General features: G+C 39.6%; 2 protein-coding genes and 1 long non-coding RNA gene across 14 annotated transcripts; 1 reads left to right on the forward strand and 2 right to left on the reverse strand.

Moving 5' to 3' along the window:
• Positions 1-17,226: 17,226 nt before the first annotated feature.
• CC2D2A (coiled-coil and C2 domain containing 2A) lies at positions 17,227-151,857 on the forward strand. 12 transcript variants are annotated; one of them, XM_019025284.4, is made up of 38 exons: positions 17,227-17,554; positions 23,374-23,430; positions 26,177-26,260; positions 28,170-28,293; positions 54,740-54,828; positions 55,133-55,234; positions 62,470-62,571; positions 63,579-63,755; positions 67,037-67,199; positions 68,198-68,334; positions 68,953-69,084; positions 79,451-79,660; positions 80,623-80,729; positions 83,430-83,570; positions 87,119-87,275; positions 88,098-88,336; positions 91,026-91,203; positions 101,005-101,161; positions 103,341-103,488; positions 105,263-105,401; positions 107,488-107,691; positions 109,349-109,441; positions 110,728-110,819; positions 113,552-113,719; positions 117,567-117,672; positions 117,867-117,976; positions 119,480-119,576; positions 120,585-120,683; positions 124,381-124,557; positions 126,833-126,853; positions 130,197-130,400; positions 136,438-136,527; positions 138,097-138,210; positions 139,809-139,943; positions 146,379-146,501; positions 147,703-147,761; positions 149,825-150,002; positions 151,539-151,857. In XM_019025284.4, the coding sequence occupies exons 2-38, from the start codon at positions 23,392-23,394 to the stop codon at positions 151,725-151,727; spliced, it is 4,884 nt and encodes a 1,627-aa protein (XP_018880829.4). In that variant the 5' UTR covers positions 17,227-17,554; positions 23,374-23,391; the 3' UTR covers positions 151,728-151,857. The 12 variants fall into 12 exon arrangements, with proteins under 12 accessions (XP_018880829.4, XP_055241661.2, XP_055241665.2 ...); XM_055385686.2 differs by lacking the exon at positions 126,833-126,853; XM_055385690.2 differs by lacking the exon at positions 63,579-63,755.
• A 3,444-nt stretch (positions 151,858-155,301) lies between these two features.
• On the reverse strand, positions 155,302-206,317 carry FBXL5 (F-box and leucine rich repeat protein 5). The gene is made up of 11 exons (XM_004038461.4): positions 205,599-206,317; positions 194,825-195,040; positions 191,124-191,219; positions 188,832-189,018; positions 186,819-187,001; positions 180,992-181,117; positions 178,187-178,335; positions 177,171-177,253; positions 175,550-176,275; positions 162,547-162,695; positions 155,302-156,095 (listed from the first exon to the last, which is right to left on the reverse strand). Exons 1-11 carry the CDS (start codon positions 205,680-205,682, stop codon positions 156,019-156,021), a joined length of 2,076 nt encoding a protein of 691 aa, XP_004038509.1. The 5' UTR covers positions 205,683-206,317; the 3' UTR covers positions 155,302-156,018.
• A 63-nt stretch (positions 206,318-206,380) lies between these two features.
• On the reverse strand, positions 206,381-214,969 carry LOC129533283 (uncharacterized). The gene is made up of 4 exons (XR_008679410.1): positions 214,724-214,969; positions 211,865-211,970; positions 210,153-210,348; positions 206,381-206,737 (listed from the first exon to the last, which is right to left on the reverse strand). It is a non-coding gene; the product is annotated as an uncharacterized lncRNA (long non-coding RNA).
• Between the last annotated feature and the right edge of the window lie 2,145 nt (positions 214,970-217,114).

Here is a 217,114-nt window from a genome sequence, read left to right on the forward strand (position 1 = left end):
ATCTCCACCCAACCACGTGAGTCATCACAAGCAACAATATCTCCCATCATTGCCAAATGTCTCCTGGGGGGTCAAAATTGAGAACCACTTGTGAACCATATCTGTACAGTCTTGTCATGGTGAGAGAGTCTACTCAGTCCCCCAAATCTACTTTTTCCAACTGACCTTTATTTACAGAAATGACCCCATAGCTGCTCCTCATTTCAGGTATGATATCTCTTCCCTTGTGAGAATCCCAAGTTAAAGAGACTCCATCCTGGAAGGTGTACAGGAAGAGCAAGAAACTGTGCCCTCATCCAAATTCTCTTTTACTATAGCCAGGATTTTTTTTAATGTTTTCTAAGATACAAAAATCACCAAGTCTCCCATTTCTAAGAATTTACTCCAAGAAAATAATTAATAATGTGTGCAAAGGCTTAATTGCAGAAAGAGCCCTGCAGCAAAGCTTGCAATATGGAAAATTGAGAAATAGCCTCAACATGGGTGAAATGAGCTGTGATACACTCATCCAATGAAACAGAGTCATAAAAAATGATGAGGATGCACCACCAGGCACAAGAGCTTGCACCTGTAGTTCCAGCTTCTGGGGAGGACTGCTTGAGCTCAGGAGTTGAGGCCAGTCTGGGCAACATAGGGAAACCCTGCCTTTAAAAAAAAGAGGATGGAAATGTATTGGCACCATAAGATATTCACAAAATATTAACTAAACAAAGTAGATGACTGAGGAATATTTTCAGTACTCATTTCATTTTTAAAGCCTGTTTGCCCATATGCATAGAAAAAGTCTAAATTAAAATATTAATGGGGAATTTTAAATCTCTACTCTTTTGACCTTTATTTTTAATTTTTATAATAAACATTGTACTCATTTTACATAAAATATTTTATGTATGCTCTTAGGCTAGTTGCATATTATTTTGTTTCCAAAAATTGCAGAGAAAATGTCTAAGGAGAGAGAAATAAAACTCTTAGGAGTTGAAGTGTAAAACACGATATCATTCTTAAAGTTTCCTGGTGGCGTACGTGGATGTCTATTCCAGAGGATTTTTAAAGCAAGATTACCACCAAGTAATACTAGTTTATATGTTTTTAAATTGTTTCTTCCTAACTAGAACAGGGAGGGAAGTGAGTCTTGAGTTTACATCATTTTACTGAGTTTTTCTTAGTCCAGAACTATGAACCCAATGGGTTACAACAGTATGAAGTCATTCAGAACCAATGCATTTGTCAGATGGCAAAGGCATTTATGAGCAGCTATATGAAGAAGACTGAATTCATGGCTTACTCCAGTGCCATCATGGAGGTGGCAGAACTTACTGAAGTAAAGACTTGCCCAACATAGTTAGGGTTCCACAAAATGATCTGCTAGCACTGAAAGGAGAAAAATCATAAACTCTAAGGGGTTGCACAGATGCTCTTTCATTACAAAAGTGCTATCTTTTACAAGATTGTGAGATGCTGCCTTGGTGGAAATAAACAAGAAAAAACAAAGTCTCAGTGATCTATTCCAACCACAGTTTCAGATAAATTTGGCACCACTGAGCATCCCCATTGTTACTGAAACAGAAAACACTCAGGTCTTACTATTATTATCACTCCAGAACAACAAAGAGAGTTGCAAGGATTTTCTACAGAAAACATCCAGGTCTTACTACATGTAGAACTAAAATTAAAGCACAGCCTCCTGAGGTGTCCCAGTTGGTCAGAATATTAACAAATAATAACTAGAAGGTTAGTATGTGAGATGGTCAGGGCCCAGAAGCCATATATCCATCAATATATCAAGGTGTGTCCACACAAGGAGTTGCCCACCTGATTCCCCTTTAGGGTTGCCAGATAAAATTCAGAAGATTCAAATATAGATTTCACATAACAATCATTTAGTAGAAATCTGTCTCAAATATTTAACTGGGTGTCCTGTATTCCTTTTTGCTAAATTTGGCAACTCTAAATTATGAACAAAAACTCACCTACAAAAACATAAATATGAGTCCAACTAACTTTTTGGAAGGCCGTGCATATAATTTCTCATATAACAAGAAGTAATTGTTCTTTTGAGAAGGGATTCTTAGCTTCCTAAAACAGTTTTAAAGGGCCAAAGTTAGCTGGATGAGAAAGCCATTAGAGAATCTTTTGGGTGGAAAGTCAGAAGACAAGATCTAGCCCCAGGAATTCCAATAATCAGCTTTGTGTGACTTTTAGACAAATCACCTAAATCCTTTAAGCCTCTGATTCCACACTGGATTGGTGGTGGAAAGTAAGTTGCTGTCTTTCTCCAAACTCATGGCAGACATTGGTAATAGATAGCAGCATTTCTTCCCACTGTGCCCCAGGGCAGCCTCAGAATTCTCAACAAAGTCTCCAGGTCCATCCATCAACAAGCATGTACCCTTGAGATGAAATCAACTTGCCTTCCCTGAATTAAAGGAGCCTTTGGTTACCCTTCCAGTTCTAACGAAAGTTTGGAAACTCTTGTATTCTAATTCAATAGGCAAGGCTATACCTAGTTTGGCACTCCCAATTAAAAGCAAAACTTGGCAACTGCCTTCTGAAATCGCTATTTTACAAAATCAGAGCAGGAGTAATGGGTGCTGGAGTTCTGCTTGGACCAGGCCTTATAGGCCATTACTTCCAGCTGAGTGGCTCCAACAGCCCTCCAGGGCCTTGGTGGAGGCCAGGGTAGATCCTGACACTGGCCCTCAGTGAAGAACTTGACTCCACTCTGCTTCACGTCTCTGCTTCTTTTGCATCCATGGGCTTCTCATACCACTCACAGGTTTCCTCACCCTGTTATCTGCCTTTTCTACAGCATGGATTCTGATTTCTCATCATTTCAATCTCTGCTGGCATCTCCCAGCCCAGCTCTAGTTCATGACATGTTCTTTGCTTTAGCTCCAATTGCTCAATCCCTGCTGACTCTTTCTTCATGTCTCAGTTCAAATCCCCAGAGTGAGGATCTCATGTTTGGCAGGCCCCTGTTTACCAAAGAGCCAGCCTGGGGATTGGCTGCAGCTGATCCACACCCTCCTTCGGTCCCATCAGCTAGGACTGTGAATACTGGTATAAAGCACAGTTGCCTGCTCAAAGCCCATCAGCACAAGATGTAGGCAGTTTTGTTTTGTTTTTTTTTCCAAAAGTGTGTCATCAGGTAGGCACTGCGATGTTCAGTTCATAATTTCACAGGGTCTTTGCAAGAACAAAATGTGGTAATATATGTAAAAAATGACAATTTTAGCAGATTTCCCCCAAAAGCAGACTCTGAGACAAGGACTTGAGTATAAGTGGTTATTTGGGAGTTGCAGGAAACACCAATAGGGTAGTGAGGAAGCAACAGAGCAACAATAACTGTGTCTCTAAGCTAACTGCCACGGTGGTTGATTGAAGCTCATCCCAAGGAGCTGCCCAGGAGAACAGGATAACACACACCAAATCAGCTCACCCAAAAAGGGAGGAAGCCGGAGTGTTTAAAGACCAACTCCCAAGAGTCATTGGCTGAGGACCGCTCTCAGGAACAATATTTTTCCAGCACTTTGGGAGTGCCTTTAGTGCTCAGGTAAAGTGGCTTTTCAGGGTTCTGAAAAAAGGCTTCAGGCACAGAGATGGAGATAAGACAGTTAAAAATCTACCAAAGCACCCTGAATTGGTTAATGCAAGGGATATGGAAGAGGCAATGACTTCATCTGCCACCGTACTTGGTCAACCCTCAAATAAATGTTGGCCCCACAAGAGAAGGGGGTATTATCTGCTTAGTTCCCTGTACCTGAAACTGCCTGGTGCATAATCAAAGCTCAGTAAATATTGGTAGGATGAATGAATGAATGAATGAATGAATGAATGAATGAAGAAATGTCTATATAAATGAATGAATTATTTGGACAATTGTTGGAGATCTTTTCTATTTGTTTTTCTTCTCTTGTGAATAAAGAGGTAACCGGATGGGAGAGGGTAAAGGGGAGCAGCTGGGGGACACAGAACCACCTTGTACCAAAAGAAGCCTGAGTTTTAAGACCAACTCTTTTTGCACAACTACCATGACTTAGGCAAAGCAGAACAAAACATCTCTCTCCTACACACTCCTCAAGTTGAATTTTAATGATTTTTTTCTACTATTTGCCCCTTATATTCATTTCAGTTTGGTCTCAGCTGCATAAGTTGTTGAGGTCTGTATCTGTCTCCTTTCCCTGGTCCTGTATCCCCAAGGACAACGCTGAGCCCCACTCTTACCTAAACCCTACACCAACAACATCACAAGTAAGCCTGCAGTCATTAGAGTTGTGAGGGGACAATATTAATCCACCTCCACTGATAGGATTTGAGAAGGGCTTCCATTTAATCCCACTCCTCACCCCTGAGGGTGCCAAGCCAATTGAGAAATGCACACAGAAGCCACATATGTACCAATATACTTGTCTTCCTACTGGTAGCACCAAATCAGAGAAAGCAACTTGGATGTGAGGATGAAACAAACTTCCCAGTAGTTGCCTCCAGGTCTAGACCTGATTAGCCTCCCAGAACAGAAACTTTTCCATTCAGCCTCAAAGAGAACAGAGGTCTTCCTCCCCCCAAATCAAGCTCATAGAACCCAAGAGAGGCCACATGTGCAAGTGACTTTTTACACACAGCCCACTCCCAACACAGAGCCCAGGGGGTACCAGACTCTTGCCATCTCACCAATCAGAGAAATCCCTCCTCCTCCCTCCACCAGAAGGAGCCATGGAGAGGTAAGCCACTAATTATTAAGAGAGTGGAAGTTCCTATCTTTCAGAGCAGCAGGAACTCAGGGAAAGGAACAAAACTTGTGCCTTCCCTACCACATCTATGAGAAAAGAGCTGATCTGAAAACATATTTACCTTTTAATTCTCAGTGACCAGATAGGGGCAAGTGCACCACTAGATACAGTGAGGGGCTCGCTCTACAGAAGAGTCATTTTCAGTTCCTCTTTCCTCCTGTTACACAGCTATCAATGCATTCAGGTCTGTGCAGAAACCATACGTTCTTCACTAGCTAGGGCCAGAACTTCTGCTCCTTCATCTCTCACGCTAAGATTGTTAGTGAACTCTGCAGTGAATGCTCAGCCAGAGTTTGGAAATGTCATCTTACAAGCTCTAATATGTCAAGGAGAAAATTGTTTCTTTGGGAATGTTTCTTCCTAACCAAGATAAGAAAACAGTAATTTTGCTTTTGCTTCAAGGCATACTTTGATGGCAGGAGAATCCACTTTACTTTTTAAGGTACTGACCTCTAGTGGCCAGCAACAATAACTACTCCATTAGAGACAATTTCCAGAGATTATGTAAAATCCAAGTGTGGGCTAGGAGAAACTTTAGAAATCAACTTTCTCTGCCCACCTCATATTCCAGAAGAGGAAACAGAGATCCATAAACGATGAGGGCCTTGTCAGTGGTCGCTAAGATGGGACTAGAGTCAAGGTCTTCTGTCTTCCATGTGGATCTCCTCCCATTGCCTAGTATACATTTATTAAAGCTACTTAGTCATATACACTGTAATTCATAAACAATTAGAGTAAAAATGACATTTCAGTATCAGATAATCCCTCTGTGGTTTCCTGCAAAGCTTGATTGGATAAGTGTGACTACAGGTCCGTTTTCACGCTGCTGATAAAGACATACCCAAGACTAGGTAATTTATAAAGAAAAAAAGGTTTAATGGACTCACAGTTCTACCTGACTGGGGAGGCCTAACAATCATGGCAGAAGGCAAAAGGCACATCTTACATGGCAGTAGACAAAAGAGAGAATGAGATCCAAGTGAAGGGGGTCTCCCCTTATAAAACCATCAGATCTCGTGAGACTTATTCACTACCACAAGAATAGTATGGGGGAAACCACTCCCATAATTCAATTATCTCCCACTGGGTCCCTCCCACAACACATGAGAATTATAGGAGCTACAATTCAAGATTACATTTTGGTGGGGACACAACCAAACCATATCAAGAGGTTTCAACCTCACCGGATGGTAAACAGCTAGAGGGTGAGGATTTTTTCTTAATCATCTTTGAATCTCTAGTACTTTGCACCACATCTGCCATGTGGCAGGCACTAAATAAATGTCAGATGGATGAATAAATTGATGGAAAGATAAATTTTAATTTGAAATTAAACATCAACTAAAACCAAAAGCTACCTGTCTTGCTACCCAACTAGCAAATGGCAGATTTAAGATTTGAGGCCAGCAGTTCAGTTTCACACTAAATGCTACTACTCCTAAAAGACCCCTTCACTGGCCCGAGGAACCCCCTCCTACTAGTGACGACTTTCCAAATTTAACAGATGCAGCATTTCTGGCTCTTTGAATCCACACAGCTGATTCGAAAGTAGGTTGTGTTTTTTAGACTCTCAGTCATCAATTTGTGTTTTTTAGATCTCAGTCATATGTTTTTTAGATTCTCAGTCATAAGTTCTTCTCCTTAAATAAGGACTCAGTGAAGGCTTTGCTTTGTGTGTTGGTTTGTTCCTTCAATCACTCAACATGTTTACTGAGTGTCTGCTATGCACCAGGAGCTTCCCTGAGCAATGGAAACCCAGCAGGAAAGACAAAATGGTGTGTCAACAGCTATGCTAGTAGTAAGCACTAGAAGGATAAAGAAAGAAGGAAGGCTTGTTAATGATGATGGATCCTTTTCCGGTGTTAGCAGAGACTTGAATTAGGAGGGAGTCTTGAAGGTCTCAAGCATACGTTAGTATCATGGAGAAAGCGTGAGTGATTCTCAGGATCCCTTGGAAAAATAACCCAGGCTGGCAGTGAGGAGAGAAAATCTCCATATAGGAAGGGGCAAACTTACGCTCAACACTGATCCCCTATCATTGTTCCTAAAATTTACTTGCCTTTTGAGAATTTTAGCAATCTCCACTGATACCATCATTCTTGCTACTGAAATTACTCTTCTTTACTTTACCCTCTCATCTCGAGCATGGATATAAATTCTTTCTGTAATTCCCCCACAGCATAGATGAGTCTCTAAGGGAACAATTATAAGATTTTACAGATGGGTCAGAGATAAGAGGCGAAAATTATAACACAGAGAATTACTAAAAGCTGGCAACTAGATATGATGGCACTTGTGATCCACAAAATCTAGTCCACCGTCATGAAGTTGGCTGGGTCCTTGCAGTGCTACTGTTTTTCTGTCTGGCCCTAGTTGGACAGTACATGGCAGTGTCCATCTTTCCCTGCCAGGAAAATCCTCTAGTATGGCAAAGCCCCTCAGAGTCCAAGCCCCAGAGAGCAGAATGATGCACAGTAGCAGGCAACCCTTTGTCCTCTGCTCCAAATTCCATCTCTCAAATAGTGAGAACACAAGCAGCTACCAATTTATGGATGAATTTTACTCTAGAAATCTGTTTGCTAGTCAGTTCTTTGGAATCTGCCATGCATTTCCAAAAACATCAACAGTGACTGAGATCAGAGGCGAGTCCATGAAAATTCTATTTATACCCTAGTCCATCTAAGGATGTCGGAAACATAGCTTCTCAATTTAGCAGAACTCAGGAGACAAGTATAGATGCTCCTGGGTACTTTTTTTTTTTTTTTTTTTACCAATCTATGCTCTGTACCAATATAAGCACCCAAACCCCTACAGGTTCCCAAGCTTCTGCATCAGAGGGTAAAGCAAAGTTGTCTGTACCAGGAGCTGTGGCTACAAACACCAAAGAGTTGAAAATTCTTGAGCTGGAATAGCAGAGAGGTCATTCTTATATTGAGTCTAGCAAACTGCCTTTTTCCCAAGTATCTTTAGCAATTGCTGCATTGGAAGGAAATACAGTACAATTTGTGGCATCACAGGGCATGAAAAAATGAAAGATGGATCAGGCTGTGTAGGAAAGCAAAACCTACTTTTTAATCAGGAGGGTATTATCAGCTAATCCTCTCTCTAGTAAGCTCAGTAAGTCTCCTTGGATAAGATCTTGTTTCAGTGGAGAGTCCTGTGAGCAACTCAACTTGATTATGCAAATGTAAGGCAAGTGGACACCCACTGCCCTGGAAAATGGGAATATAACATCATTTTCTGTGGCATGACTGATGCTCCCCAATTTTCAAAATGCCCCTTGTGCTCTTTGACATACATTGAATAAATCTGCAAAGGGAGCCAAGAAACCTCCTAGAGGAAAAAGAAATTTTGATACTAATTTCTTTTCTGCTGAATTTCAATAGCATTAAAAACTCAGTGATAAACCTGGTTGGTTAAAACTGAGATTGATCAGCCAAAAAGGATACTTGCCTCTATGGAGGGGAATGCAACATGAGGAAAGGAAGTTTGTGGGCTGTGGACTGGTGACCATGGTTCAAACTAGAACTCAGAGGATGTTGGGCTCCAGGAGGGTCCATTCCTGGTTTAAATGTAACCTGGGATTGAGGTCTTAAAACCTGCTAAATTCTGGAAGCAGTAGCAGATCATATGGGTGTAAATCATATTGGAAAAAACAGGGTTTCTCAACCTCAGCATCCTTGACATACGTGGACAGATAATTTTTTTATGTTGGAATGGCAGTGCGGGGACAGTTCTATGCAATGTAGGATGTTTAGCAGTATTCCTGGCTTCTACCCATGAGATGCCAGTAGCACTCCCTTCCCCCCACCAAGTTGTGACAACCAAAAATATCCCCAGACTTTGCCAAATGTCCAAGAGGGTCAAAATTGGTTGAAAAGCACTAGTATAACCTGAAAGAGGGTAAACCTGGAATCTCTAATGTGAGGCAGCTGGTATGACTAACAGGAACATCAATGTAGCTGAGAGCAAAATTGCTTAGACTTCTTGGGAACCATTTCCGGCAGTAATTGACTAGCTACTTCTCTCTCCATTGGCATTTGCACAAAGGGTTACCCTTTGAATCAAGTGAACCCCTCAAGATTTATGAGCAATTCTAGATAGCAATGAAGCTTCAAGACGGAGACATTACATGTCCTGCTAAAAAGGGCAAGAACATTTTCAAGCAACTACACAGAAAATGAAAGAGTTCTGATGATATTTGTGCACTAAGCTGGTGAAGCAGGTCCTGCCAGTGAGATGCATTTAAGGGAAGTAGCTGGAGAGAAAATAATATAAAAATTGTAGAAAAATATGCTTTTCAACAAAAATAACAAAAATTCACTACTTATACTGGAGCAGCAGTTTTCTCTGATATGTAAGAGCAGCTCTAGTTAATTCAAATTATGACATGACTCTCTAAATAAAATGAGTCTTACAGCATTTTATTCTCTGTAGCTCCAACAGCTCTCTTAGAAAGTGAGACTGTTGTGAAATGCAGCAAATAAGAAGAAAGTGTGCAATTCAAAACAGGTTGAAAATCATACCACTAGAAGAAGAAAATTAAATGCTTTAGTATCTATTAAATAAAAATGGGCTACACAGTCAATGTATCTGAGTCAGTAAGTGTTTCTCTCTATTTACTACAAACCCAAGAGGTTCTAATTTGCTGGAGTTCAAGTTATGTTTGAGGGAGAGAGGTATGTAATTCAGTAAACTGGAAAAGATAAATCCAAATTGAAAGGCATGGTTTTATAAAATTTATGATTCAAAAGTCATTCTTCAGCATCCAACATGAACCTTATTTTAGTCAGGTTTTCCCTTGTGATAAATTTTTCTTTCAGAGAGAATGAATCAGCTACAATCAAAAGTAGTATAAAATTCAAAGAACCAGTAAAAATGACACATTCATCTAAAGCTACGATTGTGTTTCACATGTACAAGTGTGAAAGGCATATTTTAGCCATTTATTGACCTAAATAATGCACCACTGCAGCTTTACCCCAAAGAGAATATAGCATAGTAGTCTCATATCAGGCTCTATAATTTTTAATGTTGTACAGTATCCTAGTCTCCCAAAGAGGCTTCAAATGCATCATACTTTAGTGGCATTATCCTCAAAGGCATTGAATGCATTTGCTTATTTTTTTTTAGGTATACATGTGTCACATACTGAATGTTTGTGTTACCTGCAAAATGCATATGTTGAAGACCTACCCCGTAATGTGATGGCATTTGGAGGTGGGGTCTTGGGAAGGTGATTAGGTTCAGACGAGATCATGAGGGTGGGGCATCCATGATAGGATTAGTGTCCTTATAAGAGAAAGAGAGCAGGGCTCACTTGATCTCTAGCCTGTGAGGACACAGATAGAAGGTGGCCATCTACAAGCCAGGAAGGGAACCCTCACCAGAACCTGACCATGTTACTCTTTGTTCTCAAACTTCAGCATCTAGGACTGCAGGAAATAAATGTCTGTTGTTTAAGCCACTCAGTCTATGATATTTTGTTATGGCAGCCCAAGCCAACTAAGACAACATGTCCTTTAATCCATTTTCTGCTGCTATAAAATAATACCACAGACTGTATAATTTATAAAGAAAAGATATTTATTTGGCTCACAGTTCTGGAGGCTGGTAAGTCCAAGATTGAGAAGTGGCATCTGGTAAGGGTCTTCTTGCTGCATCATAACATACTGAAAGGATCACATGGTGAGCAAACTGTGATGCAGAGAGAGGATGGGGGCAGAACTCATCCTTATTACCAGAAAACTACTCCTGTGATCATTGTTAATGAGGGAGTGTGTTACACTCCCTCAATGATAGCATTAATCCATTCATAAGGGTGGTGCCCCCATGACCTAATCACCTTTTAAAGGTCCCACCTCTCAACACTGTTACGATAGCAATTAAACTTCAACATGAATTGTGGAAAAAAACATTTAAACTACAGCAACATGTAAAAAGTATGTCCCTCAGAATTCCATGTAAAAAAATCATGACTGTATTTCATTCATTCATTCATTCATTCATATTTTTTCATTTATTTAAAGGTATAACTCCTATAGTTGTTATTGTTGCATAACAAATGACCCCAAAATGTAGTGGTTTAAAATAATTATTTTAGAATGCACATGGATTCTGGGAAACAGGAATTTGAACAGAGCACAGCTAGTTCATTAATCTGTGCTCCACAATGTCTGGAGTCTTCACTGAGAGAACTTGAACCTGAGGAGGCAACTAAACAACTTGGGGCTAGAATCATCTGAATGCTTGTTCACTCTCATGTCTAGAGCCCTGGCTAGGACAACTCAGACTAGGACTTCCAACAGAGTGTGTATGTGTAGCCTTCCCATGTGGCCTGGCTCCCTCATAGCATGGTGGTCTCAAAGTAGTCAAACTTCTCACATGGTGGGTCAGGGCTCTAAGTATAAAAGTTTGGGCAAATAACATAGAAACCACATCATCTTTTATGGCTTAGCCTCCTGATTCAGCCAGGAAGCCAGCATCACTTCTGCTATACTCTCTTGGTCAATACAGTTACTAGTCCACTCAGTTACAAATAGAGAAAAGATAGACCCCACTTCTTGATAAAAGGGGTGTCAAAGAATTTGGGGGTTTTGTTTATAAAGCCACCATAAAGGCATACCAAGATAGAGCACAGGATGTTTATTATTAGGAATAATCAAAGGAATATGACCGAAAGTCTATCAGAGTTTTAAAATAATAAAGAATATTTTGAAACACTTATGTCAATCACTTTAAAAAGAAAAAGGACAATTTCCTAAAAACATATAATATACTAAAACTGAAATGAGAAGAGATGTAAAACCTAAATACTTAGGTAGGGAGTAAAGAAATTGAGTCTGTGGTCAGAATTCTAGTTACAACCACCCACACACATATACCAGTTCTCAAAAAAAGATATACAAATGGCCAATACGTACAATGGAGCATGATGCTCTACATCACTACTCATCAGGGAAATGCAAATTAAAACTACAGTGAGATACCACTTCATACCTTCTATGATGGCCATAATTTAAAAAACTAAAAATGGCCAGGTGCAGTGGCTCACACGTGTAATGCCAGTACTTTGGGAGGCCAAAGGCAGGTGGATTACCTGAGGTCAGGAGTTCAAGACCAGCCTGTCCAAGATGGCAAAACTCTGTCTCTACGAAGAATACAAAAAAAATTAACCAGGCATGGTGGCAGGTGCCTGTAATCCCAGCTACTCAGGAGGCTGAGGCAGGGGAATAGCTTGAATCCGGTAGGCAGAGGTTGCAGTGAGCTGAGATCGTGCCGCTGCACTCCAGCCCAGACAACAGAGCGAGGCTCAGTCTCAAATAAAAAAATAATAATAAAAAAAAAACTAAAAATAACAAGTGTTGGCAAGGATGTGCAGAAATTGGAACCCTTGTACAGGGCTACTGGGAATGTAAAAAGGTGCAGCCACTGTGGAAAATAATTTGGCAGTTCCTCAAAAGTTAAACAGAATTGCCATACGATCCAGCAATTCCACTTCTAGGTATGTACCCAAAAGAATTGAAAACAGATACTTGAACAAATACTTTTAGGCAAATGTTCACTGCAGTATTATTCAAAAGAGCTAAAAGGTGGAAACAACCCAAATGTCCATCAGCAGATGAATGGATAAACAAAATGTGATCTACATATACAATGGAATGCTGTTCAGCCTTAAAAAGGAATGAATACTGATATATGCTACGACACAGATGATCCTTGAAAACACTATACTAAGCAAACTAAACAAGACACAAAAGGACAATATTGTAATAATCCACTTATATGAAATATCTAGAATAGGCAAATGTATAGAGACAGAAAATAAATTAAAGGTTACCAAGGGGTAATGAGGGAAGGGAGAATGGAGAGTTGTTATTTAATGGGTGTAGAGTTTCTGTTTGGAGTGACGAAAAAGTTTTGGAAGCATAGTGGTGACAGTTGCACAACATTGCAACAGTGTTAAAAACTATTAAATTATACACTTTAAAATGGGTAAAATGGCAAATTTCATGTATACACATTTTACCATAATTTTAAAAAAACTTATTAGACCCAGACAATTGTATAGAGTTCACAGAAATGATAAAGCTATTTTTACTTGAACTGTTACAGAGATGAGTGAGAGAGAAATATTAGTCTGCTTTTTTTTTTTTTGAGGTTAGACTATCCTTTATCCTAAAATGAGACAAGAACAATACAAGGCTGATCTCAGCTAAGAACATAAATGCAAAAATATCTAGAAAGTGGTAATTAAATCCAATATTAATTTTTGAAGTATCTTGACAAAATTGAGTGTATCCCAGGAATGCAAGCAGAATTTGACATTAAAATGCCTGATAATGCAATTCTCTACACTAATAGATGAAAGAATAAAAATAATATTTAATTATCTCAAAAGATGTAGAAAAAAGCTTGTGATAATGTGATTCAACATTTATTCTTGATGAAAAACTCTTTAGCCAACTAGGAACACTTAACCAAAAGAATGAGATTTTTGGGTTATGATTTAAAATAAATTTGCTAGATTCATTTATTTTGCTTACGTAAGAACTTTTGCAAGTAATGGTGTTTTGCAATGATACTTTTTAATATTTTTGGAACTTAACAAGAAGTTGTATGATTCTTATATGAATTAGTTCAGTATTAAAGATCAAAGAGGACGTGCCCAGCTAGCTCAGTTGGCAGACCATGAGACTTTTAAAAGATCAGGGAGGTGATAATCAGACGGTTAATTAGCAAAAGAGTGGTGAATAAGTCCTTCCTCTCATGGCAGCTGACCATTTCAAGTAGATAATCTCTTACGGTAAACATTCATACTTTTCTTCACTTAATAAACCTTGCAACATTTACTATGTGCCAGGACTGTCCTAAGCGCTTCACAATTATTAACTTAACAAATTTCCTAACAACTCTCTCTGGAATAGTTACTATTATTAAACCTCAGTTTCCTACAGAGAAGGAAACTGAAACCTAGAAAGGTTAAGAAAGTTGACCGAGATCCCTCAGTTGTAAGACAGAGCATTCAACTTCTTTCTCTCTCCTCTCCTGATACTGTACTGGATATGGTGGACCTCATCAATTTCTCCCTGTATCTTTTACATACTCTTTCCTATTTTCAATATCTCTGTGCCACATTTCAACTTTTTAAACCTATCTTTTGCATCTCTTCAGCTCTCTCATCTACAGTTTAGCACATTCTTTGACTTTCATCTAAATTTGTGACTGTATTATTTATTTCTAAAAGTTCTATCTGGTTACTTTTTGAATTTGTCTGATCTTTTTGATAGTGTCTCACTCTTCTTTCATATTTTCAAATCCTCCTTGTATCTTCTTGAATATTTGGTCATTGTTATTTTTCCAGTCTCCATCTGATTACTGTATTGCAAGAAACTCTTGAGTATCTAATAGTGTCCTCTGGTTTGTCTGTGGACTCTTGAGTGTTTCTCTTCTGTTGTCTAATTTTGGGTTGTGAGCTCATCTTCCTGTGTTTATTTGTGGACATCCTGAATTGTCCAATTGAAGGTGTGTTCCTCCAGAAAAGTTTTGTAATAACTTCTGCCTGGCACCCCACGGGGATACAGTAGACAGAGGCCACTTTTTAAAAGTTGTCACTTAGGGGCCTCCTAAAATATATAAGGAGCATAAATAAGACAAACTGCATAGTGCAAACCAATGGATGTAAATTCTTCATATTTTTCTCACCACATGCAGAATACAAGCCAAGACAGACAAGTTTTCTTATTGTCTTCTTTTACCAGCATGAGATAGTAGATTGTCCCCTTCAATTGGAAAATACATTCTTTCATACAGTTGTTCTTGTATTACTCCTTTGGTAAATTATACTTTTCCATTTTCATGGTTCTCTCTTTTTATAACTACAAGCATTAAATTTCTTAGCCTGAGATCCTTTAATGTTTTTTGTAATGCTTTTCTGTAAGGGCAATATGCTAGCTTTGTCATTGGAGGATCCAGAAATGTCAGTATGTAGGGTCTGTGCTTTATAATCATTCAGTTTTTCCAGAAAATAATTTTCTACTTTCTCCAGTTTTGTGCAGGTAGAGGTAGGATGGGGGAGCCAATGGCATGTTCTTGATTGTCTGAGTTCTTGAGAAAGGTTCAGAAAGGGCCCTGCAACATCTTCATTTCATATACAGTTTTCAGTCCTGAGACACACTCACTTGCTGCAGTACCTGGGAACTTGAGACCAGAGAGTCTCTGGTTTAACTTCCCTAGAAAAGAAACCCCCAGTCTCCTTTGGGCAGCAGCAGATGAGGCAGATGTGGAGGACAGAAATTATGCCTGAGGAATGGGCATTTTTCAGGCTGCCAAGAAAAAGGATCCTGAGGATCAATCCCTTAATATACAGACTTTCAAATCTTCCTGCATTTTTAGCCCCATATCTCTCCCCACCTTCCTTAGTCTATGGTTGTATTAGTTTCCTGGTGCTGTTGTAACAAAGTACCACACACTGAGTGGCTTAAACAGCAGAAATTTTCTCACAATTCAGGAGACCAGAAATTTGAAATCAAGGTGTGGCAGGGTTGATTCTTTGTGAAGCTTCAAGAGACAGTCTGTTCCAGGCCTCTCTCCTGGCTGCTGATAGCCTTGAGTGTTCCCTGGCTTGGAGATGGTGCTCTCCCCATGTCTTCACGTTGCCTTTCTTCTATTTTGTCTGTCTCTGAATCCAAATTTCCCCTTTTGTAAGGACGCAATCATCTTGGATTAGATCTCACTCTAATGACTTCATTTTAATGTGATTACCTCTGTAAATACCCTATCTCCAAATAAGGTCCCATTCTGAGATACTGAGGTTAGGACTTCAGCATCTTTGGGGATGAGAGAGAACACAATTCAGCTATAACACTGCTGCCCCAAATCCTGGCACAGTAAATCAGCTCATTTCCTCATATTCATGCCTGCGTGCACACCCCATTATACACAGACACACACACACATACATACACATACAGAGACACAAACACAAATACACTGACACATACACATGCATGCAGGCTGTGTCAAAAAATGTACTCTGGATTTGTTTTAATTAGGTATGGTAAGACACACAGACACAAACATGATTGGCACAAAAGAAGAAGTTTATACTTAACAGATCCCTAGAAACAAGAAGCATGGTGTCTTGGTTCGTTTTCTGTTGTTGTAACAGAATACACAGACTGGGCAATTTATAATGAACAGAAATTTATTTTTCACAGTTCTGGTGGCTGGGAAGTCCAAGATCAAGGGGCTGGCATCCTGCAAGGGTCTTCTTGCTGCACCATCCTATGGTGCAAGGCAAGAGAACATGAGAGCAAGAAAGAAAGAGAGAAAACGAGGCCAAATTCATTCTTTTATAAGGAATCCACTCCTGCAATAATGGCATTAACGCATTTATGAGGGCAGAGCCCTACAGCCTAATTGCCTCTCATTAGGTGCCACCTCCCAACACCATTGTGTTAGGGATTAAGTTTCCAATACATGCTTTTGGGAAGACACATTCAAATCATAGAACATGGCATGCCACACAGGACCACATAGGGAAGAACCAATGTTGGTCAGAAGGCAGAATGGAGACAGCAGAGTACAGCACAGAGCCTTTACTAGGGTTTTCCCAGGAAGGAATAGGTGAAGCAGGGTAGGGTGCTGCATAAATTTAGGAGTGGATAGCTTGAATAATCGTGGTGTTCTCTGGGCTATAGTGGTCTGGTATCTGGACCTGGGGTGACTTAGGACAGGAGGAATATTGGCTTAGTGTGTGAGAGTTTGATAATGGAGATGGTTGGTTGTGTGGGCTCTGGATTGGTTGGCTTGTATATCAAAGGAGACTTTGCATATTTCAGGGGAATCATTTGCTATCTCTAGGAATTAGCTAACATAGGAGAATCAGTTTCTCCAGGATCAAGGCTCCAAATGCCAGATCATCAAGAATACAGAAAATAAGAAGATACAGTCAATACACATACACACAAACATACACACACCATACACACAGACACAAATACACACAAACACATGTGCACATACACACTAGTCTATTGGAGTGTGTTTCCTTGGCTCCATACGTTCTATTACTCTTACAGCTACTTTGCCTCCTACCTCTCCCTCTTTTTTTTTTTTTTCCAACTTTTTTGAGCCATAACATTTATATCCGTTTTCAGGAATTGCAGTGGGATTCAGAGAATAGGCAAAGATTAAACTTGTGCATTCAACCTTCCACTTTTAGCTGAAAAACACTCAAGTGCAACATTTGTTGGTACTCTGCAGCACCTCCACAGAGCTTTTGCTGCTGCCACGTTAGACAGCTTCACCATGTAATGACGACATTTTAAGATTCTAAATCCCCCCACCTCTGAGCCTGTTCTTCATTGGAAATGCAAGACGGCCGGATGACATGAGGGAGGGGCAGCTCTTAAGGCTTGACCTAATTTCCAGTGCTGCTCATGTTGATTTCTCTCCGTCCTTCTCCTGCAGGCTGTGCGTCTCTGCTTACCCAGCATGCTTGTACTCCACTACTGGAAGTAGCCTGTCACTTTAAAGGAAAAAAAAAAAAAGCCACCGAGTGACCTTCCTTAGGAACGGGTTGCTAAGCTGGTGTTTTTGCTCCAAGACATGGCTGCAGCTTCCCAGGGAGGAGCCCAGGGGCATCTCCAACACTCAGCCTTTCCCTCCGGACCCTTTTAAAAGATTCAACAGCACCGTCTCTCTCCACTTCCATCCTAGAATGCAGAATCTGCAAAGTGCCTTTTGTAAAGTTTCTTAAGGTAAATCAGTCCCTAACCGGACTTTGGGCTGCAACAGTGATTTCCTGTTTTCAGTTACCCGGCTTGAAGTTCAGCCTCTCCGGGATACCGTGAGACTGGATTTAATGAATTGTAAATTTAGGGGCTCTCATCGTTATTTCTGTTTTTACTTTCTGAAATGGGAACATAGACCATTACTTGGCAGCTTTGATTTGAGCTGCTATCTGGTATCTGGTTTGCAGGAAATGTAAGTCCAGTTCATCACAAGTCCTGAGTGAAAATGCTCTCTGACCAAAGCTCTGTGAAACATTAGCTGCGTGTTGCATTTATGGGCCTTTTAGTTCAAACTGGCTTAAGGGGAGAAGCACTAGTTACTGCAAAATACACTTTTCTTGGTATGAGACAGAGAAAGGGCTACTAACCACAGTGCTAAGAGTTGCTGTGCTTTCCAAAGACTTCAAGAAAATGTACTGGCTACAACTTAAGCTGATTGTTTGTTTCCCTTCATTGCAAAGAGGTGCTATGAAAAGCTAATAAAGTCAAATAAGAAATATGTTTGCTATTGCATTTTCATATAACCTTTTCTGCAAATAAATTCAGCACCAACATGAAATCTCTCTCTCTCTCTCTCTCTATATATATATATATATCTCCTAGAGCTCACTTATAGAGTCATTCATTCAAACATTTATGGAGCATCAACAATGCACCAGGCAATGAACTTAAGTTTAGAGTGTGCAAACATAAATTAGACTAGGTCAGAAGCTCAGAGTTTGCTGGGAAAACAGACCTATAAACACATGATAAGAGTACAATGAGCTAAGTGCCATAAGAGATTTATAAAAACACTGAGAGGACAGTGGGATGACATCCAGGGAGGGGCTTCCAGTACTTAGCACATCATGTAAATGCACTGGTCATATATCACATAACACAGCTCAAATATGGTACTCATGTGTACTCTTCAAGGCCAGTGTATATTATATCGAGCTGATTAAATGATTCTATAAAGCTATTGGTCACTAACCTTATGCTAAGGGAAACTGCAGCTGGAATAACTTGTAGAATAAGATAATGTATTCCAAAACAATGTATGTGGCACCTCCCCAGGTGTCCAAGCTCCAGGATGGAACAGAAAAATGTTCTCAGGGTGTGAGGAAGAAAATACTCATGGGTAGAAGTGCAGGAGGTTTCAGAAGCACCATAAATGGAAACAGCAAGGCAACTGCCCTGGGCCTGGCTGAAGGGAGGGAGACATGAAACATGAGTTATGGTAGCTGGGGGTTGAAGATTGGAGCTGAAGGTGGGTGGGCTTGAACATCACCTAAGGTCTTTCTCATGACTCCTCTTCTATCCCCCAAGCTCTTTTCCCTCCTCATTCCTTTTTTCCACTTTCCCTCCCCACAATCACTTTTTCTTAGTAACAAAACCTACCAAAATTGAGAGCCCAGTCTGTGCTAGGCATTTTACTACACACATTTCATCATTTAGCCCTTATAAATTAATCATCCTTCAAGGTAGGAAGTATGATTGCAATGTTGCAGACAAAAAAAAAAAAAATGTGTCTCAGAGAAGGGAGGGCATTGTTCCAAGATCACACAGCTAATAAATAAAGCTGAAGTTGGAACTCAGGTCCACATATTCCTTGGCAAAGAAATATGTGGACCACTCTTCCTATAAACCCGTTTTTGCCATCCTGGAGTAGGGCATATATATTGTATGATTTTTTAAGCAACCAATATGGAGTTGAGATGCATTGTATCTCAACCTCCAGGTATGGCTCTGACCCACTGATGACTCTTAGGAATAGTCCATTTATTCAGATGAAGGTGTCAGTACTTTCCTTGAAAAAATATGTCTGGTTTTCTGCACTGAGTAAAATAAATCATTGGCTTAATGTAGCCTAAGCCTTTTCTCACCAGTGCAATGCTTCACAGCTTTCAACTGTAAATATTTCCAGAATAGCCCACTATTCTGGAAAGCACAGAATAATTATTGATGCCATTGCAAAAGCAAGAATAAATGGTGAGATGGAGGGGTAGAGTGGAGTGAGGGAGGACTTGGAATCACAGAGTCTTGGGATCAAGTTCTGAATGTGACATTTAATAATTATAACTTTGGAAAAATCATGTAAATTGTCAGAGCCTCAGTTTACTCATACGCAAATTGGGGCAGATACTACTAAGCCAGACATGTTATTGGGAGGACTGAAGAGAACATGTCTAGAGTTAGCACAAAATAAGTGTGCAGTAAATCATAGCTATTTTGATGTTGCCAGTAGGAATATATTAACAAGTACCTATGCATAAGATGATGGCAAACTGCATATTAAAACCAGGCAGTATTGATTTATCTTTTCTTAGCAACAGTGTTCATATAAAAAATAAATTTTGGTGTCATTTGATTTCCTTAGAAACTCATTTAAAGGAAATGATCAGGAAAGAATGAGGAAAAAAGAAAATCCCATTACATTTTTCATTTTCTACTTCTATTTTTTTCTTTCATATAAAGCATTTTTTAACTTATAGAGAACTTTTTTTAGTTACTAAAATGTTTCACAGGTTTTTTTTTTTCAGTTTGCAATGACCAGAGTTGTTTATTAGAGAGCTCTCATGTACTTTTGCATTTCATCTTTATTATCTGCCCCCTCATTCACTCTAGGTTATCTTCTTGCCTCTCTATTTTCTTAGCTGCTTTTACATTTTCCTTCCTCTATTTTTTGTACCCTGTGATAAGGTTTGTAGAGAAGACAATAGAATTTCAGATGCTTTATTTCCCTTTAACATGCTAATTCCCCTGTAGGGTCAGTGAAACCTTGAGCTCAGATGAGCTGCTTAAATGACCTGACCAAGTCCCAGTTAAGATTTGGGTTCCAAGGATATTAGAAAGAGGGCTTATGATTTGTCAGCCATATGCCTGTTGTTTCTCCATGTGTTTTCTCATTTAATCCTCACAGCAGCCTAGAAGAAACAGTGGAGCTTTAAATAGTCCCAGAATGTGGCTATGGAACCACAGCCAATAAGTCAGTGACTTAATCATTCATTCAACAAGTATATATTGAATGTCCATGATGTCCCATAATCCTAGTCTCTGGGGGTAAACAATAAACAAAATAATGTTTCTGAACTCTTGCAGCTATATTCTAATGGATATGGGCTGACATTAACAAGTAAGTACGTATGTTGAGTGGTAATAAGTACTGTGAAAAAATCATTGTAAGGTAATTAGGGAATTCCAGGAGGGTGTTGGGAGGAGATCATTGTATTACGAATGGTCAAAGAAGAGCTCTCTGATAATAAAATCTCAGCAGAGACCTGAAGAAAGTGAAACAGCAAGAGCCATGCAGATATCTTGGGAAAAAGGAGAACTAGGTAGCAGGAACCGCAGCTGCAAAGGTCCTGAGGCAACAGGATTCAAGTGCAAATCACACAGGGCTTGTAGGCCTTGGAAAAAACTTTGGGTTTTACTCTGTTGACAAAGGGAAATCATTGGAGGATTTTGAGTGAAGCAATGTGATTATGTCACTCAAATTTTCATCAATTTGCACTGGCTTCAATGCAGAGAATATGGTAGCCCAGCAATGTGGCAAGCTGAGAAATTAGGAGTTTCTTGCAGTAGATTTCAAGAGAGAAGATGGTGTTTGACCATGGCGATAACAGTGGAAATGTTTAGAAGTGATTAGATCCCGAAAATAATTTGAAGCCAAAACTGGCAGGATTTCTGATGGATTCAGTGTGGTGTGTCATGTGAGACTGAGAAAGGAGTTAAGAACAACTGCAAGGTTTCTGGCCTGAGCAAAATGGATTTCTGTTTACTACAACAGGAAAACTGCAGTACAAAGCAGGCTCAGGAGTAAAAGCAAAGAACTTTATTTGAGGTATGTAAAGCCAAGTGAAGGTGTCCATCAAGCAGATACTTGAGTCTGGAGTTCTGGGGAGATGTCTGGACCCAGGATGTAAATTTGGGAAGTATCAGCATGCAGATGGTATTTAAAACCAAGAGACATGATGAGATGGCCAGAGGAATGAAAACAGGCAGAGCTAAGCCCCACAGCATTCCTATCTTTGGTGGTCTGAGAGATGGGGAGAAACCAGCAAAGGAGTTTGAGAAGGAAGAGTCAGTGGGTAAAAGGAAAACCAAGAAAGAACTTGTTCCAGGAGCCAACTGAAGAAAGTATCTCAAAAGAAAGGGATGGGTCACTTTCATCACTAAATGTTTCTGACCCTTCCATGCCTAGCTTATTTTACCCACAAGTAAGTGAGAACATGCAAATGACAAACATGGCATGTTCTCACTTATGTGTGGGATCTAAAAATCAAAATAATTGAACTCATGGAGATAGAGAAGAGAAGAATGGTTACCAGAGGCTGGGAAATGTAGTCAGGGGTCGGGGGACGTTGTTTAATGGATACAAAAGAAAAATAGAAAGAATGAATAAGACCTAGTATTTGATAACACAATGAAAGGACTATAGTTAATAATAATTTAATTGTACATTTAAAAATAACTAAAAGAGTATAAATGGATTGTTTCTAACACAAAGGATAAATGATTGAGGGGATAGACACCCAATTTTCTGTGATGTGATTATTAAGCTTTGCATGCCTATACCAAAATATCTCATGTACCCCATAAATATATACACCTACTATGTACCCACAAAAATTAAAAACTTAGAAAATGTTTTAAATGCCTCTGACCAAGTCAAGTAAGATAAGGGCCAAGAATTGATCACTGGACATGGCAACGCAGGGGTCACTGGAGATGAATCATTGGCAAGAGCAGTTGCAGAGCATGCTAGACCCCAAAAATAAAAAAACAAACTGGAAAGAGAGGGAATGTTTTGAGGGATTTTTCTATAATTGTTGAAAAATTGAGCAACGCTAGAAAGAGAAGTAAAGTTAAGAGAGGGCTTTTTTTGGCCGGGCACGGTGGCTCACGCCTGTAATCCCAGCCCTTTGTGAGGCCCAGGCAGGCAGATCACAAGGTCAGGAGTTCGAGACCCACTTGACCAACATGGTGAAACCCTGTCTCTACTAAAAACACAAAAATTAGCTGGGCGTGGTGGCATGCGCCTGTAATCCCAGCTACTTAGGAGGCTGATGCAGAAGAATCACTTGAACCTGGAAGGCGGAGGTTGCAGTGAGCCGAGATCGTGCCACTGTACTCCAGCCTAGGCGACAGAGTGAGACTTTGTCTCAAAAGAAAAAGGGTGGGGGGCGGGGGCCTTTTTTTAAAAAGGAAAAAATTACAGCATTTTTTCCACTGGTAGGAATGAGCCAATAGAGCAGGAAGAAAATCCAGATGAAAGTGAAGAATTGTCAGGATCAAGGGCCTGGAGGAGGAGGAATGATGGGGCCTAGTGCACTGTTGAAGGAGGGGCCCCATGGGAACATGGGGGTTCATAGTAGCAAGTGGAAGCAGAGCAGGTGGCGGTGGCTCAATGTGGTGGGAGGGGAAGGGGATGTAGAAGCCCTCTCTGGTCTTGTCTTTTTACTTAGTGAAATAAGGGCCAAGGTCAAGGGCAGAGAGTGCAGAGGGGTAGTAGCGGAGAGGAGCTGTAAAATGGTCCTTCTGGAGCTGGATTCCAACCATTGCCATCCAACTCTATGCGCACAGTAAAGGCAGGCTCCCAGGGACAAGGAGACCTGGCATCCCTCCTTTCCTCTGGCACTTATCTCCACCAATCCTGGGGTCTGCCAGGGTTCCTGGTGAGTGGAAAGTCTACCCGGCTCAAACACTTCACTTACCATCATGGCCAGCCTCTTATAGATCCATAGTAAGAGAAGCAATATTTCATTGATTTCAAAATGCCTGACTTCTTCATTGTTCTTTGTCAGGGACCCATCCCAGCCAAAATGAATCCCAGGGAAGAAAAAGTAAAAATAATTACAGAGGTAAGTGGCCACTTTGATGTCCTCTAGGGATGTGTTTGTGTGTGCATGCTTATGTTACACGTGTTTGTGAATGAGGAAGTTAGGCCAACCAGCATCTATTGCACGTTAAAAGAAAAGCTTTACATGAATTAGATTCAACAGAGTCTAATTGTACAAAGAACGATTTGTGAATTGGGCAGCCCTCAGAACCTGAAGAGATTCAGAGAACTCTGCTCTGCTCTGTGGGCAGACAGCATCTATGGACTGAAGATGGAAGTGGAGTACAGAAACAGCTTGATTAGTTACAGCTCAGTGTTGCCTTATTTAAACACAGTCTGATCAGTAGGCCACCTGTGATTGATTGACGCTCAGCTGCTGTGATTGGCTGAGACTCAGCTACCTGCTACAGAAGCATACTTCTAAATTAGGCTTTCATTTAGTTTACTAAGATTGCAGTTTGTTATGTAAGAACTCAAAGTACAGAGGTATCCTCAAGCCACATTTAGTTTAATTTAACACACACCTACTAAATGCACCCTGAGGGTGCTATATCAGATACGTGGTGGAGAAGCGGAGGTGGATGTTGAAGGAAATGCAGTCCTGCTGACATTCCAAGGTCTTACCTCTACCTGAATGCTCCGAAGCTGTTTTGTCACCGTTCTATGAACTCTGACACACAGCAGCTCAAAGTTACTACCTATTATTGGGCCTAGCTCTGCCTGAAGCACGCTGATTTCTAAAGACATTCAGAATGAAGGTAACAATTGTAGACACCTGCTAATACAAGCCTCTGTCTGTGGAGTCCTGCAATTTCTGACTCATTGTATGTAAAAACTCATTAAAGCACTGCCCACACCAGAGAAGGGAGGCTGTCTAATTTGGAGACTGCAGACCATCCAACAAAAGAGAGAGTATTCCTCTCAATCCTTACTTCTCTCTCGTTTCAAGGGCTCACTGGCTTGAGACAACAAAGACAGAAATGGAGATGATATGTGCTGTCCAACGCAGTCCTCCAAAAAGCCTGAGGAAACTCATTATAAAACCATGCAGATTAACTTTAAGCAAGATGGCTGGGCACGGTGGCTCACACCTGTAATCCCAGCACTTTGGGAGGCCGAGGCAGGTGGAACACCTGAGGTTGGGAGTTCGAGACCAGCCTGACCAACATGGAGAAACCCCATCTCTACTAAAAATACAAAATTAGTCAGGCGTGGTGAGGCATGCCTGTAATCCCAGCTACTTGGGAGGCTGAGGCAGGAGAATCACTTTGACCTGGGAGGCGGAGGTTGCGGTGAGCCGAGATCATGCCACTGCACTCCAGCCTGGGCGACAGAATAAGACTCCATCTTAAAAAAAAAAAAAAAAACTTTAAGCAAGATCAAGTACCAACAAACCCACATAAATTTATATTTGCTTATTCATTCATATAACCAAATATGTTTTGTGCCTGTAGTCCCTGGGAATACAGCAGTAAACAAACCTTGTGCCCTCATGGAACTTACGTTCTATCTTATTTGAAGTCCTACTGGATAGTTAGAATAGAGGATGAAAACATCACGGAAAAGCAAAACATTAAGTAGGTTTCTCACAAGTCCATTCTAAGTCAGTAAAAACTTAGAATTGAATTAAAAGCCATGCTTGCACACCTCAATATAATTATCTTCTTGTAATCTAAGTTGGTGAATCCCCTGAACTAAGAACACTCCCTATTAGTCAGGCCCAAAGAAGGAGTCCAGAGTGAGGATGCAGCTCAGAGGACAAGTCAGAGATCAGGTCACATACACGAAGGAAAGGCCCAAACCAAGGCTATTCTCTCGTTCCACCTCACTTCCATCCTCTGTTATTGCGGTTCATGTCTTCCCTAACTCCAGTGGCCAAGGGGAATCAGGAGTAATTGAGGTCTGGCCCAGAAACCTGCATGATATTTCTTTGAAATTATATATCCTTAAAATTCATACTTTGTGTTCCAAATTTGTTTCAGTATAAAAACAAAAAAATCCTAATTTTAGGGAAAAAAAATCTAGTAAGTTTTGTGTACCCCAGAGAGGTTCTGTTTATCTTGCAACTTTTTGTTCACCCAGGGGCACTTGTGCCCCAGTTTATAAAACTCTAGGACTAAAACACTTTAGAGCTCGTAGACTTTAGAGCTTTCAGCTCTAACATTTTATGACTAAAATATTAGAAAGTGTAAGGTGGAAAGAGGAAATGAAGTTTGCGCTGTTAAAGGATTGTTTTCCTTTTCAAAAAAAATCTGCCAAAATTTCCTTTAACTTGAAGCATTTGTGATGATGTAACATGTGTCATTATTATCCTTTTCCTGCTGGTAAGGCTGGAAAGCAGAAAAACTTAACCGGTGAAATCCCTAATATGATTGTGATGTCTGTCCTAGCAGATTCACTTGTTAGTCGCCTTTCTTAGCTTGTAACTTTTAAGAGCAGACAGCATGTGGCTTTCAATTCTGTGTCCCAAGAGCATGGAACATAGTAAATGCTCAACAAATGCTGTATGCATGAATGAGGACCTGGAACAATGCAAGATCCAACATCATCTCGTGTATGATGGTCCAATATGGACACGACTTTTCGAAAACATGTCTATGTTGAGAAGAGTGGATGATGATAGCCGCAGATTGTTAACTGTCCCCCCACTCACACTCAGCATTACTGGATAGAAGCCCAGGGTCAAGATGGGGGTTTTAATTTTAATACCTAAAAGTCATACCTCTCTTCCTGTCTTAAGATTCTCTCCCTTTTGCATTTTCACAAAGGAGTTCATTGAAAATGATGAGGATGCAGACATGGGAAGACAGAATAAGAACTCAAAGGTTCGAAGACAGCCAAGAAAGAAACAGGTAAGAAGTGACAAGAAACTGTGTCTGCGTATTGTCATTGATCAACAACCCGCCTGCATCCCCAGGGCCATACAGAATCCACAAGGGCAGCCTTCCTTCTTTTGGTACCAACTTTTGGCCTGCTCTGGGGGGCTGTGAGGCTGAGGCGGGGATGCAGATGGGTGGTCCAGGGTGCAGGAGCCTGATTCAGGGACTTATAGATGAGCCTCACAATAAGGCGGGGGTCCATACTTAGAGCATTTTTACTCTAAGTAAGTTTTCTCCCATCTCCTGAGAGAGGACTCTAGAAAAGATGGAAGGAGCCTGTTTTAGTGCTTCATTGAAGGCCATGGACTATGATGGGCAGTAGATGGCAGTACACGATTAGAAATCTTGGGAAACTCCCTCTTTTTCCAACTCCAAGCCCAAATTCTGTCTTTGAGGCAGAAGCCAACTCCTTTCTCCCGAGCCTGCTGGCAGATCCTCCCCCACCTCTCCGCAGGAGTTCCCCTGCTAGGCTGGGAGCATCCCGTGCAGGGTAAATCTTTTCAAGGTAAGTCATTGGTAAGAAGTTGTCCTCTGAGAAGGGAGGCAGGGAAGCAGCTATTGTGGATGGGAGCTCTGCTTGGAACAATCGAGATGCCAGCAGGGAAGGGAGGGGAGAGAAGCGCCATTTTGAGCCAGCAGTCACGTGAAGGGGCTGCAGAGAGGGGTGGCCAGGAGAGATGAGGAGGTCATAGGGAGACAGAAGAGACCTCCCTCCTAGCTCCCGCCTTGCTCAGCACACTCCTCGGGGCAATCTGGGCAGAGGAGTCACTTTCAGCCTTTCAAGGGAGGGTCCAGGTGATTGGGGAGGTACTGCCTGGCCACGTGGGCTAGCTCTCTGGCCACTCCTGGGGACTGAGGAGACCCACAGCCAGACACAGCTCCGAAGCTTTAACCCCTTCCTGTGGGGTCAGTCTGCAGCCGTGCAGCCCAGGGCCAGGGGCTGTGGAGGCAGTAGATGAAAAGGGTTCAAGCCTTTAGCTCCACAGTCACAGGCACAGTGAGCAAGTGGGTGACTAGTGCCAAGGCTGCCATGGAGCTTAGACTGAAGAGGAGAAAGGGGCAAGGATGGAGAAGGGAATATAACAGCTCTCAAATGCTGAGCAATTTATGGGCCAGGCTTGGAACTTTATAGGTTGGGAGCATTGCAAGAAACGTAGTTGCACTCCAGAATCAGAATCACATGCGGACTTTTTGTTTAAATAAGTTCCACCCCGGGCCATCTATTTACGTCAGAATCTCTGTGCTTTCTACAGTGACTCAAACATTGTAGCATCTCAACAAATGGGCTCTTTTTATTATATTTTTCTTTTACAGATAAGAAAGCAGTGTACAAGGAAGTTAAATAACTTGCCCAAAGTCCCACAGTCAATCTGAGTTTGGAGGCAAGCTTTAGTCTATCTGTCCTCAAAGGTGTTATTGCAAATTCTGCTTCCTTGTTTTCCTTCACTGAGAGTGTGGGGAAGGAACCAGAGGCTATTCTTGGGGGGTGCCCAAAGGGTGGACTAAATATTTGCCCCTGAATTACCCAGTGACACTTTAGCTGCTGTTTGCAAACTATTTGAAGTTGGGAACAAACTGATTTTCCTGTTTCTCTTTCCTCCAAATTCCTGCAGAGCTCTACACATTTTACCTAGAAAAAGTGAAAATAATAACGTTATTTGGGGATGCCTTGATAATTTCACAAAAGCATTTCTAGAGAAATTCTGGGTTGGCACCTCTTCCCTGGTGGGTACCCACAGTGAGTCAGGTGACAGAGACTGTGGTTATCCAGATGTGAATAGTACTAAGGCCTGTCCCCTCACTGGTGACCCATCTTCCCAAGAGAGGAACAGACTCAAATAAAGTCCTGGGAGTCTCTGAACCTCTGACCTTCTTCCTCCAGCCACCAACTGCTGTCCCCAAGGAAATGGTGTCCGAAAAATCCCACCTTGGCAACCCCCAGGAGCCTGTGCAGGAGGAGCCCAAGACCCGCCTCCTGAGTATGACAGTCCGGAGAGGCCCACGGAGTAAGTGCCCCTCTTCCATTCAGCTGCTGCTTGTTAACTGCCTACTGTGAGCTCAGCACAGAGCAGTATAGGGATTTTTTATGGGTGTTATTTTTCATGCATTGCCACTGCTGCTCCACCCACTTTACCCCAACTTGGTGAGTGACTTTCTAGGTTAATCCCTGCCAAGGAGACAGAACACATAGCTTCAGGATGTGTTTCTATAACCACATAATATTCTTTGGATGTTTGTCCCCTCCAAATCTGAAACGTGACCTTCAATGTTAGAGGCGGAGCCTAGTGGGAGGTGTCTGGGTCATGAGGGCACAACTCATGAATTGGTTGGTGTTGTCCTCTAGTAATGAGTGAGTTCTTGCTCTATTCGCTCACAGGAGAGCTAGTTGTTAAAAAGAGCCTGGGCAAGCCAGGCACGGTGACTCACATCTGTAATCCCAGCACTTTGGAAGGCCGAGGCGGGTAAATCACCTGAGGTTGGGAGTTCAAGACCAGCCTGACCAACATGGAGAAACCCCATCTCTACTAAAAATACAAAAAAATTAGCCAGGCATGGTGGCGCATGCCTGTAATCCCAGCTACTTGGGAGGCTGAGGCATGAGAATTGCTTGAACCTGGGAGGTGGAGGTTGCAGTGAGCCAAGATCGGAGCACTGTACTCCAGCCTAGGCAACAGAGCAAGACTCCATCTCAGAAAACAAACAAACAAAAAAGAGCCTGGAACCTCCTCCCCTCTCTCTTGCTCCCTCTCTCACCATGCGACACACCTGTTTCCCCTTCCCCTTCTGACATAAGTGAAAGCTTCCTAAGGCCTCACCAGAGGCAGATGCTGGCACCATGCTTATTGCACAGTCTGCAGAACAGTGAGCCAAAATAAACCTCTTTTCTTTATAAATTACCCAATCTCAGATATTCCTTTATAGCAATGCAAAATGGACTAACAATACATAAGTTAGGGAGTGTTAATTAGAATGGGAATTAAATATGCAGAAACTCAAAGGAAGATGAAATTGTTAGGGAAGACATATGTGTTAACCTAGTGAGGCTTGAATCAGATGTTTGGAAGAAATGAGGGAGGTTTCTGAGGCTCCTGGTGACCTTGCCATTGAGGACACATATACTTCTCCCCCTACACACGCCTTTTCTTCTTCCCCAGTACAATGAACATTAGGAATTACCTGCTCATTGTAGGGAAAATGACCACCCTTCAGGCATTGCTTTTCATGAAAAGTGGATTAGACAAGAGGAGAAGTGGTTACACTTTTTAATTGTTACATAATTGTTAGACTGTTTTCCCTATGGCAAAGTTGGGAAATAAGTAACTGTTGGAAACTAGAGGACTTTGGAAGCAAGTTGACTCTTAGATTGGAAAAATGTGGTTCTAATCTAAAAGCAATGATACAATGAGAGCTGTTATGAATTAATAAAAACAGAACCAAAATTTATCTCATATGGCTGTTTCTTTTTCTAAATGCTCAAAATTATTTATTACTACCAAGGATTACAACTTGTCATTTCAGGCTGCCATAACAAAATACCGTAGACTGGGGGGCTTAAACACCCAACATTTATTTTCTCATGGCTCTGAAGGCTGGACGTCTGAGATCATGGTGCCAGCATGGCCGGTTTCCAGTGAGGCCCTTCTTCCTGGCTAGTTGGTGGCCACCATCTTGCTGTGTGCTCACATGACCTCTTCTCTGTGCCTGCATTGGGGGAGGGAGAGGCTCTACTGTCTCCTCTTATAAGGACACTAATCCTAATCCTATCAGGGCCCCTCCCTTATGATCGCATTTGACCTTAATTACCTCCTACAGGTTCTATCTCTAAATGCAGTCAGACTGGGGGAGAAGGCTTCAACATACAAATTTTCAGAGGGGGGACACAATTCAGTCCTTAGCACAACTACTGGATATTTAATTATTTATTTTTAAATCAAGGGAAAGACTGCCAGAAGAGGTGGCCACCAGTCAAGGCTCTGTGACATAAAAAGTGTATTATTTTCTAACTCGAAAATGAAGAAGATACTGTCCACTGTCACCATGGAGATGATCTATGCATTAGTCCCTTCCCCCACAAAAAGCGCTATTTCTGAATTGGGGAATGGAGAGGTATGGAATGAACAGAAGGCTGAGACCTGTCTACTGGAGCCACACCATGACCATCCAGTGTCTGGGAAGCCCTGGGTGGAGCTGGAAGCTGCTGATGAATTGGCAGCACTGATAAACCAAGACGAAGAGAAAACATCCCCAGCAGTGAGGGGTGGAGCATATGGTGGATAAGGAGTCTGTGGAGCCAGGCATCTGTCAGAAATGAGAAGTCAAAGCCAGCAGACAAAGTCAAGAGAGCAGAGGAAGTATTATTATACCAGTGGCATTAGAGCAGGAGACAGACAAGTAAAAAGGAATGATGAGTGCTGGCAGAAACAACAGAGTGCTGGACTGCCCTAGACAGGCAAGGGTAGCAAGGGAGGTGACAGAAGAATGGAGCCTCCACATATGGAGGAGTCTGCATGGGGAACTGTAGGGTGAGGAGGATTCCCAGTTCAGGTCTTGGAAACACACAGATGTACGTGTAGAAAACACGGAGAGGGTCGAGAGCAAGATAGAAGCAGCCATGCGCTTTATGACCCAGTCATGGAAATCACCTATCAGTCCTTTTGACATATTTGTTAGAAGCATGTCCCTAAATCCAGCCCACATTTAAGGGAAGGAAAATCAGGCTCCTTCTTTTGAAAGAAGGAATGTCAAAGAATGTATGGACATTTTTACTACCACATTAATTTTTCTTTAAAAGTCTTCTTTATCTCACTTTTCTACTCAGAAATCTATTTTATTACATTACATAAAATCCACACTCTCTTATTTATTCCGGGCTCTAAGACTCTATGCAATTGGGCCCCTTCCGGTTGTATTTTCCAGTGTTTTCCAGTGTGCTCCACTTTGGTTGACTCCTTACTGGCCTCTGAATGCCTCGTGACCATCTCAGCATTTCTGGGCTTTGGTTCCCACTTTAAGAGAGTTCTCTACTTGTGTCTTTATTAAGCTTGTGATTGAAACGCAATTGAGCTGTTGCAGTTAAGACCATGGGCGTTGGCTTAGACAAGAGTGGGTACCAGTCTCTACCTATCTTACTCCCTTGGGCAAGTTCTCCAACCTCCCTAAACTTTAGTTTCCTTATTTGTAAAACAGGGACAATAATAGATTGCGTGAACACTGCCACAGAGTTTATACTCCAGTTGTGGGAGGGATGAGAGGAAAAAAGAGAAAAACAAATGAAGTAAACTAGATAAACATAGAGTACGGCAGGTGTGAGAAGTCCTAAAGAGAAAGACAAAGAATAAGCTGGCAGGACTGCAGTGGGAGTGAGAGGTGAGGTGCATTTATGAAAGGAAATGAGTGATCCCCAAGGGGAGAATGTTCCAGGCAGTGGTCTTAAGGCAGGAATGTGCTTGCGACGTTAAGCAACAGCCAGGGGGCAAGGGCAGTGGAGAGTGAACAACAAGGAAAAGGAAAAAAATAAAATCAGAAGGGAGGAGGGGAATTGTACCCAGCCTAGTGGGCCCTTTGACTTTTAATCCAAATGAGATGAGCGTCATTGGAGGGTTCAAGCCCAGGACTGATATAATCAGATTTAAGGCTGACGGCTGCTGTGCTGAGTAGACTTTGGAAGGAGTGAGGGCAGAAGCACAGAGACCAGGTAGAGGCCAACAGCAAAAATCCAGGTGGGAGTTATTGGGGAATGGGACTGGCGGGTAGTGGAAGGGGTGGAAAGAGTGTGGGAAATCTGGGTATTTGGAAGGTAGAGACAAACAGGTATATTTCTCGACTGAACAAGAATTATGAAAGCAGGAAGGTTGTCTCCATGGTTTTTGACTTGAGTCAAAAATGGGTAACTCCATTTTCCCAATAGAGTTTCAGAGTTTTCCCAATAGAGTTTCAGAGAAGGAAAAGATGGCAGAAAGGGCAGGTTTGAAGGTAGAAATTGAACGGACATGCAAAGTTGAGATGCCTGCTGAATATCCAAGTGGACATGGATGTATGGATATAGGGATCTGGTGGTTGGGGAGAGGTGGAGAGTGGAGAGGGATTTCTTGATCTTTTATCTAGAATGTCCCTTTCCCACCTCTGTCCTCTTTCCTCTCAGCTGGTTCTACTTTCCTTCAGAGCACTCATCACCTCCCGGCATTTTCCAATCAGCTGACTATCTTGATCATTAGAAAGAAAGCTCCCTGAGAGCAAGACTTTGTCTGCTGTATTCATTGCTTATTCCCCAATGCAATATTTGGAGCTTGATAAACATATATTGAAAAACTGCTGTGGGCATAACAACAAATGCTCAAGACAGGGTCCTGCCTCTGGTAACCATCATTCTACTCACTATCTCTATCAGATCAATTGTTTTAGCTCCCACATATGAGTGAAAACATGTACTAGTTGTCTTTCTGTGCCTGGCTTTCTTCACTAACATAATGTCCTCCAGTTCCATCCATGTTGTTGCAAACTGCAAAATTTCATTCTTTTTTATGGCTGAATAATATTCCATTGTGTATATGCAGCATGCTTTCTTTATCCATTTATCCATTGATGGATACTTAGGTTAATTCCATATCTTAGCTGTTGTGAATAGTGCTGCAGTAAAAATAGGAGTTCAGATATCTCTTTGATATACTGCTTTCCTTTCTTTTGGATATATACCCAGCAGTGGGATTTCTGGATCATAGGGTAGTTCTATTTTTAGTTTTTTGAGAAACTTCATATTGTTTTCCATAACAGCTGTACAAATTTACATTCTCACTAACAGTATACAGGCATTCCCTTTTCTCTGCATTCTTGCCAGCATCTGTTTTGTCTTTTTGATGAAAGCCATTTTAACTGGAGTAAGATATCTCATTGTGGTTTAATTTGCATATCCCTCATGATTAGTGAATTTGAGCATTTTTGCATATACCTGTTGGCCATTTGTATGTCTTCTTTTGAGAAATGTCTATCAGTGTTTTTTGCCTATTTTTAATGAGATTATTTATGTTTTATCTGTTGAGATATTTGAGTTCCTAGTATATTCTGGATATCAGTCCCCTTTCAGAGGAGTAATTTGCAAATATTTTTTCACATCTACTGAACTGATCATGTCCTTTTTCCTTCATTCTGTTGATATGATGTATTACTTTATTGATTTCATATATTGAACTATCCTTGCATCCCTGAGATGAATCCCACTTGATCATGAAGAATGATGTTGTTAATTTATTATTGAATACAGTTGGCTAGTATTTTGTTGATGATTTTTGCATCAGCGTGCATCAGAGATACTGGCTTGTAAAGTTTTTTGTTGTTATGTCTTTGTCTGGTTTTGGTATCAGGATAATACTGCCCTTGTACCATAGGTTTGGAAGTATTCCCTCCTCTGATTTTTGGAATAGTTTGAGTAGGATTAATAATAGTTCTTTAAATGTTTTGTTGAATTCAGCAGGGTAGCCATCAGGTCCTGGGCTTTTCTTTGAAGAGAAACACTTTTTATTACTGCTTCTATCTCATTACTTGTTTTTTGTCTATTCAGATTTTATATTTCTTCATGTTTCAATCTTGGTAGGTTGTATATGTCTAGAAATTTATCCATTTCTTCTGGCTTTCTAGAAGAAATGTATTGGCATATAGTTGTTCATAATAGTCTCTAATAATCCTTTGATTTTCTGTGGTATCAGTTGTTATGTCTCCATTTTTGTCTCTGATTTTATTTCTGTGGGTCTTCTCTTTTTCTTAATCTGGCTAAAGTTTTGTCAATTTTGTTTATCTTTTCAAAAAACAACTTTTCATTTCATTGATCTTTTCTACTTTTTATTAAGTATCACTTTCATTTATTTCTGCTCTGATCTTTATTATTTTTCTTCTACTAATTTCGAGTTTTGATGTGCTTTTGATTTTCTGTTTCTTTAAGATGCATTGTGAGGTTGTTTATTTAAAATCTTTCTACATTTTTGACGTAGGTATTTATTGCTATAAAATTCCCTTCCAGTAATGCTTTTGCTATACCCTATAGGTTTTCATATGTTGTGTTTCCATTTTCATTTGTTCCAGTCAATTTTTTATTTTTTTAATTCATCATTGACCCAATTGTTGTTCTGGAGCGTATTGTTTAATTTTTATGAATTTGTATAGTTTTCAGAGTTTCTCTTGTTATTGATTTCTAGTTTTATTTTATTGTGGTTAGAGAAGATACCTGATATGATTTCAACTTTTTTGAATTTTTTGAGACTTGTTTTGTGGCCTGAGATATAGTCTATCCTTGAGCATGTTCCATGTGCTGAAGAGAAAAATGTGTATTCTGCAGCTGTTGGATGAAATGTTCTTTAAATCTGTTAGTTTCATTTGTTTTATTTGCAGATTAAGTCCAATATTAGTTTGTTGATTTTTCTCTCTAAATGATCTATCCAATGCTGAACGGGAGTATTAAGATCCTCAACTATTATTAATGGGAGACTGGTATTGGGATTTAGCTCTAATAATATTTGCTTTATATATCTGGGTGTCCCAGTATTGGGTGCCTATGTATTTACAAGTATTATATCCTCTTGATGAATTGACCCCTTTATCATCGTATAATGACCTTCTTTGTCTCTTTTTACAATTTTTGTCTTGAAATCTATTTTATCTGATATATATACAGCTACTCCTGCCCTTTTTACATTTCCATTGCATAGAATAACTTTTTCTACCCCTTTATTTTCAGTCTATGTGCATCTTTATAGGTGAAATGAGTTTCTTATAGGTAGCATGTAATTGGCTCTTTTTTTTTTTATCTTTTTCATCCGTTCAGCCAATCTATGTGTTTTGATGGGAGAATTTAGTCCATTTATATTCAACGTCATTATTCACAGGGAGGGACGTACTACTGCCATTTTCTTATTTGTTTTCTGGTTGTTTTTTTAGTCCTCTCTTCCTTTCTCCCTTCTTCCTGTCTTTCTTAGTGTATAAGTGATTTTCTCTGGTAGTATGTTAAAAAATTTTTTTTATTTTTTTGTACCTGTCATAGGTTTTTGCTCTGTGGTTACCATGAGGCTTGCAAATAACATCTTATAACCAGTTATTTTAAGCCAATGACAACTTAACTCTGATCACAATGAAAAGAAAATAAAAAGCAAAAACTGAAAAATGCTATATCTTAACCCTGTCTCCCCCCTGCTTTTTTATTTTTTGTTCTCTCTACTTATATCTTTTAGTACTGTCTATCTCTTAACAAATTGTTGTAGTTATTATTTTTGATAGGTTTTTCTTTTAGTCTTCAGGGCTAAAGATATGAGTGATTTAAACACCGCAATTACAGTGTTAGGGTATTCTGTATTTGTCTGTGTACTTATGTTCACTAGTGATTTTTATACCTTCAGATTTCTTATTGCTCACTAGCATTCTTCTCTTTTAGATTGAAGAACTCCCTTTAGCATTTCTTGTAAGATAGGTCTGGTGATGATGAAATCCCTTGGCTTTTGCTTGCCTTGAAAAGTCTTTATTTCTCCTTCATGTTTAGAGGATAACTTTGCTGGATATAATACTCTAAGTTGGAAGTTTTGTTTGTTTCTTTGTTTTCTTCAGCACTTTGAATATATCATCCCACTCCTTCATGACCTATAAGGTTTCCACTGATAAGTCTGCTGCCAGATGAATCAGAGCTACTTTATATGTTATTTGTTTCTTTTCTCTTGCTGCTTTTAGGATCCTCTCTTTGTCCTTGACTTTTGAGAGTGATTTTTATAGACCTTGCAGTAGTCTTAGGGGATTTGAATGTTTTGGTGTTCTCTGACATTCTTGTACCTGGATGTTGATATCTTTCTCCAAGTTTGAAAACTTGTTATTATTTTTTGAATAAATGTTTTATCCTGAGCTCTTTCTCCACATCATCTTTATGGTCAGTAACTCTTAGCTTTTGCCTTTGGGGCTAGTTTTTAGATCTTGTAGGCATACCTCATTCTTTTTTATTTTATTTTCATTTTTCTTCTCCAACTGTGTATTTTCATATAGTCTGTCTTTGAGCTTACTAATTCTTTCTTCTACTTGATCGAGTTTGCTGTCAAAAGACTCTGATGCATTTTTCAGTTTGTCAGTTGAATTCTTTAGCTCTAGAATTTCTGCTTAATTTTTTAAAATTATTTCAATCTTTTTGTTAAATTTCTCTGATAGAATTCAGAATTCCTTCTCCGTGTTATCTTGAAGCTCCTTGAACTTCTTAAAGACAACTATTCTGAATTCTCTGTCTGAGAGGACACATATCTCTATCATTCCAGGAATGGTCAGTGCCTTATTTAGTCTACTTGGTAAGGTCATGTTTTCCTGGATGTTCTTAATGATTGTTCATGGATGTCTGGGCATCAAAAAGTTAGGTATTTATTCCAATCTTCATAGTCTGGGCTTGCTTGTACCCATCCTTTATAAGAGGGCTTTCCAAAAACTCAAAGGGGATTGAATGTAGTTATCTAAGCCTGAGGCCACTGCAGCTGTTTTAGCACTAGGAGAGCCCTAAGCCCAATAACACTGCAACTTTTGCACATTCCTATAAACACAGCTTTGATAAACTTAGGGAAGATACGGGAGAATTCCCTTGGTTCCCAGGTGAAGTCTCTTGCTCTCTTCCCTCACTTTTCCCCAAGCAGGAATCTTTCTCTGCACTGGGCTACCTAAAGTTGGGGGAGGGTAATGCGGGCATTCCTGTGGCCACCACAGCTGGCACCTTGCTGATCACACTTGCTGGGTCACACCTGAATCCCACAGGCTCCCAGGCTAGCATGGAACTGGGCTTGCCTACGACCCACAGCCACTACTGGCTGGCTGCCACTGTTGTTTATTCAAGGCCCAAGGCCACTTTAGTCAACAGGTGGTGGATCCTGCCAGGACTGGGTACATCCCACCAGAGCAGCAGATTCTCGTCTGGTCCGAACTGGGTCTAGAAACACTGTTCAGGAGCAAAGTCCTAGAATGGAGGACTTCAGGAATCTGCCTCATGCTTTATTTTACTGTGGCTGACCTGGTACCCAAATTGCAAGACAAAGCCCTCTGTACTCTTCTCTCTCATTCTTCCAAGTGGAAGAAGTCTCTCTCCACACTGCATTATCTGGATTTAGGAAGGAGTCATGAAGCACTCCCATAGTTGCTGCAGCTGATGTCTCACTGGGTTGCATGCCAAGCCCACTGCCTCTGGGATCAGCATGGCACCAGGGCTTACCCAAGGACTGCAGTCATTGTAGCCTGACTGCCAGTGCAATTTATTTAGAGAAATAGACGATTTTAGTTAGCTGGTCATGAGGATGGCCAGGACTCAGGTTTTTCCCACTGGGAAGAGGGGAGGATTCCTCTCTGGCCCAGGACTGATCTAAATGCTCCCTCCATGGGCACCAGCAGAATTCTGCTCACTATTGTGTTCCACTGTGTCAGCACAGCACTGAGTTCCAATGCAAAATCCCATACTCACTTCACTCTTCCTCTTCCAAGTACATAGATTCTTTCTCTGTGCTGCATTGCCTGGGCTTGGGGGAAGGGTGGTGTAGGCAGTGCAAGACTGCCCTTCCTACCCTCCTCAATGCATCTTTCCTTGTTATTATGTTAAAACTAGATACTGTGATCACTCACCTGGTTTTTTGGTTCTTATACTGGTGTTTTCTTACACAGATAATTGTTCAATTTGGTGTTCCTAAGGGAGGGATAATTGCACAGAAGTTTTTAAGTTTGGTATAGCCCCATTTGTTTATTTTTGCTGTCATTGCCTGTACTTTGGGTGTCACATCCAAGAAACCATTGCCAAATTCAATGTCAGAAAAATTTCCTTTATGTTTTCTTCTAGGAGTTGTATAGTTTTAGGTATTATGTTTAGCTCTCTGATTCATTTTGAGGTAATTTTTGTATATGATATAAGGTAAGGGACAAACTGCATTTTTTTTCATGTGGATTTCCAGTTTTCCCAAGATCTTTTGTTGAAGACTGCTCTTTCCCCATTGAATGGTCTTTACACTCTTGCTGAAGATCATTTGACCATAAGCTCAAGGGTTTATTTTCAGGCTTTCAATTCTATTCCATTGGTCTATATGTCTGTCTTTTGCTAGTACCAAACTGCTTTGATCACTGTAGCTTTGTAATATGTTTTGAAACCAGAAAATGTGAAACCTCCAATTTTGTTCTTCTTTTTCAAATTTGTTTTAGCTCCTTGAGGTCCTTTGATACTCAATAAGATTTTTAGAATGAATTTTTCTATTTCTACAAAAAAAAGAAAAGCCATGGGGATTTTGATAGGGACTGCACTGAATCTGTAGATAATTTGGGGGTAGTATTGACATTTAAAAAATATTAAGTCTTCCAATCTATGAACACAGAATGACTTTACATTTATTTGTGTCTTTCAGCAATTTTTTGTAGTTTTCAATGTACAAGTTCTTTGTCTCCTTGGTTAGATTTATTCCTAAGTATTTTATTCTTTTCTATGTTATTGTAAATGGAATTGTTTTCTTACTTTTGTTTTTGGATTGCTCATTTTTAATGTATACAAATGCAACTGATTTTTGTGTGTTGATTTTATATCCTGTAGCTTTGCTGAATTCTTTATTAGTTCTAACAGGTTTTTTTGTGGAATCTAGGATTTCTATATACAAGATCATGTCACCATGAATGAAGATAATATTACTTCTTCCTTCTCTATTTGGATGGCTTTCATTTCCTTTTTCTTGCCCAATTGCTCTCAGACTTTAAATACTCTGTTAAATAGAAGTGGTAAGAACATGAATTCTTGCCTTGTTCCTGATCTTACAGAAAAAGCTTTCAGTTTTTCACCATTGAGACTCGTGTTAGTGATGGGCTTTTTGTATTGCCTTTATTTTGTTGAGGTAGTTTCCTTCTATTCCTAGTTTGTGGAGTGGTCTTATCATGAAAAGCCATTAAATTGTAAAAAAGCATTTGATAATGCTTTTTCTGCATCAGTTGGGAAGATCATGCACTTTCTGTCCTTCATTCTGTTAATGCAGTGTATTACATTTATTGATTTTCAAATGTTGAGCCCATCCTTGTACTCCCCTCGCCTTTTTTAAATGTTAAGGGGAGAGTCGCTTGTTTGGACGAATGCCTGCAGGTAAGATTTGGTAACCTGAGCTAACATTAATACTCTATAAATTGATCATGAAGCTCTTCCTCATGACCAATTTATAAACACTGCTTACCTTAGGTGAGGTTCCCAAGGTGGAACCTCAGATTCAGTAGTCTCCTCAGCCATAACAAGAAAGTTTATGCTCACAGATGGATGCTGAGAAAGCTATGGGACTTTTTACGCTTGTATGGTTCAATTTTATTTTTCTTCTCTAAGCACTTACTGGTTTACCTGAGGCTTTTACCCTCCCAGAGTGGGGGATGGAAGCAGTGATAAACAGACAGACAGGCAAACAGATGATGAATCTGACATCTTGAACTCTGAGAACTTAAGACCATGTTCTGAGTTAGGCAAAAAGCTTGCAGGCATCGTGCTAAGGTCTTTACGTGCATTATATTATTTAAATCTCAGAGCAGTCCTACTATGAGGCATTGTTTCATTGATTAGGAGACTAAAGTTCAGAGAAAATCAACAGCCAGAAGTGGTGAAGCCAAAATTCAAACTCCAATATGTTGACATCCAAACCTATATTCCTAATTCCTGCACTCCAGCATCATTCCATAGCTTCAAACTGAACCCTCTTTGATCTTTGGATCTGACGGTTTACAGTTACCCATGGAAGGTACAATGGCAATGCTATGGCCCAGCCAGCACTGTCAACAGTGGGTCCAGAAACCCACAGAGGAATCTTAATATGGTACACAAAACAAGTTTAGAGTGCTCACCAGATTGATAATCTGACTGTGCTTCATTTTTTAAAAAACAGAATGAGGCCAGGCGCAGTGGCTCACGCCTGTAATCCCAGCAATTTGGGAGGCCGAGGCGGGCACGAGGTCAGGAGATTGAGACCATCCTGGCTAACACGGTGAAACCCCGTCTCTACTAAAAATACAAAAAATTAGCCAGGCTTGGTGGCAGGCACCTGTAGTCCCAGCTACTCGGGAGGCTGAGGCAGGAGAATGGCGTGAACCCGGGAGGCGGAGCTTGCAGTGAGCCGAGATAGCGCCACTGCACTTCGTCCTAGGCGAAGGAGCCAGACTCCGTCTCAAAATAAAAAATTAAAAACAAAAAAACAAACAAACAAAAAAAACCAGAATGATACTCAGGTAGATCATCCACCTCTCTCTCCCTCCCTAGAACATCCTGTTTCCTATTTGGGGTTTTCATTTATTTGTCTTAATTCTAACTATTCATCTCTCAAAAATCAATATATACATGTCATCCGCTTTGGAAAACATCCCCTATTCCCCAGAGTAAGCCGAGTAGATCTTCTCTTTGCTCCCATGGCCCTTGTGCCTGTGTGAGTATCCAGAGGCATCTTTTCATTGGTACACCTCCTCCCCTCCTTCACCAAACTAGCAGTCCTTGAGGGCAAAGCCTGACTTTCAGCTCTGCTTAGCATAGTGCTGGCATGCAGACGGCACTCTGAGTGAACAGTATCTCCAAGTGGCCTCTCTGCTTTTGCCTCTAGGCGTTGCTCTGCCTTAGGTGTGCTTACTTACCACCATGCCCACCATATCTTTTCAACCAAGTCTGCTCAAACATCTGGATCCACATGTTTGATTACTCCTTTGACCTTTTACTTCCCAAACTTCTCATGAGTCTAGGCTGCCCCTCAGTGATACCAGCCCAGCTACTCACCTTGAACCTGTGACCCTCTGTCCTACAAGGCTCCAAGTATTGTCAAGGTCAGGCTGCATTTAGAGATGCAGAGATCAGCACCCCTAACCTGTGGCCTCACACACTGCTTCGGGCACATGCCCAGAGGTGCCACCTCCCTAATGAACCGCACCAGAAACCCATGCAGTGAAAGCTTGCCTTCTAATCTGCTCTTCAAACATATATATAGTCATGACATTCCAAATAAAGAAAGCATTTCCCTGAACATGGAATAGTTCCAAATAAAATAAACATCTAGTTTAAAAGTACACACACTCCCCCATGATTCCATCTTGCACCATCTCTTGAGGGAGTAACTATCACACATTAAGTAGTTTCTTATGAACATAAATTTCTTCATTACTAACATCTGTTTTCCATTCATTCATGTTAGTTTCTCTGATTAAACCATCATTTCGGAGCCAATTTGTCAGTATTGGTGGAAAAGAAAGTTCAGAATCGAGTGAAATATGATGCAAATGAAAGGAAATAAAGTGTTTATTTTAGGCATACTTTTTAAAAGTCATGAGGACCTGGAGAGACTGGCCTGGGGTGGGAGGGGAATGTTATAAAGCACAGCATGAGACATAGAGGGGAGCTGCCTGAAGGAGCCGGGCCTTGGGGGTTACCTTAGTGCCCACCAGCTGGAGAATGGGATGAACATTCTAGTCCAAGGATGCACAGTGGAGAATGTAGGAAATGTCAAGACATTCACCAACGCTGCAGTTCACTACCTCACACAGTACTGGGAAGACTAAATTAAAGTACTAATACGTATAAATAAATATTACCTATTATTAGTTATGAGGAAAGCCAAGGCCGCAATTAATCTGTACTCAAAGCCCCAATTCCCTACCCTCCTTTAAAGCGAACAAACAAAAAAATAAAACTTCTTTACAGCAAAATTCTTTCAAACTCATTTTCTCTCATTTTTGTCTCCAGTCCTCTCTTGAAATCACTCCAATGTAACTCACACTCCCACCCATTTATTGAAAATGTCCTTACCAAGGTGACCAATGACTCACACATTTGCTAAATTCAATAGTCAGTTCTTAGTCTTTATCTTACTTGACTTTCACAGCATTTGATGGCGCTCATCATTCTCTCCTACTTTTGTACTTGGCTTCCAGGACTCCACTTGCCTGGTTTTCCTTCTGCCTCACTGGCTGTACCTCTTTCTCCTTTGCTTGTTCTTATTCACATCCCGACTACTCCATGTTGGAGCACCCTAGGCTTAGTGCTTGGCTCTCTTGTCTTTATCAATACTCAATTATTGTTGTCATCTCAAGACTTTAAATTCAATCTATATACTGACCAGTTCCAAATTTTTATCTCCAGCGTGGACTTCTTCCAGACTAAATATGCAACCGCGTACTCAACATCCACTTTTGCACATCTAATAAGACAACTCATATTTTTAGTAGGCATATTGAAATATAACTTACATATCATAAAATTCACATAAATTCACATAACATAAAATACATGTTAGTGTATAATTTAAGGAATTTTTGGTAGATATATAAACATGCAATATCAAACTACAATCCAGTTTTAGAACATTTTTATCACCACAAAAAGTTCCTTTGTGCCTATTTGCCTCCACTCCTAGCCCTAGCTCCAGACAAACACTGATCTGTTTTCTATCCCTGTAAGTGTGTCTTTTCTGAACATTGCATGTAAATGGAATCATACAATATGTAGTGATTTGCACCTGACCTCTTTCACTTAGCATAATGATTTTTGAGATTCCTAAGTATTGTAGCATGTATCCACATTTCAATTTAATTTCTTTTGTTGATGAATTATATTTCATCATATGGACACACTATACTTTGTTTATTCATTCACCTGTTGATGGACATGTGGATTATATTCAGTTTGGTGCTATTATCCACAGTGTTGCTGTGAACACTTGCAAAATGTCTTTGTGTAAACTTATGTTTTCATTTCTTTTTGGAGGATTCCTAGTGGTAGTAAGGGAGAAGACTACCCCTCATATTGTCTTATGCCCAATTTCTGCCTCTAAGGAAAGAAAAAGTAAAAACTAAAAGGCAGAAATGAAAACCACAAGCAGACAGCCCGGCGCCACACCCTGGGCCTGGTGGTTAAAGATCGACACCTGACCTAATTGGTTATTTGCATAAGAAAAGCACTGTGAAAATCCATGTCCTGTTCTGTTCTGTTCTAATTACTGGTGCATGCAGCCCCCAGTCACGTACCCCTGCTTGCTCAATCGATCACGACCCTCTCACGCGGACCACCTTAGAGTTGTGAGCCCTTAAAAGGGATAGGAATTGCTCACTCGGGGAGCTCAGTCATTGGAGATGTGAGTCTTGCCGAAGCTCCCGGCCGAATAAAGCCCTTCCTTCTTTAGCTTGGTGTCTAAGGGGTTTTGTCTGTGGCTTGTCCTGCTACAATAGAATCTCTGAGTCATATGATAAACTTACTTGTAACTTTTTAAGAAACTGCCGATATACTTTTCAAACTGGCTGCATCATTTTACTTTTCTGACAACAACGTATGAAAGTTCCAGTTTCTCCACATCTTTTCCAACACTTGGTATTATCTGTCTTTAATTATACCCTTTACAGTCGATGTATAGTGGTGTCTTATGCTTTTAACTTGCACTTCCCTCATGATTAATGATTTATTTTTTCATATTCTTACTAGCCATTTGTATATCTTCTTAGTAAAATGACTATTTACTTTTTGTTTGTTTGTTTGAGACAAGAGTCTCACTCTGTCACCCAGGCTGGAGTGCAGTGGTGCGATCTTGGCTCACTGCAACCTCCACCTCCTGGGCTCATGTGATTCACTTGCCTCAGGCTCCTGAGTAACTGGGATTACAGGTGCTCACCACCACATCCAGCTAATTCTTGTATTTTTAGTAGAGACAGGGTTTCACCATGTCAGCCAGGCTGATCTTGAACTCCTGACCTCAAGTGACCCAACCACCTTGGCCTCCCAAAGTGCTGGGATTGCAGGCATGAGCCACCACACCCAGCTATTTACATTTTCTACTCATTTATTAATTGAGTTGTCTTACTATAGAGTTGTAAAAATTCTTTATGTATTTTAGATACAAGTACTTTATCAGATACATAATTTGAAAATATTTTCTCCAAGTCGGTGGCTTGTCTTTTCATTTTCTTAATGGTGTCTTTGAAGTACAAAAGTTTTAAATTTTGATAAACTCAAATTTATTATATTTTTATTATGGATTGTGCTTTTAGGGTTGTATCTAAAAATTAGTTGCCCAACTCAAGGTTATGGAAATTTTCTCCCATGTTGTCTTCTAGAAATTTTATAGTTTTAGCTCTTATGTTTCTCTAGATCTATTATGTATTTTCAGACAACTCAAATTTTACTTAACTGAAACTGACCTTCTGATCTGTTTCTATCAAACCAAACCTGTTTCTCCTAGAGTCATCCCCACCCCATTAAATGGACTTTACATTTTTTTCTATTGCTTGGGTCAAAAACTTGGAGTCATCCATAACACCTGTCTTTCTGTCTGCCCACATCCTATCTACCATCAAATCCTGTGTGCTCTACCTTCAGAATAGATCTAATGATTACTTCTCACTCTCTCTACTCTTACCACCCTGATCTAAGCCACTTTCACCTCTCATCTAGAATATTGCAGTAGCCTCCTAACTGATCTTCTTGCTTCCATTCTCACCCCTCATTTTCAACCCAACAGCCAGAGTGGTCCTATGAAAATATAGTCACGTCACTTCTCTGTTTAAACCTTCCAATGGCTCTCACTCAACTCAGAGTTAATGCCAAATTCTTTTTTTTGTTTTTTTTGTTTTTTTTTTTTTGAGCACAGGGGACTTTATTGATTGTACACGACAAAGTGGGGCTCCCTAGGCTCCTCCCTCTTCAGGGGGTCTGCATGGAAATTGTGAGGAGGGGAGATTCTCAGTGAGGTGGGGGACTAAGGGCGGCAGGGACTCCTCAGCAGCTGAGGGCCTTTCTCTTCCTTTCGTGCTCTCACTGGGTCTGGTGGTCCAGGGGTCTTACTCCTTGGAGGCCATGTGGGCCATGAGGTCCACCACTCTATTGCTATAGCCAAATTCATTGTCATATCAGGAAATGAGCTTGATAAAGTGGTCACTGAGGGCAATGCCAGCCCCAGTATCGAAGGTGGAAGAGTGGGTGTCACTGTTAAAGTTGGAGAAGACAGCTTGGGTGCTCAGTGTAGCCCAGAATGCCCTTGAGGGGGCCCTCTGATGCCTGCTTCACCACCTTCTTGATGTCATCATATTTGTTAATGCCTAATTATTTAGGATGACCTATGTGGTTGCATTTCCCCTTACTTCTATGACCTAATATCCTAGTATTCCATTCCCTCAATTTTGGGGTTCCCCATTTCTGCTCTGGCCTCGCATCAGGCTTAGCCCTATCTCAGTGTCTTTGCATCAGATAGTACCCTACCTGTACCTGAAATTCTCATCCCCTAGGTGTCTACATGGATTGATCCCCCACTTTCTTCACCTGTTCTTAAGTCACCTGGAGGCCCTTACCTGGCCACTTTATTTATTTATTTATTTATTTATTTACTTACTTACTTACTTACTTACTGAGACAAGGTCTAGCTCTGTTGCTCAGGCTGGAGTGCAGTGGTGCAATCTCGGCTCACTGCAACCTCTGCCTCCTGGGCACAGCCATCCTCCCACCTCACCTAGCTAATTTTGAGACTACAGGTAGCTGGGACTACAGGTGTACACCACCATATCTAGCTAATTTTTGTAGAGGCAGCATTTTACCATGTTGCCCAGGCTGGTCTTAAACTCCTGAGCTCAAGCAATCTGCCTGCTTCAGCCTCCCAAAGTGCTGAGATTACAGGCTTGAGTCACTGCATCTGGCCTACTCTATTTAAAACTGCAATTCACCCCTCCCTCCTGGCCCTCCTTATCCCCTGATCCTGTGTTATTTGTCTCTACACTTGTATCACCATCTGACATGTGGTCCATCTCCCCCACTGGCATACATTCTCTATGGGGGTGGAGGCATTCATTTGTTTTGTTTACTGCCCTATCCCTAGTACCTTGAACACATAACAGATGCTCAAAGAATATTTGTTGGTTGAATGATTGAAGGGTCAAGACAAGATTCTGTAATCCAGCATTTCCAAAACTGGAGTTTGTAGAATACTAGTATCCTCTTAGAAATGAACTGCCCCCAAAAAAGAATTCAAGTTGAGAAACTTTTCATATCATTTCTACTCTTGGAAATTCATGAAGCTCATTCTGAGACTACACACACTAACCTAGCATTTCTCATGCAGTTCTTGGCCCTCCTGAATACCTGTTAATATTTTTTTCCGCTCTGTAGAAGACAATGGGGAAGACTCAATCCTAAGTAGAAACTCCATGTCAAAATATATCTGTGATATTCTTGACAACTCTCAGAGTCTCTGAAAGTCCTGTTTGGAGCCTCATGCCCTGTGCACCACCACAACAGCATGAGAGCACTGAGTCTTGTCCAGGCTGATGATCCCCAAGCCTGCGCCATCTGCTGAAGTATAAAGAAGAGGAAGGGCCACTGGGCAGGGCCAGGAATCCCAAGACCCCACATGAGAAAGAGACGCGTGTGCCAGAGCCAGGGTTCCTGAGTTTTCAGCTAACATAAAATGAAAATGCTGGTGGGACTCGGAAAGAGTGAGCCTGGGAGAACTAGAAAAAAAGATAGTGACCAGAAAAGTCCCTCCAGAGCACCTCAGCAAATGTGAACTATCAGCAGTGCTGGGGCTCATACAGGGACAGCCAGTTTGTTCTCAGCCCATTTTGACTTTCTTTTCATGTAGTGACACTTTCACAAGTGACACTAGTCTATTTCATAAAAATTAGAAAATCAGGAGAAGAAATCAATGACCTACTTTCTTAAACTCTAGTTACAGCCACCAATAAGCTTTTGGGCCGTTTTCTTGCCCTGGGTAAAAACCTGCCTGACAATAAGATCGTGTCCTATGTACCCATAGCATTAATTGTGGCTTAAAGGCTATCCTAGGGTCTTGAATCAGACTGTCCACTAATTACATTTTTTTAATCCTCAAAATTTGAAAGTTTTTAATTAGTATTAATCAACTACATGCTTTGATTGACAACAAACAGTTACAATATGTAACGGGGTGAAGCATATGTAAATTTAAAAACAAAGAATGGTGACTTCACAAATTATTTATTTTTTAATTGTCTTTCCAACTTTTAGGTTCGAGGGGTACATGTGCAGGTTTGTTACATGGGTAAACTGCATATTGAGGGTGGGGGTTTGGTATACAGATCATTTTGTCACCCAGGTAATCAGCACAATACCCAATAGGTAGTTTTTCAACCCTCACCTGCCTCCCACCCTCCACCCTCAAATACCCAATGTCTACTGTTTCTTTTTCTTTTTTTTGGAAGACAGAGTCTTGCTCTGTTGCCCAGGCTGGAGCGCAGTAGCACAATCTTGGTTCACTGCAGCCTCCACCTCCTGGGTTCAAGTGATTCTCCTGCCTCAGCCTCCCATGTAGAGTGGATTACTGGCACATGCCACCACACTCAGCTCATTTTTGTATTTTACTAGAGACGGGGTTTCACCATGTTGCCCAGGCTGGTCTTGAACTTCTGAGCCCAGACAATCCTCTCACCTCGGCCTCTCAAAGTGCTAGGATTACAGGCATGAGCCACCACGCCCAGCCTCTATTGTTTCCCTCTTTTTGTCCATATGTAGCTCAATGTTTAGCTCCCACTTATAAGTGAGAACATGCGGTATTTGGTTTTCTGTTCCTTCATTAATTCGCTTAGGGGATAATAGCCTCCAGCTCCATCTATGTTGCTGCAAAGGACATGAATTCATTCTTTTTTATGGCTATGTAGTATCCCATGGTGTATAGGTACTACATTTTCTTTATCCAGTACACCACTGATGGGCACCTAGGTTGATTCCATGTATTTGCTATTGTGAATAGTGCTGTGATGGGCATGTGAGTACATGTGTCTTTATGGTAGAATGATTTATATTCCTTTGTGTGTATACCCAGTAATGGGATTACTGGGCCAAATGATAGTTCTATTTTAACTTCTTTGGGAAATTGCCAGACTGCTTTCCACAGTGGCGGAACTAATTTACGTTCCCAACCACAGTGTGTAACAGTTCCCTTTTCTCCTCAACTTTGCCAGCATCTGTTATTTTTTGACATTTTAATATAGTAATGGCCATTTTGACTGGTGTAAGATGGAATCGCATTGTGATTTTTATTTGCATTTCTCTAATAATTAGTGATATTGAGCATTTTTCAAATGTTTGTTGGCCACAAGTACATCTTTTGAAAATTATCTGTTCAAGTTCTTTGCCCGTTTTTCAGTGGGGTTGTTTGTGTTTTGCTTATTGAATTAAGTTCCTTATAGGTTCTGAATATTAGACCTTTGTCAGTTGCATAGTTTGCAAATATTTTCTCCCGTTCTGTAGGTTGTCTGTTTGCTCTGTTGATAGTTTCTTTTGCTGTGCAGAAGCTCTCTAGTTTAATTAGGTCCCACTGGTCAATTTTTGGTTTTGGTGCAATTGCTTTTGGAGACTTCATAATGAAGTCTTTGCCAGGGCCAGTGTCCAGAATGGTATTTCCTAGGTTTACTTTTAGGGTTTCTAAAGTTTTAGGTTTTACATTTAAGTCTTTAATCCATCTTGAGTTGATTTTTGTATATGGTGAAAGGAAAGAGTCTTCTGCATATGGCTAGCCAGTTATCCTAGCACCTTTTATTGAACAGGGAGTCTTTCCCCCATTGCTGTTATTGTAAGCTTTGTTAAAGATCAGATGGTTGTAGATGTGTGGCTTTATTTCTAGGAAGAGAGAAAGTCAAACTATCTCTCTTCGCAAGCGATACGATTCTATACCTAGAAAACCCCATAGTCTCTGCCCAAAGGCTCCTAGATCTGATAAACAACTTCAGCAAAGTTTCAGAATACAAAATCCATGTACAAAAATTAGTAGCATTTCTACACCCCAATAATGTCCAAGCTGAGAGCCAAATCAAGAATGCAATCCCATTCACAACAGCCACACAAAGAATAAAATGCCTAGAAATACAGCTAACCAGGAAGGTAAAAGATCTCTGCTAGAAGAATTACAAAACACTGCTGAAAGAAATCAGAGATAACACAAACAAATGAAAAAACATCCCATGCTCATGGATAAGAAGAACCAGTATTGTTAGGTTGGACATACTGCTCTAAGCAATTTAAGATTCAGTGCTATTCCTATCAAACTACTGATGACATTTTGCACAGAATTAGAAAAAACTATTATAAAATTCATTTGGAAGCAAAAATGAACCCAAATAGCCAACATGATCCTAAGCAAAAAGAAGAAAGCTGGAGGCATCAGACTACCTGACTTCAAACTATACTGCAAGGATACAGTAACTAAAACAGCATGGTTCCGGTACAAAAACAGGCATACAGACCAATGGAACAGGTTAGAGAGCCCAGAAATACATTTTTCCTCTCAGTCCTGTTATTCTCCCATTTTTGCTACTGAAGTCAAGCTGGCTTTTGCCCCATGCTCTTCCTACCCCCTTATCTCTATATTTTATAGTCTATCCTGGAATTTTGCTTTAGGGAAAGATAATTTTGTGCTGAGGTTTAAGCACTGGGAATGGAGAGGCAGAAGTAAAAGGTAGTTCAGGCCTGCATCCTTGTAACTCTTTTGTCCACCTCCCCTGCAATAATTATGGAAATACTAGGTTCTCCTTGCATATTTTTAAGTTGACATAAATTTTTATCATACTTTTAAATATTTGCCAAAGATTTAGAGGAATTACCAAAATGTTTTCCAAAGTAGCTACAGCAATTTATATTCCTATCAGCACAGAAGTTTTAATTTATCCACATCCTTGTCAATACTTGTTATTATCTCTCTTGTTTATTATAGTCATCCTATAGGGGTGAAGTGGTACCTAATTGTGGTTTTGGTTTCCATTTTCCTAATGACTAATGATGTTAAACATCTTTTCATGTGGTAGTTAGCCAATTGTACTTCTTTCTCAGAGAATGCCTATTCATGTGTTCTGCACATTTTAAAAGCAGGATCTTTGTGGTATATGGCTTATATGTCAATAAAACTGTTATTAATGAAAAACATAGGTGAGGCATCAGGATTCTGGATCACATCAATTTGTGGACATAACATGAGAGGAACAGAAAATTATTTGAAATGAAATACCTGTTTGTTAGGAAAACATGGTTGTGTTTTCTGAGGGGTCAGGTATAACAGAAGTCCTTAGGAGAAAAATGGAGAGTGTCCACTATTTTATTAAGCCTGAAAAGAGAAAGAACTGGGTAACAGTGAGTATGGGTGATAGGAAAGGGAGAGAGAGTGCAGAGAAGATCTGAAAGCCATTTCAAACACAAGGCTCATGTAGCCTTGGGGTTAATGGGTTTGCTAGGGAGCAAGAGCAACATTGCTGAACATCTAGTCTCTTGCTGTGTCTGATGAAAAACATCACTTTGCCAAAGAAATCCACATTTCATGCTACATTGACATTATGTATATATTTTTAATGGAATGTCCTAAAATTCTGTCATTATCCATAAGTTCTTGCATGCCCTCAAATCAAATCTTAATTTAAAAAAATTATTTTCATCACACTTTGCATTTGATGCTACAGAAAATTTATTCATGTCAGATTTTCTTAGCTGTGTCAAAGGGCCATTTTCTGAATATGCCTCTTTTTGTAAATGTGAAATTAAGCCCTTCCTCGAGCCTGGCAGATCAGTTCTCACCCGCAGGGCTTGAAAGGGAGAGCCAGTTCGAGATCATGCAGCTGATTAGTAATGGAGTGGAGCAACTGACAATAAATTAGAAGAAAAATGTTTAATGAGGGTTGTCTTAGTATTTCCAGCTGTTTAAAGAAACACTGTTTGCCATATTCTACCAAGACAAAAATGAAAGTACTTAACCCCATTAGCTATGATGTCAAAGGGAGGGAACTGGTACCTTTGGCTTCCATGGATGCCATGTTAGTAATATTATCTTTTTAAAAAAGTCTTCATCATTATCTGGTTTCAAACAAATGAAGATTATATTTATCTTGTTTGAAATACCTTTTTAAGTATAATATCCCTCACACCATCATGGTTCCTTTCTATGTTTTTCCTTCATTGCTCTAATACTACAAAAACCAAGTTCAAAAGTCCTCCAATATGTTTCTTGCTCTCAGCTGGTCACAGTCTGGCTGGAGAGATGACATGCCATCAGCTAGTTGTACAGACCTGATTTGGAAATCTTTAAATCCTCTACATGTCTTTTAGTAGCACAGACTTTAAAAACAAAATCAGTAAAAAGATCAGTGGTTGCCAGAAAGTAGAGGGGAGGGAGGGCTGAATGGGTGGAGCACAGAAGATTTGAAGGGCAGTGAGACTACTCTGTATCATTGGATCATGCTGGATATGTGTCATTATAAGCTTTATCCAAATCTGTAGAATATACAGCACCAAAAGTAAGCCCCCAAGCAAACTATGGGTTTTGGGTGATTGATGCGTCAATGGAGGTTCATCAATTGTAATGAATGTGCCACTCTGGTGGGGGGTGCAATCATCAGGGAAAGTAAGCATGTTGGGGCTGGAATATATGGGAAGTCTCTGCAACTTCCCCTCAACTTTTTTGTGGGACCTAAAACTGCTCTAAAAAATTAAAGTCTATTAAAAGTGATAAATGTCATTATTTCAAAAAAGAATCTGGCAAGAGCTACTTTTTATGGTTTCAAAAATTGTCAATGTTTTTAAAACTAATAATAAACCTACTTCAGTTTATTTATTCAGAAGAGATAGTGTTTAATAAAATATCTTGTCTCTCTTTTAAAGAATAATTCATAAAATTGTTCTAGTAAAGCATATACAAGTAATAACTGTTTTATGAAAACTAAAAAACCCTGAATTTTTAAAGAGGGGGTAAATAAGATTATTTTTCATGTTCGTAAAAACTTATTAGTTTTGAAAAAGGCTTCTGACTGGTGGTGGAGGGGGTTGGTGACAGGGACAGAGGCACACTAAATGGTCAGACAGAGGAAAGCATTGGCAAGAAGGAGGGTTTCAGTCTAGAAGCCCCTGTTAACCCACCCAGGCATTCCACACATGCTTAGTGATACTTAACAGTGTGCCTTCCCTGCATGGCTGGGGACCTTAGAACCTGGGGAGGAAACGGGTACTAATCAAATAGCCTAACAAATGCAGTCATGTGTTATTTAATGACAGGGATACATTCTGAGAAACGCATAACTGAGTAATTGTGTCATTATGGGACCATGATAAAGTGTACTTACACAAACCTAGATAGTGTGTGTGTGTGTGTGTGTGTGTGTGTGTGTATATATATATATGTATGTATTTTTTAAATATGGAAAACCAAATGTCCCAGCATCATTACTGAATATCAGTTATTTCTCCTACTTGATCTGCAAAGCCAATATCAGGTGCCATAGATCAGATCTCTTACATATGCTCCATTATAATCCTATTGGACCACCTTTGTATATGGGGTCTGCCATTGACCAAAACATCCTTGTGCAGTACGTAACTGTATATAAATTCAAAATGTGACAGATGAAGGAAGTCTCAGGACTCTGCGCATATGCCACAGGAACATAATCTACCATAGTTTTATTATCTGTAAAATGAAAAATGACTTGATTTTAAGTGAGTTTTAAAAGAATGCCAAAGGCCATTTTATTAAGCTAATGGAGATTCTCTTAAAGAACTTTGAACCTCAACACATGCATGCCAGACTCTAATCATTACCATGAATATTTCATGCCTCCATACAGGCATTAAGTGATAGTTGGGGGCATGATATAAGTAGTATTTTATAGCTTTCTATCACACATATGGAAGAAGGCACAACCCAAGAAACGGAGTGGCTGTGCTGCAGAAATGGGCTTTGAGGCCGGTGATTGTTGTCTTTGCTTGCATAAAGCAGGCTCAGGAGGAACCTGCAGACCTGTTATCTTTGCCTTCTCTCTGCCACTTTTCCTTCTACCACTCTTACTTTCACCTGCTGCCTTCCTCCCACGACAGTGTCATTGTCTACAAGTGTGAGGATCCTTCTCTCCTCAGGAAACTCCTTGAGGCTTCAGCACTCACCATGGTTGAAAGCCTTCCCAAGCCTTTACTGTTCAGTCTGGCCCCTCTCCCAGAGCTTGGTGTCCTGGACAAGCACCTCCGACTCATCTGGCCCCAGACAAATTCACTCCAACATCTCCCAGTCTCTGACTTCCCCGTCTCGTTTTTCTTTCTCAGCAGCATCAAACTCCTCGTGTTGAAACCTCAGATTCCCTCACTTTTTCCTTATTTCTCTATACCGGGGTCCTCCAGGTTGAGTGTGCGTTTAAACTCCCTGGGTGTCTGGGCTGTACCTCCAGGTTTTGGAGTATGCCTGAAAATCTGTGTATCTAAAAAGTTTCCAGAAGACACGACTGCTGCTGCTGCTGCTGCTGCTGACCATTTTTCCATACCTACCAATTGCCACTAGGCTCTATAGTATTTTCCTTTGTGTGGCCTGTCTTACTTACTCACACTGACCCCCTTTCCTTCCTATCTCACACCAGGACATCCTGACTGGGGTCCCTGGCACCTCACCCACTCCACCCCAGCCATCCTGTGGTGCAGCTTCTGAAAACGCTGCTTGCATTCATGTCCTCCTCCCTGCACATTCTTCACGACATCCACACTGCTTGGGGAATATAGCCGAGACTCCTTAATGTGACATCAGAGGCTTTCCATAACTTGATCCCAAAATCCTTCTGCAATCTTGAGTCCTTCTTCATCCCAGTAGAGACACTCTGCTCCACCCATGCTAACATTCTGTTCCCCAAAGACTCCATTTTACTTCCACCTCTTTTGTAATGGTTTAGAGAATTGGGGAATGTGGGGCTGGGACCAAATCTCAAGGATTCCACATCCTAGGTGTGTGATGGTAGAGCCATTTATCACGCAGGACTGCAGAGCCTTCATCTTTGTGATACCCGGTGATCATAATACCTGGGGCACTCCTCACAAAGATAGCAGAAAAATTGTCGAGAAATACATTTGATGCAGGTATCACAGAACCTGGCACACAATAGCTGCCAGATAGTTCATGATATTTATGGGTAAATTCAATAATATATACAAAATGTATATTATCTCTATGATATAGCCCAGGGATAAACCTGGGCCTATAGAAAATGTTTCTCTGATCAAAGATATCAGTGCAACTGAAAGTTAAACCCGGAAACCCCAAATTCATTAGCCACCCATTCACCCGACAAGCCTGTTTCTCAAATCAACAAACTTGAGAGCCTTTTCCCAGTGGCAATTGAATTGGTAAGTATTCATGTGCCTTGAACAGTCAAGTGTCATTCATTTCATTCTTAGTTAAGTCAAGATGACAGTGCCAGGCAGGACTGAGGTTTTGTCTCTCTGTTTCAGAAAAGCCAAGACATGTACTTACTACATCAAAAGGATGGTTGTTAGCATGATCTCGTTTGCTTATGTGAAGTTCTAAATGTGCAAAATAAAATTATGTTCTCTTATTTCTTTTTTAATTTAACTTTCCCTTTTGGGGGGAGGGAATTGTTTTAAAGTAATTTTCCTTTTTCTTTTCTTTTCTTTTTCTTTTTTTTTTATTTTGTTTTGTTTTTGTTTTTGTTTTTTAGGCTTACCTCCAATTCCTTCAACTTCCAGAACAGGCTTTGCAGAATTTTCCATGAGGGGACGCATGAGGGAGAAATTGCAAGCAGCGAGGGTGAGAGAAACCACATGAATATTCTGTTCAGTGCTGATTGCAATCTTCCAGGGCTTGTCTAGCTTATTTTTTATGCTCCAAACTGCATGGATTTGAATGCCATTCAATTTGTCTTTCAAGTTTTAAATGTTAATGTCTTATTTTGCATTGGCACAGATGAAAATTATGCTTCAGAATTTAATGTCACTTTTCTAAACCATTTTCCTTGCTCTTCCCCTTAAAGAAGGATAGCATGTATTTTTTACTGATTATTTCTCGGCATTCCTGACATCATGTAGCAGTAAATTTCTGTTTGACTTTTTAGTCCAAAGCAGAAAGTGCATTGCTGCAGGAAATCCCCACTCCTCGGCCCAGACGCTTACGAAGTCCCAGTAAGAAAGAATTGGAGACTGAATTTGGCACAGAGGTGAGAAATACCCTCTCTACTTTGTGATCAAAACCAGTAAAGCAGAATATAAAGTTTCCAGCAAAAGTTTTTAGAGCAGAGCTATGCACAGAGGAGGTATTAAATGCTTATTAATAATTATAATACACTTTGGGAGACTGAGGTGGGAGGATCGCTTGAGTCCAAGAGTTCAACACCAGCCTGGGCCACAGAGCAAGACCCCACCCCTACTAAAAATAAAAATAAAAAATTTAACTGGGCATGCTGGCTTATGCCTGTAGTCCCAGCTACTCGGGAGGCTGAGGTGGGAGGATCACTTAGGCCCAGGAGTTCAAAGCTGCAGTGAGCTATGATTACGCCACTGCAGTCCTACCTGGGCAACAGTGAGACCCTATTTCAAAAATATTAATAATTACAATAGCTACTATTTATAAGGTACTACTCTGTGCCAGGCATTTTACCACCTTTGTCCCATGTTATCACATTTCATTATCCCTACAGGGCAGGTACTATTACTTTCATTCACATTTAACAGATGAGGAAACTGAGGGTCACAGTAGATGTGAAACCACCCTGTGTCACAGAGCATACATGTGGAAGAGTTGGGATTTGATCCCAGCTCTATATCATTTCCAGTCTGTCTCATTGGGTCAGCGTTGCTGGATCCATGGATCTTCCTGGAAAGCAGGAAGAGAGATAAAAGTGCAGCAGAAAAACGGAGTCAGATGCTAAGGGTCCTTGAATGTCACATTTAGGAGCCTCGGTAGTTTTCTACAAGCCATGGAAAGCTATTGACAACAGTAAGGGGAAGCAGTCTGAATGCACTAGAGTGAATTTCATTCGTATTTGAGGTGCTGGTGAGGAATCTCAATATGTGTTCCTCCAGAGACACAGAGGAAGGGCCCAGACCTGGAAAAACAGATTTAGGAAGTGTTTCTACTGTGGTGAGTGTTTGAAGTTTTGAGAGCGCCTTTGGAGAAAACCTTAGAGTTAAAGCTGTTAAGGAGGAGAGGGAGCCAGGAAAAGAAACACAGAGATTTCAATGAGGGGTAAGCGCTAAGACGGCAGAAAAGGATCAGAAAGAAAAACAGCAAATGGCTCAGGAGGTGTTTGCAACTACAATCCAATTGGTTTTTTGTTGTTTTTATTGGTTTGGGTTGTTTTTAACCATTAAGACAAAGAAGCCCAGGCTCTAGGGATATTTCTGATTTTTTAAATGATGCCTTTTCTTTTTCTGTGATGAGGTGTTATAAAATGTTACCTATATTCACCCCAAAGAAGTCACAAGTTGCATAATTATAAGGAATGTGGCAGCCTTGTTTATGTTTTGTGGTCTTCGGTAGGAACACTAGTCAGTCCAATGAAATGGCTTTATGACTATTTGTTATGTGCCCTCATGATCCATTCCACTGAAAAAGCATTTCTTCCCTTTAATTCCCATTTATTTTCTTACTACAAAAGCCATAATTTAATAAGAAAAATATCTATAATCCCATCAGCTTGCCAAAAGAACTTTGGTTATTTTGGCAGGCATGTGAGGCTAAGCATCTGGTCATGTTGGCTAAGTGACAGGAGGTTCAGGTCTTTTATATCTGGCTTTTTCTGTACCTTCTGACTGAAAATCATTTCACAACATCATTTCAAAAAATAGATATCATTATTCATGTAGCTCTCACTGTCCATGGGCCACAAATACTGATATCTCAAATAAAGCTGGAAGTTGTAGAAGTAAAAATATACTCCCTGGGCTACTAGGGTGTTTATTTCTCCTTGTGATCAGGACTTGGCTTGTATGTTCATAATATTCCATATTCCCTAAGTACCATTCTTACAGTATTGAGGCAAACATCAACTGCTTTGTCTTTAGACCAAGTCATATATTCATAATAGGACATCTCACAACCACATTTCTTCATGTATATACCTCAAATCCAGAAGGAATATCTAAAAAATCATTCAATATCCTGTTCATCAAAAAATACAGCACACAAAGAGCACAGATGCTGAGCTTCAGCTGACCAGGGCTAAAGGCTGCCGACCTCACTCACTAGTGATGTGACCTTTGAGTTTAGCTACTCTCCAGACCCCACTTCCCGCCTCTATAAAACAGGGGTAATTCCAGAACCTAGTTCTTGGTATTGTTTTGAGGATTAAATGAGTGAATACATGTTACAGTGTTTCACATAGTACCGGGCACATGGTCAGCCCTCTGTATTTAAGTATTAATGATTGTTAGATGCTGTATACTCAGAGAGAAAAGGAGAAACCAGTTAGGAATACTTTGGTCAGTAATCCAAATTTACCAACGCAAACCACTGCTTAATCTCTTTTGTATTTCCTTTCACTTTATGCTCAGCAGATTTGTGATAGGTGAACAAATGCAAATCTCTAAGAACACATAAACATCAAAGTAGAAGTAACACAGAACCTTGAAAACTTAGCCTCCACTAGATATGACCAAAACTTCTCTACATGTGGCCCTGGTTCCCTGTCTCAGGTTACCCAAGATCTGATCCTTGAATCTAATTTACCTGTTGCCCAGCCAGCACTTATGAGAAACTCCTTCCTGCCAGGTGTCCGATAGGCTCAGAACACCCAGTGATGACAGTGACAGCTCACCCTTGAGGAGCTCAGTGGAGTTGACAGCCAGTGTGGATATAGGGGGATTCAGCTCTGTGGTGGGTGCTGTTAGTAGCCCACCAAAATGGCACCTCATCCCAGCCTCAAAATCAGGTTATATAAAAATTAGTCCATGGCTTTCTTTGATCTGACGCCCAAAGCACAAGTAACAAAAGGATAAATAGCTACATTGGACTTCATCAAAATTAAAAACTTGTACTTCAAAGGAAACCATTGAACAAGGTAAGAAGAAGACATGAAATGGAGAAGTTATTTGCAAATCATGCATCTTGATTAGTATCAGGACCACTATCAAGCATATATAAAAATTTGAGGGGTCTACAAGCCAATCAGATTAGGGTGTCTCTTAAGAAATTGGTTTAGATTATGGTTTAAAGAGAGATCAGGGCTAGAGCTAATATATTTTGTAATTATGTTATAACAAAAGCAGTGAGACTTTAATTGGTCTAGCTCAAGTTAGAAGAGGGCCTAGAGCCTTCTTGGAGGATACAACAAATTTAAGGGTGAGAAAGAATTTCTAGATGGATATGTGCACATATGATGATAGGCACTCAATATTTTATTGCTGTATTGAAATTGAATGTAATTATTACTTTAAGATTATACAAATGTATTATAGTTCTTTAAAATTTAATTTAGCATGCTCAATCCTTTTAAGTATAATTAATGGCCTTAAATGTATTAATATAATTGACTTTGAAACTTTCTAAGATTTTGACAAAAATTACATTATATACTTTTTTATCAAGTCCATAAATACTGTAATAAAACCATCAATACTGCAATAAATCACATCAATGAAATTATATTATCTGAGCATATTTTCTATACCAACCCAATGGAAAGAAACAAAAATAATAATTTCCACATATTTTGCCACATGGAATTTAACCTAATTATTTTCTAGATTACTAATGTTTAGCTTTCTGCCTGGTCTTGTGTTTCATTACCATCATCTTCACAGATCTCTAAAGCCCAAGGCTTGCCTATACACAGCCAAGTTTCTCTCTCATGGGTTGACTTCTCAGTTTGTTTTGTGTGTTTTCAAACACATCAGTCTCTCTCCTTTGCTACAGGAAGTGCAGCAGACAGGAATAGAATGGCATTATCAACAATGCATGAGAAAGTCTTAGCCCTATTTTACAAGGCGACCTCACTTGGCAGAATCTTAAAAAGCCTTCCTGACCAAGCACAGGAATCTGATCTTTATTCTACTGCAGTTTTTAAAAATCCTAGGCCAGGTGCGGTGGCTCACATCTGTAATCCCGGCACTTTGGGAGGCTGAGGCGGGCGGATCACGAGGTCAGGAGTTCGAGACCAGTCTGGCCAACATAGTGAAACCCCATCTCTACTAAAAATACAAAAAAAAAATTAGCCGGGTTTGGTGGCGGGTGCCTGTAATCCCAGCTACTCAGGAGGCTGAGGCAGGAGAATCTCGTGAACCCGGGAGGCGGAGGTTGTAGTGAGCTGAGATCGCGCCACTGCACTCCAGTCTGGGTGACAGAACGAGACTCCATCTCAAAAAAAAAAAAGAAAAAAAAATCCTTACACTGGGTAATACTCATCTGCTTCTTTCCTCATCCTCAAAAACATTTAAAATACTGAGACAAATAATAACTTCATTTAGCATTGCATTGTGGAATGTATTGATTAGCACAGCTTCAACTTCTGTACAATTGAGTTGGTAGATAACTATTTAACCTTAACACTGCAAAATGAGAAAATGAAGGAGAAGTATAGAATTCAACATAAAAGGAAACTGTATACAGTTGCTTGATATTATGATAGATTATACCCAACTGACACCCTCATTTTTATTCTGGCCATTACTGGACATCTAGCTGCACCTAAGTGAAATCTGACAGCACCTCACTTTAGCTGTACCTCCAGGTTTCATTCCAGGGTATCCCTTCCTCTCCAGAAGGCTTGCGGAGGCCCACTCATGTATTCTGACACATATGCAAGACTGGAAGCACCAGAGGCTTAACACCCTCTGGTGCAATCACCAACTATGTAGAGGCCAAGGGGACACTTCCTTGTCACCCTCTGAAAGTTCACTGAAAATCAGCTGACAAAAGGCAGATTAATAGGAGAAAAGGCATACACATTTATTAGTGTGCAAGGAGTACAGATAATTACGTACCCTTCATCCTAGAGGAAAGAGAGATAGAGAAGTGTGGGTGACTTTAGCAAGTAGCAAATGATTTTTAGGGGAATTCAATGGGCTTGAAGAACATAACAGTGGCCTCGGACAAGGTCTGTTGGGCCCACAGAGCAGACAATGGTTTTTGACTAAAGTCTGTCCAAGTGTGTTGTTGGACTTCAGTCTTTCTTCCTGCGATATGGGTACAGTTAATGAACACTCAGGAGAGGGACCAAAGGTCACTGTTTTCTTCTTTGGCAGGTTCGGACTCAGGCAGCTAAGGGAACTTCAGAGAACAACCTCATCCTGTGCTTTAGGAGAGATAGGGAATTTGGCATCCGGGGTAGGGGAGGTCAGAGAGAACTTGAGGCTTCTTCTTCAGTTCAGCATGTCAAAGCACCATATTTTGGGCCATCTGTTTCTGAGCCCCTCCAACCACCTGCGGGACAGAAGCCATTAGACAAATATTCCCCTCTTCTGTGTCCCTGGTGGACAATTCTGAGAAGCAGTTTACGTGACTCCTCAGAGGATCCCTGTGGGTTAAACTCTCTTGCCCACAGTGGTAGCCTTGTCAATCAAGTTCTCCTGCACTCACTTTCCACCTGCTTTATTCTTCCCAGTCCCCAGTTCCTGTTCTTTGGTGTCACTTCTCAGAGTCAACTACAGGCACAGAAAAATCCTTGCCACAGGCTCTGGTTTCCCATGGGCTAAACTAAAATGTTTAGTCGTATCATATGAATACAAACTATAGACCAAAAAAAAGACATGTAAGAAAAAGCTAGTAATATGATAATAATGGCTACCATTAATGCACCTAACTGGTTATATTTTATGTACATTTCCTTATTTGATGCTCTACTCAAGTGGCCTAAGTTGTAAGTGGTACAGTTAAAATTCAAAGCCAGGCAGTCAGACTTTAGAGCCTATGGTTTCAATTGCCAAGCTCTACAGGACAGTGCCTGATATGAATCAGATAATTTGATTCCAAAAAGAGCATTCATTTTAGGATGGAGAAAGGAAGTAGCTTTGTGTGGTCTTGAGGAACAGGTAGGACTTGGGAAGGATATATTGAAGGTCCCCAGTGAAGATGGCACACTACATTACTGTTGTTGGGTGACAGTTATTCCATGCTGTGAAGTAATTCTCTGTCCATATAATAATGATCAAGTTTCTGTCATAGGTAGAATAAGTATGTTCCTTCTTGCCATGAACACCTATATGTGCTACTGGGATAGCTTAGAATTGTTCAAAATTGCTTGACATTTAGATTGTGCTTCATGAAAAAGGAGGAGTATCTGGGTTTTAAAAGGGGTGGATTAGAAGGAGAGATGGGTAAGAAGTTGGAAACAGCACCTTGCAGATTAGCTTTCAGAGGCAAAAGGGAATACCCATATGATAACTATCACATAGAGCAAGTAGAGGCAGAGGGCTCAGCTTCCCAGGGTGGATAGCAGGACCAGAGGTTCAGTGAGGACAGGCCATGTACCCTGGAGGATGTGTGTTGGACTTATTTACAATCAGACATTATTAATGTTTTTCTTTATAGACTGTTTGGAAATGATCCTCTGTGAAGTGGATAATCTTAATTTATAGGATGAGATAACACTTTTTTTTTTTTTTATTTTTTTGAGACGGAGTCTTGCTCTATCTCGCAGCCTGGAGTGCAGTGCTGCAATCTCAGCTCACTGCAACCTCTGCCTCCCAGGTTCAAGGGATTTTCCTGCCTCAGCCTCCCCAGTAGCTGGGATTACAGGTGCCCGCCACCACGCCTGGCTAAACTTTGTATTTTTAGTAAAGGTGGGGTTTCACTATGTTTGCCAGGCTGGTCTTGAACTCCTGACCTCAGGTGATCTGCCCACCTCAGCCTCCCAAAGTGCTGGGAGTTCAAGCATGAGCCACTGCATCTGGCCAACAGTTTTCATTTTAAAGCTTATTGAGTATACAATTTTACATTTGTTTAGTCTTGAGAGAGACGAGTTGAGTAAGAAAATATCAACATCAACCTTCAAATATACAGTCATGCATCACTTAGTGATGGGGATATGTTCTGAGAAATGTGTTCTTAGGCATTTTCGTCATTGTGTGAACCCATTGTGTGAATGTACCTACACAAACCTAAATGGCATAGCCAACTACACACCAAGGCTGCAAACCTGAAGAGCATGTTACTTTTCTAAATACATAGCAATGTAACACAATGGTAAGTATTTTTTATGTAAACATAAAAAGGGTACAGTAAAAATACCGTATTTATAGTCTATGAGACCTCCGTCATGCATGCAGTTCTACAGGCTGTCGCTATGGAGCGCATGACTGCATTTGAAATTTGCCAGTGTTCCATGCCTTAGGAATGATAAGATGCAGCAGCAGTCAGAAGATAAGCCTTTGGGGTCGGGGGGTTAACCTTCATTTTAGAACAGCCTAAGTTTCTTGGGTTAAATGGTTTATCTATCATTTTTTTCCACTCATATAGCCAGGGAAAGAGGTAGAAAGGACTCAACAAGAAGTTGACTCCCAAAGTTATTCAAGAGTCAAGTTCCATGATTCTGCACGAAAAATCAAGCCTAAACCTCAGGTGAGAAATCTTGTTTTTTAAAATCATTTGTTTGTTTGTGTTTTTTACAAATATCCAATGAGAAATGACTACAGGCCGGGTGTGGCGGCTCACGCCTGCAATCCCAGCGCTTTGGGAGGCCAAGACAGGCAGATATATTGAGCACAGGAGTTCAAGACCAGCCTGGACAACATGGCGAAACCCCATCTCTACAAAAAATACAAAAATTAGCCAGACATGGTGGCATACACCTGTGGTCCAAGCTACCTGGGAGGCTGAGATGGGAGGATCACTTGAGCCCATGAGGTCGAAGCTGCAGTGAGCCATGATTGTGCCACTGCATTCCAGCCTGGGTGACAGAGTGAAACCTCATCTCTTAATTAAAAATAAATAAATGACTACATATATAACCTGACTCCTGTTGCCATGCAGTTTGCAAGAGAAAAGTATGAGAAGTGATTCCAACTTTCATACTAACTGGAGAGATCATAATATTGCCTGACTTGAGGAAGAGGGAGTGCATGGAAAGACAGGAAATGTTGGTGATAAGACAGTTTGTTCAGCTCTGAAGTTGCCCCAGCTTTCATTATAGGAAAAAAGGAGAGTACTAACTCCAAAAGAGAAACAACAAAAAAAAGGTCATTTGTTTAAAAATTCTATATTTCTCATAATACAACAAAACTATCTCAGCATTGGCCGATAGAACAATAAATCCACTGTTTGTCATTTTAATAATCTTATCTAAAATGTTTACTGCTATAAATATTTATTTACTTATTGGAATGTAAATAATTGCTGGGGTTTTTTAAAGTCACTAATTAGAGTTACTATTAAAGGAGGCCTCCAACTGCCTGTGGCAGATATTAAAGTTTATTACCAGTAATCTCACACCTTTAACTAAGACAATATGCTTCGGAGGCCTGGAATATGCCTGATCTCATTAGCATCAAGCCAGCTGTCAGTTAATTGTGCAGAGCTCATTACAGCTTATAAATGGGAAATTGCGATTGCTCCTTGCTTTTCGTTAGGTTCCACCTGGCTTCCCTTCTGCAGAAGAGGCCTATAACTTCTTTACTTTCAACTTTGATCCTGAACCAGAAGGATCAGAGGAAAAACCAAAAGCAAGACATAGAGCGGGAACTAATCAAGAGGAGGAGGAAGGGGAAGAAGAAGAACCACCTGCACAAGGAGGAGGAAAGGAAATGGTATTTAATATCAGGATGGTAATGAGGTGTGGGTGGAGGGGTAGGAGGAAAAAGGTGATGTCCCTGCAAGAAAGAAAGTGGCTGAGGAGAAACCTGCCACCACCAGGAGAATGACACTCCACGTCTGAGTTGAAATCCCAAGTACTGAATTCACATGGCTCCCTGTAGCTCTGGGTTAGACCCTACAATGTGGTAGGAAGAACCTTGATTAAACCTGTTTATTTTTCTTTTGTGGAAAAAAGAATTAAATAATGTGGCTTGAGGGTTTTTCTTGCTAGACTCCACGTAATGATTAGTATTTATTCCATGTGCAAAATATGTTCCTCTGCAAGGCAAATGAAATCTTGGTCTCTCTCTTACCACAATCCTACAAAGTAAGCAGCTTTTTGTGCCCAAACACCGCACCCAGGCTACAACTCAAATTCTGCAATTGTGGGTGGTATATGTGAGATAAAAGGAGAATACACCATTTAAAAATGGGCAAAGGTATTGAATAGACATTTCTTCAAAGAAGACATACAAATAGACAATAAGCCCATAAAAAGATTCTTAACACCAATCATCATAAGGGAAATGCAAATCAAACCCACAATGAGATACCCCTGCACATCCATTAGAATGGCGCTTATCAAAAAATAAGTGTTATAGAGGATATGGAGAAATTGGACTTTGGTGCGTTGCTTGTAGCCATGTAAAACAGTGCAGCTGCTGTGAAAAACAGTATGGTGGTCCTTCAAAAGTTAACCACAGATTTACAAGATGATCCAGCAATTCAATTCCACTCTGTGTATATAGCCAAAAACACTGAAGACAAGAATTTGAACATATACTTGTGCACCAATGTTCATAGCAGCATTATTCACAAAAGCCAAAAGGTAGAAGCAACCCACGTGTTCATCAGAAGATAAATGGATAAACATAAATATACAATGGAATATTATACAACCGCAGAAAGCATGGAAATTCTGACACATGCCACAACATAGATATACCTTGAAGACATTACACTAAGAAAAATAAGCCAGTCACAAAAGAATAAATATTGTGTGATTTCACTTATATGAGCTACATTGTATCATCAAAATCATAGAGACAGAAAGTAGAATGGTGGTTGTCAGAGGTTAGAGGAAGGAGCGAATGTTTAATGGGTATAGAATTTCAGTCTGGGAAGATGGATGGATGGTGGTAAGGGTACAATCACAATATGAATTTACTTAATGCCACTGAACTGTTCACTTGAAAATGGTTAAAATGGGCCGGGTGCGGTGTGGCCTGTAATCCCAGCTTTGGGAGGCCGAGGAGGGCGGATCACCTAAGGTCAGGAGTTCACGACCAGGCTTGGCCAACGTGGTGAAACCCTGTCTCTACTAAAATTACAAAAATTAGCTGGGTGTGGTGGCAGACACCTGTAATCCAGCTACTCAGGAGGCTGAGGCAGGAGAATTACTTGAACACGAGAGGCGGACGTTGCAGTGAGCCGAGATTGCGCTATTGCACTCCAGCCTAGATGACAAAGCAAGACTCTGTCTCAAAAAAAAAAAAAAGTTAAAATGGTGGACTTCATGTTATATATATTTTACCACATTAAAAATAAGGAAAACACACTAGGATATTCTAGTATTCGCATAATTGGCATACTTCTGTGCTTCCCTTACAATCTCCTCCCTTGAAAAATGCCTCCCGGAAATGTACTTTTTTTTACCTAGATCTACAGAAGCTTGGGAATATTTTAGCTTATTCTACAGCAATCATTCTACAAATCAGCATTCAGGTCGTTCAACATTGCTTGAGTGTCCTCCTGACATGACAGCTAACTTCCCAAAAGCAAGTGATCTAGGAGAGAACCCAAAAAAGAAGCCACAGTTCCTTTTATGACCTAGTCTCAGGAGCCACATACTGTCACTTCTGCCATATTCTACTCAGGAGAAGCAAGTCACGAGACGTAGTGCACTCTCAAATGGAGGAGAATTGGGCTTCACCTGTTGAAGATAGAAGTCTCCAATTGTGAATATCTTCTGAAATTATGGCACTTTCCTCCAAAGGCCACTTCTCCCTTCCTTTTGCCTATTCACTGCCCCAGAAGCTCTGTGTTCCTAAAACTGCTCTTTTAAATCATACACATTTGGAAGCCCTTCCCTATAGTCCACGCTCTGCTCTGCCCAGACACTTTTAAAGTATTTTCGTCTTCAAGGTTCATTTAGTCTTCTTGAACAAAGTTTTAGATCCTCTGTAGCCCCTTTCGCTAGCTCCCCTTTTCTGTCTTCTCTGCAGTTTTTCTCTGGGTGATTTTGCTCACCACGAAGCAGAGGTGGGGCAGGAGAAGGAAGATTACACACTGCCATCTGGTGATCTTTCTCTTTTCACTTGTTTGATGTTTTGGCATTCTCTGTCTTCAAGTTAAGTTAAAAGCATGGTTTCTACATAGATTCCCTTTTTCCTTCTTATTCTTTTGTGTACTTGGGGAGGAAATCTTAAGAGGCAGGTAGCTAGACTGCCATCATTGTCTTTAGCTACCTGAAAGTCTCCACAGGATTTTAAAAGATGTTGCTCATAAATGGACACCAGGTTTAAATTTTTAAAAGAAGGAGAAGGAGAAAGAAGAGGAAGGAGGGGAAGACGTTTAGAAAATATCCAAACAAAATCAATATATGTCAGCTAACATTTGTGATTATAGCCTCTTTGCTTTGAATTTTTAAGTGTATCATTTAATTTTATCCCCACAAAGTGCTTAGAGGTAAACTCTATTACTATAACTATCTTATAAGTGAGGAAACTGAGGATCAGAAGGTTAAATAAGCTGTTTCAAGTTCCTCAGGCAGTATATGGTGAAGCTGGGATTTAAACCCAGGCAGTCTGAACAGGGTATGTGGACTGTGCACCTATACACTTGGTGCCTTTTCCCTTGGTTTAGTGCCAGGTGGAAGGTTAAACTGCTACATAAATTATGAGCCCAATTCTTTACATAAATGGCAAAAAGCAAGCAGTCTCATAGGAGGCCAGATTTGTTGGGATTTTGATTGTTTTGCTTACCACTTCTCTTCTGAAACAGCCATCTCTGATTTTGACACCTTCCAGGTGTGCAGAATACTGCAAAACAGTTTTTTTAAAAACCCACTTGTTAAATACGAAAGGTTATATAGTTCTATGCTTTCACTTTTTTAAAAAAAGGAAAAGATAAAGTTGTAGGAAATGTTAAGTTTCATGAGTTTGGTATTGTGAATTATTTTTCTAACTAAGAATCTTAGCATGATTTTTTCTTGTTACTTTTTAACATTATGCAGGATGAGGAAGAACTGCTTAATGGTGATGATGCAGAGGACTTGCTATTGGGCTTAGATCACGTGGCTGACGATTTTGTAGCAGTCAGACCTGCAGATTATGAAAGCATCCATGATCGGCTGCAGATAGAAAGAGAAATGCTGTTCATACCCAGTAGGCAGACAGGTACTTGCTCTTTTTATTTTCTTGTTCAGCTTAGACATCGTCACTTACCTTGTCATGAAATATGGCTAGTGTATAAGGATGCCTCATCTCCAGAACTGATTCCAGTTTCTAATCTAACAATCAAGAAATATCTTCAAACAAACAAAAAAAACACAACATGGAAAAATATCCATTCAACAAACACTTATTGATAGACTAATGGAAGATATACCAGAGTACTGTGGGAACCCTTTATCAAATCAGTGATCCATTACAGGGGCTTAGAGTTTATGAGAACAGCCTTTCTTTCTGCTTAAGTTTATCCCCAACCTTCCCTAAGTCACCATCTCCTGTGTATTTTCTTACTACTCTATGGCGTGATCTTGTAGAGACCTTTGCTCCCTGTTGCTGCCTGTCACTCCCACTATGATTCAAGCTCCAAGGCAGCAGGGACCTGGCCTGGATTCCCAGAGTCTCATCTGTGCCTGGCACAAGGAGGCTCTCAGTAAAGATGTGTTCTAGGAATGAATAAAGCCGTGAATGAATAAATGAGGTAATGATCACGTTCAATCAAATAAACTTGTTCATTTACAAAGCACGTCCTCATACTTTACCTCATTTAATTCTCCCAGAAGCCCAGTTAAGTAGATTAGTATCTCTTTTGTACAGGAGGAGAGAGTTCAAAGAAGTGCCTGGCCCTAATTCACCCAGCTGAAGAGTAATAGAACTAAAACTTGTCCCTCATCCTATGATTTGAATACTACCTTCTTCTCAGTATGCCACACTGATGAGTTACATATTAAATTTTTAGGCGTTTTCTTTAAATACCTGATTCTACAACATACTGCTACAAGTCAGCACATTCATCTTTTCCTTGGTTCTGCTTTTAAAAATTAATTTGGAAAATTTGCATTTTCTAAGAACATAAATGAAATCTCTGGTGATTAATTCACCAAACTGCAGTTTGAGATATTTAGATTGGCCCTAATGTTTATTTTATTTATTTATAAACGATCTAGTCCCTACATATAAAAAGCTTCCTGAGAATGTACAGCCCAGGTTCCTGGAAGATGAAGGCCTTTACACCGGGGTAAGACCAGAGGTGGCACGCACCAATCAGAACATCATGGAGAACAGATTGCTGATGCAGGACCCCGTAAGTGTGCACCCTCTGCTCTCAAGTGTAGCCTGGGCACACTAGACATAGCTTTTATTTTCCTAACAGGGCAGTCAATGCATCCACTGTACTCATTTCCTCTTGAGGTTATCCACAGAAAGTGGTTCATTTTTTTTTTTTTAACTTTCTCTCTCAGTGCGTTTATTGATCCTCAAATAACATAACTTCTCAACTGCTCAAAACCCATCTTTGCTAGCTAGATCTGGGCTTTTCCTGCTAGACCAGATCCTGGCAACATTTTCCTACTTGACAGAATTTTTAAATTATCCATAGGTAGAATAGTTTCACTTTTGAGTTTTTATTCTGTGTTTTTTTTTCTTAAATGTTTAATTAATAGAAGATAAATTTTTCTTAAGCATTCATTTAAGCTCTTTAAAATACTTTTTAGGAAGCCAGGGTGTATATTTTAAATCAATTGTGAGAAGTGTTAGTGAAGACTTGATTTCTAATGGAAACAGATTTTACAGTTCTGTTGGGGGAGGAAGTACATGAAATATATATGTTGACACAGAATTTTCAAGAAATGTTGTTTGTGTTGTGAACCATTTTCTGTTCGATTAGAAGAAAATGTTGCCATTCCCTCTGCTTCATCTACAGGAAAGAAGATGGTTTGGAGATGACGGCAGGATCCTAGCTCTGCCAAACCCCATCAAGCCATTTCCTTCAAGGCCACCAGTACTAACACAGGAGCAGAGCATTAAGGCAGAGCTTGAAACACTGTATAAAAAGGTAGACATTCCCCTCTCTCTATTTTTATTAAATGAAATTGAAAGTGCTTTGCTTTCTGAATAGCTTGGGGTGCTATATTTATAACATTCTACTTTAATTTTTTAAATAATTCACTATCTTACACATAAAGAACAAACATCAGGCATATTATGTAAGAGTAAGTCTAATTATACTCAATGCATCCCTTCTTAAACAAGGAGTGAGTTTCCTAGCTAGGAATGACTGAGTCTGCATCTTTTTTTATACATCCAGGTTAGCTACCCTTATTTTTCTTCTTTTGCCCTCTCTTTTCTCTTGTTATCTCACATTTGCTGCAGGACCACTTCCCATTTGTTGTCTCTTTATTATATAACCGGAGAGTTTCTATCCTTGCAAATCCTTTATATTGTATTTTCCTAAGTCTGGTAACAAGCTGCCTAATTCCAGCCCTTGCTCTACCATTCACTGGGTGAACTTGGCCATTAGTCTCTCATGCCTCAATGTCTTCATCTGTAAGGTAGGCACGATAGCAGTGTCTGCCTTCCAGGCTTGCTGTGTAAATTGAATGAGGTAATCCACATAAGTGCCTAAAACAGACCTTAGTAACTGCTGGCTATCATTACAGTTCCCTGCCCTCATATTTAATTGCATTGCTCTTGCTTTCCTGGGTGTGTTAATCTGTTATCACGCTGCTGATAAAGACATACCCAAGACTGGGCAATTTACAAAAAAAAGAGGTTTAATGGACTTACAGTTCTACATGGCTGGGAAGACCTCACAATCATGGCAAAAGGCAAGGAGGAGCAAGTCACGTCTTACATGGATGGTGGCAGGCAAAAAGAGAGCTTGTGCAGGGAAACTCCCATTTATAAAACCATCAGATCTTGTGAAACTCATTCACTATCATAAGAACAGTGCAGGAAAGACCCACCCCCATAATTCAATCACCTCCCACCCGGTTCCTCCCATGAAACCTGGGAATTGTGGGAGTTACAATTCAAGATGAGATTTGGGTAGGAACACAGCCAACCCATATCATTTCACCCCTGGCCCCTCCCAAATCTGTCCTCACATTTCAAAACCAATCATTGCCTTCCCAACAACTCCCCCAAAGTTTTAACTCATTTCAGCATCAACTCAAAAGTCCATAGTCTAACATCTCATCTGAGACAAAGCAAGTCCCTTCTGCCTATGAGTCTGTAAAATCAAAAGCAAGTTAGTTACTTCCTAGATACAATGGAGGTACAGGTATTGGGTAAACATGTCTCGCATTCGGGTCATGCTGATGCAAGAGTTAGGTTCCCATGGTCTTGGGCAGCTTCGCCTCTGTGGCTTTGCAGGATACAGCCTCCCTCCCGGCTGCTTTCATGAGCTGGTGTTGAGTGTCTGCAGCTTTTCCAGGTACACAGTGCAAGCTGTCAGTGGATCTACTATTCTGGGGTCTGGAGGACAGTGGCCCTCTTCTCATAGCTCCACTAGGCAGTGCCCCAGTAGGAACTCGGTATGGGAGCTCCAACTGCACATTTCCCTTCTGCACTGCCCTAGCAGAGGTTCTCCATGAGAGCCCTCCCCCTGCAGCAAACTTCTGCCTGGGCATCCAGACATTTCCATACATCTAGGCAGAGGTTCTCAAACCTCAGTTCTTGACTTCTGTGTACTCTCAGGCTCAACACCATATGGAAGCTGCCAAGGCTTGGCCTTGCACCCTCTAAAGCCATGGCCCGAGTTGTACCTTGGCTTCTTTTAGTCATGGCTGGAGTAGCTGGGACACAGGGCATCAAGTCCCTAGACTGCACACAGCATGGGGACCCTAGGCCTGGCCTAAGAAAACATTTTTTTCCTCCTAGGCCTTCAGGCCTGTGATGGGAGGGGATGCTGTGAAGACCTCTGACATGCCCTGGAGACATTTTCCCCATTGTCTTGGTGATAAACATTCGGCTCCATGTTACTTATGCAAATTTCTACAGCCAGTTTGAATTTCTCCTCAGAAAATGGGATTTTCTTTTCTATTACATTGTAAGGCTGCAAATCTTCCAAACTTTTATACTCCCCTTATAAAACTGAATGCCTTTAACAGCACCCAAGTCACCTCTTGAATGCTTTGCTGCTTAGAAATTTCTTCTGCCAGATACCCTAAATCATCTCTCTCTCAAGTTCAAAGTTCCACACATCTCTAGGGCAGAGGCAAAATGACACCAGTCTCTTTGCTAAACTATAACAAGTCACATTTGCTCCAGTTCCCAACAAGTTCCTCAACTCCATCTGAGACCACCTCAGCCTGGATTTCATTGTCCATATTATTATCAGCATTTTGGTCAAAGCCATTCAACAAGTCTCTAGGGAGTTCCAAACTTTCCCACATTTTCCTGTCTTCTTCTGAGCCCTCCAAACTGTTCCAGCCTCTGCCTGTTACCAGTTCCAAAGTTGCTTCCACATTTTTGGGTATCTTTTCAGTAGTACCCCACTTCTGGTACCAATTTATTGTATTAGTCCATTTTCATGCTGCTGATAAAGACATACCCGAGCCTGGGCAATTTACAAAAGAAAGAGGTTTAATGGACTTACAGTTCCACATGGCTGAGCAGGCCTCACAATCATGGTGGAAGACAAGGAGGAGCAAGTCACATCTAACATGGACGGCAGCAGGCAAAAAGAGAGCTTGTGCATGGAAACTCCCATTTTTAAAACAATCAGATCTCATAAAATTCATTCACCATCACAAGAACAGCGCAGGAAAGACCCACCCCCATAATTCAATCACCTCCCACCCGGTTCCTCTCATGACATGAGGGAATTGTGGGAGTTACAATTCAAGATGAGTTTTGGGTGGGGACACAGCCAAACCATATCACTGGGACTGCCTCCTTCAGAAACCTGTGTAATTTTAAATTTGTAACATTCAGCACTGATCACATGAAACAGAATGGGGTGGGTATAACAATCATCATTTTTGTCTATAAAGAGGAATGATGAATAGAGAAAACACAGGCCCAGGCGGATTCTGAGTACAGTCCTGCTGTCCTACTAACTAATTAGCTTGCAGCTTTGGGCAAGTTCCTTTACCTCTCTGGATATTTTTCCTTAATTGAAAAATAGGAATAATAATCATTTTCTCTTCCTCATAGGGTCATGATGAGTACTGAGGTGATATATGAGTATGACCTTTTTAAAAATTATAAATTTCTATAAAATATTATTACTGACAAGTATCAGTGGATGGCTACTTTGTACAGAAATGTGATCCTGGAGGCAGATTTACAAAACAAGGGTAAAGATAAGTTCCAGCCCATGAGGAATTTATCGTCTATTTGGTTATATGACAAAAACACATGATACAATTAGTGATCAAAACAATATCAACTTATGCATTTATTGAATAATCCATCAATCTGTATCATCATCCATCCATCCATTCCATTAAACACAGATATGATGAACACTGAATTGTGGGTTAAAGTTAGAAAACAGAAGAGTAATTAATATGGAGGGTAGGGCATGAGGGAGCCAATGGATCTCATCTGTCTCCTTTTGAAATTCTAAACTAATTTGGAAATACACTGGAATCAGAGAGGGATCCAGATATCCCTTGCACTAAGGGTAAAACCAGATGGCAGAATGCCACTTGAACCCAAGACCAGATGGTTTCCTATTCCATTTCTCATGAATTAGGTTCCCCATCTAGACATAAGCTAAGCAGCTCTGGTGTATTTACCAGGTGGAATGCCAAGCAGACCATGCAGGCCAGTGAACAACCTCTCCTTGGAGACAGCTAAGACAGGACAGCTAGGGGCCACTGCTTAGCTTTGCAGGTAACCTGGACTAAGGATCTTGGGCTCCAGCTGACTCTCCAGTCAGACATGTCCTTCCTTCTCTCTTGGGAAGCAGCCAGTAGGACTGGAAGGGTGGGTAGAGAAGGACAGATGGTTTCCTTTCAATACTTTTGAGAAGCAAAATCTTCCTATCATACAAGCAGAAATAGGAAAGTCAAGAAAGAAGAGTTCTACTGACAGGGGCTTGTCATAAAGCATCACAGAGCAAAGGAAGTTAGAGAAGGAAGAAGTCCAAAGGGGCTGACATCTTCCAAGGGCATTTATTGGAGGGCTATGTTTTGAACACAACAAAACATGAAGAATGTCTTAGACTGCACAAGAAAGAAGCAAAGGGGATTAAGTTAAACGGAGGAGATATTATATCTATCTGTTATTCTGTAACAGGTCACCTACTAAGTTTATTGTTGAATTGTATACCTCAGTCTTTTTTAAAAATGTAATTATTGTAACCTTCCAATTATTCAAAACACAGTGCTTTTCTTTCACAATTAACATTTTTATCATTGTATTTATTTACTTTAACCTTTTCCTTCATTTATTCAGTCTGTCTCTTGCCAAAAATAGCTTTTCCATTATTCCATGAAATAGGCTTGGCTTTAAGAAAAAAAAAATTAAAGGCCTACAGCCTCTATTTTCAGTCTTATTTCCAAACAGACTTTCCACCTAGGAGTTTCTGGCATGATGCAAGAGCAAGGAAATAAGTCGGCAGGCGAAGATTGTTTTGCTCATGTACTGTTAATCCATTTTCTTTCTCCTCTCTGGCTATGCTGAAAGTGACTTAGGGACCAGAACTGGATTACAGTCTTCTTCTTAATTTGCACTTAGCAGTGTGCCTGGCACATAGAAATACCTCAATAAAAGTGCAAATTGAATGTCATTAAAATGACTTTGCTGCGTGTATTAAAAGAAATTCCTTCTTTTCTATGCCTATCTCTGACTCAGCTGTCTATCCTGCAAAATACTAGCTTTCCTTAGGTTCTGGTTTAGTCCTGGCATCCACATAATGGAAAACCAAGTCAGAGTGCCAAATCAAAAGTTGGCAATTATAGCTAGGAGCAGGGGCTCACACCTGTAATCCCAAAGCTTTGTGAGGCTAATGTGGGAGGTTTGCTTGAGGCCATGAATTTGAGAACAGCCTGGACAACATAGTGAGACCCCCTACCTCTACAAAAAATAAAAAGGTAACCAGACATGGTGGCACATGCCTGTGGTCCCAGCTACTCAGGAGGCTGAAGCAGGAGGATCACTTGAGCCCAGGAGCTCAAGGTTGTAGTGAGCTATTATCACACCACTGCACGCCAGCTTGGTTGACAGAGCAAGACCTTGTCTCTAAAAAATACATGCATACATGCATACATACATACATACATACAAGGAAAAATGTTAAGAAAACAAAAGTTGGCATTTCCTTGGGCCCTTAACAGAGCCTTGATGAATTTATGCCTCAGAGCACTTGGGTCTGATGCTAACTTCAGCCAGCAGGATCGACCAACACTGATCACCCGTTTGAGTCAAGCCCCGTTGGTCTTCGGTTAGAAATACTATGCTATTGACTCAAATGATGGATCATGCGTCCTCCTATTAGAGAATTTAAGAGTTTTATTTAGAAGGGAGTTGGTATTCAGCCCTGCCTTTTTGAATGTTTTTTTTTAATTACAGAGGGGGGAAAAGGTAGTTTTTAAAAGTGAAATATTCTGTTCCTAATATTGTCTCAATATTAGGATGTTCTTAAATTGAGATGAGACAATTAAAGACAGAAAAATGCAAAAAAGGAATTAGCTGTCATGCAAAGAAAAACTGTTAAACATCCAATAAGAAAGAATACAATTTAATACATCTTAAGAAGTAATTAGTGCAAAGGTAAAAAATTAAAATGCTAGATAGGACATTGCAGGTAAAACATAAACAATATAAAATGCAGTTTGCCCAATCATGATAGCAAAGTAGGGTTAAAGTTTTTGAAGAGCAGGCCCGGCGCAGTGGCTCACGCCTATAATCCCAGCACTTTGGGAGGCCGAGGTGGCCAGATCACCTGAGATCAGGAGTTCAAGACCAGCCTGGCCAACATGGTGAAACCCGTCTCTACTAAAAATACAAAAATTAGGTGGGGGTGGTGGGTGGGTGTAATCTCAGCTACTCAGGAGCCTGAGGCAGGAGATTGCTTGAACCTAGGAGGCGAAGGTTGCAGTGAGCAGAGAACATGCCATTGCACTCTAACCTGGGTGACAAGAGCAAAACTCCATCTCAAAAAAAAAAAAAAAAAAATTGTTGAAAAGCAGTACAAACATCCCTCTTCCTTCTCTCCTTCCTTTGTCCTTCCTTCCTTCCTTCCTTTTTTATTACTTCCATCCTTAACTAAAAAATACTTAACTAAAAGTCTACTATATTCTTAGCTGTGCTAAATTCTGGGAATACAGAGGGAGGAATCTTAGCTTGGCCATAGAGAGACTTTGTGCCTTGGCTGGAAAGACAGAAATGGAAGCAGGTGTTAAAGGCCCTGCAATGTGCAGGAGCCTCCCTTTTTCAGAACTGCATACCCAGTGGAGGACAGTGTCATGATTCCAAGCTCCCGCAGATAGATAAAACTGTCACTTTCCCATCATTGTTCTCACCAGTTTTTCACCAAAGCATTGTTAATCTGCTGCGTTCTAAGCACTTCACTACACAAGACTCTCTCGGTTGCATATGACAGAAACCCATCACAAACTAGCTTAAGCAAAGAGGGAACTTAGTGGCTCAAAAAACTGGAAAGGATCTGGGAATAAATCATAAAATGAAGGAGAACCTTTAGGAAACAAGGTCTCAGGGGCTAGGACCAGGGATTTGATGCCGGCAGGCCTCTCTTCCACCCCTCTTTTCTCTGATTCTTCTTGAATACTGGTGGGCCTCATTCTCTGCAATTGCAGGCATGACAGAATTCTCTACACATAAGGGGATGTGTCCTTTGATAGCCTAAGCTTAACAACTCCAGAAGGAAAGAATCATATTTTTCCCCACAGTTCACATTATCAATACCAAAAAATAAACTCTAGTCAGTGGCAAGTGGATCATTATCCCCTAACCTCATGTCCAGAAAACATGGCATGTTTCCAGAAGACGGGAAAGGAGAAAGCTTCCCAGGGGAGACCGGAATAATAATTCTAGAATCTACTGCAGGCTCTGAGGTGGACCCAGACTTTGTTGCTATTATTTTCTCAGGGCAAATGTAGAAACTTGTATTTTAAACTTACCAATGATTATTCATTTTCTGTACATTTTTGTTTGTTTGTTTTGAGACAGAGCCTCGCTCTGTTGCCCAGGCTGGAGTGCAGTGGTGTAATCTCGGCTCACTGCAACCTCCGCCTCCTAGGTTCAAGCAATTCTCTGCCTCAACCTCCCGAGTAGCTGGGATTATAGGCACCCGCCACCAAACCCGGCTAACTTTTGTATTTTTAGTAGAGACGGGATTTCACCATCTTGGCCAGGCTGGTCTTGAACTCCTGACCTCGTGATCCACCCGCCTTGGCCTCCCAAAGGGCTGGGATTACAGGCATGAGCCACTGCACTCGGCCTTCTGTAAAATTTTTAATTTTTTTTTTTTTTTGAGATGGGGTCTCGCTCTCCTGCCCAGGCTGGAGTGCAGTGGCACAATCTTCGCTCACTGCAAGCTCCACCTCCCGGGTTCACGCCATTCTCCTGCCTCAGCCTCCCAAGTAACTGGGACTACAGGTGCCCACCACCACGCTCGGCTAATTTTTTTGTATTTTTAGTAGAGACAGGGTTTCACCGTGTTAGCCAAGATGGTCTCGATCTCCTGACCTCGTTATCTGCCCGCCTTGGCCTCCCAAAGTGCTGGGATTACAGGCGTGAGCCACCGCACCTGGCTTTAATTTTTTTTTCTCCTTTGGTATGCATCTCTGCACATGGTGAGAACATCAATAGATAATCCATATTCATCACCTCTTAGCATTTCAGTTTTCAGTTGAAGACTAAAAAATCAAATCAATTTTAAAGTTAAAATATACTCTAAATATTATCCCTCCTTGGGAGTAATTGTTGCTATTGTGTTTATGATAGTTGTCAATAAATAAGAAAGGAAAACAGATGCAACAAAAAGAAAGATAAGGAACTAGGTTTCTTTCTCCCTAATAGGAAGAGAGTTGGGGTCTTTTGATCCAGTTAGCCCAATGACTACTAAGTGTCCTGAAACACTTTTACACTTGCTTGAGCTGAGTCTAAGGCAGAGATCACTAGCAGGTTTTGGAACTTAGGCTAATGCAGATTTGTGGAAGGAGATGCAAAGTACAGGTGACCTAAGTTGCATTACAAGTAAATAGAACCACTCTACCCACGTTATTTACTCATACTAAGAAGCGTACAAGATGGAACCTGAGAGCCACACCCTGAGTGATCTCTTAACTCTGGAACCCCATAGGTAAGAGGCAAGGCAAAGCAAGAATGAGCAGCTGCAAAGCAATTAGAGAGGAATTTTCCATTATGTCTGTGGTTTGAAGTCTAGTTGTACATGTATTTGTGAGGTGAAAATTTTTAATCCAGGTAATCTGGGTTATAAAACACAGAGTGGTCACATGGAGATTAAAAACTTCTAATACTAATGCAGTTTATAATTGAATACTTATACCTGCATGAAAGAGAAAAAAAAAATGGCCCTCCATTGTTGCAGTCTGAAGTGTAGGGATATTAATGACCAGATCTGATCTCTGAAAGGCCACCCAGGGCTTTCATAAGATACAAAAGACCAGTGGAAGCTGATCCATGTCCCAGTGGTTTTTCCTTCTATGAATCCAAGTGAAGATTCTCGAAAGAAATTGTTGTTACTGTGTTCATAATAGTTCTCGATATATAAGAAAGGGAACAGATACAACAAAGAGAAAAGGAACTAGAGGTCTTTCTCTCTAATAGTATGGGAGTTGTGGTCTTTTGGGCAGTCTAGCCCAGTGGCTGCAAGGAGTCCTGGAAGCTTTTTATACTTGGTTGGGCTAAGCAAAAAGCAGAGACCACCAGCAATTATTGGAATGTGGGGTAATGCAGATTTGGGAAATACAGCATATTCCAGAAAGTACTGCAATATAGTCAATTCATCCTGATTTGAGCCTAAAATATTTGTAAGCACATTCCAGTTTTACAAGGGCATTTTTAAAATAAAACAATCTGTTCAAATCTTATAATCATACGACTCTAATGCTGGAATCCCCTCTTCTGGGCTGGGCTTCCTACCTCCCTCTGCACATCCCAGACTTCATGCTTTTAGATCCTAGGGCTGTCTTCCCTTCTAAATTGATTGCTGCTTGAAGACAGGCTGTATCACACCGTAGACATCCATTAATCTTTGTTGAGTAAATGAGATGATGCGTGTGAAATGCCTGATATGATACCTAGTGATCTACAAAATGCTAATTTAATCTTTTTCCTTAGCCTCCTATTTCTACACATGAAAAATTAGAGGCCCAGAGATGTATAGTGACTTGCCCAAGGTCTCAGAGCAAGTTCAAGGTAGAGCCAGGCCTAGAATCCAAGTCTCCTAGCCCAGATCTAGCATCTTTACATAATACCATGCAAAAGAATTAAATGAAGAGTTTGCTGAACATGTTACCCATAATTTAGGGAGAATAAAAGCTTCCTTTCTGATTAGAATTTTTACACTTTTCCTTTAAGCTCATGATTTGTAAATAATTCACTTATGCCACATTATCATTATCATACATTATCATTTTCTAGATAAATAGCTCATCTCTGCAAAAAGGAAGGATCAAGTGATTCTCAACCACCATATCCTTACTGTAGTCAGTCTTTATAATGAGAAAAAATAAAGGCACAAAATCAAAGATGTCTCCTCTCCACCCTTGAGCTCCCACCCACAGTAGCTGTAGTAATCAAAGTAAATATCTTGAGGATTTTAAGGAAGAAAAGCAAAGAGATGTATCTGATACATTATATACCAAACGATCCAAGAAATTCCTATTGGAGACTTCTGTTTCTGTTTTCTACACACTTGGCTCAGCTGCACGGCCCCCACTCTTATTTTGCAAACCAACATCCCTCCTCCCCATGAAGACTGAGTGCCAGCATGATGCTCAGTTAGGTAAATGTCCCTTGCTGCTATCTACAAAATGAAGCCTTCTCCACATGTTTTAAAATGTAAATACATGGGGTATGTCCAGGATCCAAATAATGATCGGTTTGAACTAGAATCTATGCTCCTCCCAGTAAAAGAATTTCAAGGTCACCAGCTACAAAACCCAAGATTCCAAGAAACAAGGTAGTCTGCATGAAAAAGATTAGAACTACAACTTAGGCAAGTAATGAAACCTAAAAGACTTAGGAAAGCAAGATTGAAATGGTTTCTTTTCTAACTCCCAGTCTTTCATTTTGCTGTTCAAATATTCAAAAAAGAGCTGGCCTCTAAAACCTGGAAATAAGTAATCAAGCATTTTTCACCTGACTAGTCCAGGATAGGAGGTATTTTGCATCTGACCGTTTTCCCATTGTGGATTAGAGAATCATTATCTAGTAAGTGCTTTAACTGTGTTCTGTCTACACTCTGCTTTCCTTGGCAGGCAGTAAAATACGTTCACAGTAGTCAGCATGTGATCAGATCTGGAGACCCTCCTGGAAATTTCCAACTGGACATTGATATTTCAGGGTTAATCTTCACTCATCATCCCTGTTTTAGCCGAGAGCATGTTTTGGCAGCCAAGCTGGCCCAGTTATATGACCAGTACCTTGCAAGACACCAGAGAAACAAGGCGAAATTTCTTACTGATAAGGTACATGTGATTTCTTCCATAATGATTGTCAATGGAGTTGGTTCTTCCAATGAGCCCAAACAGTGAAAATTTCTAACAGCAAAATGTTCATGCCCCTCTTTCACATGTTTCCTCGGTTTAGGATGTGTGATACATTATCCAGCTAGAGACAAAGGGAAAGATAGAGTTGGTATACATGTGATGTGTACAAATTTACTGGCACACACTCGCCCTAAACAGAAGACTTTCTGTAAACAGTACAGCACCCACCAGAAGTGGGTGTTAGGTGGAAGATATGTGGCTATTACTTGCTTACGTGATCTCAGAACCTGAGAAAAATGGTGGCTTGAGAATATCTGTCCTTAGAAACATTCTCATCTTGATATTTATTACCCCATCATGTAGCACTTAAACACAAGTCAGTGTTTCAACTTATGCTCAAAGGAATGGCTAAGCATTTGGATTTATTCCCAATGTGACACTATCCCATGGGATTTTTGTGGGTAATTTTGACTATAGGCAATTTTGGTCTCACGCCCTGACTTTAAAACCTTACTGCCCAAAGAAGAGATAACTTCACAATATCTCGTTTTACGAGTCTGTAATTTTATAGTTTCTTTATATCACAAGAATACCATCGTATGTCCTGGACCCAGACGAACGTGCTTTTAGCTTTGGAAGAAAACTTGGTTCTAAGATATACACATAAAAGTAATATTTTCATAAGCAGCTTGATTATCTGGGCCATGGAACAAGGATGGACATACACTATGCTTTACTAATCCAGTTTCTTCAAGAACAGATGAAACAATTCTCCATCATAATTCATTTATGTGAAAGTCTGGAGACAGCCAGATGCTTGAACATCCGTTCCATTCACAGACTGATGGCACCATTTTGCCCAGGAGAAGTGGGTGGGTCCAGTTGCACTGCAGTAGGGAATAGAGTTTGTAACCCAAAACTTGTATCCATATCGTTTTAAGCTCCAAGCTTTAAGAAATGCTGTTCAGACTGGCCTTGATCCAGAAAAACCTCATCAGTCTCTCGATACCATCCAAAAAACCATCAATGAGTATAAATCTGAAATCCGGTGAGTAAAGTTTGTTAAGTGTAACTACTTTTTTTCCCGTTAGATGTGCACTTGTTAGAGTTTATTTTTCCAGATACTTTTTCTGAATGCAATGAATACATGTGAAATTATGCCATATAAAACAATCAAATACATCTATCATATTAACACAGTATTTGAAGTCCAATAATGTGAATGAGGATGTAAGGAAATGGTCACTCTGCAGGTGTAAGGGAAAACTGCTACAGCTACCGCTTCCGAGAGCAGCTTGGCCCCAACTCATAGAATGTTGAAGAGGCTCATCAGTTTGGACCCAGCAATTCTGATTCAGATACAAGATGTTCTTTAAGGAGCTATGTGTGCATATGTACATGGGGACATGTGCAAAGATATGCACAGCATCATTCAAGAGTAAGACAGACTGGACACTGTGGCTCATGCCTGTAATCCCAGCACTTTGGGATGCCAAGGTGAGGACAGTTTGAAGCCAGGAGTTTGAGACTAGCCTGTACAAAAAGTTTAAAAAATTAGCTGAGTATAGTAGTATGTGCATGTAGTCCCAACTACTCGGAAGGCTGAGGAAGGAGGATCGCTTGAGCCCAAGAGTTTGAGGCTGCAGTGAGCTAGGATTGCACCATTGCACTCCAGCCTGGGTAACAGAGTGAGACCTTGACTCAAAAAAAAAAAAAAAAGAAAAAAGGAAGCCACTAGAAATAACCCAGTAGCAGAGTAAACCCATCTTGGTATACGCTTACAGTGAATTTCTGTACCACAGTTAAAATGACTGACTCATATCTGCAGGTATCAACATGGATAAGGAATCATATCATGTATACCATTCTGCAACTTGCTTCTTTATATACAATGCATCTTAGACATTTTCCTGTTACAGTGCATGTAGATTTATATCTCATCATTCTTTGACCATCATTCTCCTCTGTCCAGCTTATACATGTTCGGAGTCTCAGGTGTTATTGTTGTTTTCTTTTTACCCCCTTTTTTAAATTGCATTTTCTCCTGAAATGAATCCACTTTGTGGCTTTAAACAACACCCAGATGCCAGTGGCTCCCAAAGTTTCATTTCTGAGCAGGAGTCCACTGCACCGTCCAGACCCCATCGACATCAGATTTGAGAAGACTGTTCCTGACTCCCTAATCAAAATTGCCTTTCCCTCTTCCTCCCCAGCTCTGGTCACAAATTTTAATTAAATATTATTTTGTAATTTTCTGCTTCTTTAGCTTGTATGCAAATTTTTCTTGCTAAGAGCTCTTTTTAGCATTTCTGGGAAACTATCTTTTTTTTAGATACTAAAAAAGAAAGTAGAAAATATATCAGAAAGCCTGAAGATGTCATGTAACTCAGTAAAATAATTTTATATTGTGGTTTTTAAAACTGAAGCAGGGGTGATAACAGCTAAAGGCATAGGAGACGAACTGACCACCTGATGGTGACAGATAACATTTGTGGGCCTCTTACTTGGTATCGGGCAAGGTTCTAAGCACATTATGCGGATTAGCTCATTAACTCCTCCCAGCAACCCAGGGCAGTCAACTCCTACCATACCCATTTTACAGATGTGAGCCGGCAAAGGGAAGTAGCTTACCCAATCCAGCTAGTAAATAGTAGAGCCAAGATTCAAACCTGGGTAGTCTGGTTGCAACAACTGCACCCTTAACCACAATGCTTTACTGGTCCTCAAAGAGAATGTTTCTTATTCTAGTTTGTTGCTTTTTTGCTTTTCTAAGGGCTTCAGAAAGTCCTAGATCTTGACTACCTAACCACTATCATTTTCTGCCATCTTCCTTTTCTACAACTACCAGTTGATCTACTAGAAACCTAGACCCCCTTATTTCTCTGTACCACTAAGTCATCACACGTACAACCTCCAGACTTAGGCCTGCCTTCTGGAGGTCATGAGGTGCTAATTTGTGAAATGCTACATCCTTGGTTCCTCATAATACTTTCTTAGACAAACCTCACACTGTTATCATTTATGTATGTGTCCGTCCCCTGAGCTAAACTATAAACTCCCTGAGGATGGAGATATGGAGATATCTTCTGTCTCTTAGACACTTCTAAATCCCCTGGAATGACTCATGGCACTTGTTCAAAAATTTAGTAATTGTCTCATTATGCAACAAAATGCATTTGGTATCTAAACATGGCTATCATTTGTAAAAAGAACTTAAAGTAAGGTATTAAATAAAGATGAAAGCATTTTCAAATGATGCCTCTTCAGATCAAGCCAAAAATATTGGTAATCTAGTGAATATTGAAAATCTCCAAGGCATGCAATAACAATACTTCATCTCCTCAGTGTGGAACTTGTGATTTGTGTTAACACGGGAAGACTTTACATGTATTTGTTGCTAACTAGGACAGCAGCATACTTTGCTGTGTTTATAATAATTTAGTCCATGAGAACTGCCTTTGTTTTCTTACCTTCAAAGGTGACTATTTGTTGAAGGATGCATAGTTTTAATACAAATTTTTTAAGTACTTAAAGTCAGATCTGCCTAAAGAGAACATAATCAAGTAAATCTCTCAAGACAGGTTGACATCCTATTGTCTTTACATTCACATTTGTATTTAGTTTTCTGTACTTGTTTCAAAACACGGTAGCTATCAAATTGAATATACAATCACTGTAGCATTATTAATTTCTTTTGCAAACACACTTGACTTTTTAATATATACTCATGTGTTATTATATCTTGCAGACAAACAAGAAAATTCCGTGATGCTGAACAAGAAAAAGATAGAACATTGCTTAAGACCATCATAAAAGTTTGGAAAGAGATGAAATCCCTTCGAGAGTTCCAGAGATTTACAAATACTCCCTTGAAACTTGTTTTGAGAAAGTAGGCTTTTTTGAAAAATTATTTTATTGGGCTATATCATACATTAAGAAAAATGTATAAAACATGGATACAGTTTTAAAAGTAATTACAAACAAATATGCATGTAACCACTTCCCAGGTTAAGAAATAGAACATTGCGTACCTGAGCAGCCCCTCCCAAATAGCATTCTCCTCAATCCCCAAAATAACAACTACCTGGACTTTTGTGATCATTGTTTTCTTGCTTTTATACTTTTGCCAACTATGTGCAATCTCTAAGAATATATAGTTTAATATTGCCTGTATTTGACTTATACATAACTGAAAGTATGTTGTGTGTATTCTTTAGGGAATACATACATGCTTCTTTTCTTCAGTACTGTGTTTGTGAGATTCATCTACTTGACAGCACATAGCTGTAGTTAGATTTCTTTGCTTTATAATACTTCATTATATGAATATAGCCAAACTTGTCCATTTCTGTTGATGGGCATTTGAGTTTATTCCATTTTCAACTGTTACAGAAACCACTTCGGTACTTCTGGCATTTTTGTACTTGTCTTTTAGGGTACATGTGCCCAAGATTTCATTTCAACTTTACATTGCTGATTCCAAACATATTCCAGAAGTTGTGCTGATTCATGCCTTCCTGGGGGTTCTTGTAGGTGCTTATCACCCATATCATGCCTATCACTTGGTGGTGTTAATTAACATTTTGCCGACCTGCTGACATGTTTTAATTTATATTTTCCTGACTATTCATGAAGGTCAGCATTTTTTCATACATGCATTGACTATTTGGATTTCCTCTTTTGTGAGGTGTCTCTTCAAGGCTGTGGTCACTTTTTGGACTGGATTATTTATCTTGTTATCTTTTTTGGTAATTTATAGGCATTCTGCATATAACATGGGAATTTGTTAGTGGTGTGTATTGCAGATATCCTCTCCTACTCATTAGTTGTCTTTTTACTCTCTTTTTTTTGCTTTTTGATGGATACAAATTCTTAACTTTAAAAAGATAAAATACATTAGTTTTTTCTTTTACTGTTGGTGCTTTTTAAATGCTTCCCGAGTCATATAGATATTCTATGATATTGTCTCCTATAACCTTTATAATTTTAGCTTTCACATTTCATCTTTAATTTATTTGGAATTGACCATTTGTGGTGTGGAGAAAGTAAGCTTTGATAATATTTCTGCTACCTAATTCACTAGACTTTTATATATGCTTAAGAGTACAGCTTATCACAACAAGAGCATCTATGCTGCTGGTGTTGGTCCCTTTCTGATTGTTTCACCTGGATAAGTGTTGTACCCATATACTGACACAAATAGTAACAAATGTGGGCAGTTATCAGACATATTGCTTTGAAAACAGCCATATTACAGCCAAAGATAGCTACAAATTGTAAGTTTTCTTTGGCTGTAATTATAAAATTGAAAAAAAAAAAAAAAGCTTAGTTTTCAGGACAAGTATAAGACTGTGTGATCTTTGAGACTAGGGACCCTGTTGTCGTTGTATATCTGGTCCCTACCAGAGCACCTGCCACTTAGTATCTGCTCAGTTAATGTTGGTTAACAATAGTAACAAATTTAGGCAGTTATCTGACACATTGCTTTGAAAACAGCCATATTTCAGCCAAAGATAGCTGCAAATTGTAATTTTTCTTTAGCTGTAATTATAAAATTGAAAAAAAAAAGGTTAGTTTTCAGGACAAGTGTAAGACTGTGTGATCTTTGAGAGCAGGGACCCTATTGCCATTGTATATTTGGTCCCTACAAGAGCACCTGCCACTTAGTATCTGCTCAGTTAATATTGGTTAACAAATTCAAATATGCTACCCCACAAAAATAATGGCTGTCTCCCAGAAATTCCAGTGTTTGTGCTTTCGAATTCCATCTCCTAGGCTGAGCCTCCCACAGAAGCAGTACAGAAATCCTTGCCAGATTATTTTCTCTCTCCCTCCCTCCCATCATCCCTGCTGCTAACTCTCCCTCCATCCCTCCCCTCCTTCTTTTTGAGTTTATAGGGTAAACTAAATTTATAGGCATTTTACCCATAAGGTCATAACACTCCTTCCCCTGATAAGTGGCTATCTTCCAAATTCTTTTGGAGTACCCTTTTTTCACATTCTTGATTCATCTAGCCACCTTATAATAAAGCATAGTTTTTCCCACAAAAAAAAACTATTCAAGTTTATTCATGCTTTTGAATAACAATGAGAAAAGTGAATGGTTTTCTGTATATCAGAGATGGAACATAATTTTGAAGCCGAATTCCCCCTGGTGTTTATAAATTTCGGGTACCACTGTGCATCCAAAGTGATTTATTTGGTAGTCATCCTAGAGAGCTGCAAGAGCTTGTGCCTTGGGGGACTGTAAACTGCTTAAACTCCAGGCGACATGTATCCATAAGCAAATATTTGTCAGCTTTATGCACTTGTCTAAGTTTATGTAAAATGGATTATGAAGCTTAACTGCCTTGGGGGAAATAGTGCAGTCAGTATTCAGCACCATCTCCAAAGTGCTGGGTGGGATGGATGAAGTCACCACACATTTGCCGCCATCTACCAGGAGAGCCATGCTGTTCATCAACATGTTAAGGGCTCTGAAAAGATGACCAGCAAGGAACCTTTCACACTTATTTAATCCAGTGTTAATATGGCCACAATATCTTTTCCTGATGGTACATCTCACAGAACTAATGTCCTACAGAACACACTGTGGGAAACGGTGGTTTGAACTGGGTTGATCTCCTGGTGCAGTATAAGCAAAATCATCAAAGAAAAACCCAAATCCTCCATCCAAAGTCAAAAAAAGTGGTTTCACCATCATTCTCAGCAAACTATCACAAGGACAGAAAACCAAACACCGCATGTTCTCACTCACAGGTGGGAACTGAACAATGAGAACACTTGGACACAGGGCGGGGAACATCACACACCAGGGCCTGTTGGGGGTGGGAGGGTTGGGGGAGGGATAGCATTAGGAGAAGTACCTAATGTAGACGATGGGTTGATGCGTGCAGTAAACCAGCATGGCACATGTATACCTATGTATCAAACCTGCATGTTGTGCACATGTACCCTACAACTTAAAGTATAATTTTAAAAAATTAAAATTAAAATTTTTTAAAAAGTGGTTTCAGGGACTCAGTAGCAACAAAATGAAGCAGTTCCTCAGAGACTTGAAGAAGTCATAAAATAACTAATGAAATTTCCACCACTATCAGCTGAGAACTTACAGGCCCCAGGTCAACACACCACACAGATCATTTAACACAGAGAGGCATGGCTGCTCAGTGTTCAGTGGGTTGGGCTCATATTCAGCCCTTCCACTCACCAGCTGTGTGCTCTTGGGTAACTTACTTAACTTCTATGTGCCTCTGTCATCTCATGTATACGGTGTGGATAATAATAGCATCTGCCTCACAGGATTGTGAGTTTACATGTGCGACATCTTTAGAAGAGGAACTGGCACATAGCAAGTCCAATATAAGTATTTGCTGTTATTATTGCTCTCTTACTTAATTTCCAGAAATAACCAAGGGACTACAAATTATTTTAAAGGGAAAAAGCTGACCAGAAAGCAGATGAAGAAGCATATGAAGCAGAAATTCAAGCTGAAATAAGTGAACTGTTAGAAGAGCACACGGAGGAGTACGCACAGAAGATGGAAGAATACAGAACGTCGTTACACCAGTGGAAGGCCCGGAGGAAAGCGCAAGTGTGTAAACAAACACTCAGCCTGGAATAGGGCTGGCCAGGAAGGGTCTGGGAGGGCAGCCTCCAGTACAGGAGTGGGGAAACCAGACTGGCAGACTAGGGTATCCTGTGGCTCCCTCTGTCTCTTCCCCATCCCCTGGCTAAGGGATAAAAGGATGAATGAATTGACTGGCTAATGCATTTGCTTAAAAAGCCACCCAGCTGACTGATACCAGAGCCAGCTTTGTCCACAGAGAATGCTATGGTAGCACTCTGTGCCTATTTAAGTAATAATGTAGTAATCACTAATGCATGTGTCCAGCACTGTGCTGAGTATCTTACATGCATTATTCCATTAAATGTAGGGATTGATGCTTCTGAGTTTCCTTCAGAAAATTATATAACTTTATGCACGTGACCCTACAAAACTGAGTCCAAGGGCAACAAATAATAGATCAGGTGGACCTGCAATGCTCACTGTGCTTACATGCCTTATTTTAATATTTCAAGATGTGTACTTCGCCTTGAAAACCAAAATTAATGATCACATGAATACCTACCATTTTTTAAGCTCTTTCCAGGGACTAGGCTGTATGACAAATGCTTTTTAGGCATTTCAACAGTCTCATTTCAACAGCCCTGGGAGAAATTTCCTGGGCTCCATTCTGTAGATGAAAAAACTGAGGCACAGAGAGGTCAGGTGGCTTAGTGACCTGCCTGATTACACACATCTGGTTGAAATGGGGCTGGGGTTTGTATCCAGGTCCATCTGGCTATGAAGACTGTGCTCTTAAATGAAATTCCAAAATTCCTGTTTGATGTCATGTTGCCTCTAACTCAACAGAGGGCCAAGAAGAAGAAAAGGAAACAAGCAGCAGAAGAACATCCCGGTGATGAGATTGCAGAGCCGTATCCCGAGGAGGACCTTGTGAAGCCCAGCCCTCCAGAGCCCACTGATCGGGCAGTGATAGAGCAGGAGGTGAGGGAGAGAGCAGCCCAGAGCAGGAGGAGGCCTTGGGAGCCCACGCTGGTCCCGGAGCTAAGCCTGGCAGGAAGCGTAACACCCAATGACCAGTGCCCCAGGTGAGTGGATGCTCTGACCGTAAATGACGCTGACATCTGATACACATGTTCACGTGGGCACATGCACACACACATGCACGACATGGGGAGTGTACACTTACTGACCTACACGAGCATCAGGAGTATCATTAACTCTGAATGAATATTAGGTTGAACCACATGAAATTGCTGACATTTGCCCACTTTAGGTGATTTCATATGATTCACCTACCTCATGCATCTGCACTGGCCACTCAGGAGCACACTGGAAAGCTCCCTGTAGGAGAAGCATCCCAGTTGCAAATCTCTGCCTGCTCTTCACAGTGGCTGTCTGTGTGCCTTTTGATTTGAGTCCCTTATCTGTAACCTCAATGAGTCCTTCAGTCCACTGGTAGCATGTCCCACCTTTCTGGCACAGGCACGGATGCCTTTCCTTGCCCCTTCCTTGATTTCAGCTGCTCCAGGGATCAGCTTTTCTCCTTGAAGACCCCCCAAAAAGTTGTGGGTGGTATTTAAGTCAGGCCATCTGAAGCATACCCTCCAGATTTGATAAAAATACATGTCTAGTCATTCTCACTTGATGCCTAAGAGAAACATCACTTGATTTATATATATTTGTACATATAATAATTCATAAACATACATTTGTAAGTTCATCTTTTTAAAAATTATAACATAATAAAAATATTTTTATGTTTCCTATTTATTCTTTCCTTCACTGAATAGCCATGGTTCTCAAAGTATAGCCCCGGAATCAGCAGCATCAGCATCACTGAGGACTTGTTAGAAACATAAACTCAGGCCAGGCATGGTGGCTCATGCCTGTAACCTCAGCACTTTGGGAGGCCAAGGCAGGAGGATCGCTTGAGGCCAGGAGTTGGAGACCAGCCTGGGGAACAAAATGAGACCTCACCTCTATTGAATAAATAAATAAATACCCCAAACATTTTTAGTACCTCACATTGAAATAAATGTGTTTAAGAAAGGTTAATAAAAACTAGCCAGACAATTAAAGTCAACCAACTAAACAGAAATTTTAAAAATAATTTTAAAAAAGAAAGAAATGCAAACTCACAAGTTCTACCTGAGACTTACTGAACCTGGAACCCTGAGGTGGGGCCTAGAAAACTGTTCTCACAAGGTCTCCAAGTGATTCTGATGCATGTTATGGTATATCATCATTAATTAAAGGGAGTCCATTAAAATCATCGATACCACAAAATCCCAGGCTTAGTTCTCCAGTAAATAGAAGATCTATCATGAATACAGGGACTATTGTACACTGGAATCTTCAATATCCCAACGTGAAAAATGAGAATTCAAATAAAGTCAGTCAGCCTCCGAGTTCATTAAAACATGGGAGTTAATTAGGATGTCATTATAAGACTTCTCACAGTCTTGGTTTCAAACTTCTGCTAATGTTATAATGATTGATTTATTCTAATGATTGATTTATTTTAAAATTATAGCTTTTTGTGCATTTTCATGTGTTCCCTCAACTTCACATATTAAGATATTATACATAAACTATTCCCCTGCACTAAGTAAGCAATTTTCAAGGCACAAGTACCATACCCTATAATTTTGACATGAATGTTCAAAATATGTGATGACACAGCATGCTTTCTAAAAGGAAAATTTGGGCTTGATTTGGTAATCTTTTATGAGTGGAGTCTAAGTCTTGAGTGTCGTGGATACTTTCTGCAAATTTGCTGTGAAGTGTCCTTTATTAAAAAAATGCTGAAGTAATTTGAGCTATTTCATCTAGAATAAGTCTAAATTATAGACATGTAAAAAGTTAAAACTACCACCCCCTTTAATTACTAGGGAATTTCTGTTTGGAATGATGAAGAAGCTCTGAAGATGGATAGTGGTGATGGTTAGACAACATAGTAATTGTATGTAATGCCACTGAATCATACACTTAAAAATGGTTAAAGTGATAAACATTACGTTATGTTATATATATTTACAATGGAACAATTTTTAATAAACTACCACCCCCCCCAAAAAAAAAACCTAAGCTTGTTTCAAATTTTGATGCCCTAACCTTTTCCTTTCCTCAATTAGCTTGAATTGCTATTGACTTAACCAATAACTGGCATATTTTGGTGGATGTCTGTACACATACGTACAATAAAATTAAAGACCAATGGGAGGTTGTTTTTTTTTTAACTTTCTGATTTAGATTATCTTTAAAAATAAGGAACATTTATTAATACTCTGCATCCATTGAACATTCACTTACTGTCTGAAAATGTTGAGAAAAACTTGGTATCTTGGAAAAATGAACTCGATCTAACTGCTACAATATGCTGCTGTATTTTTAGAATAAAACTTCTTACTCAAATATAAATCATTATTATCCCCTTTGTCTTGAATTTATTCCATTTAACAAGGAATATGTGAATTTAAAACTTTGAGACACAAATGTAAAGCTTGCCTGAAAAACCTGAGGAGACTGTAGCACAACAATGAATGGACTCTAGTTCTTAAATCCTCTGTGCCCTTTTCAGTGTCTGTTAATGGCTTCTCCATAAATTCCACACTACTCTGCAAGACCTGTGGCTCCTCTGGTTAAATGAGGGCTGACATGATTGGGAGAGTTGCCTGCAGTGTGTCTTGTTCTGTTCAGTTCTTATTTATCATATATTTTGGTGATCTTAGTAAATTATTACTAACTCCACCTGTGAATGGTCTCCTTTTGCAGAGCAGAGGTCTGGAGAAGGGAGGATGTAAAGAAGCGCTCAGTGTACTTAAAAGTGCTCTTCAACAACAAGGAGGTGTCCAGGACAGTCAGTCGGCCACTAGGAGCAGACTTCCGAGTTCACTTTGGGCAGATTTTCAATTTGCAAATAGTCAACTGGCCGGAGAGTTTAACACTTCAGGTACACATTTTAATTATAGTTACTGGCCGGGCACTGTGGCTCATGCCTGTACTTTGGGAGGCCAAGGTGGGCAGATCACTTAAGGCCAGGAGTTCGAGACCACCCTGGCCAACATGGCAAAACCACATCTCTACTGTAAATACAAAAAAAAAAATTAGCCAAGTGTGCTGGCGGGTGCCTGTAATCCCAGCTACTCAGGAGGCTGAGGCAGGAGAATCTCTTGAACCCAGGAGGTGGAGGTTGCATTGAGCTGAGATCACACCACTGTACTCCAGTCTAGGCGACAGAGTGTGACTCTGTCTCAAAACAATAGTAATAATAATTATTATTATTATAGTTACTGCCCCAATAATTTTTTGTTCATTACAGGTTTGAGATGATTTTAAATCATCCATTGGTTATACATATGTCTCAATAGAGTCTCAAGCCTCTTCCTTGGCACATCTGTTCTTAAAGTCTTCGAAGAAAGAGATCTGTTCCCCAACTCACCTACTGAAAATGCTGGCAGAATAACTCTGGCCACAGTGCTCTGGAGTGTCTGCCTTGAGATGGGAGAGGGGTGCTGAAGGGGGTGGGGCACAGGGAGATCTCCAGCTCATTCATTGAAGACATATTTCAACATCACCCTCTACAAGGACTCTAGTGTAATATAACAGAGAAATCAATTATGCCGCAATCACGGGAGGTTATGATGTGGGAAAGATACAGGTGCTAGGATCCCCCCAAAATTAATAAATCTCCTCACTAGCCTAAATTCCACCGTTAGCAATATATTTATTTGAGTCTATTTTAGTTTCCTGGGGAAACTAAACTATAACAAGGAACCACTAACTTGGTGGCTTCAAAACAACAGAAATGTGTTTACTCACAGTTCTGGAGGCCTAAAGTCTGAAATCAAGGTGTCAGTAGGGCCGTACTCCCTCTAAAAGCTCTAGAGGAGTATCTTTCCCTGCCTCTTCCAGCTCCTCCTGGCACTTAAGAGTTCCTTGGTTTGTGTTAGCGTAACTCTAATCTCTGCTTCCATCTTCACATAGCCTTCTCTGTGTCTCTCTCTGTGGGTCCTCTTTTGTCGCTTATAAGAACACTCTTATTGGATTTAGGGCCCACCCTAATCTAATATGATCTTATCTTCATCCTTAACTAATGACATCTGCAAAGACCCCATTTCCAAATTAGGTCGCATTCTGAGTTTCTGGGTGGACATCAATATGTGGAGGATGCTATTTAACCCATTACAGTGTCTTCAGTCTTGCTTGTTCTTTCGGTGACTCTTCTCCCACAATGCTAACAGGTCTCTCTTATGATCCTAACAGGCTTGTTAACTAGGATTGCAGCTTTGTGGCATGCATGCCCTTGTTTCCCTACCACCACCCAGGCAGAAATCACAGATCCTCATCCATCACTTAGGCAGAAATTTCTCACTCCCCTCCACCACCCTTGCCAGAAAGCAATAATTGATGGTGCTATTTTTGTTGTGTTTTCCCACTGAGCCTGAATATAATTTTAGAACTCTTCTCAATACAGTACTTCAGGTAGCCACTACCTATTCCTAGTGAGTATGACTGACAAAGTCTGCAGGTACCATCACGGCTGTATAATTAATAAAATATTTACATACTCTGTACTGACTGATAAATAGCTGCTGCCCTGACCTTCCCAGATGCCATCCTGGCCACATAAGCCCCACTTCAAGGACCCCTGGACCTTACTACAATTGACCAATTAAAGCGGGTGGCTGACCAAGGCCAGTGCCTCCAGGGTCCTGTTCCCAAGCTGTGGTGGGCAGCTCTTCTAATGAACCCAGGAGGTGGGTTCAATACTGTGTATTGTTCAGTATTTTGAATATCAAGCCCCGCCTAGATCTCAGTAGTTAAAAACCTTCTACAACCTGTAGAGGACGTTCGTGACAGCTGGGATGTGTTCTTTTGACAGTGGGAAGGAAGCACTGCATGGAAAGAGAGGAAGCGGTGCCAAGAAATGGGAGGCAGAACCTGAAAGGGCCGGCACTGGGCACCCAAGGTCAACCGCCTTGGCTTAGAATTCCTCCAGAGCCTGTGGCAGTTTTGTCCTGTACCTTTTAATCTGTGATCTGGGGGTGGGTGAGGGCAGGGGTGGTCCTCATTTACAAAGCACCAAGCATCAAGACTCAAGCAAAATTCCTTTCTGTATTGATAACAGGATTGATATCTGCATAAATGAAATTTTTTTCTTGAAATTTTAGAACTTTAGAATTTGTCTTGGTCTTGTCACTCGTATAACTCTTTAAAATGCCACGTAATTTTTTTAAATGTCTGTGTATTCTGAAACTTGAAAAAAAACAAACTTTTTTGGCTGCTAACTTAAACATAATATGAGTGAGAGGAGAAAGCAAGTAGAAAATGGTTTTAGAAAGGGGATTGGAGTTGGAGGTTTGGTGAAAACCTGAGATTTTCTTAAGCCTGAAAATTCACTTTCTGAATATCAACTGGGGGAAAATAATTTCTATTAATGTTTACTTCTTCCTTGATTTATAACTCTGAATGAACACAGAGAATGAAATGAGGTGATTTTGTCTGAAGGTAAAAGTAGAGAGTTGCCCAACTCTGCACTGGAGAGGAGAAGTGGGGCAGCCTTCAGATACGTGGTCACTGGACACAGCCCCTGTGAGGTCCCTGCCCCACTGTGCGGTCCACGTGGACTCTCTATTCCATCTGCTCTGGGGCTTCTGCTGAGGCTGATGGCCTGGAACACTTGAAGGGCTCCTCTTCCTCTGTCCTCTTAGCAGTGTCAGTGGGGTCTGTTATCCTGCTTCCTGAATTTCAGCTAATCTCTCCATCTCATCACCACTCACTGGGATGTACAATTATTTGAGCCACTTAAACTATGTACATCATCACAACTGGAAGACCATTCAATTTCAGATATGTTTAAATGATAAAGTCTATTATACTATATACCACTAACAACGGATTAAGAGCAGCCTTTCTTAGCCAGGGATTCCCTGCAGGGATTCCTTTCCATTTGGATGGAACATTTAAAATCTGAATGCCTTGCTAGGGAGAGTTGAATTCTGAAGCCTCCCATCTTCACTGCTTCCCACATCAACCTGTCTGCCGTGCCCCTGAACATATTCACTTAAATTTTAAAGTAAGACTTACTGCACACAAAACATTGTCTAAACTAAGAATAAAACTTGACTGAGAAAGTAAAGAAACGCAAACTCCAGAGGCATACTTGCTGCTCCTCTGTCTCCTGCCCTGAACAGAGGAGGAGCTGCAGGGGCCCACATGAGTCCCTCCCTTTCTGCAGGCATCAATAGTGAAGAGGTCAGTATTCAGAGTTCTGCCTCCTAGTCTGACATCCATCATCAACTCATCCTCCCTGTTCCTCCCCTACAGAGGAAAAGCTGATATCAGGAAGACCAAGATTAACATGAGAAGACCAGATAGAGAGCTAGAAGGAAGAGAAGAAGACAGTAATGAGGCAGGCAGGAAGGAAAGGAAGTGGGCCAGGAGACACCCACTGGCAGACTCAGAAAGACAGGAGAGAAGGCAAGAAGGCCTCCCCTCCTGCAGGTGCCCAGCCATGCCTCCACTGATGGGTGAGAGCTCAGACTACTACCCAGGCAGCCTGTGAAACACACTCCCACTATGGGCACTTCTGAATGTTCTGAATTACTTTAGAGGGAGAGACTATCCTCTGTCTCCCACAGCACACCAGTATTTTATTTCACATATATTCTAAAATGCAAACAAAGCCTTCAATACTATCTCCTGCTTATTGCCTTGAATATTAGCTTGCTGTGGATGTTACAGTCAAAATAATTTTTGAAAAACCAATGTGACAATACTATGAAATAAATTTTTAAATAAAAAAGCAAAGTTACCCAGAATATTATCCAGAATATATTCATAGGCAATAAGCTTGGTCCTAAAAACTAAATCATGTAATTTTTTAAAAAGTTATAAATTAAGGGAGTTTTGACTAAGTTCTTAAGCTATTTAAAGGGATCTGATAACTGCCCAACTCTCATACCACAATGGCATAATGGCATAGTTTTTTAAGACTGAGTAGTGACTACAGATTAAATTAATCTAGGAGATACTGAATTTCAAGTCTCTAGTCATAATAAGTACTATGCTATTCGGAAATTTTCCACATGATTGCTAGATTTAAACTAGGGAAGAATTACTGGCAACTTTAGGAGGGTAGAAAAACTCACCTAAAATACATCTGTTAATGCCAATGCTATCAAATTCTTAACTTTAAAGCATAGTATATTTCAGAAAAAGTTCTAAGATTCTCAAAACTATAATGCATCAATTGATAACTCAGCAACCAAGCGGTCAATGTTTTCTGCTTGATTGTGAAAAGCCAACTGCGTATCTAAGCCAGGGTGTTGTGGAGAATTGGAAGCCATGTATACAGAGGGGCACATAGGACCCTGCCTCAGGAGTTTCAGTCCAGCTAGGATATAAGGGAGAGCTACAAAGAATCAATACTCACTGGTGCATAGATGTTAACAGCCTTTGAAAGGAGCAGTGTAGACTGTGATGTTTGATTTCTTGCATGTTTGTAACCATAAGGCTCAGAGCTTCTAGCCAGGCTTGAGATAAGAATGCCAAGGCAGTTCTACAAGCAGAAGGGTAAGTCCAAAGGCTAGCACAGAAAGCCAGGAGTGAGGGGATGGGCTCAGGGCCTGGCAGTAGAAATGGGAAGAAGGAATTAATTAAAGTAAGATTGCAGCCAGAATTGGTGGAATCCACAGAGCTTGATGACAGTTTAACTTGAGGAAGTAAAAAGGGGAGAATCAGAGTTGGGCCAGGAACAGTGGCTCACGCCTATAATCCCAGCACTTTGGGAGGCTGAGACGGAAGGATAGCTTGGGCCCAGAAGTTTGAGACCACCCTGTGCAACCTAGCGAGACCCCATCTCTACAAAAATTCTAAAAAATTAGCTGGGCATGGTGGTACATACCTCTAGTCCCAGCTACTTGGGAGGCTGAGGCAAGAGGATTGCTTAAGCCTCGGAGTTTGAGGCTGCAATGAGCCATGATCACGCCACTGCACTCCAGCCTGGGAGACAGGGTGAGACCCTGTCTCAAAAAAAAAAATTGGCCCCAAGAGAAGGATGAGATTGGACTTCATGGGACAGGGGAGTTGGAGCCAGGCCACAGTCCTTCCAGAAAGGTCTTGAAAATCTTGGCTTTGGAGGCCTTTCCAAAATAAATATGTAGGGTTTTAAAAATGAAATTTGGCTTAGAAATTTAAAAAGCTTTGCCTTCATTTTTGTGTCATTCACATCTGTAACTTTATCCTACATTCATCTTCTCAACACCAAAACAACTAACAACAGTGGTATAATATTGCTGGGTGCCTTTTAAATTTTTTAACATTATCATTTCTCCTTATTAGTCAATCCTGTTAAGCTTTTGTATTCCTGGCATGTGGATTGAGATAGGGAAATTCTCCTTTTAACCTACTTGGTGATGGCCCAGCTTTCTCTTCTCAGGGCCTTTCCTAATTCTCTGGCTCATCTGAGGAATAACTCCTCTATCAAGAGTGGGAATAACAGTCATGTTTGGAGAAGTGTCCTTGTTTACCCTCGCCTACCTCACTTTTGTGGTTGCTGTTGGTTCTTTACGGACCCAAGTCCAAAACAGATGTTTTCACATACATCTTACTTGCCATGCTTTAAACTGGATGACAGCAAGTCCGACTGCTGATCCCAGAAAGCCCTGCTGTGTGCAGTTGGAAAGGTCAGGTGGTTGAGGGCTGGTAGGAAGTCGGGTGGCGGCTGCAGGGAAGATGGGTTGCATAAGGCAAGAAGACAGGTGTGGTCATCTAAAGGTAAGACAATGAGGGTTTGAATGAGACAAGGCCTGTGAAACTGGGAAATCTCTAGGAAATGTTTACTAAGTGTCTACTGCAGGAACACAATATTTACATATGTTATCTAGTGTCATCCTGAAGAAAGCCATGGGTACTATAATGGGAGAATTCCCATAAAAAAAAAAATCTTCCTTGCTTTATTTCTCTGACAAAATGACAGGTATAGAAATGTCTGCAGGGAAAAAACATGCTGGTTCCATGCTATCATTTTAGATGGGAAAAACAAAACTTGTGATACTTTTCTTTTGTTCCTTTACAATATTCTGTGATTTTTTTAACTTTTTTATTGATACATAATAATTGTATGTATTTATGGGGTACATGTGGTATTTTGATACATGAATAGAATGTATAATGATCAAATCAGGGTATTTAGAATATCTATTACCTCAAACATTTATCATTTGTGTTGCAAACATTTTAAATCTTCTCTTCTAGCTATTTTGAAATATACAGTAAGTTATTGTTAACTATAGTAACCCTACTGTGCTATCAAACACTAGAACATACTCCTTCTAACTATATTTCTATACCATTAACGAACCTCTCTTCATCCTCCTCCTCTACCTCCTCCCTTCTCAGCCTTTAATAACCATCATTCTACTCTTTTCCTACATAAGATCAGCTTTTTAGGCTCCCACATATGAGTGAGAGGCCAGGGGTGCTGCTAAGCATCCTACAACATACAACTCACCACAACAAAGAATTACTTGGCCTGAGAACCCTCAGCACCGTTGAGAGAAAACAAAAATGAAACTAAATTATACAGAGATCTACTTATAAATACCTACTTAAAGCCCAAAGTACCCATTTCCTAATTTTTAAAAATAGCAGTTCTTCCTAGCATTTAAAAGAACTTCTGGGCCAGGTACGGTGGCTCACCCTGTAATCCCAGCACTTTGGGAGGTCATGGCGGGTGGATCACCTGAGGTTGGCAGTTCGAGACCAGTCTGGCCAACATGCAGAAACGCCGTCTCTATTAAAGATAGAAAATTAGCGGGGCGTGGTGGTGCATGCCTGTAATCCCAGCTACTCAGGAGGCTGAGGCAGGAGAATTGCATGAACTCAGGAGGTGGAAGTTGCTGTGAGCTGAGATCACTCCATTGCACTCCAGCCTAGGCAACAAGAGCGAAACTCCGTATCCAAAAAAATAAAAAATAAAAATAAATAAAAGAACTTCTGCTATCTTAAGAGAGTAGGAAATAAAGATTGGGGAAATTCTGGATTTTTTTTTTTTTTTGGCTTTGTCAGATAGAATCCGTTTTTTTCTCATTAAAATAATCTGATAAATATCTCCTAAGACAGTAACACCAACTAGCAAACCCTCCATTTCCCTAGAGTCCATGATTGCCTCTGCCTACAGACTTGGCACCAAGAGCCCCCAGTCAGTTCCTCTCTAGGCACCAGCTAGGAATGTGGCTCCAGAAACTAGGAATAAGCCGCCTTCCACTGATGTCCTCAGAAACACCCTTTATGTGATCACTTATGTTTTATTGGTCATCACCAGGCATGGTGACCAGCACAGGAAACACCCATGAGGAGTAAAAACCACCTTTCATAGCCTTTCATAAGGATTGTGGTGAAGATTAAACAAGGTACCACTCCAAAAGCCCCTTAAGTCCCTGTGCTTCCTACAAAAGGATGTCTCAATAAATTTTTGTCTCAATTAATTCTGGCAAAAAAAAAAATTGTGGTTTCTTTCATTTCAAACAAAATGAAAGAAAACACATCATTTTCTTGGGATAAGACTTCATGCCAATGAGTTTGTAATTTAAGAGGTCAAACCAAGGTCTCCAGTGCAATAAATGATAACTACTACATGTTCTTTAAGCTGTAGAAGATTATAGAATTATAGGCTCTTAAGAGTGTTGGGTCAAGCAACAAATGGCACTCCTTGTCCCATCAGAGTTGTGAACCAATAAAAATATAGAGAACATTTTTTAAAAGAGGAGGGGTCACTTATAAACTAATAGAGGCTTGAGGAACATATCAGTCAATTACAACATATGGAATACATTTTGATCCTGATTCAAACAAAATGTTACAGAATTTTTTGAGGCTCTCAAGGAAATTTGAAACTTACTAATAGTTGAGGTTACTAAGGAATTATTATAAAAATAGTATTGTAATTATGCTTTTTAAAAATATTATCTATTATAGATACATATTGAAATATTTACAGATAAAATGATGTCTAGATTCAAAATAATGGAGGGGAGGGGAATGGTTGACAGTATAGATGAAATAAGATGGTCATAACATAGTGATCATTGAAGCTGGGGGTGACAGGTCTGTGGCATATTATTATTCCTGCATTATATGTGTTTGAAATTTTCCATAAAAGACTTTTTAGTATAGATCAAAATATTGCCTTTTTAACTGATAAAGATGAATTTAGAGAGTGTGTTTTAAGTGTGCCACTTATGGGCTTCCTGCTGAGCTCCTGCCTATTAGAATAGCTCACAGCAAAATTAAGTCTGGGGTCCTGAATTCAGTACCTGTGCAATTTCTGCCTTTGTCTTTGACCCAGTGCCCCTCCATGCTCAGCCAGCCATCTTGCAAAGGTGAGTGATGGATACTGGGGAGGCAAGGCCAGGATAGTAGCCAGTCACCACTTCGTCCTCACTCCTGGACAAGAATTCAGATCAGGCTGTAATCCCAGCACATGGGGAAGCCGAGGAGGGCAGATCACTTGAGGTCGGGAGTTTGAGACCAGCCTGGCCAACGTGGTGAAACGCTGTCTCTACTAAAAATACAAACATTAGCCAGGCGTGGTGGTGGGAGCCTGTAATCCCAGCTACTTGTGGGTCTGGGGCAGGAGAATCGCTTGAACCCAGGAGGCAGAGGTTGCAGTGAGCCAAGATCACGGCACTGCACTCCAGCCTAGGTGACAGAGCGAGACTCCATCTCAAAAAAGAAAAGTTCAGATCATATGCCCTGTAAGGGAGGGTTGGCGGAAAGGATCCATGGTGTCATCTTTGTGCATTCAAGTGGTAAGTGGAAAATATTAACTAGTGGGGGACTATTACATAAGAAGAAAAATATAAAGATTAATTAGTGGAAATAAAAGTAGTAAAATCCACATTTTTCAAAAAATGTAAACCAGTCACAGAGACCTCATGTAGAGAAAGAATAAAACACAGGAAAGAAGCCAGGAGAACTGTGGAATATTATGTCATATTGCCACAAAAGTGAAGTGTGCCAAGAATACAGGGGATCGAATGGAGCCAAGGGTCCAACTGAGGCTGGATTGTGTATTCTTAAATGATGGTTGCCCTGCAATGGGGCCCTTCACCTCATGGTGATGGCATCATAATGAGACACACTGCAGTGATCAGTAGCAGAGCTGCTGATGGTCTAATTGGCTCCATCTAGGAGAAGATCTGAGAAAAATCTGGAATTTCAGCAGCTAACAAATAAAATGAGGCCTGAAAGAGAAGAACTTGATAGATTTACTAAAAATGTAACACTCTGGAGTGCTTCTGCATATGGAGCTTCTCCGACTGACTTGGAGATTGGTGCAGATAATAAGCCATCTGGGGGCATGTCTTTACTGTCCCACCCATTCCTCCTGATGGCATTACTGTCTGAATACAACCTGAGCCTGGAAAAGGAGGAGGCCCATTCTCCTAGCAAGCCGTATATTGGTTTGGAATAAAAACAATTATCCTCGCCTGCTACTTTGATTAGCCTCCCTACCCAGAAGATTAGTCCAGGCAAGAAAGCTGGGTGTCAACAACTTGACCACAAACAGTTGTAAGCTCATCTCCATGGAAACCATATAGTAACACAACTCAACTTTCCACACTGAGATGAGCCCTTAGGGCTGGAACAGTGACCAGCACAAATACTAACAACATGGACTGATTATCTGAGCGTGAGCACACACTATTGCTGTTTTTATTGGCTATTTCTCTTCTCTGGTTTTCAGGTCTATGAAACTATTGGACACAGTAATCCCACCTTGCTAGCAGAAGTGTTTCTGCCTATTCCTGAGACTACTGTTGTCACTGGAAGGGCTCCTACTGAAGAAGTGGAGTTTAGCAGTAATCAGCATGTGACACTGGACCACGAGGGAGTTGGAAGTGGTATAGAAAGCTAATATCTTCAATGGTTCACTGTTTCATTGTCAGATTTGAATGTGTATATATCTATTTCACTTCCCAGACAACCATAGAATTATAAAATTGATATCAAAAATTCAAATTCAAACAATGATGCTATGCAACTTTTTGCCAAGTTGCTTTTTATATACTGTTGGTGACAATGTAAGTGCATATAACTATGCAACTATGAAGTAGTTTGGCAGTGTAAGTTAAGAACCTTGAAAATGACCTTTGGTGCCTTACTTTTATTTCTAGGAATCTTTCCTAAGAAAATAATTTGAAAGGAGGACAAAGATGTATGCATAAAAATGTACATCACAGTGTTGTTCATAAGCCCAAAAAGTTTGAAATAATTATAACAGGGAGATTTTTAATTAATATTCTCTCATCTCCTTCTATAATTGTGATTGGATATATGATGGATCTTCTCACTCCTTCCTCCATGTTTCTTAACCTTTCTTTATTACCTTTGCTGTCTTTTTCTTTCACTGCTACAATCTATATAATTTCTTTAAATTTGTCCTCCAAGCCATGAATTCACTTTTTGGCTGTCTCTTATTATTGGAACTAATCCTTTCTGTTCCTTCCAATTACTGCATATTTCAACTCTAGAAATTATGCTTAGTTCTTTCCCAATCAGTGTGGTCAGTTCTGATGGCTTTTTTTCCTTTCCTCAGACTCTCAATCATTTCTTTTATACATTCATTCATTCATTTATTTAAATATATTTAAAATATTCTTAAATATTAGGTATCTGATCATTCCAATACCTATCTACTTATTGGTCTGATTCTGTTGCCTCTTGTTTATGGTGTCTTGCTTCCTCATGTGTCTGTTTTTTTATTGTGACTTATATCTGGAACTTTATTTGCATTATTTATTTAAGGCCAAATCCAATCCTCAGGTCCAGAGACTTAGGTTTTAGTTCCAGCTCTGATATTGGCAAGCTGTGAGACTCTGGTAGTCTTGTAACCTCTTTGCATATCATTTTCTTCATTTATAAAATGGATCTATTAACAGCTCCTTTAATGTCTTATAAGGTTATTTTGAAGATCAAGATAGGATGTTCAATATGAAGGAAAGATCTAGAGTTACTTCATTTAGTGCTTGAAAATCTTCTCCTTTAGTTGATTAAATAACTGCCCAGAGCATTTTTACCATTAAATTCCCATTGGTAGAGGCCAAATCAGTGAGAGTTTACTGTAGCCACGACAGCTTAGTGATAATTAACATGTGTTGTGTGATCACTATTTGCCAGGCATTGTGTAAGTGCTTTGCAAATATTAACTTATTTAACTCCTGTTCCTCACGTCTGTCTTAGGGTGCTTGCACTTGTTCCTTCTGCCAGTAATGCTCTTTTCCAAAACAATACACCTCTACCTCCACTTCTTCATTTTCTTCAGCCATTTACTCAAAAGTCGCCTTCATTGAGGCTTTCCTGGCCACCCCTTCTAAAAGTTTATCCCCTCTCCACTCTCCAAAGCACAGATTTTCTATATACCTTCCCTAATTTGTTTCTCCTTAGCACTTACATACAGTCTCTAACATACTAAGTATTTCTCTTAGTATACTAACATACTTACATACAGTCTCTAACATACTAAGTATTTCTCTTATTTCTCTTAGTATTGCTTCTCTCCCTAACTCAAATATACACCCCATGAGATCAGAAGTTCTTTTCTTTCTCAGTTTTTAGAACAGGGATTCTTAACAGCTTTGCTTCTTTAGCGCTATCTTCAGTGCCTGCAATAGTGCCTGGCATGAAGTAGAAGCTCAAATAAGTACTTTGAATGACTAAGTAAATAAATTGTCTTTGAAATAACTCTGCAAAGAAGGTGCTATTTAGTATCCCTGATTTATACATTAAAAACTATGGCTCAGAAAGTTAACTAATTTGTCCAAGGTCACAAAGCTGTGAAGCAGGTGGGCCCACTCGAGAGTGCGTCATGCGAATGTCTACTCTCTGCCATCAGAGACAGAGCTGAGCAGCTGTCAGCATCATCACCTGAAGAAATTCAGTGACACTGGCTTGAATCACGTGCTCCATCTTCATCACCCCCACCCACTCCAAGTTCCATTTGTCTACTATCTGCTTTCTTGCCAGGACTAGGCTCAGTCCCTCTTTCTAAACAGCATCCTGTTTAATCTGGTGTTTCCCCAGGAGTGCCCTTCTCATTTGAAGCTGATGGCAGCAACCAGCTGACTCTGATGACCTCAGGGAAAGTGTCTCATAGTGTGGCGTGGGCCATTGGAGAAAACGGGATACCTTTAATTCCTCCATTGTCACAGCAGAACATCGGATTTCGGAGGTAATACATGGCAAGAGTAAATTGATGAGCAATGTCAGTGTTATCATTAAAGATGCCCAAGGGGAAAGAAAGCTTGCAATATCATATTCTTTCCTTTTATTGTCAGGTGCCAGTATTTTCAAGAGTTTTTTATTCTTAAGGTAAAAACAAAAAATGTTTTATAATAACCTCTAGTCCAAAAAATTAAAATATTAATAGCCTAAGAAATATTAAGTGTTTATCGGTATTCGATACAGTGAAAAGAACTTAATCTTCACAGTAACTCTAGGAGGTATTCTCTCCCCTATTTTACAGATGGGGGAGATGCACAGCATCACCATTGTATATATTTTGCCCTTAGTAAAGGTTTGTTGCTAATGATGATTGGTGTAGGATCTGCTGTTTACATGAAAGTCCCCATTCTCCAGCCTCCTCCCTTGATCGCTATATCCTTGGGTCTCTACTCAGAACAGAAGAAAGGCACTCTGGGCCTCACCCTAGGCCAGCCCCTCCCTGTGTTTGATGGTTGTCCCTGAAGCTTAGATTGTGGTAGCCCGTGGCCTGGGTCTTCCTCTGTCAGAGCCTCTCTCTGTCATTCCCCAGTAGATGTGTCTACAGTCAATCATTTCACCATTCCAGGCCTCAGTTGCCTCATCTCTAAAATAAAAGGATTCATCGTGATCATGAAGAAGACACTTTCCAAGTCACAGGCTGTCGTGTTCAACTTGTGGAAAAACAGAATTGGGCTCGTTTAGTTCCCTTGATGCCTTCAGTCCCCATAACGACCACACATGTCCATGTGATAAAAACCACAAGGAGATGCTGCTATTTGCTTTCTAAGTCAGAAGCCACTTCCAGTGGAGGCCTGACTATGCCTTTGAATGTAAGAAGTCTGCATTCATTTCACTTGCATTTAGTGCTAGAAAAATCTCCTGGGGAGTAAAGCTTTCAACTCCTCAGAATAGAAGGTAAAACACAATGTGAGTAACAAGATATGCAGGACTATTAATAAAGCCCCAGCTCAACCTTGCTGACTACTGTGGCTTCCTTTGATTTCCAGGTGTCCAAAGCTGGTGCTTAAGTTTGTTGTTTAGTAGTTGGTTTTAGGCTGGGCACGGTGGCTCACGTCCATTATCCCACTATTTTGGGAGGCTGAGGCAGGCAGATCACATGAGGTCAGGAGTTTGAGACCAGCCTAGCCAACATGGCAAAACCCCATCTCTACTAAAAAAAAAATAATAAAATTAGCTAGGCATGGTGGCGCATGCCTGCAATCCCAGCTACTTGGGTGGCTCAGGCATGAGAATCATTTGAACCTAGCAAGTAGAGGTTGCAGTGAGCTGAAATCGCACCACTGCACTCTAGCCTGGCCGACAGAGCAAGACTGTCTCAAAAAAAAAGAGTCGGTTTTGTTTCTTTTTCTTTTGGTTTGTCCTCAGCTATAGTGGGCCCCAGTGGCCTGGGATGTGAGGCTTTGTGGGCTTCCAGCACCAGATACAGAGGCCCCTCTTCACTGGCCAGAATCCCGGGACCGAGGGGCACTTTTATGCACTGGACAGAGTTGTAGGAATTAGTCGTATCTGCAGTCCTTCCATTCCTGTTTCTTTATTGTCCTTATAATATGTTTAATAGCCATCATCATGTAAAGAAAAATGACAAAATCCTTCCTTATGATAACATTTTCTCTCATGGAGGATAATAGCTTCCTCAAGTCCTGCTGTCTCTAGAATTTGAGGTCCTGATGCAAACTGTTCTGTGGTCAAGTCAGTCTCATGGAATCAACTGTTCTTTTCAGTGCTTTGAAGAAAGCAGATGCCATCTCATCTATTGGCACATCAGGACTGACAGACATGAAAAAATTGGCCAAGTGGGCAGCAGAGTCCAAGCTCGACCCAAATGATCCCAACAATGCCCCTTTGATGCAGCTTATCTCGGTATGTAGCAGGAGGCACACATGCCATTTCTTGACTTGGCCTTTTACACAATTTTCCTTTACACTATCTTCTCCTATGCAATACTGTTTAAGAACATGGGTGCTGGGTTGAATGCCAAGTTTGAATTCCAGCTGTGCTTCTTGCCTGGCTATGGGACCCAGGCAAGTATTCAGTGCTTCTAAGCCCTGTGCTGCTGTCATAGTGGGGTCATGAGGAAATGAACAGCTGCAGATAAACTCTTAGCTCGGCCGGGCATGGTGGCTCATGCCTGTAATTCCAGCACTTTGGGAGGCCAAGGCAGGAGGATTGCTTGAGCCCAAGAGTTCGAAACCAGTCTGGGCAACATGGCGAAACCCTATCTCTGCAAAAAATGTAAAAATGTGCTTGGCACGGTGGTGCATGCCTATAGTCCCAGCTACTAAGGAGGCTGAGGTGGGAGGATCAATTGAGTCCACAAGGTTGAGGCTTCAGTGAGCTGTGATCTTGCCACTGCACTCCAGTCTGAATAGAGTGAGACTCCCATCTCAAAAACAAACAAACAAACAAAACCCCTTTAACTGGGCACACAATTTGTGAGCAGTAACTATTGTTGTTGTTGTCACTCCTACCTCCAACCTCTGTAAAACTCCTAAAGGTTTTATATCCCCTTCTCCAGAGAGGAAGCTGAGTTCAGAAACTCAGCGTTATTTGCTTAAGGTCACTCAGCTAATAAGTCGATTTGATTTCAGGACACTTGCTTTTTTCATCACAACTTAAAGCACTGATGGGGCATTTTAGGGAAAATTTGTTTTGTTTTCTTGTTGTTGATTAATTAGTTATCATTTAGGTTTCACTTAAGTATTTACCAGATAAATTGCTCAGATCTACCATAATATTCAAAATTCTTTCTTCAATGAATTTGCAAATAAATTGGAACATTAGTTTATTTTTCTTGGTATCGAATACAACTGGTTTTATTGGCAACTTCATTATTCACACAAAGCCATAATAAACAAGTAGGTAATCCAGAGGGTAGCCCTAGCAACACATCCTTATGATCATGGCTATCAGTATGTGTTTATCAATAGGATAATTGTAGCCGGCATGAACATTTTCATTTTGGTTCTAGTTTTTCCAAGTCCCATAACAAACCTTGGTTTATTCTGACTTTTATCTTTATAAACTCTCCTTCAGCATGATACACCTTAGTGTGCCTAATAGAAATATTAGGAAGATTGAGTCATATTACCTAAAATGTAGTCTATTCCATGTAAAGTTTTCAAATCACATTTCAATAGACACGTCACTTTCATTATTTTCTTTTTAACCATATGTTTTCCCATCAAAGAACAAAACGGGGATTGCCTTCTTGACTGGTCTCTTGCTATGAACCAGGATTGCCTTTCCCATGCAAGGCCCCAGCACATCTTGGGGCACTGGCTTTTCCTCTGCTCAGGAGGAGGTTACAGCCAGCAAAGCACCAAGCAGAGAGGCAGGCAGCACCTGGGTGAGGTGCAGTCCACATCTGCTCAGCTTCTCAGAGGTGCCGGACTTGGCCTTCTTGAGACAATGCACAGGGGCCTTGGAGGCTGGCTGGGCTGGATCCATCTCTGGCTAACTTTTCTCAGTGACCAAGGCTGTGAGGTGCTATTCAGGGACAGGAAAGCATGGCTGTGGAGCCAAGTAAAGCTGACCAGCTGCCTTGAGGCCTGCATATGCGCATGACATTAAAAAGTCATATATTCGATTTTATATACGATATGTATATGGGTAATCTTATTTCTAGTAGGCACCTCGTAATACACTGTAGTCTGGCACAAATCTCTTCTTTTTCAGTCTGTATATTTGCGTAATAACACTACTAGGGAAGCATGAACACCAAAAGTGAAACATATAATTTTTATTGTTTGGAAAATGATTTGTGGTATTTTTTATAGCTACTAAATGAATATAATAGCATGTGACTCATTATTATTATATTTTAAAGTATTTTGTCTTTCAAGTCTTTTAATCTAAAACTGTTAAATGTTCCTTGACACTCAGTGCCAAGTTTCTTTGGATGAGATCTGACTGTCATCTGGAGTTTTGCATTTTCCGTTTTTTATAGGTTGCTACCAGTGGTGAATCCTATGTCCCTGATTTCTTTAGACTGGAGCAGCTGCAACAGGAGTTTAACTTTGTTTCAGATCAAGAATTAAATAGATCCAAACGATTTAGGCTTCTTCATCTTAGAAGCCAAGAGGTGCCAGAATTCCGAAATTATAAGCAAGTTCCAGTCTATGACCGAGAAATTATGGAAAAGGTATTCCAGGTAAGAAACTGCCATAGAAGGGTTAATAAAATAATAAAGTACCTGCTGTGCTGTTAGGTATACTACTGTATATGTATTTTGTTTTTGTTATGTTGTCACTAGCAATAGCGGTTTCTCTTTTATTTCACTTTTATACATAACCTTTCCATGCTTTTTCTTGAATTCACCATTTAAATAATCTCTCTGCCTCAATATAATGATATATAAACTAATCAGTAACCAGGATTCTGAGTCAACTGAACTGCATACAATTAGAATTGTAGGGTTGAAAAATATCTTAGGGGTTAATATGGCTAATAATATGGCTAGTTAATTATTAACATGGCTAATTATTGAATGCCTTAGTCAGGAATTCAATTCCATTTTAATGCAGTATTTACTAAGTGTCGTGTACTCAGCATACTGGTAAAGCACTACAGGGAAAACTAGAGGGATAGGATCTGAATAGCCATGGGATGGGTGGGGCAGGAAGGAGGTAAAGGAACAGGGCTGGGCATCCATCCTGGTCAAGGGCAGCAGGAGGAACAAAGACTCAGAGGAGGGCAGATCGCACCTCCAGGTGTGGGGTGGAGGAGCCTTTGAGGAACTGCAGGTAACAGGCCTGTGTAGGTGGGGCAGGCCAGTGAAACCAGATGCATGCACTTTTTTTTTCTTTTTCCCTGCTTTTCATGAGCTGTAGACACATGCACTTTTATTAATACTTAACAAGGTAAATGGAGAGCCATCAGGAATTAGTACCAGGAAGATTTTTCATGGCAAAACTATTCTTCAAGAATATGGTTGGTTATTTGGTTCTTCTCTGTATTAGTTTGGACTTTGATCACAAGAGATAAAAGCCAATTTGGAACTACCTTAGGCACCAAGGGGAGTTTACTGGATGATGAAATCTCAAAATAGCATTAAATATCTAAAAACGTGTGAATGGCATGAGTGCATCTGTGCCTGGCCTGCTGCCAGGACCCTTCTCCATCCTCTCTCGGCTTCTTTGATGTGTTGGCATCATGCTCCTCCTTTGCAGACAGGTTTTCTCTACTTGACCACATGGTCATCAACATCACACAAGTTCACATCTAGTATCTTCAGCCAGCAGAGGTGTGTCCCCCGAGCCTGAGTTAGGTACCACTACCAGGCATTCAACTGTGACCAGAGAGTGGGATTAGAGGAGAACACAGCAGTTCCCAGGGCACACACATAATTTTGTTGACAGAAAAGGGGAGAGGCCCGAGCAGACAAAGCCAGATGTATGCATCACTCTCCTCCAAGCAGATGACCTGGCTCAGCTACAGCCAGATGTTATATGATTATGGTAATGTTTTAACTGAAATTTTACTTAAAATAGAAAAGGCAAAACTTAAGCAGGAGCTTTGGCTAAATTGCTTGGAAGAGCTTCTCTGTGGCCTCTATTTCTTCCTGACTTAACGTTTTAACTTGTAACTACTATACAGAATTCTCTTCTACTAGTGAGGCATTTCAGCCACCTGTCTCAGAATCCTGGTTACTGTATCAAAGACCAATTCTGAACCAAAAGTTAGGAAGAAGGTGGAAGAAATATTTAAAACCACAAGTTATAACTTAAATCATATGTGATAAATAATTCCCTGATCTTAAGAAAAGCACCAGAGAGTGCTTTAAAATCATTGCCTTTTTTTAATTTTAGGACTATGAGAAACGGTTACGAGACAGAAATGTAATAGAAACCAAGGAACACATAGACACCCATAGGGCCATAGTAGCCAAGTACCTCCAGCAGGTAAGAAAAATCATATAAAACTGTCTTCATAGGGAGAAAAGAGCCAGCACCCTAAGGTGGAAAGTCCTCTACTCTTTTAAATATCTATGTGAGCTTATGCAAGCCACTTAGCTTGCATAAATTTCCTCATAAACACAAATATATAATTGATTGACAACTATCATCACCTTTCAAATATATGAAACAACCAGGCTATGTTCTGGTTTATTATCAGCGGTTACCTTTTAATGGGTCATGATTACAAGGGATTCAATTTCTAAGTCATGTTTTTTCTAATATTTGAATGTTGCATTGCGTTACAATGATTACCTTTGTAATCAGAAAAAAACAAAAGTTTTTAAACCATATACTAACTGCCCTTATGCACTAGAAAACTAAAAATTAAAGCTGAAACATCCTTTCGTTTGTCCTTTTTCCTTCTTTTTTTGTTTCCTTCTTTCCTTCCTTCCTTCAATAAACTTAACTTGCCACAAATGCTACAGTGACTACAGTGCATTTTCCCCATCCAGTGTTATCTACCCTGTGGCTCATGTATTATTTTTAAAAATGACTTATTTAAGAGGTTATTTATTTATTTATTTATTTTTATATATTTGAGACAGGGGGCTGGTTGGCTTTGTCGCCCAGGCTGAAGTGCAGTAGTGTAGTGTGATCTCAGTTCACTCTAACCTCCACCTCCCGGGCTCAAGCCATCCTCCCACCTCAGCCTCTCGAATAGCCAGGACTACAGGTACACACCACCATGCCTGGCTAATTTTTATATTTTTTGTAGAGATGGGGTTTTGCCACGTGCCCCAGGCTAGTCTCGAACTCCTGAGCTCAAGCAATCCACCCACCTTGGCCTCTCAAAGTGCTGGGATTACAGGCATGAGCCACCGCGCCCAGCCAGAGGTCCTCTGGAATTAGGAAGTGAATCATTCTGGATAAGGGAATAACTTAAGAATCAGTTCTTAAGTATGTGTGTTTTGAGACTGGCCCTATTTTTTGTAATGGTTAATTCATTATTTCAGCAAATTTTGCCATCTTATATGCCGGGAACTTTACCAGGAACTCCAATATTGCAGTAAGCAAAACAGGAAAACCCCTGACTTTAGGGAGCTTACAGTCTAGTACAGAAAGCTAGAGGGTTTACAGCAAGAGGAGACCAGCATTGCAGAGGAAAGTAACAGTTGGGCTGCAGGATTGGAGGGACACTGAGATGACATTAGGGTAAAAACTTAGAGTGTGGAGAGTGAACTATGAAGTTTAAATAATAACATTTTAAATAAACTGATTTCTTTCCCCAGGTTAGAGAATCAGTGATAAATCGTTTCTTAATTGCAAAACAGTATTTTCTTCTTGCTGATATGATAGTAGAAGAAGAAGTTCCCAATATCAGGTAAAAATAATCAAAGCCATTATTATCACTTCTTATAAAAATTATTATTTGTACTCTATTATATGAAAGGTGTCACATAAGATTTTTAAAAATCATTGTATGGTATGCATTTGGGCTAGGAATAATGTGTTAAACCTGGTTAATACCTGATGATGACATTAGTTGAGGGATTTCTATTAGAACAAGTCTTCCTAGGGCCTCTCCCATCGCATTCCAACAAAGCCCATCTCACCTCCCCTACTTCCAAATCAACTTCATTAGCCTTTGCCATTTTCTCATTCCCGTTGAACTAAACCTGACAGCACTTCCCTCCTGCAAGTACTTCTCCTGTTTTCCTAGTCTCCCAGTGCCAGACATTCCCTTACTCTCCTGTCGCATGGCAGTAGAGGTGGCTGAGACCCCACCCACAAGCTTCTGGGGTGGACGAGGAAACCTGGTTGCAGCACCATAGCTGGTGGGCAGAGAGCTGGTGCATGTGCTTGGTGAGAGTGTAGAACAGCAGGGAAGATTTGATATTCACACAGATATTGAGAATTGACTGTATTTGCTTGATTGACTCATTAGTTTGGATAATTGTCAAATGGCTTCAACTAGGGGTGTGGATACAGAAAAGATGAAAGATAATTTCCCATACTGGTGGTCTTGTGCAGGCCACATGACCTTTTCTGTGATTAAGTCTCTTGGTCTCCTAAAAAGGTTTTTTCTATGCATGTACTTTCTCTCCACCATCAAGTTGGGAAGGAGACAAAAAAAAATGTGCAATCCATAGCAGCCCCTTTCCACATATAGAAAGGAGGCTACACCCACATAAATCCATGCAAAACCTCTCTCTCTATTCCAGGCCCACAGTCCAGTCATTGAATGTTTTCAAAGTCATGAAAATTACACTTAGAATAGATGATGATTTTTCATATTGCTTTTTTTTCTTTTCCTTCCTTTTTTTCTGCTTTACTTTCTGCATTAAGTTCTGAAGGCTCAGGGTATGTTCTTTCTTCTTTTAATTTCAGTTCCTTCTTGGCTTTAAGATGTTTCTGTATTTGATGGTCCTGGCTGACATGGTGCTCCCATGCTGACTGCTTTGGAGGCATCAAAGTCTCAGGGAGGACTTACCTCCAGGGGAGGGAGGAAGCATTGACAATGGAAGAGTGTTGTCATGTTAGGACCTCTAATAAAGTTCTGTCTCTGAGGCCCCCTAGTTTGGGTTAGGTAGGTGTCCTGGCAGAGTGATTAAAAACATGAGCTATATAGTCACAGTGACCTGAGTTTGAACCCCTGCTCTCCCTCCTACTACTAAGGAACCTTCAGCAAATCATAACACCTCTCGTAGCCTCTAATTTCTTCATCTGAAATACGGGGTAAATATTATATGTGTAAAGATTAGAAATGTTATATGTAAGGCACCCAGCACTCTTCTCAATACATAGCAGGTGCTTATAAATGGTAGCTGTTTTGTGTAAAACCTTGGAGAATAAACAGGAACAACAGCTCCTGGAATCCTGGAACTTCCTTGGGTTTCCTTATAGGAGCTGTCAGCAGCACCTAGACAGGAGCTGCAGAGACCTCAGCCTCAGCTGGCATGTGCCTCTTGCAAAGAGGGGCTCCAGTCAAGAGGTCACTTAGCCAGCTCTGATCCTCAGGAAGTAAGCAGAGAACCATGTGCATTATAGCCTGTGGCCAGCTCTGCAGAGCTGGCTTTGTTCTTTGGCTGTTTCACACAGTCATTAACATCAGCTTCCAGATACAGTCACATCTTTGTTTCTGTTTAGTTTCTGGGCCAGAATTTATTTGGTCCATGAACCTTTCTCCTATGATTCACTGACTCTGTTGCTTTCATCTTCCAGGAAGTGTTTCTTGCATATCATCTCCGTGAAAGGTAGAGACATAAGAGAAGAAGCCTCTTGCTTCTCCCCTAACCCCTTCCTCCTCCCTATACCTCCTCCTCTTCTTCCACCTTAATCACTGGCATCAACCCAATAGTTACCATTTTAGGACATCTACTAAACGCTAGAGCAGTGTCAGGGTGCTTTACACACACTTCCTTATTCAATCCCTTCAACAATCCAAAGAAGTAGGTATCATTATCCACATTTTACAGATGATGAAACAGAGACTTAAAGAGGTGAAATAATTTGCCCAAGGGCAAAGAGTGGAGCCAGGATTCACACCCAGTTCTAACTCCAGAGTGAAAGAGATAACCCAGGAACTGCCTAAGCAGCTGTACACACCCACTGTCATGTGAAGGGAGCAGGCTAATAGGAGCTCAAGAGGTTTGGAAGAGAGAGTAACCCTTCCAGCTGGAGTAGCTGAGTCTCTGGGGGAGGTGGACACTGGCCCCAAGGGATGGGTAAAACTGCAACCAACTAGGCAGACAAGGAAGATGCAGGGAGGCATTCCCTCTGCAGGACTGGCCCAAGCAAATGTGAAGGGTGGGAGACCATAGGCATGTTTGAGGAACTGGTGGGTGAGCAAGGTAGAGATAAGGCAGGAAATGTAGGGGCCAGAGCATGGCTTTTCTTCCTCGGATAAGCAGCAGCTAGAATAAGTTTTAACAATCCATGCAGTAGGATCTCTCCCATTTGGGAGAATTTCTAGACTATTTCCACCCACCTTCAAAGGACAAGGAGTTTTTCAGGGGCGTGTGCAGGACCATGGGGCAGAGTTCGGGAAGTCGTCTCACAATTTTGCAGACCTTTCTTTTTCTTAGAGTCCTGATCCTGTTCTGTAATCATTAGCATTTTGGGCCTAAGCCTTTTCAAGCTGGCAGAACAAAAGCGACCACTGCGGCCAAGAAGAAAAGGTCGGAAGAAGGTGACAGCCCAAAACCTGTCTGATGGAGACATAAAGCTGCTGGTGAACATTGTCCGAGCTTACGACATTCCAGTGAGGAAGCCGGCAGTGAGGTGAGAGCCCTCCCAACAGCCCGAGATGCAGTGTGCAGCATCCCAGCCAAGTCAATCGCTCCTTTACAGCATACTCACTCTCATTCTTAACGTGGTTATTGTTCAGCAGGGGACTGAGGGTTCTTGCAAAGCCAAGGCCCTACTGTTTGCAAGTAATACATTCCAATTCCATCAATTCAGGCTAAAGGGGGGATTTATTAAGAACATCTCAAATAACTCAGGACAAGGACAAGAGGTATAGCTGAATTACAAGGGAGACTGCAGGGATAAGATAGTTCTCCTGAGGCCCCATGGTCTCTCACTTGCCTCACTCTGAGTTTGCTTCATTTTTCTCCATGTGATGGAAGTGGCCCATGCAGCTAGAGTACCACCAATTAAGCGTCATTTTCTCCAGAGAAGTCTGAAGGTGCTAACTTGGTCAGGTGTTGATCCGTGGTCTAATTGCCGATAGCCAGAGAGACAGGGTCAGAAGCACCAGCCCCAAAGATAGGAACAGATCTCAGAGAAGTGGGCATGAGCTGGGGAGATTCACAAAAGGTGTCTGTCCAAGGTTCTGAAACATATGTGCTGTGAACATAAAAACGTGGCTTCCCTTTCATCTGTTCCGAGAAATGTGTTATGACTACTAGAATTCACTACACCAGGGGCAACAGGGAGCCTTCAGCCATTGGGAAGATGAGTCTGAGGAAACAGAGAAGAAGGACCAAAAATTAAAACTTCTTTTTTTTTTGTAGAGACAGGGTCCTGCTATGTTTCCCAGGCTGGTCTGGAACTCCTGGCCTCAGAAGCCTCTCAAAGTGCTGGGATTACCGGTGTGAGCCAATGCACCTGGCCTGAAACTTCTTTTTGGTGGTGCCCTTACCAGTGTAATGGGAGAAAGTAGCACTTAATGTGCATTCACCATGTTTCAAGCACCATGGTAGGCAGGTTCACATATAAGATTTCATTTCACTGTTACTGCTATTACTATCTCCACTTCACAAAAGGGGAAATGGAAGTAAAGAGAGTATAAGTGGCTTGGCTAAGGTCATTCAGCCCTAACTGTTTCCTTGGAAGAGCACTGTTCCAGCCCTTGGTGTCTTTTCTCCCTAGGTTCTTCCCCTTTAATTTAGTTCTGTCTCTCTCCTTCCTCTCACACCATTATTTTGCCTTACATTTTTTATTTTGAAACAGGGTCTCACTCTGTTGCCCAGGCTGAGTACAGTGGTGCTATCACAGCTCACTGCAACCTCGACCTCCTGGGCTCAAGTGATCCTCCCATCTCAGCTTCCCAAGTAGTTGGGACTACAGGTGTGCCCCACCACGCGAGGCTAATTTTTTATTTTTTGTAGAGACAGGGTGTCCCCATTTTGCCCAGGCTGGTCTCGGACTCCTGGCCTCAAGCGATCCTCCTGCCTCTGCCTCCCAAAGTGCTGGGATTATAGGCATGAGCCACTGCACCCGGCTCCTACATATTTGTGTGTATGTGTGTCTTTTCATTTTTTAACTAATTCTTTAACCTATTAGAGAGCATCTACCATCATCAACTATTCCTAATGCTTTGTTACTTGTAAATGTCCATATAAGCTCTTGAATCTGCTGTGGCATTGCTTTCCTGAGCTCACAGCCTACCCTTTCACCCTGATTGCCTCAAAGCTCAACTGGGGTGAAAAACTATTTTTTAAAGAACATATAGGTGCTTCTTGTAGTTTTCACCTCCATAGACTATTTTTAAGTGTTAAATCATTTTATTCAACTAAATTAAGGGAGCACAGTTCATCCTACATGCTACACATTCAATGCAGATACATCGAGACAGCTCAGACATCAACTGTTCCACTAAGCCTGCCCAAGTCTTCACCATTTACCTTTGCACTCATCCACATAGGGTTTTTTTTTTTTTTTTTTGCCGCCCTCACTGTTCTAATACAGCCTCTGACCATCCCTCTAGTCTAATACCTATCTCACTTTATTGAGATGATTTGTTTATGTGTCTGCCTTCCAGTCTAGTCTGCAGTGAAGTGTTATCTTCATCTTAAAAGCTCAAAGTCTAACATGGGGCCTAAAATATAGGTACTAAACAAATGGGTTTTTGGGGGTTTTTTAATTTTACTTCTTAGACCCAGGGTCTTGCTGTGTCACCCAGGCTGGAGTGCAGTGGGGCAATCACAGCTTACTGCAGACTTGGAAATCCTGGGCTCAAGAGATCCTCCTCCCTCAACCTCCCAAGTAGCTAAGGCTACAAGTACACACCACCAAGCCCAGCTAATTTGTTTTATTATTTTTTTAGAGATGGGGTCTCATTCTGTTGACCAGGCTGGTCTTGAACTCCTGGGCTCAAGCGATTCTCCCACTTTGGCCTCCCAAAGTGCTGGGAATACAGGCATGAACCATTGCATCCAGCCACAAGTGTTTTTTTAATAAAGTAACTGATGGTTTTCCAAAGAGAAAAGAGCTTTTCTATGGTACCTGTTGCATTAAATGTTCCAATTACCTTTGTCTGAAACCTTAGCTGTGAAAGGTGATAGTCTATAGAAAGAGACTATTTGTATTTTGCCCAGTGATGAATGTGAAATACTTGGCAAACCATAAGGTTCAATACAAATATGCAAGTATGTTGTTAGGGTGATGGTGGAGGTATCTGGAAGAGACTCTCTGGATTTGATCTTCATTTGTTCCTTTAAGAACAGCAGTTGAGAAGGGAGAAGAGGATAAGACTCGCTGATCCTAACTCAAGCTAGGAATCCCTGCACCTCCCTTTCCTGGTGAGGCTTGGCAGGCCCCAGGAGATTCCTTGCCTGACATGTGTAGCTTGGGGTTATTGGAGAGTGCAGGTACAAAGAACAGACAGTGGGGAGAACCTGGACCGGATGGAGATGGGGCAGGCTGGTCAGGAAGCTCAGGATCTCCTATCTGTGAGGGATTGAGGCTCTCATCTATGGAGGGAAAGGCAGGTCCCCCATTCAGGCGCCCCCTAGAAGGGAGGAGAAAGGAGACATTTTCCTTTGTTCTCAGCACACAGGCCTGGGCATGGAAGTTGGGGAAGGCTCTAGCAATCTCTAGGTGACTCTGTGGGGACCAGAGCATACTAAAGCCTTCTGCAATGTCAACAAGCTTAAGGGAGAATGTTTGTCACCACAGCCACCAGGGCCATACATCTTTGGAAAAAAGCATCTTCTCAAGCTGGGCATGGTGGCTCACACCTGCAATATCAGCACTTTGGGAACCCAAGACAGGAGGATCACTTGAACGCAGGAGTTCAAGACCACCCTGAGCAACATCCTGAGACCTCTGGTCCCTACAAAAAATTTTAAAAATTTGCTGGGCATGGTGGAGTGTGTTTGTAGTCCCAGCTACTCAGGAGGCTGAAGTGGGAGGATCGCTTGAGCCTGGGAGGTTGAGGCTGGAGTGAGCCATAATCATGCCACTGCACTCCAGCCTGGGCAACAGAGCAAGACTCTATCTCAAAAATTTTTTTAAAAATAAAAATAAGGCTGGGTGCAGTAACTCATGCCTGTGATTCCAGCACTTTGGGAGGCCAAAGTGGGCAGATTACTTGAGCTCAGAAGTTTGAGACCAGCCTTAGCAACATGGCAAAACCACATCTTTACTAAAAATACAAAAATTAGCTAGGTGTGGTGACTCACACCTGTAGTCCCAGCTACTTGGGAGGCTGAGGTGGGAGGATCACCTGAGCTTGGGAGACAGAGGTTGCAGTGAGCTGAGATTGCACCAGCCGAGATCATGCCACTGCACTTCAGCTTGGGCGACAGAGTGAGACCCTATCTCAATAAATAAATAATTTTCTTCTCAATATATAATTAGATTTCCTCTATCATTAATTTCCTTCATACATTTTCCCTCCTAGCAAATTCCAGCAGCTGTCGAGGTCTTCAAGGATGTTCAGTGAAAAGCATGCTGCTTCCCCAAGCACGTACAGCCCAACCCACAATGCTGACTACCCCCTCGGCCAGGTGAGAGATGCTGGACTTCAGCTTTCCACCTTGCCCCTTACGTTTTTAAGAAATGCCTGTAAACTTCATGGATAGTCTGCTCTCTGCTTCATTTTCTTTGGAAACATACTACTTAGTAAATATACTCTATTTTTGCTAAGAATAAAATAATTTGACTAACCATTGGGAACTCAGAATTTGCTCTTGATTTTAAGGTTTTAGTACGTCCCTTTGTAGAAGTCTCTTTTCAACGAACAGTTTGCCATACGACTACGGCTGAAGGACCAAACCCTAGCTGGAATGAAGAACTAGAACTTCCATTTAGGTAAGCATATTTTCCTCTTTAAAGAACTATAGGACATTTTGAAGAAATGTGAAGAAAGCAGGCTCATGAGAAACGGCTAAGGTGAAGGATTTTGTAGCTAGTGAGCGGCAACAAGATCCAGGTGTCCTGACGCCAAGTCCCATGCTTTTCCTCTTGTACCACAGCTGACTCCCTTCAAGGATAAAAATGGAAAAATGTCCAACTTTTAAAACCCCAGATTCATTGTTGGGACATCCTATGCTCCTCCAGGCTCTGGCTTCTTAAAGCCCAAAGTTTTTCATTCCCTTGACCCCAATGACCTACACTGCTTTCCTTTCTTCCTCATGACCCCTCAAGTAAATCTGAAACTCCTTAGTTCCCATAAATCATACTTTCTTCCTCACCAGAAATAAATAGGCATTTCAGAAGTTTGGTCAAAGGATTTTAGATATTTAAATGGTTCTTATTATTTCAGTACTTGAAGCAACCTTGGAGATTATCTAGTCCAACCTCTACCTTTATGGAGAAGAAACTAAAACCCAAAAAGGGAAGGTGACTTACTTAAAGCCACACAGTAAATTAGAGACAGAGCAAGGATTAGAACTACTTAAGTCAGGCTGAGCATGGTGGCTCAGGCCTGTAATCCCAGCACTTTGGGAGGCCAAGGCGGGCAGATCACTTGAGGCCAGGGCACATGCCTGTAATCCCAGCTACTTGGAGGCTGAGGCAGGAGAATTACTTGAACCCGGGAGGTGGAAGTTGCAGTGAGTCAAGATCACACCACTGCACTCCAACCTTAGCGAGAGAGCGAGACTCTGTCTCAAAATACATAAATAAGAACTAGTTAAGTCAGAAGAAGGTAACAGCTACCACTATTATGCACAGAACAAGCAAAAAGAACAAGAAAACATAAAGTCAAATGTTCAACAAAATACACCTATTACCCCAGACACCAGCCCTGCCATGCAGAGGCATGGTTGCTCCAGGCTTAGCTAGACTCAGAGTGGGTTATGTTACAGGAGACCTTACCCCTGTATTGCTTTACTTATATACAGAAAAGGTGAGTGTGAGGCAGGGACCATTAGACCAACCAGCCAGTAGGAGGTTTATCACTGGAGAGTGGTTTTGCTGGAGAAGCACCCTTCTGGGGCCCATTTGCTTAGAAAGTCCATATACTAGCTCCAGTGTCAGCTGGAAACCTTGTAGCCTGTCCGCTAAGCTAGCTCAGTCCTGGCAAGCTGCCTCCTTGAAAAGCTTACCACAAGGGTGTGGGGGAATATGAGACTCACCAGGACAAGCCAGCAGAGGGTTTGTCTCTGCATAGAGTCTCTAATCTAATGCTCTGTCCATTTGAATGTAGGTATTATAGTATCCCTGTACAAGAGAAATCCTAGAAATGAAAGCAATGCTTTTAATTCTAACATCTATGCTCATATTTGGGTATTTTTCAAATGCTGACATTTGAGTGCTCATAATTTCTATGTTGCCTATTTTCACAGTCCCTGGTCATGTGCTGTCTTGCAGGGCTCCTAATGGAGATTATAGCACAGCCAGTCTGCAGTCAGTGAAAGATGTTGTGTTCATTAACATTTTTGATGAAGTACTGCATGAAGTCTTAGAGGTAAGTTCTCAGTTTTAAGAAAGACACTTGTATTCACTTTTGTATCCTCTACCCACTACATAAGTTCCAATCACATTGTTACCAGAAAGGGGTCCCGACCTAGATTCTTTCTGGGATATCACACAAGAAAGAATTCAGAGCGAGTCCACAGTGCAAAGCAAAAGCGAGTTTATTAGGAAAGTAAAGTGGTGAAAGAATAGCTACTCCACAGACAGAATAGGGTGTTCTCGAAAGTAAGAGGAAGAATGCGTTTACCCTAGGTACAATGCTTGTTTAGATATAGGATAAAAAAAGATCATGGGAAGATGTGCTCTGCTACAAGAGTTTGTGATAAAGGATTCGTTTTCTAAATTACTGTATTTTGCAAGAATCTATTTATTATATTTAAAGCAAAATTAGGAATGCCTCTGTTCTCAAGATATCGGGATATCAGGACACTCCTAAGTCTGGGTCTGTTTAGTAAATATTATCAGTCTGTTCCCTTAACTGTAAACATCTAGAGGCCAGGAATGCCTAACTTTCTGGGAATGCAGGCCAGCAAGTCCCAGCCTCATGTTTCCTAGCCCTCACTCAAGATGGAGTCGCTTTGGTTCAAACGCCTCTGGTAACATTTTCCATCTTTCTTGTGTTTGAAATATTTGAAACTTGACATGTATCAATGGGGACGGGGGAGAGGGAGAAGGAGCTAGTTTTTTTATTTTCACTTGAGTGTCTGCACTGTGCCAGGAATTGTACTAGGTGCTTTAAGCACATTGTCTGATTTAATTCTAAATAATCCTATAGATTGTTAAATCTCTAGTTTATTGATGAGAAAACTGAGGTTCAGAGAGGTCAAATGACTTTCCTAGGGCCACAAAGCCATTATGTATCTGTACCAGAATTTGATTAGGTCTGTCTAATGTAAGTTCACATGCTTTCAGCTAAAATCTTGCTGCTTTCCTGCTGCCAGATTAATTAAATGAGTTTCTGGAGTTCTTAAGCAATTATTACTTCCCACCCTTCCTTTAGGATGACCGTGAAAGAGGAAGTGGAATCCATACTCGTATTGAGAGACACTGGCTGGGATGTGTGAAAATTCCATTTAGCACAATATATTTCCAAGCAAGGGTAAGTATCTAAAGTTAGAGGTCCATGAGAGCAGGGAATTTCTCTATCCATTTTTCCTATTAAAACGTTCTTTGTGGGCCAGGCGCAGTGGCTCATGCCTGTAATCCCAGCACTTTGGGAGGCCAAGGAGGGCACATCATCTGAGGTCAGGAGTTGGAGATGAGCCTGGCCAACATGGTGAAACCCCATCTCTACTAAAGATACAAAAAATTAGCCGGGCATGGTGGTGCGCACCTGTAATCCCAGCTACTCGGGAGGCTGAGGCAGGAGAATCGCTTGAACCAGGGAGGCTGAGGCAGGAGAATTGCCTGAACCAGGGAGGCAGAGGTTGCAGTGAGCCAAGATCGCGCCATTGCACTCCAGCCTGGGTGAGAAGGCGAGACTCCATGTCAGAAAAAACAAAAACAAAAACAAAAACAAACAAAAAAACTTTCTTTGTGCGATACATCCTCAACACTGGAAGAATATATATGCAAAGCCCATAGAAGGCTCAAAAGAAACAAACCTCTAAAACCATTGATCTTCTGTCATATTTGCATTAAGTATCTATGTTCCTTACAATTAGTAGTTAATGTATGACTGTTCAAATCTGATAATTTTTTAAATATTAAATAAAGGTAAAGAATAAGGTGGGATAAAGTGGAAACTTGTCAAAACAACAAAGGTGGAATGGATAGATGCCTGAAAGTAACTTGAAGAAAACAATCAGGGCAGTTGAAAGCCCATTCAATCAAGTGCTTTCCATTAATATTTCTACAAGTCCTCACTATTTAAAACATGAAAAATGCAGAGACACGCTTAACAAAGACACCCTTCTTCAGAGTTAATGGTTTGATTAAGGGGATCCATTAAGTTGACAACTCTTGAATGACTTAGTAGCTCTAATCTAGGACAGTTAAAGGTTCTGAAATCGCTTTGAAGTCCCAGTATTAAGTCTATGGCAACAGGAGGCTTTGAATCACTGTAATGTCCACACAGGGTAAATGCTGTCTGGACCACAGACTCTCCATTAAAACCAAGACCAATGGCGTGAACCTGGGAGGCGGAGCTTGCAGTGAGCTGAGATCGCACCACTGCACTCCAGCCTGGGCAACAGAGCGAGACTTCGTTTAAACCAAAAAAAAAAAAAAAAGACCAAAACTCAAGTCTGAGAGGCTTGAATTGGTTGGTATCCCAAGAATCAATTGGAAATGCAATCTTCCCTAGGCAAAAGGGATTAGCTACAGGTTATGCAGTGACATGTTTGTCAAAATAATTTACATTTCCCTCTCTGAATAGATTTTAAATGGAAAAAAAAATTCAAGAGCACATTATTTTGCAAATCACACTGCCTGTGATAGTTGTTTGGCATTGCTAAATTTCACATTTGGGAAGGTATTCAGAAATAATTACTCTAAACTCCTTGACAAGTGAATTTCCTTCACTATATTCTGGTAATATCTGTGCTCTGTGTGGGTGTCTCTAAAACCCACTACCTTCTGAGGCAGTTTGCTCTCTTCCCAATAGCTCTGTCATAAAAGTTTTCCTTGAACTGTGCCATAATCTATATACTTCCCTGTAATTCCTATTCTTAGGTCCTGGTTCAATTCTCTGGAGCCACACATAACAAGTAGAAACCTGATTCAACAATAATAATATTAATAACAATATTTATTAGGTGCATATTATATGTTATTGCCGGGTAGTTTATACATCACCTCAATTAAACCTCACAACACAATTGGCATTGTCATCCTCATTTTATAAATGGAGAAACAGAAGCCTAGAGAGGTTAAGTAACTTGCTCAAATCACAAAGTTTACAATAGAGGTGGGATTCAACTTGTACTGGCTTTCAATGTACTATCATTGCTTATGCCTGGGAAATGAGGTTGGTAAAAGCAGAGAAAACTATTGAACTTTTTTGTTTCTATGTTTCAGTACATTTTGGAGAATGACTTTATTACTTCTGTCATTTAAAAAGTTTGACTCCAAAGTGCATGCTCTCAAGTGTACCCACATTTGGTAATGTCTAAAGACATTTTTGGCTCTCACAACTAGTAAGAGTTGGTGCTGCCACTGACATCTAGTGTGCAGATGCTAGGGATGCTGCTGAACATCCTACAATGCACAGGACAGACCTCCATAGCAAGCAATTATCTGGCCGCAATTATCTGGCCAAATATCTATAGTGCCTGTATTAGGGTTCTCTAAACGGACAGGACTAATAGGATAGATATATATATGAAAGGGAGTTTATTAGGAGAACTGACCACACGATCACAAGGTGAAGTCCCACAACAGGCCATCTGCAAGCTGAGGAGCAAGGAAGCCAATCCGAGTCCCAAAACCTCAAAAGTAGGGAAGCTGGCAGTGCAGCCTTCAGTCTGGGCTGAAGGCCCTAGATCCCCTAGCAAACTACTGGTGTAAGTCCAAGAGTCCAAAAACTGAAGAACTTGGAGTCTAACGCTTGAGGGCAGGAAGCATCCAGCATGGGAGAAAGATGAAGGGGGGAAGTCTCAGCCAGTCTAGTCCTTCCACATTCTTCTGCCTGCTCTTCTCCTAGCCATGCTGGCAGCTGATCAGATGGTGCCCACCCAGATTGAGGGTGCCCACCCAGTCCACTGACTCAAATGTTAATCTCCCTTGGCAGCACACTCACAGACACACCCAGGAACAATACTTTGTATCCTTCAGTCCAATCAAGTTGATACTTAACCACCATAGTGCCCAAGCTGAGAAACCCTGTCTTAAATCCTTATACTTGAAATCTTCAAAAATGGCACACATTCCCTCCTGTGTCATCTATTTTACAGAACAAACAAGCTCGGTTATTTCAGCTGTACTTTCCATGCCATAGTTTTTTGTTTTCGTTTTTGAGACAGAGTCTGGTTCTGTCGTCCAGGCTGGAGTGCAGTGGCGCCATCTCGGCTCACTGCAACCTCCACCTCCCAGGTTCAAGCGATTGTCCTGCGTCAGCCTCCCAAGTAGCTGGGACCACAGGCGTGTGCCACCACACCTGGCTAATTTTTGTATTTTTGGTAAAGATGGAGTTTCACCATGTTGGCCAGGCTTGTCTCAAACTCCTGACCTCAAGTGCTCTACCTGCCTCGGCCTCCCAAAGTGCTGGGATATCTGGCGTGAGCCACTGTGCCTGGCCTGCCATAGTTTTTATACTCTTGTTTTCCTGTATCCTTAGATAACATTTGATCTAAGCTTTGGAATATAATTAAAATTCTGAAAAATGGAGATGGGAAGTTGGGCATTCTAGAAATGGGGAATGGCCAGTAGCCAATATTTATTGATTGCTTACCATATGCTGGACATTTTTCTTAGTGTTTTATATCTATTCATTCACTACTCATAACAACCCCACAAAGTAGATACTATTATTGTCTCTTTTTACTAATGAGGAAGCCTCAGATTCCTCATTTGTAAAACAAGTTTTGAACCCAAAACTGCGTTTAAACCAAGATTTGAACCTAAGCAAATTGTATATTCAGTACACCCTCTGCTAAACAATGAAAAGAAGGCAAGGAAGTACAGAGCCCTTTCTGGCGAGTGCTTAGAGAGATGAGATTAGAAAGATGGGATTGGCTTTGAATGCCAGTCTGAGCAATTTTGGATCAATTTATTAAACAATGAGGAGTTGACACTTGCCTCTGAACTTCTGTTGGAAAAAGCATCAGGATGTTTACCAAGTCATATTTTCTTCACAGATTGATGGAACATTTAAAATAGATATTCCCCCAGTTCTTCTGGGCTACAGTAAGGAGCAAAATATGATTCTTGAGCGGGGTTTTGATTCTGTCCGAAGCTTAAGTGAAGGCTCCTACATTACCCTCTTTATTACCATTGAGCCCCAGCTGGTTCCTGGAGAGTCCATTCGAGAAAAGGTAACTACTTATAGTTTGGAAACCCATGTCTATGTTGATAAAACACAAGAAATGCTTGCTAGGCTATACTTTTATGAACTTTTTCCTACACAAACAGAGCCTTCCTTACTTCAGTCTCCATTTATTATTCTTTCAGTTTAGACAGAATGGTGGTGAGAAAACAGATGTGTGGGTTTGTACTTTCACTGAACCAGTAATCGGGTCAATCAGCAATATGTTTATATTTATCTTGCTCTGCCTAAAACTTAAGACTTTTAGTCAAAGCAAGACAAATATAAACATGCTCTACTTCTAGAAGAATGTTCTCAATGTGAAGAAAATGAAATATCACAAACTAGAAAATCAGATTGCTCTTTTATTTGACAAGTATTGGCAAGAATACATTTCCATGTCTGATCTTACATCCTTGGCTATGGTATGCATTGAATCAATTCATAGGATCACAAGACTAGATGACCTTCATGAGTCACCTCAATTCATTTCATGAAATAAATATATGTACAAGTATGCTTTTAAACAGCTCTAGAAAAGAGTTTCCAGAACTTTCACTGGTTAGCAACTGTCCCTGAACCTTCATTAAACCTATTTATGCCTAGTGTTCCATTACTGGAATGCTACGCATGTGGGAGTTATTTATATCCTACCTCTCAAGGTCATTTCCAAGGTCTGATTGCAAAAATTCAAAAAATTGCAACCTCAGGCATAAATGTGTTAAGAAATAAATGTCTTCCTGTAACATAGTTGTACAGCATTTATACATACTGCCCTCACTGGATTTGGGAGAATGTATTGATGGTGACCTCTTATTCATATGTAAACAAATACAGTAATAACATCAACAACAACCACCATGATGTACTGAATCCGTACTCTGTCCTTAGCACTATGTCAAACCTTGGATGCATGTTCTGACCTGAATATGCATAGGTGTCTTGGACAAGGGGTCTCCAACTTACAGAAGACGAAAATAAGCTTCAATTTATGCAGGGTGACATAGGCAGAGGTAACACATGTCTGTCTGACTCTAAACTGTACATATTCAGCATATATTTACTGCACATCTTCTATGTGACAGACATTTCTTAGGCACTGGGAGTACAGTAGGCTAGAAAAGCAAATAAAAATTCCTCCAAGCTTACATTCACATGTAAGCATAAGTTGTTAACTACTAACCTATAGTGCACAGGTTATTGTGCTTACTCTAGTCTATCCATTATAATTAACACTTAGATAGAGATGGAAAAAAACAAACATACTCCTTTTTTTCCAGTATTACAATTTGGTTCCCAGAGAAAAATATTATCACTATCTCCCATCTGCAATGCACTGAAATTTAAATTAATTGTATATTTTGTCAGTAAAACAGTGCTTCTCTAGATATATGCATTTCAAAATATTTTAGAAAGGGAAAATATATTCTGAATGTTTGTCTTCATGTATAATATAAATTCAAATGAACGCCAACAAACATGTTTACACACAAAAATACTTCCAGACAAAAGATGATTTTGCTGTTTCTATGTGTATGTAACAGAAGAACAGGCAGTCAGCTAGGACCCCACCTTGGGGGTGTGTTTCTAAAACACGTGAAAGCAGTCTATCCTGGCAGAAAGGATGAAAGCCCAAGACTCCTCCACACTAGGCATCCCTCACGGGCCCTGACTTCTTACTGCAGGACTTTAAAGAGGCCTCCAGGGCTCTGAACCACAGTCCTCAAGTCCTGCAGCCTTCCTTCCCTAAAGCTATTAAATGGCAGTCAGATTCTGCCTTTGGTGGCAGGTCACTACCGCACTGTGGCTGTAGAAAGCATTTATCTTAGACCTCTAAAATGAGGGCTTAAAAAACCCCTATGGAAGGCAGATTCTTTGTGGCTGTTTGATAAGGAAGGCATGTTGATTGACAGAACCCTTATGTCCAAAAGAGGCAGTGGCAGAAAACACTGCTCAGTGATTCACTTGCAGACAATTCAGGAAAGAGAAGGTCTCATCCTAAAATTATAGGGTCGACAATCTGGAATTGTTTTTTCACTTACAGCAATACTTCCCGGATTAGCAGATTAGTCTCTCCTCTACCACCGTGCCATATGGAACCATTCCATAGGATGTTTTAAACATATTTACCAATGGAAAATTTTTAAAGATGGGTAGAAACTCCTGAAACTCTTATTTTAATATCACTTACATGATCTTGTTAAAAATGTTTTTTTAAAGATTATTTCTGTTACTAAAGCCTGCCTCTTGTTTCTTTTTCTTTCTTTCTTTCTTGCCTCTGATAGATGAGTAACATGCTTAAGAAGGTACTAAGTATTTTGTTTTACTATTTTATTGGTCAATAGTTATTAGGCTTTAATTAGCTGCTTCTGTCCACTGCCACCTGAGGGACAGGTGTTATGTCCTAACGTATGTGTAATGCCTGGGCATTGAATTACAGATGTCTCCAGTTCCATGAGGAATGTCCTGCCTTATCTTTTGGCCCATTTCATTTTACCAGAAAGACTGTTAGTTAGCTTTGAATCTAAGAAGTCATCAGTCTGAATGTCACCTGCATACTGGGAGCTAGCTCTGCTCTTTGCAAATCTATAAAACCCACGAGCTGCTTCTTACAGTGTATCTCTGAAAGTTATTTCTGGTGGGTTGGGGCTGTCTCAGTACAGCTTTTCTTTTTTGTTGTTGTTTTTGTTTTTGAGAGAGGGTCTTGCTCTGTCACCCAGCTGGAGTGCAGTGGTGCCATCACAGCTTCCTGCAGCCTCGACCTCTTCAGCCCAAGTGATGCTCCTACCTCAGCCTCCCAAGTACTGGGACCACAGGCATGTGCCACTAGGCACAGCTAATTTTGTTTTTTTTTTTGTAGAGTTGAGGTCTCCTTTTGTTGACCAGGCTGCTTTCAAACTCCTGGGCTCAAGTGATCCTCTGGCGTCAGCCTCCCAAAGTGCTGAGATTACAGGTGTGAGCCACTGCACCTGGCCAGTGTAGCTTTTCAAAGGCAACATACACCCATTCAGTTTTTTATAAATGTTTACATTAGAGGCCAAAGAATTGAGCCAGTCAAGAACCTTTCAAATTTTCTGTTGAATCAAACTGAAATTTGTCAGCTCCACCTTAATTTGTTTCATCATAAATGACCCAAATTCTTTCAGTATTTAACTTCTCCTTGGCACTTCTTAGATCACTAACATAGCATACTACTAATCCTTAAATTCCTGTTTCACACCATAAAATGGCATCTTGGTGGCTAGACAAGTATTAAAGACTAAATGCTTACCATGTGTATGCTGGGTGTACATAAGCAATATTCAAACACAAGCCTCAAGAAGGACTGCTTATAGAGGCAAGTGACTCAACAGAACATTCCAATCAAAGTGGTAGAAAAAGCTTTAGACACACTTTTTTTTTTTTTTTTAACTTGGAAGGCCAATAATCAGTACTGATTCAAGATTGTTGTTGTTCTTTTGGACAGTGCCTATAGCTGCCTCTCTTAAATGCTCCCACAGCACTGTAGGTCTCAAGTCCCTGATTGCTTATTAATGTTCCCCTGTAGACTAAAAGTTCTTTTGGAGGATTCTTCCATACTCATTTATCCAGAGTGCCTGGAATTTTTCAGACTCCCAACATTTTTCAAAACTTGGATGACTGAGTAAATGAAATAGTTTACAGGAACACAGATGAATTCAACTGTGTCCTTTTTTGCACATCATTCTTGTTTTATAATTCTCCATTTTTCCACAATTACAATTACTCCTGGACTGACCATTCTACATTAGAAATCTGTGATACACCTACACCAAAGCCGTATGAGCTTACCTCTTTCACTTAGTTACATATTCATCGTAACTTTTATTAAGTAGCTACTATGTCTTGGCACTATGCTCAGCAGTAGGCAGTTATGACTGTGATGATGTTAAGATTTAGATGTCAAGGGACATTTTATGAGAATATATAGGAGGCTTCTGGAGATGTCTCCATCCTAAATAACCCCTACAACCACTACTCCAACTTCTTAGGGTATAGTAATCAAATCTGAAATAGAAGCCACAGTTCAGCCCCGATATAAGGGGCAGACAAGAGCAACTGGGATAATCAAGATTCTATTTGAGGTCATAAAAAGTAATGAAATGTTTTCCATTGCCTCATTCATTCACTCATTTGTTAAACACTTACTATGTGCCAAGTAGTATTCTCCACACTGGAGATAAAAAAACAAAATCCCTGAAGTCAGGAATCTTACTTTGTGGGAAAGACTGAGAAAACAAATATATCACAATGTCAAAAACATTTTCAAGCACTGCCTCTAAATTCTGTTTTAAAATTATTATTCTTTTTTAACAGAGTCTCACTCTGTTGCCCAGGTTGGAGTGCAGTGGCTCAACCTCAGCTCACTGCAACCTCTGCCTCCCAGGCTCAAGTGAGCCCCCTACCTTAGCCTCCCAAGTAGCTAGGACTACAAGCACGCATCACTACACCTGGTTTTTTTTGTTTTGTTTTGTTTTTTTTAATATAGACAGGGTCCCATTATGTTGCCCAGGCTGGTCTCAAACTCCTGAGCTCAGGTGATCCTCTTGTCTCAGCCTCTCAAAGTGCTGGGATTGCAGGTGTGAGAGACACTGTGCCCAGCCCCCAAAATTAATTTTTAAAATAAAATTTTCAATTTGTTCTGAAATCCTTTAAAATGTAACCAACTATGAAAATATTTTTATACAAAACAAAATTTAAAAATATTTAAAGACCCACTCTTTTTCATGTTATTTTTGTTAGTAGCAGCTTTAGCGGGGGAAATGACAATATGTGTGTAAAGGAAATCTATATTCGTTCTGTTTCATCTGCTTTGAGTTACTTTTTAAAAGTCTGGGAATTGGTGGCTGGATGTAGTGGCTCACGCCTGCAATCCCATTGCTTTAGGAGGCCAAAGTGGGAGAATCACTTGAGCCCAGGAGTTTGAGGGTACAGTAAGCTGTGTTTGTGCCACTGCACTTCAGCCTAGGTGACAGAATAAGACCCTGTCTCAAAAAAAAAAAAGTCTGGGAATTGTTTGCTCATCTTGGCTCAGAGAACCAAGATGAGCAACCAGTTATTTAAAATAATTCTTATACATTTGATGTTTCTAGTTCTGCCTCTTTTTTCCTTTGAGATCCATTACTATTAGTTATTTCACTGCTTATGGACTTGAAACATTTTAACACATTGATATAGATCCATAAATTTGCTGCCCATTTAACATGAGTTGCTTAAGATTTACATATGAGATGTTAGATTTTCTGAGGCCGCCCCCCAGCCTGCACACTTAAAACCACCATCAAAATACACACAAAACTCTACTGCCTAATTCTAGCCCCATCAATCAGAATTAGTACATCGCAGTTTAATTTTCATAGATTATAAATGTAGTAGTTTCCATATGGCTGCTTACCTGCTACTTTATTTCAATCCTGTCAAATATATTTTAAGTATTTAATGAGTCGGTCTAATTTTCAAACTACAAATTTAATTTAAATAAAGCTGCAGGGACACCAGGACATGACAGCTTTGTAAGGAGTCAGTCATATTCCCAAACCATACATTTCCTGCATGTTGATTGTGGAATCTGAACACGTACTTTCTCTCTTGTAATCATACATAAACTCCATGAAGTCTTTCTTTTTGAAGTTTGAGTCTCAGGAAGATGAGAAATTACTTCAAGCAACTGAGAAGTTTCAAGCTGAATGTGCCTTAAAGTTTCCAAATCGTCAGTGCCTTACAACAGTAATTGATATAAGCGGAAAAACTGTTTTTATCACACGTTATCTCAAACCTTTAAACCCTCCTCAGGAGCTCCTTAATGTCTACCCCAATAATCTACAGGCAACTGCAGTAAGTATTTCATAGTCAATAAGTGCTGTGCTAAAACTGTTTTCACATTTCAATATATTGCCACTTTAATTACCATATTTCATAGTGCTTAAGATGTTAACTATATCGAGATCATTAATGACAAAAGTAATGATTAAAACATTTTTATTAACATGAGGTTTTCTTCCTTTAGAAAAGTCTGAAGGCAGCCAGGCAGTGGCTCATGCCTGTAATCCCAGCACTTTGGGAGGCCAAGGCGGGCAGATGACTTGAGGCCAGGAGTTTGACACTAGCCTGGCCAACATGGCGAAAGCCCATCTCTACTGGAAATACAAAAATTAGCCTGGTGTGGTGGTGCATGCCTGTAGTCCCAGCTACTCGGGAGGCTGAGGCCTAAAAATAGCTTGAACCTGGGAGGCAGAGGTTTCAGTGAGCCAAAATTGTGTCATTGCACTCTAGCCTGGGTGACAGAGCAAGACTCTGTCTCAAAAAAAAAAAAAAAGTCTAAAGGTACCAGGGATGACAGTTTCCATATGCTGGAAAATTAACATATGGAAAATGCTTTACACTTCCAAAATGTATTACATAAACATGTTTTCATTATGTATTCTCAATCACTTTGTTAGGATTTGAACTGATGCCTCTGACTTCAGAAGTTATACACATTCAACTGTACTAAGATAACTATCCAGTATTACGCCTAATACTATATGCATCACTGAGTTCAAATTAAGCAAAAATTATTTCAAATATTTAAGTATTTTCAGCATTTAGACCATCATTCCAAAGTACTTCCACACTGGGCCATTAAATATGTATGCACCATTCTCTGGCTTCAGAGCACCATACCCATCACAAACTTGTGTGAATCAGAAGGCATATGTTAACCAGGCTAATTTTACGTGGATACCATAACCCATAACTGCCTTTGGAGAGTGGATAATATAGGAAGTTATTGCTACTAATAGTCACTAATATACTAATTTAGAAACAAGGTAATGATATATCTTTTTGTAGATATAGATGTATCAAAAAACCCCACTTTGTGTTCTACATTTCATTTGCTTTTTATATTACTCAATTTTTATAGAAAACAATAATAGGGACTTCTATTCTACCTAGCATAGTAGATGTACAGAAAATTTCTCCCAGTAGAGAACACTTAAGAGTGATGAATAAAATATCTAATAAGTCATGGCTGAAATGAAAGTAAAGTGATAGGGAAAATATAAGAGACAAGAAATAAGAAAGGAAGATTCTACAATGACGAAAGCTTGAAATAGTGTTTGCTCTCAGGTCATCTGATAATTCCTAATGACTATAGCTGGGTTTCAATGACCACAAGGCTGTGGGAGACACGGATAATGCATGGGGCTACAGCAGCCTGGAAGACTGAATTAGAGACTCAAATGCAGAGTTGGGACTCTTCAGGATAATACCATCAATGGATAAACTAGGAAATGCCCTGTCTAAAGAAGGAACACTGCCTGTCTCAGTCTTGACTTTGGATGGAAGAAAAAAAAAGAAAATTTTCTAACCCCTACTCTGTATTTACTCACATTTGAGACTGGAATTTATACTACCTGTATAACCCAAAAAAACTTCAACTGAAAATCTAGTTGAAAGTATTTCCTGTTGGTAATGCCCCTAGATCCCTGTTGAAAGCAAACATAAATACCACAAATATTCCTAGAAGAATGCCCTTCTAACTCAGCCTCAAAAAAATTCCACAGAAAAAAATTCCAAGCAACATGAACATACAATGAAAGATCATCAATGAAGAAGTCAGTCACCATAAAGAAGGTAAGAGTTCATTCACAAAAACAACAAACTGAAGAATCAGGCCATAGTAACTCCAGACAGGAGAATTATTGGATGTAAAATATAAAATAGACATGTTTAATATATTTAAGAAATTTGGGGAATTTAAAGTATAATTAAAAAACAATAGAGCATTGGAATTGACAGGCAGATTTTTTAAAGTACCAAGTGGAACTTATAACAATAAAAGATATAATAGTTAAAATTAGAAATTAAACAGGTTAAACAAAACATTGAATACAGTTAAATAAGAGGTAAATTACATACAGTTAAATATAAAGAGAATTATTGAACTAGAACACACAAGCAAAGAAATTATTTGGAATACAGCACACAGAATCTAAACCCAAATTAAGTAGAAGGGGAGAAATAATAAAAATAAGAGCAGAAATAAACAAAATAAAGACTTAAAAATGCAAAAGATCAATGCAACAAAGAGCTGATTTTTAGAAAAGATAAACAAAATCAACAAACCTTCAGCTGGAATAAGAAAAAAGAGAGATGACTTAAATAAAATCAGAAATAAAAAAGGAGACACTGCAACTGATACCACAGAAATGCAAAGGATTATAAGAGACTTATTTGAACAACTATGAACCAAATTATAAAACTTGGAAGAAACAAATAAATTCATGAACATATACAACTTACCAAGACTGAATCATGAAGAAATATACCTGAACAGAACAATAACAAGTAATGAGATTGAAGCTATAATGAAAAGTCTCCTACCAAAGAAAAGCCTAGGACCTGATGGTTTCACTGCTAAATTCCACCAAATATTTAAATAAGGACTAACATCAATTCTGCTCAAACTATTCCAAAAAAAATTAAAGAAGAGGGAACTCTGTTAAAGTCATTTTATGGGCCAGCATTATCCTGATACCAAAACCAGAGGCATAACAACAATAAAACTACAGGTCTATATTCTAGGATAAACATAGCTCTAAAAATCCTCAACAAAATATTGCCAAACAAAATTCAATAATATATTAAAAAAATAATGCAACATGGTCAAGTGGGACTCATTCCAGGGATACAAGGATGGTTCAACACAGGCAAATCAATAAGTGTGATATATCACATTTACAGAATCAAGGACAAAAACCACTTGATCATTTCAACAGATGGTGAAAAAGAATTCAATGGAATTCAACATCCCTCATGATAAAAACTCAATGAATTGGGTATAGGAGGAACATATTTCAACACAATAAAGGTCATAAATGACAAACCCACAGCTAACATCATACTGAACAGTGAAAAGTTGAAAAGTTTTCCTCTAAGATCAGGAACAAGACAAGGATGCCCACTTTCTCCAACTCTATTCAACATAGTACTGAAAGTTCTAGCTAGAGCAATTAGGCAAAAGAAATAAATAAAGGGCATCCAGATTTGAAAGGAGGATGTCAAGTTGTTCTCATCTGCAGGTGACATGATCATAAATTTAGAAAACCCTAAAGACCCCATCAAGAAACTGTTAGAACTAATAAATAAGTTTAGTAAAGTTGCAGGAAACAAAATCAACATAGAAAATTTAGTAGTGTTTCTATAAACCAATAATAAACTAGCTTAAAAAAATCAAGAAGCAATCCCATATACAATAGCTACAAAAATTTATAAGATACCAAGGGATAAACTTAACCAATGAGGTGAAAGATCTCTGCAATGAAAATTACAAACACTGGGCTCAGCGTGGTGGCTCACGCCTGTAATCCCAGCACTTTGGGAGGCCGAGGCGGGTGGATCACGAGGTCAGGAGATCTAGACCATCCTGGCTAATACGGTGTAACCCCGTCTCTACTAAAAATACAAAAAAAGTTAGCCGGGCGTGGTGGCGGGCACCTGTAGTCCCAGCTACTCGGGAGGCTGAGGCAGGAGAATGGCGTGAACCTGGGAGGCGGAGCTTGCAGTGAGCCAGCATCGTGCCACTACACTCCAGCCTGGGTGACAGAGCGAGACTCCACCTCAAAAAAAAAAAAAAAAAGAAAAGAAAAGAAAATTACAAACACTGATGAAAGAAATTGAGGAAGGCACAAATAAATGGAAAGATATCCTGTGTTCATGGATTGGAAGAATTAATATTGTTAATATATCCATATTACCCAAAGCAATCTACAGATTCAATGCACTATCAAAATACCAAGACATTCTTCACAGAAATAGAAAAAAAAATCTTAAAATTCATATGGAAATAACAAAAGATCCCAAATAGCCAATGTAACCTTGAGTAAAAAGAACAAAGAACTGGAAGTATCACACTACCTGTCTTCAAAATATACTACTGTAGTAACTAAAACAGCATGGCTCTGGTCTAAAAACCCACATAGACCAATGGAAGAGGATAGCAAACCCAGAAATAAGTCCATGCATTTATGGCCAACTGATTTTTGACTAAGGCACCAAGAACACACATTGGGAAAAAGGACAGTCTGGTCAATAAATGGTGCTGGAAAAATGACATCCACAGGCGGAAAAATGACATCCACAGGCAGAAAAATAAAACTAGAGCCCCCATCACTCACCATATACAAAAATCAACTCTGAAAGGATTAATGAATTAAATGTAAGAACTGAAACTATGAAACTATTAAAAGACAATACAAGGGAAGTACTTCATGAAATTTGGAGGGCATTTTTTTTAATAAGACCTCAAAAGCACAGGCAACTAAAGCAAAAACAGACAAATGAGATTACATCAATCTAAAAAGCTTCTGCACAGCAAAGGAAACAATCAATAGAGTCAAGAGACAACCTACACAGAATAGGAGATAGTATTTGCAAGCTGTGTCTAACAAGGGGTTAAAATCTAGAATACGTAAGGAACTCAAACAACTCCATAGCAGAAAACCCCAAATAGTTTGATTTAAAAATTAGCAAAAGAGCTGAATTGGTATTTCTCAAAAGAAGACAAATGTCCAACAAACAAATGAAAAAATGTTCAACATCACTAATCATCAGAGAAATGCAAATCAAAACCATGAGACACCACCTCACTCCAGTTAAAATGGCTCTTTTCAGAAAGACAAAAAATGACAAATGCTGGCAAGGGTCTGAAGAAAGAGGAACTCTTATACACAGTTGGTAGGAATGTAAATTAATACAGCCAATATTGAAAAACAGTATAGAGGGTCCTCACAAATTAAAATCAGAACTACAATGTGATCTGGCAATCCCATTACTAGGTATATATCCAAAGGAAATGAAATCAGTATATCGAAGAAGTATCTGCACTCACACGTGTATTGCAGTGCTATTCACAATAGCCAAGATATGGAATCAAGCAAAGTACCCATCTATGGATGAATGAATAAAGAAAATGTGGTATATATACACAATGGAATGCCAATCAACCACAAAACAGAATGAAATTCTGTCATTTGCGACAACATGGGTGAAGCTGGTGGGCATGTTAAGTGAAATAAGCCAGGACAGAAGGACAGAGACAATATGATCTCATGCATATGTGGAAACTAAAAGTTTATCTCAAAGTAGAGAGTAGAATAGTGTTTACTAGAGGCTGGGGAGGGAAGGCAGGAGTGCAGATGGAGAGAGGCTGTTCAACAGGTACAAAGTTACAGTTAGGAAGAATAAGTTCTGGTGTTCTATTACACAGTATGATGAATACAGTTAATAATAATGTATAGTATATTTCCAGCTAACTAGAAGAGAGGATTTCGAATATTATCACCGCAAAGAAATGATAAATGTTTAAAGTGATGGATATGCCAATTACGCTGATTTCAACATTATACATTGTGTAAATGCATTGAAACCTCACTCTGTTTTGGTTCCCAAGTACTATTGGGAACCACATGTCTTGGTTCCCAAGTACTATTGGGAACCACATGTCTTGGTTCCCAAGTACTATTACCCTCTCAACCAGGGCTCCTTAGAGAAATTACTGCTTTCAAGACTGGGCCAAGTGAAAATTCAAGATGATTCTAGAAAGTCTTTTTATATCAGAAAGTAAAGTAGTGCGAAATGAAAGAAAATAAAAAAAGACCTGTCAAAGGGACACAGTTTCTTCATCTGTAAAGAATGGGTAATAACAATAACCTTCCATATAGGATGTTTGGTGAGGATGGAGATGATATTAATACAATATTTAGTGAGCATTAGTTTCATTTTGTACATGTAAATGTTTGTAATATTTGAGATTTAAGAAATGAGGTAGGGGATGCAGCATTCTGTTTTATTAGAAATTATTTTTGTAAAGCTCATTTTGATTATACAGGAACTGGTGGCTCGATATGTGTCCTTGATTCCCTTCTTGCCTGACACTGTCTCATTTGGTGGTATCTGTGACCTCTGGAGCACATCTGATGTGAGTAGTTCTTCTTCACAGATTTAGTAACTTGAGCTGACTTCATGAAATATTAGCTAACTGACTTGCATAATTTTAAATTGCAACATTCATTAGCCATAAAAATCTAATTGGCTGTTTAGTAATATGAGCTAAATTTTGAAGTATTTTTTCTTCCTGGTTCAATTTTCTCAAGGTTCAGAAGTTAACAAAAAATTAATTACACAAAAAATTTAAAAGTAACACTTCAGATGTCTTAATGCTGATTTACCCTCCCAGTATTACTGTAAAACTTCTTGGTTTTGTTCATGAAAAATACCAAAATTACATTCTATATTATAATTAGAAATGATATATTCCTTAATTTGTGGGCTTTGTAAGGCATGGCAAATTATTATTTATTGAGTATGTACTTCTTGGTCACTTACCACATACCAGATGCTGTACTAAATTCTGGCTATAAGTGAAATAAACATAGTCTCTGCCCTCATGGAATTTACAATCTATGTATGCTGCATAATCTCTCAAATACATCATAGGTAGTATGAAACAAGCATATATTATCACAGGTATTAATTCTACTTCTGGATCTCATGTTGTACTGCTTTTGCATAAAACTGAACTGTATTATACAACTTCCTTTGAAGTATAGCCCTAAATTGAAGAAATTTAAGTGCACTTCAAATTTTTTGTTCCCCAATACATTTTGGCAACATAAATGTTGACAATTTTAGAGATAAAATTTCTACAACTTTGAGACATCTATAAGAAGTTACTGAAAGACTAGAATTTGTGTACTCTAGAGCAGCAGTCCCCTTTTGGCATCAGGAACTAGTTTTGTAGAATACAATTTTTCCACGCATCAGTCAGAGGTGGAGTCAGGGATGGTTTCGGAATGAAACTGTTTCACCTCAGATCATCAGGCATTAGATTCTCATAAGGACTGCATGACCTGGATTCCTTGCATGTGCAATTCGTAATAGGGTTTGCACTCCTATGAGAATCTAATGCCCCCACTGATGTGACAAGAGGCAGAGCTCACATGGTAATGCTTGTTCACCTGCTACTCACCTCCTGCTGTGCAGCCTAGTTCCTAACAGGCCACAGACTGGCACTAGTCCACAGCTGGGGGGCTGGGGACCCTTGCTCTAGAGCTAGACTGGCTTTACTACTTCCTAAGTGTTACCTTATTAATCTGTGCCTCAACTTGCTCATCTGTAAAATATGCAAATTGTTCTAGAATTAAATAAGTTTAATGAAGTAATGTGCTTTAAAGATCGTTTAGCACATGAACTATATATACATTAAAAATAAAAACGAAACTTTGAAATTTTTCTCCCCGACCCTACCACAATCATAGTGACTATTAATTCTAGAAATCCACATCATCAATGTCAGAGAAAACACCATGCCCACTAAAAGTGGTTTTTTAAAAAAATGAATTATCAACATAGTATCAAAATTTGGGGCAAGATTATAGGTCTTACACTTCAAGACACTAACCTCTACTATGACATGTTAGAATCCTGCACAACCAATCCAGAATAAAGCATTGAGTCATACAACATAATTTTTTTTTCTTTTTGTCAGCAATTTCTTGATCTCCTGGCAGGCGATGAAGAAGAACATGCAGTACTATTGTGTAATTACTTTCTGTCTCTGGGTAAGAAGGCCTGGCTGTTGATGGGCAATGCTATTCCTGAGGTAAGACCACATAGGCTGCCTTTAACAGAGGAGTATAGTTGTCTAATCGAGTGGTGTGTTCCAGATCACACACAGGATATATTTTCATAACGATCCTTTGGGTTGCTAGTAAAGTGGCCCACAGATGCCATAACAGGCAGAGAGAACTACCAGTGATAAGACATGAAATGGTTTTTAGTGGTCCTCAGGACCCCATGCAACACTTCAGATTATTTTTTGGCAAACCCGAACCCTTTACCATCCAAAGCCCCCACCTAGCTCTGTCCTTTTAGTATGGGCCTCTTCCCAGCCATGTTCCCAAGAATTCAGATTCCCTTAATGATGTGGTAGTCTTCATGCTTTGCAATGAAGAGGATCCAAAGGAGTGTGTGTGGTAAGGTTAGAGATCTCTCCTTTCATGCCTACTGCTTCTATAGGTACCTGCTGCTAGCCTGGCATGCAAAGGGGAATAAGCCAGATAAGGAGGAATGACAAGAACGTTAGCAGCTTTATTTTTATATTAACATTGTTATTTTTATTAGATTGGAGACTATTAGAATTTTTCCCTAGCCCACTACAAATATCCCTACATTTGTGATACAAATATGTAAGTTTAGAAAATTCACATAGATTAGAGCAGTTTATCCAGAGAGGCTCTAGGAATCCTTGGAAATTCGACAGCATGAGTTACTGCAAGGCAGGTAATAAAGTAGTATCATATTCATATTCAAATTCATTCTCCATCATTATCTCCCAGATAGTCTGGTCCCAATAAAAGAACACTGGGCTTGGAAGTTATGAGGCTGAAGTTCAAGGTTCTGTGCCCACTCCTCATTAGCTGTGTGACACTAAGTAGGTCACTCCACAACTCTGGGTTTTATAGAAAAGTGGGATAATTTCTGCCCCGCCTTCCCCAGAAAATTGTTGTGAGCATCAAGTGAAATCATACAGGGGGAATAAATGATAATAATAATAAATAAATAATTTAAATAAATAAAAAAATTCTCATTGTAAAAATAGAATCTAACAATACGTAAGTATTCTGTGTAAAAAGTAGAAGTCCCTTGTCAGAAGATCCAGAATACCTTGACAAGGGACTTCTACTTCCCCAACCCCCAATTCCACTCCCCTCCCCAGGTACAGTCATTCTTAACTGTTTGGTACATATCCTTCCAAATCTATGCATTTACATAGTTACAAATGTTTATCAAATGTAAATTACTATCTTAGCAATAGAAATATTTCTATTCAAACATAATCAGCCTTCTATAGACTTAAATGGCAGTCTTACTGACTCTAAGAAGAAAACGCCAGTGACTGCTTATTTCCACTAATAATAGTTCTTCAGCCAATCTTAAGATATATTGGTTGAGTAAGATGATGACTGTCCTTTTTTGGTCATTGTACTAGTATCAGATGCAAGAATTTTGCAAAACTAAGCATTCGACTTTACTTTTTAAATTCAGCATAACCTAGAACTTCAAAGTAGTTTTCACCATTAACCATGAAATTTCAGAAATTAAGGGTCCAAGTAAAATAATGAATTGTCTGTGCAAACTACTATTGGCCTTCACTGCATAAATAGTTGAAAACTAGTTTTAATGGCCATCTTCTTTCAGGGTCCAACTGCCTATGTGCTAACTTGGGAGCAAGGTCGTTATTTAATATGGAATCCCTGCAGTGGACATTTTTATGGACAATTTGATACATTCTGTCCCTTGAAAAATGTGGGCTGTTTAATAGGTCCTGATAATGTAAGTATTAACATTTCTTCTTAAATATGGTTAGCTGTCGTTTCTTTTAAATAACTGACCTATTGATTTAAATATTTTATGTAACCAAAATATTTATATAAATGAATATATATATATACACATATATATATACCAGTTAAAGAAATGCAGTGTCAAGCACAGTGGCGGAACTGTGCTAAATACAACTTTTGGTTCAATTAGTCACCTGACCTGCCCGAGAAGCAGAATGACAAAGCAGAATAACAAAGGAATACAGGATTTAGATTCAGAGGACCTGAGTTTGTGTCCTGGGTCTGTCCTTAGTTTTCTCATCCAAAACAGAGTTTACAATTTCTAATTCGTAGTGTTTTAAGAACTGAGGCAAATTTGTCACCTGAACAGATTGGGTTTCTCTGTCTCTTTCTTTCTTTTTTCAAAGGAGATTCCCAGATCTCACCTGGCCTGCAATATCCCCAGGTAATTCTAGTTGCACCAGTTTTGAGGGCTGCGTGATTTTATTGTGAAGGGTACTAAATAAAGTAGTGGTTAAAAATATGTTATAGAGCTGGGCGCTGTGGCTCATGCCTGTAATCCCAGCACTTTGGGAGGCCAAGGTGGGTGGATCACCTAAGGTCAGGAGTTCGAGACCAGCCTGGCCAACATGGCGAAACCCCATCTCTACTGAAAATACAAAAACTAGCTGGGCATGATGGTGTGACTCTGTAATCCCAGCTACTTGGGAGGCTGAGGCAGGAGAATTGCTTGAACCCAGGAGGCGGAGGTTGCAATGAGCTGAGATGGAGCCACTGCATTCCATCCTGGGCAACAGAGCAAGACTCCATCTCAAAGAAAAATGAGTTATGCGATCAGACTGCCTCAGTTTAAACTCCAATTTTATCATTTACTAGTTGTGTGGGCTTGGGAAAGTCAGTCTCTCACAGCTTCAGCTTCTTCGTTGGTAAAATGGAGGTAACAGTAAAGTCATTACTTTAGAAATGTAAAGTCACTACTTTATAGAGTAGTTGTGAGAAGTGAATGAGATTATTAATGTTAAGCACCTAACAGTAACAACTCTTTAATTATTTTTTTAATTATTATTTTTCTTTTGAGATAGTTTCGCTCTGTCGCCTTGGCTGGAGTCCAGTGGTGCCATCTCAGCTCACTGCAATCTCCACATCCTGCGTTCAAGCGATTCTCCTACCTCAGCCTCCCAAGTAGCTGGGATCACAGGCACGTGCCACCTTGCCTGGCTAATTTAGTAAGAGATGAGGTCTCACCATATTGACCAGGCTCATCTCCAACTCCTGGCCTCAAGTGATCCACCTGCCTTAGCCTCCCGAAGTGCTGGGATTACAGGCGGGAGCCACCACACCCAGCAAATTATTGAATGATTGTTTTTATGTGCTTCTGTCTATAAAAACTGTTTGCACATGCATCCCCAACATGCATATTTTTATGAATTATATATATTTTCATATCAATATACCAAAAACTACTTTAAACATAAAAAGAAATCTATTTTTTTTTCTTCCCATCCTCCTGGGGTATGCACCCTTCTCTGAAGACCATCAGTCTATTTTTTTCTTTTTTTTTTTTTGAGACGGACTTTCACTCTTGTTGCCCAGGCTGGAGTGCAACGGAGCGATCTCGGCTCAACGCAACCTCCGTCTCTCGGGTTCAAGCAATTCTCTTGCCTCAGCCTTCTGAGTAGCTGGGATTACAGGCATGCACCACCACACCCAGCTAATTTTGTATTTTTAGTAGAGACGGGGTTTCTCCATGTTGGTCAGGCTGGTCTTGAGCTCCCGACCTCAGGTGATCTGCCCGCCTCAGCCTCCCAAAGTGCTGGGATTACAGGCGTGAGCCACCGTGCCCAGCCCCATCAACCTATTTTTTTTAAGCGTTACTGCTAAAATTAGAGATAATATATGCCAAGCACGCAGCAAAATATCTGTCCTTCATGTGTTCAGCAAATAGCAACTACAGCACTATTAATTACATATGTAAAGAGCACTGTGGAACACCATTCTCATGTTATTATTTTTAATAAAAGTCATTATAATGAAAAGTGATCTGCTAAGCCTCATCTACATTTAGAGGATCATTTTAAGGTCATTAGTAATCAAGCAGGGTTAACAGGCACTGAAAAAGCCTTCAAATAACTCTGTTATCTGTCAAAATTATTACCAGCTCTCAAAACAATTACTATATGGTTGACTAATTCTCATAAAGCTAAGGTTTTGTGAGGAAGAAAGAACGTTCTTTTCTCCTCTTCTCTGAGATGGGTAATAGTAGCTTATGATGTTGTGCATCCCCCACTGTAGCTCTTCTAAACCTGCTCTAAGCCTTGGCCACTCAGCAGAGGACCTCCTCCTGGCTTTGTTGTCCTGGCACTCTGAAACCTCAACTGCCCTCTACTCCACCACACAACTTCTTTGGATGTCAGTCTTTCTCCTCCTGTCATTCCTTTCCCAAGGAATAAGTCTCTTCCCTTTCCACTGTGCTTGTTTCCATTCCCATTCCATGCTCCACTATTCCATCCAACTAGCTCCTCTGTTTTTTCTCTCTCCTTCTCTATCTATTGATACGCTCAGGGGTCCAACAATTCTAAAATACCCTTTTCCCAACCTGGCTATACACCTAAAACTACATTGCCTTTCTTCCCTTTCCTCCCCAAGTTCTTCAAATACTAGTTATATCTCTTGCTTTCACTTTATAAGCACACTCAGACCTTAACCTACTGTAATCTAGCTCTTCCTTCCTGACCATACTGCAGAAATTAAACTCTGAGAAGCACCATTGTCTTGCTAATGAATAAATAAATCCAATGGCTGCTTCTCATTTTCACTCCTCTCCTTTTCTGTCATTTAACATAAAAATCACAACTAATATTCTTCATGAAAAAACACTTTCCCCCTCCATAGTTTACTGATAAAGGACAGTTTGCTCTTCATTACTCTGCAGTTGTTTCTTATGTTTCTTTCAATGGCTCTTCTTCCCACCCCTTAAAAATAGAAGTTCCTCAAGATTCTATATTTAGATTCTTCTAGGACCACACCTATTATTATTAATTGTGGCTCTATCTAGTTTATCCTGGTAGAGAAGTGATAAATCTGTAACCAGCCCCAGAACCTTTGTCTTGAATTTTCAGCTGTTTGCTAGACACCCAGGCGCCTTATCAAAATCTCACACAGCACATGCAAAACTCAAATCATTTTCCCCAAAACCAGCTCCCCTTCCTGGCTTCCTATTTCTATCAATATCACTTATCCTGATTCAAACCCTCGAATTATTCTTGATTTTCCCTCTCCCTTACTTCATTCTACTTCAATCCTAATTATAGAGACCAAATCATATAGATGCTATCTCTGCTATTTCCCAGGTCATGCCATTATTGTTTTGCCCTACATTTCTATAAATGACTAACTAAATAGTATCCCCAATTGAGTTCACTTTTTGATACACGGATACCTGATTAAGCTTTCATCACTTTCTGGCTCAGAAAGTACTAGGGGAACTTCACTGCATACAGATTTAAGAGTAAACTTTCCACCTTGGATCTCAAAGCCCTATGTATGCAGTGCAATTTCCCACTACTTTTCTGAACATTCCCTACTCTATAGCCAAATTGTAGTTCTTAAAGATCTTGTCTTAAGCCAATTTTCTGATTTGGATTCCAAGTCAAGGCCTCCTACCTTACTGGCTTCTACTTCTCTATATCCTTTGCTACTTTTTCTGTATTCTCCAAATTTGAAACATTAGAGATCCTCAAAGTTCATCAAACCTCTTTTCTACCTATACTTCCTCCCAGGGAATACCACATATATGCCGGTGATTCCCAAGTTTCTATCTCCAGCTCACCTAGCTCCCCAGAACTTCAGACTCAAATATCCAATCACCTACTCAGCATCCTCATTTGGATGTCAGAGAGACATCTCAAACCTAAGATGCCCAAACTCCTGATTCCCCTTTGCAGTCTTTCCCATCTCGATAAATGTCAATTTCATCAGTCGGTTTTTTGGCCAAAATCCTTGGAGTCATCTGTGATTCCTCTCTCTCCTATATCCAAACCAAATCCTACTGGTTCCACCTTCACAGTATACCCAGCGTCCAACCACATCTCTCCACTTTTACTGCTAGCATGTTCGTTCAAGTCACTGTAGCTCTCACCCAGATTATTCAAAATAAGTTTCCTAACTGAAGGTTTCACCATTTAACCCTACCTTCTTTTGTCTAGTCTCAAAACAGCACAGAAAATTCCTGTTAAAATAAAAGGCAAATTGTCACTCCTCTACCCAAATACTCCAGTGACTTCCTATCTCACTTAAGAGTCAAAGCCTAAATCTTCAAAATGGCCTACGGGACCTCCATGATCTGATACCCACCCTACCCACCTGTCTCCCCCTTCCTCTGATAATGTCACCTCTTACTTGCTCTCTCCAGCTTGCTCACTCTTTAAAACTACTTCATATTCCTTGCTGTTCCTCAAACATAACAAAGCACACTTTACATTTGTTGTTTCCTAGGCATAAATGACCACTGCCCCCTTACTGGATATCATCATAGATTTCTCCCTCACTTCTTGCATTTCTGATGAAAAGTGATTTTTCCAGTTAGAACTTCCCTGCCTGCCTTAAAATGCTCCATTTTTGTTTTCTCCACAGCCCTTGCACAATTAACTATTGCCACAATAAAGACAGTAAAAACCCACCCCCAAACTAAATGGCTTCAAACATTTATTCTCAGGGATCTGAGTCAGCTGGGGAGGTTCTGCTAATTGAGGCTGGGCAACTCTGCTGCAAGTTGTGGTAGCAAGACAAGCTCTGCTTCTCACAGTAGATCTGTGGGTCAACTGGGAGAGCTCAGCTTCAGGTGTGTTTATTCTGGGATGCAGTGCAATGACAATGGCAGAGGCACAAAAGGACAAGCAGAAGCACACAAAGCCTCTTAAGGGTAGGCTCAGAAGCCATACACTGACTTCTGTCCCAGTCTACTGGCCAAAAGTCAAGGAATGCAAAAGTGTATTTTTTCTCTTTTAGTGGGAGGAACTGCAAAGTAACACGAGAAAGGGTATGCATATAGAAAGGAGTGCAGAATTGGGGCTAATGATACAATTTACCACATCATGCAACATCATCTGATATCCCATGTGTTTACTTGGTTTTTGTTGTTGTTGTTGCTTTAAACAGGATCTTGCTGTCATCCAGGCTGGAGTGCAGTGGTGTGACCACAGTTCACTGGAGCCTTGAAATGCTGGGCTGAAGCAATCCTCCCACCTCAGCCTCTCAAGCATCTAGGACTATAGGAACACACCACCACGCCTGGCTACTTCTCAAAAAAAAAAAAAAAAAAAAATTTTTTTTTTTTTTAGAGATGGGGGGTCTCACTATGCTGTCCAGACTGGTCTTGAACCCCTGGCCTCAAGTGATCCTCCCGCTTTGGCCTCCCAAACTGCTGGGATTATGAGTGTGAGCCTGCCTGTTTACTTATTTGTTTGCTATCTTTTCTTATTAGATACTCTGTAAGGGTAGAAAATCTGTTTCATTCACTGCTTTATCCCCAGTAATTAGAACTGAGCCTCAACCTAGTAGGTAGCTGATTAAATATACTGAATGGACAAATTCATGTACATAGTTACTCAGTATGACTACTGTATGCCAGGAGCTATGCTAGGTGCTAAAGATACAATGGTAAATAAGGCACATAGTGAATGTCCTCAGGACAAAAGTCTAACAGCCTAGTGTGGACACGAATAGACAGGCAATTATAAACAATGCTAACTAATAATAATTTTAAAATAGCTAACAATTATTGAGCACTTACTACATACCAGGCATTTTTCTAAGAGGTACAGATTAATTAACTCACTGAATCAACTCAACCTTGAGGTAGATACTATTTATTATCCCACTGTTATACAGAAGGAAACCGAGGCATACAGAAGTTACATAAATCATCCAAGGTCACACAAATAGTAAATGTTGGAGCCAAAATTAAAACACAAGTGGTCTGGTTCCAGAACCAACATGCTACGCTGCCTCACCAACACAAGGGCTATCTCAGAGAATGCGCATTGCTGTGGATGCAGAGATGAATGGACACTCAATTCAATTAGGAGGCTGGGAAGAGAAAGGTCAGGAAAGACTAGCCTAAGAAAGAAGTGGCCTTGGTTTTTATAACAAAAAACCACCTCACTTTTTATCAAATCTAGTCAACACTAAGGTACACCCCCAACTTCAGATAAAAAATGTGAAAAAATGGCCAATGACAACTCTATGATGCCACTGATTGTAAAATACACACAATTTTTATGATCAAAAAATGACAAAATGTATGCGGCCTGTATGAACACTTGCTGTCTCTCTGCTGCCTCTATGCCACACATACATCCATGCACACATACATGTGCATGTATACATGCTAACATATATGCTAATGTAGTCTTGTCTTTCTTAGATTTGGTTTAATATTCAACGATATGATTCTCCACTAAGGATAAATTTTGATGTCACCAGGCCCAAGCTATGGAAATCTTTCTTTTCAAGAAGCCTTCCATATCCTGGCCTTTCCAGTGTTCAGGTATAAATCTTTTATTAACAATTAAATGTAGACAAAGTAAAAGATAGGAAATTATACTGGGTTACAAGATATTTTTTACCCCTGGGTAGTCTAGAACAGTATTTGTTTATCAAACGCATCTGAGCTCAACTCACAACAAGAAACAGATATATATGTTTACATATATGTGAAAGGACCAGTATACACATCTTACACACATGTGGAAGAAGAAGTTTTGATATAAAAAGTTTCATGACATAAAAAGTACCACAAAATGTATTCCATCTAAATTTTTTAAATGCTCATCTCAATTCACTAAATAGATTTCATAACTTTTAATGAAACATCAAGTTAAACTGCAGGGTATGATCCACTAGGGGCTCATAAAATTAACTTACAGGGTCCTGACCAGTAGTAGATTGTAAGTAGTAAGCATAAGCAGTTTACTAAAAGTTTTGTTTCATTTGATAGATATATGTATGTGTGTACTAGGTTTGTAATGAAATGTATTTTATACTCCAGATCTACGTTTCAGAAAAAGCTTTGAAGAACATTACCCTAGAGAAATTCTCCCATATGTATATAAGGTGATATATACAAGATTTTTAGTAGGAGCATTGCTTGAAATAGCATAAGAGTTGGAATGACAGAAGAGAAAAATTATGTAACACGATGGAATATTTTACAGTAGTTAATCAGCATTAATGAATCTTAGTAAGCCCTCTAAAAATATGTTTGTTGCTGCCACTAAATATAAAGTTAGGGGAGAAAGCACAAGTTGCATGTTCATAAAACAATTATGTAAAGTTTAGAAAACATGCGAAACAATAAAATGTTGTTTAGGGGTACATGTATCTGTAATAAAATCATAAACACATTGTGTTAATGAAGACAGGAATTTTTATTCATAGCCAAATCCCTATCCCTCTCACCTATGAAAGTGCCTAGCACACAGCAGGCAATCAGTACTTGTTGAATGAAGGGGTGTTAAAACAAATTCAGGTCATGGTTACTTCTGTGGTAAGAGAGAAGAAAAATGAAATTGGGAAAGACCTATATTATGATGTTTTACTTATGGTGGGTCATGGGTACATCAGCATGCATTATATTATTTTCTATATCTCGATGTCTGAGATTTCATTGATTTTTAAGATTTTTAAAAGGATGTTCAAATTAACTGTAGGTGATTTTTATACTTTCTGAACTATTTTCTCTTCTATAGCCTGAAGAGCTAATTTACCAGCGCTCAGACAAAGCAGCTGCAGCTGAGCTACAAGACAGGTAACATAACATCCATAAATCCACATGTAATCTGTCACTAGGAGTATAATACCAAACTTTAAACCACTGCCAGCCTGGATGAATGTGAAACAATTTAGGCAACTTAACTTTAATTCATGTTTATAGATTCCAAATACAGATGTGATCTCTAAATCCCATGGCTCAAAAGGAGCCTTTAGCATCAGCATGCTGTGGAACCAACCAGAGTGGAACACCAGTAATACGTACTTCTACAGGGACTTCACCTTGGATTGGAGTTTAACATCATGTTATAGGTGTTGTTGAGGCACATCATAATTCTCAGCTTAAATATACCTCTTCTGTCCTATTGAACTGCAGCTAGTTTATGGACCTAACACATGGAGAAGATCAGTAAGAGCCTGTATGAGTCTCTGTAATTCTCATAACCCTGTAAAAATAGAACTTATTCTCCTGGTTTCACAATGTGAAAACTGAGGCTCAGACAGGTCCACATACTTGTTTAAGTGTTAAAGGGGGCTTCTGAGCCCAGCCCAACCTTTCTGATTTCAAGGCATGTGTACTGTTTCTACTGTATTAAGCTGTGTGACCCCTCTTGAGGCATTATTACTAGAAAATATCGGTTTACACTCATTTACTCTCAATTTCTCCATAATGCCTTATTCAAGATCCCCAACTAGAACAACTAATCTCCAAATAACCTTTTTGTTTTTTTCTGATAGCTTCAACATGCTATTGATTGGACCCAAGTCATTTATTTCTCCAATATTAAAATGCCTGACAATTCGTCCATACTTTCGTGCACAGACCATCTTGAAACCCAAAACAAAGATGTGCTAAGCACCAAAAAAGAAATGATCCCTATGACTACTGAACAATGAGAAGCTAGCTAGGTCTCTAAACCCATGCATTTAGTTAGGGAATGTACAAGAGGCTTTAGAATCAGCAGGGTTTCAATTTGAATCCAAGCTCCTTTGCCTTAGTCAAATCACTTATCCTATCTCAAACTGTCCCCTCATCTGTAAAATCAGGACAATATCCCCTACCTCGTAAGGTTATTATTGAGATTAAATAAAAATCTACAAAAAGCACTTAGCGCAGTATCTGGTAAATAATGGCTCAATAAATAGTAGCTATTTTCCTTCATTCCATGCTTAAACTTCACACCCTATGAACCCAATACCTGTACTTATCACAAATAGTTTCAATGATGTTGGTATTTTAAAGGCAGTTTTAAGGCAATTTAGAAAAAAATTAATCATCATGAATAGAATTCACTATTCATGATGTGAATAAATCACGAGGCACTAAGAGCTCCACAAATATTTGAGGCTTTCAACATAAACCCTACTTCTTATGCCTGTGTCTAATTCATCTGTCTGTATATATACTACCAATGAGTATAGTCATAACATTTCAAAAAAACATTTCATGGCCAAGCGCAGTGGCTCACACTTGTAATCTCAACACTTTGGGAGGCCAAGGCAGGCGGATCACTTGAGCCCAAGAATTTGAGACCAGCCTGGGCAACATAGCAAGACCTTGTCTCTATAAAAAAGAAAAAAAAATTAGCCAGACATAATGGCATGCACCTGTGGTCCCAGCTACCAAAGAGGCTGAGGTGGGAGGTTCACTTGAGCCCGAGAGTTGAGGATGCAGTGAGCTGTGATTGTACCACTTCAATCCAGCCTGGGCAACAGAGCAAGATCCTGCCTTTAAAAAAAATTAATAATAATAAACTTTTGCTGCATGTATTGAATTCAGCTATCCCCAAGTCATTCAGTACTCCCTCTTCTGTGTAACATTTCAAGCATCTGTTATAGCTCTTAGGATACACATACTTTCTATTTATAGGACTATTTCCCATCTCAACTCATATACAACCCTTAAGGACAGGACTGCATGTTAATTTTGAATCCCCAGGGAGTAGCCCATTATTAGACATTAACTATGCCTGGATAATCACAACTCCAATAACAAAAATATAGTTATACAATCATCTGAATCCCCACTACATACTACATACATTTTTTAACAAGGGAAAAGTGAGTCACCAAAAAATGGAATTTATGTTTTGTGACCAGGATTGAAAAAATACTAAAAGAAAAAATCATGGACTGGAGGCCACGCCATCTGACTCGGTGGAATAGGTATTGTACCTCTACTCTGCGTCACTTCTTGCCTCTGTTAGAAAAAAGTCAAGGAGAAGATGTAGAAGATGACCACAGAGCAGAACTGCTAAAACAGCTGGGAGACTACAGGGTAAGTTACAAATGGATCCTAAACTGACTGTGGATTTCCTTGTTTCAAATTGGAAATTAGCCAATAATAGGTTTCTGGAATCAAAAGACCCACGTTGCTCCCAGAAGTACATATTTAAAGCAGCATGAACTAAAAACTGTGATCATAAGTTTTAAACCTCAACAATCATGAAATAGCAAAATACCACCATTTTTCATATAAGTATCCCATGAAAAATACCTTTTATGAAATACATTTACGTATCAAATAAAATGAAAACATCTGGCTAAATCATGTTAGACACAACTGTGCATAAGGATCAAAACACTCTAGAGCAGTTTTTTTTAAGGATATGGTTTTATACTGATTGCTTTTCATTGCTAAGAAAGGTGGTTATTAATAGACGATATACCCTCTCTACTGCCTGCTGCTATGTTCACATGCTATAGCTGGATAATAAAACCTACAAAGCAGGCTCGTAACTAAAACTTAACAGTAAGCCTTACTAGCTAAACAGTGTGAAGGTCAAATTAGATCACTCACTGAGTAAAATTTATCCTTTAACTTGTAAGGCAGGTCCTCAGCCAGGATATTTTCAGTTCAAGTGTCAGAAAACTCAAAAAGGCTTGAGCAATAGAGAATCTACTGGCTTAAGTAAAGCTTAGAGGGTAGCTATCAGGGCTGTCCCACTCTTTTGCAAGTCCTCCCATTCTGCCCTCGTCTTCCGTATGATGGCATCATCCTGAGACTGGGTTTCCTCATGGAAGCAAATGCTGGAACACTTACAGAATTCACATCTGCGCACATACTACCCAAAGCAGGAGAACATCACGTGCCATTATTCCTAACAAGTTTCCCAAGATTCCCTCTGAGACTCCCTTTGATCACTTGCCCATCCCCGTGGATCAATCATTGTAGCCAAGGGGACGAAAATTATTGTCGGGCGCTATGGCTCACACCTGTAACCCCAGCACTTTGGGAGGCTGAGGCAGCAGATCGCTTGAGCCCTGGAGTTCAAGATCAGCCTTGGCAGCATGGCAAAACTCCATCTCTACAAAAAATACAAAAAGTAGCCAGGATGGTGGCACTTGCCTGCAGTCCCAGCTACTCAGGAGGCTAAAGTGGGGGGACCATTTGAGCCCAGCAGGAGGCCGAGGCTGCAGTGGTGAGCCATGATCATGCCACTGCACTCTAGCATGGACAACAGTCAGACCTGTCTCAAAAAAAAAAAAAAAAAAAGAAAAAAGAAATGTATTTGTTAGTTTAACCTATGTATCTGGAATTACAATGGTTACTATGCATACTAGGTACTTCCAAAAAGAGGGAACAGTGATGGAGTGACTAACAGGTGGCTTATACACCTATATGCAAGGAAAACAAAATGGATATTAAGCAACTCTCGATTTTCTGTATTGCTAATAAATAGCTGAGTAGAAAAACACAAGCAAGTAACTGAGATCCAGAACACTTATTATCTTAATTGCATACATTTACATAGGAAAAAATGTATTAAATCTTCAAACTTCACTAATGACTACAAATGTTTTTTCCCTTCAGTTCTCTGGATTTCCTCTTCACATGCCTTATTCTGAAGTGAAGCCTTTAATTGACGCTGTGTATAGTACTGGAGTACATAATATTGATGTTCCTAATGTTGAATTTGCTTTAGCTGTATACATACACCCATACCCCAAAAATGTTTTGTCTGTTTGGATCTATGTTGCCTCTCTTATACGCAACAGGTAATTTTTTTCACTGTACTTTCTGTATCATGTAAAAACTACACTTAGGATATGACAAAATTTTAAATTATATGCATCACATCAGAAGAACATATTATTGGCAAATAATAAAATTATCAACTGTTTTCAAACTGTGCAAAGTGTTCTATTTAGCAGTCTGCCTTGTGTCTGCTACTTGACCCTGAAATTCAATTGAGACTACCCACAGTAGGATACATTATGAGCTTCCTGCCTCTATTCCTTTGTACTTACTTACCTTTTGCTTAGGCAAATATTAACAGCAATGGAATGAAAGTGAGAGAAACTTAACAAGTTTTACCTTAGAGCAAGGTAAAGCTTTAAAGAGAGCATCATTAGAGCCTTTAGAGTTCCTCCTCCTTTGCTGTGTTTAATTCAAGTGTTAGTTGAAATAAAAAGCAGTAGTGAGTTATATTCCATCAAATGATTCTTCATCTTTAGAAAACACTAAGACAATTTGCCTGAACTGAATGTTTACCAGTTTTTATTGCTACTCCTCCTCCTCTCTCCAAATAAACAAAACAAATAAATATCCAAGACTGCAAGATTACTTCATCTTCCACAGGTTTGCATGTACAGGCATAACTCGGAGATAGTGTGCACTTGGTTCCAGACCATTGCAATAAAGTGAATACTGCAATAAAATGAGTCACACCAATTTTTTTGGTTTCCCAGTGCAAAGTTATGTTTACACTGTATTATAGTGTATTAAGCGTGCAAAAGCATTATCTCAAAAATGTACATACCTTAATTTAAAAATACTTTATTGTTCAAAAGTGCTAATGATCATCTGAGCCTGCAGTAAGTTGTAATTTTTTGCTGATGGAGGGTCTTGCCTCGATGTTGCTGGCTGATTAGCAACTGGTGGTTGCTGATGGTTGGGGTGGCTGTGAGAATTTCTTAAAATAAGACAACAATGAAGTTTGTTGCACTGACTGACTCTTCCTTTCATGAAAGATTTCTCTGTAGCATGAAATGCTGATAGCATCTTACCCACAGAATCTCTTTCAAAACTGGAATCAATCTTCTCAAACTCTGCCACTGCTTTATCAATTAAGTTTATGTAATATTCTAAATCCTTTGTTGTCATTTGAAAAATGTTCACAGCATCTTCGCCAGGAGTAAAGTCCATCTCAATAAACTTTTTTGAGACAGGGTCTTGCTCTGTTGTCCAGGCAGAGTGCAGTGGTGTGATTATGGTTCACTGCAGCCTCAACCTCCTAGGCTCAAGCAATCCTCACACCTCAGTCTCTCAAGTAGCTGGGACTACAGGTACACGCCACCACACCCAGCTAATCTTTTATTTTTTGTAGAGACAGGGTCTCACTATGTTGTCTAGGCTGGTCTTCAGCTCCTGGACACAAGCAATCTTCCTGCCTCCGCCTCCCAAAGTGCTGGGATTACAAGAGTGAGCCACCGCGCCCAAGAAACAAATATTCTTTGCTCATCCATAAGAAGCAACTCTATATCCATTCAAGTTTTATCATGAAGTTGCAGCAATTCAGTCAGATCTTCAGGCTCTATTTCTAATTCTGGTTCTATTTTCACCACATCTGCAGTGACTTCCTCCACTAAAGTCTGGAACCCTACAAAGACATCCATTGAGAGTTGGAATCAACTTCATCCAATCTCTTGTTAATGCTGATATTCTGACCTCCTCCAATGAATCACGAATATTCTTAATGGCACCTGGAATGGTGAATCCTTCTAATTGAATCCTTTCCAGAATATTTTCAATTTACTTTGCCCTGATCCATCAGAGGAATCACTATCTATGGCAACTATAGCCATACAAAATGTATTTCTTAATAAGACTTGAAAGTCAGAATTATTCCTTGATCCATGGAGTAATTCTGCATCGAGCTGCAGAATAGATGTTAACAGGCATGAAAACATTAATCTCCTTGTACATCTCCACCAGAGCTCTTGGGTGACCAGGAGCCTTGTCAATAAGCAGTAACGTTTTGAAAGAAATTTTTTGAGCAGGTCTCAACAGTGGGCCTAAAATATTCAGCAAACCATGCTGTACACAGATATACTATCATACTGACTTTGTTGTTCCATTTACAGAGCACAGAGTAGACTTAGCAATAATTCTTAAGGACTTTAGGTTTTTCAGAATGGCAAATGAGCATTCTCTTCAACATAGTCACTAGCTGCATCAATCTCTAACATTAAGAGTCCACCTGCCCTTTTAAGCCAGGCATTGATTTCTCCTCTCTAGCTATTAAAGATTTACATAGCATCTTCTTCCAATAGAAGGCTGTTTTGTCTACACACTGAAAATCTGATATTTAATGTAGCCACTTTCAAATCAATGACCTTAGCTACATCTTCTGAATAACTTGCTGCAGCTTCTATATTAGCACTTGCTACCTCACCTTCTATTTTTATGTTATAGAGAAGGTTTCTTTCCTTAAACCTCATGAATGAACCTCTGCTAGCTTCAACCTTTTCTGAAGCTTCCTCACTTCTCTCAGCCTTCATGGAATTGAAGAGAGTTAGGGTCTTACTCTGAATTAGGCTTTGGCTTAAGGGAATTTTATGGCTAGTTTCATTTATCCAGACCACTAAAACTTTCTCCATATCAGTAATAAAGCTGTTTCACTTTCTTATCATTGGGTGTTCACTGGAGTAGCACTTTTAATTTCCTTCAAGAACTTTCCTGTTGCATTCACAACTTTGCCGTATGGCACAAGAAGTGTAGATTTGGGCCTAAGTTTTCGACATGCCTTGCTCACTAAGACTAATCATTTCTAGCTTTTCACTTAAAGTGAGAGACATGACTCTTCCTTTCACTTCAACACTTAAAGTCCACTGCAAGGTTATAAGCTGGGGCCTAATTTCAATATTGTTGTGTCTCTAGGAAGAGGGAGGTCTGAGGAGGAGAGAGACAGGAACCACTGGTCAGTGGAGCAATCAGAACATACATAATATTTATCAATTAAGTTCTCTGTCTTATTAGGGCACAGTTCATGGCATTCCAAAGCAATTACAATAGTAACAACAATCACTGGCCACAGATCACCACAACAGATTTAATAATAGTGAAAAACTATGAAATACTCCAAGAATTATCAAAATATACGAGACATGAAGGGAGAAGTTTTATTGGAAACATGGCACCAATAGACTGGCTCAACGCAGAGTTGCCATAAACCTTCCATTTGTAAAAAATGCATTATCTGCAAAGTGCAATAAAGCAAAATGCAATAAAATGACATATGCCTGTATCTGTATCGATAGGAGGAACATTGCCATTTTCTTCTACATGACATAAAATTGTACTAAAAGGCACAGTATGTGCCTTTCTGGATGGCAGGCCTCCACTCTCATGATGTTTTAACAAAGCAAAGTAAATATACTTACAGATTCAAATTTTGACTACTGAATAACTCATTTCAAAAAGAAAATTCAGCTCAATAAAATTCAGTATCTGTCTAAAACTATTTGTCAGGATAATAAGTTCATGGGAGGTCCAAAGACAAAGTATGTAGTCCTATTCTATACTAAAGTAAACCTGGATTGAGATTTATAATAAAAATCACAACACAACAATATTACTTGGTAAAGTCCTCAAAGTAGATTTTATTTATACATTTCTTCAAATGATTGTGGTATTTTAAAAAATCTCTCCCAAATTTGACGACATAGGGACAGTGGTGAGAACAAAGTATCCCTAAAGGAAACAAATATCGATTGGTGCTTTCCTAGCTCACTGAGCTAACACTCAGAAGCCAATTTATTCTATAATCCTAAAGAACCTTAAATGTGGGTTTGTTTGAATTGGCCTTCTGAGAATCGTTGAAATAAAGGAAATATTATGGAAAAGAGATTAGTTTCCAAAAATGTGCTGTCTTTGAAAATAAGTCTTCAGACATGTGTGTCGGAAAAGATCTGCAAAGCTTGGTACAGTGTTAATGTGTAAAGAGAACCAATCACCTCCATGGACTTTAAAACTCAAAATTATCTATGAAATACTTTAAATGACATGGCATTACCAACATTCTTTAAAGCATTTCATTTAAAAGAAAACTGTAAGACTGTTCTCACCCTTTTGAAAAGACCTAATCCCTTTCTAAAACAAAAGTATAATTTGCAAGAAAAACAACATTACAATTCACTGGTAAATTAAGATTTCTGAAGTTGTAAGAAATGGGGCCAAAACAAGTCACGCTCAAAAAGGGATGGTTAACACAAGAAATGTGCTATGAGTAAAGTGCATGAAAGAAAGCCTGCTCAGCTAAATGAAGTAGACAAAGGTCAGAAGTCAAGGGTCATTCGCCAGAGCGGCAGCAGGCTCGAAAACCACACTGCAAATTCTGGCATCCACTGGCGGTATCAGCATGAGGACCTGTATGAAAACAGAAAAATGTGAAAGGAGGAATTTCTTAGAGATCACATAAAAATAATTTTGCTTATGAAGGAGTTAAACATTCATTGGTTTTACTAGCAGTACTTATATGATAGAAGTAAATCTCATGATGAGTGTATAAGAAATTATTCAGACACAAAACTCAATAGCAGCTTGACTTTAATTAATATATCCTTCATGGTCCAAAAGGTAAGTGGAAGAAGGGAAAAAAATAATTTTTAGCAACAACTTACAATATAAAAATCCAAAATGGAAATGAGACAATCCACAGAAGCAAGATTGCAAAGCTAACTTATAAAAAGATTCTTATAATCTGAACATCCTCCCTAGAAATGTAATAAAGGCAAAAAACAGCCCTAACTATAATCGATCAGCTAAAGAAGTCAGTATTGAGCAATTACAATAAATATTATATTCAAATTTTAAAGCAAAATAAACTATATAGACAAAGATTTAATATATTTGCCATATTTTTATTTAGTATTTGTAGCCAAAAATATCTATATATGGTAGGGTTAGATGAAATTATTTTCCAAAATTAAATATATAATGAGTGATCAATTAAACTGTATCTAAGACATAGTAAAAATTATCATTCACTTACAAAGAATAAAAAAAAATTTGTGGAATAACTGACATTTTATCCCAGTCACACTATGCTACCCAGGCACTAGATACAAGACCCATTAGGGAACAGAGCTGAGAATGAGAAAATATCTAAGAAGAAGTTTCATAGCACATATTCAAATGTCAAGTACTCTGAATGAATGATATTTTCATAAAAGCAGGCAAATGTGGAAAAGACTGTTTCAACTATATTGAAGTATTTCATTATGTCTATACCATGAACAAATAAGGAGTAGTTAATTTGTTCTTTACATATCAACAAGAACAACCAAAATACTTGCAATTGTGATATAAGGAACAATACAAAATGAAAACTGTACATGAAATATAATTTTACTGCAGAATATATCAAATGGATTGTAACTGAAAAATCACAGTACTCTGGGGTGATATCTAGCTTAACTCAAAAACACGTTTTAAATTTACTTTTTTTTTTCTAAAACAGCACTCGGCTGCAAAAAAAAAAAAAAAAAAGCAACTAAGCTAATACTACCATAATAATTACTTCCAACTAAACACACAGAACACATTAATTTCCAGAAATTTAACTTTTCCTTATATTCCCCAAATGGCACATACAAAATACAAAGGGCAAATTTCTTAAGACATACAGTCTTAGGAAAGAAACTAATAAACATTACGCAAATATGTGGAACTACAACAGCTTATGCTTTCAGTCATATTAAATTTTTAAGTTGATATGACACCTGTGATTAGCTTAATGGGGGAGTAGATATGGGAATGAGCAATGGTATAGATGAAAGGAGACTGCCCACAGGTTTATAACTGCTGAAGCTGATGGTACATGAGGATTCATTGTATTATTCGATGTTAACTTTTTCCGTAACAGGAAGTTTAAAATTATTTTAAATATAAAGTTGAATTACTAAAGCCAATTTTTATTTAATCAAAATAACAATCTTTTCTGGTCTTTAAATGAGAAGTTAAATATGTTAAATATTTAAAATTCACAAAGCAGCATTTTGTTAAAATTATTTTCCCTTAAAATAAGATACAATGTTAATCATCTTAATCACAAACTCAAGATAAAATGTTTTAGTATATATTGAATACTTATTAAAAATGCCCTGAGAAGCAACCCTATGATCTGAAATTCTTCTCCCACTGCCAATCTTTAACCAAGTTTTTCCTTTGAATATAATGCCAGCTTTACCCACTGTGCACCACCCAATCCCCATTATTCCCCTTCTTAGCTTGTCTTTCCTCACCCCTTACACTGCCCACTGTTTTGTCTACCAATCACCCAGTGCCTCTCCTCAAGACACAAGCCCTGCCTCACTGCCATTCTCCTGCTCTGACCCTTAGGTCCATCATGAAATGCCAGATTCACTGGGTTTTGCCAAAATGGATCTGATTATCATTTTATCAGATTAAAATTCCATTCTAAATTTTTTTAAAGAAGAAGAGACATGAAGACTCTCATACAATTTTTCCAAACTGCAACTCCCTCAAATACTTCAAAATGTCTATACCATTAAGTCCTCACTTAACATCGATAGGTTCTTAGAAACTGCGACTCTAAGCAAAATAATGTATAACAAAGGTAGTTGTTTTGTTTGCATCATTATAATGAAATGACACTATTTGAGGACTTCCTGTATGTTTTCTTTAAAGTCAGTTTCCAAAAACATACCACCGACACTGAGGACTTACTATAGTCCTATTTTTTTAAAAGGACAGAAAGGTAAGGGAGAAATATTATGCTAAATTTCAACAGTAGCCTAAGAAAAATCATATGCCATATCTGGAAGCAATGGAAGTGAAGTATGCAATTGGTTTTCAAAGGATAAAGTAAAAGGGAGACTCAAAGGAGCAAACAGATCAAAAAAGCTATTCTCCTAGAGATTCAGATCTAACCTGACATGACACAGTTTTTCACCACCCTCCCCAAAAGATGTAGGGTCTACATGCTCAGTTTCCACCCTAGCTACCTGGGTCATTATGCTCCTGAAGTCTAAGGGATGGTGGCAGAGATAATGGGGGAAGAAAAATGTAGAAATAAAAGTTTTTACCCTGTATTAGGTAAAAAGCACAAACCTACTGTCAGCATCTCCTTATTTATCACAAAACAAAGTTCCTGCCTATATTCATATAAAATGTGCCTACTCACTGAGTAGGCACATTTTATATGAATATAGGCAAGAACTCTGAATACATTTTAAGTTCACCAGAATTGAGTTTCAGTGAGATTCTAAGTGTACAGAGTGAAGAGAGAGAATTAATATATTGTTTTCAAATTTGAAAGCAGAATCTGTTTAAAGAAGCCTATATGAACTTAATCAGTAACTATAGTATTAAATGACTCAAAACTACAATCCTATGATAAGGTAAATAATAGGGTAGTTACTGGTATTTGATCCCAATAATCATGCAAGTGACAGCATCCATTAAAGGATCTGCTGAAGGCCTGAGCCAAAACAAAAATGAAGACAAGCACTGTTTTAAACTCAGTATCACATTGTAGAAAACAGGAGACTAGCACCTTCCAAAGCATGGAAAGTATAAGCAACAATAACAATAAAATCCTTAAGTAACACAGAAGGACTGTTCAGAGAAGTGAATAAATGGACAACAGAATAAATGGACAACAGAAAAGGTGAGGGAAAATTAGAAAGAAATATGACTAAGATATGATGGATTGCCAGGTAGACGGCTATGCTTTAATAGACAAAGATAATTCACAAGGTAGTTCCCTTTAAATATTTGACTTATCACCAGCAAACTTCCATCTCGATGTAGGACACAGAACCCAAATGGTTAAGATATATAAAGCCTAAATTACATTAAGGAATAATAAAGAAAATAGAAAAATATAATTGAATAATCATTAAAATATTTAAATGCATGGTAAAGAATAATCTTATAAGAAAGCATTTTTAAGTATCAGATGATAGGAAGTATAAGGTTAGCTATTATTTCTCCAGACTTTTATTATTGAATAACTTGTTTTTACTGAGTTCTAAGTATATTACTTATGCTGTATATATCTGCACTTACCTTCACTTACCTTTAATTCCTCTTTAACTTAAATTAGAAACATAAAAGAGCACATCATCTGAGACTGTGTCACCTCCAAAACTATGAGCTAATCTATCTTAATTTATAAATTATACATACATTGAAATGCAAATCAGTAAAAAAGTTTATTTGCTATCATTGCTCAAATGTTCTTCACAGCTCTACAACTATGCTATTCCATTTAACACTTCTTAAATGTTAAAGAATTTTTTTAATGTTATGGCTAAGAAGATTTTTCAAATCTTATCAAATAAATTTAAAAGTCATAAAGAATCATTCAGAAGAATCTAGACTTGCATTTTATATCAAGACACTTTATGTACAGTGTCTTGCTCAAGGTAGTTACTGTTTGAATATATGATAACTAACCTATTGTCTCCAAAATCTCTGCTAATGCTTGGAAAATAGATCATTCTGCTTTACTTATCATGTATTACTTAATGACTAATGTTTATCAGTATTAACTTCTTTTACATTTAGTAACCTGATAGTTAACTATATATGTTTTCTTTTAAAAAATATATTTTTAGCTAAACGTCACTTTCAAATATTTGAAATATAATTTGTCACCTAAATACACTTCTCCATTGCTCCAATACCACGTATTAAAACACACTACTTTCAGAAATAATAAAAATAGTAACAAGGATGCCCCTGAGCATTCACTAGATATCTACTGTACAAGCTGAGCTGTTTTGAAAGATACTGGAACAAGTGTCATCTTGCAAAACGGGATACAACACAACTTCTTTCTAACACTTTCTAGGTTGTCCACATATCCTTTTAAGGAAAAGACTATGAGAGAGCATTGCTTTAAGAACAACCTATGTGGAACTCAGACACAAGTTATTTAACAAGTCACCCTGTAAATTTTAAAGGCTTTCCATTCCCCCAAATCATGCTTCAATAAGCTATAAAAGGAGAGTTAATATTGGATTATACAAGCACTGAAATTTCCTTTCAAATCTTTCAAAGTCAGATATCTTCATCACAATTCATTTATTTTAAAAAAATCAATCATTTATCCAAAAAAACTTTTACATTCAACAAAAGGAATATAATAGCTCCTCTGAAACTATATATTCAAAACAAGTTTAGAGGAAATGCATAAGGACAAAGTGCAAAAGATTTTAATTATTTCATTTTATCCCATCATCTAAATTATTTCAGTTTAAAAACATACAAACATAAAACAAGTAAGCATAAAAACAAACTGAAACCCAGTCCCCTCCCTCTACCCAATAACATCTATGAATCCAAAAATAAATATAATGAATTCGATAGTGAGATTTATTCCAAAGCATAACCTATGCTAAAATCAATATGAAAAATTCAAGTGCAACATACAAATAAAATTTTTTCTGATAAAAAACAATTGCTTATTAATTACTCGTGATAATACGTCCTATAAGCCTTAGGAAGTGGAAGTATAGCACTAAACCTACAATAAAATAACTTTATGTTAACAAAACAAAACTCCGTTCTCAAATCCACAGCATTCACAAAAGTAACAGCTTCACTGCATCAATCACATTTTGTTTTCATAGGCTTAGCATGTTGCAACTACGATGACATTCACTTTCACCAACTACGATGACATTCACTTTGGCCATTCCTTGATTATACACAGAAGGCAACAGAAAACAAAGAAATGTCCAACTTAGTGCTGATATATCAAGAACATGGGAGGTCATCTCCTGCATAACAATGTGATTCCTGAAATAAGAGAGCTAGCATCTCCAGTTTCCTCTTATATATTTTAAGGAAAACCTAATCTCGAGAAATAGCAGTTTTCTCCATTTTGCGGTATGTCATTACTCCCTCTGGTCTTCCTGACTCCTGTCAATTGTTCTGCCTGAGAAAAATTTTGTTGATTTTCCTGTCATCTTAAGGTGAACTGGGGACTCAAAGACAATAGGGCGCAGTATAAAAAGACAGGTACACAGTAGTCTGAGCCATCTAAAATTTTCTCCAGTTATAAATACAGGAGGTTGATTTGCTTACTAATAACAGAAGAGCAGCTTTTTATACTTCTGGGAAATTCAGTCTCTACCAGTGACTATCAAATGTGCAAAAAGGCACTGAACATACTTTGAAAAAGCATGTCCAATAAGCCCACTGTAAGGTAGAATATGTTTAAAAAAACAAAATCAAGAAGTATTTCTTGTGATTTTTGAAAGTAGGTTCAGGAATCAATTTCCAAAATACTACAGGAATTCTAGTCATGTCTAAAGCATCTCAGACTCTTCTCAATACTACATACTGTCCTCTCCCCTCAATCTTCGCTAAGAGTTGACATCAGATCCAGAAACTCTGGAAGTCCACATTACCAAAGTCCTCATTTTTCTACATTTGATAAAGCTGTCTTACAAGAAATAAGACTCTATTATCCCTAAGAAATCAGTGTATCTAGAACATAAATAGTTCTAAATTCTTAATGAGTGCTACAAAACTCTAGAGGAATACCTAAAACTTTTAACAAGAATTTTAGTATTTCTATTAACTTACCATTTTTGATTACACTATTACATCCCTCAAAAATCTGACACAATGGATATTTAGAATATACATCTGCAAGAAAAACTTACCTTTCAAGATGTTAATTAATGAAAATGTAATTTTAAAATTTTATCAAGTTTAAATCTGAAAGTAAGACAGTCCGGTAATTAGAAATCTAGAAAACTAAATGGAAAAATTATTAGAACTGCTAAAAAAAATTTTAAATTAATTCCTTCAAAATTATCGCACTGTTAAAAGGCATTACCGTTAATGTTGTCACAGTAGTAAAAGTATTCATCATTCAGAGAAGGACATGCTGAAACCAAATCCTGCAGGCCTGCACCAGTTATAGTAAGACAACCAGAGAGATTAAGGTGCTCCAAATAAGGCAGCCCTCCTCCCAGAGTCAAAACCCTGTAAGAAAAATAATTTGACAATTAGAAGATATTAATCTATAAAAATGTTTGTATTCTTATGGTCCACTGAACCACTATTTTACATACTTTTCAATATGGTAATGAGAAAATTTAAGAATTTCTGTAAAACACTGATAACTAACCTCATCCTTAGGCAGAAATACATTTAACTCAGAAAATGTTCAACATTTTTCCTAACAACATTCAATAAAGAAATCTATAAAACTGTTCTTTATAAGAACATCATGGTAACTCAATTCTTAGAGGAAGTACTGAACCCTGGAGTTGTAATGTTCATTCTCCTACCCAACTGTATTAGTAAGTAAAAATTATCAAGAAAATTACTGAAGCTTAAAACCTAATGAGCAGTTGGGCAGTTTCTAAAAAAAAAATTATAGATACACCTAGCATATGATCCAGCAATTCCTGTCCCAGGTATATACCCAAGAGAATTAAAACCATGTTTACACAAAAACTTGCACATGAACGTTCATAGTAGCATTATTCATAACAGTTAGAAAGTACAAACAACTCAAATGTCCATTAACTAATAAATGGATAAATAAAATGTGGTACATCCATACAATTAAATACTCTGCAGCCACAAAGTACTGACACATAGTATAACATGCATAAACCTTGAACACATAAACCTAATTTTAAAAAGCCAGATACTAAAGGCCACATATTGAATGATTCCATTAATATTATCATTCCAGAAGAGGTAAATCCACAGAGACACAAAGTCGATTCATGGTTATCAGAGGCTGGGGAAAGGGGGAGTGAGAAGTGACTGCTAATAAGTATGGGGTTCTTTTTGGGATGACGAAAATGTTTTGAATTAGTCTGTGGTGGATGGTTGAACAACCCTGTAAAATACTAAAAATCACTGAATTAATCGTATACTTTTAAAAAGCAGTAAATTTTATGGTATGTTAATTACATTTCAATAAAAAATAAAACCTAATGGCACACCCTAGAAGAATAAAAGCAGTATTTACATAAATAGGATAAAATTAAAAGGTGGCTCCTTGTATTTGGATGTTTAGATCTCTAGGAAGGCCAGAGAAGTTTTCCTTGATTATTCCCTCAAATAATATGTTTTCCAAACTTTTAGAATTCTCTTCTTCCTTGGGAACACCAATTATTCTTAGATTTGGTGATTTAACATAATCTCAAACTTCTTGGAAGCTTTGTTCATTTTATTTTTTTTTTATTCTTTTTTCTTTGTTGGGTTGGGTTAATTTGAAAGCCTTGTCTTCAAGCTCTGAAGTTCTTTCTTTTGTTTGTTCAATTCTATTGTCGAGACTTTCCAGTGTATTTTGCATTTCTCTAAGTGTGTCCTTCATTTCCAGAAGCTGAGATTGTTTTTTATTTATGCTATAAATTTCTCTGGAGATTTTCCCATCCATATCTTTTAACTTTTGTTTTTTTTTTATTTCTTTAAGTTTCTATTCACCTTTTTCTGGTGCCTCTTTGAGTAGCTTAGTAATTGACCTTCTGATTTCCTCCTTCCGGCAATTCAGAGATTTCTTCTTCATTTGGATCCACTGCTGGTGAGCTAGTGTGTTCCTTTGGGAGTGTTAAACAACCTTGTTTTGTCATATAACCAGAATTGTTTTTCTGGTTCCTTCTCACTGGGGTAGGCTATGTCAGAGGGAAGATCTAGCTCAAGGGCTGTTATTCAGATTCTCTTGTCCCACAAGCATGTTCCCTTGATGTGATGCTCTCCCCACTTCGCCTAGGGATGGGGTTTCCTGAGAGCCGAACTGCCGTAATTGTTCTTTTCTGGGTCTAGCCACCCAGCAGAGCTGCTGGACTCTAGGCTGGTACTGGGGAATGTCTGTGATGAGTCCTGTGATGTGATCTGTCTTCAGGTCTCTCAGCCATGAGTACCAGCACCTGCTCCAGTGGAGATAGGAGGGGAGTGAAGTGGACTCTGTGAGGGTCCTTGTTTGTGGTTTTCTTTAGTGTGCTGGTTGGCCTCCAGCCAGGAGGTGCCACTTTCAAGGAAGCATCAGCTGCAGTAGTATAGGGAGGGTACAAGTTTGCCCTGGGGTCACCTGGGTAAGTATTCAGGTTTCTCAGGCAGTGGGCAGGGCCATAGAGCTCCCAAGAGATTATGTCCTTGGTCTTTGGCTACCAGGATGGGTAAAGACCATTAGGTGAGGGCAGGGTTATGCATGTCTGAGCTCAGACTGTCCTTGGGCAGGGCTTGCTGCGGCTGCTGTGGGGGATTAAGGTATGGTTCCCAGGCCAGTGGAGTTATGTTCCCAGGGGTATGGGTGGAGTTATGTTCCCATGGGTATTACTGAGAGGTGACAGCACGCTGGCAGTCCTCACAGCCCTCGCTTGCTCTCGGCACCTCCTCTGCCTGGGCCCCCACTTTGGTGGCATTTGAGGAGCCCTTCAGCCCACCACTGCACTGTGGGAGCCCCTTTCTGGGCTGGCCAAGGCTGGAGCCCACTCCCTCAGCTTGCAGGGAGGTGTGGAGGGACAGGCGCGAGTGGGAACCGGGACTGCCTGCGGCGCTTGTGGGCCAGCTGGAGTTCCGGGTGGGCGTGGGCTTGGCGGGCCCCGCACTCAGAGCAGCCGACCAGCCCTGCCGGCCCTGGGCAATGAGGGACTTAGCACCCGGGCCAGTGGCTGCGGAGGGTGTACTGGGTCCCCCAGCAGTGCCAGCCCACCGGCGCCGCACTCGATCTCTCACCGAGCCTTAGCTGCCTTCCTGCGGGGCAGGGCTCGGGACCCACAGCCTGCCATGCCTGAGCCTCCCACCCACTCCATGGGCTCCCGTGCTGCCCGAGCCTCCCCGACGAGCACCACCCCCTGCTCCACGGCGCCCAGTCCCATCAACCACCCAAGGGCTGAGGAGTGCAAGCACACGGCACGGGACTGGCAGGCAGCTCCACGTGCAACCCCGGTGTGGGATCCACTGGGTGAAGCCAGCTGGGCTCCTGAGTCTGGTGGGGACGTGGAGAGTCTTTATGTCTAGCTCAGGGATTGTAAACACACCAATCAGCACCCTGTGTTTAGCTCAAGGTTTGTGAATGCACCAATCAACACTCTGTATCTAGCTGCTCTGGTGGGGCCTTGGAGAACCTTTATGTCTAGCTCAGGGATTGTAAATACACCAATCGGCACTCTGTATCTAGCTCAAGGTTTGTAAACACACCAATCAGCACCCTGTGTTTAGCTCAAGGTTTGTGAATGCACCAATCGACACTCTGTATCTAGCTGCTCTGGTGGGGCCTTGGAGAACCTGTGTGACGAAACTCTGTATCTAACTAATCTGATGGGGACGTGGAGAACCTTTGTATCTAGCTCAGGGATTGCAAATGCACCAATCAGCGCCCTGACAAAACAGGCCACTTGGCTCTACGAATCAGCAGGATGTGGGTGGGGCCAGATAAGAGAATAAAAAGCAGGCTGCCCAAGCCAGCATTGGCAACCCGCTCAGGTCCCCTTCCACACTGTGGAAGCTTTGTTCTTTCGCTCTTTGCAATAAATCTTGCTACTGCTCATTCTTTGGGTCCACGCTGCTTTTATGAGCTGCAACACTCACTGCAAAGATCTGCAGCTTCACTCCTGAGCCCAGCGAGACCACGAGGCCACCGGGAGGAATGAACAACTCCAAACGCGCGGCCTTAAGAGCTGTAACACTCACCGCGAAGGTCTGCAGCTTCACTCCTGAGCCAGCGAGACCACGAACCCACCAGATGGAAGAAACTCCGAACACATCTGAACATCAGAAGGGACAGACTCCAGACGCGCCACCTTAACAGCTGTAACACTCACCGCGAGGGTCCGCGGCTTCATTCTTGAAGTCAGTGAGACCAAGAACCCACCAATTCCAGACACATTATGGCTGCCTCTGCTCTGTCATACAGGTCACCCGGGAAGTGGGGGAAAGCTGGCAGTGACAGGCCTCACCCAGTTCCCACACAGCCCAAAAGGCAGGTCTCACTCCCACCATGCACCCCCAACAGCACCATGCCCTCAACCAGGCAACTGGTGAGCAGGGCTAAGATCTTGCCCAGAATACAAGCCTCCCCACTGAGAAAGCAAGCAGGGCTTTCAAGTTTCATGCCTGCCCATCTGCCATGGCTTCTGTGCTCGTATCTGAACTCCCCTTTCATCCCTTCCCTCAGATTCTGTCCAGGAAACGTCCCAATCAATTGAAACTGTTACAACAAAGTTCAGCTGGAAGTTTCCTTCTCCCTGTGGTCTTTCCCCAATTCCAGTGACAGCCCTCCCCAAAGACCTCTGCAAGAAAGTCAGAAATGACTTCCCTGGGGACCAAGAATGCCCACAGGGATCTCTCCACTGCTTCCTCTACCCCTGTATTTTGCCCGGCTCTCTAAATTCATCTCAGCTCCAGGTAAGCTCAAATCCTTCTCCCATTATCTAGACCTTCAGGTTCCCCAGTGAGGATGTTGTGTTCAGAGGCAGACATTTCCCTGTCACACTTTGGGCACTCAGTTTTTCAGCTGTCTCACAGAGCCTGCAGTGGTAAGCTGCCTCTTTCCCAAGATGGCTATTGTTAAAAAGTCAAAAAAACAACAGATGATGGTGAGGTTGTGGAGAAAAAGCAATGTTTTTACACTGTTGGGAGTGTAAATTAGTTCAACCATTGTGGAGGACAGTATAGCAATGTCTCAAAGACCGAGAAGCAGCAATTCAACCCAGCAATCCCATTACTAGGTATATAACCAAAGGACTATAAATCATTCTATTATAAAGACATATGCATGCCTATTTTTATTTCAGCACTATTCACAATAGCAAAGACATGGACTCAACCTAAATACCCATCAGTCATAGAATGGATAAAGAAAATGTGGTACAAGGCCAGGCACAGTGGCTCATGCCTGTAATCCCAGCACTTCAGGAGGCCGAGGCAGGTGGACTGCCTGAGCTCAGGAGTTCTGGACCAGACTGGGCAACACGGTGAAACTCCATCTCTACTAAAAATACAAAAAAAAAATTAGCCAGGTATGGCGGCATGAGCCTGTAGTCCCAGCTACTCTGGAGGCTGAGACAGGAGAATCACCTGAACCTGTGAGGTGGAGGTTGCAGTGAGCCAAGATCGCACCACTGTACTCCAGCCCAACAGAGTGAGACTCCATGTCTCAAAAAAAAAAAAAAAAAAAGAAAGAAAGAAAATGTGGTACATATACACCATGAAATACTATGCAGCCATAAAAAGGAACAAGATCATGTACTTTCCAGGGACATGGGTGGAGCTGGAACTAACAAACTAGCAAACTGGTAAACCATCCTTAGCAAACTAACACAGGAACAGAAAACCAAATACCGCATATTCTCACTTATAAGTGGCAGCTAAACGATCAGAACACATGTACACATGGAAGGAAACAACACATACTGGAGCCTGTCAAATGGCAGTGGGTGGGAGGAAGGAGAGGATCAGGAAGAATGGCTAGTAAATGCTGGGATTAATACGTGAGTGATGGGATGCTCTGTGCAGCAAACCACCATGGCACACGTTTACCTACGTAACAAACCTGCACATCTCGCACAGATACCCCTGAACTTAAAAGTTGGAAGTTAAAAGAAAAAAAAGGAATTAGAAAAGGAAACATGGACTAAATCCAAAGTAGCAGGAGGGGAAACAATAAAGATGAGAGCAAAAATTTTTTAAACGACAAATACAAAAATAATGAAGAAAAACAAAACCAGAAGTTTGTTCTCTGAGAATTTCAATAAAATTGGCAAAGCTTTAGCTAGATTAAGAAAAAAAGACACAAATTACCAAAGTCAGAAATGAAACAGAGGATATTACTACTAATTTTATAGAAATAAAGATCATAAGAAGCCAGCATGGTGGTGCATGCCTATATTCCCAACTACACTTTAAGAGGCTGAGGTGGGAGGATTGCTTATACCTAGGAGTCTGAAGGCAGCCTGGGCAACACAATGAGACTAAATATAATAATGATGAAAATAATTAAAAGATCATACTCTCATAATCCAGAAACTCAAGAAATACCCAAACTGATCAAGAAGAAACAGAAAATCTGAATTGACTTATAAGAAGATGAATCAAAACCCTCTCAACAAAGAGACCAAAACAAAATAGTTTCACTGATAAATGTTACTAAACATTTAAAAAAGAATTAACACTGGCTGGGCGCAGTGGCTCACGCCTGCAATTCCAGCACTTTGGGAGGCCAAGGCAGGTGGATCACCTAAAGGTCAGGAGTTCAAGACCAGCCTAGCCAACATGGTGAAACCCCATCTCTACTAAAAATACAAAAATTAGCTGGGCACGGTGGCACGTGCCTGTAATCCCAGCTACTTGGGAGGGTGAGGCAGGAAAATCGCTAGAGCCCAGGAGGCGGAGGTTGCAGTTGAGCCAAGATTGTGCCATTGCACTCTGGACGACAGAGCAAGACTCCGTCTCAAAAAAAAAAAAGAAGAATTAACATCAACCTTTCTCAAGCTCTGCCAAAAGAGGGCTGGGTGTGGTGGCTCATGCCTGTAATCCCAGCACTTTGGGAAGCAAAGGCAGGTGGACTGCTTGAGCCCAGGAGTTTGAGACCAGCCTAAGCAACATGGTGAAACCCCATCACTACCAAAAATACAAAAATTACCTGGGCATGGTAGCACATGCCTGTGGTCCCAGCTACTTGTAGTGGTGGGGCAGGGGGGTGCTGAGGTAAGAGGATCACTAGGAAATTGAGGCTGCAGTGAGCCATAATAGCACCACTGCATTCCCAACTGGGTGACAGAGTGAGACCCTGTCTCAAAAAAAAAACCTCTTCCCAAACACGGACAAGAAGGACAAATACAAAATTCATTCTATGAAACCAGTATTATCAAAGCCAAAAACACAACAAGAAAATTACAGGCCAATGTCCCTTATGAATACAGATGCAAAATTCCTCAGCTAATACCAGTAAACTGAGTTCAGTAGCATATTAAAAGGACTACACACCCTGACCAAGTGGGTTTTTATCAACTTTCAGTATATGAAAATCAACCAACAAATCACACATTAACAAAGGAAAAAAATGATCATCTCAACTGATTGAGAAAAAAAGTGACAAAACCCAATATTCTTTAAACTAGAAATAGACAGGAACTTCTTCAACTTGATAAAGGCCATATACATGAAAAACTCACAGCTAACATCATATTCAGTGGTGAAAGATACAAGCTTTTCCCTTAAGATTAGGAACAAGGTAAAAATGTACACTATTATCACCTCTAATTATCACAGTACTAGAAGTTTTAGCCAGAGCAATTAGACAAGAAAAAGAAATAAATGACATCCAAATTGAAAAGGAATGTCAAGGTGGCACATGCCTGTAATCCCAGCTAGTCAGCAGGCTTAGGTGGGAGGATCCTTTGAGCTCGGGAGTTTGAGTTGAGCCTCAGCAACAAGTAAGACCCAGTTCCCCCCACCCTCCCAAAAAAGTAAAAGGAATAAGTAAAATTATCTCTATTTACAGATGATAAGATCTTCTATACACAAAACCCTAAAACCTGTTAGAACTACATAAACTCAGCAGGCCAAGTACACATGCCAATAGTCCCAGCTACTAGGGTGGCTGAGGCAAGAGGATCACCTGAGCTTAGGAGTCTGAGGCTGCAGCGAGCTATGATCATGTCACTGCACTCCAGCTCGGACAACAGAGCAAGACCCTGTCTCAAAAAAGAACAAAAAGAAAATTCAGAAAGATAAAGAGTTGACACACACAACACTCAGTTGCATTTCTATACATCAACAATTAACAATCTGAAAAATAAATTTTTAAAAATCCCATTTAGAATAGCATCAAAGAAAATAAAATATTAAGAAATTAACCACAGAGGTAAAGGACTTGGATACTGAAAACTACAAAAGACTACTGAAAGAAATTAAAAAAGATCTAAACAAATGGAAAGATATCCCACATTCATGGGTTAAAAGACTTAATACTGTTGTCAATTTTACCCAAAGGGATCTACACATTTAATGCAATCCCTATCAAAATCTCAATGGCATTCTTTGCAGAAATAGAAAAAACCGACCCTAAAATTCTGATGGAATCTCAAGGAACCCCAGATACTAAATAACCTTGAAAAGGAAAAACAAAGTTGGAAAACTCACACCTCTTGATTTCAAAACTTACAACAAAACTACAATAATCAAAACAGTGTTGCCACTTCTGTTTAACATAATGCTGGAAATTCTAGTCAGAATAATTAGACAAGAAAAATAAAAGGTCTATTGTTGGGAGCAAGCCCCCCAAAATCTGGCCATAAACTGGCCCCAAAACTGGCTATAAACAAAATCTCTGCAGCACTGTGACACGTTCATGATGGCCATAACGCCCAAGCTGGAAGGTCGGGGGTTTACGGGAATGAGGGCAAGGAACACCTGGCCCACCCAGGGCAGAAAACCACTTAAAGGCATTCTTAAGCCACAAACAATTGCATGAGCGATTTATGCCTTAAGGGCATGTTCCTGCTGCAGTTAACTAGCCCAATCTATTTCTTTAATTCGGCCCATCCCTTCGTTTTCCATAAGGGATACTTTTAGTTAATCTAGTATCTATAGAAACAATGCTAATGACTGGCTTGCTGTTAATAAATACTTGGGTAAATGTCTGTTCAGGACTCTCAGCTCTGAAGGCTGTGAGACCCCTGATTTCCCACCTCACACCTCTATATTTCTGCGTGTGTGTCTTTAATTCCTCTAGCACCACTGGGTTAGGGTCTCCCCGACCGAGCTGGTCTCGGCAGTCTATTTTGGAAAATCAGAAATTAAATTATCTGTCTGTAGATGGCACGACCTTATACGTAGAAAACCCTAATGAATTCACAAAAAAATGTTAGAATAAATTTAGCTGAATAGTAGGATACAAAATCAACATGCAAAACTCAGTTATATTTCTATATACTAGCAATGAACAATTTGAAAAGTTTAAGAAATAAAATTGTATTTACAACAGCATCAAAATGTGTAATATTTAAGAATAAATTTAACCAAGGACTTGTACACTGAATTAAACAAGAAATGGAAACAAGAATTCAAATAAATATTTATATGCCAACATTCATAGCAGCATTATTCACAATAGCCAAAAGGTGGAAACAACCTCAGTGTTCATCAACAGATGGATAAACAAAATGTGGTATATAAAAAGGAATGATGTTCTGATACATGCTACGATGTGAATAAACCTTGAAACACACTAAGTGAAATAAGCGAGATACAAAAGGACAAGTATTGTATGATTCCACTTATATGAGGGGCCCAAAGAAAGTTAAAAATTTAGATAAGAGGCTATTTTTAATTAACAGCCAAGATTTATTTTCATTCCTATGAAAGCCAGAAAATAATGTATTAAGACCACAAATGGCCCTATCTGTTCCCTATGGTTTCAATCTAACTAAAACCTTATCAATTTAACATTCTCCAGTCAATGCTCCTTTTTTTGAGACAGGGTCTGGCTTTGTTACCCTGGCTGGAGTGCAATAGTGCCATCTCAGCTCACTGCAACCTCTACCTCCAGGGCTCAAGTCATCCTCCCACCTCAGCTTCCTGAGTAGCTGGAACTACAGGTGCATGCCACCATGCCTAACTGATTTTTGTTTTTCTTTTGGGTAAAGATGTAATTTTGCCATGTTGCCCGGGCTGGTCTTGAACTCCTGGGCTCAAGTGATCCTACTGCGTTGGCCTCCCAAAGTGCTGGGATTACAGGTGTAAGCCATCACACCCAGCCTCAATGGTCTTTTAACAAGCTCCACATTACCAACTTGTCAAAACTCATGCTACTCATCCTGAATAAACATAATGACTAAAGCAGGATACACTGAATGCTCCCAACTGGTATACCTGAACATTTCTATTCCTATAAATTAAGTTGTATGTTTACATGAGTTGTATTTTTTCCTCAAACCTACTGACACAAGTTGTACTTATTGTAACTGGTTGACTGAAACACTTTTTAAACTGATACAATGAATGCAAAAAGAGTTGCTTCTAAAAATTAAATTTTTATTTTCTATTTCCTCAGTCTCTCAGGAAATGTACACAGAATGCCCTAATTTTATCTCTCTCTCTACTCAAATGATGCCTGTTTCTTTTAAAAGAAGCCTTTCCTGGTTCATTCAATATGAAGTGGCATTCTCTGTATTCTTAAGTACCCATACTTTACTTTTCTTCAGAACATTCAGTCTGATACTATGTTTTCTGTCTATTTCTACCATTAGATTACAAACTGCATGAAGGCAGAGAATTGTCTTAGTTACTCTAGACCTCTAGCAATTAGAACAGTGCAAGAAATGTAGTAGGTGCTCAATAAAAATTTAAATGTTTAGAAAGAATCCTTCAAGATAAGGTTTAATTAAAATGAGGGAATCTGCACTCAGACAAGATTTTTTCAATTAGCCACAGATAAGACAGATCCTATGTGTTCCCTTGTTCCCAAAATGAATTTTTCCTTCAATTCAAACGCAAACTTTCTTTTCAAGAATACCTCACATGCAAGCTCTTCACTACTACTCAGGAAAACCCTAAAGAATAAGTGCAATTTATTTCCAATCCCAACAGCAGTAAATTATCCACTTTGTTCTAAGGTTGATAATATCAGAATTTGTTAATAAAGTGCCAAAAATCATACCCTAAAACAACAACTAAAAACCTTTTCTCTGCTTTTCTTCAAATTTCTCTTAAGAAATTAACTCTCTGCCTTTTCAGGAAGTGGGGAAGGAAACTCTTTGGTATTCAAATAAAACGTTACAATTCTGCTTTTAAATAAAGTGTGCTCCCTTCTAGTGTTTTCCAAAACCTTATACTAGAAGAGTTTCTAAATACTTTGAAAGCAAAAAAAACAAAATTTTGATTCATCAAAATTTTGACTGCCCTTGAAATCAATTTTTAATTATATAAAATTTTAGTAAGTTCTGGGTTTTTTAAAACATCCTAAAAAACTAAAAGATAAGAAAACTGCCACATGGTCAGAAGTCATTGCGGCTCTGAAAGGTCACATGTATTACTTCGTTCTTTGAAAAAAACACGAAAACTGGTCATACTGAAAATGTAAACTGAATAGAGCTATAAATAAATTTCAATAAGGTATGACAGTAATAAAAAAAGACAATGAAAAATGAATTATGAGGTTTTAAATTGAACTAAAAATTGCTTTTACTTTCTAAAATCAAGTTGCATTCAAAAACAAAATCATATTACAGTTAGGAATACATACATGTAATAAAAATTTTTTAAAGAATAAAACTCAGAATAAAGTTATCTTTGCTTATGTTTTTAAACTATAACATATGCCCTTGGATTTGAGAAAACAGAAAATTAATGAAATGATTCACAGCAGCCAAACCACAGTTATACCAGTTACCTCAGGGAAAACACTTTTGGTTACTGTATATGACTTATGAAAAAATTTTACAATAATTTTTTTTTTTTTTGAGATGGAATTTCGCTCTGTCGCCCAGGCTGGAGTGCAGTGGCCTGATCTCGGCTCACTGCAAGCTCCGTCTCCTGGGTTCACACCATTCTCCTGCCTCAGCCTCCCGAGTAGCTGGGACTACAGGTGCCCGCCACCATGCCCGGCTAATTTTTTTTTTATTTTTAGTAGAGATGGGGTTTCACCATGTTAGCCAGGACGGTCTCAATCTCCTGACCTCGTGATCCACCAGCCTTGGCCTCCCAAAGTGCTAGGATTACAGACGTGAGCCACCGCACCCGGCCTATAATAATTTCATATTAAGTATCTTTTCTAATGGTAGGGAGTATTAAGTTTTATGCTGGAAGAATTCTTCATTATAAAATATCTGACATCCCATTATCAAAGAAAAGCATGTATCCAATTTCCAAAGGCTCATGTCAAAGATAATCGATTACTGCACATCAGTTTCCACTTATTGAAAATCTATTGTGTATCACTGTTAGATGCCTTATATATATTCCTCTTACATAAGCCTCAAAGTATAAGGTTAAGTATTTTGCACGAAGCCAGTCATACAGAAAAAAGCAAAATCAATCTACATCAAGTCTGCCATGCTCCCAAGTCAGTGCACCATGGTATTTTCTCCAACAGTGCATAAGAGTACTCGTAACCTAACAAATCTTGAAGTGGGTCTTATAAAACATATAGAACCTAGCTGCTGAAAAGAGCTACCTGTCTGGGCTGATACATGTGTCACCTTCAGCCCTTCTTTCCTCTAGGAGGTTAAAAAAAAAAAAAAGTCAGTTTAATCTGCTGAAGATTATGCTTATTAAAAAAAAACAGAAAAGAAAATGTAGAACTTCTTCCACATGTTCTCTTTATGACTTAAAAAAGCAACAGAAGGTAAGCTGATCATGATCAAAGACCAAAATTTCTAAACTCTAGCTACATATAAAACTCTAGCTCAGCTTTGGCTTTTGTAAACACTTAACAGCCGTGTAGTCGGACTAAATGACTTCCAGGGACAGCCTACATTTTCCAAAACCCTCAATATAAAACTATAACATACAGAAATAATACACAGCAACAGAATATGCATATTTTCTTGTTACATGTTCTTGAGAGTAAAAATTGTACCTTCTTCATCCACTAAAGTACCTTAAAATATGTGATGTAGCCATTTACTAAGTATTTATTAAACTTTCAAATTTATGTTCTTCGATACATCACAATGGATTTGAACTGACAGAAATGAAACTTCATACTGATAACAGAAGTTACACTGCTCCAAAACTCTGAAGTAGGGCAGATCTTGGTTAACCCTTTTTGCTAAGTAAATCAACTGAAAAGAATGACTTAGATCAAAATTTTTATATTCCATTTGGAAATGAGAACACGTCTATTTCTTAATATTCTGGAACTGATAACTCACCTGAGACCATGGTCTGTGATCTGATAACATCCAGATAAACTGAGAAACAGAAGTACACGTCCAGTCTCTTGATCAGATTTTTCACTCCCAAAGTAAATTAAGTCTTTTCCCCTAGGCAATCTAGTCCTTGCTACTTTTCTACACATTGCATAAGATTCTGGGAGTGATGACATAGTTCTTAAAGCTGTTCCTGTACAACAAAATGAGTGACCACAATATGCAAAGGCTGGAGAAGCACAATGCTGCTGCCAACAGACACTAGTCCTTAGTCCAACAATGTCCTTACTAAAACAACCAGAGGTGGAACAACTAAAGTTGGATGCTGTTTCCATTACACAAAGACTTTCAACATTTCTATGTCTCCATTCCACAGTATCTTCAATATCAGCCAAATCTTCAGCATCTAACATCCACACATAAGGAGAAGTGAAATTCTCAGAAGAAACAGGCTTAGTCCAGGGGTGTTCATTATCTATTTCTTCTCCAATGCCCTTGTTAGTTAAATCGTGCAAACAGGCATACTGCTTGGTGGACTGCATGGTAATGTCTTTATTTTTCCACGTAGTTGAAGTAATTTTGCTTGTAGATGTTTTCAAAAAGCCACTTTGATGAGATGTCAGAATTCCAAGAGCTCTGGAAATCTTCTCTAGGGCCACATCTGTGATTTTCTCACAACCAGACAGATCAAGATGCCGAAGACTCTGGCAGCAACCAAGCCAAGACCAACTATAATTAAAAGACAAGACTATTAATGAATATTGTTAAATTTTTCAAAAGCATTTGACTATATGTATGTAGGTGAAAACCAGAAGAAAGATTTGACATCTAATATAATCACTTAAGTATTTAGTGAATTATCTATTGTTAAGGTACTATTCTTGATGCTAGGGATACAAAAACTCAATGAGAGTAATAAGGAAGTCAAAGTATTCCTAACCTAACAGAAGGGTAGGATTTGAGAGGGGTAAGGATTGGAAGACTTAAGTTTATTATCCTAAAAGTAGTCAGTAGAAGTAAGGCTGCAAACACATGAAAGAAAGAGAATAACTGATGGTTAATGAGGAAGATCCATAAGAAACAAGCTCTAGGAAGATGGAGCATTAGCTTTAGCCCGAGAAGAGTATACCTCTTCCTCTGCAGCAGGAAAAAAGGTGCTGATATAAATAGTTGGGTGGGAAAGAGGGAGTGAGCAATAATACAGAGAATTGGTGGTCAAGGAGATATACTCTGGGAAGAAGGTGGCTTGAAGAAAGTTACACTATACTGTTTCAGAGTAACTGTGAAGAATCTAAGAGGGAGCTTTGCCAAACGGCACTTAGAGCCCAACTAAAACTAAAACTTCTTAAAAACATATAATACCAATCTACATGGTTGCACAGCAGGGCTCAACGGCCTAGACAAAATATAGGACTACAGAGATTGCAAGATAATACAGATGGGATTTTTGGATCAGCTGGGATCTATGAGTAAGAAGTGAAGAACTGGAGGGTGCTATCAAATTATACTCAGACATGACTGAGATTTGAGAGTAAAAAATAATAGTATGATTAAACTGCAATTACATAAATGAAACCTTATAAAATAGTTTTTCATTATATTTAAATTGTTTAAAATAACTAACCTGTCAAATGCAGAATCTGAAATGTCAGTCTGGGTAAGATCCAGATGCTCCAGGTTAGGACAAAGCTCTAAAATCTGCCTAACCTAAAAGGCAAGAAATTGTCACTGTGAAGATCTGCAGAACTTCAGTTAGCTAAGTAACAGATGACTATTAGTAAACATAATCTAGTTCACAAACTTTCGTGAATATAAAAAAAAAAATCACTTGAATACTTGAAAAAAGTATAATAAAATATTCTGGGCTCAAATCCCTGAGAATCTTTTTTTTTTTTTTTTTTTTTTTTGAGACGGAGTCTCGCTCTGTCACCCAGGCTGGAGGGCAGTGGCAGTACCTTGGCTCACTGCAACCTCCGCCTTCCGGGTTCAAGCGATTCTTCTGCCTCAGCCTCCTGAGTAGCTGAGACTACAGGCACACGCCACTACATCCGGCTAATTTTTGCATTTTTAGTAGAGATGGGGTTTCACCATATTGGCCAGGCTGGTCTTGAACTCCTGACCTCATGATCCACCCACCTCGGTCTCCCAAAAGTGCTGGGATTACAGGCATGAGCCACCGCACCCGCCCAAGTATCTGTTTTAGCAGTTATGAGACTAAACCAGGATTTTTACATTTTTAAGGAACACTCAAGATTCTGATGTAGGAAGTCGTAATATCCACTTTTATAAAACAGTGATTTCATCTCATTTGCCCATCTTACCATGCCTTACATATTATTTAAAAAATCACATAAAACTGGGCTTTATCACTTAACATCTGTGAAACTGAATAAAATGTTTAACCTCTTCTAGTCAGTTTCCTCATCTGTAACATATAGGTAATGATAATTATGCTACAAAGATTGTTGTGAGAACTGCAATGAAATAATAAGTAACCTAGCAGTGTATGCCTACCCATAGGAAGGCACTCAATAATCATTTTTGGGTTTGTTTCCCCTTAATTAAACTCAGGAATGAGCAAACCAAAGTCTTATCATGCTGTTTTTCTTAATACCCAAACTAGTGTTAATTTAAACATACCATTTTGCTGGAAACTGCAGAGCTGTATGCTAATACTAAGGTTTTTACAGAAGTACCAACATATGGTAGAACGTTATGAATTAAGCCATGGAGTAAACGTTTTTCCATTTGTGCAATGCTGATAGCAATTGATTCCTCCGCAGACTCTTCTGTAAAATGAATTCAAAAGTCCAAGAACTTGATAAACTGATAATAATTAAGCTACTCAAGCGCTCACCAAATTGTTAAATATGACATACTTTGTGCTATCCTTATACTTTCTTATGTAAACCATCCCATTTTTAGGCAATGAAAAAGTTTTGGAAAAAAATGTGAAAACTGAAAAGAACAGCAGAAGTTTTCAAGAGAAAAGAAAATATGATATCAAAAGAAAAATGATCCATAGTAAAACGTACTATCATTGATTCCACATAACTAAAAAGGGCACAAAGCTAGAAAACACTTGAAACTCAACTAAATTAGCCTGATCATAATGAATCAAGCAAAGGAAGGTACTTTAGAATTTCTAAGAAGCTAAAAATGAGCATGCCTCTTGGTTTTACTTAATAACTTCTGTAAAGCTTGGATGTTTACAACAGAATGTACTACTGTAACATCCACCATGAAAACACCATAAACTCCAATTCGAAAAAAGGAAAAAACACACTACACTAAAAAGAATGAATAATTGTATTGTATTACCTTTCTCAGGATCCTATTGTTATTATTCTTACCTAAAGACCAATTTGAATGTCTTTAAACATAAAATGATTTAACAGAATAAGTTAAGGAAGTCTCATTTAAAACAAAACTAAGTATAGCAGACAAAAGGATATCAACTAAAAGAATTTGTTACTCATGGTTCCTTGTTTAGATATTATCCTAAATTCCTCCTTTAGCCAGACAAAGACAGACACACACACACACACACACACACACACACACACACGCACGCACACACGAAGATAAAATATAAGGAGATAAAAATTACTTTAGTGAGCCCTACTATAATTTTATTCCCAAACCATTCTTTTGTTTCTGTGGCCCTCACTATCTAAATGTATACTATTTACTGTGAAAATTTTAAATTTTTAATTTTTGATTGATATACAATAATTATGCATATTTTGGGGGTACATGTGATACTATGGAACCTGTATACAATGTGTGATGATTAAATCAAGGTAATTGGAACTGTGAAATCTTTAAGAAAGTTAAACATTCTATGAAAAACAATAACTTCTTAGGACAAGTAAAAACACAAGGCAGCTAAACCGAAAAAAGCACTGAAGTAAATGACAGTTTAGTCTTTAATAATCAACAGATACATTATCTAAAAAGGCTCAATCTTTACAGCGTTAACTTTTCCTTTTCAATACGAAGGAAATCGAGTCTTTCCTCTGGCTACCTTCAAGTATTGAGACAAATACACTGAATTTGTGAGAACCTTCAACATTGTTACCACGGGTATTATGAATTAATTTTCTAGAATGAATAAACTGAGACTTCCTTAAGTTGACATCTGAGCAAATATCTCATCTCCTTCAGGTCTTTACTCAAATTTCCCAAAGGACCTTAACTAATCACTCAATTTAAAACTGCAATTTTAAATTCTTCTTGGCATGTTTTCCTTGTCTTATTTTTCTCTACAACACTTGTCACCATCTAATATGGAATATATTTTACCTGTATTTATTGTTTGCCTCCCGTCTCTAAATTTTAAGCTCAACAAGGGCCAGTTTTGTTTTGTTTTTTTCCATTTTGTTCACCATTAAATCCTTCATACCTAAAACAATGCCTGCCACAGGTAAGCACATCACCAAATCTATCAAACTAGAATAGACCTTTTCCTTATATAGGACATTTTGAATCTTTACATCAAAATGTGGCACATCTGCGTTTCATAAAAATAAACTACTTTAGCTGCTGATACAACAATCTTTATACTTACACTGTTACTTTCCACGTGTCTTTTTTCCATATTTAATTCTTTCGCCAGACCAAATTACTTTAAGCAAGTAACTTTATAAATAAAATTTCCTATAGTTTCAGTTTTACCAACTAGAAGAATGTCTCATCTGTTCATTTTTTACTATTTTACCATCTTTTAATAATTATTATCTAGAATATCCAAGACAGAATTTGTTTTCCTCCTCACACTTCCAAATAGCATCTCTCTGCACAAGTATGACAGCATTTTTCCATCATATACTTTAAATTAAAAATTATGTTTTCTAAATTCTCTCTCATTTGTGAGTTCTTTGGAGTAGCGATGAAGTCTTATCCATCCTTGAACTCTCCCACAGTGTTTAATGAATGGCTACATTAGTTTTTGTAATCCCTTACCATTTACAAACAATATTTATGTATATTACTTCTTAATTCTACAATAACCTTATTAGGCAAGTATTAAGACTATCTACAAACGAGTAAGTCGACTCAACAGTTTCATCCTATTTCCCTCAAGCCACAGATGACTCAATAGATGCTGTGCAACTGATCACTTGAAGTGGTGCTAAAATCACATTGTAAACTACAAAGCACTATAATAAACGTACATTATTTTCATAAGAAAAAAGGTACCATTTTCTGATTTTTGATTTTAATATAAAAACGAGAAATAATCCTATGCACTCTTTAAAGTACTTCAAACAACTAATTTAAAATTTTATTATTATTCCTTCAAATTTTAAAAAGTAGTAGGCCTAGAAACACCAGTTTCTTTAGAAAACACAAAATACATAAATCTAATACCTAATAATTATAAGTACTTAATTATTAATTATTAAAACACTATGTAATAATTTTAATTCCAAACAAGCTTACCAGATTCATCTATGTCAGCATCTTCATCCCACTCATGAAAAGCACGACTTTCATCTTTCCTATTTTTCACCCATTCTTCATCAGGTTCAGTATCAAGTTCAGTTGCGGGACCACTATACCAGTCACCTACTCAAGGAATAAACAAGTAAAAGGTTCAAAATAATATCAGATTGCCTGCAATTATGAAAAACTAAGCTATTTACGATAAAAATCTCTACACAGAGAAAACATCTGAGCCCTAGGCAATAAGCAACTGTTTTTTTTAATACTTTTAAGTTCTACGGTACATGTGCACAACGTGCAAGTTTGTTACATAGGTGTATATGTGCCATGCTGGTTTGCTGCACCCATCAACTCATCATTTACATCCGGTATTTCTCCTAATGCTATCCCTCCCCTAGTCCCCTACCCCCACCACAGGACCTAGTGTGTGACATTCCCCGCCCTGTGTCCAAGTGTTCTCTTTGTTCAATTCCCAACTATGAGTGAGAACATGCGGTATTTGGTTTTCTGTCCTTGTGACAGTTTGCTAAGACTGATGGTTTCCAGCTTCATCCATGTCCCTGCAAAGGACATGAGCTCATCACTTTTTATGGCTGCATAGTATTCCATGGTGTATATATGTGCCACATTTTCTTAATCCAGTCTATCATTGATGGACATTTGGGTTGGTTCCAAGTCTTTGCTATTGTGAATAGTGCCACAATAAACATATGTGTGCATGTGTCTTTATAGTAGCATAATTTATAATCCTTTGGGTATATACCCAGTAATGGGATGGCTGGGTCAAATGGTATTTCTAGTTCTAGATCCCTGAGGAATCGCCACACTGTCTTCCACAATGGCTGAACTAATTTACACTCCCACCAACAGTGTAAAAGTGTTCCTATTTCTCCACATCCTCTCCAGCATCTGTTGTTTCCTGACTTTTTAATGATTGCCATTCTAACTGGTGTGAGATGGTATCTCATTGTGGTTTTGATTTGCATTTCTCTGATGACCAGTGATGATGAGCATTTTTTCATGTGTCTGTTGGCTGCATAAATGTCTTCTTTCGAGAAGTGTCTGTTCACATCCTTCACCCACTTTTTGATGGGGTTGTTTTTTTTTCTTGTACATTTGTTTAAGTCCTTTGTAGATTCTGGATATTAGCCCTTTGTCAGATGGGTAGGTGGCAAAAATTTTCTCTCATTCTGTAGGTTGCCTGTTCACTCTGATGGTAGTTTCTTTTGCCATGCAGAAGCCTTTAGTTTAATTAGATCCCATTTGTCAATATTGCCTTTTGTTGCCATTGCTTTTGGTGTTTTAGTCACGAAGTCCTTGCCCGTGCCTATGTCCTGAATGGTATTGCCTAGGTTTTCTTCTAGGGTTTTTATGGTTTTAGGTCTAACATTTAAATATTTAATCCATCTTGAATTAATTTTTGTATAAGGTGTAAGGAAGGGATCCAGTTTCAGCTATCTACATATGGCTAGCCAGTTTTCCCAGCACCATTTATTACATAGGGAATCCTTTCCCTATTTCTTGTTTTTCTCAGGTTTGTGAAAGAAGATGGTTGTAGATGTGTGGTGTCATTTCTGAGGCCTCTGTTCTGTTCCATTGGTCTATATCTCTGTTTTGGTACCAGTACCATGCTGTTTTGGTTACTGTAGCCTTGTAGTATAGTTTGAAGTCAGGTAGCATGATGCCTCCAGCTTTGTTCTTTTGGCTTAGGATTGTCTTGGCAACGCGGGCTCTTTTTTGGTTCCATGTGAACTTTAACTTAGTTTTTTCCAATTCTGTGAAGAAAGCCATTGGTAGCTTGATGGCAATGGCAATGAATCTACAAATTACCTTGGGCAGTATGGTCATTGTCACGATACTGATTCTTCCTATCCATGAGCATGGAATGTTCTTCCATTTGTTTGTGTCCTCTTTTATTTTGTTGAGCAGTGGTTTGTAGTTCTCCTTGAAGAGGTCCTTCACACCCCTTTAAGTTGTATTCCTAGGTATTTTATTCTCTTTGTAGCAATTGTGAATGGGAGTTCACTCATGATTTGGCTCTCTGTTATTGGTGTATAAGAATGCTTGTGATTTTTGCACATTGATTTTGTATCCTGAGACTCTGCTGAAGTTGCTTATCAGCTTAAGGAGATTTGGGGCTGAGATGATGGGGTTTTCCAAATATACAATCATGTCATCTGCAATCAGAGACAATCTGACTTCCTCTTTTCCTAATTGAATACCCTTTATTTCTTTCTCCTGCCTGATTGCCCTGGCCAGAACTTCCAACACTAAGTTGAACAGGAGTGGTGACAGAGGGCATCCTTGTCTTGTGTCGGTTTTCAAAGGGAATGCTTCCAGTTTTTGCCCAGGCAATGGGCAATTTTTTAGAAATATTTAATTATGGTTAAAAAAAGTTACACTGAAATAAGCAAAGGATTCCATTTCAGACACACTGAGAAGAACTATGACAGGTGGGTTCGATTAACGATAATAATCAATTAACCAAAGTTCATATTTTCCCAAAGTAAATCTTTCTCTTTCAAACTATGGAAACAGAATAATAACTACAAAAATGTATAGAGTCTGCTATGTACCTGCTATGTATCTACTCTCTATACAAAAAGTTTTTCAACTTTTTTATAGAAATAAGCTTAATGATTATCAAGTCTTGCATAAAATTTTAGAAATCACGATGAGCAAACAATTTCCCCTGCTGTCATTTCACACTGGTTCCCACAATAGCCTCATTATGATAACAGCTAATAACTAAAAGGAAGCAGGATTGTCTACTCTGTAGCCAACCAGTCAGCAGTTCAGAAGTAGATGGGAACAGAAGCAAAGGGAAAGATTAATGTAAAGCTAAACTATAAATTTATAGATCCTGGAGAATGTACTGCAACTAAATTATATGATCATGAAATGAGAGATTATGCGGAATCAATTTACTGAACTCATTTTTCTGGAGACAGAGTCTCACTCTGCCGCCCAGGCTGGAGTGCAATGACACAGTCTCCGCTCACTGCAAACTCTGCCTCCTGGACTGAAGTGATTCTTGTGCCTCAGCCTCCAAGTAGCTGGGATAACAGGAATGCACCTCCACACCTGGCTAATTTATTTGTATTTGTATTTTAGTAGACAGAGGGTTTCACCTTGTTGCCCGGGGTGATCTCGAACTCCTGAGCTCAGGCAATCTGCCTGCCTTTGCCTCCCAAAGTGCTAGGAGATTACAGGCGTGAGCCACCATGCCTGGCCAATTTACTGAACTCTTAACATTACATCTAAATTAAGGTTTCTCAACCTTGACAATACTGACATTTTGGGCTGGGTAACTGTTTTTGGGTGCTGTCCTGTGGATTATAGGGTGCTTAGCAACAACCCTGGCCTCTACCCACTAGATGCCAATATGATACCCAAAGATGGGGCAAACAAAAGTGCCTCCAGATATTTCAAATACCCCCTGGAAGGGGGAAAAATCAATTTGATTCAGAACCACTCAAAGCACATACTATAAATAAATAAAAACCGATTTCTATTGATTTTTTTTTTCTTTTTAAGACAGAGTCTTCCCTCTGTCACCCGGATTGGAGTACAGTGATGTGATCATGGCTCACTGCAGCCTCGACTTCCCATGCTCAAATGATCCTCCCTCCCACCTCAGCCTCTCAAGTAACTGGGATTACAGGCATGTGCCACCATGTCTGACTAATTTTTTTTATTTTTTGTTTTGTTTTTTTTTGAGACGGAGTCTCACTCTGTTGCCCAGGCTGGAGTGCAATGGTATATCTCGGCTCACTGCCACCTCTGCCTCCCGGGTTCAAGCAATTCTCCCTGCCTCAGCCTCCCGAGTAGCTGGGATTACAGGTGCCTGCCACCACACCTGGCTAATTTTTGTATTTTTAGTAGAGACAGGGTTTCACCATGTTGGCCAGGCTGGTCTCAAACTCCTGAACTCAGGTGATCCGCCCACCTCAGCCTCCCAAAGTGCTGGGATTACAGGTGTGAGCCACTGTGCCCGGCCATTTTTTTTATTTTTTTAGTAGAGATGAGGTCTCTGTATGTTGCTCAGGCTTATTGGAACTTTTTGTTTAACATATTAAAAACAGAAAAAAGCAGTATATTTGAGATTTAGGTGAATTTATGAAAGCACAGCATTATCACATTTGACATTCCTATCAAATCGTGACATAATTCTTAATAATTCTTAAAAATTAAAAATAGCCAGAGAAAATATTTTCTGCATCCATGTTTGCCTTTTTACTAAATATTTCATTATCCTACAACAGAAAAAATTATCCCACATAACAACTAATTATTTAGATGATATAAGTCTACCTAATATTTCAAATAGCTTCATTCAAAAAAATATCTAACAGCTTATTTTAAAAGTACTATACGTGGCCGGGCACGGTGGCTCAAGCCCGTAATCCCAGCACTTTGGGAGGCCGAGACGGGTGGATCACCTGAGGTCAGGAGTTCAAGACCAGCCTGACCAACATGGTGAAACCCCGTCTCTACTAAAAATACAAAAAATTAGCCAGGCATGGTGGCGGATGCCTGTAATCGCAGCTACTCGGGAGGCTGAGGCAGGAGAATCACTTGAACCTGGGAGGTGGAGGTTGCAGTGATCCAAGATCATGCCACTGAGCTACAGCCTAGGCGAGAGTAAAACCCCATCTCAAAAAAAAAAAAAGTGCTATACATTATTATAATGAATAAAATTGCTTTTAAATCAGACTCATGATTTAAATCAGACATAAAGTCATAAACAGAAAACAATTTTTAAAAATTATGTGAATTTTGAAGCTAATATTCCCCTGGGCCGGGTCTGGTGGCTCACATCTGCAATTACAGCACTTCGGGAGGCCAAGGCAGGTGGATCACTAGAGGTCAGGAATTCGAGACCAGCCTGATCAACATGATGAAACCCCATCTCTACTAAAAATACAAAATTAGCCAGGTGTGGTGGTGCACGCCTGTAATCCCAGCTACTTGGAAGGCTGAGGCAGGAGAATCACTTGAACCTGGGAGGCAGAGGTTGCAGTGACCCAAGATCGCGCCATTGCACTCTTGCCTGGGCAACATGAGCGAAACTCTGCCTCAAAAAAAGAAAAAAAAAAAAAAAAAAAACTCACCTAGCAGAAATTGTTTTAACTCAGTGACAGAAAAAATGTATGCTATATTAGTTGTATTTAACCCATAACTGCATTATATGTTGATGAAAAGAAAATTTTCTTTAACTGTTCACATGTGAAAGTAATTTACTATAATGATATTAATATGAAACTGTGATTCAGAGAATGTGGCATTACCAATCAAATAAAGATAGGTAAAAGACAAAAACAGATTCACAATTATTTTGAGCCATCACCAAAATGGAGCCATAATGGTATATCACCCTTAAATTTTATAGAATTTATTCTGTATTTTAAAAATATTCATATAATTATTATTAAACATAATTATTTAAAGCAGTTTTGAAAGCTTACTAATTGAATTTTTAACTTTTAATTGTGAAAAACAGTCAAAAGCGAACTAGTATAATGAATCTCCATGTATCTATCACTTATCTTCAATAATTATCAACATTTTGTCAATCTTTTTGCATCCCCTCCCACAAATGTATTTTCCTAATTTTTTTTAATTACAGACATCATTATAATTTACCCATGAATTTCATCACTGCTAGTTTTCCAAAAATATATACCACCAACACATCATCTAACTATAAAATCTACTTTTTGACTGACCTCTCAGAGTTTCTCTCTCTGGCCTTGCTCATTAATGTAAATGAATATTCATCTAGAAAAATACATGAAAATATTTTAAAAACCCATTTACCTACCTCTGGCCCAATGAACAGGGTAAAGATGTTTCCAAAGCGATCCCGTTTTTGTCAGCTGAGACCATTTCATGCTTACTTGACTGCATCGACATAACTCTTGAGGATTAAGATAGCTGAAAATTGACAGCATTACCTCAGGAGGAAGATGGGTTATACCTGTGGAGTGTTCTGACACTTCTGCTTCTGAAATAAAAAAGAAAAACTTTACCAGTAAAGGCTAAAGAGCATATGCAATAAGAAATTACAATTACATTTCTATAAACAAAATCCAGTGCCTGAAGTCAATTCCTTCCTGCTTGCAAGATGTGAAAATGAAATAACATGTATTAGAGGTAACATGGGGATGTTAAACTTGTGAAGAACCAGTAGGGTTAAACTACCATGGCCCAAATCATACTTCATCAGTGGGAGCTACAATAATGAACACAGAATTAACTTCCTCTTACAAAGGCATCACAGAAAAAACAATACTCACTTTGTAGCATTAAGCAGCATCACTTGAAAAAGGAACCAAACAGGTTATACAGCTTTAAATCAACAAGTATAGAGTCAGCCAGATTATGAGATCTCCAAGGCATTTTTAATGACACACACAAATCTCATGACCTTTTCCATTTATGCATTATGACTCCTGTCAATAATCTTCCTTGTATTCCCTCTTTGATTTTCACATTTCATACAAGAGGTCTGTGAAATCTGACTGCCTTAACCTAGAGATGCTTTAAACTACTTCAGTTATTTATGTCGCAGGTGAGACGACAAAATGTAGATATTTCTGATGTTCTTTCACATTGATAAGGAAACTTTTGTCAGCAACTATTGCAGGAAGTACTTATGGATGTATAAACCTATAATGTATTATTTCAGTAATAATTTCCAAAATAAAAATGAAAATGAGGTGTTACAATAAAAAATATAAAAGATTCATCACTAAAGTCCTATGAAGAATTTGAGTACTTTATATATCTGATTTGTTTCACAAAGCAACTTAAATATAGAAATGCTATGATCACATTCTTTAAACTACCACTTTTAAACTGCCAAATATTTTAAACATAATACAGCTACAATTTGCTTTGAAGGAGTGGGAAAATAAAATGTAGTAAGTGTGATGCTTTTAAATCCCATGTTATAATTACAATTAAACCAGACATAACAAGTCTTAGCTTGGTATCTAAAGCACAAGCTACATTTCAGAGTAAGGCATATAAGCTTTACGGGATTAATTATAGCTTAACTTGTAAAATTATTTTAGTTTCAACATGCATTTCACCTACTTTGTTAAATAAAAATAAAAGGACCAATTTCAAAAAACTCCAAGCTATTTTAACAGAAATCCCACTGCTGCCACTAATCTTGAAGAAGCAAAGCTACTGAACATAAATAATTACTGAGGAACTAGTTTTTAAAAAAAAAAAAAAAAAGGCAGCACGTTTTATCTGCATTTCTCATTTGTATTCTCAGAGTAACAATACAGAAAAACTCTGCCTCTAGCACTCATTCCTCTGAATATTACTGGATACAAGCTGAAAAAATAATACATAGGAAAGGATGAAAATAAACTATAAACATAACTAATTTTGAAAACCAATGAAAAAACACAAGGAAAGAGAAAAGCAGCCACTATGGTCAATAAAGCTCAGGAAGCAGGATGATACCGCAAAAGTGCTCTGTGTAATGGTAGTTTTCAACAATTTTGACTGATCGATTTTGAGCAGGCCAGTGCTCTGTACTGGTGGTTTTCAATAATTTTGATTCATTCATATATAAATTTATTCAAGAAACACTACACTGAATATGTCCCAAGTATATGTTAAATTATCATGCACAACACTAAATTCTAAAATGAGAACCATCGTCTTCAATTAAATTGATACATGAAAATAACGCCTTTAACTGACCACAGTGCAGGCCTAACTTGAATTATTCCTCAACCAAAATCTACAGTTCATATCAGTAAGATGTCAATGACCTTACAACTAATAAATTGTTCTTTATATATATGAAGCTCACCTTTATCTGACTTTTCATCCACGGAATATTTAAAAAACTTCTGTCGCTCTTCAGCATGATTCCATAGGCTAAGACCTCTAAGGAGTTCTGCAGTATCCTTCTGAGAGCAGTGTTGTGCAATCACTTTCTTTTTAATATCCTTAAGCTCTTCATAGGTAAAATATTCCATTAACATGGGCTGAAAAACCTAAATTAAACAAAATATTCACGAGGAAAGATGCTTCATTCGTGTTGATTTACTCTACACCCTTTTAAATTATTAATGGCTCGAATGTCGTATTATGACCATATATCTCAAAAAGATAAAAATTTTAGCTGTTACCACTGAGTTAGTTTATCTAAAAATTGCAGAGAAGAGTACACCAAGAAGATCCTGGCCAGGCGCGGTGGCTAACGCCTGTAATCCCAGAACTTTGGGAAGCCAAGGCGGGTAGGTCACCTGAGGTCGGGAGTTCGAGACCAACCTGACCAACATAGAAAAACACCATCTCTACTAAAAATACAGAAGTAGCCGGGCGTGGTGGCGCATGCCTATAATCCCAGCTACTCGAGAGACTGAGGCAGGAGAATCGCTTGAACCCGGGAGGCAGAGGTTGCGGCGAGCCAATATTGCGCCATTGCACTCCAGCCTGGGCAACAAGAGTGAAACTCTGTCTCCAAAAAAATAAATAAATAAATAAAATCCTTCTTGTTATGGTTTCTCCAGCTAGTAAATCAATCCAAAACAATTTTAAAGCATGAGGACCAGAAGGCTTTCCCTTTATAGAATTTGTCAAACACTCTTAATCATTCTGTTAGATGTTTAGGTCAGTTAACTGCCTTCTGGTACTAGAGTAACTGAACTCCACCCAAACAGGGCCTCTGCCTCACATGAGAGTAGTACCCAGTGTACTGGAACCATAAAAGTCAGAACTCTACTGAGACATTTACCTTTGACAATATTGTTTCTGGATTTTGGAAATGTTCCCTCAAATCATTATTTTAGAACAGTGGTTCCTACAAGAATTATCTATGGAGATTTCTTCTGCTAAACAGATGCTTAGTCTCAATCTCCAATTTACAGAATTAGAATCTTTAGAGGTTGGAAACAAGGCTTTTTTTGTTTTGTTTTCACTTCCACAGATAATTGTGATGGATATCATACAGTTAAAAAACACTGGTCAGTCTAGAAATTCAGTGGTTTCAACACTGGCTGTATATTACAATGAGTTGGGGGGCCCTGAAACAATACCCAGGTCAATGCATGTCCTCTGATTTAACTCTGATGTAATTTGTCTGGAAAGGTCTTAAAATACTATCGGGGTTTCTTTTGTTTGTTTGTTTAAATATCAATTTGATTATAAGGTGAAGCTATAGTTGAGAATCACTACAATAACTGATTTACAGCTGAACAGGTATTCTGTTCCTCATAAAATAATTTATCTATTTCTTACTCTGATATTCATCCCATATTAGATACAGAAGAAAAAGGGAAAACGTTTTGCCCATTCATTCAATGATACCCTAATACATGTACAGTAGGCTTAAGATAATAAATGTTTTTGTTTATTTGTTTGGAGACACGGTCTTGCTCTGTCACCCAGGCTGAAGTGCCATGGCGCAATCATGGCTCACTGTAGTCTCAACCTCTTGGGCTCAAGCAATCCTCTCACCTCAAGCTCCCAAGTAGCTGAGATGACAGGCACATGCCACCATGCCCAGCTGATTTTTTTAATTTTTAGCAGACATGAGGTCTTGCTATTTTTCCCAGGCTGGTCTTGAACTCGTGAGTTCAAGCAATCTTCCATCCTGCCTCAGCTTCCCAAGTGCTGGGATTATAGACGTGAACCACCATGCCCAGCCAAGACTAATAAATTTAAAGCCACCATTTAAATACTAAACTACGCTACTGAAAAAAAAAAAAAAAAAAAACATGAAAAAATCTTTAAACATAGCATGAAAACAAAAAAATATTTAAAAGTTTAAAGAATCCTCTAAAGGTTCTTCTGAAAAGACATTAGGGTAGCATAAGTTATTAATATTTAAGACAGAGCCATTTACAAAAAAGAAAATTAATATTTCCTGAGTAAATTAATTAAATCATCTATTCAATGAAAAGCAACAACCTTTCTGAGAAAACAAAACAAGCGTTTTTTTTTTTCCCTTGGGTTTTCTTTTTTCCCAAAAAGAACTGGGTTCTTCTCTCCATCAACCAGATACATCTTCCTATGCATTATTTTGAAGAGTCTCTAAAGCAAAATAGTATTTTAAGAACGTTATAAATCTAAATCACGAAAGAAAAATTATGCTTACCTCCTCTTCCTCTTTCATGTGAGGAAGAAAATCTCTTGTAAAAGCCTCCAATCTCTCTTTCAGTTGTTTTGCATAATTTAACTGTTCATATTCATTCTGGAAACCAAAAAAAAAATACATTTTTATAAAAGTTTTGCTTCATTAATTATGTCTGGTCCCAGGAAGTTTAAAATGTGACATAAAACCTCCGGAAAAAAAAAATAGACAAATTGCAAAGTGGTCTCTGTACTTTTAACATAAAAGATACCCATAAAACAGTAAGCTTTGAATTACTTTAGCAAGGTATGTAACCCCATATTTTTAAAATATCATAAAAAGTCTAAAAATAGCACTTATCTGCCCACAGCTTTTATTGATTTGATTTCTAACTATACATTTATATAATTTCTACATGTCAGTTCTCTTAATATATCTCCAAGCCTAATGGACTGTATCATTACAGAATCCCTTTATGGTCATCTAGTGTCTCCTCCACTAAAAAACTCAGAATATAGTTGACCCTTGAACAACACAGGTTTGAACTGTGTGGGTTCACTTAAATACCGATTTTCTTCTGCCTCTCCCACCCCTGCAACAGCAAGACCAACCCCACCTCTTCTTCCTCCTCAGCCTACTCAATGTGAAGACAATGAGGATAAAGACATTTATGATGATCCACTTCCACTTAATAAATAGTGAATAGATTTTTTTCTTCCGTATGATGTTCTTACTAACATTCTTTTCTCTAGCTTACCTTACTGTAAGAATCCAGTATATATATTTTACATATAATACATGAAATAATTGTTATTCAATTGTTTTATGTTATTGGTAAGGCTTCCAGTCAACAGTAGTAGGCTGTAAGTAAAGTTTTCAGAGATTCAAAAGTTATACGTCGATTTTCAACAGCACAGGGTGTTGGCAACCCTAATCCCCATGTTGTTCAAGGGTCAACTGTACCTGTTAACATTATCCTGCCAGGCACGGTGGCTCATGCCTGTAATCCCACCACTTTGGGAGGCAGAGGCAGGCGGATCACCTGAGGTCAGGAGTTCAAGACCAGCCAGCCCAACGCAGCGAAACCCCGTCTCTACTAAAAATACAAAAATCAGCCAGGTGTAATGATGGGCACCTGTAATCCCAGCTACTCGAGAGGCTGAGACACGGAGAACTGCTTGAACCTGGAAGAAGGAGGTTGCGGTGAGCCGAGATTGCACCACTGCACCTCAGCATGGGTGACAGAGCAAGACTCTGTCTCAAAAAAAAAAAAAAAGAAAAAAATTATTTGATGTAAAGTCATATATATCAATATCAACACTTCTAAAGGCAAGGTGCTCACTATATCTTGAAGTAACTCATTCTAATTCTGGGCAATTCTAAGGAGCTATAAACTTCTTCCTCATAACCTAAAATCACATTTCCCCACTTCTATATCAGCCCTCTCAAAGCATGTGGAAAATTTATAAAATAATGAAAACTTTTTTTTTTTTTTTTTAAGACAAGCCTTGCTCTGTTGCCCAGGCTGGAATGCAGTGGTGCAATCTTAGCTCACTGCAACCTCAGGTTCAAGCGATTCTCCCACCTCAGTCTCCTGAGTAGCTGGGACTACAGGTGCCCATCACAACTCCCAGCTAATTTTTTTGGTATTTTTAGTAGAGATGGGGTTTCACCACATTGGCCAGGCTGGTCTCGAACTCCTGACCTCAAGTGATCTGCCCGCCTCAGCCTCCCAAAATGCTAGAATTACACGGATGAGCCACCATGCCCAGCCTATGAAAACTTTTAAAATATGAAAATATTTTATCTCTGTTAAGTCTTCTCTGGTCTCTTTTTCCAGAACTAATTTATTCAACTGCTTCCCAATATTCAATCTAATGTCCTGTTCTCTTACGATTTTACACATTTTCCCTAAGCATATCCACATGGCTTTCATTCCTACTTATATGCTAATAATAACTATCAAATTTGCTTTTTCATACTGGGTCACTCTTCTGACCATGAAATCCATCTTTACCACCTCCTATTCATAAATGCCCATCTGGATTACACAAGCAGTTCAAACCTAATCTGTCAAGAATGAATCTTTTTTATTTCCTGACCGTCTTCTATATACTCTAGAAAGTCAGGCTGAATCCTCATTTTTATTTCTTTTCTCTTCTTTCATCCTCCCTTTAAGTATAATCACTACATTCCATCAATTTTATTTCCTACATAATTCTCAAGTCTGATCCCCTCCCCTTTATTTCCACTAGTCATGACTTTAGTTCAGATTTGTTGAAGGTGTATTCATGTGGCAATACATAATATGATAAAAGTTCGAAGAATATGAAAGAATATTCAATAAAAAAGTAAATCACCCTTCTATTAATATTACTATCTAGTACCCTACCCCAACCAAACCTCCCACACCTCCCCACCAAGTAGCTACTAAGTATTCTTCCAGAAACTATTAGAATAATTTTTTAATAATGGTCTTCCTCCTTTAGTCTTTTCTTTATCTTTAATCCATCCTCCCTAAGCTGTAGAACAGCCTTTCCAGAACACAAATCTCCAGGTGAGGAGCACATGGTGGCTTAACAGAGTTGTAACTTAAGCTTACGCTTCACCAAGCCAGAAGGGAAATAAACTAAGATCAAATTTCAAAATCCTATAATATGTAAATATAATTAAGAAGAAAGTCTCTCTACATCATTATCCTAAACTATACCCAGTAATATCTTTAGCTCACTGCAATCTCCGCCTCCCAGGTTCAAGCAATTCTCCTGCCTCAGCTGGGATTACAGGCGCCTGCCACTATGTCTGGCTAATTTTTATATTTTTAGTAAAGACAGGTTTTCACTATGTTGGCCAGGCTGGTCTAGAACTCCTGACCTCAAGTGATCCACTAGCCTCGGCCTCCCAGAGTGCTGCGACTACAGATGTGAGCCACTGCACACTGCACCTGGCTGGTATTCAATTCTAAAACAAGTAAAAATTTATAAAATTAAAGTGTTTATTCATTCTAAGTAATAATTATACCTTTGGTCACCATTAACTGGATAGCTTTCCTTAATTCAGCAAATGTTAACAGAATGTAAAAATTTTATAATTAAAACTTCAACTTACAAAAACAGCTTTCAGACTTGGTGAGTAGCATTCATTATAAAATTTTATTAAACAGTAATAAAGAGGTAACTGACGAAGACTCTCACCAAACCTGAGTCAGGCTCCTCTGGGCCCTCTTCTCAACTTAGGCCTGACCTTATACTCTGTTCTTGTTCGGCTTAGTCCAGTTTCAGCAAAAATCCTGCTGAATTGGTTTAGTGAAAAATCTCTCAGCCTTAGTATCTGATCTGCATCTACATCTAATCAAACTACTGATCCTTCAATATGTTACTATCCTCCTGCCTTCAGCAAGAATTTTATAGTTAGTCTAGCAAGAATCCCCTTGGCCTTGATGTTTCCTCAGTAGTTTTCTATCAACTCTTCCCACTTTGCCCCTTGGATATAAATCCCTACTTGTCCTTACTGTATTCAGCGTCGGGCCTAATCTCTCTCCACTACTGCAAACTCCCCACTGCATTAGTTCTTTTTAAATAGTCTTCCTTGCCATCTTTAACAAGTGACAAAATAATTTTTTTCAACATTACATCATTTACTATAAAACAGTGACAAGTTTTGCCAATGACATACCAGAAGATGGCACAAGTTTTGACAGCTGAATATCCATTTTTGCAACTTACCTTAACATTCTTCAGTCCCTTTTCAAAGAGGCTAAGCATCTCGGAGAGTTTATTGTCAGAATGTACATTATAAATGGTCTGGCTGCGTTGTTGAAGCAAACCAATAATGTATTCATTTTCAATCTGCTCATGCATTTTGAACTCCTTGAAAGTAGCATACAAAGACTGCAGAAGAGCACGGAAATCGTTGTTGTTGGAAAAATTGGTTTTAGAAAGCTGAATAAAAATTTAAAAAGAAAAGTGTAATAAATACGTGCAAATATGCACAAATAAAAAATATTCAAATACATCCCTATTCACTTTTGCACACAGCATACTTCCCTTACACTTGGTTAAAGTACAAATAAAAGAAATTCATAAATTAACAAGTTATAATGGTATAATAAAAAGTGCACTAGGCCAGGAAGATGTTGGTTTGCATTCTGGAGGGCCTGGTGACACAGAAAAATGATATGTGCACAAATCACGGTTTCTTTAAATAGAAGAGATTAAACCAGGCCCCTTCTAAACCTAAAATTTCATTACTCTATATGTATGCTAAATACAGGCAGGCAGAAATTTTAAAGAGGGAAACTTGATTAGGTTAAATACAACAGACGGGTAGATGAAAGGGGAAAAGCTACTAACACCATACCTCCTAGACTTGCTTTCTAAAGTATCTAGTATTCCTAAAATGGAACATAATCTAAGCTGTCTTATTGCCTGTTATCAGCAGGAATGACGGTCTGATGACAGAGCATCAAAACAGATGACATAGAAGCTCCTAAAGCAAAATTATTCCTACTATACATAACAGAATTAACTATCTTCTATAAAAAGTAGTGTGGATTATGCATTTTAAGAGTCACAGTGAACCAGTTTTAAAGTCACATTCTCTAGGATGGGATACCAGTTCTACCATTACTTAACTGTGTAACCCTGGGTAAGTTACTTTTCTTTCTTTCTTTTTTTTTTGAGACAGAGTCTTGCTTTGTCACCCAGGCTAGAGTGCAGGGGCATGATCTCAGCTCACTGCAGACTCTGCCTCCTGGGTTCAAGCGATTATCCTGCCTCAGCCTCCTGAGTAACTGGGATTACAGGTGCTCGCCACCACGCCCGGCTAATTTTTGTATTTTTTAGCAGAGATGGGGTTTCACCATCTTGGCCAGGCTGGTCTTGAACTCCTGACCTCATGATCCACCCGCCTCGGCCTCCCAAAGTGCTGGGATTACAGGCATGAGCTACCACGCCCGGCCTACTTTTCTTTCTTAATGTGTTAGTTTAATCTTGATGTTAAATGGATATAATAAAACATCTGTATTTCACATGGTTGTTAGTACTCAATAAACATTAGCTATTATCATTTTGAAAATTAAATATTCATTTTTTATAAATTCATACATTTTTTACTCTATACAAATATTTACTGAGTAGCTATGATGAGGTAGGCACTGTTCTTTGGTACCTGGGATATATCAATGAACAAAACAAAGATTTCTTGCCTTTATGGAGTTTCCATTTCAGTGAAGGTAAATAAGACAATGAACAGTTAACTGCAATACATAAGTAAATAATCTAGAGCAAGAATTGGCAACTTTTCTATAAAAGGACAGATAATAAATATTTTAACTTTTGCAGGCCATGTGGTCTGTAGCAATTATTTACCTCAGCAGTTGTAGCACAAAAGTAGTCATAGACAACATGTAAATGAATGACTGTAGCTGTATTTCCATAAAACTTTATAAACACTGAAATTCAAATTTCATATAATTTTTCACATGTCACAAAATACTATTCTTCTTTTGATTTTTTCCAACTATTTAAAAATGTAAAAGTGATGCTTGGCTCTTAAGCCACACAAAAAACACAGGCAGGACATATTTGGTTAAATACATATTATAGATTTTTTTTTAAATCATAAGAAATGCCCCACAAGATTACAATAAAATCTATTAGTGGCTAATCTCTGCAAACACTATCATGTATCATTTTTTGGAAAAAAAAAAAAAGGCAAACTTAAAAATAGCCTTAGTAGAAGCAGGGTACAAAATCAAAAGAAACCATTAATGCTAAATATTATTTTTGTATTATTATTATTATACTTTAAGTTTTAGGTACATGTGCACAACGTGCAGGTTTGTTACATATGTATACATGTGCCATGTTGGTGTGCTGCACTCATTAACCCGTCATCTAACATTAGGTATATCTCCCAATGCTATCCCTCCCCCTCCCCCCACCCCACAACAGGCCCCGGTGTGTGATGTTCCCCTTCCCACGTCCATGTTGTTCTCATTGTTCAATTCCCACTATGAGTGAGAACATGCGGTGTTTGGTTTTTTTGTCCTTGCGACAGTTTGCTGAGAATGATGGTTTCCAGCTTCTAGATATTATTTTTTTAATGGCAAAAAGTAAACACAGTCAGCCTCCGTGGGGATGCAGAAACCACAGATTCAACCAACTGTGGATTGAAAAAGGCTGGGCATGGTGGCTCACACCTGTAATCCCAGCACTTTGAGAGGCTGAGGTGAGTGGATTACCTGAGATCAGGAGTTCGAGACCAGCCTGACCAACATGGTGAAACCCCGTCTCTACTAAAAACACAAAAATTAGCAGGGAGTGGTGGTGTGCACCTGTAGTCCCAGCTACTGGGGAGGCTGAGACAGGAGAATCACTTGAACCCAGGAGGCAGAGGTTGCAGTGAGCCGAGATCATGCCACTGCACTCCAGCCTGGGCAACAAAGCAAGACTCCATCTCAAAAAAAAAAAAAAAGAAAGAAAGAAAGAAAGAAAATGTTGAAAAAAATAAAAAACAACAACAATAAAAAACAATATAACAACTACATACATAGCATTTTCACTGTATTATGTATTATAAGTAATCTAAAGATGATTTAAAGCGTATGGGAAGATATGTGTAAGTTACATGCAAATACTATGCTATTTTATCTGAGGGACTTGAGCATCTATGGAGTTTGGTATCCATGGGTGTCCTGAAAACAATCTCCCACAAAATAGCAGGATACCAAGGGAAGACTGTAATGCCCTAACATGAGTTAAGAAAAATAATATATTAAAAGACATACAGGGAATTTTGCATATATTCTCATTAGACTATCAGAAATTCTTTTAGATCTAATAACACATTAAGGTAAAGATTAGTTTCATGCCACAAACTGACAGTCAAATTAACCATAGTAACTATATAAAGAGACTCTAAATTACAGGTAGAATCTATATCCAGCTAACCTAGCACAGTAGTTAAAAGCACTGACTCTAGGGCAAGATTGCCTAGGTGTAAATCCATTCTACCAGCAAGTCATTACATTTCTTTGTACCTCAGTTTCTTCATCTGTAAAACAGGGCTAATAATATTAACTACTTCACAGAGTTCTTGTGAGAATTTTTTTGAGACAGGGTCTTGCTCTGACACCCAGGCTGCAGTGCAGTGGCATGATCATAGCTCACTGCAACCTCAAACTCCTGGGCTCAAGTGATCCTCCTGCTGGCCTCAGCCTTCCGAATAGCTGGAACTACAGGTGTGGTGCACACCACACCCAGTTACTTTTTTATTTTTTAGAGACGGGGTCTCACTATGTTGGCCAAGCTGGTCTTAAAGTCCTGGCTTCAAGCGATCCTCCTGACTCAGCATCCTGAGTTGCTGAGATTATAGGCACAAGCCACTGCACCTGGCTACCTGTGATAATTTAATAAGTTAATATAAAGAACACAGAATATAAGCCCTACCTAGGCATCTGTAAGGCTTATTTAGTAGGCTTTTCTGTTATTAATTCTGTATTCAGACCAAAATAAAATATCATTAGAAAGGAATTGGTACAGCCATTATGGAAAACAGTATGGAAATTCCTCAAAAAATTAAAAATGTAATTTTCATAAGTTCCAGCAATCCCATTCCTGAGTATATGTTCAAAGTAAATAAAATTAGGATCTCTAAGAGATATCTGCACTCCCATGTTCAATGCAGCATTATTCATAATAGCCAAGATATGGAGCCAACCTGAGTGCTTGTCCACAAATGAGTAAAGAAAATGTGATATATACAATAAAATATTATTCAGTCATAAAAAAGGAAATCCTGTCATTTGCAACAACATAGATGAACCTGGAAGACAGCTAAGTGAAATAAGCCAGATACAGAGAGATAAATAATGTATGATCTCACTATATATGGAATCTAAAGTAGAACTCACAGAAGCAGAGAATATGAAAGGTGGTTGTTGGGGCAGGGGATGGAGAAAATGGGGAGATGTTGAAAAAAGAACACTAACTTTCAGTTCTAAGATGAGTACGTTCTGGGGATATAAGGTACAGTATGGTGACTATAGCTAATAATACTGTATTATGTACTTGAAATTTGCTGAGAGTACATCCTCTGTGTCCTTACCACTCCCACACAAAGGGTAATCGTTTGTGGTGATGGATGTGTCAATTTGATTTTGGTAATCATTATACAATGTACATGTATATCAAAGCATTGCATTGTACACCTTGAATATATACAATATTTATTTGTCAATTATACCTCAATAAAGCTGGGAAAAAATGATCAACAGATCAACAGATCAAGTTAAATTCTTGGTGGAGAATACAAAATATTTTGTACAACAGGTTGAAGAAATAAGATTTTTATCTATACTAAATCCTCAACATGTTTGTTGATTTGATGAAGTGAAAACAAAGCCAAAAAAATAAAAGAGCAACAGAGAGAAAAGTCCTTAAAGATACTACCCAACTCAGTTTTTCTCCACATGAAAAGTGCAAACATTTTTAACCCGGTACCTAAAGTTAGTAAATTTAGCAGTTAAAAGAATAACCAGGGCCGGCAGTTAAAAGAATAACCAGGGCCGGGCACGGTGGTTCACGCCTGTAATCCCAGCACTTTGGGAAGCCGAGGCAGGCGGATCACAAGGTCAAGAGATCTAGGCCAACATGGTGAAACCCCATCTCTGCTAACCTCTACTAAAACTACAAAAATTAGCTGGGCGTGGTTGGCACACGCCTGTAGTCCCAGCTACTCAGGAGGCTGAGGCAGAAGAATTGCTTGAACCCGGGAGGCAGAGGTTGCAGTGAGCCAAGATCACACCACTGCACTCCAGCCTGGAGACAGGGCAAGACTACGTCTCAAACAAAAAAAAAAAAAAGAAAGAAAGAAAATAATAAACAGAATATACACAATTTAACTTTTTTGTAATCTGTTTATGTAAATAGTTTTTAAAATTGTTTGCCTTCACATATAGACTTTATGGAGAAAAAAAACCTGGACACTAATAATTCTAGGACATACGGAAGGAAGCCAATGATGTGTGAGAAATTACCCTAGTGTTTTTATATATTTAATTCTTAAAACAACCTAAAATGTAGATATCAAAATCCTCATTTTACAGACTAACAGAGTCTCAGGAAGAAAATTTACCCCACATCATACAACTAGGGAACAACAAAACCGAGACCAAGTCCCTAAAACTCTAACATCTATGACTTTTCTACATACACAATGTTAGTCCCATTAATAAAGCTATGTTTTCAGATCCAAGAGAGTAAATTGTCAGAAAGAACACTTGCTCTAAAGCAACAGTTCTCACCAAGGCAGTAATTTTGCCACCCCACTACCCATCCCCCAGAGATAAAAGGCAAGATCTGGAGGCAGTTTTGGTTGTCACCACCGGAAATGTACTACTGACACCTAGTGGATAAAACCCAGGGATGTGGCTAAACATCCTACAACACACAGGACAGCCCCCATAAAAAAGAAATCATCTGCCTCAAAATGTCAATAATGCTTTGGTTAAGAAATGTTGCTCTAGAAAACTGTTTTTCAAATACTGTTAACCATGACCTTCAGTATGAAATATAGTGCAATCCAGATTCACACCCATCACAAACACTTCAAACAAATTTCAGGGAACAGTATTTCCCTCTCTTATCTGTGATGTACTCTAATATTTACTTTTCGGTTTAAATTTTTAATGCTGTTTCGGACCCACAAAAGAGATTTATGACCTACTACTAATAGGTCACAGGACACATTTTGAAGAGCACTCTTCTACAGTAAAATATAAAGGTTCCTAGTGACCTATAAAGTTATATACTCTGATGCCTCACAAATTCAACAAAGAACTTATATATATAAAAGGACACACATAATTAACAAATAGTAACATGATATCTTCCACATTTTAAAAGGATTTATAACTGACTTTTTTTTTTTTTTTTTGAGACAGAGTCTCGCTCTGTCACCCAGGCTGGAGTGCAATCGCGTGATCTCAGCTCACTGCAACCTCTGCCTCCCAGATTCCAGCAATTCTGCCTTAGCCTCCCGAGTAGCTGGGATTACAGGACCCCGCCACCATGCCCAGCTAATTTTTGTATTTTTAGTAGAGATGAGGTTTGACCATCTTGGCCAGGCTGGTCTTGAACTCCTGACCTCATGATCCACCTGCCTCGGCCTCCCAAAGTGCTGGGATACAGGCGTGAGCCACTGCGCCCAACCTATAACTGACTTTCTGTCTCAGACATTCTAGAGTGATAAATCAAGTATTACAGCCTGGTTTCAAACTGATTCTCAAAAGTGGTATGTCACTTAAAGACGATACATTACATTCAAAAATAGATAAGAAAACGGCATAACAAAAACACATATATTATTCCCCCAAATACATTTTTACTTTGTCTACTCACTCAGACAATGCTTTAATTTAATCAAGGGAGACTTATACTCAGTGAAGAAACCTTAGTAAGTATCTGATCAAATTTACAGATGGAAAAAATGATGACCCACAGGTAAACTGTTTTGCATAAAATCATAGAGCTACCAATAAGTAGCAGAACTAGTAAGGTAATGCAAAACCCATGGGCTTCCGAAGGGGAAAAAAAATCCTAAGATTAAAATTCACGCTCTACTAATTACTAATTGAATGAGTTGGGTAAGTTACTTAACCACTAAGACTGTTTCCTCAACTTTAAATGAAGCATAATATTTGGCTTACGTAGTTCGTGAAGATTAAAAGAAACAATGTAGACATGTAGTAAGAACTCATTAAATTCCCTTTTCCTTCTTCCACAGGTCTCAATTCAATACTTTCTCCACTAAGCCAATCTTCTCAAATGCCAGTCAATAAATTGTTACAGGTATGCAGAAAAATGGCGGAGGGGCGAAGGAAAACTGACAATAAAGCTATACTCACTCATTTTTTAAAAAAGAATATATTCAAATTACTCTAAGCTTCTTCCCACTTAAGAGTTTTGGGTCATAAAATGTCCTATCTGTATAAATAAATGTATAAATAAATTATTTAATAAAAGTAAACAGCACTTTTAATACCCTTACCTGAAAAATTTGGGCACACCTTAAGGCCTCCACCACTTGAGTTTTTAATAACTGGTTTATATAAAAGCCTGGGAATCTCTGAACTAACCACATCCTGACAACCACAGCCTACTCTTCTCTCAGAAATCAATTCAAAGAGACCACTCCTGACACTTTAATGTGGAGCTGACCATGTAACTCCCTTTGCTCCCACTATACCCTATTTGGATTTCCATCCTAGCATAGATGTTATTACATACTGGACTGTAAACTTTTTGAGACTAGAGACCACATGTCACATTGCCAACGTCTTTCTGTAGTACAAGCTACTACAGAGTAGACGGTAGAAACTCCAATGCTCACTGACAGAATTAATGGAGTTAACCTTGGAGAACTGGAGAAAAGACTGAGAAATTGAAGTAAAATGGAAAAAGGATGTCATTCAATATAAATATTTACTAACATCATCCCAGTCTGAAAGGTCAGTGAATTAGCAGGAGATTTCTTAGCAGATTGTTCCAAAAAAAGTAAGAAACTACTATGATTTAATATAAAGAAAATTAAACTAGGAATCCTAACAATGACTTGGGTTTCCATCTGAATCTACCACTAGCTGCTTATGTAACCTTGGCCTAGCTAATCTAGGCCTCTAAGTCCCCAGCTATAAAACAGAAATACCTTGTCTTTACATAACTCAAAGCACTGTTGTCTGGATAACAAAGGTGAAAAACCTTTCCATAAAACTTTTTACAAATGTAAAAAGAAATCCATGGGCAAAGTATTAAATCGGGTATTGTACAGCAATATTTAAAATGGTCTAAGACATACATCTGTCAGCTTTTGAAAATTTATTTTCTCATCCTATTCACCTTTATACCTAAAAAATAAGTAGACTAAGATAACTTTGGAATACATTATACTAACTGGCTTAAGCATATAAGTGGTTTACTTGATGCTAGTAAATAAATGGATGCTTCTAAAATACATTGTACTTGAGAAGTTCAATATTGAAAATAGTAACTGACTTCTTGATAATAACTGGGCATTCAGAGCCCAAATCTGTACAGTTTAATAACTATTTTGTACCTTTTCAGTTTGAGCATAAAAACTAGTTCTCATTTTATATAGTTTTATTGTAAACTGTTTGGTTGGATATCATTGGTCTATACAACCAAAGGATTTTGCCATTGCAAAACGTGAGATGATAAATGAATAAAAACAAACAAGGTACTCTTCCTTTAATTCCTTTAAGATTACTGAACCATTACAAAATACTTATTTTCCACTCTAGCTCCCAAAGGACATCCTAAGAGAGATTTCCATTGGCTATCAGTATCAAGAAGAAATCCAGATGTAAAATTCCTATGCATTTTTTTTCCCCTAAATCGCCTCAGTTTCAGTTCAGAAAATTGGACTTTTAATCTTCGTGATAAACGTATACAACAATCTCATTAACTATATCTAATTAATTCAGAATTAGTAATAATTTTGACTTGCACTATGTCAAATTGAAAATGCTTTATTAAACTGGTTATGCAAGTGGGAACGTTACTGAAAAGACTCTTGGCTCAGATATCTTGTAAAAAAGCAACTGCATTTTCAAAATTTGTTCAAATACTCTCAACCACCAGGAAGAGACACAGAAAAAGAGCGACTAACTTCTTGAAAATTTTAAAATAAGGCTGCTTAGCCTTAGTCTGCAAGTAAATTAAATTGTGATTCTTTATTTTGGGAGGTCACAATCATCTGGAAATCGATGAAAGCTACAAACACCCTAGGAAAATGGACACACGCACAAAATTTTCCATATAATTTCAGGTGATCCTAGGCTACCTCTCCACAGTCTAAAGTGGAGAGAAAACCTTGGATTCTGTTAGTCTTCACTTCCACTTTCGATTTTTGAGACCATTTTTTTTTTCTTTCCTGCTATTAAAGAATGGTGTCTGAATGAACGATATTCAAAAGCCAGAGAGGATAAAAACACTACAATACTGCTAAGTAAAAAATTCAGGGATATACCCTTTTGCTTAATGGCTTAACCATTCCTCATGCTTCTCCTAGATGAGTGGTTCTCACCCTCAGCTGCATACTGCACTCAAATGGAGAGCTTTAATCATTTATACCTGATGTCTGGGTGAAATCCTAATTTTAGTGACCTAGACATCAGGACTTCTAATAGTTTTTAGTTTAAGGCTAATAAGCAACCAAGGTTGCAAACCATTGTCCTAGACAGTCCTGGTGTTTCCAACTACATGTGAACTGGTGTTTCTAAATTTTCAGAATGGAGGGAGGGAGAAGATGGAGTGCTAAGATTTGAAATTCAACGTCACTGCTTTAAATTGCGGGTCTTGAGTGTAGCCTAGCAGTGAATACCCTGGGCATCCTCCAATCGCCTGGCTGAGCTATGAAACACCCCTCTTTTCTGTAGACAATGGTTCTGCATAATGCTATGCAATTTCTGAGAATTCCTAAAAGTTGATTTCTATGCTTAAACAGTAGTCATTTGAATGCTTTATTTAGTTGGATCATTTCCACAAGAAACGGGACTGCCTGAGGTTTGCAGATATCCATGACTTTCCCCAACATAAACTGACAAACACGTGGAATGTTAATATTGTTTTAAAATCACTAGCAAAGGGCCCTGAACCATCTCCACAAAAGTGCCTCTTCAGCTTATGCTGCACCAATTATGGGCCCAAAATGGTTCTCACAGTTAAACCAACTTTTCCTGAGGCCCCCTTTATTCGAGCTCATATAAAGAAATCCAAGAGAGAATTGCTGTCTTATAACAAAATCTACATCCAGTAAGTGTTCAGGGCAATAAAAGTTGCAAGGAAAACGATAACGACACATGAAGAGTGAAGGTTCTTCAGTTCTAAACTTGGCTTTTCTCCCAAATCAAACCAGTGAAGAAAGCCGGGGGTAAAAGAAACCGGGTAGCTGGGAGACGCTGCAGTTCCAGCCAGGAAGCCAGCGAGAGGTGCAGAGGATGGGTGGGTGTCTGCACGGAGAGCCCCGAACAGGCCCGGGGGAGTGACGGGGGACGGGAACAACTACTCGGTGCAGATGGGAGCCCACCGCAGGTGGCCGGCCGGGGCACCCAGGGCTTCGAGAAGGTAGGGCCGCTCTCCTTAGAGGCAGCAGCGGGAGTCCCAGCGCGGCGGTGGGGCCGGCCCGAGGGCGGCCAGTGACGCCGGTAGCGCCCCTCCTCAGCCGCCAGGCCCTCGGCAGGGGACGCCGCCCGCCCCGAGAGCACGTCCGAGGCGGCGGCCAGGCCGGCTCTGCGAGGGCCTCGCAGCGGGCGGGCAGGCTGCGGGAGCGGGCGGCGCTGACAGCTGCGCAGGCGGCTACTCGCGCGGCGACGGCACGGGGCTGCGGGCGCGGCGCAGGCCAGGCCGCCCCAAGAACCCAGCCCGCTCCCCATCGCCGCCCGCACCGCCCACAGCGGGAGGCTCAGCGCTCCGTTACCTTGTCGCAGTAGAGCCCCACCAGCTGCTTCATCCGCCAGTGTGGGGCGGTGAAGACGTCCACTTCTTCAGGGAAGGGCGCCATCGCCACTGCCTCAGCCTCCGCCTCAGCAGCCGCGGCCGCCGCCTCTCCATAGACACCCTCGCCGCGGGGCAGAGGCGGCGCGCCCCCTTGCGCATGCGCCCGCCCCGTCGGCGCGCGCGCCCGGTCGGCTTGGCCGGCGGGGACGCGGGGGCGCGCAGGCCGCCGCCATGCGATCCCTGCGGCCCACGTGACCGGGCGCGCGCAGAGGCTCGCGGCTTCTGCCTCCTGCCCCCACTCTTTTCGTTTTTTGTCGTCTTCATAAGCCGCAAAAGGAACCCAAACCTTTTCCCTGTTTCTTTCACTACATGAAAGCACAGTAGCTGAGGGTAGGGGAAAGTCGTTTCAGTGGCGCTCTCGGCGCTTCTCCCGTTGCTGCCCTGCCCACCAAGGCCTTGAGGAGAGGCAGCCAAGCACAATGGCCGCGGTCAGGGCCGCGAGCTTTGCTTGTGCCCACGCCCCGACGCCTGCTTGGCCTGGGTGACCAGTGCGTCTGGCCAGGACCTCCAGAGCTGCCCTTCGCCTCCCTGCGATTGGCCCGTGCCAGATTTTTCCTGGGGCCGAGCGCAGACCACCCCGCCCGCCACTCAAAGGCCGGGCCTGGCTCCCGCCCAGCGGTTGGTGAACCAGAGCTGCGGGCTCTGAGAGCTTCGGTCCCGGGCGGCAGCCCACAGCGGGCGCGGGGCCTGGGTGCGAGGGGCGGGGCAGAGACCGCGCGAGAGAGTTCTGGTGAAATTCGGGAGACTCAACGTGGGGGAAAAACAGTATCTGGGGATCCAGGTGCGGAAATGCACCTCAAGTGCAGGAACGCGGGTCAGGGATAGGCCCGACGGGCCTTGGGGGTGGGGAGAAGGGTGAATAATGGAAGGTTAGTGCGGGAAAGAACCTTGGTACAAATCCCGCCATTTTAAGCGGAGGTTCGGAGAGAAAACAAGGTCACTAACCCAGGAAGATGTCTGCCTCTTTCCCATAAATCGCCTGGCCCTGGCCACAGACATCCTGGAGACCCTGTTCTCTGCTCACGCCGGTCAGTCTTAGATTGGTTGGCTGGAGTACTGCTGGACAGATAGAGAAATAGGAGAAAACAGGGAAGCCTGAGAACCTTGGGAGGAATTGTTATTTGCTTAATGGCCAGAACCTCCAGGAGGGCAAGAACCAGATATGCTGTGTTCACCCTTGTTCTCTATTATCTATCACAGTTGCAAGACAACATGGGGATCAGTAAATAGTCAACAAATAATGAAGTAGAAGAAGGTGAGAAAGAACTTTGCAATGGAATGCACCCTATTTAGTTCTAATCTTATATTACTATATGCTATTATAGACAGTGTGAACAGTGGTTAAACCACAGACTCTGGAAGTTAAGATTCCTGGTTTTGTCAGACATTAGCTATACAACCGTTAACAAGCTATATGACTTCTTTATGCCTCAGTTTGCTCTGACATGAAATGAAGCTAATAATACCTACCTCAGAATCTTTATGAGGATTTATATATTTGAAGCACTTATAACAGTACCGTCTGTAAGCTAGTAATACTTTTTAAAAGCAACTCTATGAGGTAGTGCTGCAGGAAATTAAGTCTTCAAGACATTCTAGTAGTTGCCTAGGGTCCCACAAATTAGTAAGTCAAAAATCTGTCATATAAATCTGGATCTGACAGTACCCCCAGAGTCATTGCATTAGTTGGGATACAGAGATGGCTTATTCACAGTCTGTCTTAAGAAGCAGGAATAATGCTTAAGAAATAGAATAATAATAAAATATTTGATAAAGATTCATTTCTCTCTTCCTCCTCCTCCCTTTCACCCCGTTTCTCGTTCTTTTGCCAGGACTTTGCCTCTATATTTTTTAATAACCTCCAGAGAGCATTTTCTTATTTACCCTCTATTTCTTTACCTCATACTAATCTTTCACTCCAGCTATCTTGGAATGCAGTATCAGACCTCAGGTGAACCAGTTATATAGAGAAATGAGCTCCATGAGAACATGCACTTTGTTTTATTCTCAGCACTTAGAATGATGTCTGTCATAAAGTGAGTATTCAGTAAATATGTTGGAAAAAAGAATGAGGGTAGTTCATAGCACTGTGTAATTTCCTCATTTTTACTAACGTTTAATATGCTATGTTGTCTTGTCCAATCAACTGTTTGTGTCTGTGCTGTTCACTAGTGTATCCATCTGTAGAACCAGACACATTAAAAAGGTATTTGGCAACAACAACAAAAAAAGTCCATCCACACAGTTTCACTGCAACCCAGATTTGAAGCTCTATAATCAGCTGAAAAGTAGTAACAGCCACTTTGGACACTGGCCATTTCAAGGAATTTGTTTTAGATGACAAAATGAAAGAAATAAAGTGATTTTAAAAATAAGCCCTGTGAGTAATTTTTCCCATGGAAAGCTATTAACATTAGCTCCATATGCTGAATTATGTAGCAATTAATCACCTGATATATCCAAAATAAATGACTGACTTTACTGAACTTTAGCTCTAGAGAGGTCATTGATCAATGTAGTATCATTACCATAGGTTACTGCAACTACAGCAGATTGGGAGGGTTATTAAGACCAAGGTTGTCACTTTACCTCTCTGTGAGACCTTTTTGGATATATGACAACAGATAATTCCAACAGACCATCTAGCAATTGACCACCACAAGAAGTCTGAATAAGGCATGTGAACAGAGCAGTGAAAACCCACATTGTAGAATAACTGGTAGAATTGGTCGTTTCTCTTACCTACTCTCATTCTCTCTCTGGCAACCTAAAAATATAACTTACTCTGTTATCAATAGGCCTCTTCTATAGTAGTTTCCAAGCCTAATTTTGAGAACCCTGGAAAGGGTTATTGGCCAGGGAAGGTCAATTCTAAGGCATTTCACTCCGTTTGAGTATGTGACACAGCACTTTCCCTAATAGGGGATTAGTTGTGAAAACAAGCAATGAAAGAATGTTTACGTTTTGACCCAGTTGGAATCATAGTCCTCACTCAGTACCAGAGTTGATCCTTACTGTCCATCAAAATAGTCAATCAACAACTGCTGCAGCAGGCTGATTTAGGAATTGCTGTGGTTTGAATGTTTGTCCTTTCTAAAACTCATGCTGAAACTTAATCCCCAATAAGGCAGTATTAAGAAGTGGAGCCTTTAAGAGGTGATTGGGTCATGAAAGTTCTGCCCTCATGAATGGCTTAATTCATTCATGGATTAAAGGATTCATGGGTTATCATAGGAGTGGGAGTGGTGGCTTTACAAGAGGAAGAAAGACCTGTGCCAGCATGCTGAGTCCCTCGCCATGTGATGTCCTGCACTGCCTTGGGACTCTGCAGAGTCGCCACCAGAAAAAAGGCCCTCATCAGATGCAGCCCCTTGACCATAGACTTCTCAGCCCCACACTGTAAGAAATAAATTCTTTTTCTTTATAAATTACCCAGTTTCAGGTATTCTGTTATAAGCAATAGAAAACAGACTAAGACAGGCACATATAGGATGATGTCTTAATCTACTTTCTAGATAGCCACAGAGGGCTTTCTGGTAGAAGTGGCCCTTAAGTTCAGCATTAAATATTAAGAAAAATTATCCATCTGGGACTCCAGAGACTTAATTTTTTCATATTCAGCGTTAAACTGGACACCCAATATGCAGCAGGAGCTTGAGATATAAAGTTGAATAAATCCTGATTACTGTTCTTGGAATTTCCCAGCTTTTAAACTCAAAGTTTCATACTATCCACCCCATCCTTAATCAGCTGCAGTGACCAATGTTTCTTCCTCATTAATTCCAGTCCCTCCTGTGCTTTAACTAAATAATATATTTAATGACAAAAAATCAGAAGAATGTCATAAATGGAAGGGTACCCAGTAAAATAATTAATTTCTTAGCAGTTTTAAGTACCTGACATTATGTAGGTACTTAGGTACCATAATTAGGTAGGGAATGTAGATAAACATTCCCTGAACAAGTAGTAGGCATACATAGTAGGCATAAAATATTTCTTGCTGCATGAATGAGAATTTGAAAAGTTTTTACAAACCAAAATACTCCTGTTATTCAGTAATATACATATATGGTTTTTAAGAAAAACTAATCCAAACAAGCTATATTTAAAGTCCTTCTTTCAACAATTGTTACCCTCCTTTAAAGGGTTCTCATTTTGACCTCATAAGCAAAAATTGATTCCTAAACTGGGTACTGGGTAAGATTCAGTTCTGGGAACCTCTTTACTCAGATTTCTAATTCCTTCTACCAGGAGAATGTGAGCTGCACCGCAAACTACGTTAACTGTCCAAATATAGAGTAGTCCCATTCCTTAGATCTCCTTTTGAAGAGAAGTTTAGATAATACTAAAATCATAGTCTCTTTCATTTTAAATCTGGAGATATAATGTGTATAGTGGTCCATAAAGTTTCCTTGCAATATTTTCAGACAGAGAAGAGCCTTCCATTTCCCAAATATACCTTTATGTCACCTACCTTGCGTCATTTACCTCTTAGTAAATATTGCCAAGTGAACACCAAAATCTTGATTTTCAACCAGAGGCTCTATTATGGGCTGACTTGTAGGGAGAAAGAATGGTTCCATGTGTATGGCCTGAGGGAAAGGTGGCTACTCTCAGGGACAACTTGACTCAGCTGTTTGCACCATGTAGTGAGAAAGTATCACAAGTTTCTGGAATGGAAAGAAATGATAAGTTCCTGTAAAGTGTCAGAGTTACATTCATTGTAATGATGAAATCTGGCAGGCAGTTGCTTAATCCCTGCCTACAGAGAGGGGAAAAAAAGTATTAGGAAAGTATCAGTTCTGTTTCCTTCCTCCCTACCCCTGACATTTTTTTTTTTTTTTTAAAGAGGGTTTCACTCTGTCACCCTGGCTGGAGTGCAGTGGCACAAACATAGCTTACTGCAGCCTCAAACTCCTAGGCTCAAATGATCCTTCTTTCTCAGCTGCAGAATAGCTAAGACTACAGGCCCATGCCACCACACCAGGCTAATTTTTTATTTTTATTTTTTGTAGAGGTGCAGTCTCATGATGTTGCCTAGGCTGATCTTGAACTCCTAGCTTCAAGCAATCCTCCCACATGGCCTCCCAAAGCACTGGGATTACAGGCATGAGCCGCCGCACCCAGCCCCGACATTGTTTTAAAAACTCAAAACAGAGTACCAAAAAATCCCCAATTACACAAGACACCTCCTAAAAAATTTAAATGCTGAGAGCTACCTAGAAATAGAGATGTCATGTATACATCTTATTTGTGTTCACTGACTAATAGCCTGGCTAATACACGAAACATTGATTTGAACTCTAATCCCACTTCTCACTACCTACCTACCCACAAGATCTAGGGCAAATCACTTGGCCATTCTGGAGCCTTCATTTCCTCGACTGTGAAGACTTGGTCTGGGACACTTTTGAGTGATAAAAGGTGCTAGATTATAATACATATTAATTAATCTACAACACGTGTAAAAAGGACTCTCCCAGGCTGACTTGTTAAGGGAAATCTGTCACCAGTCATCCAGATAAGTCAGTCTAGAGTTAGGTGGCCCGGCACGGTGGCTCATGCCTGTAATCCCAACACTTTGGGAGGCCGAGGTGGGCGGATCACTTCAGGTCAGGAGTTTGAAACCAACCTGGGCAACATGGCGAAACTCCATCTCTACTAAAAATACAAAAATTAGCCGGGCATGGTGGCACACGCCTGTAGTACCAGCTACTGGAAAGGCTGAGGCAGGAGAATCACTTGAACCTGAGAGAAGGCGGTTGCAGTGAGCCTAGTTTGAGCCACTGCACTCCAGCCTGGGTGACAGAGCAAGACTCCATTTCAAAAAAAAAAAAAGGTAACCTTTAACGAATCATTATTTTATTTGTGTAACCAATTTAACTGTGATTAGTTCCATTCACTTTCCCTAAAATGTCTCTACCAAGGTGATTCTTTGGACTACTATAGGTGTTTCCCCTGTGTGCAAGGTTGTAACAAAACTTTGGCATGTGCTTGTAATTGCACTGTTTTAAAAGTGTTCTTTTACAGTGAAGAGACAGTAAAGCAAAATGGGTTGGAGTGTGGAACCAGTATTCTCATCTGTAAAGGGATAGTGAGTCTCCAGAGTATCCTGAGAATTAAGTGTTTTATGGAATTTAGCAGAGCCTGGCATGGGAAGCACTAAATGTTAGCTATTACTTTTACCTGTAAAATGAGCAGATTGGTCATGATGTTCTCTTTGGTCTCTGCCAATTTTCAGTGTTTGGGAACCTTAGGAATAGTATTTCAAAGCTGTTTCTTCAGATTAATTCTACAAATTAACCGGAGAAGGGACTTGTCACATTTAGTTGTAAGTGACAGAAAATAGAAAATAACAGTGCCTTAAGCAAGATGGGGTCTTTTTTTCTCTTTTTCTCATGTATTAGTTATCTGTTGTTGCTTAAGATTAACCCAAAACTTGAATGGCTTAAGCACCCTTTAAAACTTAAATGGCTTTATTATTTCAGTTTTTAAGGATCAGGAATTACAGAGTGGCTTATGGGGTGGTTCTAGATCAGGTTTTCTCATGTGGCTGCAGTCAGATTGGCAGCTAAAGCTGCGATCATCCGATGACATAACCTAGGACTGAAGGATCTGCTTTCAGGTTCTCTCAGGTGGCTGTTGAGAGGCCTCACATCCTCATAGGCTGTTAGAATAAGGACCTCAGATCCTCACCACATGGTACTCTCTATGGAGTTACTTATAATATGGTAGCTTGCTTTCCTCAAGGTAAGGGCCAATAAAGAGAGAGAGCAAATTATTTCAAATGCAAAATAAGTCAGTCTTTTATAACATAATCTCAGAAGAGACATCCCATCACTCATGCCTATGCTACTGGTCATACAGAACAACCCCAGTACAGTGTGGGAGGGGATTGCTTACACAATGGTGTACCTAATAAACGAAGGGATTAATTGAGGGCCATCTTTGAAGCTGGCTAAACTAAACTCATGTATACACCATGTAAGTGGTCCAGAACTGGTTTGACAGCTCTACTATATTTAGGGGCATAGGCTCCTTCCACGGCTCTACCAACTCTAGAGGGTAGTCTTCATATTTAAGTTCAAAGGTGATGGCATTTGTGTGACCCAGGGCAAATCATCTATTCTGAGTTTCTAGGTCCTCACTTAATAAACTATGAAAAAGAGTAAAACATACTTCATAGTGTTGTTGTAAAGATTAACAGAATAAGTGTAATAGGCTTTCACAGTACCTGGCATATTAAGCATTCAATACTATCTTTTAATATTGCTATATACATTAAATAATGAGACTATCCCAAGAGATCATCAGATATGCATTGTTCCTTGAAAAGGTCAAGCTTAGAAATCACTGGTAATAAAAAAGCTCTACTTGGATAATTCAAGTGAGCCTCTCGTCACCATTCCCAGCCCAGAAATGGTGAAGGATAAAAATTGTTTTTTTCAATATCATTCTAGAGGTAGTTAAAATTGAATCAATCCATTCAATCCATTATCTTTATGTAATCTACTCCTAGGTAGCTGATACTATAGTAAGATGTAATTTTTTTTTGTCTTTGCAAAGGTGTTCTTGTTGCTGACAAGGAACAGCAGAATAGTGAACAAGTTTGTGGCTAAACATTATTCCCAGATTTTAAAAAATGTTCAGTGTGCACAATTGTTACTACCAGATCTTTGTCAAAATAATCTTTCTGTCACTGAATAACTGACCCATAAAACAGTAGAGCATATTGACCTAGTGTGCAGGGTAAGCAATGAGTAAATAAGAAATGGTTGTAAAATATTTACCAAATGTAACTTTCTAATTTGGGTAGCTTTAAGATGGGTCAAAATAAAAGGAATGCTATTATTCATGAAGAATTACAAGTTTACATATGTTTATTCTTGCCAGTCTTTTACTGAAAATTCCTAGAAATGATATCCTTTCCTTTATATATACCATAATATTTGTATGATATTCCTCTCCAAAGATAGGGGTAATATTATACATTGATAATAGTCATTCATTATTGAAAAACTAACAATACACTAAGTACTCCACTGCATGGGACATAGTAGCCATTCAATAAATGATAGATATCTTTATTATTAGACACCTAACACTGTATGAAATAGGATACCATAATAGACTCTAGTCTCAGTATCTCTATTAAGATACTAGGGGCCAGAGGTTTCAAAATGGTTTGACCTGTTGTAGTGGTTCATTCAGCACACTGGAGTTGGACTGATTGTCTGGGTTCAAATCTCAGCTGGTCCACTTTCTTACTTACTACCAGCAGGGTAAAACAGAACCTCTTTTGCCTTCCGGGAATGAGGACTTTGCTACTACCGTTAAACCACAAACCTGTTCACTATTCTGCTCACTCATCTGTGAAATGGAAATACTACTACCTATTCTAGTGGACTGTGGTGGAGATTAAATGAGATTATATAGTCAAAGAGCTCACAACAGTACCTGTCACATAATTTTTTTAAAAAGAAAAATCTGCTTATTTCTGTCACTACTCAACAAACACTAGGTGACTATCATTTGCCAGAAGCTACAGATTCAGTAAGTCCAAAAGTGAACTCACCATTTTCTGTCCTCTGAGTTTGCCAAGGTTTCTGTATTCTCATCTCATTTTCATCACTGTTCATTGACTTACCCTGGCTAATATAATGATAGCAAACAAACCAGAGTGCAAGTCACCAATCTAAAGACTTTTTGGTCTTAGAGTATTTATATTCACAGAATGACTGCATGAATTGTAGGCACTCTTATCCTGATTTTTCAGATGAAAAACTTAAAGAAGCTACATAATTTCCCCAAGACTACCCTATTAAGAAATAGCAGAGCCAAGATTCAAACTTAGGCAGTCTGGCTTCAGAGCTTCTGTCTTTTTAGGTAACACACAATACTGCTTCTAGAGATTTTGGAGTTATCTTAAAAGCTTTCATTTTTCCATCACTCAGTATCTTAATAAGACACATAGTCCTCTCAAACATCTCTAATTCATCCCTTCTCTGCTTACACTAATACAGACCTAGTATGGGCCCTACTTACCTTCTGCTTGAACTACTGGTTTCCCTGCTTTCAGCTTCTCATTTCAATCCTTGCACCAAACCAGCTAGTCAGCAATGTTTCTAAAACAAAAAATCTAATGACTCTCCCTCAGTTAAATCATATTGGCACACTAATTCCTATTGAACAGGACCCAGGCACTCTTATGTGTCATCTGATGAGGTACCTAGTACAGTACCTTACTTATAAAGTTGAATATACTGTTTATTTTATTGACATAAACATATCTTTTTCCCCCACCAAAGTGGGCCCTCAGCCTTTTTTTTTTTTTTTTGAGACGGAGTTTCACTCTTGTCACCCAGGCTGGAGTGCAATGGTACGATCTCAGCTCACTGCAACCTCTGCCTCCCGGGTTCAAGCAATTCTCCTGCCTTAGCCTCCCAAGTAGCTGGGATTACAGGCGCCTGACACCACGCCCGGCTAACTTTTGTATTTTTTAGTAGAGGCGGGGTTTCACCATGTTGGCCAGGCTAGTCTCAAACTCCTGACCTCAGGTGATCTGCCCACCTTGGCCTCCCAAAGTGCTGGGATTACAGGCATGAGCCACCACTCCTGGCCTGCTCTTCTTTATATAACCTTTATTTCTGCAGTCCCCAACAGCCTACAAGTACAAATGTCACAATATCATTAATATGTGAATCTTAATGATTCATTAAGTTTAAGGTTGAAGTTTAGAACCTAAACTTCAGCAAAATCTCCCCACCCTTAATGCAAAGGGCTTCTGAATTATCAGGAATGTTTTTCATGTGCTCAGTCATAAATTCACTCCCGCTACAGCTACATTGCTACCCCAGATGAAAACTGAGCCACTGTGTCTCTCCCATTCTTCCTCGAACCCTCTATTTTCAGGTAGCCATTATGAGCTTAGCTGCCAATGTAGGAAAGAATGCCTTTCTTATTTGTGACATATTGTTAAAAGGGTTCCAGTGGCGGGTTGTTTCAACTCATGTGTTTATGTGAAGTAGCTGTCAACCATATTTACTTAGAGCCCCCTACCTCCCTGGGCATCAGATGCGGTGTCAGGCATCTTAGCCAAGGCAAACTTGAGGTACAGCCATACCCCTATAATCAGAATCCCTCCTTCTCTCCAACAACGGCTTATTATTAGTACAGCTCATTTCTTCTACCCTTAGGATGGTCTACCTTGCAGGAATTACCCCAACCAATTCAGTAAAACTTAATTTGGGACTACCTTACAAATTTGCGAGATGTATCTAAAATTACTTGAATGCTAAAGCACCCACAGCTAATATTCAAATATAACCCAAGTTTATATTTGTTTCACTCTTTCCCACTCTTCTTCCCAACTCCACTGCCTAGCCTAGAGCATTGTGCATACTAGAGCCCCGATATGTTTTGAAATATGTAATAAAAAATAAAATTCTATGCTAGTTGAGCAGAAATAAAGTTTATCTGAGAAAAGAAACACAAACTTAGGATGAGAATATCTGGCCCCCAGTCCAAAATTCTTAAATTTAAGGGAAAAAAAGAACCCCGTAAAATACATGGCTCTCAACTGAGACAGATTTGGCTGTTGGTAGGAATCCGATGATTAGTGTACCTGCACCTGTTCTGACACCCTCCAAAGGAATCTGGATCACAAGTGAACTGTCCAAGACCATAAGCCACACCCTTGAGCTAATGCAAGAGGAAGCTGAATCACTTCCTTGAGGCCAAATGCATACAAACAGAATTGCCTCAATTTCCTATTGACAACCTTTTTTTTTTAAAAAAAGTGACCATTTCCTTATCTTGTTCTTGTAATACAAACCTTTTAGGGTGACTTGGCTTTTCAGTTTAAAAATATGAATTTTGGGACTGGGCACGGTGGTTCACACCTGTACTCCAAGCACCTTGGGAGGCCAAGGCAGTAGGATCACTTGAGCCCAGGAGTTCAAAACCAGCCTAGGCAACATAAGTAGACTCCACCTCCACAAAAAGTTAAAAAATTAGCCAGGTATGGTGGTGCATGCCTGTAGTCCCAGCTACTCAAGAGGCTGAGGTGGGAAGATTGCTTGAGCCCAGGATGGTCCAGCCTGCAATGAGCCATGATGGCGCCACTGCACTCCAGCCAGGGAGACAGAGCAAGACCCTGCCTAAAAAAATAAAATAAAGACACATACCACATGATCTCACATTGGTGGAATCTAAAATAAAGTTAAACTCATATAAGTAAAGAGAGGATGATGGTTACCAGAGGCTGTGGGGGTGGGAATGAGTTGTTGATCAAAGCATGCAAAGTGTCAGGTAGACAGGAGGAATAGGTTTTGAGATCTATTGGACAGCAGGGTGATTACAATCAACAATAATAAATATTTCAAAATAACTAAGAGAAGCCTGGGAAACATAGTGAGACCTTGTCTCTACTAAACA

The sequence above is a fragment of the Gorilla gorilla genome, chromosome 3, assembly GCF_029281585.2.
Source record: "Gorilla gorilla gorilla isolate KB3781 chromosome 3, NHGRI_mGorGor1-v2.1_pri, whole genome shotgun sequence".
NCBI lineage: Eukaryota > Metazoa > Chordata > Mammalia > Primates > Hominidae > Gorilla > Gorilla gorilla.

Excerpts from the sequence above, each read along its gene's own strand:
- FBXL5 (XM_004038461.4), bottom strand. The coding sequence starts at position 205,682 with ATGGCGCCCTTCCCTGAAGAAGTGGACGTCTTCACCGCCCCACACTGG. Across the intron at positions 189,019-191,123 it reads ACATGAAAGAGGAAGAGGAG|GTTTTTCAGCCCATGTTAAT; the intron begins GTAAGCATAATT and ends TGTTTAATTTAG. Across the intron at positions 176,276-177,170 it reads TCAGATTCTGCATTTGACAG|TTGGTCTTGGCTTGGTTGCT; the intron begins GTTAGTTATTTT and ends TTTTAATTATAG.
- CC2D2A (XM_019025284.4), top strand. The coding sequence starts at position 23,392 with ATGAATCCCAGGGAAGAAAAAGTAAAAATAATTACAGAG. Across the intron at positions 69,085-79,450 it reads TTGAAACACTGTATAAAAAG|GCAGTAAAATACGTTCACAG; the intron begins GTAGACATTCCC and ends TTTCCTTGGCAG. Across the intron at positions 138,211-139,808 it reads TGGGCAATGCTATTCCTGAG|GGTCCAACTGCCTATGTGCT; the intron begins GTAAGACCACAT and ends ATCTTCTTTCAG.